At 43.3% G+C, this 287,554-nt stretch overlaps 10 protein-coding genes and 1 non-coding gene across 22 annotated transcripts; 5 read left to right on the forward strand and 6 right to left on the reverse strand.

Annotated features, from left to right (window-relative positions):
* Positions 1-5,713: 5,713 nt before the first annotated feature.
* On the forward strand, positions 5,714-60,037 carry Tep1 (telomerase associated protein 1). Of its 3 annotated transcripts, none has more exons than XM_041639004.1 (55): positions 5,714-5,728; positions 13,835-14,425; positions 15,507-15,683; positions 16,218-16,352; positions 19,752-19,913; positions 20,713-20,874; positions 21,174-21,251; positions 22,298-22,422; positions 22,579-22,736; positions 23,465-23,574; positions 24,453-24,543; positions 24,653-24,836; positions 26,742-26,910; positions 27,389-27,547; positions 28,373-28,450; positions 29,483-29,613; positions 30,062-30,121; positions 32,665-32,823; positions 33,416-33,592; positions 33,749-33,869; positions 35,616-35,740; positions 35,989-36,102; positions 36,218-36,335; positions 36,469-36,663; positions 36,761-36,936; positions 37,013-37,169; positions 37,270-37,449; positions 37,861-37,953; positions 38,840-38,972; positions 39,090-39,240; positions 39,447-39,580; positions 39,706-39,794; positions 40,019-40,133; positions 41,158-41,398; positions 41,635-41,749; positions 42,618-42,742; positions 42,832-42,931; positions 43,120-43,275; positions 43,391-43,603; positions 43,797-43,950; positions 44,062-44,274; positions 44,698-44,858; positions 45,085-45,198; positions 46,702-46,809; positions 48,740-48,872; positions 49,052-49,128; positions 49,209-49,338; positions 50,219-50,355; positions 50,504-50,628; positions 56,957-57,100; positions 57,233-57,329; positions 59,043-59,142; positions 59,247-59,446; positions 59,568-59,672; positions 59,797-60,037. In XM_041639004.1, exons 2-55 carry the CDS (start codon positions 13,859-13,861, stop codon positions 59,962-59,964), a joined length of 7,899 nt encoding a protein of 2,632 aa, XP_041494938.1. In that variant the 5' UTR covers positions 5,714-5,728; positions 13,835-13,858; the 3' UTR covers positions 59,965-60,037. The 3 variants fall into 3 exon arrangements, with proteins under 3 accessions (XP_041494938.1, XP_041494936.1, XP_041494937.1); XM_041639002.1 differs by lacking the exon at positions 5,714-5,728 and adding an exon at positions 11,889-12,013; XM_041639003.1 differs by lacking the exon at positions 5,714-5,728 and adding an exon at positions 11,930-12,104.
* A 4,036-nt stretch (positions 60,038-64,073) lies between these two features.
* Positions 64,074-76,889, reverse strand: Parp2 (poly(ADP-ribose) polymerase 2). 2 transcript variants are annotated; one of them, XM_041638947.1, is made up of 16 exons: positions 76,768-76,889; positions 74,701-74,847; positions 74,381-74,442; positions 73,515-73,565; positions 71,055-71,151; positions 70,632-70,707; positions 69,978-70,080; positions 68,975-69,134; positions 68,627-68,765; positions 66,136-66,199; positions 65,924-66,058; positions 65,620-65,747; positions 65,380-65,479; positions 64,756-64,854; positions 64,442-64,566; positions 64,074-64,325 (listed from the first exon to the last, which is right to left on the reverse strand). In XM_041638947.1, the coding sequence occupies exons 1-16, from the start codon at positions 76,805-76,807 to the stop codon at positions 64,166-64,168; spliced, it is 1,686 nt and encodes a 561-aa protein (XP_041494881.1). In that variant the 5' UTR covers positions 76,808-76,889; the 3' UTR covers positions 64,074-64,165. The 2 variants fall into 2 exon arrangements, with proteins under 2 accessions (XP_041494881.1, XP_041494880.1); XM_041638946.1 differs by having other exon boundaries at positions 74,372-74,442.
* Positions 76,890-81,326: 4,437 nt separating this feature from the next.
* Positions 81,327-102,091, forward strand: Ccnb1ip1 (cyclin B1 interacting protein 1). Of its 7 annotated transcripts, none has more exons than XM_041638977.1 (9): positions 81,327-81,339; positions 85,242-85,466; positions 87,877-87,974; positions 88,073-88,140; positions 88,807-88,913; positions 93,246-93,419; positions 94,878-95,199; positions 98,255-98,588; positions 101,366-102,091. In XM_041638977.1, exons 7-9 carry the CDS (start codon positions 94,903-94,905, stop codon positions 101,563-101,565), a joined length of 831 nt encoding a protein of 276 aa, XP_041494911.1. In that variant the 5' UTR covers positions 81,327-81,339; positions 85,242-85,466; positions 87,877-87,974; positions 88,073-88,140; positions 88,807-88,913; positions 93,246-93,419; positions 94,878-94,902; the 3' UTR covers positions 101,566-102,091. The 7 variants fall into 7 exon arrangements, 4 of the variants coding, with proteins under 4 accessions (XP_041494911.1, XP_041494912.1, XP_041494909.1 ...); XM_041638978.1 differs by having other exon boundaries at positions 93,249-93,419; XM_041638975.1 differs by lacking the exon at positions 93,246-93,419.
* On the forward strand, positions 88,277-88,353 carry LOC121438723. Its single transcript, XR_005973111.1, has one exon. It is a non-coding gene; the product is annotated as a small nucleolar RNA SNORD126 (small nucleolar RNA).
* A 4,491-nt stretch (positions 102,092-106,582) lies between the features above and the next one.
* Positions 106,583-129,512, forward strand: Ttc5 (tetratricopeptide repeat domain 5). Of its 2 annotated transcripts, XM_041638966.1 has the most exons (10): positions 106,583-106,682; positions 112,123-112,255; positions 115,790-116,001; positions 116,221-116,371; positions 118,238-118,329; positions 120,105-120,161; positions 121,732-121,878; positions 121,972-122,186; positions 126,978-127,122; positions 129,007-129,512. In XM_041638966.1, the coding sequence occupies exons 1-10, from the start codon at positions 106,617-106,619 to the stop codon at positions 129,124-129,126; spliced, it is 1,338 nt and encodes a 445-aa protein (XP_041494900.1). In that variant the 5' UTR covers positions 106,583-106,616; the 3' UTR covers positions 129,127-129,512. The 2 variants fall into 2 exon arrangements, with proteins under 2 accessions (XP_041494900.1, XP_041494901.1); XM_041638967.1 differs by lacking the exons at positions 106,583-106,682; positions 112,123-112,255; positions 118,238-118,329 and having other exon boundaries at positions 115,958-116,001.
* Positions 129,513-164,065: 34,553 nt separating this feature from the next.
* LOC121438659 (olfactory receptor 11H4) lies at positions 164,066-169,424 on the forward strand. Of its 2 annotated transcripts, XM_041639013.1 has the most exons (2): positions 164,066-164,085; positions 168,488-169,424. In XM_041639013.1, exons 1-2 carry the CDS (start codon positions 164,066-164,068, stop codon positions 169,422-169,424), a joined length of 957 nt encoding a protein of 318 aa, XP_041494947.1. The 2 variants fall into 2 exon arrangements, with proteins under 2 accessions (XP_041494947.1, XP_041494948.1); XM_041639014.1 differs by lacking the exon at positions 164,066-164,085 and having other exon boundaries at positions 168,441-169,424.
* A 24,033-nt stretch (positions 169,425-193,457) lies between these two features.
* Positions 193,458-194,861, reverse strand: LOC121438654 (olfactory receptor 11H7-like). Its single transcript, XM_041639008.1, has 2 exons — positions 194,584-194,861; positions 193,458-194,124 (listed from the first exon to the last, which is right to left on the reverse strand). The coding sequence occupies exons 1-2, from the start codon at positions 194,859-194,861 to the stop codon at positions 193,458-193,460; spliced, it is 945 nt and encodes a 314-aa protein (XP_041494942.1).
* Positions 194,862-205,881: 11,020 nt separating this feature from the next.
* On the reverse strand, positions 205,882-208,103 carry LOC121438650 (olfactory receptor 11H7-like). The gene is made up of 2 exons (XM_041639005.1): positions 208,075-208,103; positions 205,882-206,836 (listed from the first exon to the last, which is right to left on the reverse strand). Exon 2 carries the CDS (start codon positions 206,824-206,826, stop codon positions 205,882-205,884), a length of 945 nt encoding a protein of 314 aa, XP_041494939.1. The 5' UTR covers positions 206,827-206,836; positions 208,075-208,103.
* A 12,877-nt stretch (positions 208,104-220,980) lies between these two features.
* Positions 220,981-221,967, reverse strand: LOC121438658 (olfactory receptor 11H6). The gene has a single exon (XM_041639011.1). The coding sequence runs from the start codon at positions 221,965-221,967 to the stop codon at positions 220,981-220,983; it is 987 nt and encodes a 328-aa protein (XP_041494945.1).
* A 28,727-nt stretch (positions 221,968-250,694) lies between these two features.
* Positions 250,695-251,666, reverse strand: LOC121438561 (olfactory receptor 11G2-like). Its single transcript, XM_041638811.1, has one exon. The coding sequence runs from the start codon at positions 251,664-251,666 to the stop codon at positions 250,695-250,697; it is 972 nt and encodes a 323-aa protein (XP_041494745.1).
* Positions 251,667-281,904: 30,238 nt separating this feature from the next.
* Positions 281,905-282,804, reverse strand: LOC121438665 (olfactory receptor 11G2-like). The gene has a single exon (XM_041639026.1). It carries the CDS (start codon positions 282,802-282,804, stop codon positions 281,905-281,907), a length of 900 nt encoding a protein of 299 aa, XP_041494960.1.
* Positions 282,805-287,554: the final 4,750 nt, after the last annotated feature.

Below are 287,554 nucleotides of genomic sequence, written 5' to 3' on the forward strand. Positions count from 1 at the left end.
CTTAACCATCATTTTACTTTCACGGGATCCCATAGAAAGCATGTTGCCCCCATGACAGCTGCAAGTAATTCTGGAAGATGATGTCCCCTCTCCCAATAAAGTTGTCCTCAGGGTTAGGGATATCATTTGGGAGTTGATTATAATTGGTATAGGGTTGGGGGTTGAGGGAGAAATTTTATAGGCTTAGGGATCTCTTTGAAAAAAAATTGAATGAGATAATAGATTGGTATGAGTTTACTCACACTAATAGTAATAGTGAGTCATAGAGTGAATACTTGTGAGTTATTGTTTATAGGCAATTACATTGGTATAGATTCTTGTATATTGATACAAAGTTAAATTATACTGAATATTGTATGCATGCATGCTTCAATCTCTGCTTAAAATATTTTTTATATATTGATATAAATTTATTATATTGCAATGTACATTTCTACCTCTGATCAAGATACTTATACATTGTTTACATTTGGAGGTCATTGTCCTCATTTATTGCACAGTTGTTTATTGTCTTAGTCTTTAAATTTTATAGGTATTAAGAATTATAGATCAATAGTCATCTATGTTTGTCATACTTATAGATACATAGATTCTTTAGATACATAGAGATTATATTCTGCATAGATAGATAATATTCAAACACTTCAAAGAGCTGTAAAAAATGGCATTTAAATAACTTAGTGTTCTGTTGACGTGAGACACAATTGCTCCTGGCAGCACCCATCTATTCCCGACAGAATGTTGAGCACCGAAGACACTCCACTTGGAGCTTGTCTTCTTCTTGGCAAAACTGGCCTTTGGGCAAAGAAATGTCTATGCCTCAACCACTGACAAGATATATAGTATCCGGAAATGGATAAAACAGGCCTGTCAAATCTCGCCAAGACAGGGTAAGACAGTTTTGAAAATTTTCCTCCCTATGAAAATGGTCTGTCAGTTACTCTAGGCCTTAGCCAGAGTTGGTTGCTTCAACGTTACAAATGAGACTTTGGGTGATAGCCCAGGTAGCCAGTTGTTTCTGTCTTTTTTTTTTTTTTTTTTTGAGACAGGGTTTCTCTGTGGCTTTGGAGCCTGTCCTGGAACTAGCTCTTGTAGACCAGGCTGGTCTTGAACTCACAGAGATCCGCCTGCCTCTGCCTCCCGAGTGCTGGGATTAAAGGCGTGCGCCACCATCGCCGGGCTTGTTTCTGTCATTGTTGCACATTTTGCAAATTGCTTGAGTGCACTTCCTGTTTACTCAAGTAATATTATTTCCCTTCTCAGATCTTCAATGGGGTTGAAGACTAGATAAATGTAGTTACTTTCCTCTCATGACTTGGCCAAGTTATTTATTATACAAGGCTTAAGCTAGTTAGGATAGGATATTTGTTTTTATTGTATATAATTTTGTATTAGGCTTAGAACTCTCTTATTTAAACAAAAGGGAGAGGTGCTGTAGGAAGGCATGCAGCTTGTGGCTACCCGCCTGCTGGGGCGTGGCCTCTTATACTATGTACGCGATGCAGAGCCTGCATCCAGCCCTTTTTTCCCTCCTTTTTGCAGGTTGCTCGTTTGGATTGTTGGATTGCTGGGTTCCATCTATGTCCACCATTCAAGCAGAGAATTCTGATTTGTGATTTTACCCCTAAATAAATGTATATTTCTCATTTCTGAGCGAGTGTGGGACTTCTTTTAAGTGTCCGTTCACAGTTCAGGACATGCTTGGGCAGCCATTTTGGTGTGACTTCTGGGGTAGCATCTGACATACCTAGGAGACACAATCTCATAGTAAATGCCTCGGTCCCCTGGTTCTTTCAGTCTTTCCACCCTCTCTTCCACAGTGATCCCCGAGCCTTGGCTATAGGAGTTGCCTTGTAGCTGTGCCCACTGGGGCTGGGCTACACAACTGCATGCTGGTTTGGTGCAGTTTTCTGTAATGGTCTTTGTCTGCTGCCATGAGAAGCTGCCTCGATGAGGGGCGAGGACCTCACTTATCTATGGGTGTAAATGCAAATATTTAGAAGGTAGTTAGGGAGTGTGCTGGCTAGTTTTATGTCACCTTGGCACAAGCTAGAGTCATCTGAGAGGAGGAGACCTCAATTAAGAAAATTCCTCCATAATGTAGGCTGTAGGTGAGCCTGTAGGGTGTTTTCTTAATTAGTGGCTAATGGGGAGGGCCCAGTCCATTGTGTATGGTGCCATCCCTGGGCTGGTGGTCCTGGGTTCTATAAGAAACAAGGCTGAGCAAGCCATGAGGAGAAAACCAGTAAACAAGCAGCCCCCTCCTGGGCTTCTGCATCGCTCCTGCCTCAAGGATCTTGCCCTTCTTGAATTCCTGTATTGACTTCTTTCACACTGAAATGTGATGTGGTGTGTGTGTGTGTGTGTGTGTGTGTGTGTGTGTGAATCAGGAGAGATGGCTCAGCAGCTAAGAGCACTAACTGCTCCTCCAGAGGTCCTGAGTTCAATTCCCAGCAACCACATGGCGGCTAACAACCATCCAAAATGAGATCTGGTGCCCTCTTCTGGCCTTCAGGCATACATGCAAGTCTTAAAAAGAGGCAGAGAGCTCCACAGGCGCCAAAGCTGATCCAGACCAGGGACATTTGCAAGTGGGCCAGAGCCAGAGACCTCTGCGGGTGTGGGCCTTGGTCTGGGACCTCCAAGGGAGTAGATCAGAGCCAGAGACCTTTGCAGGGCCAACCCCAAGCAGGACCAGGGACACTTTCAGTAATGTAGCAGGATACAAGAGTAGGGAAAAAAAAATCAGTAGCCCTCCTTTACACAGATGATAAATGGGCTGAGAAAGAAATCAGAGAAACATCACTGCTCACAATAACTACAAATAGCATAAAACATCTGAGTAACTCTAACCAAAATTGGAAGACTTGTATGACAAGAACTTTAAATCTTTGAAGAAAGAAATTAAAGAAGACACCAGAAAGTAGAACAATCTCCCATGCTCTTGGGTAGGTATAATTAACATAACAAAAATGGCAATGTTACCAAAAGCAATCTACAGATTCAATGCGATGCCCATCAAAATCCCAGCAAAATTCTTCACAGACCTCGAAAGAACAATACTCAACTTCATATGGAAAAGCAAAAAACAAAAAAAACCAACCAACCAAACAAACAAAAAAACCCAGGATAGCCAAAACAATCCTGTACAATAAAAGAACTTCAACTTCTTGAGCTATCACAATCTCTGATTTCAAACTCTACTACAAAGCTACAGTACTGAAAATACTCTGGTATTGGCATAAAAACAGACAGGAGGACCAATTGAATTGAATTGAAGACTCAGGTATTAATCCATATACTTTTGAACACCTGATTTTTGACAAAGAAGCAAAAATTATCAAATGGAAAAAAGAAAGCATATTTAACAAATGGTGCTGGCATAACTGGATATCAACATCTAGAAGAATGAAAATAGACCCATATCTATCACCATGCACAAAACTCAAGTCCAAATGGATCAAAGATCTCAACATAAAGCCAGCCACACTGAATCTTATAGAAGAGAAAGTGGGAAGCACACTTGAACGCATTGGCACGGGAGACCACTTCCTAAACAGAACCCCAGCAGCACAGACACTGAGAGAAACAATTAATAAATGGGACCTCCTGAAACTGAGAAGCTTCTGTAAAGCAAAGACACGGTCAACAAGACAAAATGACAGCCTACAGAATGGAAAAAGATCTTCACCAACCCCACATCAGACAGAGATCTGATCTCCAAAATATACAAAGAACTCAAGAAATTGGTCCTCAAAAGCACAAATAATGCAATAAAAAAAATGGAGTCCAGACCTAAACAGAGAACTCTCAACAAATGACTGAAAGACACTTAAGGAAATGTTCAACATCCTTAGTCATCAGAGAAATGCAAATCAAAACAACTCTGAGATTCCATCCTACACCTGTAAGAATAGCCAAGATCAAAAACACTGACGACAACTTATGCTGAAGAGGTTGTGGGGTAGAGGGAACACTTCTGCATTGCTGGTGGGAGTGCAAGCTGGTAGAGCCCCTTTAGATATCAGTATGGTGATTTCTCAGAAAATTAGGATACAACCTTCCTCAAGACCCAGCAGTACCACTTTTGGGTGTATATCCAAAGGATGCTCAACTGTGCCACAAGGACATGTGCTCAACTATGTTCATAGCAGCTTTGTTTGTCATAGCCAGAACCTGGAAACAACCTAAATGCCCCTCAACTGAAGAATGGATAAGGAAAATGTGGTACATTTACACAATGGAGTACTACACAGCAGAAAACAATAGTGACATTTTGAAATTTGCAAGCAAATGGGTGGAGCTGGAAAACATTATTTTGAGTGAGGAAACCCAGACCCAGAAAGACAATTACATGTACTCACTCATAAGTGGTTTTTAAACATAAAGCAAAGAAAACCAGCCCACAAATCACAATCCCAGAGAACCTAGACAACAATGAGGACACTAAGAGAGACTTACATGGATCTAATCTACATGGGAAGTAGAAAAAGACAACATCTCCTGAGTAAATTGGGAGCATGGGGACCTTGGGAGAGGGTTGAAGAGGGGAGGGGAGAGGAAGGGAGGGGAGCAGAGAAAAATGTAGAGCTCAATAAAAATCAATAAGCAAAAACTGGAAATATAAAACCAAAAGAAATGTGATGTTTGGCTCGAGTGTGAGCCAAACAGACCCTGTCCTCCTCATCTTGCTTTTGGTCACGGCGTCTCATCACAGCACCAGCAACCCTAACAACGACGGGGATCCGTCTGTCTGTTCTGAAAAGTGTGTCATTTCTCTGCTCTCCAACCTCCGGCTGTCCCTTGCATTTCCCTGGGATCTGCTGCCGTTGTTCTTTCCAGCTCTGTCTACTGTCTTTCCCAGGGGTCCAACGCTTTGTCACCCCACAGAACAACCCCAGCCGATTCCCTAACCAGGAGCCTCTTACCCCACTTCTCCCCCATAACAACGTGAGTTCCGGGGATCAACCTCAGGTTGTCAGTCTTGGCAGCGAGTGGCTTTGCCCTCTGGGCCAACTCAGATTCCAATATATGCAAAGAACTTGTTACTAGGGAGAACTTGTGCAAATTAATGGAACGTAGCAAAACCTGTGTTTCCAAAAATCTACGGGACATCAATAGTTCATGTGATAGAAACAGAGAGAGCCTCATAAATATCAGGGAAAAGTGCAGACAACTCACAGATGGAAGCTTATTATAAACCCATGTTTTCTGAATAGCTTCTCTACTAAAATCGGACAAAGCATAGCTTTGAAGAACAAGATTGCTTCCTGAGAGCTTGTAATTTAATTACTGCTTCTTCCATATAAAGACTTTATATGTGAGCCTAATATTTTTTGTAAATAAAAGTAACAGAACCAAGTGCAGTTGGCTTTTTTTAGAAAAATAGTAAAGTCATTGGTGGTTTTACAGAAGAAACACGCACTCTGAATCTAAAAACGTTGTTGGAGATGAAGGGGAAAATATTCAGAGAAAGTAAATGGTGTTTTCATTCCAGATTTTGTTACTCCCTTTTAAGCTTCTTATCAGAGGTTTGTCCTTCCTAGTTCAAAGTCTATCTTCTCTGGGAAGTTGCGGAAGTTCTCTAAACCCAACACACTATATATCCCTGTAGTTTATGGCTTGTAGCATGGCCCTTTGCACTTGACAGAGGTTTGTTGAATCAAAGTGGAGGAGGACAATGGGTGGCAAATAAAACTGACTACTACTGCAAGCAATTTTAATAGATGTAAGAGACTTTTCAAAAGGGCTTCCTGGGCCTGCCTGGTGGCTCTGTCGGTAGAGACAGGCTGCTAAGTCTGACCACAAAGTTTGATCCCAGAACCTGCCTTCTGTAGGGGAAAGGCATTTCCTGCTGGCTATCTGACCTTCATACATGTGGTACGAGCATGCTTGCGTGTGTGCATACACACAAACTGAAAGACCCTCAGAGAGGACCTTTTCCCCCGATGAAGACCCCAGAACCAGGACACTCCGAGACCAGGACACAGGATGCAATTAGCAAGAGGTTTATTGAGTAAACACAGGTACCTGTGGGCGGCAAAGTCTTTCCCAGGACTTTGCGCACCTGCCAACTGGAGGGCGGGCTTTTTATAGGAAAGAGCAAAAAGCAAGTTTACAGAAGCAAAAGCGTGGTTATCGGAATGAGGCGGGGGGCATGAATGGTTTCCTCTCTCAGCATGGATGTCTGGCAACAGTCATCCTGTTCCTATCTTTATAGATACCCTGTTTTGCAGTCAACCTGCTTTGTTGATGTACTATCTTATTGACATACTGCCTTGCAGTCTTCCTATCTCATAGACACCCTGCTCTCTCAAGCACATGGGATGTTCTTATGAGAGCAGACTGGCTGCTGATCCAGAGAATTTTTTTAAAGCAAATAGGACGTTCCCCTGGGAGCATGCTAGCTGCGGGTTTTGAGGAGGGGGTCTGTAGGTCTTTCAAAACTAACCAGATAAAATTGCGATAAGAACATTAAGGCTTCCGAAGATTGAAGGGAAGGAATATTGGCAACTCAGAGGAAAGTTGGTGTATGTATTATTCTTACCAATAGCCGCTGACACTCAGTGTCCACTCAGCAACAGTCAGGGCTGTATGTAACAGAGAGAGGAAAACACGATGGGGAGGAAGAGATCTTAAGGGAAGGGTGAAGAAGGGGAAAAGGAAAGATGATGGGGGACACGTGACATGACAACATAAGGGGCAGCTACTGGGGAGGAGTGGAGCCAGAGGGAGCCAGGGAGCTGGGGTCAGGTGGCGGGGAAGAGATAAACAGAATAAAGTGTGATGGCATGTGTATACGGAAATTCCATAATGATAAGGGGAAGAACAGGGGGTGAATGTAATCAAAATGCATTGAATGAAATCTGTAAGGATTAAAAACTATTTACAAAAATGTCATAGTTAAATCCATTACTTTGTACGCTAACTTAAAAAACAAATTATAGAGGCTAGAGAGATGGCTCAGTGGTTAAGAGTATACTCTGCTCTTCCAGAGGGCCTGAGTTCAATCCCCAGGTTGCTGGGTGACCGCAACTCCAGTTCCTCTGCACCCCTCACCCCCCACTGAGGGCAACGTGCAGACACACTGCACATGACGTTAAAAATCAATCTAAGAGAATAAAATTTAAAGTTGAGCGGTTATTTAAGCACTTGAAAATAAAGAAAATATGACATTGGAGGATTAAATGAATTCTCCGTGGTGGAAAATGGCCGAGTGTCTCATAGGCTCCGAAGAGTGACTTCACTGTCAGGACCCCTAGTTCACCAGTGATAGCGATGGAAGGAAAGCATGCTCCGCCCCACAGACGCTGCGGCTCGGGGAGTGGGGTGTAAGGAAGCAAATGTGGGCAATGGACATCTAGCATCATCCAATCCAAAGACAAGCAGAGACTGGACTTGGTGAAAAAGTTAGTTAAAAGTTTTCTTTGTCCCAGGCAAAGACAAAAGTTATCTTTTCCCCAGCTCACATGTCCTTCATCATTTGGTCAGCGTTGGGGACTGTGTCTGGAAACTAAGTCCAATTCAATTTGTAGTTTGTTTTCTTTGTTGTTTTTCTTTTTTAAAAAAAACTATTTATCTATTTATTATATATACAATATTCTGTCTGTGTGTATACCTGCAGGCCAGAAGAAGGTACCAGACCCCATTACAGATGGTTGTGAACCACCATGTGGTTGCTGGGAATTAAACTCAAGATCTTAGGAAGAGCAGGCAATGCTCTTAACCACTGAGCCATCTCTCCAACCCTTGTTTTGTTTTTTAAACTACGATCTCATGTAGCCCTGGCTGGCTTGGAGTTTGATCTCAAACATACAACAAGTCTCTTGCTTCTGCTTCTGTGCTTGGATTACAGACAAGTAATTATGCCTGTCAAGTTTTTAATGTATATACTTACAATTCAGGCTGGAAGGTATATTCTTATTAAGCTTGTTCAATAAAAATTACAGGAAACCATTGTTTCGGATTACATTTCTACACTAAAAATGGAAACTGGTGTGGTAGACCATGCCTGTGAGCCCACAGCACAGGGATATAGAGGCAGGAGGATCACTTCAAGTTCAAGGCCAGCCTAATCTCCATGATGAGTTCCAGGACAAGCAGGACTTTGTAGTAAGAAAGACTCTCTCTCAAAGAGCCAAACCAACAGATCAAACAAATTAACAAACGAACAAACAAACAAAAATCAAAATACCCCTTACTGAGGTTAAAGCACCAGGAAACTTGAGTCCTCACCTGAGCTGAGAACTGGGATTCAAAGGTCACAACCTAGTTTCAGCTGCAGGGACAGGGACAATGTCTTTGCTTTAACCCTTAGTTAACCAATTGTTTTTCTACTGTTAAGTCTTGCTGTCCATAGTAGTCAGGGAAGTATCTGAAATACCCAATCTGCCTCTCGTTCTTTTGTCTCTGCTTCCTTCCACCTTTCTGTCTGTAATGTTTCCTGCTGAGCCTACAGGAGTATGTGCTTCCGAAGGGCCGCTCGATTTGGATCATATCTAATGACGATCTTTAATGACTGAGGCTGTAACTTTGTCACAGAGTGCCTGCTTAGCACCCACAGCACCACCTAAAAGAGAAAGAAGGTCATTGATGGGGTCTCTCCTCTTAGTTCCATTTTCTCACTATGTCTCTTATGATGGCTATCTTTTTTTTAAAAAAAAATATACATATTTACTAATTTTCTGTGTGTGAGTATTTTGAGTGTATTGCCTGAGGAAGCCAGAAGAGGGATTCAGATCCTCTGGAACGGGAGCTGCCATGGCTAGCACTATGCGAGTACTGAGTTGGGTCTTGGTCCTCAGCAAAAGTAGGGCTCAGTGCTTCTAATTGCTCAGCCATGGGATGCGCCTTCTTGTTGTCAACTTGACACACTCAGGAAGAGGGGCTCTCAGATGAGGAACTGACCTGGTCAAACTGGCCTATGGACATGTCTGTGGGGCACTTTATTGTTGTTTTTACTAATTGATGAGGAGAGCTAAGGCCACCATGGGTGGTGCTACCCTTGGTCAGATGGGCCTGGGATGTGTAAGAAAGCTGGCTGAGCAGAGGCAGGAAGCAAGCCAGTTCCTCTATAGTTTCTACCTTGGTTTCCCAGGAGGATAGATCTTTTCTCCCAAGTTGTTGTGGTCAGGTTTTTCCCTCCCTTGCTCCCTCCCCCCTCTCTCTTTCTTTCTCATCCCAACAGCACTCTTCTCTCCCTCCTCTCCTCTTATTCTCTTTCCCTCCATCCCTAACCCCCATCCACTCCTCTGTTTCTGTTCAGAAAGGGGCAGATCTCCCATGGGTATCAAGAAAGCATGGCACATCAAGTTGCAGTAAGACTAGGCTCCTCCCTTGGATTAAGGATAGGTAAGGCAATCCGGTATGAGGACTAGGTTCCCAAGAGCCAGCCAAAGTGTTAGAGACAATCCCTGCTCCTACTGTTAGGAGTCCTAAAAGTAGACCAGGCTCCAAAACTGTCACATACATGTGGAGGTCCTAAGTCAGTCCCATGCATGCTCTCTGATTGGTGATTCAGACTCTGAGTTTCTAGGAGTCAGGTTAATTGTTTCTGTGGCATTTCTTGTGACCTTGACCCCTCTGGCTCCTACAGTCCTTCTTCCCTGTCTGAGCCCAGCCTAATGTTTGCCTGTGGGTATCTGCATCTGTTTTCATTGCTTACTGGATGGAGGCTCTCTGCTGACAACTGGCATAGTCACTAATCTGATCACAGGAGATGGCCAGTTCAGGCTGCAGAGTCACTGTTGCTAGGAGTCTTAGCTGGGGTCCTCCTGAAGACTCGTGGGAGTTTCCATTGCATCAGGTTTCAACCTGACCCCGAATGCCCCACCTTCCAGCCATCTCTCATGCTCCATCCATCCCCAACCTAATCCCTCAGTTCCCAACCCCAACCCCCTCCCCCAGTCCACCAGAACCACTCGGGCATATTCCCAAAGGATGCTCAATCCTACCACACGGACGCTTGCTTAACTATGTTCATAGCAGCTTTATTTGTAATAGCAGAACCTGGAAACAACCTAGAGGTGCCCTAACCAAACTCAGCTGTTTAAAAACTGACATCTTGAAATTTGAAGGCAAATGGATGAAACTAGGAAAAAATCATTCTGAGTGAGGTAATCCTGATCCAGAAAGACAAACATTGTATATACTCACTCATAACTGGACATTAGCTGCAAAGTAAAGGACAACCAGGCTACAATCCATAAATCTAGAGAGGCTAAGTAACAAGGAGCACACAAGTAGGGCATGGGCTCTCCCTGCGAGGGGGGAATAGAACAGGCTTCTGTTTGTTTGTTTGTTTTAAATCACAACAACAGAAAGCAAAACAGAACATCCCATTCTATAACCTTGCAAAGCTGCTTCTTTTAGGTGTTTGAGGTCTGGTTGCAGGATCAGCAAACTCAACTTCTTTCCCTATAGAGAGATTTCCACTGAGATTGACAGCTATTAATATGGGTGGTACTGCACACTTGGGATGATTTAGATGTATTCTCTATGCACACATGTACACACACACACACACACACACACACAATCAGGCTTATTTTGGCATCCACTATTTAATAGGAGGGACCCAAGACTGCTGGACATTTAGAAATGTGCACAGTATGTCTACAGTGAGGGGTATTCTTGTACTTACAACTTTGAATGATTCTGCCTGTCTTTCATGTTTATTAAAAATTCACTGAGATTATGATTTATCTTTAGGGTTTTTGCTTATTGGTTTGCTTCTAATTTAGAGACAAATGCTCCATAAGTAACCAGGCTGGGACTTGGGATTTCTCTGTGGTAGCCTCTAAAATCACTGGAAATATAGGGTGTGCTGGCTATGAGTAGTTTAAATCTTTTCATTTTGTGTTTATGAGTGTTTTGCCTCCAGGGACGTGCATACCAGGTGCTTTTGGAGGTTTGGAGAGGCAGCATTGGTAACCGGAGTTTCCAGTGGTTGTGTGGTATGTGGCACAGTGTGGGTACTGGGAACTGAACCTGGGTCTTCTGCAAAAAACAAGTTCTCTTATTTTCCAAGCAGGTGGATCTCTGTTAATTCAAAGTCAGCTTCATCTAATACCAGGACACCCAGGGCTTAATAGGTAGACCCTGTCTAAAAACAAAAGCCAAACCCCCCCAAATCAAAACTTTAAAAAGTTTATTGCTGGGCGTGGTGGTGCATAGCTTTAGTCCCAGCACTGGAAGGCCGTGGCAGGTGGATCTCTGTGAGTTCGAGGCCAGCCTGGTCTATAGAGTGAGTTCTGGGACAGCCACGGCTAGAGAGACCTTGTCTCAAAACAAACAAAACACAACAACAACAACAAAACCCAAACAAACAAACTGGGATTAAATGTGTGTGCCACCATGCTGGATCTCAGTGTCAGCGGTTTCTGCTGACAGTCTCTTGACTCTCTTACTTTTGACTTGGGGCAAAGCAGTTCATGGAGGGCGTGGGGTGGGGTGGAGTGGAGTGGAGTGGGGTGGGGTGGCGAACACTGGCAGAGGAAACTGTTCACTTCCATGGTGGATGGAAGGAAGGAAGAGGGAGAGAAGAGATCTGACCTTCATAGTCCCTTCAAGGGCACACTCCCCGAGCTTTGACTTCCTTTCTAAAGGTTTCGCCACCTTGCAATAGCTGGCCCAAGCTGGCAATCATGTTTTTATCACGTAAGCCTTTGGGGGATTTTGAAGATACATAATACCATCAGAACATGACTGTATTTGGGTAGGGATGCAGCAGTTGGTAAAGTTGGCCTGGATTTGAGTATGAATCAGGGAACCCTATGACCCAAACCGGGTGTGGTTAGCACAAGCCTGCCTTCCCAGCATTTGTGATTATATTCCCCGCTGCAGTCCCGCCCTCAGCCCCGCCCCGCCCACAGCCTAGCCTCGCCCTTGCTCCTGCGTCCTTTCAGTTCCGTTTCCAACCTTTCCACGGGCCGACCCAGGCCGCTCTCTGCTCCCAGTTGCTGCGAACCAAGGCGCCCCTCACTGTGCACAGCTTTTCCAGTCCCGAGCGCAGGTAGAACCCTGGCTGAGACCTGAGTGGCTGGACTCCGGGCAGGGCCTCCGGGCAAGCGCAGTGCAGCCGCCTCGTCCTTCCCGGCGGCCTGGTGGGTGTGGGGTGGAGAACAGATTCCTTTTGCCTTAGGTGCCCTAGAAAGAGTGACTGTCACAAATGAGGGGTGCTAAACCCGCTAGACTGACCACCGCGCTTAACACAGAGAGGTGGACGCTAAGGCGCGAACATAGCAGGCCTTCACGACTTCCCCAGACCAGAATAACGTCTGAAGTATGGCCCCAGTTGTGAAGCCAAAGAAAAGGGGCGGGAGGTAGAAGTAGGGGCAGATGTACATACTTGTATATATGCACAGAAAGTGTTTGAATCAATAGCAGTATCTCTGGGACATGGGGATAAAGTTTTCGATTTGATTCATCAGAATCTCCATAACCTCCAGGGAAGAAAAAAAAATTATGTCTTTTTTTCCTGTTAACTTAATTTTTATTTTGAGAACTTGTTTTTCAATTTTGAAGTATGTGGTTGGACAGTGTGGTTGTATATGCCTTTAATCCTAGCACTGGATGGGGGGGGGAGGGGCAGAGGCAGGTGGTTCTCTGTGAGTTCAAGGCCAGCCTGGTCTATATAGTAGTTCCAGGACAGCCAGACCTACATAGTGAAACCTTTTTCAACAATAAATAAATAAACAAGCAAAAAAATAAAAACAATCTTGGATTAATTCTGGGATTCATTATTACTCATTGTGTGTGGGGTGTATGTGTACATGTTCGTGTGTGTGGATGTATACACACTATCTCCAGGCTAGCGGCCACATCAGGTGCCTTACTCGGTTGCTTCCCAGCTTACTTTTGGTAGGCTGGCTGGCCAGCTCGCTGGAAGAATCCACCTGTGGGTGCTTCATCAGCTGACCCATCTTCCTTGCTCCTCACTCCTTTTGGACAAACTTGCTAGGCAGCCAAGGATGACCTTGATCTCCTGATCCTCCTGCCTCTGCCTCAAGTGCTGAGAGGGTTGGTGTGTGCCACGCCTGCCCTTACTGTCACCCCCCTCCCCCCGCCCATTCTAGTACAGAGACAGGGGAATAAGCTGGACACGTTCTCCCAGAGGCCTGGAATTTGCAATGCAGCCCAGGCTGGTCTTTTTGATGCCCTCCTCTCTCTTCTGCTAGGCAGGTCTCCACCGTGCTAGGCTTTCTTTTCACGCTAAGCTTTACCTTTCCCCACTTTGTTCCCCTGGAATTCTCTCTGGATGAATCAAAAAAAAAAAAAAAAGGCCAACAAGGTGGCTCAGGGGCTAAAAGTATTTGCTGTGCAGTCCTGACCACTTGAGCTCAATCCCTGATCCCAGTGTTTGAAGGAGAAAGCCAACCCCCAAGGGTTGTCCTCTAACTTCATGTGTGCTGTGACACACATGGCTGAACTTATACACATACCTCTTCCCCAGCACATACACACACATGCACACACTAAACACTACTACTACTAATACATATATACCTAATTTTATTTTATTTTTTTAAAATATTTATTTATTTTTTTATTATGTATACAATATTCTGTCTGTGTGTATGTCTGCAGGCCAGAAGAGGGCACCAGACCTCATTACAGATGGTTGTGAGCCACCATGTGGTTGCCGGGAATTGAACTCCGGACCTTTGGAAGAGCAGGCAATGCTCTTAACCTCTGAGCCATCTCTCCAGCCTCCTATACCTAATTTTAAAAAGAAATAAAAATATGGTTTGTTCTTTGCATATCATTGGCACAAGTGGGTGAATCTGGAGTTGGTATGTTTCTTACACAGCTCATCACCTGCTCTTCCCTCCAGGTATATGTTGGCAGTACAGCAGCGATGGAGAAACTCTGTAGGCATGTGCCTGCCCACCCTGACGTCCTCTCCTTGGAGAACCGGGGCCTGACCTTGCTCCCTGACCTCCAGCCCCTGGAGAAGCTATGTGGACAAACGTCTGCCCAACCTGACGTCCTCTCCTTGGAGAACCGGGGCCTGACCTTGCTCCCTGACCTCCAGCCCCTGGAGAAGCTATGTGGACAAACGTCTGCCCACCCTGACGTCCTCTCCTTGGAGAACCGGGGCCTGACCTTGCTCCCTGACCTCCAGCCCCTGGAGAAGCTATGTGGACAAACGTCTGCCCACCCTGACGTCCTCTCCCTGGAGAACCGATGTCTAGCCACCCTATCCACTGTCAAGAGCACCGCATCTACCAGCCCCTTGCTCCAGGGTCTTCATGGAGCTCACACAATGCAGGCTGATTTGCATAGCCCAAACACTAGCAATTGCCTGTTCCCTGAGTCTCCTACCAAGAAGGTTCCATGTTTCTCTGCGAATCTGGACCTTCCAGCTTGTTCCAGGACCCCGAGACCCATCCCTGCTACTACTGAAGTTCAGGAACTAGCTTTGGTAATTGTTTTTGGATGCTGATCTTGATTCTAGCCTTATCTGTTATTATCGCTAGATTTCAGTGCCTTAGTTTCCTCCTCTGATTTCTGTGTCTGGGGACCTTTTCTCAGAGCATTTTGGTTTCAGCCTTTTGTTTCTTTGGGAGAGTTCTAGGAATTGAACTGCAGGCATGCATATAGGTAAGCTTTACTACTGAGCTATGTCTCTGAGAGTCATGGCCTTTCCCGAGTTACTCTGCACTTTAGGGCTGTCTTCACTGGTATCTTCATCTTCATTCTTACCAAATGTCTAGTGCAGAGATTCTGGGTGATAGATCTCAAGAACAGTCCATGTCTCCAGAAAGCCTTGCATCGGGAAGCAGGCCAGCACAATTTTCACAGCAGTCAGGTTAGATGTGCAGTAGCTGCTACATCAGAACTCACATCCTGTGTACTCGTGTGCTGACACATGTCCGCTCAACAGATCCATGTGAACACACTTAGTATATAGATCAGAATTGGCAGACAGGAACATACTTCTTCTGTGGACTCTTGGGGGAAAGTTTACCTGAACCATATGGTGTCTCTGCTAACTAACAAGTTAGCCTCAGGCAAAGCTGACATCCCAGTAAAAATGTGCTTCACACAGTTCTGGCTCAAAGCACAACCGCTGCTACCCTGCTGTGATTTGGGGTTTTGCAATTTGCAGAGTCAAACATACATTATTCCACTGAATTTCCAACGGCCCTATCAGGGAGGTGGTAGCGAATGGAGAAGCTCTTTGCTTCTGGGGGATTGACATAGGACTTGACATTCTTCTACGCAGAAAGCACCATCATGCATTTAGAAGGTATATGAGAGGCCTTGGGCTGCTGGAATGGCAGTCGTGAGATGGCAGCCAGGAAGATTGCAGAGCCCCTGGGCAGAAAGTTGAGGAGCCTGAGTAGAGAAAGGTAGCGTAAGAGCCCAAGCTGAGATAGGATGGACTAACGGTGGTTAGTGGGGCTTAGAGATATGGGCCTTCATTGTCTTTGGGAGACACTTTTGATCCCTCTTTGAAGGCTGTAGTACTCGGTGTGGTTTGTAACTGCCACTGTCTCTAGGGTCAGAGGTGCTTCTCCGAAGGAAAGGAAGTGCAGGGACAGAAAGAGATCCAAATTCCGCTGTACTGTCTAAGCTTGGGAGAGGAAGAGGAGCTGGATGTTCCGGTCCCGAAACTCACATCTGGAGACTCGGAATCTCATTTGGAAACCACTGATCGGATCCTCCAGGAAAAGAAGGTAAAACTTGGGTGGTTGGTGGTGCAGGGAATGGTGAGGGAAAAGACCAGAACCAGGGCTTCTTCCAAGGGAGATGGCAGAAGATCCTGTTCTCATTCCCTACTTCTCAATCCGCTTTTGACCCTGCCAGTTGGGCAGACACTGTTCTGACCTGGAATCCATTGAGAATATGTGCACCGTGTGTCTTGTGCTTGTGGAGGTCAGACCCCTCCTGGTGGTGGCACATGATATTCAGTCCGAGTGAATGGGAGGCAGAGGCGGGTGGATCTCTGGGAGTTTGAAGCCAGCCTGCTCTATAATAGTGAGTTCAGGCTAGGACTAACCCTGAGACTCAGCCTCCTCTTGCTAAAAACGTTGCAGCCTTTGGAGCTGGAGTTAAAGGGAGGTCATGAACCACCCTGTGGGTGCTAGGAACTAAACCTGGGTCCTCTGCAAGAACAGCAAGTGAGGCATCTCTCCAGCCCCTGTCCTTGGTGTACAAGCTGGTCTGGGTAGAACCTTAGTTCTCCTTCCTTCTGTGCTGCCCCTTCTTAGATGGCTCTGCTGACCTTACTGTGTTCTGCTCTGGCCGCACATATAAATGTGAAAAGTGCATCAGACCCTACCCGGACGTCCATCCTTGAAGTCTGCCGTGAACTGGCCCCCTTGGAACCTGAGTTCATCCTTAAGGTATTGTGGAATGAAGGCGTGGGAAGAAGAGGTGAACTGGGCGGCATTAATGTGGTTATCATATGAAGAGCTGGTGACTGGCTCCTGGAAGGGGCAGAGAGAGTGTTTACTCTGGGTGAGTCTGGGACCTGATTCCTAGGGCTCTGTGGAGTGGAGAAAGGAGAGATGGGAAAAGGTTTACCAGGACTGGGTTTGTACATGCTAAATGCACAGTGTTAGGTCTGGGAGTCTATTAGCATGATGGGACTTGGATCAAGCTCCCAGAAAGTAAAGCACTTCTCCAAATATCACGTGGAGTGGAAAATATCACGTGTGGAGTAGATAATATCACGTGTGGAGTAGATAATATCACGTGTGGACTGGATAATGTCATGTGTGGGGTAGATAATATCACGTGTGGACTGGATAGTATCACGTGTGGAGTAGATAATATCACGTGTGGAGTAGATAATATCACGTGTGAAGGGGATAATATCACGTGTAAGGGGATAATATCACGTGTGAAGGGGATAGTATCACGTGTGGACTGGATAGTATCACATGTGGAGTAGATAATATCACGTGTGGAGTAGATCATGGCTGTGTCTGAACCAGAGAAGAGGCATGTTCTAGTTTCATTCTGTTGCTGTGATAAGTCACTCTAACCAAAAGCAACTTAGGGAAGGAAAGGAGACTTTTTGGCTCACACTTCCAAGTCACAGCCCTTCATTGGAGGAATCTAGGACAGGAACATGAGGAACCATGGAAGAACTCTGCTTGCTAGCGTACACAGGCCAAGCGTAGCTTACACAGGCTCATTCCTAGCGTACACAGGCCAAGCGTAGCTTACACAGGCTCATTCCTAGCGTACACAGGCCAAGCGTAGCTTACACAGGCCAAGCGTAGCTTACACAGGCTCATTCCTAGCATACACAGGCTCCTGCCTAGGGTGCACAGGCTCATTCCTAACATACACAGGCTCATTCCTAGCATACACAGGCTCATTCCTAGCGTACACAGGCTCATTCCTAGCGTACAGAGGTTCATTCCTAGCGTACACAGGCTCATTCCTAGCGTACACAGGCTCCTGCCTAGCGTACACAGGCTCATTCCTAGCGTACACGGGCTCATTCCTAGCGTACACAGGCTCCTGCCTAGCGTACACAGGCTCATGCCTAGTGTACACAGGCTCATGCCTAGCATACACAGGCTCATTCCTAGCGTACACAGGCTCCTGTCTAGCGTACACAGGCTCATGCTGAGCTTACACAGGCCCATGCCTAGAGTACACAGGTCTATGTGTGGCTTACACAGGCTCCTGCCTAGCGTACACAGGCTCATTCCTAGCGTACACAGGCTTATTCCTAGTGTACACAGGCTCCTGCCTAGCGTACACAGGCTCCTGCCTAGCATACACAGGCTCATTCCTAGCGTACACAGGCTCCTGCCTAGCATACACAGGCTCCTGCCTAGCGTACACAGGCTCCTGCCTAGCGTACACAGGCTCCTGCCTAGCGTACACAGGCTCCTGCCTAGCGTACACAGGCTCATTCTTAGCATACACAGGCTCATTCCTAGCGTACACAGGCCCATGCCTAGCGTACACAGGCTCCTGTCTAGCGTACACAGGCTCCTGTCTAGCATACACAGGCTCATGCTGAGCTTACACAGGCCCATGCCTAGCGTACACAGGTCTATGTGTGGCTTACACAGGTTCCTGTCTAGCGTACACAGGCCCATGCCTAGCGTACACAGGCCCATGCCTAGCGTACACAGGCTCCTGTCTAGCGTACACAGGCTCCTGTCTAGCATACACAGGCTCATGCTGAGCTTACACAGGCCCATGCCTAGCGTACACAGGTCTATGTGTGGCTTACACAGGTTCCTGTCTAGCGTACACAGGCCCATGCCTAACGTACACAGGCTCCTGTCTAGCGTACACAGGCTCATGCTGAGCTTACACAGGCCCATGCCTAGTGTACACAGGTCTATGTGTGGCTTACACAGGCTCCTGCCTAGCATACACAGGCTCCTGCCTAGCGTACACAGGCCATTCCTAGCGTACACAGGCCATTCCTAGCGTACACAGGCTCATGCCTAGTGTACACAGTTCACCTGGCTAACTGGCTCCAGTAACAGAACAGCTGCAGCCTCTCCCAGAACCTACTTCAGACCCAGCCCCTGTCACTCCCTCCTGCAGTAAAAACACACTTAGCCCAGGTGCCCAGTGAGGAGAAAGCGTCCTCAGTTAGATCCTCCTTGCTTGAGGGGAAGGGTGGGGACAATTAGGATACTCACTTCAAACACCAATCCTCAGTTCCACATATAGAGAGAATTATACTTTGGGCTCTTATGGGGAGGGAGACAGTATTTTGCCAACGTTATCACATTCATTCACAACGTTGCATGCAGCTAAGCTTCCCATTGCTATAAATCTATACACCACAGCTTATCTATTCACAGCTACAATTTAATAGTGAATTATCTGTACTTCTAGGCCATCACAAACAATGTTGACATGAACACACATGCCATTTCGGTGTATACATACAGGCACTTTTATTTTATATTTTTGCACCAAGATTTAAAATTTCAGATATTGGAGTCAGGTGGTGGTGGTGCACACCTTTAATCCCAGCACTTGGGAGGCAGAGGCAGGCGGATCTATTTGAGTTTGAGGCCAGCCTGGTCTACAGAGTGAGTTCCAAGACAGTCAAGAACAGCTAAGGCTACACAGAGAAACCCTATCTCGATAAATAAATGAATAAATAAATAAAAATTTCAGGTCAACAAATATTGATCAACCATAATTTAAAAGTATTTGTACCAATCCCAGCTCTTTGGTAGGTTTGTTATACAGTCCAGGATGACCTTCCTAAGGATAGTGCTGCCCACAGTGGGTGGGCCCTCCTTCACATTACTAATTAAGACAATCTCCCTGAGACATGCCCATGGGCCAGTCTGATCTAGAGGGAAATGTATTCTATGGGGTTTGGAAGATGACAGGTTTAGCCAGCCATTTGAACCCTGGATAAGCTTTTTTTTTTTAAGTTGCAGGACTTTATTTTACTTAGAAATAATCTAATGAATATCTTAATCAATGTAATTTAGCATAATTCTGAGACTGAAAGTCACTGAAAAGATTTCAGAAACTGCCTTCAGGAAGATCATAGCTAGTTACCGTCTCGTTATTTCTCTCTTAACGTCTACAGAACATCCATGTTGCAATTGGTAAGTCTTTGATAGATGTTGGTGTGGAGGGTTTTCCAAACAAGGACAGGGTCTATCGACTGTTTTGTAGGCATTGTGGCGTGCTCAGGAAAGCTGTTATACTGGCAGACTCAATGAGCAAGATAGTTTAGGGCATAAAGCTATGAGATAAGTGACCGAGATGCCCATCTTTTCCACCCTCCATCCCAGGCATCTCTGTACGCCAGGCAGCAACTTAATATCCGGGAGGTAGCCAACATAGTTTTGGCTATCGCTGCCTTCTTGCCAGTCTGCCGCCCCCATGTGCGACGGTATTACTCTGCCATTGTTCACCTGCCTTCAGACTGGATCCAGGTAGCCGAGTTCTACCAGGTACGGTATTTAGTACCCTGCACTTTGATCATCATGGTTTTCCTCCTTTCCTTTGTTTACTGAGGAGATTTTCAGACAGGGTAGCCTTCCCTCAGGTTCCTCCATCCATGTGCCCAGAGGAGCTAGGTTTTCTCTGTAAGAGCCAAGTGGGCTAACAGAATTACTCACGAGGGTGGGACCAAGGTTTGAGATAAAAAATTGACCTTAATCTGAACATCCTTTTTAACAATGACAGTGAGCTCAGAGAAGACCACTGTCTTGCCTCGTACACAGAAATATAATTTTGGATGTGTGGCTAGGAAACTGTTCCCTATTCTTGTTTCTGTATGATTCTAGGGTTCTATTATGTGTGTGTGTGTTAGTTAGCGGTGGGAGATTGGGTCTCTCCTGTTGATCTCCTCTGTTGTGGTGTGTGTGTGTGTGTGTGTGTGTATGTGTGTGTGTATTAGGGGTGGGAGGTTGGGTATCTCCTGATCTCTTCTGTTGTGGTGTGTGTGTGTGTGTGTGTGTGTGTTAGCGGGGGGGGGGGGGCGAGGTTGGGTCTCCTGCTGATCTCCTCTGTTGTGGGGTGTGTGTGTGGGTATGTGTGTGTTAGCGGGGGGAGGTTGGCTCTCTCTTCTGCTGATCTCCTCTGTTGTGGGGTGTGTGGGTGTATGTGTGTGTTAGCGGGGGGGGCGAGGTTGGGTCTCCTGATGATCTCCTCTGTGGTGGTGGTGGTGTGTGTGTGTGTGTGTGTGTGTGTGTGTTAGCGGGGGGGAGGTTGGCTCTCTCTTCTGCTGATCTCCTCTTTCCTTAACAGAGCCTGGCAGAAGGGGATGAGAAGAAGTTGGTGCCCCTGCCTGCCTGTCTCCGTGCTGCCATGACCGACAAATTTGCCCAGTTTGACGAGTACCAGCTAGCTAAGTACAATCCACGGAAACACCGATCCAAGAAACGCTCCCGCCAGCCACCCCGTCCCCAAGTCAGTATTTGCCTCAGCCCTGGGCAGTCACAGCCCCTTTTCTCTGGGAAGGGAAGGATAAAAGAACATGGTGGGCTTTGGGTCCCCCACACGGAAGTATCTGACATGTTCACATGTCAGAAAGCAAAGGAACCAACCAGAGAGGCCCAGATGACCTGTGTGGGGCTCAGGACAAGAAAGAGCAGGGTCACCTCTGTGAACTCATTTCCGGTTTAGTAGAGACTCAGGACTGCTGGAATGGGAATCTGCAGGGGCGACTCCTGTTTCCCTGTTTGAAACTGTTTCTCCTGACCCCACAGAAAACAGAACGACCCCTTTCAGAGCGAGGGAAATGTTTTCCAAAGAGCCTTTGGCCCCTTAGAGATGAACAGATCGTGGTGAGTCACTTGGGAGTTGTTTGTACGTACGCACAATCGCCTCTGAAATTGCATTTAGAAATAGAATCCCATTAATTTAGAAATCCCCATAGCCAGAGTGGTAGACACTTACTTACCCCTACCCGGGGAGGCTCAGTTGTGCTTATGAGGTTTGATTCAGAGGCTAAAGGGAAGGTTTTTTTTTCATCTTTGTCATTGTTGTTATATTTTGTTGACAGCTGACATATCCAGTTAGACAAATGAAGGCTTTTTATTTTTATTTATTTGTTTTATGGTGCTGGTGTTTTGTCTGCATGCATGTCTGTGTACCCTGTGTGCCTGGTGCTCTTGGAGGCGAGAAGAGGGCCTCAGACCCCCTGGGATTAGAGTTACAGACATTGTGAGTCACCCTGTGGCTGCTGGGAACTGAACCAGGTCCTCTGGAAGAGCAATCAGTGTTCTAGCCCCTCACAGAAAGTTTTCAAAACAAACAGATGCTACCACTATTATAGGCTTATGATATAGATAAGAGATGCCTTTTTATTCCTTCTCTGAGAGAATAAGGATGTTCTCTGTTCTCATTCCCTGTCTTGCTTGTTTTATAAACCATCACCCCCTAGTAACCCTGATAGTTCAATCTTATGTGAATAAAACACAGGGACCCCCAGAAATTTGTTGTCTTTTTTCCCCTTTCTTATCTTTTGGAACCCAAAGAACTACTAACGTTTATTTTTTTTTTCTATTTTGAGATCACCTACTGTGTTGCCACGCTGCCTTGCATGCTTGGGATCTGCTGTGCAGGTTTTTGCCGTGGCCTCCCACATGGCTGGGGCTGTAGGAGCTGCCCCTGCTGCAGTGTTTGGTTGAAGCTCTGCCCTTGGGAGCTCCTTCCTCCCCGCAGGTCTTTCCTTGCTGCTTCTGCTCTCTGTCAAATCAGTTTTGGAGAATGAAATCACCTCGGAATATAATCATTTTATGCTTTACTTCCTGATATGGTACGGCTTTTATTTCTGATCCCCACAATCGTGGATGAAGCTAACGCCATGGTGCTTGGGCTGTGTCCACAGTTTGAAGCAGCTTACAATGCAGTGCCAGGGGGGAAAAGTCTGCCAAGGTTCACCCTGAAGAAGTTGGTAGAGAGACTGCATATCCATGAGCCCGCGCAGCATGTCCAGGCCCTGCTGGGCTACAGGTGAGACGCCGTGTTTCAGACACAGGCATGGACGTGATCATCCCTGTCTTTCATGACCCTGATTGTGGCAGTCCCAGCAGTCTGGGTTTAGGCAGACAGTCCTGTGAACCAAACTTTGGCTCGTTTGAAATTATGGGACCATCTTTCTTCCCTCAGGTACCCGTCCACCCTAGAGCTCTTTTCTCGGAGTCACCTCCCTGGGCCGTGGGATTCTAGCAGAGCTGGGCAGCGGATGAAGCTCCGAAGGCCAGAGACCTGGGAGAGGGAGCTGAGCTTGCGGGGGAACAAAGCTGGTGTCTGGGAGGAGCTCATAGGTAGGCGGCCTTGGCCACCGTCTTCCTTTCTGCTCTTCCCCAATCGTGCTTCTGGTATCGTAGATCCCGTGTCAAAAAGTTCCACAAAATGGTGCATCTAACTTACATAACCAAAAATAATTGGAATTTTGAGCTTTGCTATTTACTATACTGCTGCTTAACAGTTAAGAGCACTGCTTGCTCTTCCAAAGGTCCTGAGTTCAATTCCCAGCAACCACAGGGTGGCTCACAACCATCTGTAATGGAGTATGCTTCCACACAGACAAACACATGTACACGAATCAAAATAATTTTAAAAAGAAAAAAGCCAGGTGGTGGTGGTGCACACCTTTAATCCCAGAACTCAGGAGGCAGGGGCAGGTGGATCTCTGAGTTTGAGGCCAGTCTGGTCTACAGAGCGAGTTCCAGGACTGTCAGGGCTACACAGAGGAGCTGCGTGGACGGTCAAAGCACAACTTGCAGTAGTTAGTTGTCGCCTTCCGTCAGGTGGGTGAAGAAAACGGGGGTGCACTTTACTAGCTGGGCCACAGCTGGGGCCAATGGGTAGCGACCCAAGTTGTTCCTGAAACAGCTACTCCGTAAGCAGAGTTCCGTAAATTTTATCGTCCACTTCTGGCTACTCAGTGTGTTGAGCAGAACATATTGCACTCTCCAGTTTGAGCTTCTGTGTGGCTCTGTGTTTCCTCCTGTGGTTGCAAGTTTGTTTATCCTGTCCCCCATGTCTGAAGACAACGGGAAACTCCCCTTCATGGCCATGCTCCGGAACCTGTGTAACCTGCTGCGCACCGGGATCAGTGCCCGCCACCATGAGCTCATTCTGCAGAGACTCCAGCATGAGGTGAATGTGGGCAGGGGCTGCTGCGTCTCCGCACGGCTGAGAGCGGTCATGGCCGCAGGCCGCTTTCTGTGTGCGGTGTAATAGGTGCGGAAGCACAGATATGCTGGGGATTACAATGGAGAGTAATAACTGTTGTGATTACTCTGTAAACTCAAAAACATGCAACATGCAGAAAGGTTCCCACCTATGAATTAGCTCACTTCGGGGGCAGCTCTGGGGCTGGAAAAAATGGCTTGAAGGGGGTAAGAACACCGCTGCTCTTCCAGAGGACCTGGATTGGGAGTCCCTGCACCAACATGGCTGCTCACAAGCATCTGTGACTCCATTTTGAGGGGATCTGGCGCCCTCTTCTGGCTTCTGTAGGTACTGCACACATGTGCTATGCATGTATATACCATACACATAAAATATTTTTTAATTAAAAAAATAAAAAGAAGCCAGGCAGTGGTGGTGCATGCCTTTAATCCCAGCATTCCAGAGGCAGAGACAGAGACAGAGACAGATGGATCTCTGTGAGTTCAAGGCCAGCCTGGTCTACAGAGTGAGTTCCAGGACACCCAAGGAAACACAGAGAAACCCTATCTTGAGAAACCAAAATAAATGAATGAGTGAATGAATAAATAAATGATAAAAATAAAAGAAAGAAGTGGGGCTCCTGTTACATCCTCTTTCTAACCTCTTTTTATACCTTCCTTTCCTTTTCCCTGTTCCTTCTTGAGATCTATTTTTCTTTCTTTATCTTCCTACAAGCCTAGTAGAATTACTGCTTCACAGTCCTGGTCCTGCAGGCCCCACAGCCCTCATCTTCCCGGATCCTGCAGGCCCCGCGGCCCTCGTCTTCCCTGGTCCTCTGCTCACAGTTCTTCCTTGTTTTTCAGAAATCTGTGGTCCACAGTCGGCAGTTTCCATTCAGATTCCTTAATGCTCACGATTCTATCGATAAACTTGAGGCCCAACTCAGAAATAAAGGTATTCTTTCTCTCCTGATTGCCGTTTCCCTCTCCAGCCCTAAGGATAGGGCTTAGAATGCTGAGCTAACAGAAGTTGCCTGATGTGGGTGTTTTCCTGTCACGCACAGCATTGCCCTTCCCTTCCAATACAACGCTGATGAGGCGAGTGATCAGAAACCCAAAAACTATCAGGAGGCGGTCTGTTCGGAGTTACCTATGCGCCCTGACGCGTCGGCAGCTTCGGGCGGCCATGACCATACCTGTGGTGTACGAGCAGCTCAAGCGGGAGAAGCTGAGGCTGCACAAGGCCAGGTCTGTGCTTGCCAGCTGGGGGGAACTCGGGGACAGGCTGAGGAGCTGTAAGGGGACCGGCGTTCCGTGCTGCAGGCCCACTGGGTTCCTGTCACTTTTACACCACAACCCAGTCGCTAGGACTTACACTGAACTTCGTTCTACGAAAATTACGAAACCCAAACTTTTCCAGCTTCCTCTTTGTTGCTTGAGACAATCTCATTGGCTCAGATGGAGTCTGACTGTGTGTCATCTCTTGCTGCATGCTGAGTTAGAAGTCGGTGGGAACCGCCTGATGCGGGTTGTGGGGAGTCGGGGGCTTGACCTTGGGTCTTTAGCAAGAGCAGTCAGTACACACTCTTAGTCACTGAGCCATCTCTCTAGCTGGAGACAGAGTCTCTTTATGTGGACTAGGCTGGCCTTGACCTTGTGTCAACTGGTCTCAGGTGTGCAGCCTCCGGCCTCAGACTCCTTAGTACTGAGATCACAGTTGTGTGCCAGCAGGTTCAGCCAAACTCCTTGGTGTAGTTGATGACTTTTTCATTGACGATTTTACCTTAGCCAGACCGTGCTATTGGCAGTTAGAGAATGAGTTTTCTGTCATTCTGTTGTATTTATTACCTGGAAATCTAAGAAGTGATTTCCTCATCTGCACTGGGAGGTGGAGGTCCAAGGATCAGCAATATGAGGGCCGTCTGGTCTAGATGAGAGCTTATCTAGAAATAAAACCTCCATGGCTAGAGTGACGGATGGCTCAGTGGGTAGGAACACACCCCGCAGAGCAGGGAACCCCGCAGGAAAGGAAGCAGAAAGAGTGGAAGGGTCAGAGAACATGGAGCACACCAAGAAAACAAGGCCTTCTAAATCAACGTGAGCACAGCTCTCTGAACTCCCAGAGACCGAGGCAGCCCGCACAGGGCCTGCACGGGTCTGTACCAGGTCCTCTGTGATTACATTTTGGTTCTAGCTTAGTGTTTTTGTGGGATTCCTGAGTGTGTGAACAGGTGGGTCTCTGGTTCTTGCACCTTTTCTTAGGCTGTTTCCCTTCTGTCTGTCTTGTGCAACTTTGGTGAGTTAGTTCTTGTTTCATCTTATATTTTATTTTCTTAGAAGCCTGTTCTTTAATAGACAGAAAGGGAATGGATCTGGAGGGAAGGGAGGTGGAGAGGACCTGGAAAGAGTGGAGGCAGGGGAAACCATAGTTATATTATGTGAAAAAATAATCCATTTTTAATAAAAGGAAACAACAAAACAACAGCAAAATCAAACTACAAATAAAAATTTTAAAGAAAAGAACAGTGGATGCTTTTCAGAAAATCTGGGTTTGAAGTTGGGTGGTGGTGGCGCACGCCTTTAATCCCAGCACTCAGGAGGCAGAGGTAGGTGGATCTCTGTGAGTTTGAGGCCAGCCTGGACTACAGAGTGAGTTCCAGGACAACATAGGAAAGAAAAGAAAGGAAAGGAAAGAAAGAAGAAAAAAGAAAAAGAAAATCTGGGTTTGAACCTCACCCACCATTTGGTAGCTCACAGCTGTCTTTAGCTCCGTCCTCAGGGGATCCGGTACCATTTCCCGGCCTCTGCAGACTTTGCACATAGGTAGTGCACAGACATACATGTATGCAAAGCACTCATCCACACAAAATAGTAAAATGATTTTGAAAAATTAATGCCCCCTAATAAAGTTGTAGCAGTTAAGCCGTGTCTCTTGAAGCAAGTACAGCTGAGCGTGACAGGTGATTTCAGCAATGGCTCCCAGTCCTGGGGAGAAGAGGAACTTCTGTGGCAGCCGTGGAGGTGGGCGAGGAAGGACGGGCGGTGCTGGGAGAGGGAGAGAGCGCTGCACATTGTCGTCTTTCCATCTGTTTCAGAGCCCCAGGCAGACAGATGAGCTGCTGAGCCCCGTGTCTGTGTCTTTTCTTGCTGTAGGAGGTGGAATTGTGATGTTCAGTTGCTGGAGCGGTATCGCCAGGCCCTGGAAACGGCTGTCAACCTCTCTGTGAAGCACAACCTAGCCCCACTACCAGGCCGGACCCTCTTGGTCTATCTCACAGATGCAAACGCTAACAGGCTCTGTCCCAAGAGTCACTCACAAGGGGTAAATAAAAAACCAACCAACCAAACAAACAAACAACATCTTCCACGGGGCTGGCAGGACGCAGGGACTTGAGAGGATCTGGTTTCCCTCTGGTTCTCCGAGAGCCACACAGGCTGAAAGAATTGGCGTGGATTTGCTTCCAAGTGCCAGTTCTTGGTTCCCTGGGACAATTTTAGTCAGTCTTGCTTAGGCCTCATAATGCTAGCATTCAAGTTCGGCTGGCTAAGAACGGTCTCTAAATTCTGTCACATGTGTATCGAATTCACTTTGCTGTTTCCCGGTATTGATTTGGGCAGGGATTCTGACAGCCTCTTGCTCCCCGCATGTCAGTTCTCCCAGAGGGCTATTGAAGCTGGTGTCTCCTGAGAGACCCACACTCCTTTCCCCGTTTCTCCAAACCAGGAGTTTGGCTTCAAAAGCTGGCTATGCAAGCATGGGTTCTAAAGTTCGATTTCATGACGATGCTTTGCCCCGCCAGCCTCCCCTGAACTACGTGCTGCTGTTGATTGGGATGATGGTGGCTCGGGCAGAGCAGGCGACTGTCTTGTTGTGTGGAAGAGGAGCCATGAAGATACCGGTCCTTGAGACAGACGAAGGTATCCTGAAAACCGCCATCAAACTCCAGGCTCAAGTCCAGGTCAGAAACGCACCTCTGCTACCCAGAAACGAGCCAATGACCCAAGCCCGAGAGCGTTTCAGATAGTCAGGGAGCCGGGTGCCAGAGTGAGTGCCTTCGACCCAGCGCTCGGAGAGCAGGAGCAGCGGCAGGATAACGGCAAGCGTGAGGCCAGCCTGGGATGCGTAGCTGTTTCTGGGCATATATGCTGGGCATGGTGGCACACGCCTTTAATCCAGCACTTGAGAAGCAGAGACAGGCTGATCTCTGTGAGTTCAATGCCAGCCTGATCTATATAGTGAGTTCCAGACTAGTCAGAACTACATAGAGAGACCCTGTCTCGGGAAAGAAAAAGTAAAAAGAATCACAGCTATACATAACTTTGAAGACTTCTCAAACAAATTGACACTACTTTTTTTAAAAAAAAAAACACTAATTATATTAGTCTGTCATTGCCACAATGAAATGCTGGAGGCAAGCTCACTTTACAGAGGGAAGATGTTTATCTTCTCCCACTCTCAGGCCTGAGGCCGGCACTGGCCTTGGCTGACTCCGTGAGGATCTCATGGCACTCGGGGTGTGGAAAATACATGTGGAAGGCAAGGGCTGCATCCTGAAACACACTAGAGAGGAAGCTATGGTTCAGGTTCAGGTTTTCACAGCCATCTTTGCAGGAGCTCAGAGATACTTCAGATACCAAGAGCACTTCCCTGACAGCTGAGGCCATCTCTCTGGGCCTCACCTGCCAATACCGTGGCCCAGATCCCAATTCCGTGGGATCAGATTCCAGCACATGAGCACGGACACCTTGGGCACGACCTTCTAACCCAGGTTTCTTTCTGTCAGGAGTTGGAGGAAAATGATGATTGGTCCGTGTACACTTTTGAGAAGTACTTGCTGTCTCTGGCTGTCCAGAGGACCCCCGTGAGTCCTGCTCAGTTCCCATGAAACTCTCCCTTTTAGCAGTTCCTCCACAACCTGTTCTTCATGTTTGTTGTCTTCCGCACCTCATCCTCCTGCCTCCACCTCCCCAGTGCGGTTACAGATAGCTGTCTGGTTGCTTCTCAGTTCTTGACCCTTCAACACGACATTTCATACTCTGAAGTGTTTTCATCGGCTCGCTGCTCAGTGGAGTCCCTCAGACAGGGTTGTGCTGATAAAGCTTTAATGATAGAGGTTTGTTTAACAAGGTTCCCGTAGTGTAAATTGTTCAGCGGCCCTGCACTGTGTCATTACATACAGAGCTGCACAGAAATGCTCAGCTGGTTGTCGTTGCAGTGAATTCACAGAACCGAGATAATAGCGAAATGTAGTGAGGTAATTAGGCAATGCATTTTGAGAATGTAAATAATAGACATATTGTATACTGAGGATCGGAGTCTGGGCAAGTGCTTAACCTTGAACTGTCCTCACAGCCCTTTATTTATCAAACTGAATGCTTAAAATGGCCATTTTGACTGGACATGTAGAGGATGTACTTAGCTTAGTATGCTCAAGGCCCACACCAATAAATATAAAATAGCCAAGCTTAAGAACAGACTCTCAGCGTGTATGATGGCATACACCTTTAATCCCAGAAGAGGCAGGAGGATCTCTGTGAGTTCAAGGCTGCTCTACACAGTGAGCTCCAAGACAGCCAAGGCTACATAGAAAGACCCTGTCTCAGAAAAACAAAACAAAAACCCCAAGCCAAGCAGACAAAACTGGCTCACAAAATGAGCAGTCGTCTCTCCTGAGCTCGAATGAGCTACAGAACGCTGCCCACCCCCTCTTTATTTTCTTACCATCCCTCCTGCTGTCCTTACTCTGTCGCTTCCCTAAGCTGGGGTGCAGCGGTGTCCCTTCTAAGCTGTTTCCTTTCCCCTTTGCTCTTTAGACATCTTGCTGCTCTGAGCTCACGCAGGCCTCTTCTAGCCTCGTTCCCCCGGGTCTCAGCATCCTCTTCTCATCTTACAGGTTGACAGGGTCATCTTGTTTGGTGGAACAATGGATACTGATGTGCTGAATGCAGCCAAAGAGATGATCTGGCAGCATGTGAATCCCAAGTGCCTCTTCGTTGGTGTCCTCCTACAGAAGACACAGTACATGTAAGGACGCCGCTCGTTCTTGTCCAGTGTCTGCAGGCAGTGATCTGTAGTTCCTGTTGCTCCTCCAAAGTCTCACTTATTTGATACTTCCCATCTCTTGTCTTCTTGCTTTATTATTCTACAGAACTTGAGTTTCTAGGACTTTCTTTGAAGTCGTTTTGCCCCTTTGTGCTATTGGAAGCTGGACCCAGAGCTTTGACACATAATTCTATTGGAGACAAGATTGGGTGCCCTTAATGATATGGCTATAGGTCACAAATCTATTATACAGAGATGAAGTGTATATCTTAAGGTATTAGGAAATAGTCTAGGTGTGTAGCCTAGGCTGGTCTTGAGCTTGCTATCTTCCTGTCTTCGTAGGGCAGGTACTGGGATTGCAGGTGTAAGCCACCACACCTGGTTCCAGGCATCGATCTTGGTATTTAGTGACTGTGTCTTCTTTTGCCAGCTCACCAAACTTGAATCCCAATGATGTGACCCTCTCAGGCTGCACTGATGGAATACTGAAGTGAGTACAGAATGGGCTTGGGGCAGATGCCAGGGCTCGTCAGCAACACTGTGACAGGGACTCCAGCCTTCGCTGACTTACGCCTGCACACCCTCACAGCCTCTGTCTCCTGGCTAGGGAGTGCTCTGCGCGACACTCAGTGAGAGGGAGGAAGAGTGGCCCCCGAGGACTGGAGCTGGTTAAGAGCACTGCTCTTGCAGAGGGCATAGGTTTGGTTCCCAGTCCCCATTCCAGGTGGTTCATAACATCCGAAACTCCAGCTCCAGAGGGATCCAGTAGCTGCCTGCAGCTCGATGAGGTTTGAAGCCTCTGGTCTCTATGGACACTACATTTATGCTTACACACCCATACACACACACACACACACACACACACACACAATATTTTTCTTAAAAAATGAGATCTTTCCAGTTTCCTATTTTATTTTATGTTTGAATTTTTGTCACTCATAGCCTTATTTATTTCCTTGTTTTTTTTAGCTTTTGAAATTAAATTATAATTGTATCACTTTCCCCTTCTCTTTTATTTCTCCAACTCCTCCCGTGTCCTGCTCTTCTTGCTTCCTCTAAAATTCATAGTCTCTTTTTCTTTGTTATTCATACACCCACACCCCCATATATATATATATATATATATATATATATATATATATATGCACACACATATACACGCACGCACACACATACACGCACACACACACACACACGCACACACACACATTCACACACACACGCATAAATATATGAATACAGTTTGCTCGGTTTGTTTGGTGTTACTTGTGTGTATTGTTGCATGCAGGTCTGACCACTGTCCCTGGGGAAGACTCTCTCCTATGCTCAGTTCCTTTCTGTTTAGGATGGGCCAGTGAGACAACCTCTTCCACGTTAGTGTGTCTGTTGGTGTTGCACTTCCTCAGCTCTTGTTTAGGCAGCCATGTGGAGACAGATACACAAACACATAATCGAAACTTTAAAAACTATTTTTAAAAAGGAAAGGACAGCCGAGTGTGGTGGTACAACTTTTATCCCACCATTTGGATCTCGTGAGTTTGAGGTCAGCGTGGTCCACATAGTGAGTTCCAGGACGGCAAAGACTGCATCATGTGACTCTGTCTCAAAAACCAAAAAACCAGGACAAACAAACAAGGGAAAAGGAAAAGAGATATAGGAAATGGCATTACTTATTTTTATTTTATGATTGAGTGTTTTGTGGCATATGTGTATATGTAGCATATGTGTATATGTGCTATGTGTGTGCATATATATACTATGTGTGTATATGTATATGTGCTGTGTATATGTGCATATGTGCTTTGTGTATATGTGCATATGTGTCTATGTACGTGTGTGTATATATGTACTATGTGTGTATATATATGTGCACATGTGCTTTGAGTATATGAGTATATGTGTATATGTGTCTATGTACTATGTGTGTATATATGTACTATGTGTATATGTGCATATGTGCTTTGTGTATATGTACATATGTGTCTATGTGCTATGCGTATATGTGCTTTGTGTATATGTGTATATGTACATAAGTGTCTATGTACTATGTGTGTGCCTGTGGCCAAGGCTAGAAGAAGATGTCAACAAATGGGTGCATCCATGTGGACTTGTGGGTGATGGAAGAGCTGCAAGGAGTCTAACCTTTGTGTTTGTTCTCTGACTTTATGCTTTCTCTGGCTGCCACCATCTCTTCAGCTCATATTGGGAAGCCTCGAGCAGTGGGCAGCTTTTGTAGTCGGTTCAGAGCTGATCACCCAAGATGGAGAAGGTTTTACTCTGTAACTTAACCCAGCTTTCTAACAGGGACCTTAAGATCACCATGCACAGTGGGTGGGACCCAGTGTTCTAACAGGGATGTGCACAGTGGGTGGGACCCAGTGTTCTAACAGGGATGTGCACAGTGGGCGGGACCCAGTGTTCTAACAGGGATGTGCACAGTGGGCGGGACCCAGTGTTCTTACAGGGATGTGCACAGTGGGCGGGACCCAGTGTTCTAACAGGGATGTGCACAGTGGGCGGGACCCAGTGTTCTAACAGGGATGTGCACAGTGGGCGGGACCCAGTGTTCTAACAGGGATGTGCACAGTGGGCGGGACCCAGTGTTCTAACAGGGATGTGCACAGTGGGTGGGACCCAGTGTTCTAACGGGGATGTGCACAGTGGGCGGGACCCAGTGTTCTACTGGGGATCCTAAGGTCGCTGTGCACAGTGGGTGGGCTGGGCTGGGTCTCCCTTTGTTAAGGTGTTCTGTATCTCATTTATTTTCAAGTGTGCTTTCCCAGCTTGTGGTTATCTGTTTTGTTGGCTAGTCTTTTGAGATGGGGGTCTCATTATGTGGCCCCAGGCTGACCTCAACCTGTGGTCCTCCTAAATGAGGTTGAAAATGGTGGACATGAGCTATGAGGCCTGCTTTGTGTATGTCTTCCTAAGGGGCACCACAGAACTGGGCAGGCATGTCTTCGGTCCTGTTTCTCTTGGGACATCTTCCTGGTTCTGTACTCTCATGTTCTATTCTCATTATGCTTTTGTTAGGTTCATTGCAGAGCATGGAGCCTCTCGTCTTCTGGATCACGTGGGCCAACTAGATAAAGTATTCAAGATTCCCCCGCCCCCAGGAAAGACACAGGCCTTGTCTCTCCGGCCCCTGGAGGAGGACACCCCAGGCCCCTTGGGCCCTGTTTCCCAGCATGGGTCAGTTAAGGTTCTGTGTCCACTGGGAGGGTGGTCATCAGCACCTGGAGAAATACTGTGACTGCCACTCTCTTTGCTAAGGTGGCGTTTGTTGTGTTTACTAAGGAAGGTAATTATTCTCCTCCCCATGCAAGGACTTCCTGGAAACCGTCAGATTGGGAACTATCCCTTGCTTTACTAGAAAACATCAATGTTTGAATGCAGGGAAGGCAGCGGACTCCAGGGCTTTAGAGCACAGGTTCACACGGGCTTTGCCAAACGATAGCTTAGATTAGTTGTTTAATTCCTTAAAGATATAGTTAAGGATAAGGTTAAAGTTTACCTTCAAGTATTGCACTGGTCAAGTAGAGACTGGAGTAATGATTTTCTGAAGAGAGAGGAACATCAGAGAAGAGGCGTGTGGGGCTCAAATCTCAGGTATCTAAGTTGATCCCACAGCGAGGTTATTCTCCAGAGCCCTGTAAGGCAGGCACCCTTCTGCTGTCTGTTGTGGGGTTTGTGTCAAGCGCAGAAGGGTGATTGCGCTTTATGGCCGTGGACTTGAGGTGAGGACTGGTTCCTAGGTCGAGCCCAATCCTCCCCGTTCCCCCAGGTGGCGCAACATCCGGCTTTTCATTTCATCCACTTTCCGAGACATGCATGGGGAGCGAGACCTGCTGATGAGGTCTGTGCTGCCAGCCCTGCAGGCCCGAGCCTTCCCCCACCACATCAGTCTCCATGCCATTGACCTGCGTTGGGGTGTCACTGAGGAAGAGACCAGGAGGAACAGGTACAGGGCCACAGGGAAGAGAGGCTGGGTCAGGGATGAGAGGGCCGGTCGTGAACCCAAGTAATCATGGTGGGACTGCAAGAACAAGCTTTGCCCTTTACACACCAACAAGAGTTGCTTGGAACTGCACCCAGTGACTTCCTCCTGTCCCCACAGACAACTGGAAGTGTGCCTTGGGGAGGTGGAGAACTCACAGCTGTTTGTGGGGATTCTGGGCTCCCGCTATGGCTACATCCCCCCCAGCTATGACCTACCTGACCATCCTCACTTCCACTGGGTAAGACAGGCGAGGTTGGAGTGGCTGGGGAAGAAACAGTGGGGGAAAGCCAGCTTGACGGGGACATTGGAGTGAAACACAGGCAGAAGACGCTACAAGGCTGCGGCTAGATGAAGCAGTTTCTTTGGGAAGGAGCTTTGGGAAGGAGCTTTGGGAAGGAAGGAGCTTTGGGAAGGAGCTTTGGGAAGGAAGGAGCTTTGGGAAGGAGCTTTGGGAAGGAAGGAGCTTTGGGAAGGAGCTTTGGGAAGGAGCTTTGGGAAGGAAGGAGCTTTGGGAAGGAGCTTTGGGAAGGAGCTTTGGGAAGGAAGGAGCTTTGGGAAGGAGCTTTGGGAAGGAGCTTTGGGAAGGAAGGAGCTTTGGGAAGGAGCTTTGGGAAGGAAGGAGCTTTGGGAAGGAGCTTTGGGAAGGAGCTTTGGGAAGGAAGGAGCTTTGGGAAGGAGCTTTGGGAAGGAGCTTTGGGAAGGAAGGAGCTTTGGGAAGGAGCTTTGGGAAGGAAGGAGCTTTGGGAAGGAGCTTTGGGAAGGAGCTTTGGGAAGGAGCTTTGGGAAGGAGCTTTGGGAAGGAAGGAGCTTTGGGAAGGAAGGAGCTTTGGGAAGGAAGGAGCTTTGGGAAGGAGCTTTGGGAAGGAGCTTTGGGAAGGAAGGAGCTTTGGGAAGGAGCTTTGGGAAGGAGCTTTGGGAAGGAAGGAGCTTTGGGAAGGAGCTTTGGGAAGGAGCTTTGGGAAGGAGCTTTGGGAAGGAGCTTTGGGAAGGAGCTTTGGGAAGGAAGGAGCTTTGGGAAGGAGCTTTGGGAAGGAAGGAGCTTTGGGAAGGAGCTTTGGGAAGGAAGGAGCTTTGGGAAGGAGCTTTGGGAAGGAGCTTTGGGAAGGAAGGAGCTTTGGGAAGGAGCTTTGGGAAGGAAGGAGCTTTGGGAAGGAGCTTTGGGAAGGAAGGAGCTTTGGGAAGGAGCTTTGGGAAGGAAGGAGCTTTGGGAAGGAGCTTTGGGAAGGAAGGAGCTTTGGGAAGGAGCTTTGGGAAGGAAGGAGCTTTGGGAAGGAGCTTTGGGAAGGAGCTTTGGGAAGGAGCTTTGGCCTGGGTTTTCAGAGGGTCTGCTTTGCTTCTGCCGTCAGACAGGTCTGGTTCTGCCTTCCCTTTGGACATTTGTAGGTTCTGTAACTTTTTAGAAACAGAGTGATCTAAATTAGTCTCAGTTTCAACACATTAAATAGAAACAATATCTACATTTCAATGTTACTATTAGAATTTTATTTAGCTGGGTGTAGTTATGTATGCCTGAGATTGGGTAGACAGGTCAGGAGTTCCAGGCCATCCTGGACAACCAAGTGTCCTTATGCTTTATCTCAGAATATAATGAAAAATGTCAGGGAAGTGGAATGTGGTGGTACGCGCCTTCAATTCCAGCACCAGGGAGTCAGAGGAAGGATTTCTGCGAGTTCAAGGCCAGCCTGGTCTGTAGAGTAGTGAGACCCTGTCTCATACACACACACCATCTGGGAATATAGCTTACTCGCCTACCATATGTAAGATTCTGAATTCAGTCTCCAACAGGAAGGGGAAATGTATTTTAAAATACCCAGTACATGTCAATCACTTTGGTAACTGTTAGCTGGTAACTACATTTTACTGCCTGTGTCTGCAGGAAGGACACAAGTTTCCTGAGATAAGGGTGATCTCGGGCATTTGAAGCTTTCCAGAGATGGATTGACCCTTGAGGCTGACCCTGCCCATGTCTTCCTTCTTCACGTAGGCCCGGCAGTACCCCTCAGGGCGTTCTGTGACAGAGATGGAGGTGATGCAGTTCCTGAATCGTAGCCGACGCTTGCAGCCCTCCGCTCAAGCTCTTGTCTACTTCCGAGACCCTGGATTCCTCAGGTACCTACTCTTGCTACCCAGCCAAATTTCCCTTCCCAGAGAGCGGGGCAGACCCAGTCCTCGGCAGGCTTAGTCCTCGGCCCCCAGCACCCAGGGCTGAAGGAGGCCTCTGAGAGTCTGTCTTTGCCACTTCAAGTCAGATCTCAAACTGAGGGCAGAGTTTCGGGGAGCCAGAGCCTTATCTCCTGGCTGGTTCCGGAGGCTAGGCTCTGAATCTGGCCCCACCCCTGGGTGTCTTTGGTGGTCAGCTCTGTGCCAGATGCCTGGAAACCTGACTTTATTTCTGAGTCGGAAGAGACTGCACATCGGGTCTCAGAACTGAGGGGATACCTACACGAACAGAAAGAAGTTATCTGTCGCAGGTGAGCTGAGGCGGGTGGAGGCACCTATCCAGGTGAGGTGTGATGAGGTGAGCCAGGCCTCCTCTGATGAGGTGAGCCAGGCCTCCTCTGACTGCTTATGTCTACCTGCCTACAGGTATTCCTGTGAATGGGGAGGTGTAGCTGCTGGCCGGCCCTATACTGGGGGCCTGGAGGAGTTTGGACAGCTGGTTCTCCAGGACGTGTGGACCGTGATCCAGAAGCTTTACCTGCAGGTCAGCAGGCATGCCCATGACAGGGGAGTCAGCGTGGTCGTCCTGGGTGGGAAGCAAGCAGGTGGAGGGTGGGCTGTAGGCTAGGAGGCCCTGAGCAGCATGAGAGAACATAACTGTGACCTGTGACCCTCAGCCTGGGGCCCAGCTGGAGCAGCCGGAATCCATCTTGGATGATGACTTGATCCAGACCAGCTTTCAGCAGCTGAAGGAGCCACCCAGTCTTCTGCGGCCACGCCTTCTGCAGGACGTGGTGCAGCAGCTGATGCTGCCCCGTGGGAGGCTGAGTCTGGTGACTGGGCAGGCAGGACAGGGAAAGACTGCCTTCCTGGTAGGCATCTCAGACAGGAGGAGGGGCTGCAGAGCTGAGGGGGCGGGGAGACTGTGTGCCTCCTAAAATGTAAACGTGTTTGTCCTGCCCCATGCAGGCATCCCTGGTGTCAGCGCTGCAGGCTCCCGAGGAGCCCAACGTGCCCCCCGTGGTTTTCTTCCACTTTTCAGCAGCCCGCCCCGACCAGTGTCTTGCTCACAACCTTCTCAGACGCCTCTGTACCTACCTACATCGAAAATTGCGAGAGCCAAGTGCCCTCCCCAGTTCTTACAGGTACATACCCTGAGATTAGTAGGCTCTGTTGCCTTCCCTGCTTCCCCATCTCTGACCTTGACCTCCTCACCTACAGAGGCCTGGTGTGGGAACTGCAGCAAAGGCTACTCCTCAAATCTGCTCAGTCACTGAAACCTGGTCAGACCTTGGTCCTTATTATCGACGGGGCGGATAAGTTGGTGGGTCAGAACGGACAGCTGACTTCAGACTGGGTCCCCAAGTCCCTTCCCCGGGTGAGTGTGAGGCCGGGCTGAGGAAGGAAGTTGGAGAGGAGGGTGCAGTGGAGGTGCAGGGAGAGGGACCTCGCTAATGCTACTCCTTTCTCTGTCACAGCGAGTACACCTGGTGCTGAGTGTGTCTAGTGACTCGGGCCTGGGAGAGACCCTTCAGCAAAGTCAGGAGGCCTCAGTGGTGGCCTTGGGGCCTTTGGTGCCATCTTCGAGGGCTCAGTTTGTGAGAGAAGAGCTGGCACTGTATGGGAAACGGCTGGAGGAGTCACCTTTTAACAACCAGGTTGGACCCAGACCGGATGGAGGTGATGTAGCGTGAATTGGGGCGCCACAAGGGTACAGCTGCTGAAGCCAGTAGCTGCTCACTAGGGCTGCTCTGTAGACTTCTCCAGACCTCTCTGCCAGGGGAAATTGTTCGTAAGATAATTCTGATTTCTCCTAAGACCGCTCAGACTTTTCCACGGTGAACAGTCTCCCTGGGGAGGGTAAGTGGAATCATGGGTAAGGTGGGCGGGGCTGAGCCATGGAAGTTTTTCTGACAGGATCTGGCTGGGAAGTAGGAGAGGGGCTGCGTTTGGTGGTGATGCTATGTGCTCATCCCTTAATTGGACTCTCAGGGGAGGCACCGCCCTAGCAGAGGCAAACTATGGTGGACCTCCCTCATCCCTGCACTGAATCCTCCTGTTCTCTCCAGATGCGGCTGCTGTTGGTAAAGCGGGGGTCGGGCCTGCCACTGTACCTGCACCTCGTCACTGACCACCTGAGGCTCTTCACCCTCTACGAGCAGGTTGGTCGTTCCTGTCCACTGCCCGTAGCCTCCTCGGGCTGCGTTCCCTGACACAAACCCCTTAGGAGGGAAGAGTTTATTTGGCTGACATTTCGGGTGTATAGTCCCTTGTCACAGGGTTGCTGTAGTGGCGGGAGCTTGGGGCAGCTGGTCTCATTGCACCTGCAGTCCAGAAGCAAAGAGCTATAAATGCTTGTTCTCAACAGTTTCGGTTTTTAATACAGTGCAGGATATCAGCCGAGGGAATGGTGCTACCCACAGTAGGTAGGTCTTCCTACCTCAAGTTCTCAGGACATGATCAGAATGAAACCCGATTCTTGGCTAAAATAATCGTGCAAATAGGCCTTATCCAGGCTCCTGATAAAGTCCTGTTGTCCTTTGAAACTCTGGAATCACTCTTTTTCATACTTTCGCTTCCTTTTGCTGTGAGAAAATGCTGGCAAAGGCGTTTACACCCTTAATTACGGGTGGAAGGACTTCTTCTGCCTCACAGTTCCCCGGTGTAGCGCACCATGGCGGGGAAGCCACAAGGAGCTGGAATCAGGAAACAGGAGGATGAATGCATGCTGCTGCTTAGCTTCCGTACTTTTAAAAAGTGTTAGATTTATTAATTTCATCTTATGTGTGAGTGCCTGACCTGTACACGTACCGTGTGCAGGCTTGGTGCCTACAGAGTGCAGAGGAGGGCATCCGATCCTCTGCCAGAGCAACAAGTACTCTTAACTGCTGAGCCGGTCCTCTACGCCCTCCCCTCAGCTTCCGTCCAGGGCTTGGTGCCACCCACAGCGAGCAGGTCTTCCCATCTCAAGGCAGTTCCCCACAGGCGTGCCCAGGTCCATCTCACCTCAAGGCCTCACCTGGCATCCTTTACTGACCCCACCCCCAGGTGTCTGACAGGCTGCGAACGCTGCCCGCCACTCTGCCACTGCTGCTGCAGCACATCCTGAGTACCTTGGAGCAAGAGCATGGCCCGGATGTCCTTCCTCGAGCTCTGGCTGCCCTTGATGCCACGCGGAGCGGTCAGTGGGGTGGGGTGGGGGAGGATGGGATCTTAGCCAGAGGTATCAGGAGGGGTTGTGCACGATGCAGGTGGATTTCCTGTGTGGTTCGGGTCGTCAGAGAGTTTATGGTTTCAGGTCTGACTGTGGACCAGCTGCATGCAGTGCTGAGCACGTGGCTGGTTTTGCCCAAAGAGACAAAGAGCTGGGAAGAAGCAGTGGCTGCTGGTCAGAATGGAAACCCTTACCCTTTGGGTCCGTTTGCCTACCTTGTCCAGAGCCTACGAAGGTAATGCTGCCCCAGCTGAGCTCCCACCAGCCTCATCGCCTCTCCGGTTAGGACATCTCATGATTCTTTAGTATCACCCCAGCACTTGCCTCCCAGGTTCCTGAATGCCGCCCATGCAGTTCCCACTCTGCCGTGGGAATGCCAGTGAGCTCACTGAGTGACTGTTTCTCCTCCCTTACTTCTCTCCCCTTTTCTCTGGAGGACAGTTTACTAGGGGAGGGCCCTGTGGAGCGCCCTGGTGCCCAGCTCTGCCTCTCTGATGGGCCTCTGAGGACAGCAGTTAAACGTCGCTATGGGAAAAGGCTGGCGCTAGAGAAGACTGCGCATGTCCTTATTGCAGGTGATTGCAGCCCAGATCAGCATGGGCGGGACCTGGAGGTCAGGACCACACGCTGTCCCCTTGTGCCATAGCCCGAGACCTAGGAGATGCCAGGGATAAGCCTTTCTCAACGTCTGTTCTTGCAGCTCACCTCTGGAAGATGTGTGATCCTGATGCCTCCAGCACCTTCCGAAATTGTCCTCCCGAGGCTCTGAAAGATTTACCTTACCATCTGGTTAGTCCCCACACCTCATAGAGTCCTTAGTCCACACATCTTCTTTGGCCGTCCTTCATTCCTCTTCCCGTTCTGACCATTCCCGCCAGTGTCCTCTGACTTCTTCGAGTTTTCCTGCTTCCCCCCGTGTCTCTCTCTGTCCTGCTTGCATAGGCACGCTCGAAGACTGGCCTAGTCCTCCTTGCCAGCTCTTTCATCTCATGGGCCCAATATGTTCTCCCTAGCTCCAGAGCGGGAACCACGCTGTCCTTGCAAAGTTTCTCAGCAATCTCCACGTGGTAGCTGCATATCTGGAAACGGGTCTGGTCTCTGACCTCTTGGAGGCGCACGTGCTCTATGGTGAGATAAGCCATGGATGTTTCTTTTGTGATGTGGGATACCCTGCTCAAGGGTAGGCAGAACAAGCTCTGAAAATGCCACAGGTGTAAGCACAGACTCCTAGTGGACCCTTTTGCTTTGACCTCTTAGGTAGACTGAACAGTGAATTATCTAGGAAGTTGGTTAAAATTGCAGATTCTGAGGTCACAAGATTCCACCTCTCTAGTTCTGCAGTGAGGCCCAAAGCTTTATGCTTCAAATAGGTGTTTCTGATGTGATGTACAGAGGTCACACTTTGATACTTTTAAATTGTGAATTTTAAATACACAATATAATTTTACTTGGTGCTGAGGTTAATGGAGTCTAGGCTGGTTTCCTAATGATACTGTGCTTCTTTCTGACCTCCACTCCCTCAGTGTATGTGTGTGTGTGTGTTTGCAGATGAGTGTGTGTGTGTGTGTATGTGAGTGAGCATGTGTGTGAGTATGTGTACGTGTGTTTGTATGTGTTTGTGTGTGTATGTGTGTGTTTGTATGTGAGTATGTGTATGATTGTGTGTTTGTGAGTGTATTGAGTGTGTGTATGAGTGTGTGAATACAGCACACAATCTCATCTAGTGTGTTTGTATGTGTTTGTGTGTGTATGTGTGTGTTTGAATGTGAGTATGTGTATGATTGTGTGTTTGTGAGTGTATTGAGTGTGTGTACGAGTGTGTGAATACAGCACACAATCTCATCTAGAGGCTAGAGTTGCTTGCTGTTGGTTGTAGTCTGTTGCTTCCATCTTGCTCCTTTAAGGTGGGGTTTCTCACTGAATCTGGAACTCACTTTTTTTGGTAGACTGATGGCCAACGAGATCCAGGGGTTCTTCTGTTTTTTACCCCGACCCCCAACACTGGCACTAGGGTTACAAGTGCATGTGGCATTCCTGACTTTTTATCTAGGTGCTGGGATCTGAACTCAGGTCTGCCAGTTTGCACAGCAAGCTCTCCAACCCTCCGAGTCGTCTCCTCAGCTACTCTCTGTCTCTCCTCTTTTAAAAACAGCTTCTTCAACGTCTGAAGTGAACCCAAAGCCCCTGGAGGCGGATGTCGCTGTGTTCCATACCTTCCTGAGACAGCAGGCCTCGCTGCTTGCCCAGTATCCTCTGCTCCTGCGTCAGCAGGCAGCCAGCCAGCCTATAGAGTCACCTGTTTGCCGCCAGGCCCCCCTACTCGCCCAGCGATGGCACCTCCAGTGCACACTACGATGGGTTAATAAACCCCAGACCTCTGACAGCCAGCAAAGGTAAGACCCTCCTTCCCGAGAAAGAGGACAGACTAGAGCTGCCATGGAGCGGGCTCAGGCATAGAACTGCAGACCTTGAATCCCACAGACTTCCCCCACTTCCTCTTCGCACCGACTTCCCCCACTTCCTCTTCGCACCAACTTCCCCCACTTCCTCTTCCCACTGACTTTCCCCACTTCCTCTTCCCACTGACTTTCCCCACTTACCCTTCTTGGTTTTTTTCCTCCTTCTCTAGCTTGTCTCTGGCAATTTCCTCCCCCACCGCAGTGGCGCTGTCCCCTAATGGGCAAAGAGCAGCGGTGGGCACTGCCAGTGGGACAGTTTATCTGCTGGACCTGAGAACCTGGCAGGTATGATGCAGAAAACCCTCACATACTGCCCTGAAGGTCTAGGCAAGCCAAGCCTATGCTTAAAACCCTGCTTCATTCAGCAGCGCCATTCACCTCCTATCAAATTAGACATCCTGGTCAAAGGGTGTGGCGGCTCACATCTGTAACCCCAGCGTCAGGGAGACTGAGCCAGGAGGACTGCAAGCTCAGTGCCAACCTGGGCTGTCCATTAAGTTCAAGGCCAACCTGAGCTGTCCATTAAGTTCAAGGCCAACCTGGGCTGTCCATTAAGTTCAAGGCCAACCTGAGCTGTCCATTAAGTTCAAGGCCAACCTGGGCTGTCCATTAAGTTCAAGGCATAGAACAAAATGAAACTTGACAGCAGACATGACTGTGGGCCACCACTGTCCAGTGTCCACTCGGGCACGCTGTTTAGCATTTTGAGGAACACAGGGCTCATGATAAGATCCGTGTGAGTTGTGTAGATAGAGGAGGGCCTTGGATGGAAAAGGGCAGTCCTTATGACTTGCACATGAACCTCGCAAAGACACAGGAGAGAATGTTTCTATAAACCACTGTGAATGACTGCAGCAGCTGACAATACCAGACTAGCGAGTGGAGACGCAGCCACATCACCCTCACCTTTGCGCATGCATGTATGTCACACACACGTGCACGCGCGCGCGCACACACACACACACACACACAGACGGAGTGAGGAATGGTGACCTGGCTTTGATTATGAAGTGCCTTGTACCTGTGATTGGGCTGGGAATGTAGACAGCCATGCCCTTTTGCCTTGGCCTCCTTTGCATGGTGGGGGCCGGGAATGGGTTGGTCCTGGACTGAGGGGATCACCTGAGCCACACTTCCCAACTGGCCATTGCAGGAGGAGAAGGCGCTGGTGAGCGGCTGTGACGGGATCTCCTCTTTTGCATTCCTCTCGGACAGTGCCCTTTTCCTTACTACCTTTGATGGGCTCCTGGAGCTTTGGGACCTGCAGCATGGCTGCTGGTAAGCGCTCCCCTCGTGTTAGATAGCAGTGAGGAAGGAGCCTAATTTCCAGATAACGCCAGGACACTGGCTTTGTCTTCCTGGGACAGGGTGTTCCAGTCCAAGGCCCACCAGCACCAAATCACTGGCTGCTGCCTAAGCCCAGACCGACGCCTGCTGGCCACCGTGTGTTTGGGAGGATACCTAAAGGTAACAAAAAGTGACCCTAAACCATGAGTCAAACCTGATTCGTTGCTCAGCATGGCAGAACTGCTGACTGCCTGTCCTGGGGAAGCTCTGCTGAGGCAGGGGACTGGATAAGGTAACTCGCAGGAGCTCTGGGCCTAAGAAACTCTGCCATTGGTGCCCAACGTCCTGATTCCTCTTCTCTCCTCCAGCTGTGGGACACAGTCCGTGGACAGCTGGCTTTCCAGCACACCGGTCCCAAGTCCCTGAACTGCATTGCCTTCCACCCAGAGGGGCAGACAGTAGCCACGGGCAACTGGGCTGGCAGAATTACCTTCTTCCAGGCAGATGGACTCAAAGTCATCCAGGTAAGAAGGTCCTGTGTAGCTCCTGGGGAGAGCGTGCAGGACAGGAGCGTTTGTGTCGTGTTGAGCCCGGGCTGAGCACAGACCCTGTTGTTTCTGTTTCTGCATCCACGCCTAGGAGCTAGGAGCCCCAGGAGCCTCTGTCCGCACTCTGGCATTCAATGCTCCCGGGAAGTCTGTGGCTATAGGCCGGATAGATGGGGCAGTGGAGCTGTGGGCCTGGCAAGAGGGGACACGGCTGGCGGCCTTCGCTGCTCACGGTGGCTGTGTTGCTGCTGCTCTTTTCCTGCATGCTGGAGGCCGGTTCCTGACGGCTGGAGAAGATGGCAAGGTGATCTTACAGAGGGCCTGTGGTAGGCTTAGGGGAGCAGCAAAAGTAGGGGTGTATTCAGGTGATGCTGGCAGCCTCTGCTGAGGATCCTGGGGGAGTCTGGGTGGTGACAGAGACTTTGAAGGAAGGTGACGTAAGGACGAGGACCAGGCAGCAGAGGGGAGCATCTTTAAACTCTTTTCTGGCATCCTAGGCTCAGTTATGGTCAGGATTTCTTGGCCGCCCCAGGGGTTGCCTGGGCTCTCTTCCTTTGTCTGCTGCACTCTCCGTGGCTCTCAACCCAGACAGTGACCAGGTGGCTGTTGGGTACCGAGAAGACGGTATTAAAATCTACAACATTTCTTCAGGTATCAGAGGGGATGTGGGTGTGGATGGGTTTGCACCCTTGGAGAGAAGGTACCTGCTACCTCATTTCTTTTCTCAAATGTCTGTTTTTCATGTGCTCTTCCCTTTTCTAGGTCCCCAGGGGACTCCGTGTCAAGCGCTAAATGTAGCAGTGTCGGCACTGGTCTGGCTGAGTCCTAGCGTGTTGGTGACCGGTTCAGAAGACGGCTCCCTGTGTGGCTGGGTGGTCAAGGGACGTTCCCTTCATTCCCTGTGGCTGGTATCCCGACACCAGAAACCTGTGCGTGGACTGGCCACCTCCCGGGAGCTCTTGGCTTCTGCCTCGGGTATGACTGAGCAGTGTTCCGAATCATTTCTTTGCTGGTGTCACCCTTCAGTGTATGATCAATTACACATGCTCATCAAAATCCGTGCACAGGTGGTTCTCATTCACAACTTTCACAATGCTTTTGAGTGTGTTCTTCTTACACAATTATTCTAGATTGTTTCTAGAAAGAGGAGAGGAGAGGAAGTGCTGGATAGCCTTGGTCCTCTGGAAGTGAGAGATTTGAACCTCAGAGATGGTGAGGTAAAGGCAACATTGAGGCCTTGAGAAACGCAGCTTCTGTAGCAGCTGCTGTGGGAAGTGTGGCAGCAAACTGATATAAGAAGCCACATTCCTGCCTGAGTCTGCCACGCAGGAGCTGGGGTGCAGGACCTGTGCACGTCCTGGTGTTCAGGACGCACTTGCCTTTCTGTTTCCAATGCAGAGGACTTCACAGTGCGACTGTGGCCCAGGAGGCTGCTGACACGGCCACATGAGGGAGAAGACTTTCCCTGCGGTGCTGAGCTCCGGGGACATGAGGGCCCAGTGTGTTGCTGTAGCTTCAGCCCTGATGGAGGCCTTTTGGCTACTGCGGGCAGGGATCGGGTGAGCTGCAGAAGGATGGAGCCCTGGGGTTGAAACCAGATGTGGTAGCCCCGACCATAATCTCAGTACTTAGAAGATGAAGGCAGGAGGATCAGAAATTCACTGATCACTAGCCAGGACCCGCTTAGGACAATGAGACTCCATCAAAAGCCAACCGACCACCGTATCTGAAGTGGCTTTGGCATTGCTGTGGTCTGGGTCCTTATCCCTGTGCTTGCCTTCCCAGAATCTTCTCTGCTGGGACGTGAAGAAAGCCCAAGCCCCTCTTCTGATTTGTTCCTTCTCTTCCTGTCACCGTGACTGGATCACTGGCTGTGCGTGGACCAAAGACAAAGTGCTGGTGAGTGAGGGAAGGGGTGAGGCAGAGCCCAGCAAACAACCTGGAGGAAAGCCATCTCCGGTTCACGCTCTCGGTAGCGTCTTCTGGGCACACAGTATTTGCTGGTTTGACACGAGATAAATCTTACTGATTACCGTGATGGCTCTTCACAGTGCCCTGTAAAGTGGTCACTACTTTGTCTGCTTCGCAGATAAGAAAATAGACCCCATGGGGCTGGAGAGATGGCTCAGTGGTTAAGAGCATTGCCTGCTCTTCCAAAGGTCCTGAGTTCAATTCCCAGCAACTACATGGTAGTTTACAACCATCTGTAAAGAGGTCTGGCGCCCTCTTCTGGCCTTCAGGCATACAGACAGAATATTGTATACATAATAAATAAATATAAAAAAAAGGAAATTAAAAAAAAGAAAAGAAAATAGACCCCAGAAAAGCATTTCTAAGGTCATATCAGTGATAGAGCCGAGCCAATAAGCATCCTTTTTTGTTTTACTTCTTTACACTGTTGTATGCATGTGTGTTTATATGTGCGTGGGTGCGCCATGGTGCCACAGGGTGTACCTGGATGGAGGTCAGTGCTCTCTTCACACATGGGTTCTAGACCTGAGCTGCGGTTTCTCAGGCTTGGTAGCAAGCAAGTTACCTGCTGAGCTGTTCCACCATCCCTGAGCCGGTAAACATCCTGATAAAAACACCCCTTTGCCTTTGGTATTGGCCTTTTGCCCACCAGGCAGGTGCTCTACCATCTAGCCACATCCCTCTAGCCAACGCCTTTTTTATTTTAAGATTCATATCCTTTTGTTTTTAATATGTATGTGTGTGGGTTTGTGCATGTGAGTGCCATGCTTGTGGAGGCCAGAAGAGGACGATGGATCCCCGGAATCCAGAGTCCCAGGTCATCGTGAGCTACCTGATGTGGGTGCTGAGGAACAAATTTCTGCCTTCTAGAACAGAGCAATTTTGCAATTGCCATCTCCAGCCCCAAAGCCCATGTTCCCAACAAGAACACAGTAATGTCTCTCTAGCTCTGGAATGCCTGAGGGGTGAAAGATTGATTTAGAGATCCCAGAGTATCTTCTTAGGGTTTGTAAAATACATTTTCCCTATGTAGAATGCTTATGTTGTTTTATTTTTTAAATATATAATTTGTCTTATATTCTTTGTTGTTTTGCCTGCTTGTATGACTGCATGAGGGTGTCAGAAGCCCTGGAACTGGACTTGTAGACAGGCGTGAGCTGCCATGTGGGTGCTAGGACTTGAACTGGGCTCTCTGGAAGAGCAGACCATGCTATTAACCCCTGAGCCATCTCTCTAGCCCCTCTTACGTTATTTCTTTAAAATGAAGAGAGAGAGATAAGAAAGGACCCACGTGTGGTGCTCCACTCCCTTAATCCTGATGTGGTGAGTTCCAGGCCAGCCGGAGCTGCCTAGTGAGGCCCCGTCTGGAAGGCACACAGCAGAATGCAAGGGGAAGGCTCATGATCTTGCTTCCTTCACTTTTGACTGCAGGTCTCCTGCTCTAGTGATGGCTCTGTGGGACTCTGGAATCCAGAGTCAGGGCAGCAGCTTGGTCAGTTCCTGGGTCACCAAAGTGCTGTGAGCTCTGTGGTTGCTGTGGTAAGCAATGGACTTCATCAGCATGCTCTGGGAAGGGTAGGAAAATCCGGGAGACTGGACACATTAGGTGTCTACTCCCAAAGGCGAATGGTAAAGCTGTGATACCTAGGACTGTGTTACAGTGCTGAGTCAGATGTGATGGGTGCCACAGAATATTGTGAATTTCTGGCAGGACTGCAATGTTAGGCCCCTCGGTGCCAACCGAGTCCCTGATCCTTCTACGTCTCCCAAGTCCCTGATGTTTGCCTTCCCCTCTCTGGAGGGAGGTAGCATCTTGGCCAGGTGTTTTCCAGGTTCTTGGTGTCTGAATCAGGAATTAAAATGGGCTGGAGATATGGCTCAGTAGCTAAGAGCACTTCCTAAAGACCCAAGTTCAATTCTCAACACCCATGTCAGGCAGTTCACAGCTGCCTGTATCTCCAGCTCCATGGAGATCTGAAGCCTCTCCTCTCCCTGGGCACCTCTATTCTTTTGCACATGCCTGTACACACATACACACACACACATGAACACACACATGCACACATACACATGAACACACGCACACATGAACACATGCACACGAACACACGCGTGCGCACACACATGCACACACCTGCATGCGTACGCACACATACACACATTTATTTATTTTTTTATTTAATTTTAAAGCAACACAGATTGTGAGGGCAGAGAGGTAATGTTATTCAAATCAAAACAATAGCCCATCAACAAGGACAGCAGGCCACATAAGTGAAAGAATACTCAAAGGCCCGGGTTAAGGTCTGAAGGAAGGAGTTTGGTTACTAGGGATTACTAGGGCATAGGGTATCATTTGCAGGGTTCTCTATTTCTGTGCATAGACTTGTATTAAAAAGCTGTTTGCTCCCTGTATAGGTCTTCTACCACAGTGCATCTACTTTTAATTATATGTATATCAAATAGGGACACAATTGGCTTTATTGCACATGTATCCAAAACTAGTTCAGACCAGGTCATAGCCCCTACCCTCATACCCAGAGGGAAGAGAGGATATGATCGGATGGAAGTCTGTCTAGTTTGATGCATGTTAGGGGGAGGAGAAATTTATTCTATTGTTCAAAGTAGGAGTGTGTACAGAGCTGTGCAGGTGGGGACTTAGGTTGCTGGCGGGTTCTTGGGTGTGTTGTTTGTAGAGGGGGTGTGGGTTGCTGGCAGGTTGTTAGGTGTGTTGTTTGTAGAGGGGGTGTAGGTTGCTGGCGGGTTGTTAGGTGTGTTGTTTGTAGAGGGGGTGTAGGTTGCTGGCCGGTTGTTAGGTGTGTTGTTTGTAGAGGGGGTGTAGGTTGCTGGCGGGTTGTTAGGTGTGTTGTTTGTAGAGGGGGTGTAGGTTGCTGGCGGGTTGTTAGGTGTGTTGTTTGTAGAGGGGGTGTAGGTTGCTGGTGGGTGGTTAGGTGTGTTGTTTGGACTTAGGTTGCTGGCGGGTGGTTAGGTGTGTTGTTTGTAGAGGGGGTATAGGTTGTTGGGTAGGTTGTTTATAGAGAGGGTGTAGGTTGTTGGCGGGTGGTTAGGTGTGTTGTTTGTAGAGGGGGTATAGGTTGTTGGCAGGTTGTTAGGTGTGTTGTTTGTAGAGGGGGTATAGGTTGCTGATGGCTTGTTGTGTGGGTTGTTTGGACTTAGGTCGCTGACAGGTTGTTGGGTAGGTTGTTTGTAGAGGGGGTATAGGTTGCTGGCAGGTGGTTAGGTGTATTGTTTGTAGAGGGGGTATAGGTTGCTGGCGGGTGGTTAGGTGTGTTGTTTGTAGAGGAGGTATGCATGGCACATTCGAGGCTGCCAGATAAATTAGCGTGAGACGGTGATGTTCATACTCCAGACGAGTGCAGTCCAAGACTGCTAAACTCTTCCCTCTGCTTGCCTTCCTGTTTCCCACCTCCCGCACACCGTGACTGTCCTCCAACACCGTGATCCTGGACAGGAGGAACACATAGTGTCTGTGAGCCGGGATGGGACCTTGAAGGTGTGGGACCATCGGGGCGTGGAGCTGACCAGCATCCCTGCACACTCGGGACCCATCAGCCAATGTGCAGCTGCCCTGGAGCCCTGCCCAGGTATTGATCCCTCAGCCCTTCCCCTTCCCTGCTGCTACCATTTTTGTTTTGTTTCCTTATCTTCTTTTTCAGTACTAGCCATTAAACCCATGCCTGGCGCTCGCTACCCTAGCACTCATTCAAACCTCTCCCTCTGGGCCTGGTCTTTTCCTCCTGAGTTGGTTTCTCTGTCTTTTCAGCTGGACAGCCTGGATCGGAGCTTCTGGTGGTGACAGTTGGACTGGATGGGGCCACAAAGTTATGGCATCCTTTCTTGGTGAGTTCTTTGTAAGAACTGCGGCAGGGAAGAGATGGAGGAGGCATGCAGGGCAACCTCTGCAACCCCCTTTCTCCTAGATGTGCCAAATCCGCACCCTCCAGGGACACAGTGGTCCAGTCATGGCAGCTGCTGCTTCTGAGGCCTCGGGCCTCCTGCTGACGTCAGATAATAGCTCTGTCCAGCTGTGGCAGATTCCTGAGGAAGCAGGTAAGTGAGGGGCCAAGAAGGTAGCGTGATAGAAGCCTGGAACAAAGATGCCAAGGGCAGCCTGATACCTCTTTATCCCTTCCAGCAGCCCAGAAATTTCTTCCCTTCCTTTTGAGACCAGCTCTCACTTTGTAGTCTTGGCTAGCCTGGAACTTTAGACCAGGCTGGCCTTAGACTCTCAGAGATCTGCCTGCCTCTGTATCCTCAGTAACAGGATTAAAGGTGTGGCCATTATTCCTAGGTCAGTAGCAGAGCTCTTTTTTTATTATTTTTTTTTGAAAAAAACAAAACAAAACAATATTTTTCGTTTTACATACCGATCCTAGTTCCCACTCCCCCCCCCCCCCCCAGCTACTCCTCAGAGAGGGTAAGGCACACTGCTTTGGGGAAGGTCCAAGGCCCTCCCTCCTATATCTAGGCTGAGCAAGGTATCCATCCAAAGAGAATGGGTTCCCAAAAAGCCAGTACAAGAGTAGTGCTTAATCCTGGTGCCACTGCCAGTGACCCCACAGTCTGCCCCAGCCATACAACTGTCACCCATATTCAGAGGGACTAGTTTGGTCCTATGCTTTCCTTCCCTGTCCAGCTGTAGTTGGTGAGCTCCCAGTAGCTCAGGTAGACTGTTTCAGTGGGTGTCCCCATCATGGTCTTGACCTCCTTGCTCATATTCTCACTCCTCCCACTCTTCAACTGGACTTTGGGAGCTCAATCCCGTGCTCTGATGCAGGTCTCTGCCTCTGTTTCCATCAGTTGCTGAATGAAGGTTCTATGGTGATTTTTAAGATATTCATCATTCTGACTACAGGGCAAGACCAGATCAGGCACCCCCTCCTCTATTGCTTAAGGTCTTAGCTGGAGTATCCCTTCCTTTCTTCACCAGATGATACTTACAAACCTACGAGTTCTGTGGCCATCGCGGCTGTGGCGTGGGCACCAGACGGTTCTCTGGCAGTGTCTGGAGATGAAGCAGGGGAGCTGACACTGTGGCGGGAAGGCAAAGCTGTGGCTACCGCACAGGTGCCTGAGTCTGGGTGGATTCTGTACATTTTAAATTCTGTGTGTTTAATGGAGCTTCTGTGGCTTAGAAATTTGCTTGCACGCCTTAGAGGGGAAAGGTTTATGTTTGTTCCTCAAAGGTACTGAACTGAACTTGCTTCCTACACAGGCTCCAGGCCGTATCAGTCATGTGATCTGGTACTCGGCACATTCGTTCTTTGTTCTCAGTGCTAATGAAAAAGTCAGCGAGTGGCAGGTGGACCCGATGGGAGGCTCAGCGCTGAGGAATCGCAGGTGAAACAAGCAGCTGCTGCTGGGAATGCTGCTCTCCATAGCTGAGGGTTTTGTTATGATCTGTCCTTGCGTTGGGAGAGACTGCTAGGATGTCAGCTGTCCCTGGCTTTATCAGTCGTTTTCAGATTACATTTACTGGTCTGGGTGTGTCTGTGTGACAAGGATTGGGTATGTGGGACAGCCAAGTCATTTTGCTTCCTGCTCCTTTGTGAGTAATACCCTGTGAAATGGAGGAGTCTGAGGTAGGCTAGCTAAAGTCGTGCCTCCTTGTGTGTTTATGTCTTTGTAGTCTTCCCCTCAGTCTTTGTAGTCTTCCCCTGAGGGGGTTGGCTCTCCCTCCAGCCACTTGTGGGTTCTGGGAATCAAGCTGAGGTTGTCAGGCTTGTTGGCAAGTGTCTTCACCACTGACAGGGGTTCTCTATGTAATAACCCTGGAGGTCCTGAATTCACTCTGTAAGCCAGGCTGGCCTCAGACTCACAAAGATCCACCTGCCTCTTCCTCTCAAGTGCTGGGATTAAATAAGGTGTGTGCCACCACTGCCCAGCTAAATGAGTAATTCCGAAATGCCTACCTGGTATCAAGTTCTGAACCAGAGAGTGTGGTACACATGAATTGTTTTTATTTATTATTTTGGTTTTTGTTTTGTTTTTTGAGACAGGGTTTCTCTGTGTTGCTTTGGAACCCGTCCTGGCTCTGTAGACCAGGCCAGGCTGGCCTTGAATTCACAGAGATCCCCGTCCCTCTGCCTCCTGAGTGCTGGGATTTAAGTCATGAGCTACCACTGCCTGGCATTTATCACTTTTTTTTTGAGGCAGAGTGTTGTTATATTGCTCAGGCTAGCGGTTCGGAGTCCTCCTGCTGAGCTTCTGAAAGGCTAGAATTAGAGGTGGCACCAAACCCAGCTGAATTTTTAAAAAGTCTCCAGTAGCTGATAGGTCTGCAAAATTTGAGAAATGTTAGCAAAAAGATTGTCTTTTAAGATTAGACATAAAAAGATGAAGAATTTGCTGGGCTAGTAAAGGAAGGGAATGACGTTCCAGAAAAGCCAAAGGTGTTAACATGACCCAGAAGAGTAAATTGTGTTAACAAAATTTACATGTGGGAGTTCTCAGAGTATTCTGCGTTTTTTTTATTAGTGTGTGTGTGATGGTGTGTGTGTGTGTATGTATGTATGTGTGATGATGATGTGTGTGTGTGGTGTGTGTGTGTATGTATGTATGTGTGATGATGATGATGTGTGTGTGTGATGGTGTGTGTGTATGTATGTGTGATGATGATGATGTGTGTGTGTGATGGTGTGTGTGTATGTATGTGTGATGATGATGATGTGTGTGTGTGTGATGGTGTGTGCGTATGTATGTGTGATGATGATGATGATGTGTGTGTGTGATGGTGTGTGTGTGTATGTATGTGTGATGATGATGATGTGTGTGTGTGATGGTGTGATGGAGGAAGGTCATTGGCTAATAAAGGAACTGCCCTGGCCCATTTTATTGGTTAGAAAATAGGTGGGAGGAGAAAACAGGACAGAACACTGGGAGGAAGAGGAAGTGAGGTCAGAGACTCACAGCTCTCCTCTCGGGAACAGACGCCTGAGAGAGACGCCATGCCCTGCTCCCGGGATGAAGCTCCGACCCAGGATGGACTAGGCTAGAATCTCCCTGGTAAGCGCACCTTGGGGTGCTACACACAGATGATTATAAATGGGCTAAATTAATATGTGAGAATTAGCCTAGAAGAGAATGGGCCAGGCAGTGTTTAAATGAATACAGTTTGTGTGTTGTTATTTCGGAGCATAAGCTAGCCATGTGGGCGGCCGGGTGTGGGGGATGCAGCCCTGCCGCCCCATATTACTACATTTGGCGCCCAGACGTGTGAACAACTAAACCCACTTAAAAAACCTGAGAAGGCTTAAAAATAAGGGAAAGAGAGTTTAACACAGATTTTTGCTGTTTGTTGGTGGCGTGCTGTAGAGAGATTTCCTGATTCGGCAACAGTAGCAAAAAAAAAAAAAAACAAAAAAAAAAAACAAAAAAACGCTGTGTCGTTTTAAAGCGCGACTTCCTGGGGCTGTGCCGCCATTGAGATCTCTGTCTGGCTCCTGCGGGAGACAGAGCTTTTGAATAGACCATTTGGAGTAAAGTGCTACGATTTGTTTGATGGCAACTAGACTCGCTGTGTTCTCGGGTCTACTCTGCTTGCTAGAGGCAAGCAAGAGCCTCATCTAAGAGAGGCTTCCTGACTCAGCTTCAGCTGCAAAACCCTGCAGCTCATTAAGAGTTCCTGCCACGAAACACTTAAATGGTGTTGACGGAAAGCTGAACGCATGCTTTTCGGTTTTCAGCTGTAGCAGGAAAAAAGCTGCGCCGTTTAAAAATGCCGGCTTTCTGGGCCATCCTGCCAGGGCAAACTCTGACTGTTTGAGGCAGGAGGGCCGGCTACCGAGAGGACTTGAGTGTTGTCTGTTGTAGCTCACTTGCTGGCAGGGACCTTGAAATGCCATACAGTTGTTGCAGTAAACATGGCTACAGCCTGTATATCTGCCATGAGGCTGGAAAGCTAAGGAATGGACTGGATCTAGCTGGCAAAGCCACGCCTTTAATCCTACTGATATCGCTTGGTAAATTAAAGATTCATGTGGTCAGAAAAAGAGAGATATACAGTAAAGAGAGATTCAAAGACAGAGAAAATTTCTGAATGGTTTAAAGTGTGTTAAAAATATACGCAGACTAAAAGTTGAAGTTCTTAAAGTAAAAAAAAAAGGAAGAGAGTTGTTGTGTGTGGTAGCACACGCCTTTAATCCCAGTGCCTAGAAGGCAGAGACAAACAGATCTCTGTGAGTTCAAGGTGTAGTAGTGTACACCTTTAATCCTGAATGCCTGGGAGGCAGAGACGGGCGGATCTCTGAGAGTTCAAAGCCTGGTTTACAGAGTTACTTCAGGTCAAAGATACAGAGAACCTGTCTCAAAAAGCAAAAAGTTAAAAGTAAAAATAAACGAAATAGAGGTTAAAACAAAGCTGTACAAAGATGGAAAATACACAGAGAATCTTGATACTGTATGCTATTATGCTCTCTTTGAATTATTTAAATGCTGAGGAAGGAGCAACAGATGCTAAAAGATACTTGTTTATAAATGCTGCTGAACTAATCCAACATAGATATCTTGAATTTGGATCTAAGGATATGATACTTTGGAAAGGAGTTTCTTATTTTGTTTTCACAGAGGATGAGACGCTGTTCATTTCTTCTATTCCGATTTGGTATGATGGACCACGTCCTCCTGAATGGTTCCTGTGCACGCCTTCAGAAAATTGCTTCACTCAACTGCCAACTGAGATGAAACTAGCACACAGGTTATACCATGAAAGACCTAATTAACGACGCCCCCATTCAGCAGGAAGCAGTTTGGAGAGAAATAACTGCGCCCATATTCCCAAAAAATGTTTATAAATGTTCTTTTACATTTAAAGGGGGATATGTTATAGGTATGAATAATTTGCATTAGTATAGATTTTGCTTTATTGACAGAGATTTAAGGTCAATTTTGTTATATGTATATATATTTCTGATATTGATTAAGGTGTTGTGATTGTGTAGTTCATTATTAAAATGTAATGTATAATTAGTAAATATAGGTTGTTGATGGATAATCATAAATAATAGTCAAGTTTGTAGTCATGTTAGTTAAGATTTTCTAGATGTGCATAGATATATCTTAGATAGGCATTCTTCATATCTTTCAAAGATTATAGAATATGGCATTTTAAATGTTTTAATAACTTAGGACTTTTCATGACAATGAGACACTCTGCTCCTGGCAGCAACAATGTACTTCAAGAGGAAGATGGGCATCGAAGAGGATCCTTATGGAGTTTGATAGCCATTTGGGCAAGAAACTGCTCTTGCCTGGACTATTGCATAAACTGGACACAGAGAACCCGCAGAGAGAGGACTACTGAACTTGCCTAAGGTGAGATGATCTTTCGGGGTTCCTGATTCATTTTGAAAGAGTCTGCGAGATATTCTGCAGGACACAACAGATAGTGACTGAACTGACTTTGAATTTTCCTGCTTTATGGAAATGTCTGCTGGATACCATGGGCCTGAAGGCTGAAGATGGATGCCCCAACGGTACAAAAGAACTTTGGGTGACTGTCTAGGCAGCGAGATGTCTTTGTCATTTCTAGAGTTTGAAGTTTCTTAGTTCTTGTTTACTTAGGCAATATTATATCTTTCTGGAGTCTTTGATGGAGTTAAGAATAGTTAGTTATAGTTATAGTTTTCCGTAGTTATGATAAAGATTATTGTAACTTTTACTTGATAACTGTTATATGTAATTTTGCTATGTTAAAGCCTTTTTTTTTTTTTGTTTAAACCGAAAAAGGGGAAATGATGGAGGAAGGTCATTGGCTAATAAAGGAACTGCCCTGGCCCATTTTATTGGTTAGAAAATAGGTGGGAGGAGAAAACAGGACAGAACACTGGGAGGAAGAGGAAGTGAGGTCAGAGACTCACAGCTCTCCTCTCGGGAACAGACGCCTGAGAGAGACGCCATGCCCTGCTCCCGGGATGAAGCTCCGACCCAGGATGGACTAGGCTAGAATCTCCCTGGTAAGCGCACCTTGGGGTGCTACACACAGATGATTATAAATGGGCTAAATTAATATGTGAGAATTAGCCTAGAAGAGAATGGGCCAGGCAGTGTTTAAATGAATACAGTTTGTGTGTTGTTATTTCGGAGCATAAGCTAGCCATGTGGGCGGCCGGGTGTGGGGGATGCAGCCCTGCCGCCCCATATTACTACAATGGTGTGTGCGTATGTATGTGTGATGATGATGATGTGTGTGTGTGATGGTGTGTGTGTATGTATGTATGTGTGATGATGATGATGATGTGTGTGTGTGATGGTGTGTGTGTATGTATGTGTGATGATGATGATGTGTGTGTGTGATGGTGTGTGTGTATGTATGTATGTGTGATGATGATGATGATGTGTGTGTGATGGTGTGTGTGTGTGTATGTATGTATGTGTGATGATGATGATGATGATGTGTGTGTGTGATGGTGTGTGTATGTGTGATGATGATGATGTGTGTGTGATGGTGTGTGTGTGTGTATGTATGTATGTGTGATGATGATGATGATGATGTGTGTGTGATGGTGTGTGTGTATGTATGTGTGATGATGATGATGTGTGTGTGTGATGGTGTGTGTGTGTGTATGTATGTTTGTGTGATGATGATGATGTGTGTGTGATGGTGTGTGTGTATGTATGTATGTTTGTGTGATGATGATGATGTGTGTGTGTGATGGTGTGTGTGATGGTGTGTGCGTGTGTATGTATGTTTGTGTGATGATGATGATGTGTGTGTGTGATGGTGTGTGTGTATGTATGTTTGTGTGATGATGATGATGTGTGTGTGTGATGGTGTGTGTGTGTATGTATGTGTGATGATGATGATGTGTGTGTGTGATGGTGTGTGTGTATGTATGTATGTTTGTGTGATGATGATGATGTGTGTGTGTGATGGTGTGTGTGTGTATGTATGTATGTGTGATGATGATGATGATTGTGTGTGTGATGGGATGTGCTTGGTCAAGGCACTCATGTAGAGGTCAGAGGACAATTCTTAGGATCAATTCTTTTCTACATGCTATGACTACCTGCTGAGCCATCTTTCTGGCTCTTCTTGGAGTGAAGGGTCAGAATTCTGAGTGTAGCCAAGATCACGGGTTCCTAGAGGGGATGGGGAAGATGGTGGCCAAGAAGAAGTTAGGTGATGGTGGCACACTCCTTTAATTCCAGCACTCAAGAGCAGAGGCAGGTAGATCTCTGTGAGTTCAAAGTCAACTTGTGGTCTACATAGAGAGTTTCAGGCCAAAAAGCAAGGTTAGTACATTTAGAGACCTGCCCAGGGCTATGAACTTTGATGGATCAAGTCTTTGTTTTAGTTTTTGGCTGAGTTACAAAACTGAGTGTACTTTCATCATGGAGTTGGTTGTGCTGAGGCTTGGAGGCCTACAAAGGTCTGGGGCCCTGTTACAGGAGATAACCACAGAGTTAACTGAGGAAGCAAAAGGCAGCAGTGGCTGAGAATCCTCTTTGAGCAGGTACGGGAGGTGATGGTGATGTTGGGGATATAGCTCAGTGTCTGCATCCTGCCAGAGGCCCTGGCCTCATCCCCATTACAGCAAAAGCAAACGAGTAGGCACACAGATGGCTGGGAATGGTCAGGCATTGTGTTTTATACTTTGTTCATGAGAAGTGTGTGGGGAGGAGCTAAAGAAGTTTTCTTTCCTGTCTGTGTTTGTCTTTTGAGCTACAGTCTTCACATGAAGCGAGTTCTGCAGGAGGGCTTGGGGGTCTTGACAGGCCTGGCGCTGGCCCCTGATGGCCAGTCTTTCATCTTAATGAAAGAGAATGTGGAATTACTACAGATGAAGCCTGGGTGTCCTCCATCTTTGATCTGGTAAGATACAAAATGAAAACCTCTTGAGCTGAAAATAAGAAAGGCCGTTTAGTGGCTACCCCAGACCCAGTCAGACTCAGGGTACAGCACCAGCATCTTAAAGAGAGGCGTCTTTCACTTTCTTATAAACAGCAAGAAGCATGGAGTACATTCTTCAATTTTGTGCACCAGCCGGGAGCACGGCGTGTTCTACCTGCAGCAGGGGGACCCTGGATTTCTTTCCTTCTTGGTGAGTCCTGTTTGGATGTGTTACAGTAGACATTTGTCCAAATTCTAGTCTCTAGAATCAGTGCATTTAAACACTGGAGCCCATCATGGAGGACAGAGGGGAGGGAAAGGCAAGGGGCTGCAGTCCTCTGTCTTCCTTTCCCTGGAGCAACTCTAATTTAAATCACTGGATGCTGAGTTTTCATGTAAGATTTCATGAAAAAAAAAAGGTTGTAGAATTTTTAAAATCAGGTATTTAGGAGGGTTTGTCGTTTTTGTTATTTTCCCTTTCCCTTTTCCTCTCTTTTTCCTTTTCCCTCCCTTCCCTCTTCTCCCCTCCCTTCCACTCCCCTCCTCTCCCCTCCCCTCCCCCTCCCTTTTGAAATAGGGTCCCACCACATGGTCTGGAGCAACAGGCATCTGCTTGCTTCTGCCTCCTGAGTGCTGGGAGGTGTGTGCCGCTGTGCTGGTTCTTTTTCGTCTTTTTAAAATTTTTGTTTTACATTGGTGTGTGTGTGTGTGTTCATCCATCCGTCCGTCCATCTGTCTGTATGGGCACTTGTATGCCATAGTATGCATGTAGAACTCAGAAAACAACCAGGTGGGTTGATTCTCTTTCTACCATGTGGGTTCTAGAGATCAAACTCAGGTTGTCAGACTTGGTGGCAATTGCTCCTACCTCTGCTGAGCCATCTCTTTGTCTACCAACTTCCTAGTTTTCTTCTTCTTCTTCTTCTTCTTCTTCTTCTTCTTCTTCTTCTTCTCTCCTTTCTTTCTTTCTTTCTTTCTTTCTGTTTTTTTTTTTTTTTTTTGAGACAGGCTTTCTTTCACTGTGCAGCCCTAGGGTGTCTTGGGACTCACTCCATAGAGCAGGCTGGCCTGGAACTCAGAGATCCACTTGCCTCTGGCTCCAAGTGCTGAGATTAAAGGTGTGCGCCACCACGCCCAGCCTGTCCCCTAGTTTTTTTTGAACTGTGATTTTTTTTTTTGTAGTGACTCTGTCAGCATTAGCATTTGAGGGCAAGGGCTGCATTGTGCTTCAGTCATGATGCAGTTACCTTCGTAGGTTTTTACACTTAGCGATTTGGAATGTCAAAGTGAGATTTCATTCCCAAGATTCCTGAGGTCTCTTTTTTTTCTGTAAATTTATGAAGTTCTAACCTGATACCTTCTAAGGTAACCTACAAAGGCTGTCTAGGAGTCAGTGATTCTGTCCCCAAACATATATCTCAGTGAAAGAAGTGTATCTGGTCCCCAAAGGCAAGGCACTTCTGGGTCAGCCTAATTCAACATAGCCAAGACAATGTAAGTACCCGGACCAGAAAGAAGACAGGTAGCTTCAATGTAGAACTGTGTGGCAGAAGTGTTGACAAATGGGACATACAGACATGAGACACAAACATGTCCACAGTTCGGCGGCATGAGACACAAACATGTCCACAGTTCGGCGATCTCACTCGAACAGGTGGGGTACATCCTGACGCTAAAATCTGCTGCCAGCCCTGGGGGCTGCACCAGCTGGGGACGGGTGTGGTGGCAACAGCAAGGTGGTAGGCATGTTCCGCATCTTCTCTTGGGGGACAGATTCTTACACGCATCCATTCGACGCTTGGGCTGGACTTGGGGATTTTTTTAATGTCCTGAGCACTGTAGAGCAGAACATCGTGGCTTTGTTAGTGGAGTTGTGTCTTATGGACAGACTGAACAAAGTTACCCAATCACCTACCTTTCACAGGAGCCGAAGGAGTCAGGGGAGTTTGAAAGGCTCTTCAGTCTGAACTTAAAGAATCCTAATGGATCCCCAATATCAATCACTCAGGCCAAACCTGAGTCTGGTTAGTAGGAGTGGGAAGACCAGAGGAGCTCTGGGGTGGCTTGGGGGGCTGAGGGTACTAAAGACTTGAGACCTGGTGTTCTAACTTTGCTCTCAAAATGGCAGAGTCATCATTTCTGTGTGCCACCTCTGATGGAATGCTCTGGAGCTTAGGGGAGTGCACCCCGGAAGGAGAATGGATTGCAGATAACATTTGGCAGACAAAAACAGAAACACCTAAAACTCCAGGGACAAACTCTGAGTCAAATTCCTATATGGAGAGCTGGCCAGAACCCAGACATTTAAAGGCACGCCAGGGTAAAAAGGTAAGCTGTGGGATGAGTCATTGGGTGTTTGTGGGGTGGGGGGGTCCTACCGGTCGATGCGGCAGCCTTCGCTGCCTCCTTAATTGAAAGGAGAAGTCATGTTGTTCCTCTCCTTTCTAAGATTCACTTGGGCCCAGTCACAGCCCTCCACGTACTTCCTGGATTGCTGCTGACTGCTTCGAAGGACAAGGATGTTAAGTTGTGGGCGAGACCCAGTATGCAGCTGGTAAGTGCGTGTGTGTGTGTGTGTGTGTGTGTGTGTGTGTGTGTGTGTGCTCCTGCACTGGCCTGTTTCTAAGGGAGATCCCAGGCCTGTAGCTTCACCTCTCCCATTTCTGCTCCTGTTTTAGTTGGGTTTATTCCGATGTGATGGGCCAGTGAGCTGCCTAGAACCTTGCCTGGGGCCCAACTCTACCCTGCAGCTTGCCGTGGGTGACACACAAGGAAACTTGTATTTCCTATCTTGGGAACGAGAATGCAGTTCTCAGGACAAAGGTGACATCACTTGTACTGGATGATGCAAACCAGAAGACACCAGTGTCTACATTCTTGATGAGACTATAAGAATAAAGTGTTGGAAGATCTTAAGTATACCCTGATTGCGTCCTGTTGTGGATTTGTGTCAGCAGGGAGGGGTATGGATGTTCTCTAACTTAGCGTTCGTTCTTCTTAGAACTGCAAGAACATAAACCACATCTCTATGGGCAGGTTGGAGTCCTGTGCCCCCTTCTCATGGAGATCTTAAGTCCCACTCCCGCCAGGAGGTAGAACGAGAGCATTGTTGAACAGTACTTAGTTTGAATAGAATGGAGGAACCTTGTTTGGTCATGAAAGGATGTAGTAATATGAGCAGCAGGGCTACGTCCCCGGCACCCAGCTGCCCGCATGGCTAGTTTATGCCCCAAAATAATTACACAGAAACTGTATTCTTTTAAATACTGCTTGGTCCATTAGCTCTAGCCTCTTATTGGCTAATTCTCACATCTAGATTAACCCATTTCTAATGAGTATAGCACCACAAGGTGTGTCTTACCAGGAAAGATCTTAACCTGCGTCTGTGTCAGGTGAGAGAATCATGGCGACTGCCTGACTTGGCTTCTTTCTCCCAGCATTCTGTCTGTCTACTCCGCCTACCTAATTTTCTGTCCTATTAAAGGGCCAAGGCAGTTTCTTTATTAACCAATGAGATCAACACAAAACAGAAGACTCTCCCACATCAAAAGGAAGCAAGAAATAATGAGTTAAAGTCAATAGATTTGTGAGCATTTAGAAAATGGATAGACCCAGGGCAGTGCTGGGCTCCTTCTCAGAGCTAAAATGGCCAGAGAGGGCTGGAGAGATGGCTCAGTTGTTAAGAGCACTGACTGCTCTTCCAGAGGTCCTGAGTTCAATTCCCAGCAACCACATGGTGGCTCACAACCATCTATGATGAGACCCAGCGCCCCCTCCTGACCTGCAGGCACACATGGAAGGAATGCTGTACACATAATAAATAAATAAATCTTTAAAAAAAAATAAAATAAAATGGCCAGAGAGAGAAACCAAGGCCCTGAAGGCAGAATGAGTCTTTTGACTTTGTAGTTGACTTGCAAGTACTCATTGATAGACAAATTGACACTCTTGGAAGAAATCATGACCATTTCTCCCTCAAATTGAAGTTCACAGTGCTGGAGAGATGACTCCATGGTCAAGGACACTGGCCACTCATAGAGACCTGGAGTTCAATTCTCAGTGCTTACATGGTGGCTCACAAATGGCTGTAACTACAGTTCATTGCCCTCTTCTGACCTCCATAGACAATGCACGTGGTGCAGACATACATGCAGTCAAAACACTCATACACATAAAATAGAAGCGGATCTTAAACAGTTCTAAAAAAAAAAAAAAGCTGGTGGTAGTGCACACCTTTAATGCCAGCATTTGGGAGGCATGGATTCCATAAAGCTTACAACGTGTTAACAAGTGGAATGACCATGCCCAAGGCTTTTCAAGACTCTGGCTTGAACTCTTGGAGATCTGCCGAAGTCTCCTTCACCTCCCGAGTGCTGGGATTAATGGTGTGAGCTACCATTCCCAGCTCTGTAAAAGTCACTGTGAAGCATAGTGGTCTATGACTGCCTTCTGTGCTTAGGCTGAGGAAGGAAGGTCTTCCTTTCCTACATAGTGAGTTCTCAGACAGCCGGGTACATAGAGTGAGATCCTGCCTCAAAATCACAAAATGAAGGGGCCAGTGAAATGGCCCAGCGGGTAAGAGCACCTGCTACCAACCTGAGTTTGATCTTCAGAGCCCACAACAGGAGGAGAAGCAACTCCTGCAAACTGTCCTGTGACCTCTGCGTGCACACCATAGAATATACATTTGTGTGTCCCTGTCCCCATAAGTAAATACACAGAGTGGGAAATAATGAAGACAGACCTTCTCTGAACCTCCTTGGTTTCCTAAAATGCTGTTCTTATGAGTGAGAGAAAAGGAACTCTACCTACGTCACTGATCTGTGTTTTGTGTATCAACCGTGGGCAATAACTCACAGTTCTGATTATTTCATAATTATAACAAATACGGCACAATTCCCACACATTGCTTCGCAAACGTTAGCAGAGAAGTCATATGGTTATGTTAATGTTGAGGAGGGAGGGAAATTATTTATTTTTGAGACACTATGAAGACCAGGCTGGCTCCAACTCAGAGTTATGCTTGCCCCTGCCTCCCAAGTGCTGGGATTAAAGGCGTGAACCACCATGCCTGGCTAGGAAATTTATTTATTGTTTCTGAAAGGAGAATCAGAAACAAAAGCACGAATAATAGATAAGACATTTGATGACGACTAGGATATCAGATAGAATTGGGATAATTACGATTTTGAAGGGAAAAGTGAGTCTTTAGAACCTGTACTCTGTCTACAGTAACATTTAACAGACAAAGTTTGGCAGAAAAAAATGGATCTAGCAGGATAAAGCATTTTAATGTCCCTCAGTGAGGGGACTGCATACAGTGAGGACAGAATCCAGAGTAACCTGCCACAGCGGTGGGATACAGAGAGAACGGGGTCTTTCTGGAAATGATATAAAGTGATATCAGAAGAAATAAGTGTTTGGGTTCTGAGGAGATGGCTCTTGCAGAGGACTTATATTAGAGTTCTCTAAAGGAACAACAGAACTGAGAGAATGAGTGAATATATATGAATATATACATATAATTATGTATTTTTATTTTATGATTTTAAAGAGACTTACAATGGCTTACAGGCTATAGCTATCTCTCACTGGCCAAGAATGCAATGGTTGTTCAGTCCGCGAGGCTGCATGTTTTAGAGTTTCAGTCAGGCGCTGGAGTCCTAGGAAACACCTAGAATGCTCCTGGTCTTCAGTCTACATTGGAGCTTCAAAGACCAGTCAAAGAATGCCTCAGTAACAGGAGATGAGCTCGCCAGAAAGTGTAAGAGCAGCCAAAAGTAAAGGCTCCCTTCCCCCATGCCCTTTCATGGGCTATGTAGCTGGAATTTTCTTTGGGCTGCCAACCAGTTCCCAAATAACAACATGGAGACTTCGTATTAATTATGAAAGCTCAGCCTTTAGCTTACGCCTGTCCCACTAGCTCTTACAACTTACTTGAACCTGTTTCTATTCATCTATGTTTTGCTTGGGGCTGCTTATCTTTATTTCACTCTGCATGTCCTGCTTTTTTACTTCCCTGTTTCCCTGCTTCCTGTGTCTGGTTGGCTGGCCTCTGGTGTCTCCCTCTCTCTCTCTCAAACCTGACTCGTCCTCCTCCTTACTCTCTAGCCTCAAAGTCCCACCTATACTTCTTGCTATTTAGTTTTTTTTAGACTAATCAGGTTCCTTAGGCATATAGGTGAACAAATGCAACACATATTTATATCACTAATATTCCATGACATAAACAAATGGAACACATTTTTACATAAGCTGATATTCCACAACAGGACTGCTACCTGAAACTGTGGCCCAGTTGTAGGGTGACTTTTTCTATCTCAGGTGATTCATCCAATCAAGAAAATCCCTCATAGGTATGCCCAGCTGCTTGGTTTAGTTGATTCCAGGTGTAGTTAAGCTGATTTACCAAGATCAGTCATCCCAGGGCCCTGTAAGGCCAGCTCCAGGGGATCCAGCTCCCTCTGCTGGCATCTGCACTCATGTGCATATAACCACACAGTTTAGAAACATACACCTACTTAAAAATAAATCTAAAGGACAAGCTGAGTATGGCTGCATGTATCTGTAATCCCAGCATTTTGAGGTGCAAAGGATTGAATTGCTGGGGCTTGCTGGCCAGCAGCCTGCAGATTCAGTGAGAGCCTTTGTCTCAGGAGGACAATGTGGCCAGGCTACGGTGGTGCACACCTTTAATCCTGCAGATTCAGTGAGAGCCTTTGTCTCAGGAGGACAGTGTGGCCAGGCTACGGTGGTGCACACCTTTAATCCCAGCACTGCAGAGGCAGAAGCAGGTGGATCTGCGCCGGAGGCCAGCCTGGTCTACAGAGTGAGTTCCGGGAACCAAGCAAACAGACAAGACGAGGCAGTACGTAGAGTGCTGGGGCACATCCGGCAACCGTCCTCTGGCTTCCACATGTGCACACCAGCATGCACACACACACAAAGTCAGAGATAAAGCTACGCTATTTTATTAAACAAATTATCAAAAAGTTAACAACATGTGGTTTTTGTTTGAAGATTGTATCTTGCTTATCAGATCAGCATTTACCACAGCTGCAGAAAATTAAACTGAATCTTTAGAAGGTATCGCATATGGACCTGGTTGGGGCTGTAGACAATAAACTCATTATAGTTGAGGGTATACCCGTCTGGATTGAGAATTCCTGTGTCACTTGCTGGTCCTAAGGGCACTGTACTCCCATTCCTGCCAAATTGAAGAAAATGTGTCAACATCAGCATTTGGTCCAGAAGTTGAAACGGACAAGTAATTCTTAACAAACTGAAAGAAGTCTGCCAGCAGCCTTAGCTCTGGGTACTCACAGGGTGACGAAGTGGGCGGGGTTGGGAGCCATCTTCCCCAGCCCCTTGGTGCTATGCTTGCCCTGAAGCAATCCTTCTGCCTTAGGATTGGCCTCTAGAAGCTCATTACACTGGCCTAGAGCTACCTGCAAGGGAAAAGATCCAGAATGTCTATACCCGGTTCAGGGTGGGCCATTCCAAAGCCGACCAGAAATCCCCAGAACATCCCCATTTCTATTTTATTCCCTACTTTAATCCCATTCTGGGTGTAACTCTTGAATCCAAAGTCAAATTTTCTTAGTGAACTAGCGGTCATAGCTGTGTTCCCTGCCTACCTCTGACAGGAGAAGGAGTCCTGTGTTCTTCGGGCGAGAGGCAAAGCAGTAGTTGGCACTCTTGGAAGACATGTCAGCAAAGTAGATGCCTTTCCCAAACTGAAACACCAACAAAAGTGGAGATCAGCTGTCTAATCCATTATGAGAAGGTCCTGGCATGGTGGTCCACACCTTTTACCCCTGGATTCAGGAGGCAGAAGCAGGCAGGTCTTTGAGTTTGAGGCCAGCCTGGTCTACACAGCAAGTTCCAAACCACCCAAGGTCACACACAGTGAGACCCTGCCTCAAACCAGCAGCAGAAAATGATAAGAAATTTATAGAGAAGAAAACTTAGCACTGACCGTGAGGGTCCATTCTCATAAACACAACATGGTTCCTCCCCCACTGCCCTTTCCTACACAGTCCAGAGACACCAGGACGGCCACACAGCTCTGCCTTCAGACCCTAAGAGACAATTCCTTTCAGAACTTAGAGAGAGGACATGGTAAGAGGTGATGTGGTTATCAGTGAGCTGCCTGAACTCTTTCAGAGAAGCACCACCTAATCCTGATATGGGCTGGGGAACCAAGATCATCACTCTTATCTTTTCCCTTTGGGTTCCTCTAGAGGTCAGTCTCTACTTACCATGTAGCCTGTAATGGGAGCCTCAGGTGGGGCAACTCGAAGCCCGTGGCTCAGGATTCCCACCCAGTTACTCAGTCTGGAACCGTGCCAGAGTAGCATCCTAAGAAAGACCCGTTATTCTACTCCATTGTTCTCCTGAATACAACACACAGACCAACCAGCTGCCTCCGCCACCGTCCAACCTCCTTCATCACACTCCAGGCGAGGAAATGTCTGCTCGACCCTGAGCTGGACTCAGACCTGTTAGGAAGGTCCTTTCTGAAGGCCTCTTTCTCCCCTTCCTTCTCTACTTCAAACACATCCAGCAAGGTCATAGTGTAGTCCCTGTGAGTAGGCGCGTGGGTGGACTGCAGGTACTCAGAAATCACCTGTGGAAAGAGTGAAGCGCAGCAGGTGCAGCCCCTGTACGAGGCCGGGCTGAAGGATGCAGGGCTCACAACACAGTAAGAAAGAGCTCTACACTCCCAAGTTCCCGGGAAATACAGGGATGGGAAGGAAGGGCTTCACTGGAGTAAGACTGAAAATAAATGACTATTTTCATTACTTTGAATTCGTTACTTTCATGGTCCAGAGGGCGCAACGCACAATGTAGGTTTCTGTAGTGTTGGTCCAGCGGGTGTTCAGGGCCTTGGCGCTCTGACTTCACCAGCTTAAGGGCGATTTCAATGTCTCCCAGCGCCTAAGAGAAGGAGACACAGAAGCGATGTCAACGAGCACAGGCTGAGTCTGAGAATCCCCCGGGCACTCACGGCTCACCTCCAGCAGTTGCACTTTGTCCGACAGCTCTTTCTCCGTCCGGATTACTGGAGGGGTAGAGAGGCTACGAACAGAGAGACAACCAGTGTGAGGTGTCTGGTGTGTGGCTAGACGGTACAGGACAAAAACAGGTACTGTGGGAAACGGGTATGTCTTCTTACTGAAGAAAAAGAAAAAAGTTGGACTTGGTGGCGCACACCTTTAATCTCAGTGCTCAGAGGAGGATCTCTGTGACTTTGAAGCCAGCCTGGTCTACAGAATGAGTTCCAGGGCAGCCAGGACTACATAAAATCAAGATTTCCTATTTGAAAGAGAAAGTCCTGTGAAAAGACTTCAAAGACTAAATATATAAAGGGATATTAAATGCACATTCTAAGAAGGATAAAACACATATTTAGTTTTACATCTAATATCCACTAGTGAATACACACTGTTTGTATTGTGTTGGTGTGACACAAACAGTAAAATCTACCACTAATACATCACACCAACATTCCGTTTACAGGAGTGCAGGAAGGAAATTCTTCAAATTGGATTTTTTTAAACAAATTTCAATAGTAAAGAATGATTCTTGCAATCACATAGGAAACTTGACAAAAGCTTATAATCTGCCTTTCACCGCCTCTCCTTACAGGTACACATATCTGTACATATATACACAACCCTTGTTTGTATACTTTGGAATTATTAAATTCTGGTTCAAATCATTTATAATATAAAATATTATTTTGTTATAGTCTTCTCTCAAGAATATATTTTTTTAGATTCATGTTTGGGCTTGAGATTCCTAGGTATTTCTGTATTGTCTCAGAAGACTCATGGAGTCCTACCTAAGGAATGACTGTACCTCAGCACAAAGTATATGACTGGATCTTAGCTACAAAGTGTATGACTGTACCTCAGCTACAAAGTGTATGGCTGTACCTCAGCGACAAAGTGTATGATTGTACCTCAGCTACAAAGTGTATGGCTGTACCTCAGCTACAAAGTGTATGGCTGTACCTCAGCGACAAAGTGTATGATTGTACCTCAGCTACAAAGTGTATGGCTGTACCTCAGCTACAAAGTGTATGGCTGTACCTCAGCGACAAAGTGTATGATTGTACCTCAGCAACAAAGTGTATGGCTGTACCTTGGCTACAAAGTGTATGACTGTACCTCAGCTACAAAGTGTATAACTGTATCTAAGCTACAAACTGTTTCAGTGCTCAAGGTTTAACTTAACGTTTGTATTTAATTCTGTACAACCTAATCTGTCCCTTCAGAGTATTTTTGTAACTACACGAAGGGGCAGGAAAATTGTCTCCAAACCCACCCCTTCCCCTTTTCTTCCCTTAATTTCACCTCCATTTCTGTGACTTCATAACTTCAGGAATCTTAACTGAATGGAAGTCCACAGTATGAGTATGGGACTGATTTCATTTAATTCCAATTCTCATCCTTGAGGCCATTATAGTTTTTCATGAATTATTAATCCAGTACTTGTCCACTATGGATGTCACACGATACACACACACACCTACATACTAAGGATATTTGGTTATTTATCGTTAGCTTTTCTACAAATAGACATATCATGAATAATCAAAATTTCCATGTTCAGGACTAGAGTTGAAATTCTTCTATGGGATCCTTTTTCAAAATAAGCTACACTGTTGTTAATAAGGCAGTCTGAAGACAACCTAGAAGGGGTAAACCCTTTGACCATTCGGGGCAACTTTGAAGTCATGGAGTTCACAGAAAGCAATAGAGAAAATGGAAACAATGAAGACCAGGATGAAGAATGAACTGGGCTAGGATGTAGCTCAGAGGGAAAGTGCCTGGGTAACATGTACAAGGCCCGAGGACTGAGGACCGCACACACACAGACACAGACATGCACAGACACACACACACACAGATATACACACAGACACATGCACACACACAGAGACACACACACGAACACACACACGCACAGACACACGCACACACACACAAAGATATACACACAGACACATGCACACACACAGAGACACACACAGACACACGCACACACATATACACACACAGGGTGGTAATGGGTTTTATTCATTTGATATCAATCATTTGGTTTCAGAAAAGTGGTATTTGTGTAGGTGAGTCATCTTAAAGGAATGGGAGGAGGGATGATTTACAAAGTGTCAAAGTGTTTTACTTAGTGGCTAGATGCATTCTCGTGAGTTAGCTAATTTTCACTACGTCAGGAATATGGTTCTAATAAAGTTGGGAAATTACGCCTCATACTTCTTTCGTTTTTACAATTTTCTTGCGACAGGCTCTATCTAGGTTGGCGTCTCTCTACTTCCTGAGTGCCGACTTCCCATATCTAAGCTAGCTACAAATCTTATTGGATGCAGTTCTATTTAAGGTAACAATTTCCTCAGGAATAGAAGATTAAGAGGACCACAGCTGCTGCAGTTGCTTACGGAATAAGAGTGAGTAGCAGAAGAAAGAAACAGCACACCCCTACCCGAAGTCATGTGGGATCCTGGTGTAGAATTCATTGCATGCTTCGAGAAGAGCTGGCCCGTGCTGGCTGCTCCGAATACAGTCCTCGATCTTCTTGAGAGACTGGTAGCCTGCCTTGATTTGTGCCGCCGTCAGCTTTCCTGGAGGCCCAGTCAGAGATCAGACCCCAAACAGGGTCCCATTCCTATAAACTATACACCCCTGCCCAGTGAAAACTCAATTTTCAAAACAGCATTACCCTCTCAAGCCCTCAGATGCCACTGCCTCACTCGGGGCTTTGAGCAATCCGTGACTGCTCACTAAAGCAGCCAGGAGACACACAGGGCTGCGGAAGAGTCTCAAGTCCTACCAAGTGGGGCTTTCTTGGTGTCATACTTCATTTCCACCATCACCTCCTCCATTGTCTTCACGTCACAGATCAACTTTATCAGCTCCTGGACTCGGAGATCCAGCTGTGACTCTGGCTTCAAAGTCTCAAGAGACTCCTCTTGCTTGACTTTATCTTCGTCCTGTAGCAAAGTAAACACAACTTCTAATATCTGAAGGGTGTGTTAGAGCCCCCGTAGGGAGCAGGGCTACAGTGATCCTCGGTGTGTTTGCATGCTGGTACGTTCCGTTAGGAATCTTGTTAGAGCAGCCAGGGTGATTTCCACCCCATCTTGTTATAGCTCTTGCACAGGGAAGCCCTCAGAGGAGGAACAAATGGCCCTTCTAACAAAGTCATTAAGTGTGCAAACAAGGCTCTTAGGCTACACCCTTCTGATCATATTAATACAAAGTTTCTTCATTTTCAGATCTATGAGGTTTTAGGAAAGTTCTTAGTATCTTGGAAACCTTAGTTTGTCAAAATTATTTTTCTTTCTTTTTGTGAGTCTCACATTTGAACCTGGGGCCTCACGTGTGCTTGGCAAATATTCTTCTGACCTGCACCTCCAGCCCTTGCTCCCCTCACAGCGGTGTAGAAGTGAAGCCAGGGTGCTGGAGAGATGGCTCAGTGGATAAGAGCATTGCCTGCTCTTCCAAAGGTCCTGAGTTTAATTCCCAACAACCACATGGTGGCTCACAACCATCTGAAATGAGATCTGATGCCCTTTCTTGGTCTATAACACCGAACTTCAGGAACCAGGGCCTTGGGTTTCATAAACTCTAGTACACAGCAGGGGAGACTGCAGTCTTAGGACCACAGACACAGAAAGGCATTTCTAGCCCTTTGGGATTGAAGATGAGGGAGAGTTATCTGAGGTGGGGATAGCAGTGACTCCTAATACCCCAGCCTGTTCTGCTCTTGCACTGGCCTCCACCACCTGGCTAGACGGCGCTCATTTGGCAGACAGCTTTTGGCGTCGGGTTACCTGCACACTGGCAGCATAGTCCATCTGCAGCATGTCGTACTTCCCAGGCACTTTCTCAAAGTTCTCACGATCCTCCCAATTATTTTTCGTTTTGTCAAGGAATCTGTGAAGTCCAAGGAAGTGGGGAAACCACGCAAATCAAGGCCCACTGCCAGAGGGAGGCACACAGCGATTTCCCAACAACCCATGTCCCCTCACAGCTCAGGCACACACCAGCGTTCTGTAGTGTGACTGTAAATTAGGACACTGAATGAACAGAAAAACGGGAACAAAGAAATCAAGCAAAATTGAGAATAAGGTTTCCCAGGTCCCAAAACACAGAAGCCACTGATATATGAAATAAAGATAGACAACCAATGCCTTTCCCACAGAGAAACCTGTGTCTGGACTCCAGAGAGTCGCCCTCAGAATTGCCATGAGCAGTTTAAAGCTCCAGGCAGAGAGTCTCCAGTGTTTCTAACTTCTTAGCTTTGCTTGATGGTCACTTTCGAGGTTTTAGGTTGATTTAGTCACTAAAGACACAATTTAATGTTCTAATCACAAGGCATCGGAGTAGAAAGGAATCCACATTTAGGCCCAATTATCCTTACATGAAATTCTTCAACAAGAGAGATCCAAGAAGGGTATGTTTTTAACTCATTTTTCAGCACTTACTTTTTCTGAAATATCTCCTTTGCTTTGTTGAGGTCACCAGAACAAGTCACTAAGCTGTGCTGTCCCGTTTTCCCCACTGCAAAGGAAATGCCATAGACAGATGGTTCCGTGCCCATGACCCCAAGTACAGCTCTAGGAGGAACGAGGCATCTCCCCGAGGTCTCTCTGCTTAGGGACAGGAAAGGTGCAAAGGCCAGGCAACAGACGCAAAGGCCAGGCAATAGATCCTATCGACACGAGATGCCAAGTGTCACAGCCTGTAAGCAGGATCATCTGTCCAATGGACGGAGTCTTCTCAGCCTCACAAAGCTTCCTAATGAGGATGCTGGCCACTCCCCAACCTCAAAAACCCAAGTGGGTTCCTGAGCCCTTTCACAGATGTTTCTGAATGGCTACTCACACAATCCATCACAAAGCCTTTACCTCGGCCCCACCTCATCCAGACACTGAAGTTCCTCTGGGCATCATCTTCTAACAGCTGAATAAGATAGTACTTGTTGTTGTTGAACTGGAGATTGGTCTGTGGTAAGGGGGAGAATAATACCATAAAAGGAGAGTTTTACAGTTGGAAGTCTCACAAACCATTGCTGCTTCCTTGGTTATAACTTGCCAGTAATTGCCAAAAAGAAAAGCAGAGCGTGATGAAAACAAATAGATCCCAAAGAGTAAGGATAGAAACAGGAACTTTATGATGGGTTCTTAGGAATTAAAAGTGGGATCCTGGAAACTTCCTGAAACCCCCTACCCAACATCAATGGGATTCTCCTGAATCCTTCCACCCCCCACTCACCCCCATACCCTACATTCATGGGATCTTCCTGAAATCACCTACCCAACCCCAACACTCTACATTAACGGGATCCCCTGGAACTCCCTACCCCAATCCATATCCTACATTAATGGGATTCTTCTGAAAGCCCCCACCCTACACTAATGGAAGTGTCCTGAAAGCTCCTTTCAAAGGTATTTTTTTCATTCTACATTATGGTTTGAGACAGGGTCTCTCGCCCCATGTGTCCTCCTGTCTCCTAGCCTCCCCAGTGCTAGGATTACAGGTATGCACCAGAGTACCCAGCCTCCTACTTAGGTGCTGGGGATCCTCGAGCTAATACTGCAAGTATAACTGACTCAGTTTCCCAACCCGGATTAAAATAGTTTTAAGGTAGAAGTACTAAAAAAGAATACTCGTTAGCTGTTAGAATTATATATATTAGATCAATAAATTGAAGTATGTGGCTGGTGAGAAAGTTCAATCAGTAAAGTACTAGCTAAACAAACAAGACCCTGTGTTCAGTCCCTAAAATCCATGTAAAATACTAAGCATGGTGACACACACTGCAATCCCAGCACTGCTTGGGAGAGACAGGCAGATTCCTGGAGCCTGCTCATTGGCCAGCTAGCCTAGCCTATTAAGTTAGCCACAGGTTAGCAAGAGGACTTGTTTCAAGAAAAAAAAAAAAAAAGAAAGAAAAGCGAAACTAGTCAAGGGCACCTAGAACAACATCTGAACTTGCCCTTTGGCTTCTCCATGCAAGCATACATGTGCACTCAGAACAACACCCACTCATGTAGAGACACAAAGGTAAACAAATTCAAGTATGAGTCATCTCTGGGAAATAAATGAACAGGGCAAGTATCTATTCAAAACTCTGTGTGTGTGTGTGTGTGTGTGTGTGTGTGTGTGTGTGTGTGAGAGAGAGAGAGAGAGAGAGAGAGGGGGGGGGGAGAGAAAGAGAGAGAGGAGAGAGAGAGATAAGGAGAGAGTGGCAGAGAGAGAGAAGATAAACAGAAAGACTAGTTATGGAGAGAGAGAGGAGGGAGAGAGAGAAGATAAACAGACTGATTAGGGATGCAGCTCAGCGAGAGCCTTGCTTGGCATATACACGCACAAGGCACTGGACTTGGTCTCTCAAACTGGGAGAAAAAGGAAAAAAAAAAAAAAAAACAGAAAATGTTAGTGCATACTTGTAATCCTAACAACATCCAGGAGGCTGAGGCAGCAGGATTACTGTCAGCATGAGGCTAGCCTGGTCTACAGAGTGACTACCAGGCTAGTAAGGACAACTTAGAAACACACACACATATGCACCAAGACAAGGGGTGGGTTAGGGTCAGTAGGATGGAGAACGGATTCCACACATGTGCTGTGGTATGTGCCTCCTCCCATCACACATTCCCAGTAATAATGAAACATTAAAACGTCAGGATAGACTGGGTGAGACAGCTGTGCCCCCGGGATCCAAGTCCCACAGAGACGGAAACAAGGGGATTGCAAGTTCAAGCCCTGTCTGGGCCATACAGTGAGAACCCATGACAAAATAAATAAAGGAATAAACAACCAATGTTGGTGGAACACCTAGCTCGCCTAGCATGCATAAAACCCTGCGTCTGATCCCAGGTGGCCCATAAAACCAGATGTGGTGGTGCATGTCTGAAATCCTAACACTTGGAAGATGGAGGTAAAAGATTGGGGCTGAAGGTCATCCTAGACTGTGTGTCCAGCCTGGGCTTCATCAGAGTCTGCCTCAAAAACAAAACAAAGAAAAAATACACATACTGAAAAGCCTACAAAACAAACAAAAAGTCTTAAACATGGGCAAAAAGTACATTGTAATAATCAAAAAGCCAACGTCAATTCTGGAAAAATGTGAGTGGTTTATATTATGAAGAAATTCTGAGATAGCCTGGGCTAGCAAGAGGGCTCGATGGGTAGAGGCACTTCCTGCCAAGTCCCCAGGGACCCTCATGGCAGAAGAAAATAAATGACTCTTTTAACCTGTCCTCTGACCTACACACAATTAATAAATGTAATATACTCATTAAATAAACGTAATTAAAAATAATAAAAAAGAAATTCCCACACTTAAAATAACTTCCTCTTACTTGATTTAGCATGACATCATAGACATCATCGCCTTCATAATACACGTGAGCCTGGGAAGAGAGAAAACAGCATCAGGGTATTCAGTCTCACGAGCAAAGTGAGACCCTCTTTGTTTCTTCAATAATTAAGGCTTATTCTCCAACACATCCAACATCTGTCTTCTGGAAGAGAAAGGAAATGGATGCTGTACACAGCCTGTCATCATTAGAATGAAACAACACTAATTCTTCTAATTATGGAGGCCAAAAGGAGTCTAACTCAAAAGAACCTGTTCTAAGTAGGCTTCCTTCTAGATCCTTTCCCCTTCATCAGTAACTTCTGCTATCCCACGACAGCTTCTCATCAAAGCCATGCTGTCCTCCCTGAACAAGCTAACACTCCTGGGTGAAAAGCAAACAAGCCGGGGAAAGCTGATGGCAACCCCGGGCAATCATGTTGATACCCTGCGAATTTTTAAAAATTAAATTTATTCATTCCTTAATGCATGAGTGTTTTGCCTGCATGTATGTGCATGCTCCATGTATGCCTGGTACTTGTGGAGGTCTGAAGAGGGCATCAGATCACCTAAACATGGTGTTACAGATGATTGAGACGTGTCCTTCGGGGCCTGGGAACCGAACTCACATGAAGGGCCTCTTGAAGAGCAGCAAATGTTCTTACCCCTGGGCCATCTCTCCAGGCCCAATATTCTGCTAATTTAGCATGACATCATAGACATCATCGCGGTATTTCTCAACACTGGAGAAAATGAGTCACTGGTATTATTCAGAAAGCACCTTTAAAAGGAACACCAGCAACACTCTAGCTAGGAATCACAGAAACAAAGACGTTTACTTCCTGTTCCTGAGGCGCTCACCTTCCCCACCTTGGCTGAACACTCCGGGTCCACAGGAGCTTTGCCCTTTAACAGCAAGGCCTTCACCGACTCTGAGGGACACACACAAGCACGAGCATTACTTATGTGGGAATCAGAAGAGCTGACTTGCTGTCAAAATTAACTCTGCCCTTCCCTCTGGGTCTTCTATGAAAGCAAATCTATGAAAACAAAAATTCGGCACAGTAGACTGGTACTGCAGAATGCCCAAATAACAGGGAAATTCACTGCTCTTTAAGGGGGAAGGGAGAAATACATCCCACTCCTTTCAGAGACCCGAAAGCTGGCCCATGTCCTCCCTGGCTCGCTACCTTGCTTGCCGTTTGTCCCATCTGCATCCTTTCCTCCAGCCACAGGCCCCTTTCCCTGGCATGTGCGGATTTTCTTGGCAGAAGGAGAGTCTTCCACTGCTTTGTTGCTGTTCTTAGCTCTCTTGGCATCATTTAGCACTTCAGAAGCTAAAGGCAAGAACAAGGAAAGAATTACTACACAACGAAGATGACCTAATAGCTAAACAACACTCAAGCAAAATAAAAACAAGAAAAACTAGGGGGACGAGAAGGTTGCTGACACAGATATTCAAATACTTTTATGTTAAAATGACAATGACAGGCTCATGTCCTAAACGTGCAAGGTAATGGGACTGGGCTCATTTCTCTCCTGTTCTATGGAGTCTTACACAGACCATGAACATTGCTTACATAAAGATAAACTAACTTCTGCATCCCTCATAATCTAGACCTTGACGCTCTGATTCTGTAGATCCACCTCAGAAAATGTGACCTCATTTAAATTCTTTAACAACTCTTTGAAGAGTAAAACATGGCAAATTTTGCGTATATTATAAAGAGAGTGAACGGCAATTCTTTACGAAGCCCACACTCATGTTCTGTGGTCTTTCTTCCCAGGTATTTCCTTCTCTTTTAACCCCTGTGCTTAAGACGTACGTGGACACCTCTTTTAATAAACTCCCAGCTCTGGTTCATCCTGCATACTCTGAAATTCCTTCCTATCTTAAAGCCACAGCACCAGCTTTGCCTGAGTGGAGGTCTTCCTGCCCTCTAATCTGCTGACGAACTTTAAAAAGTTATCATTTTATTTATTTATTTTGTTTGTTTGTTTGTTGTTTGAGACAGGGTTTCTCTGTAGCTTTGGAGCCTATCCTGGAACTAGCTCTTGTAGACCAGACTGGCCTTGAATGAGTGCTTGGATTAAAGGCGTGCGCCACCACCGCCCGGCTTATTATTTTATTTTTGCGTGTATTGGTGTTTTGCTGTAAATATGTATGTGCACTACACGAATGCCTGGCACACCAGGAGATCAGAAGAGGACATAAAATCTGGGAAGGTGGCAATGAACAGCTGTGTGGGTAAATTGGAATCCAAACCCAGGTCCTCTGCGAGAGGAACAAGTGTTTTAAGCAGTAAGCCAACGCTCCAGCACTGTGACAGTTTCTCTTTACTTTGAGACAGGGTCTGTCTACTTAGCCCAGGCTGTTCTGGAACTCACTATGTAGACCAGGCTGGCCTACAACTCACAGAGTCCTCCTGCTTCTTTGCCTCCCAAGTGCTGGGGTTAAAAGCATGAGCCAATATGACCAATTCTGACCAATTCTTTTGAAGAATTTAAAGGGGCTGGAGAGATGGGCCAGTGATGAAGAGGTTCCCCCACTCTTCGAGGGGATTTGGGTTCAAGTCCCATCTCTCACAAGGTGGAACACAACTGTAGTAACCGCAGTTCCAGGGTATCCAATGGCACACATTTGCTGTACATTATATATACACACAAAATACACATAAAAATTAAATAATTTTTTAAAAGAAATAACTTAAGATGTTCTTTGAGCGTTTACAAATAAATGTCACACCAGCCTTGGAAAAAACTGAGCAATCCTTCCTAAACCATATATTAATAAAACAGGACAAAATAAATTTGCAGAGATGTTCAAAGTTCATTACTTGCGGCATGGGTTCCGTAACCTCTGGTCTTTAATACCTTCAATTTAGATCATATAATCATGGTCAGTAAAGTGTCCTACAGTCTGGACCAGCTTACAGACAGCTTTGCTCACTGGAGCTTCAGAACCTTGGAGTTCGTGGTACAAAAAGTAAAATCGTGTACAGTAACAGTATGTAATTTAACAGGGTACAATTAAGAACACAGTATGCAGCCCACAGCCAACAATTCCAAGATCCGATTTTTTTTCTCTGTGAAACCGGATGTATATTAAAAAGCTGACATAAGCAGTTAACCACTGTGCTGTACGCGTTTGTCCTTTGGCAGCGCTAGACTCAGTCACGAAGACCTGCTTTTAGTTGCATGCCCACCAGCTGCCAACAGGACTGGACAGTCGCATCTGCCGTTACGGTGCAGCTCACCTCGCCTCCTGCAGCCTGCTCTCCGCCGCCAAGGCGCCATGTCGCGAGAGGCCGACGTCACCTCCGCGGCCGGGCAGTGCGGGCTTCCCGTCTGGGGCGGGGCCACGCAAACGACCGGCGCGGGTTTCCTGTCTGGGGCGGGGCCATGCAAATGAGTGGCGCTGCGCCTCGTGGGAAGCCACCATAACTGTTAAGTCCGGGCCGCTCCGGAGCCTTTTAGCAGCGCCGCCCCACTTTCCCTCCAGGCGGAGGAAGCTCATCGGCGGGGCCACACGCTGGGTGCTTGTCACTCCCCGGCCCCTGGGAAGGTCTGAGACTGGGGCCCTCCGCGGCCCTAACCGGGCCCTCCCCGAGTGGGGAGGTGAGTTCCCAGAGAGCAGGGCTCCGTGCGCGGGCAGACTGGGCAGGAGAGGCCCGCACCCCATGGTGGGCGGATGCCCCCCTCGCCGGAGCTTGGAACAGACTCACGGCCGGCGGAGCGAGTTCAATGGCTGAGGTGAGGCACGCGCCTCATAACCCAATTCAGACTACTCTCCCCCGCCCGCACTTTTAATCATTGTTTCTTTAGCAAAAGGACTCAGGAAAAGCTTGCAGTCTTTTTTGCACAGAAGAGCTAGGAATGCTTGGATAGCCAGGATTTTCTCCCCACCACGTCTCCTCGCTCTTGACTTAGAAACCAGGTATTTAAAAGATAAATAATTAAAAGGCACAGCTGACATGTACATATGCCAAACACATACACACAAACCCAAAAACTTCTTAAAAAAGAGAAAGGTCAGGCGTAGTGGTGAACGACTTCAAACCCAGACTCCGGGAGGAAGAGGCATGCCTACCTCCAGGACAGCCAGGGCTACAGTGACAGACCCTCTCAAAAACAAAACAAAACAAAACAACAAAACAGAATAAAAAAGGAAGAAAAAGCACAAGAGACATATACACGCAAAGTCACATACAAAAAGCTCATTAAACACAAGGTTGGAAACAATAACATACAAGCAAAAGACCTGTAACGTGGCCGGGCAGCGGTGGTGCACGCCTTTAATCCCAGCACTCGGGAGGCAGAGGCAGGCAGATCTCAGGGAGTTCGAGGCCAGCCTGGTCTACAAGAGCTAGTTCCAGGACAGGCACCAAAGCTACAGAGAAACCCTGTCTCGAAAAATCAAAAAAAAAAAAAAAAAAAAAAAGAAAAGAAAAGACCAGTAACGTGAAAAGGGGGCAAACAAAGCAATATGAGACCAGAAAAGACCCCCAAAATACCAGAGTTTGTTTTGTGTTGTGGACATATACTGCTGGGCACAGGGCCTGCCCTCAAATGTGGTTAACTATACCCAGTAAGCGGGTGTCATTACAGACACCCTGTTGGTTAGGGGTGGGAGCTTGTGTCCTGAGCTGGCCCCCCTCCGGCCTGGCCCTGTGCATCCTGCCCTGGTCTCTGTGAGTTCCTGTGTGCATTGGTCCTGCTGTTTCTTTGGTGTCTTCCATCTCCACTGGCTTTTGCAGTCTTTCTGTTTCCTCTTCCACATAGTTCCCTGACTCTGAGGGGAGGAGTTTGATGAAGACCCTCATTTAGGACTGGATGTTTTACAGTCTCTGCACATTGTCCAGGTGTGTGTTTCTGTATTATTTCCCGTCTCTGATGTTGGCAGAGGAAGACACTGATCTATGTGTATACTAGAATGTTGTTAGGAGTTGTTTGCTGTTATATTCCTTTAGGAGAACAAAGGCATTTGGTTTTCCCCTAGGTGCTAGATCTAGTCTCAGTTCTTGACCGTCTAAGCAGTGTTAGGCATGGGTCTGCCTGGTGCAGTGTCCCTGTATTACCAGAGAGTGGTTGGCTACGCCAACATCTCTTGTACCACTGTTGCACCAGCACATCATGGAGATCACTATTGTAACTGAAGGGTTTGTAGCTGGGTTCGTCACCTCTCTCCTCTAGGAGTGAGAGACTAGAAGTGACTCACTATTAGGCAGGAAGATAGAGAGGGAGTGTGGCTAGGTAATAAATATGGTAAAATTTCTAGAATGGCTAGCTTCTTCCTTACCCTCCTTGCTTGAGACAAAAGCCTGGTACCTTAAAACAAGTGTTCTGTAGGCTTCTGTTTCCCACCAGTAGGCTCCATGATGCTGGGCTGCCTTAATACGTTCAAGACCTCGTCAAGACATGCCACACAGCAGTTCTGAGCCAGTCAACCATTCTGGCTTTCTTCAAACTGACCAACCCTAAATTAGGGGAAGAAAACTCTTCACAAGATTTAAAACTCCCCGCCCTAGGGAAGAGATTGCATTTTTGACTTTCCAAGTCCCCACTCTGCTTCTCTTCAGTTGCTGACTCTGTCTGTGGTGCTCGAGATGTCTTTGCTGCTACCTGTTAGACTTCAGGTTATCTCGCCTTTCTCTAACTGGCAGAGAAAGCGCACCTGATCAAGGCCCCAGGACCACCATTTCAGGACCCCTAACCTGCAACGGTGGGCGTGCAGAGTGCCTTCCGGTACCATGGATGCACGCCTTAAGCTAGGCACTAGCTTGACTCCTCCATATTCAGTGCCGTATCTAAGTACTTTTAGCAATAGGGCCTTACCATCTGTTTGCAGAAAGCAACCAATACTTGGCAATGGACTTGGTTGTTTGGGATTTCCATGGAGCCCCTTTGGCCAAGGACTCGGTTACATGTAACCCATTCCTGGCCCTGGAGGTTTCTCTTGGTTGCAAGAGATGTCTTACCCCTGTTATTTGGTAACTCCATTTAGATTTCTTTCATACATGCATGCACTTTAAGAAGCGTCTACAGTAGTAGGTCTCCATATGCCCCTAGTTGCTTGCCCCTGCCTATATTCCCTGTTTACCTCTCTCTTCCACCCCCTCCCCTTTAATCCTCTTGTTCCAGTCTTTGTTTCTCCATATATATTCTATTTCCTTTTCCTTGGGGATCCTCCCACTCCGAGTCGCTAACCTCTGTGGTTGTACACATTGTAGTATGACTCTTGAAAGCTCGAAAGCTAATATCCATGCTGGGTGGTGGTGCATGCCTTTAACCACAGCACTCTGGAGGCAGAGTCAGGTGGATTTCTGAGTTTGAGGCCAGCCTGGGCTACAAAAGCTAACATCCACATATTAGAGAAGACATATTACATATTTGTCTTTTTAGGTCTGGGCTACCTCACTCCAGATGATTTTTTTTCTAGTTCTATCATTTACTTGTGAATTTCATAATTATTTCTCCTCTTCCTCTTCTTCTTCCTTCTTCTTCCAAGGGTTTCTCTGTGGAGTCCTGTTTTTTCCTGGAACTAACTCTGTAGCCCAGGCTTCAAACTCAGGTTCCACCTGCCTCTTTGTCCTGAGTGCTGGGATTACAGATATGTGCCACCATACATACCTGCTGGTTTGTAATATCTTTCTTTTTTAAACAGATGACTAATAATCCATTGTATAGTACTACTCCCCCCCCCCCCCCACTCATCTGCTGATGGATATCTAGGCTGTTTCTAATTCCTGGCTGTTATGACCATGGATGGCCAAGTGTCTCTGTAGTAGGATAAAGCGGGCTTTGGGCATATGCTTCCCAGCTTCCTGAGGAACCACACACTGATTTCCATAGTGGCTGTGCAAGCGTGTGCTCCTGCCAACAACACATCCTTGCCAGTATGAACTCTTGTTTTATTGATCTTGGCTGACTCCAACTGTGGTAAGAAGAAATATTAAGAAAGTTTTGATTTGTGTTTCCCTGAGAACTAAGGATGTTGAACATTGTTTACGTGATTCTTAGCCATTAGCATTTTAAGTATTCTTTGTTTAGATTTTTTTTTTTGTTTTTCTTATGTCTTTTTTTTAGTTTTCAGTGTATTTTAGACATCAATCCTCAATTGGATGTGCTGGTGAAGATCCTTCCTAATCTTTTTTTTTGGGGGGGGGGGTTGAAATAGGGTTTCTCTGTAGCTTTGGACCCTGTCCTGGAACTAGCTCTGTAGACTAGCATCGTCTTGAATCTTTCCCATTCTGTGGAATGACGTGTCTAGACTGGGAGTAAATAGAGCTTTCACCCAGGGCAAACCTAACGGCAGGGCAACCTGTGATTCAGTTAATCCTCCCTCTTGGCGTCCACAATAATTTAACCCGAGGGAATGGAGCCTTAGTATTCAAACATTAATTTAAAGAATAAGCACTAAACCGGGCGGTGGTGGCGCACGCCTTTAATCCGTGCTCTCCGGAGACAGAGGCAGGCAGATCTCTGTGAGTTCAAGGCCAGCGAGTTCCAGCATAGGCTCCAAAGCTACAGAGAAACCCTGTCTCGAAAAAAGAAAAAAAAAGAATAAACACTAAACCACCCGTTAATAAATGTTAATCATTGTTTGTTAGCTTGCATATTAACTTGAATGCAGCTTCTTACGTGGACGGTTATAAAGCATTTATAGCTTGTGTTTTGTGCTCTCTTCTAGAGAGTTGCAGTCCGGCAGCACCCGTTAAGGTCAGGGAGGCGGGGCGGCTCCTTGGACTCAACCAATCAAACTCGGAGGTCCATTACTTAGGTCGCTTCCTCGCCTTATTCTTTCTCTACCTCTCCTGTCTGGTGGGCTGGTGAGTGTACAAGCAATTTGGTTCTCTGATTTTCAAGTTCTCTTTCCTTTGAGCGGTTTACCCAGGGTCCAGGCTTTTATTTCAGGTCGGCGCTGAAGTCTGTGAGTTCAGAGGAGATTGATTTCTGTTTTGGGAGGTTAGGGCCCGGCAGCAAGGTGAACTACCTGGCTTGTCTCCACGTGGGTCTCGGCAGTCTTGGGTCCGGAGACCTGGTGACCCAGAAATAGATTCTCCCACGTGCATTCTCGGGAAATCCTGACTTCGTTTTGCTTGCTAGGCACCGTTATTACCCCAGCGCTGTTGGTTTGTCAGTTCGGGCGACCCCGGGAGGGTGAGTTGAGTCCGTGTTTTACTTTTCTGGTGAATGTCTCTGGGGGCCACGACCTTGGCCGATTTGAAAATCCTTTTTGAAGTGTTTGCTGTAGAATTTGCTCAGAGCATGTATGAGACTAGATAGCAAACTCTGAGGACAGGTGTTTAATTAGCCCTGTGAGGATAAGACATAAGACACATTGAGAAGGACCAGGGATCTCAGCTTAGTGCAAATTGAAATTGCAGCGCCACGGTCCGTTCTGGTGAGACAGCTCCGGTTACGTCGGAGACTATCTGAGCCATTCTGGGCATCCTTTTCGAAGAGCCAACAAAAGTATAAAGTCCAGCCCCTTGTTGGTGTACAGTAACTGGTAACTACCTTGTAAAGTAAGAGGCGACTTTACAGAACATACTGTGGCTACTTTTTCTGTGTGATCTTCTGTGTGATCTCACTAGGTTCGCTTTTTTTTAAAATGCTAGTCAGAATGTAAACTTGGTTATTTTTTTACGGGTTTGTTTTTAATTATGTATGTACATAAGGGGACGGTTTATGCAGACAGTATGCAGGTATTCTCTGAGCCAGAAGAGGCTTTTAGATCCCTGGAACTGTGTTACCTACAGCACTGAGCTGCCCAACATGGGTGCTGGGAACTGAACTCAGGTACTCAGCAAGAGTGGTAAGCAGTCTTAACTGCTGATCCATCTCTGCATCCTTGCTGAATTGTATTAAGTTTTTGAGACAGAGTCTCATGTAGGTAGCTCCTGCTGTCCTGGAACTTTCTATGTGGACCAGGGTGGCCTCAACTCTCGATCCTCTATAACTGTCTTGAGCGCTGGGATCCAAGGCATGGGACATCACACCTGGCCCATGGGTTGCTGCTATAGGCAGGAAAGGTGAGAACGAAAAATCCTAGCCTAACTAATGTACTAATCGGCATTGGTGGCTCTGATGTCCTTATACTTGGCCTCATTTGTCTTTAAGTCCATAATTACACACACAATGCATGTGTGTATGTGTGCCTGCTTCCTGCAGAATCCAGGAGAGGACTTGAATTCCCTGGAACTGTAGTTACTGACAGCTTTGGACACCAGCTATGTGAATGCTGGGGACTGAATAGGTTGAGTGCACAGTGAAGGCTTTTACGTCTTCCCAGGGCTTGTGTAGCTAAGGATGTTGTGTGCATAGTGTGTGTGCTCATGCCCACTTCTCCTTTCTGTACAGAACTATGCCCCGCGCTTTGCTCCACATGCTTGTCACATGTGTCTGTGCCATGATTTATTGTTTTTACTGGTAGTTATTTAAATAGCTTATGGTCTTACTATTTCCCCCAAATGAGTCACTAAGTCAGTTGGTGTGTGTGGCATTAGAGTTGGGCTTTAGTGTATTCTGTTTGAGAGGGTTCTAGGTGTCTGAGGTCTGGTGAGACGACTCAGCAGTTAGGAGCACATGCATTCAGTTCCCAGCTTTTATACCATGTCTCAACTATCAGCGACCCAGTTCCAGGGGATCTGGAGACCAGGAACACATGGTGCACGTATGTGCATGCAGACAAACCATTCATGCACAAATAAGTATTAAAAGATTTCTATGATATCTAGATACAGATATTATAGTGCTTCCTGTTTCAATTTTGTGCATGGTGCTGCCTTGGAGCCAGTCCTGGCTAGCAATAATGAGTTTTATGCCATAGGTAAAGACCATGCTGACAATCCTTACTTAGCCTGAGTTCAGGTAGGGTGGTGATAGGTTATCTTGTGAGCACATTAATGTTGGGAAGGGACTCAATAACCATGTGCTTCTTGCATGGTCGCAGCGGCAGAAGGGGCATGCTTTCGTAGTTACTGGAGAATTGATAATTCTGGTGTTAGTCATATTTTAGGACTAAGGTAGGAAAAGTAGACTAACCACATAAGGAAGACGACTTTGGGCATTTTTCTAGGATAGCCCAGGGCTTAAATGGTGAGATCCTATCTCAGAAACAGAAGAAGGAAGGACATTGGGGATTAGAAAGCAGGTTTTGTGGGTAAGAGGACCAAGCCTAAATTTAAATCCACAAAAGCCTGCCATCCCAGCATGGAGAGATGTGTTTGTGTTAAGTAGGTGATAGCAGAAATAGAGGTGCAAATTTGGGTCCCTTAATCCTAAAAGACAAGATCTTAAAGCTAGAGGGTCTTCTTTCTGACTTCAGAGTTCCTGTGAACAATGGCTTTTTGCGTGGAGAATATCTGTTATTAGTGTGTTGATCTTTACAAGTGACAGAGCCACATCAAACATTTCTCTCCACGCAGCTGCAGTGTAAAGTATGTGTCACCTCGTTGATCTTTAAAGAAATGCTTAGTTGAGGCAGCTTTGTCTTAATAGCTTGATTAAATGTAATCTGTCTGCCTTCAGAACCCACTGTCTGGGCAGGGTATGTAGGTCAGCTTCTAGAATGCTTGCCTATCTAGGGTTTGTCTCCATTTGCACAGTGTCTGATTCTTATAAGATTTGTCTTGAGTGGTGACACTCCTGATCACAGCCTTTTCTGGTCTCTAAGGCCAACATGGCCTAAGAAAAGCTAGACTTGTCTTAAAAACAAACAAAATTCTATGAAAAGTTTAAGATCACCATTGGCTCCCAAGTGAGTTTAAGGCTACTATGGGCTCCTCGATACCATTATCTAAAGATAAAAAACATACACAACAAAAACATATTATGGAATGTACAAACATAGAAAACTATTCCCATGTTCATTGAAGCCTCATTAGCAATGGCTAAAATACTGTTTTAATTTGCAGATTAAGGTGGTACATACATTGGAATACTACTCAGCTTTGAAACCAGGGGGATGTTTTCTAAGGGAAATGAACCACACACTGAAGGACAGTTCTTTTTTTTTTTTTTTAAGATATTTCGTATTTTTTTAAGATTTATTTATTTATTATGTATACAGTATTCTCAGTACTCTGCTTGCAAGCCAGAAGAGGGCACAGTTCTCATTACAGATGGTTGTGAGCCACCATGTGGTTGCTGGGAATTGAACTCAGGACCTTCTGGAGAGCAGGCAGTGCTCTTAACCACTGAGCCATCTCTCCAGCCCTGAAGGGCTGTTCTTGATCTTACTTGTGTGTGAGCCTAAACTATTGAACTTAGACCCAGTGGGGGAAGTTCAGCATGTCTGGACTTAAGTTGCTCACCACATCTTCCTCCATAGAGGGTGGCGGTGACGGTTGCCTCTGATCAAAACACTTGGCCATTCAACTATGCTGTTTGTCGATTAGACCTTAATAAAGCTGGGGCAAGAGCGACAATTTGTTTCCTTAACCATCAAGCTTACCTTGCTTTCTCTAAACCTTGCATATTTTTAAAAAGTACTTGGAAAACGAGGTAATCTATAGAAAGTAGATTGTAAACCCTAAGGTGGGAAACTGTGACAGAAGGGGAAATAGCAAGTTAGCAGCAAGGGGAGTTCCAGCTATGGGCTGCCTAGCTGGTCATATGTGCTCTTTTGTATTCTGTCCCTGGTAAAGCACGTTTTCTTGTGCCCAGCGGCTGGCAGTGGGTAGGAACTGGAACTCGGTGTTTACTTTCTTCTGTCCTCTGGTTTCAGGTTGAAGATGAAATACCTCCAGGAAAGAGCTGGGGCTGGAGCACTCCGTGTGCCGGCTCAGACGTCCTGTGGACGCCCCAGACTATCTAGAAAGTGGCCTTAGATTTGGACATTCTCTGGAGGAAGGTTTCAAGGCTGATGGGATTATGAAGGCAGGTGCCTGTTTGACCCGGATTTTCTGCATTGCACGTCTGCTGCTCCCCTGTCCCCTTCCTATGGCACTGGGTATGACTGAGCTGCAATTCTTTCTAGCTCTGTAAACAGTTGTTTGAAACAGAATCTAGATTATCCAAGCTTGTTTTAAACTTGCTGACCTCAGGCTGGTATTATAGGTTCATACCCATACTGGCTGGTTTTGTGTGTCAACTTGACACAAGCTAGAGTCATAGGAGGAAGGAGCCCCAGGTGAAGAAATGCCTCCACGAGTTCCAGCTGTAGGGTGGAGGAGGGCCCAGCCTATTGTGGGTGTTGCCATCCCTGGACTGTGGTTCTGGGTTCCCAAAGCAGGCTGAGCAAGCCAGTAAGCAGTACCCCTCCATGGCCTCTGCTTCAGCTCCTGCCTCAGGTTCTGGCCCTGCTTGAGTTTCTGGTCTGACTTCCAGCGCAGACCAAATAAACTTTCTAACTTGGTTTTTGGTCATGGTATTTTGTCACAATAGCTTGGTTTCTATTTGTAGCAATAGAAACCCTAACTAAGATAATATGATACCCTTTCATTAGCATGTAGACCAGGCTGGCCTAAAACTCAGACTTGCCTGCCTCTGCCTCCCGAGTGCTGGGATTAAGAAAAGCTCCATGACACCCAACAGTCTTTGGTCATGGCATATTTATAAAATTTTTAGAAGATAATGTGTTTTGACGTATGTGCACACGCATGCATGAGAGAAACCATATACTGTGGAAGGTGGGTATTTAACACCAGGAAAGACCTTGGATTGGTGTTTAAGAGATAGTGATTGTTCCTTTCAAACAGTGTGAAAAGCATTTAGAGGTACTTAAAAGCATTTGGAAGCAATAGGCATTGTTCAAACTGTAGAAACAGTGCTGTGTCTTCCTGAATTCACTTATCTCATTTTTATGTGATGGGAGGGACACTTGTGTGTCTAAACCACTGCGTTCCTTGCCCACAGAACCAGTGTGCCATTTTCGCAGTCTGAAGCCTCCGTGTAGCTATTCCATGTGAAAGTGGACAGCATGGAGTTCAGTCGGAATTGTTATACCTTCGGGAATTAGCGGAGGCAGAGACTTCTGTGTAAAGATGGGATTGTGGAATTTTTTTTCAGATTATGTAGCCAGGTTGGATTCCTGATTCGCCCCCTATGTGTTGGTCACAGGTATTTGCCACCACATTTGGTTGTACTTACAGTAGGAGTTTTAAAGGGAGAACCCCTTTTTTTCTGTCAATTTATCAGCTTATTAGTCAGATGAACCCTTGGGTCCGGATTTCCAGTGGAGTTTTCTGCAGTGATGTAAATGTTCTATATTGCATGTTCAGGATTGCAATACAGAATTACTGAACAATCAACTGTTATTGCTTGGATGAACAGGTTTGAGATAGGGTCTTTGAGATAGGCTGGCCTGGAACTTCATTCTCCTGCCTCTGCCTCCCAAGTAAAGTGTTGGGATTACAGCCCTGAGCAGAAACTTAATTTTAATTAAGTGGTCTTGCAGTGTGTGTTTAGTTACACATGCAATTTTCTTTTTTAAATAACTATTTTTATGTGCATTGGTGTGAAGGTGTCAGATCCCTGGAGTTACAAGCAGTGAGCTGCCACGTGGGTGCTGGGAACTGAACCCAGTGCTCTAACTTCTGAGCCATCTCTCCAGCTCCTGCACATGCAATTTTTAAAAAATATTTATCATGTACACAGTGTTCTGCCTCTGTGTATGCCTGCAGGCCAGAAGAGAGTACCAGATCTCATTGTAGATGGTTGTGAGCCACCATGTGGTTGCTGGGAACTGAACTCAGGACCTCTAGGAAGAGCAGTCAGTGTTCTTAACCTCTGAGCTACCTCTCCATCTCCCACAATTTTAATACCTACCCAAGACATATCTTGTTCAGAAGCCTTACTTGATAAAGGATTCTTTTCGTTTGGGTAGACTGATCTGGAATCCAGAAACGTCCCTCAGCCTCAGAATGCTGGGCAACCCACACCTAGTATGTTTTTCCCCTTTTCTTGCTCTGCACCCTAGCACTTTTGGTGCCTGCCACTAATCTAACAACGATTTTAATGTTAATTGCTAGCAATGTGGAAAATTTTAGTTCATAATTAGGTGAAGGATAGGAAGGTTGGAGGTTATTTGTGGTAATGAACTTTATTTCCATTACAAGAAAGCTCTTACTTATGGCAGAGGAAGTTAAAGCCTCCTTACTCTTCCAAAACCACAGAGAAACCCTGACTCGAAAAAACCAAAAAAAAAAAGAAAAAGAAAAGCCTCCTTACTCTGCCATACTGGAGCTGGTGAGACTTCTGTGAGCATTGGGAGCAGAGCTCAGGGCTTTTGGGAGGTCAGCAAGTGCTCTAACAGCATCTCTCTAACCCCATCTTAATTCTTAAAATCCTGACTTTGTGTAGAGGTCCTCCCCCAATTTATTGTTGGCTTATGGTTTTGTTGAAAATTTTATATTTTGCAGGTCCTTCTTTGTGGCCTAAGCTAACTGACCACTTGCTATGATGGCAGGTGTGTGCCGCACATGGCCTTCCGTTGCACTGAACAGCGGGCCAGGTAAAGGTGAGCAGTTACTCAGTTCTTGTGACTTGGCACATGGAGTGTGTTGGTATGCTTTATGTGAGTGTAATGTGTAACCTCTGTGTATCTTTATTTTCCAGGGATGATGCTAAGTAGTTCTGATTTCAGCGTGGATTCCAAGATTAAAGCTAGATTCATTTGATAACAGGTAAATATTATAATAATTATATTTACCTTGAAAGATAAGGGATGCAATGTTATTAGAGGCTGAAGATTAGTTGCAAAGGCCTTTGAGGATTCCCTGGCTTGAGCACCATCAACAGTTTGCCCTCCCTCAGTCATTCAGTTTGCCGTGATGAAGTACATGTCAAGTCCGTGTTTCAGCTGATCACACTGATTATACACATGTGCTGAGCAAACACGTAAATGAATCCAGCTACAGATTTCTTACTTGGCTTCAGCCCTTCCCTCCCAGGAAATTCATAATTTAAAGGATTTATACTATCAACATTTTGTGTTTTGATCTTTGTAATCATGTGAGATAAATGTAGTTGATCCTACTTGAATCACTACAGAAAAAGCACTGCGAGCTGGTGTGATTCTGTTAGCTAATGAGTTTGACAGTTTCACTTCAAATATTTCTTCTGTGTATACTGGTGCTTTGCCTTCCTGTGTGCCTGTGTGCCATGGACAGTGCCCAAGGCCAGAAAGGGGCATTGGATCCCCAGACAGCTGTGAGTCACTGTGTGCTGCTGGGAAGAGCAGCCGTGCACCTCAAGAGACGTCATGTAGCTCTCTAGTCTCCCCGTCATTCAGAAGAACACACAACTTATGAACACTATTTCCCCCGCCCCCTGTTTTTTTATCCCCCCAGACACTAAAGGCAGGATTCAAGAAATTCAGAGATAACTCTAATCTGGGCTCCTTCATGCTGTAAGTCATGGATGTACAACAGATGATGAGCGTCTACATTCTTTTATGGTAAGGATTGAGACTGAGATTTTTTTCTTAAAGATTTATTTATTATGTACAGTGTTCGGCCTTCGTGTATTCTGCCTGAAGGCCAGAAGAGGGCACCCCATCTCATTATAGATGGTTGTGAGCCACGATGTGGATTCTGGGAATTGAATTCATGAACTTTGAAAGAGTAGCCAGCACTCTTTTTTTTTTTTTTTTTTAAGATTTATTATGTATACAATGTTCTGTCTGCATGAATGCCTGTCAGTCAGGAGAGGGTGCCAGATCTTACTTAATACAGATGGTTGTGAGCCACCACGTGGTTGCTGGGAATTGAACTCAGGACCTCTGGATGAGCAAGCAGTGCTCTCAACCACTGAGCCATCTCTCCAGCCCCCGTAGCCAGCACTTTTAACCTCTGAACCACTTCTCCAGCCTGAGACAGATTTTGACATACACAAAGTCTAAAAACACTGCTTTGTAATTTGTGGTCAGCTGTTTGAATTTTAGTTTTAAACAGACAAAGTCAAAAGATCCCGAGGTGGAAGAGTGGTGCACAGCAGGCGTCTAGCTGGACTGGGTTTAAGCGTGCGCTCTGTCACTTAACAGCACGTTTCCTGGTGTTATATCTTAGATGATAATGGTATATGACAAGTAGGTATTAGCTATAAAGTAAAGGATAACCAGGCTAGAGTCTACAGTCCCAGAGAGGCTAAGTAACAAGGGGGGGGGGGGGCTCAAAGGGGACACCTAGATCTCACTGAGGGTGGACTGGCGGTGAGGTGGGATGGGAATGTGGGAGTTCAGATGGGTGTGTAGAGAGAGGAGGGAGAGGACTAAAAGCCAACTGGAAAGGAATGGGGGTCATGTCAGGGTCAGGTAGAAGTCCAGTGTAAGGGGTTCTCAGGAATCTAAAAGTAATGACTCCAGCTGAAGCCTGAACTGTCCAGCTCTGACCAGGCAAGACTCCTGGTGGAGGGACTGGGACATCATCAACCTTTGACTAGTGACTGGTTTAGCCTGAGAGCCATGAGAGCCCACCCTGCCACCGGCTGAATGGCCCAGAAACCTAGGATAGAGCCAAACACAACTGGAGATGCCTAATATTCTGCTATACTTACAGATTGGTGTCTGACCCAGCTGTCATCAGAGAGGTTTCCTCCAGCAACTGATGGAAACAGATGCAGAGACCCACAGACATACATTAGACTGAGTGTGGGAAATCCTGCTGAAGAAAAGGATTGTAGGAGCCAGAGGGGTCAAGCATGTCAGGAAAACCCACAGAATTGACTAAGCTGGCTCCTAGGGGCTCACAGAGACTGAACTGACAACCAGAAAACCTGCATGGGATTGAGTTAGGCCCTCTGTATACATGGGACAGTTGGGTGGGAGCAGGGCCTGTCTCTGGCTTTTAGGACCCTACTCATACTGGGTCACGTTGTCCCGCCTTAATACAAGGGGAGATTAGTCTTACTGCAACTTGATATTCCATGTTTCTTTGTATACGTGGGGGCCTGTGCTTTTCCTAAACAACTGAAGAGGCAAAAGGCCCCCACACACAGTTAAAATAAATTCTGTTCCTGCCAAATGGCCTACTCAGGATTGCCACTACTAAATTCTAAAATTAGGCACAGTGTGGAATGATACATTGTGTATCCCTATATAATTAAGTAATATTTTCTTAGTGGATTAATCTTGGTTTGGCAGTAAATTTATCTGTCATCATTTTGTAAGGTAATTTGTTCCATGTGCCTGATCCCTGACTTAGCAGAGTCTTCTAAATGCTTCATAATATGGTTGCAGGCCAGCTTTTTTCCCCACTGCTGAGAGCCTGAGTCTGTCTATAAAACTGGCTTGTCTTCTTGGGGCTTCATGAGGATGGGCTGGCTGTCCACAGTAGTACTTATTCCACGGGACTGTAGTGATTGATCCTGGGATTTAAATGATTTGTTTTCCAAATAAATTCCTTTTTTTTTTTTTAAAATTTAATTTGTGTGTGTTGCTTGGATGTATGGTTACATTCCTGGTAGAGGCCAGGAGAGAGGGTATCAGGGTAACTGTGTAGGAGCTAACAGGCAGTAGTGAGTGACCACCTGAATGCTGGAAATCGAGCCCAGGTCCTGCAAGAGCAGCAATCTAGTGCTCTTAAACACTGAACTTCTTCTTTGTCCAATTCTCTTTCCTTCTTTCAGAGATGGGGTTTTCTATGTAGTCCTTGCTCTGTAGACCAGGCTGGCCTACAACTCAGATCTGCTTGCCTCTGCCTCCCAGGTGCTGGGATTAAAGGGATGTGCTGCCACCATCTGGCCCACTTGATAAATAAGTTTCAAAGCAGGTAAACTCTTCACACTCAAGGTAGAGCATACTCAGAGATGAAAGCTGGCTCGGCAGAACAGTGCCACAGAATCAACTTGCATATCATTTGAAAAGAGCACAAAGCAAACCTTGATAGCGCTACATGCTGCCGAGCTCTTCTTTGTCAGGGGATTTATGGGTCAGCATATAGTTTACTAATTTTATGTTAACACAGCTTCATATTCTATAGTAATTTTTTTACATGTCCAGTTAAGGAGACTTACACAGAGGTCAGTAGTGTTTTTAATTATAAAAGCCTAGGACCAACGTCTACTAAGAATAAATAAAGCTGTGTGCTTTAGTACGTGCCTGTTGGAGAAGTAAAGGGAACACATGTATTACTGGAAGCATGTCCGAGAAAGGTTTGATAAGAGTGACTCGGAAGTAAGTTCACAAAATATTGTCGAAACCTGGGTGTTTGTACTCTGAGATTTAAGTGAGATTGTACTTTATCTGTACTCTATGCTTGGAGCAGTTAAAAGCAGACACTCGAAAGGCTCAGTTACCTTAAACATGGTAGGTAGTGTATGGTTTACCCGTGACGCTCTTTAAAGGAACCCTGTCCCCAAGCTAAGGCCCTAAACTGAATTCCAGGAAGCAGGAAGCTTCCAGTACAGTAGTAAAGCTGACCCCAACCCCAGACACTCAGTGAGTAAATAAGATTACAGGACCTCAATATCAGAACCAGCTTGTTTGAGGGAAACAGCTCCACTTGTCCAGTCTCTGTCCTTACCTTCAGCAGCCCCATCTTGAAGCATTTAATCTGCATCCCGGTCGCTGAGTGGCTGCTGGAACTAGAGATGCCATGTTTCATTGAGTGAAGCCCACTGTAGTTTGAGGCTGCTACCTTCTCATCTTTTATTTCTTCCCACAAACTTAACATTTACTTTTCTTTACTTCTCCAGTTTCCCCTGACTAATTTGTTCCAGTAGGGTTAAGTTGCCAGGGGGAACAATTGTTGAGCTATTTCTTTAATTGACGGGATAAGGTTTAATGGCTGTAGCCTAGTTATTTTCCTAACATGTATAAAAACCAGGTTCTGTATCTCCAGCACACACTCCTATTGGGGAATGTCGCTTTTGTTTACGCTTCATTTGTTTAACTCTGAAGCTGTGTTAATTACTGTGCCTGTCTAAAATACCTGATGGTCTAATACCTGAATGGCCAATAATGAAGCAGGAGAAGGATAAGCAGGGCTGGCAGGCAGAGAGGGTAAATAGAAGGAGAAATCTTGGGAGGAAAGAGAAGAGCAACAACAGAACAAGGAGAGGAGGACGTCAGGGGCCAGTCAGCCAGCTACTCAGAGTGTGGCAAGCTGCGGAGAAAGAAGTAAAGAAAGGTATACAGAAATAAAGAAATGTAAAAGCCCAGCAGAAAAAGGTAGATGTGTTAACATAAGAAAAGCTGGCCAGAAACAAGCCAAGCTAAGGCCGGGCTTTCCTAACTTAAAAAATCCACTGGTTGGAGTCCATTGTGTAGATATAATTAGTTCAACAGGGTCTTCTCTTCTGAGAAGGTGGCTGCGAGAAAAAGGTGTTGTTTGCATCCTAGCTACCTTCTGTCCCTCTTCCCAGCTTTATTAACTTTCAGTTAGAAAAAAGTATTGACAGACACAGAAACCACCCACGTAACCTCCGAAGGGCAAAGTGACAGCAGTATTTAGGAGCTGGAGAGATGTCTCTGCAGTTAAAAGCACTGACTGCTCCTCTTCCAGAGGTCCCGAGTTCAGTTCTCAGCATCTCGTGGTGGCTCACAGCCAATTCCATCGGCTTCTGTGTCCTCTTCTGGTGTGCAGAGGTACATGCAGATGCGTACATAAATCATATAAATCTTGAAAACAAACAAAATAACCCGTTTAACTATTTGAATACTACCAGCAAAGACATCTGGTTATGACTCCTGGGGCCGGAGGGCCGCCTCAGCAGTTACTGCTGGCTAGAGCAGCCGGCCATCCTCAGCATCGACTGGTCTGCCCCCTCATGCCTGCCTCGTGCCTCCCAGCAGCCCCCTCGTGCCTGCCTCGTGCCACCCAGCACCCTGCCTGGTGCCTGCCTCGCGCTTCCCAGCAGCTCTCTCGCGCTGCCCAGCAGGCCCTGCGGTCGCCACGCATGCGCCCTGACAGCGTGGCCTCTACATCCCGTGTGTCTCACCGAGGAAGGCGGCCCTTTACAGCAGGTATTGTCCGTCGTTTCTCTGTGGGAACTGAGAGCTGTACGGGTCTGCTCTGAACGAAGGACAGGTGCCTGGGAGCTCAGGCGTCTGTTTGTCCCTCCGAAGCCGGGCTCCCCACCCGAGGACCCGAGAACGACCCTGGGCCGCCCGGGGCAGGCACACAGGCGGGACAGACGGCACCGACGTTACCCGGCTTTAAGGCGACGTAGGATTGTTTGTTTTTGTTTGTTTTGTTTTGGGGGAGATTTTTTAAATTAATTTTTTAAAATTTATTTTGCATACCAACCACATCCCCCCCCCCCCCCCCCCCCCCCCCACATCGCGCTCCTCGGTTCAGAGAGGGGCAGGCCTCCCATGGCGGCAACAAAGCCTGGCACATCGAGCTGAGGTAGGGCCAAGCTCCTACCCCTGAATCCAGGCTGGGCGAGGCATCCCAGCGTGGGGAATACGTTTTGCCTTTGAATCAGGAGCTTGCTTGTAGCCCAGGCTGGCCTCGAACAATGTACGCGCTACTTCAGCCTCCTGAGCGCAGGAATTACAGGTGTGGCTATCACCGCTAAGGAAACATCACCGCTTTTATGTAATACACGACTTACTAATGCAATTACTCCCTATACTGAAAAGTAAGAATTACCCGCAAATGTGTTAAACTATAGCAATACTGATAGATATATTATTTAACTGATAATAAAATTAACAAACTCTTTTGTTTTTTATTTTATTAAGCAAACATTTTAATGTAGATTTTCAGGCTTCATCTTAGATGAATTAGCTTAGTTTTTATATAATTTTATCAGGCAGCTAGTCTTTTAAAATCTAGGCAGTTCTGTTAAGGAATATGAGAAATCAAGATGTACAAAAAACCCTAAGAGTGTCAGTTAAAGTTTTTACTGCAGTCATGTGCAGCCTCGTATTTGCCGAGCATGAAGTACCAGCTCTGACTGTCCTGGGACTCGCTGTGAGATCGGCCTGCTCCTACCTCAAGCACTGCCTTACAAGCAGAGTGCTTCTGTTCTGGTGTTGGAAATGACACAACGGGCGATTTCGTTTTTATTTATTTGTGATGTTTCTAAGCACTTGCCATGTTCATCGTATTCTTGGTGTTGGTAAGAGTTGGAATTATCTGTGTATAACTGAATTCTCAGCCTTTGTATAAGGAAAGAGCACAATATTGAGGCTGAGATCAATATAAATTTTTTTTTTTTTGGTTTTTCGAGACAGGATTTCTCAGTGTAGCCCTGGCTATCCTGGAACTTGCTCTGTAGACCAGGCTGGCCTTGAACTCATAGAGATCCATCTGCTTCTGCCTCCCAAGTGCTGGGATTAAAGGCATGTGCCACAACCACCCAGCTAATATCATTTTAATAAATACAAAAATGTCCATTTTTGGTCAAAATAAAAGTACATATAAAAAATTTCATATTCATTACAATTTGACATTTTTCATTTATCCCTTGCTAGGATTCTTCTTCTGGAGACTATTACCATGTCTTTGTACGAAGACATGTTGCTTTGCAATTATCGAAAATGTCGACTCAAGCTCTCTGGCTATGCTTGGGTTACTGCATGCTCTCACATCTTCTGTGATGAGCATGGCAGCGGTGAGTTCAGTCGTTCACCAGCTCTCTGCCCTGCCTGCAACAGCACCCTTTCTGGAAAGCTAGACATTGTCCGCACAGAACTCAGTCCGTCAGAGGAGTATAAAGCGATGGTGCTGGCGGGGCTTCGACCAGAGGTTGTGCTGGACATCAGCTCCCGAGCACTGGCCTTCTGGACGTACCAGGTTAGAGCTCAGGGGCTGGGAGACTGGGCGGAGAGTGGGGCTCTCACATGAGGGGAGACGCCTGATGGCAGACGTCTGTCTCCATGTGCACACACACACGTACACTGAAGTATAATCTGAGGCCTATGTATGATCTTTGTTCTCTTGGTGTGGGGTGGTGCCGAATCTAAGGTTTCGTGCTTAAAAGGTAAGTGCTTTACCATTGTGCTAAATCCCTACTTCCTTCTGAGGGATTCCCTTAAAATGTCCTTCACTGTTATATTTATATTTCTTATAAACACATGAATGTACAGAGAACTTTGTTTAAATAGTCTCACCTAATTTTTATTGCAAGTATTTATCATGTGCTAAGTAGATATTTTTGTTTTTATATTTTGCGAGTAAACTGTCTATACTCATACTTTGGTTTTATTGTCTATACTGTGTGTCAGTTACCTACACATTTGTTCAACTCTAGCTTGAGATTCTTTTTTTTTTTTTTTTTTGTCTTTCAAGACAGGGTTTCTCCGTGTAGCTTTGGGGCCTGTCCTGGAACTTACTCTGTAGACCATGCTGGCCTCGAATTCACAGAGATCCACCTGCTTGTGCCTCCCGAGTGCTGGGATTAAAGGCATGCACCACCACCCCCAGGCGAGAACATTTTTGTATGCTAACAATCAAACCAGGGTCTTGCATATGCTAGCCAAGCACTTCTTCAGCGGTGACCCTGTTTTTGTAGGAAACTGCCAACTGTTTTCCAAAGTGCCTGCACTACTACTTTACATTCCTGCCCAAAATGACAGGTTATCATTTTGACCATTTTAATGAGGTAGAGTGGAATCACTTTCCATTTTCTTGAAACGTGACAGGAACCCATGCTCATTTTCTGCCTATTTTTACATTTATTATTGTGCGTGCATGCTTTGGATCCATAGGTCAGATAACAAGTTGTGGGAACTGGGTCTCACCTTCATATGCAGTCTTGATGTTGAACTGAGGAGTCTTAGGCTTTTGTTTTAATTTTGGGACAGGTCTCATGTAATTGTAGCTGGTCTGGAATTACCTGTGTCGGCTCGGCTGGCTTCAAGCACACAGAGTGTGCTTCTGAGCATTGGAATTAAAGGCATAAGCTACTATACCCTGACTTTGCCCATTTATATAGTGGTTTTGTTGTTATTGCCATTCAAACGATCTTTCTTATTTTGGGTGGCAGCTGTTTTTCAGATCTTTTACAAATGTGTTCTCCCAGTCTGTAATTCGTCTTTTTCTTACAACAGTGCCTTTCATGGAGTACAGATTTTTATTTTATTAACATCTTACCAGTGACTTTTTTGGTGTTGTCTAGAAGTCATTGGTGGGGCTGGAAAAATGGCTGACTGGTGAAGAGGACTTGTGGTTTTCGTGGAGGACCTGGGTTTGATTCCTGGCGCGCACACAGTAGCTCACATCGTCTCCCAGCCGTGCGTAGCTCTAGCTCTTCTGACTGGTGCACATATGTAGGCAGAGACTGCTTGTTCCTTTCTCAGCCGCCCAGACCCGAAATAATCACACAGAAATTGTGTGATTTATATATTATAAATATATAATTATAAATGTATAGATATATAATAAAATTGTGTGATTTTATATTAATCACAACACTGCTTGGCCAATGACTGCATATTCCTAGGTTGCTCTTACATCTTAAATGAATTCATTTCTATTAAACTGTGTATCGCCACATAGCTGTGGGTTACAGGTAAAGTTCTGGCATCTTGTCTCTTTAACTCCATCTACTCTCTCCTCTTCTATCTGCTTGGAATTCCCACCTTGCCCTGTTCTGTGCTGCAATGGGCCCAAAGCAGCTTCTTTATTAACCAGTGGTATTCACAGCATAAAGAGGGGAATCCCACATCACTCACACATTCAGGCAACAGAAACATAGATAATGTAAATGTTATGGCCAGCTTCAAAGTGTCTGGATCTCCCTTGTGGTGGTTTTTTTTTTTTTGTTTTTGTTGTTTTGTTTTGTTTTTTCAAGACAAGGTTTCTCTGTAGCTTTGGAGCCTGTCCTGGAACTAGTTCTTGTAGTCCAGGCTGGCCTCAAACTCACAGAGATCCACCTGCCTCTGCCTCCCGAGTGCTGGGATTAAAGGCGTGCGCCACCACCGCCTGCCCGCTGTCCCTTGTGTTATTGCCTACAAGTTGGTTTGCAGTTTGTATTCAGGTCTGATTCATTCTGACTTAATCTTGTGGGGCCTCAGTATTTTGCAATTGCACCCATTCTAGGTTTTCCCATCATGACTGCTTTTTCCAGTCAGCAAGGAAGGGCATCTCCAAGGAAGATAGACTTTGCAGTCTTATGTACTAGAGAAGTGACTTACTGTTTTATTTGCTATGTTCTAGTTACTGGTTCTGCCCAACATGGGTTACACGTGTATACATTCTAGGAAACAAGAATATTTCCTACAAGGATATAGGGGGTCTTATTTTTATAAGTCTGGATTATTTGGAAATTTGACTTCTTATGTGTGCATGTATCATGTAGACATGTATTTTTTTCTTGGCTTTGGCTCCTGTTGCCCAGATGGTCTTAAACTTACCATAGCTGAGGTGGCTTACCTTGAACTGATCCTTCTGCACAGTTCCTATGGCTGTGACTACTACATGCATAAACCTTCACACCTTAACTTCTGTTACATTTCTTTAGAACTTTCAGGATATATGTTACTCGCAGATAAGGCATACTTATTTTGATATGGTTTTCTGAGTAGCCCATTTTCTGTAATCACCTCGCTGTATGTTGTGATTGTGGGTTTTTTGTTTGTTGTTTGTTTTTTTGTGATAGGGTTTCTCTGTGTAGTCCTGACTATACTGACTCACTCTGTATACCAGGCTGGCCTCGAACCCACAGAGATCCGCCTGCCTCTGCCTCCAAGTACTGGGATTAAAATGTGTACCACACTGCCCAGCATGATTATGTTTCTAACCTGGCTTTAAATATTGTAAAAATCATATCCCTGTGTAAGCATCCTTTCCACCTGAGCTCGAATGGGTTAAAGTCTGTGACGCGGTGCTGCTTCTCCTTCATTTGCAGGTGCACCAGGAACGTCTCTATCAGGAGTATAATTTCAGCAAGGCTGAGGGCCATCTGAAGCAGATGGAAAAGATATATACTCAGCAAATACAGAGCAAGGATGTAGAATTGACCTCTATGAAAGGAGAGGTCACCTCCATGAAGAAAGTTCTAGAAGAATACAAGAAAAAGTTTAGTGATATCTCTGAAAAACTTATGGAGCGCAATCGCCAGTATCAAAAGCTCCAAGGCCTTTATGATAGCCTTAGGCTACGAAATATCACTATTGCTAGCCAAGAGGGTTCCCAGGAACAAGCTACGATCACACAGTCCGGTGTCTTTGGCTTTCCATTAGGTAAGAAGGGATTTGATACCCAACACCTAGTTTTTAAACTATGATTTTGCACACTTTGAGGGTGGTGAGCCGTGGTGAGCTGTGGATTCCTTGCTTACTCTGCACATTGTTGCTCTCAGTTGTATTTGCATACTTTTAAATTATCTATTTATTTTTTTTAACTTGAGACAAGGTCTCTACACAACTCTGAGTGTTCCAGAATTCACTGTGTGGATCACTGTCCTCAAACTCACAGATCTGCCTGCCTCTGGCTCTCGAATCCTGGGATTAAAGCAGTGTGCTACCATGTCTAGTTTAAATTATTGTCAGTTTGAGCAGAATTAATTAATCTCTGTAAAACAAATGTTCGAGTTGTGCATTGCTAGCTATTTGGTGGTAGTAATTAATATGAGCTGTAACTTTCCGTTGGGGGGCGCTAAGCACTGCTGTTTCGTGTTTTCATGTGATTCCTTTAACCAGCTCTGTCATTAACCAATAAGGCCGTGTTTTAGTTTCTCTCACATGCCAAAATGTGTTTCTATTTCATTACATTTATTTACTTTGTGTGTGTGTGTCTGTGCGTGTGTGTGTGTGTGTCTGTGTCTGTGGGGCACTGTATACGTACCACAATGCGCATGACAGGTCAGAGGACAACGGCATGAATCTCTGTGCACCAAGTGGGTCCTGGGGATTGAACTCAGGTTGTCAGGCTAGGTAGCAAGTGCCCTTACTCACTGAACCGTCTTCGTGGTTCAGACTGCACAGTTGTTGTTTCTTCCCTTTGATCATTTAATTGCTTATTCAGTCACCATGTAATTACCGAATATATTTCCTGTGCCTGACTCATGGGCATGATTCTAAGTAGTGAGGATGCGACTATTGTTCAAGTAGGCAATTTAAAATCTAGGCTGACTCAGGATCTTTTTCGCTAGGTGGGTGACTCATTGCCTTGATAGCAATAGAATCCAGTAGTTTTTCCTCAGTATTAATATAATTGTATAAATTGGCATACAAACATTTAAGTCTCTGGTGGTAGACTTTTCCCAGTACTCAGATTTTGACGTTAATTATAGGCTAAGGAAAAATGTTCAGTGAGAGAAAATGATGTTCTAGAATGGGGGTGAGGTGATAAGAACACACAAAATGTCACGTGGCCAGGTCTAGTGGTGCAAACCTTTAGTCCAGCCTATGGGAGGCAAAGGCAGATGGATCTCTGAGTTCCAGGACAGCCAAAGTTACATAGTGGGACCCTGTCTGGCAAAGAGCAAATAAATAAGGAATGTTCCTGCCTGGCACTGCGGTTGTGCACCTTCAGATCCAGGACTGAGTTCCTGCCTGGCACTGCGGTTGTGCACCTTCAGACCCGGGACTCAGTTCCTGCCTGGCACTGCGGTTGTGCACCTTCAGACCCGGGACTCAGTTCCTGCCTGGCACTGCGGTTGTGCACCTTCAGACCCGGGACTCAGTTCCTGCCTGGCACTGCGGTTGTGCACCTTCAGACCCGGGACTCAGTTCCTGCCTGGCACTGTGGTTGTGCACCTTCAGACCCGGGACTCAGTTCCTGCCTGGCACTGCGGTTGTGCACCGTTAGACCTGGGACTGAGTTCCTGCCTGGCACTGCGGTTGTGCACCGTTAGACCTGGGACTGAGTTCCTGCCTGGCACTGCGGTTGTGCACCTTTACACCCAGGACTCAGGAGGCTGAGCCAAGTAGATTTCTGTGAGTTTGAGACCAGCTGGTCTACAAACTAGTTTCAGTACTCGAGTGAGATCAGTCTGAAAATGAGTTTTTTCTGCTTAGCTTCTTTATTTATAAACGACAGTTTTGTGTAGTGAGTCTTTCTCTGTATGCCAGCTCCTCAGTAATGACACGAGACTTGTGATTAATTATGAAAGCTCGGCTATAGCTTAGGTTTATCCCACTAACTCTTATAATTTAAATTAACCCAGGTATATTAATCTATGTTTTGCCTCATGGCTTTTTACCTCCCTTCCGTATTGTACATCTTGTACTTCTGGGTCTCCACTCCCCACCCCAGCCTAGATTCATCTCCTCTTCCTTTCTCTCTGCCCAGAAGTCCCGCCTAACCTCTTCTTGACTAGCCAATCAGAAGGTGCCTTGGCAAAGACACATCTTCACAGTGTACAAAAAGATTATTCCACAATAACTTAGTCATTCCAAATGGCTATTGTACATAGTTTTCTTGTCCTTGTATGTGTTTCTTTATTCTTTTTGTATATTTTAAAAAAGATTCCTTTTTTATGTATATGTGTTGCCTTTGTAAGTATGTGTACCACTTGTGTACTGATTATGGAAGCCAGAAGAGGGTGTTGGATCCCATGGAACTGGATGGTTGTGACCCACGATGTGAGTGGTAGGAACCAAACCTGGGTCTGCTGCAGGACCAGCACTGCTCCTAACCACTGAGCTTCTCTCTAGCCCTGTACTTAGCTTTTTATCTCTCTTATTTTTAGGTGGATACAATCAGCTTTTACCTCTTCGATGAAGTCTGTTAAAGCCAAGGAAGGGTCTGGTAGGATTAGCCAGATGTTTATTCAATCTGTTTGCTTTTCACAGAAGCTATTCATGTATTCTGTGGTAGGGAAGAGCTGAGTGACATAGTCTTTGCTCTTAGGTTAGGTCTTATTTATCTTATCACAGGAGATGAGTTTAAGATAATTATTTTATCCATCTCATAGGAGTTAAATTGTGTTAGATATTTATTCAGTGGCTATTATTTTGTACCTAAAGATATATTAGGAAATATTCTTACATTCTTCCCTAATTCTCTCCCCTAGTGAACAGCTCAAAGTTTCCCTTGGACCGCACACCAGTTGGAAGCCGAGGTGGTGGAGATGAAGATGTTCAGTTCAGACCATTTTTTGTGGATTCTCCCGGAGCCCCAGAACCCACTAACAGTTTCTTTAGTTTTGCTTCTCAGAACCAGGAAGCAGAGCAGCAGGCCTGCAGCAGGGCCTTTAAAGCCAAGAGAGTCTAGTCTAGCTCGGGTCACGTTCCAGTCGTCCACCTGTTTGCATACTGAAGTGACTGGCATTCCCGAGTTCACCTTAGGGGAGCTGGCTTGCTGTGGGTGTGTGCCTTCTGGTTTGGTTTCATCCATTTATTCCATGAACCTCATCTCTAATTCATCTCTGCTCACACAGGCACAACCCTGACTGTCATAAATCCCTATCAGACCAAGCTTGCTCACACTTGTGTGAGCGCCAGTGCTGTATTTAAGGGTGCCTTGGATTCTAGTACGCATATGTTAAGTGTGTGCATTGATTTTTCCTACTTACCAGTATATTTATGTAAAAATGATGGTCTTGGAAAGTGGTGTCTTGCTATTTGCTTGTATTATACACAGTCATGTGTTAGCTTGTTTTGGAAGTGTGTTTATGCCAGTGAATGAACGTGCAATTTGATACATATGTGTTCAGTTTCTATTTAAAAAGAATTTACCTTGACAAAAGTTATTTGCTGATTTAATTGGTATTTGTTTTAAAAATAAAGCTGCTTCTTAGCCTTTTTAACAGTTGTCGACATGTTTATTTGGGAATGCATTTCCTTTTTAGTGAGATTTATATTTATTTGTAATTTTGTATGTCTCTGTGGGCATGTGCACAAGAATTCAAAGACTTGATCTCGACTGTTCTAATCACCTAATCTAAAATGTTGAACAAAGGTCGTCTTTGCTGAACTGCACAGCAAATGTGGTAATATAAAGGAATGAGGAGCTGGCTGTGGTGGCGCACATCTTTAATCCCAGCGCTCGGGAGGCAGAGGCAGGTAGATCTATGAGTTCTAGGTCAGCCTGGTCTACAGAGCAAGTTCCAGGACAGCCAGGGCTACAATCAGGAGCTTTTGTCTTAATCTTTTACGTGAATCTCCTAAGGGAGAAAATGGTTTTTCTGGTTCTGCTGAGTAAGAACAGCATCAAAATTGCCAGTTCTGCTGAGCTTGGAGTTATGCTGGAAGTCCAGAGTACAGTAAGATGGATCAGAGTGTTTGGAGTTATGCTCAAGTCCAGAGTATAGTAACATAGATTACAGTGTTTGGAGTTATGCTGGAGTCCAGAGTACCGTAAGATGGATCACAGTGTTTTCTTAGGTCAGTCAATTCTGCACAGGGTGGATGTAGAGTGTAGCTAGAGTGGGTGCATGGTTATAAGTGACCTCAAAGTGTGAACTTGATCACAGATTAGGTGAAGGTTTGATTTGTGAAGGCAAACTTGAAACAGCATTTCTCAGAAGCCATTCCCATGCAAGTGCTACCGACCTTAAGAGTTATGATATAGTAGTTAACATGATTTCCAACACTTTTCCTGGGATGAATTACAGAATTATCCTAAGTGCTAAGTCAGATTGCTGTTGAGGTAGTAAGAGTCACATTGAAGTCGCTTGAGGAATTTTCATGTTTAGTCACCGTAGAAAATACTATTGCTTTACACAACGGAGTTTACTGTCTTTGGTTCTTCTCAGTCTCATGGTAGGCTAGCCTGTTTTGTGAACAGATTGTCCTGCTTCTACTTCCCAAGTCCTGAGATTACATGCTTCCTTAGAACAATAGACCAGTCGTGTGTGTGTGTGTGTGTGTGTGTGTGTGTGTGTGTTTGAGGCTAGATTTCTTTGTGTAGCCTTGACTTTCCTAGAACTCACTCTGTACATCAGTCTATCATCAAACTCACAGAGATCTGCCTGCCTCTACTTCTGGAGGGCTGGGATCAAAGGCATGTGTCACCATTCCACCACCACCTTGCTTAAAACTTTATTTTACTAAATCTCAAAGTAAAAATGGTGTATAGTGAAAAAAGATTAAGCATATCCAGCTTGAGAGGTGTAGTTCAATTCCTTGTCCCCATATTGGACAGTTTGTAACTGCTTATAACTCCAGGTCCAAGGGGTCTGATCCCCTCTCCTGCTCTCTGAAGGTACCTATACTCATGGGCACATACCTACGTGCAGACACAGAACACATATACATAATTTAGAAATAAAGAAAATTTAAAAATCCATTTTTCCAGATTTAATGCACTTTTATTTTTCTTGTATAAAAGCCCTATGTGGTAGCCATAGCTGGAGTCTTGGTCCTCTGAACAGAAACTGGTGTGGACTTTCACAAGATGCTCAGTAAATTCCTGATCAGGAGACTTGGTGAAAACAATCTTTTTCCAGAGGTCAGGTCTTGGAGATGGCACCAAAGGTGGCCTTGGCAAAGTTGTCCAGGGTGGCTGTGCAGCCCCTGGCTGATGTGTAGTAGTCGTCAGTCAGCCAGTGCCTCTGGGGACAGGGCTGAGACACCAGCACAGCCACAGCAACCTGTCCCCTCGCATGGAACAGTGTGGGGCTTGCCACTCGTGTTCCCCAGCAGCCTGCCCACTCGCATGGAACAGCGGGGGCTTGCCACTCGCGTTCCCCAGCAGCCTGTCCACTCGCATGGAACAGCGTGGGACTTGCCACTCGCGTTCCCCAGCAGCCTGTCCACTCGCATGGAACAGCGGGGGCTTGCCACTCGCGTTCCCCAGCAGCCTGTCCACTCGCATGGAACAGCGTGGGGCTTGCCACTCGCGTTCCCCAGCAGCCTGTCCACTCGCATGGAACAGCGGGGGCTTGCCACTCGCGTTCCCCAGCAGCCTGTCCACTTGCATGGAACAGCGTGGGGCTTGCCACTCGAGTTCCCCAGCAGCCTGTCCACTCGCATGGAACAGCGGGGGCTTGCCACTCGCGTTCCCCAGCAGCCTGTCCACTCGCATGGAACAGCGTGGGGCTTGCCACTCGTGTTCCCCCAGCAGCCTGTCCACTCGCATGGAACAGCGGGGGCTTGCCACTCGCGTTCCCCAGCAGCCTGTCCACTCGCATGGAACAGCGTGGGACTTGCCACTCGCGTTCCCCAGCAGCCTGTCCACTCGCATGGAACACCGTGGGGCTTGCCACTCGCGTTCCCCAGCAGCCTGTCCACTCGCATGGAACAGCGTGGGGCTTGCCACTCGCGTTCCCCAGCAGCCTGTCCACTCGCATGGAACAGCGTGGGGCTTGCCACTCTTGCTCCCCCAGCAGCCTGTCCACTCGCATGGAACAGTGTGGGGCTTGCCACTCGTGTTCCCCAGCAGCCTTTCTGCACAGGGACTATGGAAAGATGAAGATGATGCCTCTCAGATGGCAGTGCCTACCTCCTTGGGGCACTTAATACCAGGACCAAGAGTAAAAATCCATATTTTATAGCTAATGAAATATATTTTACAGATTATAGTATAAAATAGGAATTTTTTTCCTATGATGTTTTCAATTTTGCTGGAAAAGGGTATGAGGTAATAGGTATCTTGAGCATTTTGGAATACAAGTAGGGTATAATTGAAAATTAAAAATGTAAACTTTCAGGAATATTGTTTCTTTAAAATTGTTCAAGAGTTTAATTTGCATGGTAGGCTTTTTATTTTTATGATGTATTTCTTATTTTCTGTGCATTGGTGTTCTGTCTGCATGTATGTCTATGTGAGGTGTCAGATACCTTAGAACTGGAGTTACAGATAGGTGTGAGGAGCAATTTGAATGCTGGGAATTGAACCAGGGTCCTCTAGAAGAACAGCCAGTGAGTGCTCTTAACCACTGAGCCATTTCTACCATCCCTTAGTAGGCTTTTTTTTTTTTTCCTTTAAAAGGTTGGAAAAAAGGAGAGGGAGATTATCCCTTCTTTGTTTCTGCTGCTTAGCCTCTTTGGAGGCAATTACTGTTGGAAGTGTCTAATACCTCTTTGCAGAGATTGTCTTTTAGCAAATGATTAAAAAGTTCGAGACCAGCCTGGTCTACAGAACTAGTTCCAGGACAGGCTCCAAAGCCACAGAGAAACCCTGTCTCGAAAAACCAAAAAAAAAAAAAAAAAAAAAAAAAAAATTTTTTTCATTGCAGCGGGATGTGGTGATGCATGTCTGTAATCCCAGTACTTAGAAGGCAGAGACGGGGGTTTCCATGAGTTTGAGGCCACCCTGGTCTACATAGACTACTAGACCAGCTGAGCCTATATAGGTAGATCTTGTCTTAAAAATTAAAATAAATGTCAGGTATAGTAATGAATGGCTACAGTCCCAACACTTGGGAAATAGAGGCTGGAAGATCAGGAATTCAAGGTCATTTTTGGCTACAGAGCAAGTTCCAGGCCAGTTTGAGATACCTGAGACCCTGTCTCAAAAAGGCAGATGATTTAAAATATTTATTTTTGAATAAACATTTTATAATAAAATTTTAACAAAAAATGGAAAATACAGTGAAAAGAGTTTTCTTGGCCCACCCGTTTCTCTCGTCAGACTGTATCTTATGTTCCCTTTAGGAAATAATGAATATGAGAACATTATGGTGGCCTGCCATCCCAAATGTAGTAGAATTATTAGGATAATGCATTAAACATGCTAAAAATTACACGTGCAGAAATCTTCAAAGTTGGGTAATATTTAGACAAGTTAGCCTTGTAGTACCTTCCCTTCCAAAATACCACCCAAAATGTGTGCTTTCACAACCGATCTCGGTTTTCAAGAGCGATAGAAGCAAGGGCAAGAATACACGAAACAAAAATTTGATTATAATTAATCTAAGAACATTTTGATTTCGGAATTTGGCAAGGAAGTTCATGAAACAAAGTGATTACAAAGTCAGTATGTGCTTGTTATCCCAGCTGGGAGGCTGAGGCCAATGAATCGGGCTGTCCAAGCCAGCCTGGACCACATAACCACAATGAGGGCAGTCTGATGCGTGTGGTGAGATCCGGCTTCAGACAGACAAGACAGACGGACGGACGGACGGACGGACGGACAGACAAAAAAAAAACACCACCACCAAACAATAACGACAACAATAACAACCACTACCAACAACAAACAACAAAAATGAAGCAAAACAAAACGTCTAGGACGTCTTGGAGCAGCACAATTTTGGGTTAAGTTGGCAGCAGCCTCGTCTCCGGGGGCAGGTGGGCCTCCACAGCCCTAGATGTCGCTGTTGGTTTCATCGCGAGAATGGCTGGGTCTCTGTGGTTATAAAGTTGGGGGAGGAGAAGCCGATGGTGGCTGGAATGATGGCTGATGAAGAGGAGGAAGAGAAGAAGCACGTCTTGCAGAAACTGCAGGTGAGGCTGTGAGTTAAAACTTTCCTGGTTGCTCTGGAAGGGGGAGCGCCGCGGTCAGAGCAGGCGGCGGTGAGCAGGGCTCCCCGTGGGCTGCTCGCTGGGAGCCGGAGGAAGTCCGCCCACTCGGGATTCCTCGGTCACAAGTCGCGTGTAAATGGAGTGGCGGGTCGCCTGACGGTTAACGGAGTTGTTTTGGTCTCCACAGCGGCCATTTCTTTAGCATCTTTCTGCTGTGGACTTGGCAGCACTCGGTGATGCACTGCCGAGCGGACGCCCTGGTGTTAGCTTTAGGATTTACTCTGTTAATCTACTAACCCCACCCCCTCCCCAGGTGGCTGTTATAGAAAAGCTGAAAGGACTTTTCGTCGAGTTTCTGTCTTTACTTTTGTTTTAATGATCAGCATTTTCCTTAAATCTTAGAAACTCAGTTTGTGCTCTAAGACATCCTGAAATTTAAACTATAACTATCCTTAAATACTTTTTTTTTTTTAACATTTTTATGGTTTATTTAACTTTATTTTTTTTTATGTGCATTGGTGTGAAGTGTCAGATCCCCTGGAACTGATCTTCAGACAGTTGTGAGCTGCCATGTGGGTGCTGGGAATTGAACCCAGGTCCTCTGGAAGAGCAGTCTGTGCTCTTAACCACTGAGCCATCTCTCCAGCCCCTCCTTAAATACTTTTAACAGTTTGTTTGTTCCTTAAATACTTTTAACAGTTTGTTTGTTCCTTTTATTGAGACAGGGTCTTTCTTATTTTGTAACTCTAGTTCTTCTGGAACTGGCTTTGTAGGCCAGGCTGCCGTGAGCCACCATGCTGGGCTATTTCTAACAACTTTTAAAGCATTGATCAGGTGTCTGTGTTTCTTGGGTGTGTTAAAATAACACTCAGCATGGACTTGATTGACCTTATTCCTTAGTGTGATTGGCAGAAATCAGATTTTTTCTCCCCGAGACAGGTTTCTCTGGGTATCCTGGGCAGTCCTGGAATTCACTATAGACAAGGCTAGCCTAGAATTGCCCGAGATCTGCCTGCCTCTGCATCTGCTTCCTGAGTGCTGGGATTAAAGGTGTGCACCACCAATGCCTGGCTAGAAACCAGATTCTTGATCCTATCCTCAGAGAGACTTTAGACACACTAAGTACATTTGGTGGTACAGAAAAACAAAACAAAACACAAAGTGTTATGCCAAATAGTGTTTCTTGAGGCTGTTTGGAGTGGCTATGAATCACTTCCTCTTTTCACATGTTACTTGCATGTAAAAACGTATTTATATTGCTGTTGCCATCACAGAAAGCTACTCAGTCCCGAAAAACCAAATCAACTAAAAAATAGACAGTGAGACCTCATTCTGAATTTGCAGCCATGCTCATTGCTTGACAGTTGGTTGTGACTTTTGCTTAGAACTCTGTTAAAAAAAAAATTCCAAAACTTGTATTCCAGAGACCATTTGACCATTTTTACTCTAGGACTTGTTGAAAATTCTGGCTTTATATATGTGTTCAGATCAGTCTCTGCAGGACTTGTGTTTCCTGGGTTTAAAAGCACTGTAGAAAGAAGGTGTCACTTGAATTACACACAGCAGATATGGATTCGTTAGTACCACGGTGCTATGTTAATTAGTTTAATCGCCCTATTTGATGAGAGCCTGTTGTGATCCAGCCCTGTTCTAATGCTTACACCCTTCCCTTGTGGAACCCACAGTGGTGATGCCAGGAGGAATGAATGAATAGGTCATATAATTTAAAATGCTAGGCACCTTGAAGGGAACTAGGAGTGACTAATTGTGGGGGAGGGGGGAGCGCTGCTGTGGTTTAGGTAGGGTGCTGGTTCATTCTTTTTTGTCAATCAGACGTGAGCTGGATCACCTGGGAAGGGGGAGCCTCAGTTGAGGAAACCTCTCATTTGGCCTGTAGGCAAGGCTGTGGGGGTTCATGATTGAAGTGGGAGGGACCAGCCCCCTGTGGGCAGTGCCTGCTTCAGGTGACTGGTCCTGCACTGGGTCTGGAAAGCAGCTCACCTCCAGGGTCTCTCCTTCAGTTCCTGCCTCCAGGGTCTCTCCTTCAGTTCCTGCCTCCAGGGTCTCTCCTTCAGTTCCTGCCTCCAGGGTCTCTCCTTCAGTTCCTGCCTCCAGGGCCCAGCCTTGATTTGCTGCTGCGGCTTCCCCTGAAGGGTCATGATAATTTACAAGCTTTCCTTTCCTCCCCAAGTTGGTTTTAGTCTTTCCTTTTTTTTTTTCTTTTTATCATACAAACGGAAAGCAAATGGGACAGATAATTCGGGAAAGTCTTTCTGAGAACTTGGAGGGTAAGCTCCTATCCCGTGATGCTGAGGAAAAGAGTCACTGAGGAGACTGAGGAAAGGATCCAGATGCAGGGTAGCGAAGGCTTCAGGGGCTGGAGGACAGTCCGTGGCCTGAGGAGCCGGCGGCAAGGAGAGTGAGAGGTGGAGTCTGGTGCTGTCTCGAGGTACTGGAGGAGAGATTTTATTGTCTGCAGTGGTGAATTCCTCACGAGTTTTGGGGGAGTAGAAGCATACTGACCAGCTGAGAAGTTCTTGCAGTAGTTGGTCCCTTAAGGAAGCTGGTTTAGTCTAGACTGATAATAAAGCCAGGAGGGTGACCTCAGGGTGATAGCTGACATAATTAAATGGGATTGGGCTGTATGTTGGACTGTGTGGGCCTTCTGCTATTTGCCTTCAGGAAAGAATAGTGAAACAGTTTTCTGGCATGACAGGAGGACTTAGACACGTTTAACGTTTACTCAACGAGAAAATGCAAGAAGGACGCCCCAAATAAACAAAATCTCCACAAACTCTCCAAGGTCATCAAGTTCAAGTTGGTTGTGATGGGAAGCAAGGCCATGCATCTTCATATATCAGCCTGTGAAAAAATAATGGATAATCGGTATTGTTAAACAAGTGCAGTTTTATTTGGGGAGTGTTTTGTTTTTCGTTTCTTTCGTGTGAGTGCGTGAGTGCGTGCGTGCGTGCGTGCATGCGTGCGTGCGTGCGTGCGTGTGTGTGTGTGTGTGTGTGTGCGTGTGTGTGTGTGTGTGTATGTGTTTCTGGGGATGAGACCCAGAGAGCCTTATGTGTGCTATCTATAGCCACGAGTAAACAGTGCTTAAAAATATATTTTATTGGAACCCCCCCCCCCCCTTAGTGTTTTATTGCTGTGAAGAAGACACCATCACCACTGCAACTCTTATAAAGGAGAGCACTTAATTGGGGCTGGCTTACAGTTTCAGAGGTTTAGTTCTTTATCATCCTCGCAGGGAGCATGGGCACTCAGGCAGACATGGTGCTGGAGGAGTAGCTGAGATTGCTGCATCTTGAAACCTAAGAGCCCACCCCCAAAGACACACTTCCCCCAACAAGGCCACACCTCCTAATCCTTTCACATGGTGACCAGGCTTTCCAGTCTGAGCCTGTGGTGGCCATTCCTTTTGAAACCACACTCTCCCAGCTTTGTTTTTTGAAACTGTAGCCCTGTCTGTATTGGAGTGCACCTCCATGACTGAGATTTAAAACAATTAAAAAAAATTTTTTTTATGGGGCCTGGAGAATTGGCTCAATGGTTAAGAGGACTTACTGTTTTTGGAAAGGACCCAGGTTCAATTCCTAGCACCCGCATGGAGGCTCCCACCTCCTTAGGCACCAGACACAACTGTGATCCATATACATGCCTGCATGCACCTGTGGTCCACATACATGCCTGCACGCACCTGTGATCCACATACATGCCTGCACGCACCTGTGGTCCACATACATGCGTGCACGCACCTGTGATCCACATACATGCCTGCACACACCTGTGGTCCACATACACGCGTGCACGCACCTGTGATCCACGTGCACGCCTGCACGCACCTGTGATCCACGTACACGCCTGCACGCACCTGTGGTCCACGTGCACGCCTGCACGCACCTGTGGTCCACGTGCACGCCTGCACGCACCTGTGGTCCACGTACACGCCTGCACCTGTGGTCCACGTACACGCCTGCACCTGTGGTCCACATGCATGCCTGCACGCACCTGTGGTCCACATACATGCCTGCACGCACCTGTGGTCCACATACATGCCTGCAGGGCAAACGCTGTAGAGAGACGGCCCCTAGTTTGTTCCCAGCTGCTCAGAACCGGAATAATCACACATAAACTATATTAATTAAATCACTGCTTGGCCCATTAGTTCTAGCTTCTTATTGGCTAACACTTATATCTTAATTCAATCCATTTCTAGTAATCTGTGTATTGCCACGTGGCCATGGCTTAACGGGTAAAGTTCTTTCTGGCTCTGGCGGGGCTAACATGGCTTCTCTCTGTCTCTGCCTTACTTTTCCCAGCTTTCAGTTTAGTTTTCCCTGCCTAGCTAGGTTCTGCCCTGCTATAAGTCCAAAGCAGTTCTTTATTTATTAATGGTAATCACAGCACATAGAGGGAAATCCAACATCAAAACACTCATATCCAGAAATTATAATATAAATTTAAAAAAATTATGTATTGGGATGCATGCCAGGACATGATGGAGGAAGGTCATTGGCTAATAAAGGAACTGCCCTGGCCCATTTTATTGGTTAGGACATAGGTAGGTGGAGTAAACAGAACAGAATGCTGGGAGGAAGAGGAAGTGAGCTCAGAGACTCCACAGCTCTGCTCTCCTCCTGGGAGCAGACGCCTGAGAGAGAGGCCATGCTCCCGGCTCCTGGGCAGACACACGCCATGAAGCAAGCCACCAGGTTAGACATGCTGAACCTTTCCCGGTAAGACCGGTGCTCACCGATTATTAGAGATGGGTTGATCGGGATAACAGAATTAGCCAGTAAGGGCTAGGGCTAAAGGGCCAAGCAGTGTTTAAAAGAATACAGTGTCCGTGTAATTATTTCGGGGCATAAGCTAGCCGAGCAGGCGGCCGGGGTGCTGGGAACGCAGCCCCGCCGCCGCTCTTATTACTACAAGGACACATGTGTAGAGGTCAGAGGACAGCTTGCAGAAGCTGGCTGTCTCCCTTTACCATGTGGGTTCTGGGAGCTGAGCTCAAGTCGTCAGACTTGGCAGCAGACACTTGCCTTTACTCACGAGGCCTTCTCTCCTACTCAGAAGCCCAGCTTTAATGCTAAATTGCAAAGTTTTGGGGACCAGAATAAGCTAGAATGACGTTGGTTTTGGTTTATTTCAGGTCTCCAGGTATCTCTCCCTTCTGGGATGTGAGTTGTGAGATCGGTACACATGTAGTGCTGAGGGACCAGTGTGGGACAGTTTGTGACCATGAGATCCTGCAGTCCTGGCCCTTCCTCCTGATCTGTAGCGTTCGATAGGACTGGGGACCTTCTTGTTGTGCTGTGCCTCATGTGAGATAAGAGGCTAGGCCAGAGGCTGTGCAGTTGATGTAAAATCTTTCTTTTTAACGATTCTGTTTTGTCTTTTTTCTGTTTTCCAGGAACTGGTGGATAGACTCTACTCATTTCGAGACAGCTATTTTGAGACACACAGTGTTGAGGATGCAGGACGGAAGCAGCAGGATGTGCAGGATGAGATGGAGAAGACCCTGCAGCAGATGGAGGAAGTACTGGGTATGAGTGCCAGGGAGCATCCAGCCCCCTGCCCTTCACAGTGTGGTGTCCTGTGTGGGGCTGTAGTTTAGACCAGAGTGCTGCCATGTTCCTGTGTGGGATAGTGCTCTTCCACTGCAAAGGTTTGATTATAGCAAATGGCATAAAAGAATATACCTTTTGTAATAATCTTAATATGCTTACCTGATTCTGCCTCTATTTTTTTTTTCTTTTTTCTTTGAGACAAGGTCTTACTATGTTGCCCTGGCTGTCTTAGAATTTGAATTTAGACCAGGCTGACCTTGAAATCACTTTTAAGTCTACTGCCTCTGCCTCCCAGGGCTGGGATTACAGGTGTGTGCCACCACACCTGGATGCTCAGGTGTTCTTGAAGATTCTGACTTCTGATTGGCTGAAGTCTAACCCTTCCCATGGCACGCAGTCCCTGCTGCCTGTTTCCTAAACTCAGCTCTGAAGTTTTGTTTCCTGAGGACTTTTTTTCCTTTTCTCCTGAGACAGGGTTTCTCTGTGTAACAGCTTTGGCTGTCCTGGAACTCACTCTGTACACTAGGCTGGCCTTGGACTCACAGAGATCTGCTTGCCTCTGCCTCTCAACTGCTGGGATTATAGGCGCCCACCACCCGGCTTGCCGAGGACTTTTAATTACTGCTTCTATTTATCTAGGAAATTCCCTCGCTCTGTTTAAATTGCTATTCTGATATTCATTTAACTTTAGTAGGTCGTATAAATCAAGAAATTCATCCATTTCCTTTTGCTTTTCCAGTTTGATGGAATATAGAGTTTTAAAGTATGTCCTTATGATTATCTGGATTTCCTTGGTGTCTGTTGTGACGTCCACTTTTCTTTTTTCTTTTTTTTCTTTTATATTTTGTTTTTTCAAGACAGGGTTTCTCTGTAACATTGGAGCTTGCTCTGGAACTAGCTTTTGTAGCCAGCTGGTCTCGAACTCACAGAGATCCACCTGCCTCTGCCTCCCAGGTGTTGGGATTAAAGGTATGCGCCACCACCGCCCAGCTGTATTGTCCACTTTTTATCTATAATTTTATTAATTTGGATCTTCTCTTTCTGTCTTTTAGTTAATTTGGCTAATGGTTAATCAGTCTTACTGATTTTTTTTCAAGGAACCAACTATTATTTTCATTGATTCTTTGTAATTTATTTATTTATGTTTTTGTTTCTGTTTTGTTTATTTCAGTCCTGAGTTTGATTATTTTTTGCTATCTGCTCTTTTTGGGTGTTATTTCTTCTTTTTGTTCTAGAGCTTTCAGGTTTGTTGTTCTAACCTGAAATCTTTCTAACTGTTTTTTATAGGCATTTAGTACTATAGCACGCCTCTTAGAACTGCCTTCATTGTGTCCCACAAGCTTGAGTACACTTGTTTTCATGTTCATTCAGCTCTTTAAGACTTTGATTCCCTCTTCATTCTCTCTGGACCCACTTTCACTAAGTAGTGAATTTGTTCGGTGTCTGTGAGTTTGCATACTTTCTGTTGTTTATTCAGCATTAGTCCGTGGTGGTCAGATAGGGTGCAGGGTGTTATTTCAGTTTTCTTACATACATTGAGATTTGCTTTGTGTCCGATTATGTGGTCAGTTTTGGAGACAGTTCCATGAGGTGCTGAGAAGAAGGTATATTCTTTAATGTTTGGGTGGAGTGTTCTGTAATTATCTGCTAGGTCCATTTGATTTATGACATTATTTAACTCCAGAATTTCTTTATTTATTTTTTTGTCTAGATGGCCTGTCTCTTGAAAAGAGTAGGGTATTGAATTTACCCGCTATCACTGTGTGCAGGTCACTATGTAATTTTAGCTGTGATAGTGTTCTTTTATGGCCCTTATGTTTGGTGCTTATGTGTTTAGGATTGCAATGTCTTCCTGGTGGATTTTTCCTCTGATGAGTGTGTAGTGTCCCTCTCCATCTGGTCTGATTAGTCTGGTTTGAAGTCTATTTTGTCAGACACTAAAATGGTTATACCTGCTTGCTTTTGGGATCCATTTACTTGGAATATCATTTTCCCATCCTTTTTTCCTGAGTGATGTCTTCTTTGATGGTAAGGTGTGCTTCTGCGATGCAGGAGAAGGATGGAGCCTGTTTTCTAGTCCAGTCTGTTAGTTTTTGTCTTTTTAGTAGGGAATTGGTATGAGAGTCATCAATGAGCAATGCTTTTTGTTTCCTGTATTTTGTTGTTATGGTGTGGGTTTTCCTCTTTTGATTTGCTGTTCTGAAATTATTTATTCCTTTTAATTTTTGGGGTATAGTTAGAACACTCTACAGAGTAATGTTTTTTCTTTTAGTGCCTCAGTAGAACTGGGATGGTAGATAGATATGGCTTAGATTTGATTTTAATGTGGAATGTTTTTCTTTCTTGTATTGTGATTGATAGTTTTAAGGATAGTAGTCTGGATGGGCATCTCTGGTCTTTTAGAGTTTGTAGAATATCCTCCCAGGTCCTTCTGGATTTTTGGAGACTCCATTTAGAAGTCAGGCTTTATTCTAGTGGGCCTGCCTTTGTATATTACTTTGTCCTTTTTCCTTGTGGTTTTGATATTTTTTTTTATTCTGTATATTTAATGCTTTGATAATTATGTGTTTTAGTTAGGGTTTCTGTTGCTGTGAAGAGACAACATGACCATGGCTACTGTATAAAGGAAACCATTTTGATTGTGGTGGCTCACTCACAGTTCAGAGGTTTAGTCCATTGTTGTTTTGGTGGGAAACAGGCAGATACAGACAGACATGGTGCTGGAGAAGGAGCTGAGAGTTCTAATATCTTGTTAGACAACAGGAAGTGGTCTGATTCACTGGGCGTGGCTTGAGCATATATGAGACCTCAAAGCCACTTCCACAGTGACACATTTCCTCCAACAAGGCTAGACCTATTCCAACAAAGCCACACCTCCTAATAGTGTCACTCCCTATGAGATTACAGGGGCCGATTATATTCAAGCCAGCATGTATGTGGTGTGGAGGATTTCTTCTCTGGTGCAGTTTATTTAGTCTTCTGTATGTTTCTTGTACTATGGTAGACACTTCCTTTAGTTAGGGGAAATTTTCTTGTATGGTTTTATTGAAAATATTTTCTGTGCCTTTGATCTAGGTTTCCTATTATTTGTAGATTTGGTCAGGGGGGAGCAAGCTAAGGGATAGGTCTGCACCAAGAGTCCCCAGGGAGTTGGAAGTTTGATAAGAGGAGGAGCTCCTGAAGAGTAAGAGGAAGAGTATCCCTGGAGAGAAGGGTGAAGTGGCTGGGTGAGCCCTGGGCCTGCACACAGAGGTGGAGTTGGGTGGGAGGAGGGGCACCTGCAGGGAGGGCAGAGATGGTACTGGAAGGTAGTGAAAATCTCCCACTGGGGGTCTTTCTAGGTATTGGTGGCTGACACAGAGGAATGGGAATGAGCTGGAAGGCAAGAGAATTCCCAGGAAGGAGCAAAGTTGGTCTGCATTAAGGCTAGGTGGTGTCTCCAGCCATGTATCTGTTAAGGAAAAACACTCCCTGGTTTTTCACCGCCTGATCTTTACCCCTTCTTCCTAGGTCCTGTCCAGGGTGAGGCCCAGGCTCTAATGCTGAAGGGAAAGGCCTTGAATGTGACTCCTGAGTACAGCCCTCAGGCTGAGGTGCTTCTGTCAAAGGCTGTGAAGCTGGAGCCTGAGCTGGTGGAAGCCTGGAACCAGCTGGGTGAGGTGCACTGGAAGAAAGGGGATGTCGCCGCTGCCCACACCTGCTTCTCAGGAGCTCTCACCCACGTGAGCTGCCAGTTCCCCATACAGTTGGGAAGTAGGGGATTCTTTTGGTTCTTTGAATTTCTCTCCAGGAAGAACAGCATATCGGAAATGAATCTGAGCTAGGAGAATAGAACCAGAAGGGAGGACGGATGGGGATCAGAGGAGAAAACTGAGGTCAGTGTGGACCTGGAAAGGGGAGGGAGAATCAGGGCAGTTGAGTGCGTGTCTCTCCATTTGCAGTGCAAGAACAAAGTCTCCCTGCAGAACTTGTCAATGGTGCTTCGGCAGCTGCAGACCGACTCCGGAGATGAGCATTCTCGTCATGTCATGGACAGCGTCCGGCAGGCCAAGTTGGCTGTGCAGATGGATGTTCTTGATGGCCGCTCCTGGTGTGAGTGTTAGGAAAAGACGTCCAGGCTTGTACAGTAGCGGTTCTGAGCCATGGCTGCGTACTAGAATGCAGCAGTGGTTCTGAGCCGTGGCTATGTACTAAAATCATTGGGAGGCCAGCTGTGAAGCCCTAAACTTGTTTCTTTTTTTTTTTATTTTTTTATTTATTTATTTTTTTAAAATATTTATTTATTTCTTATGTATACAATATTCTGTCTGTGTGTATGTCTGCAGGCCAGAAGAGGGCACCAGACCTCATTACAGATGGTTGTGAGCCACCATGTGGTTGCCGGGAATTGAACTCAGGACCTTTGGAAGAGCAGGCAATGCTCTTAACCACTGAGCCATCTCTCCAGCCCTTCTTTTTTTTTTTTTAAACTTTGTGTGTGTGCATGTGTGTGTGTGCACGTCCATGCACATGTGGAGACCAGAAGATGCTGTTGTATCCCTAGGTGGAGTCCCTGATGTTTGATGGATGCCTGGCTGGGATCTAACCTCTGGCCCTATGATTCTGCTGCTTGCACTCCTCACTGCCGAGGTGACCTGCAGCCCCTTGTTTTGATGAGCTGCTGTTGGAGCTCTTGGAGACTTACATTTCCCTTTAAGCAGTACAGGTGTCCTTGTTTACCTTCTGTTGCTGCAGAAAACGTGACCAAAAGCTACTTGGGGAGAAAAGGATTTATTTCAGCTTATCACTGTCCACTATAAAGGGAGGCCAGGCAGGAACTCGAGGCAGGAACCTGGAGACAGGAATTGAAGTAGGAAGGCTGCTTATTGGTTTGCTTTCCATTGTCACGGTTAAGCACCTACCTGTCCAGGTGTGGTGCTGCCCACAGTCGGTTGGCACACTTCCCACATCAATCATTAATCAAGAAAATGGCCCGTGGACATACCTGCAGTTCAATTGGATGGAGGCGTCTTATTGAAGATGAATTATTAAGAATCCCCCTCTTCTCAGATGACCCTAGCTTGTGTCAAGTGATTTCCTCCAAACCAAACAAACAAAAATCAACATAAGCACCACCCTTTCCCCCACTAAAACTAGCACACAGGGCTTTTGTAAAATCATTGGGAGTTCAAGTTTCAGTTTATCTCAGTGGAATTTGAACTAATCAATACAGTGTAATACCTTGTTTGGGTGAGAGATAAGGCTTTTCAGAAACAGACTTCTGAGTCTCTGTGCTCAGGAGGTAGAGGCAGGTGGATCTTTGCTAGTTTGAGGCCAGCCAGGGCCACATTGATGAGATCCTGACTTAGGGGGAAAATGACTGGTGACATGGCTTAGTGGTTAAGAGCACTGGTTGGTCTTTCAAAGGATCCAGGTTCAATTCCCAGCACCTGTTTTACAACTCACAACTATCTGTAAGTCCAGTTGCACAGGATCTGATGTCCTCTTCTGACCTCCACGTATTGCGTGGTGTACTGCATTGACATACACACAGGCAAAACTCACATGCACAGACAGTAAAAGTAAGTGAATGTTTTTAAAGAAAAGTTTGGAAGCCCAAAACCTTACAAGACCCTACCCCTCCCTGAGGATGTATAGTAGTTAATGGTTGTTGGCAGAAGGAGAGACATTTTCTTCTGTGTTGTGACCACTGGTAAGGTTCCCATACCCCAGCAGGTTAAAATAAGCAGATTGAAGGAGAGGTGTTGATAGGGAAGAAGGGGGATCTATGGACGTGGACGTGGGACAGGAGAGGGATAATGAAGGATATATGTACAATTAAAACATATTCTATGTGTGTATGGATTATTAGATGCAATAATGTATGCTAACAAACACTTTAAACATGCAGACTCCCGAGAGCTGCTGGTTGCATCTTGGACTGGGCTCTGAGATGGTGCACTGCTGTTGCTCTTGCAGATATCCTGGGGAACGCATACCTTTCTCTTTATTTCAATACTGGCCAGAACCCTAAGATCTCCCAGCAAGCCCTCAGTGCCTATGCTCAAGCAGTAAGTACTTGGGATCCCCAGGGTGGATGCAGAAGCAGCGACTGAATCAGGAGTAGTGCTGGCAGAGATGGTTCGCAGCTCACGTGTCTGCATGGGGACTTTAGATGTTAGGGATGGGGCCTTGAGTTTCCTCGGTTTCTTACAGGCACCCGTAGTGGAAGCATGGAGCCTGTTCTGGCATGCTCATCTCTTCTTAGTAGGGCAAAAAGCTTAGTAGAATAATGCTTGCGTAATGTTTTTTTTTTTTTTTAAAGATTTATTTATTTATTATGTATACAACATTCTGCCAGAGGAGGGCACCAGATCTCATTACAGATGGTTGTGAGCCACCATGTGGTTGTTGGGAATTGAACTCAGGACCTCTGGAGGAGCAACCAGTGCTCTTAACCACTGAGCCATCTCTCCAGCCCTGCTTGCGTAATGTTAAAGGGAAGGGAAGCTCTGAAGATTAGGTAGTGGCTCCGGGTCTCCCGAGGTTAGGCTTCATGTTCGCAGGGAGCCACACAGTGCAGCTCACACATGCTCTGTGTTCTAAACTGTGCTTATGCTGAGGACACTCTCTTGGGGGTTGGCTCCCTGAGGCTTAGAGTGCCCTCTCTTCCCTGTTAGAAGGCTCACTCTTACTTTCAGAATGCTGTTTATGTAGCCTTCCTATTCATCCCATCCTTTGCGTTCAGGTTCTTTACACAGTGGCTGTTGACCTTCCTCAGCTCTCTGCCCCTTTTGGAGAGAAAGAAAGCAGCTATTGTGAGTTCAGACCAGTGATGCAGAGACTGCCCAGAGGTTTACCCCAAACTGTGCATTTATTATTTTATAAACTGGGTCTCAATGTGAAACCCTGACTGGCCTCAAACTTGAGATCCCCTGTCTCTGCCTTGTGGGGGCCGGTGTTATAGACATCCGGCCTTCTACACTAATTATAAAGTTTTGTGAATGTTTACATTTTTAAGAACATGCCTTCAAAATTCTGTGTTTGTCCTCTGCTGTATCGTTTTTGTTTAGTTTTTCTAGTTAGGGGTTCTCTGTGTAGCCCTGGCTGTCCTGGAACTCTCTCTGTAGATCAGGGTGGCCTCAGACTCACAGAGATCCACCTGCTGTTGCCTCCCGAGAGCTAAGAATAAAGGTGTGTGCCTCCACTGCCCGGCACATAGTTGTTTTTGATTCTTAACTTCGTCTTCTGCATTTAAAACATCTTTGAAGCAGCTGTTTGAATGGTCTTAGTTTGTGTTGACTTGCTTATGCTGTGCCTAGGTAGTGAACATAGTTAGAAACATCAGCACTGTGGTTTCCCCTGCGTTTCTCTACGGGTTAGAGCTGAGTCCTTCCTTCAGAGCCAGTTTCTTATTTTGTTTTCACATCTTCCTTCAGAGTCAGAAGTGACTTACTGTGTCCCTGAAGGAGCTGGACAGCACCATGACTGCCTTATAAGTCATGCCTTAGCCTTTCCTCATTTGTACCTGTGTCACGACTTAATTCTGAAAACTCAGAATTCGTTCATATTTTTATCTTTTATCTATTTTTGTAATATTGTGTGGGTTAGTATGACCATATTTTAAAGTTGTACACAGTCAGTCAGCTTTGTATCTCTGAGGCTTCAAGAGGGATTGGTGCTCCATACGCTTAGTTACCGATGAGCTGAGCGGCAACATGGGTGCAGATAGCATTTCGGCTCGGAAGAACCTCAGGTCTCTTCTGAGATGAAGTCTGCAACGTGTTGAGCTCAGGCATCCTGAAAATTGAGTCAGGATGTCATTGATCTTTTTATCCCGTTGCAGGAGAAGGTTGACAGGAAAGCATCTAGCAATCCCGACCTTCATCTCAACAGGGCGACGGTAAGACCTGGGGGTGGGGCTCATCAAATACAAAGGACACACAGGGCCCGCAGAGATGGCCGGGAGGCTCTGACAGAGGACCTGGTTTGGTGCCTAGCCTTGTGCGGCTCTAATTCAGTTCTAGGGAACCCGAGCATACCCATGGCACACACACACACACAAAGGCAAAACACTTATAAAATAAAATGTCTTCAAAAAAGACAGCCGAGCCTTAGCTTCTGAGGTAACTGGCTGAGTTACACAGGGACAAAGCTGGGCACAAGCCATAAGAGGAAAGCCCAATTCTGCTTAGGAAGAGCTAGCTGAGTCCGACCTCAGTTTGACCTCAGTGTGACCCCAGAAGTCACTTGAGGGAAGGAAGGGACTGAGGCAGATGGGGAGGTGGCTTAGGAGAGTTCCGGTTTTAAGTATGAATAGAATGACATGACCCAGCATGCTCCACAGCTTCAGAGCTTGTGAGTTGTGTCCTGGAAACGAGTTTGTCTTTGCACTGTCTTCACCTTGGCCCAGAAGAACGGGGCCCAGTATAGGACAGGAACATGACTGAGAGTGTACAGTTGTCCACTGATGGGAACATGACTGAGGGGATACAGTTGTCCTCTGACAGGAACATGACTGAGGGGATACAGTTGTCCTCTGACGGAGACATGACTGAGGGGTACAGTTGTCCACTGATGGGAACATGACTGAGGGGATACAGTTGTCCTCTGACAGGAACATGACTGAGGGGTACAGTTGTCCTCTGACGGAGACATGACTGAGGGGTACAGTTGTCCTCTGACGGGAACATGACTGAGGGGTACAGTTGTCCACTGATGGGAACATGACTGAGGGGTACAGTTGTCCTCTGACAGAAACATGACTGAGGGGATACAGTTGTCCACTGACGGGAACATGACTGAGGGGTACAGTTGTCCTCTGACAGGAACATGACTGAGGGGATACAGTTGTCCACTGATGGGAACATGACTGAGGGGTACAGTTGTCCACTGATGGGAACATGACTGAGGGGTACAGTTGTCCACTGATGGGAACATGACTGAGGGGTACAGTTGTCCTCTGACGGAGACATGACTGAGGGGTACAGTTGTCCACTGATGGGAACATGACTGAGGGGTACAGTTGTCCTCTGACGGAGACATGACTGAGGGGTACAGTTGTCCTCTGACGGAGACATGACTGAGGGGTACAGTTGTCCTCTGACGGGAACATGACTGAGGGGTACAGTTGTCCTCTGACGGAGACATGACTGAGGGGTACAGTTGTCCTCTGACAGGAACATGACTGAGGGGATACAGTTGTCCACTGATGGGAACATGACTGAGGGGTACAGTTGTCCTCTGACAGGAACATGACCGAGGGGTACAGTTGTCCTCTGACGGAGACATGACTGAGGGTACACTGACAGGAACATGACTGAGGGGTACAGTTGTCCTCTGACGGAGACATGACTGAGGGGTACAGTTGTCCTCTGACAGGAACATGACTGAGAGTATACAGTTGTTCACTGTAGTGTTTCTTCCATGTAGGTTGTTTGTTTATCCTGATAATCTGGGTTACTTTCCTACAGTTACATAAATATGAAGAGAGTTACGGGGAGGCCCTAGAGGGTTTCTCCCAGGCGGCTGCACTGGACCCTGCATGGCCAGAGCCGCGGCAACGAGAGCAACAACTCATGGAATTCCTCACTAGGCTAACCAGCCTCCTGGAGAGCAAGGTGAGCTTCCAGTCACCTACAAAAGGAGTACGTTTAGGTGGTAATGGGTCAGTATACCAGCTTCCAGCTGGTCTATTTCCCTTTCTATTGCAGGGAAAGACAAAACCCAAAAAGCTCCAGAGCATGCTGGGAAGCTTGCGTCCAGCCCATCTGGGCCCTTGTGGTGATAGGCGATATCAGTCAGCCACTGGGCAGAAGGTGACCTTGGAGTGCAAGCCCCTGAGCTCGCTGCAGCCCGGGGTGAACAGCGGTGCTGTGGTCCTGGGGAAGGTGGTGTTCAGCCTGACCGCAGAGGAGAAAGTCCCCTTGTGAGTTTCATTTCCTTCCCCATTAACTAATTGTTCTCACTTCCTGGCTGGTAAAGACATTATACACATCATCAGCTTTCACTACTGCTCCATGTGCAGGCCTGTCTAGGAGATACCAAGCGATCTCTTTTATTATTATTGTTATTTGACAGTAGTACAGTTCTGTTATATTTATTTATCTTATGTATGTGTGTGGCAGTGCACGTGTGCCTGTCTTCATGTGGCATTCAGAGAAGGACCGTTTCTTCCAGCGTGTGGGTCCCATCAGATGTGGCCACCAGGCCTGGGAGCAGGAGATTTAACCCAATGAGCTGTTTTGCTGGCCTCCAGCAGTCTCATGGTAGAGGCATTTGTGGGTTCTGCCACTGCCTGTTGTTTTCCCCTGAGTTCGCTGCTTTGTCAGTTCCTAAATTCATACCTGAAACTCACAGGTCATTTTAAAATAATGTGCATGAGTGTTTGTGTGCACTTCTGTGTGCTGTGTGTGTTTGTTTGCGTGTCTGTGTGCTGTGTGTGAGTGTGCACATCTGTGTGCTGTGTGTGAGTGTGTGCACATCTGTGTGCTGTGTGTGTGTGTGCACGTCTGTGTGCTGTGTGTGTGTGCACGTCTGTGTGCTGTGTGTGTGTGCACGTCTGTGTGCTGTGTGTGTGTGCACGTCTGTGTGCTGTGTGTGAGTGTGTGCATGTCTGTGTGCTGTGTGTGTGTGCACGTCTGTGTGCTGTGTGTGAGTGTGCACGTCTGTGTGCTGTGTGTGAAGTTCAGAAGGCTTCAGATTCTCTGGAACTGGAGTTATGGATGGTTGTGAGCAACCATGTGGATCCTGGGAACTGAACCTGGGTCCTCTGCAAGATCAACAAGCTCTCTTGCTCCGTGAGTCATCTCTCCAACCCCCTTGGCATGTTGTTTTTAAAGTACGATGGAGAAACTTTAAAATTCTTCATCTTTGAGTGTTCAGAATCACAGAGTTGAAGAAAGACAAATTTAGATTCTGTTTCTAGATAGTTCTAGGAAGTGAGCTTTGAGTTAGAGTAGGGGCCTGGTTGGGATCTTTTGCTTTCAGGGTCTCTCTCTTTCTCCTCTCCTCTTCCTTTCTTTCTCTATCTGTATTTATATCTTTATATCTATAAACACACAGCTTGTTTCCTGGCTTATTGCCACTTTGTTTTGTGTGGCAGAGCAAGACCAACTCTGTAGTCTCCTATCTGTAGTTCAAGAATTGTCTTTTCAGGCAGGGAACTTTTTGAGCAGAGGGTTTGTATTTATTGTTTATTTATTTGGGTTTTGGCATAAGTGTTTAGGGAGTGAGGAAAAAAATATAAAGGACACAACCCAGCAAAGAAGAGAGTTAGACTATTTACTTAGAAAGAATTTAAAGGCATTTATAACTCATATTATGTGCAAGTGTGTGCGTGCACAGGCCATGGAGCATGTGTGGGTGTGCACAGGCCGTGGAGCCTGTGTGGGCATGCACAGGCCGTGGAGCTTGTGTGGGCGTGCACAGGCCGAGGAGCTTGTGTGGGTGTGCACAGGCCGTGGAGCTTGTGTGGGGAGCACGTGTGGGTGTGCACAGGCCGAGGAGTTTGTGTGGGGAGCACGTGTGGGTGTGCACAGGCCGTGGAGCACGTGTGGGTGTGCACAGGCCGTAGAGCTTGTGTGGGTGTGCACAGGCCGTGGAGCTTGTGTGGGGAGCACGTGTGGGTGTGCACAGGCCGTGGAGCACGTGTGCGTGTGCACAGGCCAAGGAGCTCGTGTGGGCGTGCACATGCCGAGGAGCACGTGTGGGCGTGCACAGGCCGTGGAGCACGTGTGGGCGTGCACAGGCCGTGGAGCACGTGTGGGCGTGCACAGGCCGAGGAGCACGTGTGGGCGTGCACAGGCCGTGGAGCACGTGTGGGCGTGCACAGGCCGTGGAGCACGTGTGGGCGTGCACAGGCCGAGGAGCACGTGTGGGCGTGCACAGGCCGAGGAGCATGTGTGGGCGTGCACAGGCCGAGGAGCATGTGTGGGCGTGCACAGGCCGAGGAGCATGTGTGGGCGTGCACAGGCCGAGGAGCATGTGTGGGCGTGCACAGGCCGAGGAGCATGTGTTTTTCTCTCCCACCGTGTGCATCCTGGGGGTTGAACTCGGATTGGCAGCGCAGTGGCAGGTGCTTTACTCACTGAACCATCTTCCCAACCCAGGAAAATGTTAGATCCTGAAAACTCAGGATTTGGTGAGTACTGTGCTTGCTTGATTCTTCACACACTTCTTGGTCCCTGGTTGAGTTCCTTTTTTCTACTGCAGTAGTTTGCTTATTTGGGCTAGCCTCAGCCCTGCAGTGATAACTCCCTATCCCCACCCCCGTCTTTGCCTCCCAGGTGCTGGACCACAGGCCTGTAATCTATGAAGTGGACTACTGCTGTGCCCACGCTCCCGCTATGTGGCTCTGTAGCATCCTCAGTTACCGCCCTCCCTTTGGAGGCAGGTTTCTCTGTGCCAGTCGTGGCTGTCCTGGAGCCCTCACGAGGGCCACCTGCCTCTGCCTCTAAGTGTCGCATGTGCACCAGCATGCTGGGCCTCGTTTCTCTTTTAAATCTGCCCTGTTTTATAACTTATTATTATGTGTACATGTGATCATGCGTGCATTTATGCCATGGCATGCATGTGAAGGTCAGAGGACGACTTTGGAGTTGGTACTTGTGGGACAGATTTTATTTTTTCTAGCAAGACACAACATTTATGTCTATTTACACCAGAAAGGGAGCACAGGACAGACCAAAATAGCGATCGCTCCAATGTCCAGTTTCATGAACCAATGAGTTTCTGTTCTATTGCACTCAGAAACAGGAGCATGGGTGAGGGATTGCTTACAGGAGCAGACGTGACCACCCCGACGTGGGCGGCGCTGCCTGTGCAGCAGCAGCATTCAGAGGAAACGCCCGTTCTGAGTGTGCTTGGTCCACCCCGCACTGTTCACTCCCTTTACAGTAACGGCAGTGGCCCTCAGACGCTTCTGCCTTTCATAGAAGTCTCCTGCACATGTGACACGTTGAGGCTAGGGAGCCTTCCCTTCCCTCTTGGAGGACGTGTTTCAGCTAGGAGGGATGCAGCAATTGGGAGGAACACGCCAGTTCTCTGCCCTGCACGTGTTCTGCAGAGCCATCCTGCCGACGTTCCGGCATGTGTGTGCTCAGTGCTCTCAGAGGTCAGAAGAGGGCATCAGCTCTGGAGTTAGAGTTTCTGATTGCTGTGAGCTACCTTGTGGGTGCTGGGAACTGAACCCAGGTCATCTGCAAAAGCAAGTGTTCTTAATGGCTGAGGTATATCTCCAGCTCCCCCCTCCCTCCTCCCTTCCTCTTCCCTCCCCTTCCCTTCCCTCCTCTCCCCTCCTCTCCCTTCCTTTCTTCATTTTTAAAGACAGGCTCTTACCATGTGTCTTTGGCTGGCCTGGAACTCACAGGGATCCTCCTGTATCTGTCTCCTGAGTCCCAAGATCAAAGGTGCATGCTCCCAGCCCTGGCATTCTTAGACAGGCTCTGTCACTGAATCTGCTGTTCATGTGCAGAACAAGACCAGCAGGCCACCTAGGCCCTGGGACCCTCCTCTCTTCCACTCCCCAGCGGTAGGACCACAGCCTTTTTACATAAATGGCTAAGGGCCTGAATTCAGGTCTTTATGCTCGTGTGGTCAGCTCTGTGTCAGCTGGGCTGTCTTCCCAGTTTCCCTGCCTTGTTGTGCGTATGTCTCTTTGTGTGTAAGTTTCTTTATATATATGTGGTGTGTGTTTGTGTGCGCGCGCGTGTGCCTGTGTGCGTGTGTGCACATGCATGTGTGTGTAGGGTGTTGAGGTTGGTGTTAAATGTCTTCCTCAGTTGCCCTCCACCTTCTTCACTGGGACAGGTTTCTCGGTTGAACCCTGAACTGACTGTTGTAGCTAGTCTAGATGTTTGATCAGCCTGTTCCTTGGCTAGAGTTACAGGTGGGCAGTGTAGACCTCACGATCCTGTGATTCTGAGGCTCTGAATTCTAGTCTTCATGCTGAATCACCGAACCACCCAGTCTTTTTAGACAGAGTCTAACTGACCTTCAGGATCCTGCCTCCCACTCACCAGTCACTTGTGCTACCACACTGAGTTTAGCTTTCCTGTTTTAACCAGCTGGTTTTCCGTTTTTCTCCCCATATTTTCTTATTTTCCCGTTTGAAATGTGGTTTTACTACATAGTCCAGGTTGGTTGTAAATTCTATATATTTCAAGCTGGCCTTTCTTAGCTGAGCTTTCTGCATTCCGGAATTGTAGGGGTGTCCCAGCAGTCAAGCATCAAGCCTCCTCCCACCCAGCTACTAACCAACACAAGCGGTGGTGTTTATCTGACTCCTGTTAGATTACTTATGGGTCATTTATGACTGGATTAGGATCTTACTGCTAACAGTGCTTGATATGTAGTAGTTAATCAAAGTTTGTGGAATCAACCTACATTGATAGTGACTGCAGAGGGTTTGGTTAAGTAGATGTTAGTTAAATTGATAGACCAGGAAGAATGGTCCAGTTCATTATTAGCGTTTATTGAATGACCTCAGTGCATACGTGTCCTGAGTTCTCAGTAGAGTGACGTGATTATTGAGCCTTGTTATTGTTTCCTAAAGGCATGAAACCCAAGATAAATGAGGATTCAAATGTATGTAGTGGATAATAGGACTGGTAGATTTCTAAGTAATTTTGCTCTATTTTAAAACCACTGTTTCTATTCTTTCCTGCCCACAAACTTTTAATGTTTTTCTCTCCCTCTCTACCCCACATCAACCTGGAAGCACATTTGGCCTGGTGGACTCAGACGGGCCTTGCTATGCGGTGATGGTGTATAATGTGGTGCAGAGCTGGGGCGTGCTCATTGGGGACTCCGTCGCCATTCCGGAGCCCAACCTGCGGCATCACCAAATTCAGCACAAGGGAAAGGTGAGTGATGTCCAGGAGTCTGTGTAACTCACAGGCCCTGGAACTCTCTTTAAAACAGAAGTAGAAGCCCTGTCTCCAACCCCCCCCCCCAAAAAAAAAACCATTAGAAGTAAAAGTAATGCATGTGTATAGTGTGTATATCTTATCTACACATGTGTGATATGTATGTTATTTACATGTATAAGATATATGCTTTACATGTATATATTATTTACACATATGTGTGCTTTCACGTGTATTATTTACGCACATGTATCCTTGCATGTGTAATATGTATTTGTACTTATACATAAATATGTATATATAAACATGTACATCTATTTACATATATAAATATGCAAATAGATCACACACAGATATTTACTGTATTTACTGTAAAGGAAACTACTCATATGCCAAAAGGAATTAAAGAATGGGCTGAAATATCTCCTGGATATTCTAGTGATAACTAGTGAACACATCTCAGTTTTTTTTTGAGACAGGATCTCTCTACATAGCCCTGGCTTCCTAGAACTCACTGTATAGACTAAACTGAACTCACAGAGGTTCTGCCTCTGTGTGCGCCACCACGCCTGGCATATATATATTCATATATTACTGTATTTTAATGTGGATGGATGGTTTGCCTGCATGTATGTATTGCATCATGCATGTGCTTGGTACCCTTGGAGGCCCTGGAACTGGAGCTGTAGACAGCTGTGAGCTGCCTGATGTTGGTTCCTCTGGAAGAGCAGTGCGAGCTTTAACTGTACCCTTGGAGGCCCTGGAACTGGAGCTGTAGACAGCTGTGAGCTGCCTGATGTTGGTTCCTCTGGAAGAGCAGTGCGAGCTTTAACTGTACCCTTGGAGGCCCTGGAACTGGAGCTGTAGACAGCTGTGAGCTGCCTGATGTTGGCTCCTCTGGAAGAGCAGTGCGAGCTTTAACTGTACCCTTGGAGGCCCTGGAACTGGAGCTGTAGACAGCTGTGAGCTGCCTGATGTTGGCTCCTCTGGAAGAGCAGTGCGAGCTTTAACTGCTGCCCATCTCCAGCCCTGTAATTTTCTTCTGAACACTGAAACACAGTTTCAAACTGGTTGGAAGATAATAGCACCAAAAATGTATCCATTTGATTTTTACATGCATTTTACTATAAGTTTATCGATTATGTTTGCATATGAATCGCTTTTAATACCCCCTATACTTGCCCATATTCTTGTTGGGACTTTGTAAAAAAAAATAATACTTGTGAGAATTTTACTGTTTCTTAAAAGAGCCTGTTCCACAATGTCAATCAAGCGTTTCCTGAGGAGGCGTCTTCAGTAGGCCACACAGCTCAGCATCCTTCTGAGCTGGTACCTTTCCTGTTATTAGGACAAGGCTTAAATTCTTTTACATAGCTGGGTGGTGGTGGCATACACCTTTAATCTCAGCACTAGGTGAGCAGAGGCAGGTGGATCTCTGTGAGTTCAAGGCCAGCCTGGTCTACAGAACAAGTTCCAGGACAGGCTCCAAAGCTACAGAGAAACGCTGTCTCAAAAAACAAAATTCCTTTACATTGTTCGTTCCTCATTAACATAAAAGAAGTATTCTTAATTTGTATTTGGCAGGTTAATTTGGGGCTTTACAGACTAGCAAATTCCCGTGGTTCTGGCTGGCTACTATCTCTGTCTAGAAAGAGAAGGGCAGATTCTCAGAGAGCTTATGGCTCCCTTTTCTCAGGCGGTGCAAACAGTTTACTCTTTTTGTCATATTCCTGTAATCACATTATTGATGCTCTGTCGGTCTCAGGCTGTCTCCTTTGCTGATTCAGTTTTCTCCAGTGTAAGACAGAGATAAGGGGCACACGTGCGGGGGGCGGGGTAGACGGCTTAGGCTGCTTTGCTGACCTGGTCTGTCTTTTCTAGAACTACTCCTTCTCCAGTGTTCGCGTGGAAACGCCCCTCCTGCTGGTGGTGAATGGAAAGCCACAGAACTCCAGCAGCCAAGCCACTGCCACCGTGGCTTCGAGGCCACAGTGTGAATGACCTGGTGGAGGGAGTGTTGTGAACGGAGACTTCTCTTTCTTCTCCCTCTTCAGAGCCATTACCACCATATTTATTCCCCTGCCTCTTCAGCTGTGCTGACTACAGGAAGAACGAGCACTGATGGACCCGTTAGGGGAGACTTTTCCCCAAGTCCTGAGATGTTTTGACAGTTCCCAAGATCCCTGTTCTTCCCTCCTTTCTGAGTCTCATATGTATGTATATATCTTTACTATTTATTGCCAAGGGACTTAACTTTTTTATGGCTTGATTTTCGAGCTTTTTTTTTTTTTTTAAAATTTTTAGATTTAAGTTCTAATGGGTGTGGTGGGAGGCAGAGGAAGGTAGATCTCTGTGAGTTCAAGGCCAGCCTGATCCTGCATAGGGAGTTCCAGGCTAGCTAGGACTACATTGGTGAGACCCTGTCTCAAAAAGTTCTTTCTCTTCCTTAGGGCTGGAACAAAATTAAAATTGTTTGGGAAAAAAATTTACATTATAGTTTGTCTCCTTATTTTCTCCTTTTATAAGGGTTCTAAGGGTTCTTGGTTTTAAGATCTCTAAAGTCTGTTGGAGTAACACTGCTGTTTTTGGGTGTTAATACAGAATAGTTTATCTGGAATTACAGGCCGTTGAGAGGTGGGGACTGAACTCAGATCCTTTATGTGAATCTTAACTGCTGAACCAACTACCCAGGCTTAAAATGTTTATTTCTTACTTTGTGTGTGTGCTGTTTGACATACGTGCAGCTGGACATGCAGCTGTATGTGTGACACATGATGAGTGAAGAAGAAGAAGCCAGAGAAGGGTGTGGACATCCTCCCCTGCTTTAGTGTCTCTCGCTGAACCCGAAGCTTGCTGTTTTGGCTACCTGGGCCATCAGACTATTCAGATCTACCCGTGTCTACCGTTCAGTGCTGGAGTTCCAGGCACATGCATCTGTGCCAGGCTGTTACATGGATGGTGGGGATTTGAACACGGGTTCTCATGCTTGAGAGCAAGCTCTCTTAGCATTGCTGTGTTTTCATTTGTTTGTTTGTATGTTCTTTCATCCTTCCTTCCCTCCCTTCCTCTCTTCCTTGTAAGGAGGCCTGCTTGTTTGTTCCTGGGCTGCACAGCCCTGAAATAATCACACAGAAACCATATTATTTGCAACACTGTTTGACCAATAGCTCTAGCTTCTTATTGACTAATTCTTACATCTTAACCCATCTTCATTAATCTGTGCATCACCACGAGGTCATGGCCTACCAGCAAAGTTTCAGCATGTCTGTCTCTGGTGGTGGCCCCATGGCTTCTCCCTGACTCCACCTCCTTTCTCCCAGCATTCAGTCCAGTTTTCCTTCTGTCCCATACCAGATGGCTCCTGACATGAGACAGAAACTCTTAATGTTCCTTTTAACAACACACTTGGATTTAGAGAAGTACAGAGCCATTGTCCAACTCCAAAGCCAGCTCTATATTTCATAAATATATATTTAAATGTATTTATTTTGATCAGCTGTCCTCATAAGTCATATTCCTTTTTCTCGATGATCCTTAGTGAATAGTTATTTTTCCTTTGTCAGCATCCAAACATCCAGGGTCTCCTGAATTTTTGAAGATGTGAATTTTCTTGTAAAGACGAGCAGAACCCTGCCCAACCCTATGTGGTTTCCTTACCACCTGTATGGTTGTCACCATTGTAGATGAGCTGTCATTTCTCTTTTTCAAAAGGTTTCTCTTTTTCAAAGCAAATCTTTATTAGTTTTGATGGTATCCATAGTTTTTCTTCTGTGGAAACGAGCAAAACCCCTTCCCTTACATAGCACATCTGGTTTCCATTGTGAGGTCAACACATCTTTGAAATATACTGGTTGATTCAATTCAGAGTTTTTTTCCATATCCAATGTCTCTCTGTTGCTGTTGTTCCTTTCTCATTAGCATTAAAAAATTTCAAGGTTAATAATCTATTTCTGGGGGTATTTTCCGTCCCTTTCTGTTTGTTTAGCATATCCTTTATAGTTCAATTTGACCTTTCTATAACTCTCTGACCTGTAAGATTATTTGGTATACCTATAATATGCTTTATATTATAATACATAAAAAATTTTCTTTTCTTTTTTTCTTCTTTTTTTTATTGAGAAAAGGAGAAAAAAAAAACAAGTTTCCACCTCCTCCCAGCCTCCCATTTCCCTCCCCCTCCTCCCACCCTAGGCCCCCTCCTCCCACCCTTCTCCCGCTCCCCCCACTCCTCTCCCCCTCCCTCTCCAGTCCAAAGAGCAGTCAGGGTTTTCTGCCCTGTGGTAAGTCCTAGGACCTCCCCCCTCCGTCCATATCTAGGAAGGTGAACATCCAAACTGGCTAGGCTCCCACTAAGCCATCACATTTCGTAGGATCAAAACCCCGTGCCATTGTCCTTTGCATCTCATCAGCCCCCATTGTTCGCCATGTTCAGAGAGTCCAGTTTTATCCCATGCTTTTTCAGTCACAGTCCAGCTGACCTTGGTGAGCTCCCAATAGATCAGCTCCACTGTCTCAGTGGGTGGGTGCACCCCTCGTGGTCCCAACTTCTTTGCTCATGTTCTCCCTCCTTCTGCTCCTCATTGGGACCTTGGGAGCTCAGTCCAGTGCTCCAGTGTGGGTCTCTGTCTCTATCTCCATCCATCACCAGATGAAGGTTCTATGATGATATGCAAGATATTCGTCAGTATTGCTCTAGGATAGGGTCATTTCAGGTTCCCTATCCTCAGCTGCCCAAGGAACTAACTGGGGACCTCGGCTTGGGCACCTGGGGGCCCCACTAGGGTCAGGTCTCTTGCCAACCCTAAAGTGGCTCCCTTAACTAAGAATTGTGGATCCGTGCTCCCCTGTCCAACCTTCCTTTATCCCAATCCTCCTGTTTTCCCAAGGCCCGACCTCCTTCCATTCTAACTTTTTTTTCCCCATCTCCCCTTACCCCCAACCCACCCCACCCCCATGATCCCAATTTTCTCCCCGGCAATTTTGTCTACTTCCCTTAGCCAAGAGGATAACTATATGTTTTTCCTAGGGTTCCCCTTCTTACTTAGCTTCTTTAGATTCACCTATTGGAGACTCCGTGACCCTTATTTATGGCTAGAAACCAATTATGAGTGAGTACATCCCATGTTCATCTTTTTGGGTCTGGGATACCTCACTCAGGATAGTGTTTTCTATTTCCATCCATTTGCATGCAAAGTTCGAGAAGTCATTGTTTTTTACCGCAGCATAGTATATACATGTGTATATATTCCATACTTTCTTCATCCATTCTTCCATTGAAGGGCATCTAGGTTGTTTACAGGTTCTGGCTATTACAAATAATACTGCTATGAACATAGTTGAACAAATGCTTTTGTCATATGATAGGGCATCTCTTGGGTATATTCCCAAGAGTGGTAATGCTGGGTCCAGGGGTAGGTTGATCCCGAATTTCCTGAGAAACCGAAACACTGACTTCCAAAGTGGTTGCACAAGATTGCATTCCCACCAGCAATGGATGAGGGTACCCCTTCCTCCATAGCCTCTCCAGCAAAGGCTATCCTTGGTGTTTTTGACTTTAGCCATTCTGACAGGTGTAAGATGATATCTCAAAGTTGTTTTGATTTGCATTTCCCTGATTGCTAAGGAAGTTGAGCACGACCTTAAGTGTCTTTTGGCCATTTGAACTTCTTCTGTTGAGAATTTTCTGTTCAGTTCAGTGCCCCATTTTTTAATTGGGTTGATTAGCATTTTAAACTCTAGTTTCTTGAGTTCTCTATATATTTTGGAGATCAGACCTTTGTCTGTTGCGGGGTTGGTGAAGATCTTCTCCCAGTCAGTAGGTTGCCTTTGTGTCTTAGTGACAGTGTCCCTTGCTTTACAGAAGCTTCTCAGTTTTAGTAGGTCCCATTTATTCAATGTTGCCCTTAATGTCTGTGCTTCTGGGGTTATACATAGGAAGCGATCTCCTGTGCCCATCTGTTGTAGGGTATTTCCCACTTTCTCTTCTATCAGGTTCAGTGTGTTCAGGCTGATATTGAGGTCTTTAATCCATTTGGACTTGAGTTTTGTGCACGGTGATAGATATGGGTCTATTTTCATTCTTCTACAGGTTGACATCCAGTTGTGCCAGCACCATTTGTTGAAGATGCTTTCTTTCTTCCATTGTATACTTTTAGCTCCTTTATCAAAAATGAGGTGTTCATAGGTTTGTGGGTTAAAATCCGGGTCTTCTATACGATTCCATTGGTTGACTTCTCTGTTTTTATGCCAGTATCACACTGTTTTCATTACTGTAGCTCTGTAATAGAGTTTGAAGTCAGGGATGGTAATGCCTCCAGAAGATCCTTTATTGTATAGGATTGTTTGGCTATCCTGGGTTTTTTGTTTTTTCCATATAAAGTTGATTATTGTCCTTTCCAGATCAGTGAAGAATTTTGATGGGATCTTGATGGGGATTGCATTGAATCTATAAATTGCCTTAGGTAGAATTGCCATTTTTACTGTGTTGATCCTCCCAATCCAAGAGCAAGGGAGGTCCATCCATTTTTTGGTATCCTCTTCAATTTCTTTTTTCAACACCTTAAAGTTCTTGTCAAATAGATCTTTCACTTCCTTGGTTAGATTTACCCCAAGATATTTCATGCTGTTTGTGGCTATCGTGAATGGTGAAGCTTCTCTGATTTCTCCTTTGTGTATAAGAGGGTGACTGATTTTTTGGAGTTGATCTTGTATCCTGCCACATTACTAAAGCTGTTTATCAGCTGTAAAAGTTCTTTGGTGGAGTTTTGGGGGTCGCTTAAGTACACTATCATATCATCTGCGAATAACGAAAGTTTAACTTCTTCCTTTCCAATTCGAATCCCCTTGATCCCATTATGTTGTCTTATTGCTATTGCTAGAACTTCAAGCACATTATTGAAGAGGTATGGCGAGAGTGGACAGCCTTGTCGTGTTCCTGAGTTAAGCGTGATGGCTTTGAGTTTCTCTCCGTTTAATTTGATGTTAGCTGTCGGCTTGCTGTATATAGCTTTTATTATATTTAGGTATGACCCTTGTATCCCTAATCTCTCCAATACTTTTAACATAAATGGATGTTGAATTTTGTCGAATGCTTTTTCAGCATCTAATGAGATGATCATATGGTTTTTTTCTTTCAGTTTATTTATATGCTGGATTACATTGATAGATTTTCGTATGTTGAACCAGTCCTGCATCTCAGGAATGAAGCCTACTTGATCATAATGTATAATTTTTCTAATATGTTCTTGGATTCGGTTTGCCAGTATTTTGTTGAGGATTTTGCGTCGATGTTCATGAGTTAGATTGGCCTGTAATTCTCTTTCCTGGTTGAGTCTTTGTGTGGTTTTGGTATCAGAGTAACTGTAGCTTCATAAAAGGAATTAGGTAATGACCCTTCTGTTTCTATATTGTGGAATACATTAAGGAGTATAGGTATTAGGTCTTCTTGGAAGTTCTGGTAGAATTCCGCATTGAAACCATCTGGTCCTGGGCTTTTTTTGGTAGGGAGGTTTTTGATAACAGCTTCTAATTCTTCGCGACCAACAGGTCTGTTTAGATTGTTCACCTGGTCCTGGTGTAACTTTGGTATATGGTATTTATCTAAAAAAGTGTCCATTTCTTTTACATTTTCCAGTTTTGTGTTATACAGGCTTTTGTAATATGATCTAATGATTCTCTGAATTTCCTCTGTGTCTGTGGTTATGTCCCCCTTTTCATTTCTGATCTTATTAATTTGCGTATTCTTTCTCTGCCGTTTGATTAGTTTGGATAGGGGTTTATCAATCTTGTTGATTTTCTCCAGGAACCAGCTTTCTGTTTCATTGATTCTTTGGATTGTTTTCTGTGTTTCTATTTTTTTGATTTCTGCCCTCAGTTTGATTATTTCCAGTCTTCTACTCCTCCTAGGTGAGTCTGCTTCTTTTTTTTCTAGAGCTTTCAGGTGGGCTGTTAAGTCTCCAATATGTGCTTTCTCTGTTTTCTTTAAGTGGGCACTTAGTGCGATGAACTTTCCTCTTAGGACTGCTTTCATAGTGTCCCATAAGTTCGAGTATGTTGTTTCTTTATTTTTGTTGAATTCCAGAAGACTTTAATTTCTTTCTTTATTTCTTCCTTAATCCAGGTATGGTTCAGTAGTTGACTGTTCAGTTTCCATGTGTTTGTAGGCTTTCTGGGGGTAGCATTGTTGTTGAATTCTAACTTTAATCCATGGTGATCTGATAAGACTCAGGTGGTTGCTAATATTTTTTTGTAGCTGTGTAAGTTAGCTTTGTTACCGAGTATGTTTTCAATTTTTGAGAAGGTTCCATGAGCTGCAGAGAAGAAGGTATATTCTCTCCTATTTGGGTGGAATAATCTATAGATGTCTGTTAAGTCCATTTGCTTCATTACCTCCATTAATTCTCTAATTTCTCTGTTAGGTTTCTGTTTGATTGACCTGTCCATTGGTGAGAGAGGAGTGTTGAAGTCTCCTACTATTAGTGTGTGTGGTTTGATGGCTCTCTTGAGTTTTAGTAATGTTTCTTTTACGTACGTGGGCGCTTTTATATTAGGGGCGTAGATATTCAGGATTGAGACTTCATCCTGATGAATTGTTCCTGTTATGAGTATAAAATGTCCCTCTCCATCTCTTTTGATTGATTTAAGTTTGAAGTCAACTTTGTTAGAAATTAGTATGGCCACACCTGCTTGTTTCTTAGGTCCATTTGCTTGATAAGCCTTTTCTCAGCCCTTTACTCTGAGTAGGTGCCTGTCTTTGTGGTTGAGGTGTGTTTCTTGTAAACAGCAGAATGTTGGATCCTGTTTTCGTATCCAATCTCTTAGCCTGTGCCTTTTTATAGGTGAGTTGAGCCCATTAACATTAAGTGACATTAATGACCAGTGGTTGTTAACTCCGGTCACTTTTTTAGTAGTAGGGTTTGTGTGTTTCCCTTCTTTGAGTTGCGCTGGTGAAAGGTCTCTAGATGACTGAGTTATTGTGGGCATTGTTGGACTCCTTGGTTAGTGATTTTCCTTCTATTATTTTCTGTAAGGCTGGATTTGTGGCTACATATTGTTTAAATTTGTTTTTATCCTGGAAAATTTTGTTTTCTCCGTTTATAGTGAACGAAAGCTTGCCTGGATATAGTAGTCTGGGCTTTCATCCATGATCTCTTAGTTTTTGCAGTACCTCTATCCAGGACCTTCTGGCTTTCATGGTTTCCATAGAGAAGTCAGGTGTAAGTCTGATAGGTTTACCTTTATAAGTAACTTGGCCTTTTTCCTTTGCGGCTCTTAATATTCTTTCTTTATTCTGTATATTTTGTGTTTTGATTATTATATGGCGAGGGGATGTTTTTTTTTGATCCAGCCTATTCGGTGTTCTGTATGCTTCTTGAACCTTCATAGGTACATCTTTCTTGAGGTTGGGAAAGTTTTCTTCTATAATTTTATTAAATATATTTTCTGTACCGTTGAGCTGCACTTCTTCTCTTTCTTCTACTCCAATTATTCTTACGTTTGGTCTTTTTATTGTGTCCCAGATTTCCTGAATGTTTTGTGATGAGAATTTGTTGGTTTTGCTGTTTTCTTTGATCAGTGTGTTTATTTTCTCTATGGTATCTTCAGTGTCTGTCATTCTTTCTTCTATCTCTTGTAATCTGTTGTTAGTACTTGTCTCTGTAGTTCCTGTTCGTTTACCCTGATTTTCCATTTCCATTCTTCCCTCGGTTTGTGCTTTCTTCATTGCTTCCATTTCATTCTCATGTCTTGATCCACTTCCCTAACCTGTTTGATTGCTTTTTCTTGTTTCTCTTGGTTTTCTTGCGTGTCTTTGAGCGATTTATTCATTTCCTCTACCTTTTTGTTTGTAATCTCTAATTGTTTATGGCAGTTTTTCACCTCCTGTTTAAGGTCCTCTATTATTTTCATATAGTTCACTTTTGCGTCGATTTCTTCTATTTCTTCAGGAGTAGGGTGTACAATTCTTCTTATTTCGGGATCCCTGGGTTCTGGTGGTGTCATGTTGCCTTTTAGGTTGTTGGAGGAGTTCCTGCATTGGCGCCTTCCCATCTCTTCCTTCAAATGGAGCCAGGAGAGGCCTGGTGTCTTGGTCCAGTCTTTGCTGTGATTGACTCTCTGGGTGTATCTCTTCAGTGTAGAAGCAGGAACCGTTCCCGTCCTGATGGGATTCCTCAGCAACTAAACAGGGCCGCCGGTAGTCCAATGATCCAGGGCCAAAAGGAGGAATGGAGCAAGGCGGGGGCGCGGTATCCAGGAGCGCGCAGGAAGCCTGGCGCTGGAGCTGAAGGTGCCCGGGCTCCCTTACAGGGGACCCTGAGGCCTGCCCGGTAGGCAGGCACTTACCGCTCTGGGTGGGTAGCCTTAGTGTAGGAGCTTAAGATTGTTCTTGAGCACTGGTCCTAGCATACAGCAGGGCAGGGTTGGGGAGGGGTGCTGGGGGGGGGCTGGGTCGTGCAAAAGAAAGACAGCCCTGCAGAAGGAGCTGGGGGATGGGGGTTTGTGCTCTCTTCCGGGACAGTCCACCCCTGGATAGCACACACTCCCCTGTCCTGTTGGGATTCCCCAGCAACTAAACAGGGCCGCCAGTAGCCCAATGATCCAGGGCCAACAGGATGAATGGAGCAAGGGGGGGAGGTATCCAGGAGCGCACAGGAAGCCTGGCGCCGGAGCTGAAGGTCAAAAAATTTTATTTTCATACATATATATGTTGAACCATTGTCTGTCTTTATTTGTGCAGGTATACCATGATGCCATAACTTCTAATAGATGTGTGATAACTGAGTCAGCCTTTTCTGAGCTTAAAGCACTTGCCCATTGAAAGCCTGAATACATGTCTATGGTATGGTGCATGTATTTTAATTTTCCAAATTCTGTAAAGTGGAACACATCCATTTGCCAAATCTCATTTCTTTGAGTACCCTTTGGGTTAGTCCCTGCAGGTAGTGGTGTTTGGTTATAGAAAGAGCAAGAGGACATTTCTTTATAATCTCCTTAGCATGTTGCCATGTAATAGAAAACTTTTTCTTTAAACCTTTGCTATTGACATGATGTTTTTTATGAAATTCTGAGGCCTGAAACACACTTCAAATCAATAATTGATCAATTTCTGCATTACCTTGTGCTAGAGGACCTGGTAGAGCCATATGGGATCAGATGTGTGTTATGTATATAGGACAAAGCCTATTCCTGCTTATTTCTTGCACCTGGATAAATAATGAAGTCAATTCTGCATCATCTGGTATAAATTCAGTAGTTTCAATATGCAAGACAATTCTTTTGCATACTGTGAATTAGTAACTATATTGAGAGGTTCTTTAAAATCCCTTAGTACCATGAGAATAACACATAATTCTGCCTTCTGCACAGAATTATAAGGGCTTTGTTCCACCTTACTTAATTCTTTCGATTTGTAGCCTTCCTTCCCTGATTTATCTGCATCAGTATAAAATGTACGGAGTCCAGTTATTGGTGCATCATGTACAATTCAGGGAAGAATCCAAGAAGTTCTCTTTAAAAGGTTGAGTCTATCACTTTTGGGATAATTGCTATTAATTTCTCCCCCAAAATTAGCACAAGCTCTTTGCCTTAGTTCATTGTCTTCCCATATTTTTTTTATTTCATCAGTAGTAAAAGGCATTATAATACTAATTGACAAAGTCTCAATTTACCTTTTATAATTAATTCCGAGACTTTTTCCACATAAGTTTTTAATTTTTTATTTTGTTTATGTGGTAAAAATATCCATTTTAATATATTATTCCTCTGTATTAAAATTCCTGTAGGAGAAATTCTTTAAGCAATATGACTAGAATACAATTAAGATTTAGATTCACTCTATCCACATGTGCCTCCTGTAATTTCTCCCTAACAGTTGTCAATACCTTTTCTGCTTCAGCTGTTAATTCTCTGGGACTATTCAAGTCTTTATCACCATCTAAGGTTTTGTTTAAATGAATTATTAGATCAGGTGTTATCCCAAGCTGGTCATAGACTGGCAATGTCTCCTAACAATCTTGGAAAGTCATTAAGCGTCCGCAACTGGTTTCCCCTAATTTATGCCTTTTTGTGTTATAATTTTCTGTAAACCTATTCTGTAGCCTAGATAATTAACAGAATCTCCTCTTTGAATCTTTTCAGGAGCAATTTGTAATCCCCATTTAGGCAAAACTTTCTTTACTTTTTCAAACATTATTTCTAAAGTATCTGCATTTGAATCAGATAACAAAATGTCATTCATGTAATGGTAGATTATAGACTTAGGAAATTGCTTACATATTATTTCCAGTGGCTGACTGACAAAGTATTGGCACAGGGTGGGGCTAGTGAGCATTCCCTGTGGGAGGATGGTCCAGTGGTATCTCCTAGTAGGTTGAGAATTATTATAAGTAGGAACTGTGAAGACAAATTTTTCTCTATCCTTTTATTGTAAAGGTATATTGAAGAAACAATCTCTTAAATCAATAACAATGAGAGGCCATGCTTTTGGTAACAGAGAAGGCAGAGGAATTCTAGATTGTAGAGGGCCCATAGGTTGAATAATCTTGTTGATAGCTCTAAGATCTTTCACCATTCTCCATTTTCCAGATTTTTTTTTTAACAACAAATACAGGATAATTCCAAGGACTGATATATTCTTTAATATGGTGAGCATCTAGCTGTTCTAAAGCCTGCAGCTTTTCTTCTGTTACAGGCCATTGTTTAACCCATTTTCTCAGTTAACCATTTTAAAGACAGGGCCATTACTACCTCTGAAGGTTTGCCAATTGCTTTGTGTTCTTGTACAGCCTGAAAGGCTGGTGACCTTTGTTTATAATGTCTTCTAATATCTTCCCCAGAAACATAAGTTTTTGGGGCTGCAGGAATGTTAATCTAGGTATTCCATTGCTGCAATAGGTCACAACCCCACAAATTCACTGCAATATTAGCTACATATGGCCTCAGCCTCCCTCTCTGTCATTCTGGCCCTATGCTTTCAACCCATCCCATACTTTGTTTCACTTGAGATAGGGTTCCAACTCCTAGGAACTGAACATTTACCTCTTGAAGAGGCCGATTTGGATGCCAATATTCTGGAGTAATGATACTTACATCTGCATCCGTGTCTAATAAGACTTCAATAAAAAATGCCATTTATACATACTCTTAGCTTTGGTCTTTGATCATTTATAGAAGTCTGCCAGAATATATATTTCCTATGTCCTACTGGAGTTTTTGATTCGTCCTCCATATCTATTCTATCATCCAGCCCAGTATTGTTTTTTTACAGTAGGCACTGGATTTTTTAATTCTCCTGGTGAGACATGTTCTCCACAGTAGCTGGGAATGATTGGACCACATTTGTCCTGGAGGCCAATGAGAGGCCCCCCAAGGAGTTTCTCCATGATATTGGGTTGCCTTGTCTGTCTTCTGTTGACCTATATTCATTGGTCCAATGTCAGCCTTTGCCACACCTCCTACATATACGTGAAGGCGGAGTCTTCTTATTTTTGCCATTCCCAGAGGAGACATTGTTCCTAGGAATTCTTGTGTACAATCCCTTCTCAGATGTCCTATTCTACCACAATTAAAACATTTGGTATTTTGATGCCTCCTCATTTCATTGGAAATTGCTTCTACCCAAGCATCAGTACTATAGTCAAGTGTCTCAACATTCATTGTATGCAAGATCCATTCATCCACTGGTGCTGATCTGACCTTTAAAGGCTCAAGTATCTTTTAACATTCTAAGTTGGCATTCTCAAAAGCCAAAGATTCAATTAGTATATGTCTAGTTTCTGGGTCTGTTACCCCTATTTGTACAGCCACTGAACCATCTCTCTAGCTGCCATATCCCATGTATTCTCTCTCCTCCCCATTCAGATTCCTTCTGCAGTTCCTCTCTAGTATTGATACCTACATCCATACCTCTCCCCATATATGCATGTGACATAAAATCCAAGATTGCATGTGAGGAAAGATGGTGTCTGCTGTTCGCCAGTCTCCTTGAAAGTCCCACTAAGAAAACTCAAGACTGTGGCAGGAGTCTGCTGCTTGCCTGTCTCTCCTGAGGCTCCCTGTCTCCCAGCCTCTTGGAGGAGAAGGGCCTAATTTGATAAGTGCCAGTTAGTCGTCGGCCAGCTTTCTTCCTGCTCTTTGTATTCCCTGACTGCCAGGCAGCCTTTTCTCTTCTTGTGTTCCCTCATTCTTCCTGTAAGACTCCCTCACTGCTGGGCAAACTGAAGTTTAAAATGTTTGAGTCATGCTGCAATAACATATTACTTAATAGAAATATATCCTTGCCACTTTAACTAGTCTATACAAGAAAGCCCACGGGCTGGGGATGTGGGGCAATGGCAGTGTTCTCCCTTAGTAAGTGTGAGCGCCTGGGTCCCACCCCCATCAACTGTAACAAAACAACAAAAGTCCTAGCCTTTGGAACAGTTCAGGCTGCAGAGCCTGGCTTTGCTGCTCATTGGTGTATAACAGATAGTGCTCATCATTGTTAAAAAGGAGAAGCAGGGCTGGTTATGGCTTGTTCCTGCACTTGCAGACCCCAGATCCTCACATCCTGTAGTAATATGAGCGGCGGGGCTGTGTCCCCAGTACCCCGGCTACCTGGCTAGCTTATGCCTGAAATAACAACACACAAACTGTATTCATTTAATCACTGCTTGGCCCATTTCTATCTAGCCTCTTCTAGGCTAATTCTCACATATTAATTTAGCCCATTTCTAATCATCTGTGTAGCGCCCCTAGGTGCGCTTACGGGGAAGATTCTAGCCTATGTCCATCCTGGGTTGGAGCTTCATCACATGCGTCTGCCTGGGAGCTGGGAGCATGGTGTCTCTCTGAGGCGTCTGCTCCCGAGAGGAGAGCTGTGGAGTCTGAGCTCACTTCCTCTTCCTCCCAGCGTTCTCCTCCCACCTATCTTCTAACCAATGAGGGCCAAGCAGTTTCTTTTTATTTAACCAATGACCTTCCTCCATCAACATCCACCTGTAACTCTAGCTCCAGGGCACTTGATTCCCTCTTCTGGCTTCCACAGCATAGGCATGCACATAAACACAGATCCACACACAAATAAAAAGAAATCTTTAAAAAATTGGAGAAAGTTTTAGCTATAGGGAAAGGACGGGAAATGCTGAGCCACTGTGCTGAGAATGGAAGGGAGTCCATGGGGTGTTTAGGGGACAGAATCAGTGGCTGCAGACGTGGCTCAACTGATTAAGGCTGGATCCACAGCCACAGATATAGGAGATGAAATCAGTGTGTCCGACAGCAGACTTGGTGTTGGTGCTGAAGCAATCATCCCAGGCAGCTTCCCAGTTTCCAGCTTGGACAGTTTGGGATGATGGCTGCTAACGTGGTGGAGTACGTGCTGGAGATTTTGATGCCGCTCCATCCTCTAGTAGCATCAATAACTATTTTTATCATCTGCTTGCTCCTTTGGGCTGTGGGTCTTTTGAAATATTCTCATCTTTGGAGTCATAGTTCCTGGACAGAAGTTCTCAATAAATTTACATGGAACCAATGAAAAACATCTCTCTTATTACATGATGGAGTTTTCTTTATGACTGCCCTAGGTTGGGTTTGGCAATTTGACAGAAACCTAAATGTATCATTGAGAAAATGCCTCTATAAGATTGTCCTGTAGGCAAGTCTTTGGGGCATTTTCTTGATTAATGATTGATGTGAGAGGACCCAGCTTGTTGGGGTAGCACCACCCCTGGACATGTGATCCTGGATGGCATAAGAAAGCTGGCTGAGCAAGTTAGGGGAGCAAGCCAGTAAGCAGTGCCCCTCCATGGCTTCTGCTCAGTGGTGGGGTTGGCCTGAGAGTTACTGGAGTAGACCCTGCCCTTTGCACATCACTTTTGGCTACTGTGTACACCACAGCAGTAGGAAATTGAGACCCTGGCTAATTGTTTTCATCTTAATTGTCAAACGCGGCTTCACTTGGAAGGGGAATTGGAAGCTTGCCAAAGTATGGGCTCCCCCCACCCCGCCCATTGCTTTCTCTTTCTGTCCAGGGAGTCAATACTGATGCAACTGTGTGAGTCACTGTTCCTCAGTGCTGTGGGATCCAGTGCACTTTTAATTGGGAGTTACTATAATCACTTTACTCTCTTCACCCTCATTTCCTTCTCTAATTAGTTCTCAGGGGTCCCCCGCTCCTGTGCCAAGCAAGCAGAGCGGCTACAGCGAGCTCCAGACTTGTGCTTGGGGACCCTGGGTTCTTCTGATGCCACTCGCTGCATTAAGTTTCTTTTCTAATTTGTTAAAACAACTTTGGATTGGGCCTGGGAGAAGAGGATTCCTTTGGGTGTTGTCTTCAGGGGCAGCTTGAATGCTGCCAGGCTCTTTCAGGATTGCCAACTGCTGTATTCTGCACATGTGGTTTTGTTTTTGTTAGCAGAGAGGGGAGACAGTATCCGACTGAGGTGTTCAGTGAGCCAGTTGAATGGCGGGAGAAACGAGTAGATGGAAAGGCAAATCTCTGAGCCTTGGCCTTGTGGCCCATACGTCACTTCTGTTGGCAAAGACCTTGTGAAGAACTTTACTGACTTCTGTTTGTCATTGCCCAGAGCAGAGTGAATAGGAGTTTTGAAGCTTTGGCTAATAATTTGGCTAAAATATTTGGTTAATAATTTTAAAATAGACTTTATGTTTTAGAGCAGGTTTAGAGTCACAGCAATACGGAATGGAATGTAGCATTCCTGTGTGTCCACCTTCCTGCTGAATTCCCAGCCTCTCCAATTGGCATCCAGTACCAGAATGGATAATTTTTAATAATACTGACAGAGCTTGGTCACTTAAAGTCTGCAATTTATGCCCTTCATGGATATTTTATGGGCTTTGTAAATGTGTGCAGGAAGGGCTTATGACTGCGGTGGCACAAAACATGGTTTCACTGTCTAAAATCTTTTGCATCCCACCTGCTTAGCCATTTCTCCTTCCTAATCCTTCACCACTTTATATTCTCATATAATATGAAGTCACAGAGTAAAAAATATTTGATGGTTGATTCTTGAATTATATTCTTAAAAGACACAAACTTCTATTATGATTCTCTCTCTCTCTCTCCCCCCCCCCCCCCTCTCTCTCTCTCTCTCTCTCTCTCTCTCTCTCCCTCTGGTTTTTTGAGACAGGATTTCTCTGTAACAGCCCTGGCTGTCCTGGAACTTGCTTTGTAGACCAGGCTGGCCTTGAACAGATATGCCTGTCTCTACATAGTTTCATCAATGTTCAACGATCATTCTAGATCAGCAGTTCTCAACCCGTGGTTCCTGGCCCCTTTGGGGGGTCTAACAACCTTTCTACTTTGGTCACCTAAGACCATCGGAAAACAAATACAATACAATTTATGACAGTAGAAAATCACAGTTGTGAAGTGGCAGTGAAAATAATTTCCTGGTTGGGTGTCACCACAGCGTGACAAACTGTGTTAAAGGGTTACAGCGTTAGGAAGGTTGACAACCCCTGTTTTAGAGGCTGTTGTAGGGAAGGTGTAAGGAGAGTACAGATACACTGTAATAGGGTTGTTACAGATTTCTTTAAAGTTAATCCCCTTAGATAGTTTTGTGTTTGGTCACAAAAGATGTCACATACCTGATGTGGTGTAACTGCCCAGCGGGTCAGTTAGTCTAGGGTTGTAACCCGCCTGGCAGGTCAGTTATTCCAGGGTCCTGAAGAGACACTATCTGACAAAGACATGGGCAAGAGAGAGGAACGAGGCCAAGCAAAATTCTCTTGTCAAAGCCTCCGTTTATTAGTGTAATGGTTGTGGCTTATATAGCCCTTGGATGAGGAATTTGGCTTGGGATGGGGGCAGGGGGCAGGGGCATGGGATCTTGCTGGGGCAGCAATGGTCACTAGTTGGTCACGAGGTCACTAGTCGCCGGTCAGAAGGTCACGATTCCTTGGTCAGAAGGTCATGAGTTGATACACCTAGTTCTCTATGCAAGCAGAATTGTTTCTTTTGTGATTCCAACCACAAACAGTTCTCTAGATAGTTGGAATGTGGGGCAGGTTCCACTAACAGATAGCTCTCAAGATAGTTGGGTGTGGGGTGGGCTCCGCCAACAAACAGTTCTCAATACAGTTGGGGTGTGGGGCTCTCTGCAAACATCCCCAGGACAATGGTCCCTGCAATACTTTTTGGGAAAATGGCTCCTGACAATGTGGGATTCCCCTCTGTATGCTGTGAATACCATTAGTTAATAAAAAAAAAAAACCCTTTTAGGCCTGTAATAGGGTAGAATAGATGTAGGCAGGGAAAACTAAACTGAATGCTGGGAGAAAGTAGGCAGAGTTAGGGAAAAGCCATGTAGCCCTGATGGAGATAGATGCCAGAACTTTACCTGGTAAGTCATAGCCTCGTGGTGATACACAGATTACTAGAAATAGGTTAAATTAATATGTAAGAGCTAGCTAAAAATATGCTTAAGCTATTGGCCAAGAAGTGATTCAAATGATATAGTTTCTGAGTGATTATTCTGGGTCTGGGAAGCCAGGAACAAATAAATGATCTCTCATACAACAACCCAGTTGTGTAATGGCTTTGGACCTGTGCTTTTTTATATTTTATTTTTATTTTTAAAGATAAAATACGTTTTTATTTATATTCTTATAGTAAAGTGGGAATCCTTAACTTGCAAGACAATTCTTGGGAAGCATGTACAACATACTTTTTATTTCCATGAAATGAAATCAAATACTGACTGAGACTACTGAGTATGCACCAAAAATCAGCAAATGCTGGCAACAGAGTCGGAAAAGACAAAGAAAGGAAGCCTAAAGACATGGAACCCTTCACTGGGCTCTGTTGACCACAGCCAGAGCCAGGGCTGGATCACACAGTGGTGACAGGTTCTAGGACTGGAAGCAGGAGGGCAGGGAGGCTGTAGTGGGCTCTTGGTATTTACATACGAAATATTTGGCTCTATTTCTTAGAAATACACACAGAAAGAAATGAAGGTTTGATCATTACTTTATGAATCTGTCGTTTTACAGTATCAACATCATCAGAAGTAGGGGCATCTCATTCAGATTCAAATTTCAGTAGCAGGAAATAAATATCAAAACATCATCGCTGGCCCTTGATACGAAGCCTCCCTCCCTCCCTGTCCCCTGACAGAAAGCCTCCCTCCCTCCCTGTCCCCCGACACAAAGCCTCCCTCCCTCCCTGTCCCCCGACACAAAGCCTCCCTCCTTCCCTGTCCCCCGACACAAAGCCTCCCTCCCTCCCTGTCCCACCCACCCGTAATCACCCATGCCACTCCTGGTTTCACTGCGGTCATTGCTACACATACCATCGTCACGTGACCTTCTGTGAGGCTGGCTCTGCAGACTTAAACATGCCAAGGACTCTGCAAATCTGTCCCTGCTCTTCTTCTACACCACAGACTTCTTCCAGAATCTGCTCTTTCAACAGGAGCAAGTATTTCCAAAAACAATCCTCACTCCAGCACCGGATTATCTCTTCATTTTATACCAATCCCAGTTCCCACTCCCTCCCCTCCTCCCCTTCCCTCCACTTACCGCCCACCCCCAGCCACTCCACAGAGAGGGTAAGGCACACTGCTTTGGAGAAGGTCCAAGGCCCTCCCTACTATATCTAGGCTGAGCAAGGTATCCATCCAAAGAAAATAGAATCCCAAACATCCGGTACAAGTAGGGATAAACCCTGGTGCCACTGCCAGTGTCCCCTCCATCTGTCCCAGCCATGCAACTGTCAACCACATTCAGAAGGACTAGTTTGATCCTATGCTGGTTCCTTCCCTGTCCGGCTGGAGTTGGTGAGCTCCCATTAGCTCAGGTAAACGGTTTCAGTGGGTGTCCCCTTCATAGTCTTGACCTCCTTGCTCACATTCTCAACTGGACTTTGGGAGCTCAGCCCAGTGCTCCTATGCGGGTCTCTGCCTCTGTTTCCATCTGTTGTTGGATGAAGGTTCTATGGTGATATTTAAGATAATCATCAGTCTGACTACAGGGCAAGGCCAGATTGGACACCCTCTCCTCTATTGCTTAGGGTCTTAGCTGGGGTCATCCTTGTGGATTCTAGTGCCAGGTTTCTGGTTGGAGTTTTAACAACATGGATGTAGCTTGATGTTTTAAAATAGATGCAGCAAGAAGTATAATATTCGCTATTAAAACAGCAAACTATGTTTTAAAGAAGCAAAGGCAGCAGATTGAAGAGGTAGGTGCTCTAGTTCATATCAGAAGAGTTTAAGTATGAATCCCTGCAAGTAAATATTGATGAATCTGGGTCTGAGAAAACATACTAGAAATACTTAATATTATCTTCACCTGTATTCTTTCTTGTTCGGCAGGGTCTCTCTGTGCAGCCCTGGCTGTCCTGGAATTCTTTCTCTCTGTGGACCAGGCTGGCCTCAAACTCACAGAGATCCACCTGCGTCTGCCTTCCCAGTGCTGGGACTAAAGGTGTGCACCACCTCTGCCCAGCCTTTACTTGTATTCTTATCAGAACTAAGAGTAGACATTGATCACTGAGGAATAACCCAACAAAATTTTTATACATTCTGTAAATACAGCACGATATAAAGAATATAGAAGTGCAGACTGTAGGGAGCCACCGTTTATTAGTGACATTAAAAATTTTAATTATTAATCTAGATGACCGAAGACCATGGCAATGATGAAATTCTGTATAATGGGCCAAATTTAAGGATAGGTTTAATTTTTTTCCCAGTGAACTAAAACCCATGGCCACATGTAATTTGCTCATTGGTAAAACAAGCAAACAGTATTTGGAGAAATCTAACTTCAGGTTTTTAAATGTCTCATTTACTAGAAGGATAAGGAAAAATATTTGTTTTTTTAAGGCCAGTTTTTGTGAACATTACTAAGATTTTGTAAATATTACCATATTTAAGAAAACTTTATTGTTGTAAAAGAGAATCAGGCATAAATTTGATTTGGATGTAGCAGAATCTTGACCTCAGGGGTTATTATTAATTACTATATAATCATTACTTACACTGTTATATATAGGACCCCGCTATGTAGCCATGGATGGTCTTGAACTCACTATGTAGACAAGGTTGGCCTTGAACTCATAGAGACCCACTGGCTTCTGCTTCCTGAGTGTTAGGATTAAAGGCATGTGCCACCAGGCTTGGCTTTTAAAGCTCTTTTAATGAAGAATTATTCTCATTTCTTTAATATTTTAATCAACTATATACTTTGTATTTTTAGATCTTTTAAAATTTAATGAGATAATTGTGTATATAAAACTTAAAACCAATTATATTTTATAACTTATCAAGTCATATTTGAAACACCAGAAAATATCTTAAATATTTAACAATTACAAATATAAGCAGGATATGGTAATTAATTTTGTCTTTACATTTAAAATTACACTTTATTTTTCATGAAGACCTAAGCCAGGTCTGTCCACCCATCCTCAGTAAGCTAAGGATCAAATTAATAGTGGAGGGCAGAAAAGGATGCTAACCGTGGCCATGTGAGGATGGTGGATCGCGAGAGCCAGGACCCTTCAAATCCAGTTTTGGGGCTCTGAAGTGAGTTTGAAGCTTAAATCAAGAGCTAAGGATAGGCGCATCTAAGCAGTCCAGGCGTGTTCCTGCCCACAGTGGCCACCATTGTCTGGCTTCGGTTTCCATGCTGTAGGGTTTTCTGACAAGTTGTCAGAACCGTGTGACTTCTCTTTCCCTCTCTGGCCCTTTCTGGTCCCTGGGGAGATTCTCGTTTCTTTGTCAGATTGAAAGACACAGTGTCTCTTTAGCATATCTTCCTTTCTGCCAGGCCCATTACAGAACTAGTTTTTTGAGGCAGGGTTTCACTATGTAGCCTTGGCTTGCTTCAAACTCACAGATTTGACTGCTTTTCTTCTATTACAGTCTTTTTAAGTATGCTGAAAAAGAGAATTGTATATGTAGTTAAAAAACAAATCACCCTAGAAAATTTTCTGTCTGTCTGTCTATCTATCTGTCTATCTATCTACCTATTTATCATCTATCTATCTATCTATCTATCTATCTATCTATCTCCTTTCTACTCACAGGCACACATCTTAAAATTAAGTACATAGCACTCTATAATTTTAATGGTGGTCAAAGGTATTTTGCTACATAAGGGCAATTTACATACAGCTGTAACACATAAATAAGATAGCAGCATATTCACACACGATCACATTTAACCACTGAGGAGCAAATGACAGTGTGAAATGTATCTGGACAGGTGGTGGGTCTTTGGGAAGAGTCTCCCTGAAAGGGAGGTGTGGCTGAGTTTGTTCAGAAGACCCACACAGAAGAGAATAGAGTGTCAGGAGCCCTGGGCTGAGGTTCTGCAGTGTGAGCTGCTGTGTGGGTGCTGGAATTGGACCCAGGTTCTGTGGGAGAACAACCAGTGCTTAAACACTAAACCTTCTTTCTAGCCTCTAAAGATATAGTTTTAAAAACGAAGAATTTATAGTTCTCATTTATATTTATCACTTGTCAACTTTTTATAGATAATCCTGCATTTTTTATTTGAAATTCTTATTTATTTATTTATTCATTCATTTTTGTTTTTTTGAGACAGGGTTTTCTTTGTGCAGACTTGGCTGGCCTTGAACCCATAGAGATCTGCTTGCTTCTGCCTCCTGAGTGCTGGGATTAAAGGCATGTGCTACCACTGCCTGGGCAATTTTTTTAAATTTATTTATTATGTATATAGTGTTCTGGGCACCAGATCTCATTATAGATGGGTGTGTGTCATCATGTGGTTGATGGGAATTGAACTCAGGACCTCCGGAACAGCAGTCAATTCTCTTAACTTCTGAGCCATCTCTCCAGCTCACTGTGCAATGTTTTTATTATTATTTTTAGATTATAATATAATTACATCATTTGCCTCTTCCCCCTCTCCCTCCAAGCCCTGCCATACTCTCCAAATTTATGCCTTTTCTTTAATTGTTATTGTGTGTGTGTGTGTGTATATATATATATACATATATATACTCATATATATATGTATATATATAACTAGACCTAAACAGCCTGTATAATGTTATTGTGTGTGTGTGTGTGTGTGTGTGTGTGTGTGTGTGTTTCCGGGGCTGATTGCTTGGTATTGTGTAGTCACTTGCCTGCTCTTCCCTGGGAAGATGATTTTGTCTGTTCTCAGCATTCCTTAGCTGCCTGCACTTCTTTGTCTAGGGTGAGGCCTCTCCCTTCCATGTCAGCACGTCTGTTGGTGCCACCTTTGGGCAGATCATGTTCAGGCATCCATGTTGGTGAGATTTCACGGGGCGGGTTATTTCTCACTGTACTAAACAATTATCAATCTCAAATATTTACTTTAAAATATGACTCTGTATTAATAAAATACCAGACCTTTGATTTTAAAGATACAGAGCCTAATCTGATTATTAACTTTAAACAGGTTGAATAGGCACCAATAGCTTGGTTTTAAAATGACCTTTAAAAAAATTTAAGTCAGATAAGAACCTCAACTAATTTAGATTTATAGGGTACTGTTTGTTAGGATTCTATCTTCTTTGACTCCCACTGTGAAAAGGAGTCTAACACAAAGATCTTTGGAAAACATGGGTGGTTTTATTTATTTTTTTGCCCATGAGTATTACATAAATGAAATAAAATTTTAATCAATTATAAATTTAAAATATATTTTGAAGGACATTTTTGTCAAAATCTGGTCTTAATTTTTATAGCTTAATTGTCAGGTGGTAGCTGATGGGGAAGAGTCACCTTTCTTTGGTGGTGTGACTTCTGTTAGGTTCCACGTGCCCAAGTGGATGATGGCCCTACACTCATCTGTATATGAGCAGCACAAACTAAACTCGGTGGGTTAAAAATCATCTATTCATCCGTCCATCCACCCACCTACCCATCCATCCATCCATCCATCCACCCATCCGTCCATCCGTCCATCTGTCCATCCATCCATCCATCCATCCATCCATTCATCCATCCACCCACCTGTCCGTCTGTCCATTTGTCCATCTGTCTGTCCATTCATCTGTCCATCCACCCACACATCCATCCATCTGTCCATCCATTCATCCATCCATCTTTCCGTCTGTCCATTTGTCCATCCATCCATCCACCCGCCCGTCCATCTGTTCATCCGTCCATTTGTCCATCTGTCCATCCATCCATCCATCCATCCATCCATCCATCCATCCATCCATCCACCTGTCCATTCATCCATCCATCCATCACACTACATACATGCACACATACACATATACAGATAGGCAAAGGGACATGACGTTGGAAGGAGATGTGGTGGGGAATCTTGTTGAAAGTTGCATGGGGCACTGAGGGGTGACTAGAAAAAAGGTATATTGTATATGTGTATAAAACTTCAAAGAAGAAAAGATTTTAATAGCTTAATGACAGCTTTATCTTATAACACTAGGAATTTATATATTTGTGTAAATAAATAGTGTTTTAAGGTTTTATGAGACACTAGACACAAACATATTGTTGCAACAGATTTTAAGAAGTTCAGAGTACCCGTGCTTATAATGCATTTTGTACTTATCTGGCTGTTTAACATATCGTGAAAACACATTTTCAGATATGCACTGTGCACTTTAACATATCATGAAAACACATTTACAAATATGCGCATGTGCACTTTAATTCCAACACCCCTCCAAAAACACGAAAACAACAGCACATAATAAAATAGTCTGAGCTGGCTGTAAGTTTGGACACAAAACAACATGTGAAGAAAACTGTCATAGACACAAATGACAAGGTCCATGAAACATAGGTGTACATGGAATACAAGTTGTGAAGAAGTTTCTAGCCTGTTTCCTTGAGCTGTGACAAGATTTCTAGCACAAAATGTCAGAAAGGTGGTGTTTGTCATGTAGACTTAAGGCCAAGCCTTCCTGAAGACTTTATAAAAAGCAGGAAGAAGAGGCGTGTCTTTACTGGTGAAAATGTCTTCCTAACTGTGACTTTAGACCAAAAGTTTCATCCTTTTCATTGATACTTCTACTAAGTTGTGTTTTCCATTTTTTTCTAAAGGAATAAGAAAAGGAAAGAAATAAAAAATATAGATTTCCTGGTCAGGCACTATCTGCCTGTCCAGCACCAGCATAAAGTTTATTTTTTTATTTTTTTTATTTTTTTATTTTTATTTATTTATTTATTTTTTTTTGGTTTTTCGAGACAGGGTTTCTCTGTGGCTGTGGAGCCTGTCCTGGAACTAGCTCTGTAGACCAGGCTGGTCTCGAACTCACAGAGATCCGCCATTTTTTGTTTTTTTTTTTCAGCATAAAGTTTAAAGGCATAGATATGTACAGTAACTGAGGTCTGCATTCGTCTATTCTGGCCTTAAAAGTAATAGAAGTCAGCTTCTTTCTCAGAGCATTCTAGAAACAGAATTGGTGACTCTAATGACGAAAGCACAGTCATAGGTTCTTACTGTGGCCGATGGCCTCATACAGTACCAGGAATGAGCATCCTCCTGTGGGGCAGGCTTCAGTTAAGAAATGGTTGGTTACCCCTAACATTCATATTACGGTTGTGCCCACGGGAACATCTTGCTTGGCAGGTCAGTATTGTGGCATGGAAGATTCAACATTTGATAACACCATTGATGCCTGTGCTGACTGGTTTCTTCACCAACTTGACAAAGGCTAGGGTCATTTGGGAAGAGAAGACATCAATAGAGAAAATGCCCCTGCTAGACTGACCCATGGGACAATCTGGAGGAACATTTTCTTAATTAGTGATTGAGTGGAATTGATGCTTGGTCCATTGTAGGTATTGCTACCCCTAGGTAGGTGGCTCTGGGGTTGTATAAGAAAGCTATGAGGACTAAGACAGTAAGCATCATTTCAATGACCTCTCTTTCAGTTCTCACCTCCAGGTGCCTGCCTTGAGTTGCTGCCCTAATGTTCCTTCATGGTAGAACATTATGTTGTATGCTGAAATAAACCATTTCCTCCTCAAATTTCTTTTGGTCACAGTGTAATAGAAACCCTAATTAAGTCAATTGGTACTAGGTTGTAGGTTATTGTTAGGACAGATCTGACTGATCATGTGTTTATGTGAGGATTGTGGAACTATTTGAAAAGCCACTGAGTGCTCAGATCTCAGTAGACTCTTCTTTGGGAAACTGAAAGATAAGCACATTGAGAGCAATGTAGGCCTAGCTTCTGAAGTTTTAGTGGGAAGCAAAGATTGTACTGGGGTGTTGTGTGTAGAGTTTGTGTTGAGAATCTGTGGTGTCTGGTCAGCTAGAGCTGAAGAGTTGACTGTGTTTAACAAGAGACCAGAGACCAAAACCATTAAAGTAAAATCTTTGCTTTGCTGGGACAATTGATGCTGGTTATCAGGAGTTGAAAAGTCAGCACTGATTAAGAAGAGGCCAGTATCTGGTGCATGTACACCTTTAGTATCAGAACTTTGTAGGCAGAGGCAGGTGGACCTCTGAGTTTTAGGCCAGCCTGGTCTACAGAGTAAATTCTAGGACAGCCAGGGCTACACAGAGAATCTCTGTCTTGAAAAAAAAAACCTACAAAACAAAACAAATAGAAAAGTATCACTGAGAGAGAGCCTCCTTCTGGGAAGAGTTCCCTAGGGTTAGCATGCAGAGGCCGTGGTCGAGCAGCAGCCAAGGCTGAATCTCCTACTGGCAGTGAACTCAATGCTTTGTAAGAATCTCACAAGTATTGATTTTGAAGGTACGGAGAGAGAGGCAGGAGAAGGCTAGTTCAGGCTACCTGTCCGCTATCCTTGAGTCTTAGCTAGGGTTATCCGTGTGGATTCATGGGAGTTTCCTTTGCATCATGTTTCTTCCTGGCTCTGAAGTATCCCCCTATCAAGACACCTCTTTCAGTACTCTCTCCTCAACCAGATCCCTCATGCTCCCATCACCCAGGAGATCTCTTATTTCCCCTTCCTAGGGGAAATCCATGTGTCCCTCTTTGGGGTCTCCTTGTTAGTTAACCTCTCTGGGGCTGTGAATTGTAACGTGTTTATCCTTTACTTGCCAAGTACTCTTATGATAGACGATTAACATCCAAAATATATAAAAAAATAAAAATTCAAGAAATAAATAACCCAATTAAAATGGGTTATGAATCTGAATAAACTACCTTTAATAGAAACAAAAATGTGCAGGGTGGTGCTCACCTTTAATCCCAGCACTCAGGAGGCAGAGGCCGGCAGGTGTCTAAATTCAAGGCCAACCTGGTCTACAGAATGAGTTCTAGCACAGCCAGAGATAAACTCAAACAACCTAAAAAAAAAAAAAAAAAAAAAAAAAGCAAAGAAAAAAAGAAGCTAAAAAACACCTCAAAAAGTGCTAATCATTTCATCATTTTTAGGAATTAGGGAAATGTAAATCAAAACAACTTTAAGATTTCATACAGTCAGAATGACAAAGGCCAACATGGTGAAGATGTGGAGAAAGAAACATTTGCTCTTGATGAGATTACAAACATTCTATTGTATTATCCAGCTATCCCACTCCCCGGCAGATGTCCAAAAGAACCCATATCCTACACTACACAGACTTGCTTATTGCCATCTATTCAAAGTGGGCGGGAAGTGTAACAGCATACATGTTCTTCACCTGAAGAATGGAACAACACACATGTCCTTCGCCTGAAGAATGAACAATGAAAGTGTGGGAGCTCATACATGCTCGAAGACTATTCAGGTGCAAAGGAAAATAAAATCATGGAATCCACAGGTAAATGGATAGAAACAGAAAATGTTATACGGAGTGGGGTATCCCAGATCCAGAAAGACAAACACTATATATTCTTTCTGGGGCTCCAATTTCCAGATCCTTAGATGTTAGTATATAACCTGGAGTTACAGCAGAAACCAGGAAGTAAATAGGGACTTGGCCCAGGGAGGAGCACTAGAGAGGTGAAATGAATAAAGAAATAGAAAAATGGGGAGGGAGTGTTACTTGGGGATGAGGGACCGAGGTCAGTATAGAAGGAGAGGAAGTGGGAATGTTTGAGAAAAGTCATAAAGAATCACATTATGTTTATCTAAAACCATATATATTACATATAAGCATGTGTGTATACACATACGTGCATAGTTTAAATTCAATTATGTCACTTGGGATGATAATTCTTCCCCATAGACTATCATAATAACAAGAAAAGCAGCAGTAGCAACAGTATCAGGCATGAGAAATCTCCTTTTGAGTTGTTGGTCTGGGGAGTCTAAGCGACTCACAAAACAATACAGGGTATTGCTGTTTCCTTTGGTTGTCTCCCAGCGTTTGAAGGTAACTCCATATTGCGGAACACAATGCACTCTTCAGACATGTAGTGTGGAGCGGCAGGCTGCGTTCCCACCCAGCTCCTGCACAGCTAGTTTTATACCCCAAATAATAATAACACACAAATTGTATTCATTTAAACACTGCTTGGCCCATTAGCTCTAGCCTCTTACTGGCTAACTCTCACATCTTGATTAATCCATTTCTATTAATGAGTGTAGCACCACGAGGTGGTGGCTTACCAGGAAGTATCTTAATCTGCGTCCATCTTGGAGAGGAGAGCTATAGCATCTGCCTCACTTCCCTTCTTCCCAGCATTCTGTTCTGTGTACTCCACCTATCTAAGCTGCTGTCCTATCAAAGGCCAAGGCAGTTTCTTTATTAACCAATGAAAATAACACATAGACAGATGACCCACCTACATCACAGACACAGGACTCAGAGAAATTGAACTAACTCTGACCCAAAAGCTTTCTCCCTGAGGACTAGTGTTCATAGTACTTGAAGGTGCTGTGCTAGCTGTCAAGAGAGGAAAGCACCCACTAGCCCTACACAGCTATTATACCTAGGAACCACAAAAATGATCAGGATGATAAGACATCACTAAAGACAAAGGAGTGGCACTTGTATTTTTGTAGTAATCAACAGCTAACTGATACATCTTAAGGTCCACTTGACAGGTGGAAAATCTCATACTGAAAACAGTCATGAGCTTATAGGTCTTAGAGGACAACTGACTAATGCTAGTTACTAAAGTAGTATAATCCCTAACTGCATTCTACATACTTATCCTTCTACCCACATGATCTTATCCCTCATCACAAAGGCCGAGACCATTATAAGAAGCCACAACTACTCTAAATGCAGAGAATAACTGACTTTGGGACACAGAGCTGCGACTGTTAGGTCTACAGCACAACCCCTACACCTAAGGCTCAAGATTCATTGCAAAAGAGGAAGCAGAAAGAATTTTAGAGCCAGAGGACCAGGAAGTCTGCTGCATGTGTGTGTTTTCTTGATATGATAGAGAGCTACACCCATGTATAGTGATATTTTGTTTATGTTTTAACAAATAAAGCTTGCCTGAAGATCAGAGTGCAAAGCTTAGCCACTAGAGGCCAGGGAGTGGTGGCACACACCTTTAATCCCAGGAGTCAGGAGACCTAGGCAGAGGGATCTCTGTTAGTTCAAGGCCACCCTGAAGTGGGATTCCCCTCTGTATGCTGTTAATACCCATAAAGAACCTAATTTGGGCCTATGACAGGGCACAATAAAGATAGGTGGGAAATTTGAACAGAGATGTATAGAGAGAGTAGGCAGAGTCAAGAAGATGCCATGTAGTTGCCAAAGGAGAAAGACGCCAACCAGAATCTTATGCAGTAAGTCATAGCTTCGTGATGATGCACAGATTAATAGAAATGGGTTAATTCAAGATGTAAGAGCTAGTTAGGAATATGCCTAAGCTATTGGCTACACAAGATTGAATCTGTCTGAAAGAGAAACAGAATTCACACAAAGGTGATCCCAGCACTTGGGATCCCACACCTTTAATCCCAGCATTAGGGAGGGAGGTGGAGACAGGAGTGGTATGGCTGGGCAGAGAGAGGAATGAAAGGTGGAAGGAGACAGGAGCTCAGTGCAGTCTGAGGTTTGGTGGAGACAGATGGAGTCTGAAGACATGATCGCCCCTCCAGTCTGAGCATTGGTAGAGGTAAAAGAACTCTCTAGTGGCTGGTTGCTCTGCTTCTCTGATCTTCAGCATTAACTTCTATATCTGACTCTGGGTTTTTATCATTAAGACCAACTAGAATTCATGCTACGCCCATGAAATCTCAACAATAGGGCTGCTCAAACAAGAGCTGAACAATTATAAGTCTAGTTGACGTGCCAATGTAGATGGGGGAATTATCACTAGGCCCCAACTCTCAATGAAGAACTAGAGGCAAGTAAAGACTACTAAAAGGGGGAGAATGTCTTCCTGAGAAATGAGTACTCTAAGCAGTTATCTAGTCTCAAGTGACTGGTCCTAAAAATATGCATGCAAGGAACACCAAGACTCAGCGGGTTGCAGTTACAAATTTATTCACATATGTTGTATATATAAAACAATAATTAAAGAATAAGAGGTCATGAATTTGAAAGGGAGTGGGTGGGGAGACATGAGAGAGCTGAAGGGAGGAGCGGGAAACAATATAATTACATTTCCATTAAATTTAAAAAGTAAAACTGTGGGACCAGAGAGATGGCTCAGCGGTTAAGAGCACTGGCTGCTCTTCCAGAGGACCTGGGTTCAATTCTCAGCACCCACATAGCAGATCACAACTGCCTATAACTCCAGTTTCAGGGGATCTGAACACCTTCTTAATAATATACATAAAAACAAATAAAAACTGTTTTTTCACAAAAAACCCTCAAAAACAAGTGACAAATTCTAGTGAGCATGTGCTAGGAGTATAAGCCAGTACAACCATTACAGAAATCAGTGAGAGAGTTTCTCAAAAAGTTAAAAATAGGGTACCTATGGCCCAGCTACAGGAACACAGCTGAAGGACTGCCCATCCCATCACTGAGATATTTGCACATGGGCACTGCTCACGATAGCAGAAAAGAAAGGAAAACATTCAGTCCTGTGCATGTGTATCAAGAGATAAACAGATAATAAAAATATTGTACACATATACAGTGGAATTTTATTCAGCTGTGAAGGAAAATGAAACTCGGAGGAAAATGGGTTCAGAAAGTATACTTTTCAAGCCAGGCCACATGGGTTCAGAAAGACAAAAGCAGCATCCTCTCTCTGTGTGCTTCCTAACCTTAATGTGTGTTTAAGTGAGTGTGAGAGTGGCTATAGGCTATGAAACTAGACAAGAGACCATGAGAGGGAGAAAAGAGGAACCGAGGGAGGAGAAGAAGGGGAAGACAAAAAGAAATGTAAAGAAAAAAGAAGGCCATGAGAAGCAGAAGGAACAAGAGCTGAAAGGGGATGGGGAGGAGGATGGGAGTGTCATGGCGAGAGTGAGCAGCTCTTGTGGGGTAGATTTATTTTCATTTTACACAATAACTCCAGTTCTTCCTCCCTCCCTTCTTTATACCCCCACTTCTCCCATATCCCACCCCCATCCACTCTTCTGAGGGGATAAGACCTCCCTTGGGGAGCCAACAAAGTCTGGCATTCCAACTTGAAGCAGGACCAAGGCCCCCCTCCCCCCCATCAAGGCTGAGCAAGGTATCCCACCATAAGGAATGGGCTCCAGGAAACCAGGTCAGGCACCCAGGATAAATCCTGGTTCCACTGCCAGGGTTCCCCTAACAGATCAAGTCACGGAACTGTCACCCACATTCAGAGGGCCTAGTTTGGTTCCATGCAGGTTCCCCAGCTGTCAGTCTGGAGTCTGTGAGCTCCCACTAGCTCGGATCAGCTGTCTCTGTGGTTTTCGCAATCATGATCTTGGGGGGGGGGTGCACAAAAAATTTATCAGACCAAAATTAGTATAAAAGTTTTAATAAAGAATAGATACTATGAACAGGAATACAGAGGGCAAAATCACAGAGAGCTAGGAAGAGACTGAGCCCCTGGAAGGAACAGGGTCAGGGCCCTTTTATAGCAGATAGGCCGTTTGTCGGAGTGAAGTTAGTTTTGAAGAGTTAAGCAGAACAGATCAAGGTGGGTGTGGTGTTACACACTTGTCACTTAATCCCAGTACTCAGGAGACAGAGGCAGGTGGATCTCTGTGAGTTCAAGAACAGCCCGGTCTACTTTGTGTGTTCCAGGACAGCCAGGGTTACAAGATAAGACTATCAAATGAAGAGGAGCAGGCAGCTCCTCAACCACTTGTAGATAGTTTTGTAATACCTGCCCTCCCCGATGCTGACTCTATGGGAGGAGGCACTAGGGTACCAGGAATTAGACTCTAATTCTTTTTGCATAGGGCAACATAAGTCACTGGGCCAGGCACCAAGCTGTTGGAGAATGGGGTGTGCTTTTTATTTTCTTTTCCCTCCCCCCTTTTTGGTCTCTGCAGGGAGGAGAATAAAAAAATATGAAAAATACCATAATAGAAGCTAACCAGAAAAATGAAAAAGTTACTAGTATTTACGTTTCTATGTATTAGCATACCAGAACTTTATTTTTTATGTTTTATGTCTTATTTTTTATGTTTTTTAATTATATCGATGAAGTTATGAAGTTATGGATTCATGGGCAATGGGCTCCAGCGACTGAGTCTTCCTCCCTCCCTCCCTCCCTCCTTCCTTCCTCCCTCCCTTCCTTCCTTTCTTCCTCTGTGTTGATGTATTTTATTTTTACTAGAAGGGAAGGATTTGCTCATCAACATGTCTCAGTTTCAGAACTAGAGTCATAGGTGAAATTAGTCCTTGTCTCACTGTGTCCCAGAGGAAGATTCCCTAATAGGGTGCACTTGGAAGTCTCCCAAAATTTAGGCATCATTTTCCGTAGTTCCTTTCTTCCCTTAACTCTAGAGTATCTAACACATAAAAAGCAAATGTACTAAACTCCAGGTGAATCCCAAGGGTTGGAAAAAGGATGCCCTTTGGGGAAATGAGGACACCTCTGAGACCACCTGGGGAAGGAGGGGGTGATGGTTACAGCAATCCCTGAGAGGACGCACATACCTAAGAGAAATCTCAGCCAAGTCCTAGGAAACAAGTCTCGGGAGTCTCTGGAAGTGAAGTGAACTCACATATGGAGCAACTGCCCTTGGTGAGTTTACCTCACAGAGTCATCGAGGAGATCCAGGATGCTGAGGTGAGGTTCCATTGTATCCATTCCTTTCTCCAAACTCATCTAGGACAGCTAGCCTGCACGTAAGAGTGGGCGGTCCAGATTACAGCTAGCTCTGTGACATTAGAGGGTACCTTTATTTATTAAATTTAATTACTTGGGGTTTTCCAGGAAAGGCTTAAAGGAGATGGGGAAGAATAGCTTAGTGTAAAAGTTTCAAATGTGGACCGAGCATACATCCTTAATCTTGACACACCAGCGGCAGAATCAGGGTGCTCTCAGGGAATGCAAGGATAGTCCGGGAACCAAGTTCTGGGCCAGAAAGGTCAACATAGTGACACCCTGTCTCAAAAGCAAACTTTCTTTTTTTTTTGTTATTATTATTGTTATTATTTTTTTTAACTTTTTTTTATTGAGAAAAGGAGAAAAAAAAACAAGTTTCCACCTCCTCCCAGCCTCCCATTTCCCTCCCCCTCCTCCCACCCTTCTCCCCCTCCCCCCACTCCTCCCCCCCTCCCTCTCCAGTCCAAAGAGCAGTCCGGGTTCCCTGCCCTGTGGTAAGTCCTAGGACCTCCCCCCTCCGTCCATATCTAGGAAGGTGAACATCCAAACTGGCTAGGCTCCCACAAAGCCAGCACATTACGCAGGATCAAAACCCTGTGCCATTGTCCTTGGCTTCTCATCAGCCCTCATTGTTCGCCATGTTCAGAGAGTCCGGTTTTATCCCATGCTTTTTCAGTCACAGTCCAGCTGGCCTTGGTGAGCTCCCAATAGATCAGCTCCACTGTCTCCGTGGGTGGGTGCATCCCTCGTGGTCCCGACTTCTTTGCTCATGTTCTCCCTCCTTTTGCTCCTCTTTGGGACCAGTCCAGTGAAAAGCAAACTTTCATGTGTGAATGCAGGAAAAATTTTTATTCGGTGAAGTTTTGAACTCTCTCCGAGCCACAGCTATAAAATAAGCAGGGAGTGCAGGCGGTTCACTGTCCACAGCCCAAAGTATGCTATTGTTGTGATGCTTAGAGCTTCATTCAGAGACAATCTCATCTTCCCGGAGTCATCCAGCAGCACATTCCTTTCCCCAGGCTGCCTGGAGAGACAATGTGGTCACCCTTGTACCCGCAGCTTTAACAGTTGCTCGATTAGCTCCTTATACTGAAACAGAGCATAAGGAAGTGGATCCCTTAGCACTATAGATGAAAAATTGCTTTACAAATTCCAAATGCATGAGGAACAGCATAAAGTGGGAGAAATTCCACTCTACTAAACTGTACTTGAAAGCAACTTCAGGAAACCTAGTCACCGGGGTAAAGGTTCACAGTTCAGTTAAGTGCTGGGAGAGGGAAAATCACTTTTCTTCAATGGTGTGACACTGGCTACACCAGCCACTCCTGGACAGGCCCCAGGTTCAGGAGCAGCTGACCAACAAACTGACTCCACAGGATTTTTATGTGTTTTTGTCTGGTTACAGTTTGGTGTTTTCTTTTTTGGCATGGTTTTATTTTATCTTCTTGGTTTTGGGGGATTTTTTTCTCTGTAGCTTTGGTGCCTGTTCTGGAACTAGCTGGGCGTCGAAGCTTGGATGCTACACCTTTCCATGCTTCCTCAGAAATCATGAACAAGGACTGGGGAGATAGCTCAGTGGTTAAGAGCACTGGCTGCTCTTCCAGAGGACCTGATCTGAGTTCCAGCACCCACATGGCGGCTCATTCGTCCTAGGGGTCCAATGCTTTCTTCTATTCTTCCCAACCCCAAGCACAAGCAGTGCACATACATACAACCAGGCAACATGCCCTTACACTTAAAACTAAATACTACTACTACTACTACTACTACTACTAATATAACCACAACCAAGGGACTAGAAGTAGTGTAGCCCAAGTCTTTGTTCTCAGGGATCACAAATGATCCTTCCTTCCTTTAAATCTTGTGTTCTCTGCTACTATGTAACTTCTTTCTCTTCCTTTCCTGGTAACCTCTTATATACAAAACAGGAGATCTAAAATTAACAAAGATCTCAATATATAAACTAAAATTTTTGTTAAAACTCTTTTAAAAATGATGTATTTTAGTTACTTTTAAAATCCTGTGTATGGCGGTTGTGGTGGCGCATGCTGGTAGGATTTGCTGAAGGAGACAGAGGCAGGAGGATCACGAGTTCGAGGCCAGCCTGGGCTACACATTAAAAAAAATCCTGTGTATGTGACAAGGGAGTGGCATTTATATGAATGTAGGGGCTTGTGGAGGCCAGAGCCGCCAGATACCTCTGGACTAGAGTTACAGGCACTTGTGAGATGCTCAGTTTGGGTACTGAGAACCGAACGCAGATTCTCTACAAGAGCAATATGTCCTCCTAACCACTGCATGTCTCAAGCCCTCTTATAACTTTTCACCAGATCATTTTAAGTACTGAACAATTGCAAAGCACCTATTGTTTAAGCACATAGTTGTACACTTTATTTGTTCAATTAATAAATACATTATTTTTGTCATTGAAACACAACTTGTGTTCCAATATTTGAAAATGGCCTCTTTTTTTTTCCCCAACAAAATTCATTTCACCAGATAAAATGGGGGGGGGGGAACCCCATCCATTTCAAATCAAATCCCTTTATAAACTTATCTTCATTTTCTTCACCCTTACAGTTCATCAAGAAGGAGCTGGAAAATGCACTTACGGTTCTTCCGGAGGTCCCAGGTTTGACCTCCCAGAGGACCTGCACAAACCCACATAGGAACACAAGCACACACATGACTAAGAGTGAAAATAAATCTCAAAAGGAATAAAGAGAAGAATCTCATGTCTTCGTCTCATCTCGGTGGCATTGTAAGTATGAGTAGACAACTTTTCCATTTGTTGGCTAGACAGCTACTACGGTCTAGGGAAGCAGCAGGTCAGATGGCAGCTCCAGGTTCAGAAGTGATCAAAGTCATGGCCATAGCTTAGAGCAAAGCCTAGGAATGCCGGGCTCTCCATTCTGAATAGCAGTTTCATGATTACCGTGGCACACAAATTATTCTTTGTGAAGGAGGGCAGTAGAAGTTGGTCAGAACTTTTGTGCATGGAATTTCCAGTTACATGGAAAAGTTATATGATCTCTGCTATGCAAATAGGTTATATGCAAATAAGGAGTTCTGGCCGATCAATGACAGTCAAAGGCTCCAGTCACTGGGCTCCAAACTCCAGCAATGTGGTGTCAAGTTTTTCCTGCATTTCACAGCTAACAGTTTGAGATTTCTGAGCCATTCTTGTGAAAATACCATGATAGAGACTAGCTCGGTTTTCTGTGTGTGACATGGAGGTTAGAGTGGCAGCTGTAATCAGGAAGAGTTTCTTCTGATCCCAGAGGAGTAGAATTGGAAGTTTCTGGATTTGTGGAACGGCATCTGTAGAAGGTTATATCAACGGTTCCTGAGAAAGCAGCAAGTATCGCATGGAGGCTGGAGGGAGGGAACAGGGATCACGTCCTAAGCTAAAAGAGGTTTTAGCAAATGGGATATGTGGGTGTGTAAGGGAGATAGGGCACTGGTTTTAGAGTTTTGTGGATTAAAAGAGGAGAGGTGGCTCAGCGGATAAGAGGAATTGTTGCTCTTGCAGGGGACCTAGGTGCAATTTCCAGCGGTTCACAACCATCTGTAACTCCTGTTGCAGGTGATCCTCTTCTGACCTCTGTTGGCACCAGGGACTTACATGGCACACATGCATACATGCAGACAAGAGACTCACACATAAAAGAAAACAAATCATTCTAAGAAAAGAGACAATTATCAGAGAGAGAGAGAGAGAGAGAGGGAGAGAGAGAGAGAGAGAGAGAGAACAGTTCCAACTAAAAGACAAAATTTAACATAATTTATTATGCAAGTAGGCCACTTTGAAACAGCCTTTCTCTATTAAGAAATTATACCACACCATTGTCTTAGGAGACCCAAGACATAACCCTATTTAATGAAGGTGTACTGGTCTAGATGAATCTGGCGAAGCCAGGGCCAGAGCAGTCAGAGGCTAGGGCTTTATTTGAGGAGTAAGAATGCCCTCTGGCAAGAATGAGGGGCTCTAACAGTTTTCAGAGACCTCCTGAGACCATCTCATACAACAGCTTAGTTAAAGGACTGAAGTTAGGAGACCACAGGCACAAGAAGTTATGTATTCCCCAGAAATAGAGACACATGGGAGCTGTGTTTTTCTGATGAAATTTTTTGCTTTGGAGGTTTGAATTCTGTTGTTAAGAGATCCCAGAGTCTATAGCGGATTACCTCTGTTTTTTAAATTTTTCAACTTGAAGTGGGTCAAAGACTTTAATTTAAGACTTACTGGGTATATAAACCACTCTTAAGGGGAGTCCCACGCCTAGAAATAGGTGACCAACATAAAAAATATGATGGTATTTTTGGAGATTCTCTTAATGCTTTGTCAGAGTATTTTATATTTTATTTATTTGTTTTTGCCTTATATGCTCTTTGTGTATATAATATGTTGTCTGGTTTTGTGTATATATTTGTGTATATTTGTGTCTGGTTTTGTGTATATATTTGTGTACATTTGTGTCTGGTTTTGTGTATATATTATGTTGTCTGGTTTTGTGTGTTTATGGGTGTTCCTGTACATGTGAACATGTGTGTTTTTACATCTGTATGTATCTGTACATGTGAACATGCGTGTTTATGGGTTTTCCTGTACGTGTGAACATGTGTGTTTCTACATCTGTATGCGTTTCTTGTGCTTTATCTTTGGCTACTTTTCTTCTGTTTGTTTTGTCCTATTATAGTTTGTTTTTGTTTTGTATTTTTATTTTATTATTGTTTTAGATGCTGGTTTCTTTTCTAATGAGGATGAAGAAGAAATGGTGTGGATTTGGGAGAGAGGAGAGATGGGGAGGATATGGGAGAAACTGGAGGAGAGGAAATCATAGTCAAGATATACTGTGTGGGGAAAAATCAGTTTTTCAGTAAGAGGAAAAATAAGAAGTACTCTGGAGAGGTGGAATGTCGCAGGTCCAGAGGCTAATTACTTTATCTTGGGTAAGCTCTGGCCCTCCAGAACAGTTGTTCTTTGTCTACCTCTGTTAGAGCTAACACCTTGTGAAAACAGATAAACCGTTTTAGAATCTATTTAGCGACTAGCTTCTACCAATCTAAAAGCTAAGAATACCACCAGATAGCATCTGGGGCCTATAGGAAAACTTCCCCCATCTCACTGCACCTGTTTCTGTGATGGATTTTAAACTTGCCTTGATTTATGACTTTCTCTGTTCTGTAAAACTAGAAAAACATTGTAAAACTTCTTCCACATTGTAACACAAAATTTGGGGTAACCTAAATCTGGGCTCCCAGGCCATGGTCTCTTGAAATGACTGCAGAATAAACTATCTCTTATCCTCTTAAATTAAAAGCCTGAAATACTGAAACTTCTAGAGGAAAGAATAGGGAAAACCCTTTGGTGTTGGGGTAGGCAAGAGTGTTCTGAAGAGAACTTTGGTAGCACAGGAACCAGCTCCAAGTACCAAGAGATGTGACCGCATGGGGTTAAAAAGCTGCACAGCAAAAGAAACCATCAGCAAAACAAACAGAGAGCCTATAGCATGGAAGAAAATCTTTACCTACTCTTCTTCAGACAGATGGCTAATATCCAGCATTTAAAAGAACTGCAGAAATGAAACACCAGCGAAATAAAAATACTAACAAGCAAGTGGGCTTTTGAAACAGGCAGTTCTCAAAAGAAGAAACCCAAAAGGCCAATAACTATTACTTTGAAAAGTGTTTAGCATCCCTGGTCGTCAGGAAAATGCAAACTAAAACTACTTTGAGATAGTGCCTCACCCCAGTCAGAATGCTGTCACTGAGCTGCCTGACAGTAAACACTGGAGAAGATGTGGGGAAAGAGGAGTGCGTATCTACTGCTGGTTGGGGAGCAAATTAATACAGTAGTTCTGGAAATCAATCTGGATGCTCCTTAAAAAGTTCAAAATATATTTACTCTATGGCTCAGCTATTCCATTCTGGGCATATACCCAGATAACTACAAAACTGATAACAAATATATTTGCATATCTTATATTATTTCTGCCTTATTTATGATATCAAGGAAATAGAACCAACTTAGTTGCCTTCAATAGATAAATAGATAATGCAGTACATATACAAAGTAGAATATTATTCATCTAAAAAGAAATATGAAATTTGCAGGGAAATGTATAGACTTAGAAAGTATAAGATTAAATAAGGTAACTCTGTCTCAGAAAGAATAATAACCTTATGTTTTCTCTTGTATGTGGATCCTAGCCTATAGTATATACTCTATCTATCTATCTATCTATCTATCTATCTATCTATCTATCTAGTATCTATCTATCTATCAATCATCTGTCTGTCTGTCTATTATCTATCTATCTATCTATCTATCTATCTATCTATCTATCTATCTAGTATCTATCTATCTATCTATCTATCTATCTGTCTCTATCTACCTACCTACCTATCTGTAAGTGTGGGCAAAATATAACATTTAGAAGGAGAATAAGAAAGGGTAATATTAGGTAATGAAAAACACAAGAGCTGAGAAAGGATACGAAGCTAATTGTGTTTCTAGGTTCAATCTGTAATAGTTTTCCATTCTTCTGGTGGATAATATAATTGATAGTGAAAGTTGAAAGCCCTAGGTGAATTTCCATGACTTCAAAATGGCCATCCCAAGTGTATAGAAGTTTGTTGTGCTGTATAGGATTTGAGGTTGAGTAAGAGTGTATTGGGGTGGCCACCTTAGTCTAGCTCTGTGATGTCTTCTTTTTGTTAGTCCATCACAATGAAGTGATTTTATTTAAAAAAATTGTTCCATTAAGGATGATATGATATTCTTTTTTTAAAAAAGATTTGTTTATTTATTTATACAGTATCCTGCCTGTAGGCCAGAAGAGGGCACCAGATCTCATTATAGATGGTTTTGAGCCACCATGTGGTTGCTGGGAATTGAATTCAGGACCTCTGGAAGAGCAGTCAGTGCTCTTAACCGCTGAGCCATCTCTCCAGCCCCCTGATATGATATTCTTTGTCCTTTCTGTGAATAAGAAGTGAGTAAAGCAATAGTGTGACAGATAGGCCCAGAGAGGAACTGTGAAGAAGGAGGTCACATATTAGAGCAGAGCGCTTGGAGAGAGGGAGAATTGTGAGAGGTCTGGTTCCTGTGGGGGAACGCCTGCCACACGTCCCAGTTCCTAGTCTTATAGGAGGCAGTAAGGACAGTTTGAGCCTGGAGCAACATGGACAACTTGAGACTCTCTAATTACCAGACTCCTTATCTTATGCTGGAGAAGGGAGCGGAAGAAATCTGCCCTGATATGAGAGCTCACTGTTTTACCATTGACAGAAAAAGCTCCAAGCACTTGAATTCAATCTCAGCCCACCCAGGCCACCAAGAGAGTCTTGGCATGTATTTCCCCTCCCAGGGGAGAGTGCTCACAGAGTAGGAAGATCGTTACAGAAACTACTTGGGTGTGGGTCCTGCTGTAAGACCTTTGGGCATCCTCCAAGAAGTAGTGCCAGCCAGGGTCTGTCAGTCTTGAGCGTCCTTCCCAGTTGGAGACCAGTTAGACAGAGAACCATGTGTAGGAGGTTCAGAGATTGATCAGAGCCAGCCACGAAGATCCTTAAGAACAGAGTTAGGGTCAGCTGCCTTACTAGATGCTATTAAACACCCACGAGGCATTTGAGAGATGCATCACAGTCTACCAGGACAGAGGAGAAAGAACTGATTGACATTTCATACTCACAGTTTTTGGTGGTGTGTTTTGTGGAATTCTGAGTGAGTAACCCAAATAGTTAACACGTTTCTTGAACTCAGGATTGTGTCTCACTAAGAAGAATGAAGCTTACAGACTCAAGAGAGAGAGAGAGGGCACTCATTCAGCCATCCATTACAGAGTAAAGGATGAGAACCATGTGCAGGTGAGAGGGGCTTTCACATCATGGCAGATGAATGGTGCTGTAAGGGCACAAGATGACTCTCTTCTTCCAGCTTTCCAGATTGGCTGCAGAGCATTGAGACATTTATTGAAGACTCTATAGAGCCTAGGAAGCACGCAGTAGGGTTATTTGGAGCTTTTGTGTCTAGATGGCCAGAGTCCTTTACTGTAACCTATATCCATCTTTGTAGTTTACCCATTATTCCTATCTCAGGAGGACAGAGAAGGCAAAAAGGAAGAGGTTACATCAATGGTATAGAACCACAATCAATCCAAAGTCAGAAAGGGTTAGTTCCATCTGCTTTTAGAATATTCAAGCCTTTCCTAATAGAACTTGTTTGACTCTCATAATGACCTTGCAATATGTCAAAAGCAAGGAAATAGGGGTTAAACTCCTGTCTTTTTTCTTCATATATTTAGATCCCATGAACAGATCAGCAACACATGTTGTGACTGAGTTTGTTCTCCTGGGATTCCCTGGTTCCTGGAAGATACAAATTTTCCTCTTCGTGTTGTTTTTGGTGGTTTATGTCTTGACCTTGCTGGGAAATGGGGCCATCATCTGTGCAGTAAGATGTGACTCCCGTCTACACACCCCCTTGTACTTCCTCCTGGGAAATTTTGCCTTTCTTGAAATCTGGTATGTTTCCTCCACTGTTCCTAACATACTAGCCAACGTTCTCTCTAAGACCAAGGCCATCTCATTTTCAGGATGCTTCCTCCAGTTCTACTTCTTCTTTTCACTGGGTACAACTGAGTGTCTCTTCCTGGCGGTCATGGCTTATGATAGGTACCTGGCCATTTGCCGCCCATTACACTACCCTGCCATCATGACCAGGAGGCTGTGTGGCATACTAGTGTCTTCGTGCTGGCTCACTGGATTCCTTGGGTACCCAATCCCTATCTTCTCCATCTCCCAACTCCCCTTTTGTGGATCTAATATCATCGATCACTTCCTCTGTGACATGGACCCATTAATGGCTTTGTCCTGTGCCCCGGCTCCTATTACTGAATTTATTTTTTATGCCCAAAGTTCCCTTGTCCTCTTTTCCACTGTTGCATACATCCTCCGATCCTATGTTTTATTGCTCAGGGCTGTTTTTCGGGTTCCTTCTGCAGCTGGCCGACTAAAGGCCTTCTCAACCTGTGGTTCTCATCTAGTTGTGGTATCACTCTTTTATGGGACGGTGATGGTAATGTATGTGAGTCCTACATATGGCATCTCAACTCTGATGCAGAAGATCCTTACACTTGTATATTCTGTAATGACTCCTCTCTTTAACCCTCTGATTTACAGTCTTCGTAATAAGGACATGAAACGTGCTCTGAAAAATGTTCTGTTAGGAATGAAAATTGTTAAAGCTACATGAGTCAATGATGTGATATGCTCACATGTTCTAATAAAGAGCAAACTGGAGCTGTATCAGTTCATTCAGTTCTCTCTCTCTCTCTCTGACAGGCTCTTATGTAGCCCTGATTGGCCTCAAACTTATTCTCTAGACAAGTATGACCTTGAACATGTTACCCCTCCCCCCACATCCATATACTAAATACTTGGGTTACAAATGTGTATGAATGTCCAGGTTTTGAACTTGCTTTTCAATACTTGGTGTTGAAAGCATATGTTTATTGAAAAAATAAAATGTGAGTCCTATGTGAGATAATTTCCCATGGTTCTTCGTTATACACCCTCTCCATCATTTTAACAAGACAACAAAGTCAACTTTGTTTGACCATTGACATGTTAATACTAGTCTTTGCAAGATAAAAACTAAAATAGCACTCCAGTTCCAACATAGTATTTATGCTTACTGGAAATTAAAGAGATTGGTTAAATTCCCAGAACCGGAAAAAGAGAAGTGATTTAGAATGTAGATGAAGCCAGGCGGTGGTGGCGCACGCCTTTAATCCCAGCACTCGGGAGGCAGAGGCAGGTGGATCTCTGTGAGTTCGAGGCCAGCCTGGTCTACAAGAGCTAGTTCCGGGACCGGCACCAAAGCTACAGAGAAACCCTGTCTCGAAACCTCCCCCCACAAAAAAAAAATAGAATGTAGATGAAAAATAAGAAAGAAATAAAGCTTTTGTACAAGAACATGGACTTATCTTCACAGAAACTTTTACTAGAACCATTTCCTGGGCTTCTGAGAAGGCTCAGTGAGCAGAGAGCTTGCTGAAAAGCCTGATGACCTGATTTCAATTCACAGGACCCAAGTGGAAGAGAGAAGAAGTCTATTCTTCCTCCTCCACATGTGTGCAGTGGCATGTACTCCCACAACATAACAATTAATTAGTAAATATAATTTAGAAGTCCATTTTCAATATAGAAGATGTGCTTTTTAACATAGTAAAAGAAAATTCTAAAATATCCAACGAGTCTGACATTAATAATGAGGCAAATGGCATGAAAGTTTGCCCTTAACATGCTATTATGCAACACAAGGCCCCCCCCACCATCCATTCTCACTCATTCTTTTGTGTCAGCTGCTGATAACTAGAAACAACCTTCATCCAGTAACTGATGGAAGCAGATGCGGAGATCCATAGCTAAGCACTGGACTTCTGGAGTCCAGTTGTAGAGAGGGAGGAGTGATATTATGAGCAAAGGGGCCAAGACCATGATGGGGAAACCCACAGACACAGCTGACCTGAGCAAGTAGTAGCTCACAGAATCCTGATGGACAGCTGGGGAATCTGCACAAGACAGAGCGAGGCCCTCTGAATGCCGGTGACAGTTGTGTGGCCTGGGCAGTTTGTGGGGCCGTGGAACCAGTATTTATCCCTAGTGCATGAACTGGCTCTTTGGAGCCCATTCCCTATGAAGGGATACCTTGTTCAGCCTAAATACGGGGGTGGGGGAGGGGAGTCTTGGTCTTGCCTCAAATGATATGACAGACTTTGTTGACTCCCCACGGGAGGCCTTATCCTCTCTGAGGAATAAATGGGGTGAGATGGGGCAAAGGTGGAGGGAGTGAGAGGGTGGGAGGGCAAGGGAACTGGGGCTGGTATGTAAAATAACATTTTTTTTTAAAGTGTCACGCTGGGCAGTGGTGGTACACACCTTTAATCTCAGCAGGAGGCATAGGCAGGCGAATCTCCATGAATTTGAGGCCAGCCTGGCCTACAACAGCTAGCAAAGCTACAGAGAAACCCTGTCTTGAAAAACAAAACAACAATAAACAAACACATATGTCATGCAAAAACAAAAACAAAAACCAAACACTTTCTACCAGGGACCTCCTGCCTTGCCTGCAAATCTTTGCAGCTTGCTTCCAGGTGCCCCTCCTCCCACCCCAACTTAATTCACTGAGAGTCCACCTCTGCGTACAGATCCAGGCCGCTGCCATCCCTGTCCCTCCAGACATAGTCTTGGTCCTCCTGCCGCCAGCTTTCAGGAGCCGCTCTCCTACACACCTCTACTCTCCAGGGACCTGATCTACTGGGGGGCACTGGATACCCCAGGCCTTCCCCCTCAACCACGCTCAGCCTATTTTCCTAGCCCATTTGCATTCCTCTATGTCTCTGACCTGCAAAAGCACTGTCTCAATTTTCTCCCCGGCAATTTTGTCTACTTCCCATAGCCAAGAGGACAACTATATGTTTTTCCTTTGGTTCACCTTCTTACTTAGCTTCTTTAGGATCACCAATTGTAGACTCCGTGACCCTTATTTATGGCTAGAAACCAATTATGAGTGAGTACATCCCATGTTCATCTTTTTGGGTCCGGGTTACCTCACTCAGGATAGTGTTTTCTATTTCCATCCATTTGCATGCAAAATTCGAGAAGTCATTGTTTTTTACCGCAGCGTAGTACTCTAATGTGTAGATATTCCATACTTTCTTCATCCATTCTTCCATTGAAGGGCATCTAGGTTGTTTCTAGGTTCTGGCTATTACAAATAATACTGCTATGAACATAGTTGAACAAATGCTCTTGTCATATGATAGGGCATCTCTTGGGTATATTCCCAGGAGTGGTATTGCTGGGTCTAGGGGTAGGTTGATCCCGAATTTCCTGAGAAACCGAAACACAGATTTCCAAAGTGGTTGCACAAGATTGCATTCCCACCAGCAATGGATGAGGGTACCCCTTCCTCCACAGCCTCTCCAGCAAAGGCTATCATTGGAGTTTTTTATTTTAGCCATTCTGACAGGTGAAAGATGATATCTCAAAGTTGTTTTGATTTGCATTTCCCTGATCGCTAAGGAGGTTGAGCATGACCTTAAATGTCTTTTGGCCATTTGAACTTCCTCTGCTGAGAATTCTCTGTTTAGTTCAGTGCCCCATTTTTTAATTGGGGGGGTGGGGTGGGATGGGGGTAAGGGGAAATGGGGAGAGAAAAGGGAGAAGGGGAGGATGGGGGGAACTTGGGGAAAAAGGAGGATTGGGATAAAGGAAGGTTGGATAGGGGAGCACGGAAGCACAATTCTTAGTTAATGGAGCCACCTTAGGGGTGGCAAGAGACTTGAACCTAGAGTGGCTCCCAGGTGCCCAAGCCGAGGTCTCCAGTTAGTTCCTTGGGCAGCTGAGGATAGGGAACCTGAAATGACCCTGTCCTATAGCAATACTGACGAATATCTTGCATATCATCATAGAACCTTCATCTGGTGATGGATGGAGATAGAGACAGAGACCCACACTGGAGCACTGGACTGAGCTCCCATGGTCCCAGTGAGGGGCAGAAGGAGGGAGAGCATGAGCAAGAAAGTCGGGACCACGAGGGGTGCACCCACCCACTGAGACAGTGGAGCTGATCTATTGGGAGCTCACCAAGGCCAGCTGGACTGTGACTGAAGAAGCATGGGATGAAACTGGACTCTCTGAACATGGCGAACAATGGTGGCTGATGAGACGCCAAGGACAATGGCACGGGGTTTTGATCCTACGTAATGTGCTGGCTTTGTGGGAGCCTGGCCAGTTTGGATGTTCACCTTCCTAGATATGGACGGAGTGGGGGAGGATCTGGGACTTACCACAGGGCAGGGAACCCTGACTGCTCTTTGGACTGGAGAGGGAGGGGGAGAGGAGTGGGAGGAGGGGGAGAGGGATGGGAGGAGGGGGAGAAGGGTGGGAGGAGGGGGAGGGAAGTGGGAGGCTGGGAGGAGGTGGAAACTTGTTTTTTTTTTCTCCTTTTCTCAATAAAAAAAAAGTTTTTTAAAAAAAAGCACTGTCTCCCAGGGACCCCACAGTTACCACACTCACTTAACATTTTGAGATGGTAATAGCAACCAAAGAATGAAACATCCACCATAAACAAGACCAGATATTAACACCTAAAAACACCTCAGTCACCCTACTCCAGAAATCTAGACATCAAAAGTAAAACCCGACACCCCTCTCTGGAAGGCCCCTCTCCTGGGAGTTGACTTGGTTCCCATTCCACCTCTGGGAAAGCCCATCAAGCATTGACCCCTCCCCAGGGAGGGTCAGGACCACTCCCACAGGCTATTTAGGCTGCCGCCCAGAAAAGGAACACATGGGTCTCTGGGTTGTACATGATCTCCCCTGCTCTCTTTTCCTCGCTATGCTCCTGGAACACCCGGGAGCGCTGCATTAAACGTGGGCATCTTTTATTCGGTTTAATTTTGTCTGATCAGAATTATTTGCATCTGCGGAGAGGCTTGTCCCAAGAAATATACCTAACATTAGCATTTGCGCGCGCGCGCGCGCACGCACGCGCGCACACACACACACACACACACACACACACACAGCCAAGACATTATGACATGATCTTTCTACTAGAACCCAGTAATCCTACCACAGTTGTAGGTTCTGAGAAATGCAATATAAGACAAGGACATCAAAACAGCAATTACCAATATGTTCAAGGACCTTAAATAGGATAAGAACAAATTCCTTAATGACATTTGTGAAAACAGAAACAGTGGAATGAGACAACAAAGCACTTAAAGACACTAAATAGAAACAGACTCACCAAAGAAACCCAAACTGAGATAAACCTGTAAATGAAGTTTAGAAAGTCAAATAAAGACCTCAGAGGTAATTCTCAGCAACAGAGCAAAACTTTCTATCACTGTAAGAAGAAAAAACAAGATTTTCTATGATAAAACCAAATTTAAGTAATATCTGTCTGCAAATCTAGCTCTACAGGAGGTACTAGAAAGAAAAGTTCAATCGGAAGAAGTTAACCTTGCCAAAGAAAACACAAGGAATAAATAGTCTCAGACTAGTAAATCAAAAGTGGGGGAAAAGCCTGAACTATAACAACACAATGTTAGGAATCAATAAACAATTTCACTGATATCAATGGTCTCAATTCCCCCAATGTAACCGTAGACTAACAGCCTGGATTTGAAAACAGTATCCATCCTTCTGCTGTATCCAGGAAACACACCTAAACATCAAGGATAGATATCACCTTAGGGGAAAAGGAGAGAAAAACATATTCCAGGCAAATTGACCCAGGAAACAAGTCAGCATAGCCATTTTAATATATGATAAAATAAACGTCAAACCAAACTATTCAGAGAAGATGGAGAAGGACACTGCGTGCTCACTGAAGGAAAAAACTGAGAAGAGGATATTACATTTTTAAACATTTATGTGCCAAACACAAAAACACCAAGTCCCTAAAAGAAACACTACTACAGCTGAGATCACATATTGATCTCCACACAGTGATAGTGCATGACTTCAGTACTCTACTTTCACCAACAGATAGGCCATCCAGACAAGATCTAAACAGAGAAATGCTGGACTAAGTGACGTCATAAATCAAATGAACTTAGCAGATATTTACAGAACATTTCGTCCAAACACAGAAGGATACACCCTTTTCCCAGCAGCTCATGGAACTTTCTCCAAAACTGGCCAAATTCTTGGACACAAGGCAAGTCTCAACAGATATAAAAAAATTTATTTAACACCCTGCATCCTATCTGAGCACCATGAATTAAAGCTGGGTATCAACAACAGAAACCACAGGAAGCGTATAAACTCATGGAAATGGAAACTCTCTGCTGAATAAAAAATTGGGTCAAAATGGAAGTTAAGAAAGAAATTAAAACCTTTTCAGAATTGAAATGAAAATGAAAACACAGTACACTCAAACTTAAAGGATGCAATAAAGGCAGTTCTAAGAGGCAAGTTCATAGCAATAAGTACCTACATCAAAAAGATGTAGATAACACATTAGCAACTTAATGACACACTTGAAAGCTCTAGAACAACAAGAAGAAATAACACTGAAAAGAAGTAGATGGCAAAAAAAAAATTAAACTCAGTGTTGGTACAAACAAAATATAAACAATACAAAGAATCAATGAAATGAAGTTGGTCCTTTAAAAAAATCAGAAGATTGATAAACCCTTTGCAAAATTAACTAAAGGTCACAGAGAGAAGATCTAAATTAATAAAATTGGGGATTAAAAGGAGGATATTGGCAGGATGTGGTCACTCAGACCTTTAATCCCAGCACTCAGGAGACAGTCAGGCAGATCTCTGTGAGTCCAAGTCTAGTCTTATCTTCAGAATGAGCTCCAGGACAGCCAGGGCACAGAGAAACACTGTCTCATAAAAATTAAGCCCTCCAAAACCAGGGCTCACAATAGACACTGAGGAAATTCAGAGAATTATAAGAATTATAATGACACAATTTAAACATCCCTACTTAGAAATTGGAAAACCTAAAAAAAGGAAGAATATATATATATATATATATATATATATATATATATATATAATATATGTGACCTGCCAAAGCAAAATAAAGCTCAGATAAGCAATTTAAGCATACCTATAATAGAAGTAGTAATTAAAAGTCATTCAGTCAAAAAAAATCACAGGGCCAGGTAGATTCAGCAGATTTGTCCCCCCTCACCATAACCATCATCTGTGCTTCTGCAAGCATCGATGCCCTACCTGCAGGACCCTTTGAGACACCTCCAATACCTAGCTTCATACCCAGGCTTCCTACATCCTCTTTCAGGGTTTAGCCTACAGACTATATTATGCAAACATCAAACAGCACATGAAAGATTTCTCCAAATAGTTCATATTCTAGGACAAAAAACAAATCTTAACAATTCAAAAAGATTGAAACAACTCCTTCTATCCTATTGAACACAAAACAATAAAACAAAATCAACAACAAAAAGGCTCTAGTAAAAACACAAACTCATGGAGATTTAGCAACTCATTATGGAACCATGAAAGGATAGAAGAAGTCAACAAGGAAATAAAAAACTTCCAAGAGGGAAATGAAAAATGAAAACACAACACAGCAAAACCTCTGGAACAAATGGAAAGAAGTCCCACAAGGGAGATTTATAGGGCTGGAGAATCTCACTGCTAGTGATCTCTTGATTGTTTTCTCATGAGTGGGTAGAACAGCTAATGAATGGTTGTGTTGTGGGTAACCGTGACTAGTATCTTTTCATTGTTGATCAGCTCTCAATATGAATTATGTAGCATCTCTTAATTGAGCAGGTCTATGTTTACAGTATGCTGTGTTGAAAAAATCAGAAAAAGCATAAATAAATAGCTTAATTATACAACTTGAAAAGTTGGAAAAATAGGAACAAACCAAATCCAAATACAGCTGATGGCAAGAAATAATAAAAGTAAAATTTCACAAAATAGAAAGAAAAAAGAAAACATACAAAGAACCACCAAATCCAAGAGCTGATTCTTTGAGAAGATAGGCAAAATAGACAGGTCCTTGGCCCAACTAATCAAAAGGAATACAGAGCGTACCCATTTTACAGAATTAGAAATGAGCAAGGAAACATTACAAAAATCACCAAAGAAACTCAGAATACTGAAAGGAAATTAAAAAACTACTTTATTAAGCTGGAAAAATCTAAAAGAAGTATATGATTTTCTATATTAAGCCTAATCACCAAAATTAAATCAAGGTGAAATTGAGAACCTATACAGAGCCATAACAATTGAGGTGACTGAAATAGTAATAAAAAGCCTTTAGGCTACAAAAAGACACAAAAGACAGAAACTCCAAAACCAACCAACCAGCCAACCAACCAACCAACCAACCAACCAACCAACCAAGCAACCAACCAACTAAATAAGAGGCCAGGATCAGATGGACAGCAGAATTCTACCAGACATTCAAAGAAGATCTAAGATTTAATCTAATTTAATCTAAGATTTAAGTCTTCCTTAAACCTTTCAAAATCAAAAGGAAAAAAAAAGAAAAGAAAGCAAAAAAGAATAAAAAAGAAACAGAAGGCACACTTCCAACTCCTTCCATGAAGCCATTATTAGTCTAATACCCTAACCAGCTAAAGACAAAACATGAAAAGAACTACAGGCCAAGATGTCCGATGAACACAGACTCAAAATTACTTAGTAACATCCTTACAAACAGAATATAGACAAAAATAGAAAAGATCATAAACCATGACCAAATTGGCTTTATCCCTGAAATGCAGGATGCTTCAACATATGCAAATCAATAAATGTAATAAACTACAGAAATGAATTAAAGACAAAAATCTGTGACCATCTCAATGTATTAAGAAAAGGCCTTAGACAAAATTTAATATATCTTCATGATAAACTTCCCAGAGAATGCAGGGTAGAGAGCACATATCAACACAATAAAAGCTATATAGGAGAAATATCATCCCAAATGGAGAAAAGCTTGAAGTAATCTACCTGAAGTTAGAAACAAGACAGGTCTGTCCACTATCCTCACTGTTTTTCAACATTGTGTTCAAAGTACTAGCTGAAGCAAAAAGGCAAGAGAAGCAAATTACAGGAATACAAACAAGGAAAGAAGACAGCAAACTATCCCTATTTGCAGATAAAATGATAGAGATTCCCAAGATTCTACCAGAAAACGTCTAGAAACAATGAACAAATTTGGCAATGTTGGTCAGGATACATAATTAACTTACATAAATCAATGACTTTCCTATGTATGAAAAACCAAAACCAATGTGCAGAGAAGGAGATTGTGGGCACACTCCTATTCACAATAGTCTCAGAGAAAATAAAATATCTAGGAATAAACCTAGCCAAGGAAGCGAAGGACTTCTGTGAAGAAACCTTTAAATCTCTGAATAAAGATTTATATGAAGATACTAGAAAACTGGGAAGACATCCCATGCTCATGGATTCGTAGAATTCATGTTGTAAAAATGACCATTCTACAAAAATCTATTTACAGATTCAGTGCAACCCCAGTAAAATCCCCCATTTCATTCTTCATAGAAACAGACAAAACTACCATAAAATTAATGTGGAACCACAAAGGACGCCAGATAGCCAAAATACTGATAAAAAAGATCATTGTTGGAGGGTGTTACAATTCCAGATCTTAAGGCACATTACAGAGTCATAGTAAGGAAAACAATATGTATTGACACAGAACAGACATGTAGGAGAATGGAACAAAATCAAAGATTCAAAATATAAGTACATGTAACTTCAGCTACTTAATATTTGAGAAAGATGTCAAAATAATATGTTATAATAAATAAATCATCTTTAACAAATGGCATTGGGAAAACTGGACGTCCACTTGCAGAATATTGAAATTAGACCCATATATATCCCCTTGAACAAAAATTAATTCCAAATAGACAAACGATCTAAACCTGAAACATGAACCACTGAAACTACTAGAAGAAAACATAGGCAGTTCTCTCCACAACACAGGTGTAAGAAAGCACTTCTTGAATCAGTCTCAATTTGCTCAGGAATTAGGGCCAACAATTGACAAATGGGACTTCATGAAACTAAAAGTCTTTTGCACAGCTGAAAACCTGATCAATGGAGTGAAGGGCAAGCCCACAGATTTGGAGATAATTTTGTCATCTGTCTGTTTGACAGAGGCTTAAGAGCCAGAATATATAAAAAGCTAAAACTAAAACAAGACAAGAAAAAACAAAACCATAGTCCAGAAAATAAATGACTCATCTGAAAAGTGAGCCTCTGACCGTAATAGAGAGTTCTCAAAGGAAGAAAAAAAATTAAAATATATTTCAAATGTGTTCATCATCTTCAACTCAAATGGTGCAACATCCCACAAGACACCCACAGATGCTTGCTCACTCATGTTTACTGCTGCTTTATTTATAATACCTAGGAAATGGAAACAACCTAAATATCCTACCACTGTTGAATAGGTAATGAAAATATGGTGCATCTACATTATGGAATATTAGTCAGTTACAAAGGAAAATGAAATGATATACTTTGTAAGTACATGGATGGAACTAGAAAATATACTCAGTGAGTTAACTCAGATCCAAAAAGACAAACATTGAATGTTTTCTCTTATAGAAGGCTTCTAGCTACCAGTGTTCAGATGTGTGAACATAACTTGTAGCAATTACAAAACACAAGAAAGTAAAATGAGACCCAGACCAAGAGGTAAGATTGGGAAGTAATAAAGAGGGGACTAGCAGGTGACATGTATTCTGATGCAGAAATATGGGGAGGGGTGCCTCTTTTAAATAGGAAAGTAAATACAGAAGTTAGGAACAGGGTAAAAGGAGAATAGCTGGATACAAGTGATATGATCAGAGAAAATGGGGAGTAGGGATTCATTAGCAAGAAAGGTAAATACAAAATAAAGTGGGAACAGTGGGACACAAGTGTTCTGATAGGGTCCTGAGAAAAAGAACAACGAGGGAGCAAAAAGCAGGCAACCAAGAAGTTGGGAGGAAGGTGTCTTAGGTTATTGTGTTACATAGAGATACCATTGACCGAGATAACTCTTATAAAAGAAAGTACTTAATTAATTGGGCCTTGCTTACAGAATTAAAGGATTAGTTCATTGTCATCATGGAATTAAAGCGGTAGCTGAGAGCTTTGCCTCATGATCTACAGACAGCAGGTGGAGGGGGAACTCACTTGTTGACTGGTCTTGGCATGAAATTTTAAAACCTCAGAGCCTGCCCTCAGGAATGTATCTCCTCCACACATAACTATAGGCAAAGAATTATGAGGAAAGCTGGGAGTGGGAGAGGTGGTCCTCCCCAGGGAAGAGCATACCAATTGATTGTCTGGTGCTAAATGTTCAGCCCTGAAAACATACATACAAATAACATTATATGGGTTCAAAAGATTATATTTATGAATCTACACACACACACACACACACACACACACACACACATATATATATGAACAACTAATTGGTACAGGACAATTCTGTATGCTGTCAATTATGTTTTAAATAAATGCTGATTGGCCAGTAGCCAGGCAGGAAGTATAGGTGGAACAACAAGACAGGGAGTAGAGGTGGGGCAATGAGAACAGGAGTATTCTGGGAAGAAGGAAGCTCTCCCTGAGTCCTGTTCAGATAATGAAGAAGCAGGATGTGACCTGCCCTGCTGAAAAATGTACTGAGCCATGTGGCTAACATAGATAAGAATAATGGTTTTATGTAAGTTGTAAGAGTTAATAAGAAGCCTGAGCTAATGGGCCAATTGGTTTATAAGTAATGCAGACTCTCTGTGTGATTTTTCTTTGGGACATAATGACTATGGGAACTGGGCAGGACAGAAACCCTAACAAGCAGGACCTCACGTTACAACTAATGAGGAAAGAAGTCATGAATTTGAGGAGAGTAGGAAGAAATAAACAGTTGAGTTTTGGTTGAATAAAGGCAAGGGAAAAATATAATTAAATTACAATCTCAAAAATAAACAAGAAAAGCATGATTACTAATAACCACACAACAGAATTAATATTATACTGTTGCAAAATCCTCTCCTCCAAGAAATTAGTCTATTGCTTTAAAATACTTACCCTCAGGCAAGTTCTTAGGACAAGTGCAGAAAGCAGCCATATTCTTTGTCAAGCCATCACAAGAATGGTCTGTAGCCCAGCTGTCAATATTGTTCGCTTCTGAGACATCTTGAATTGGGCTTGCACAGACAATGTTGCTCTCAGCAGTATCTTCTCAGCTTCTACCTGGATGGCTTGTTAAGCCGTGCTACAGAATTTATGACATTTCTGGTGTAAAGTCCTAAAATCCTCCTCATTCTGGAAAATGAACAAACATAACATGGTCAGGTTCTTCACAGCAACAGGCCACTCCCTGGTAACAAAATCTTTATTATTTAATTGCTATATTAAAACACCATGACACTGTCCTTTGCCTTACAGAAGCTTTTCATTTTCATGAGGCCCCATTTATGGTTGTTGAACTTGGTGCCTGTGCTATTGGTGTTCTGTTCAGACAGTCTTCTGTGCCAATGAATTCAAGGTTAATCCTCACTTTCTCTTCTATTAGGTGTGGTGCATCTGGTTCTATGTTGAGTTCTTTGATCCACTTGAACTTGAGTTTATTCAGGGTGATAAATATGGACCTATTTGCATTTTTCTATATTCAGATATTCAGTTTGACCAGCACTGTTTGTTTAAAATACTTTATTTTCCCCCAGTGTGTATTTCAGGATTCTTTATCAAAAGTTGTTGTGTGTGGATTTATGTCTGTGTCTTCATTTCAATTCTATTGATCAATGATCAATGTTTTTGTTTTTATACCAATACCATACCATGCTGCATTTCTTTCTTTTCTTCTTCTTCTTCTTCTTCTTCTTCTTCTTCTTCTTCTTCTTCTTCTTCTCCTCCTCCTCCTCCCATTTTCTGTGAATTTATTTTGTAGCAAAGGTATGGCTTATACTTTTATTTTCAGTTTATAATGGTGACAAGAAATACAACCAGGGTCTCATATGTGAGGGAAAAGGAATTTAGATGTTAAGCACCTAGAGACCAATTTTACATCAATAAGACATGGTTTTACTCACCATATTCATTCCTTTGGTAATGTTATTGATATATGTTATTGATAAAAGTATGGTAGAAGTCTTAGTTTTGTAGCACAACTTGAAATTAGAAATGAAAAAACCTCTATCAGTTCTTCCTTCTGTTGTTCAGGTTGGCTTTAGCTATCCTGGGTATTTGTGTTTTCAAGTGAAACTGAAAATTATCCTTTCAAGGTCTGTGAAGAATTTTGATGGAGGACTGAACTGCACCTGTAGATCATTTTTGATAGGATGGCCATTTTCTTATCTTAATCCTACCTATCCATGAACATGGGAGGTCTTTCATCTTCTGATATCTTCTTCAATTTCTTTTTTCACAGACTTGAAGATTTTTATTACACAAGTCTTTCACTTGCTTGGTTAGAATTATCACTGAAAAGCTTCTGTAAGGCAAAGGACAATATCATTTGAACAAATTGACAGCGTACAGAATGGGAAACAATTTTCCTTCCCAACTCCACATCTGATAGAGGACTAATATAAAAATATATAAAGAACTCAAGCAACTAGATATCATACAACAAATAATCTAATTAAAAATGGGGCACAGATCTAAGCAAAGAATTCTCAACAGGGGAAACTTAAATGACTGAGAAACAAATGTTCAACATCCTTAGCCACAAAGGAATTGCAAATCAAAACTGCTTCAGTATTTCATCTTAAACCCTTCAGAATGGCTGTGATCAATAAAATAAGTGACAGCTTATGCTGAAGAGAATGTAGAATGAGGAAAACACTCCTCTATTGCTGGTAGGAGTACAAATGTGTATAATCCCTATGGAAATCAGTATGGCAGGTTGTCATAAAGATGAAAATTGGTTTACTTCAAGATCCAGCTATACCACTTTAGGACATAAATTCAAAGGATGCCCCATTCCACCGCAAGGACACTTTACTTGTTTACTGTTGTTTTGTTCATTCATAATAGCTAGAAACACCCTAGATGTTCCTCAACAGAAGAATGGGTAAAGAAAATGTGGAACATTTGCACATTGTAGTATTCTTATTCAGATGTTAAAAATAACATCATGAAATTTGTAGGCAAATAGATGGGAACTATAAATAAATCATCTCGAGTGAGGTAACTCAGACCCAGAAAAATAAGTATTCTCTGTTTCACTTATATGTAGATATTAGTCATTAAATAAATGATAAAAAGTTATAATTCATAGACCCAGAGAGGCTAGGTATAGAGGAAGGGACTGGGCAGGAGACACATGAATCTATCTAAAAGGGGAATACAGAATAGATTTTATAGGTGGACTGGGAGAAAGGGGTGATGGGAAGTAAGTGGGGAGGTAGAGGGGAGATGAATTTGAGGGAGGAAATTTGAAGAGACACAGCTAGAATTGAGGGGTTATTAAGAGATGGTATTGAAACCCAGAGCAGTGGAAACTGCCCAAAATACATGAAGGTGATCCTAATGAAGTCTCCAAATAATAAGGGACTCAGGTCCCAACTGGTTGTCTCTTGTCATCAAACGAGGCTTCTAATATTGGGACTAGGTGACATGAAATTGAGTTGTTGTCTAAAGGGAACAAAAAGAAATTCCCAAATAACCCATTTTCCAAAAACTGACATCAATGTCCCATTTATGAAGACAAGACCCACACAACTCATTGGACATAGAGAGGTCTAGCTGGTGTCTACATGGAACCTTCACCTCTATGTTCTAGCATCTTTGGTATGGGAAGGTACTCTGTGAGCTACCAAAAGAGAAATATAAACAACAACCCATCCAAAAAAACTTTGATCTACAATGTTGCCATGCATGCCTGAAAATATGCTGGGGCAATGGTGGCACAAATCTTGTGGAAGTTATCAATGTCTGATTTGATTTAAGGCCCATTTCATGAAATGGAACACACAACCAACACTGCTTGGATGACCAAGAACCAGAGATCAGATAACTCAGAGACCTAGGGTAAAAACAAATACTACTAGTCTTAAAAAAGAAGTAATGATTAATAACCCTAATTAATATTCTGTTATACTCATAGATCAATGTCTTATTCAGCCATCATCAGAGATGCTTCCTCCCACAACAGGTGGGAAGAAATACAGAGACCCACAGACAGACATTATGCAAAGGGACAGAGAGACCATGGTGCACACAGCTCTAAATGGAATGTCTCCATCAGATCCCTCTCCCAGGGCTCAGGGAACCCTGTGGGAGAGGAGGTAGGAAGAGTACAAGAGCTGGAGGGGATGGAGGGTGGGAGGAGAACAAGCTCTAAATCACTGGGCAAAGTTCATATGAGCTCACAGACAATAAAGCAGCAACCACAGGGCCTGCATAGGTTTGTACCAGGTCCTCTGTGTATATAAATAGCTTCTGATTTTATGGGACTCCTGAGTATGTGCACATGTGGGCCTATAATTCTTGTGCCTTCTCTTGGGCTCTCTTCATTCTGTTGGCTTGCCTTGTTCAACTTCAATGTGATAGGGTTTGTTTTATATATTCTATGAGAAAATAATCTATTTTCATTAAAAGGGAAAAGAACAACAAAAACAACATGACTGCCAAAACTTTTTTTAATGAGAGAATAATTTATTTTTATTTTTTCCAATAATTGTTTTATTAGTTTAGTTTATAAATAATACCATTCAAAATTTCCACTTCCTCCCACTTCCCTCCCACTACTCCCTCCCTCTCCCCCTCCACTCCTAAGAGAGGGCAGGGTACCCTGCCCTGTGGGAAGTCCAAGGCCCTCCCCTCTCTATTCAGGCTTAGGAAGGTGTGCATCCAAATAAAATAGGATCCCCAAAAGCCAGTACATGCAGTAGAGACAAATCCCAGTGCCATTATCATTGGCTTCTCAGTCAGCTTCAATTGCCAGCCACATTCAGAAGGTTCAATTTGATCCCATGCTTGTTCAGCCCCAGTTCAGCTAGTTTTGGTGAGCTCCCATTAGAACAGGCACACTGTCTCAGTGGGTGGACCAACCTCTCATGGTCCTGACTTCCTTGCTCATAATCTCCTTCCTTCTGTTCTTCAACTGGACCTTGGGAGCTCAGTCCAGTGCTCCCATGTGGGTCTCTGTCTCTATCTCCATCCGTCATGGGACAAAGGTTCTATGGTGATTTTCCAGATAGTCATCAGTGTGACTATGGGACAAGGCCAGTTCAGGCATCCTATACTCCACTGTCCAGAATCCTAGCTGGGGATATCCCCATGGACACCTGGGAACCCCTCTAGAGTCAAATTTCTTGCCAACCCCATAATGCCTCCCTTAATTAAGATATCTTAAAACAAAAAAAAATATCTTCTTCCCTGCTCCCATATCGACCCTTCCTCCATCTCAACCATCCCACTCCACCAAGCTCTCCCCAACCCTCCCCTTCTCCCTTGTCTCTCTCCCTCTCCCATTTCCCCCCCCCCACACACTCCCAACCCCATGCTCCCAACTTTTGTTTGGCGATCTTGTCTGCTTCCAATTTCCAGGAGGATCTATATATGTTTTTCTTTGGGTTCACCTTATTACTTAGCTTCTCTAGGCTTGTGAACTATAAGCCCAATGTCCTTTGTTTGTGGCTAGAATCCACTAATGAGTGAGTGCATACCATATTCATATTTTTGGGTCTGGATTATCTCACTCAAAATAGTGTTTTCCATTTCCATCCATTTGCATGCAAAATTCAAGATGTCATTTTTTTTTTTTTACTGCTGAGTAGTACTCTAATGTGTACATGTGCCACACTTTCTTTATTCATTCTTCCATTGAGGGGCATCTAGGTTGTTTCCAGGTTCTGGCTATTACAAATAATGCTGCTATGAACACAGCTGAACTAATGCGTTTGTAGTATGATTGGGCATCTCTTGAGTATATTCCCAAGAGTGGAATTGCTGGATCCTGAGGTAGGTTGACTCCCAATTTTCTAAGAAACTGCCACACTGATTTCCAAAGTGGTTGCACAAGTTTGCATTCCCACCAGCAATTCAGGAGTGTGCCCCTTACTCCACATCCTCTCCAGCATAAGCTATCATTGGTGTTTTTGATTTTAGCCACTCTGAGAGATGTAATATGGTATCTCAAAGCTGTTTTGATTTGTATTTCCGTGATTGCGAAGAAGGTTGAGCATGACCTTAAGTGTCTTTTGGGCATTTGAACTTCTTCTGTTGAGAATTCTCTGTTCAGTTCAGTACTGGGATATTTAGAATTTTAATGTCTAGTTTATTGAGTTCTTCATATATTTTGGAGATCAGACCTTTGTCTGATGCGGGATTGGTGAAGATCTTCTCCCAGTCAGTAGGTTGCCTTTTTGTCTTAATGACTGTGTCCTTGGCTTTACAGAAGCTTCTCAGTTTCAGGAGGTCCCATTTATTCATTGTTGCTCTTACTGTCTGTGCTACTGGGGTTATATGTAGGAAGTGGTCTCCTGTGCCCAAGTGTTGCAGACTACTTCCCACTTTCTCTTCTGTCAGGTTCAGTGTGGTCAGATTTATATTGAGGTCTTTAATCTATTTGGACCTGAGTTTTGTGCATGGTGATAGATATGGATCTATTTTCATTCTTCTACACGTTGACATTCAGTTATGCCAGCACCATTTGTTAAAGATGCTTTCTTTCTTCCATTATATAATTTTAGCTTTTTTGTCAAAAACAAGGTGTTCATAGGTTTATGAATTAATATCCAGGTCTTTGATTTGATTCCATTGGTCAACATCTCTGTTTTTTGTGCCAATACGAAGCTCTTTTCATTACTGTGGCTCTGTAATAGAGTTTGATGTCTGGAATGGTAATGCCTCCAGAAGATCCTTTATTGTATAGGATTGTTTTGGCTATCCTGGGTTTTTTGTTTTTCCATATAAAGTTGATGATTGTCCTCTCCAGATCTGTGAAGAATTTTGTTTGGATTTTGATGGGGATTGCATTGAATCTATAGGTTGACTTTGGTAGAATTGCCATTTTTACTATGTTGTTCCTACCAATCCCAGAGCATGAGAGATTCTTCCATTTTCTGGTATCCACTTCAATTTCTTTCTTCAAAGACTTAAAGTTCTTGTTAAGTAGATTTTCCACTTCTTTGGTTAGTGTCACCCCAAGATACTTTATGCTATTTGTGGCTATCGTGAAAGGTGATGTTTCTCTGATTTCCCCCTCTGCTTCTTTATCTTTTGTCTATAGAAGGGCTACTGATATTTTTTAGTTGATCTTGGATCTTGCCACATCACTGAAGGTATTTATCAGCTGTAGGAGTTCTTTGGTAGAGTTTTTGGGGTCACTTATGTACTCTATCATATCATCTGCAAATAACAAAAGTTTGACTTCTTTCTTTCCAATTTGAATCTTCTTGATCTTCTTATGTTGTCTTATTGCTATTGCTAGAACTTCAAGCACTATGGTGAAGATATATGGTGAGAGTGGACGGCCTTGTCTTGTTCCTGATTTTAGTGGAATGGCGCCCACGTGGACAACTGAATCCACAGAAAGCCTGAAAAAGCTTGGGAAAGAGTAAAGCATGTTTTCTTGATAGTGACAATTTCTCGGATCTACTCTGCTTGCTAGAGGCAAGCAAGTGCCTCATCTGAGAGAGGCTTCCTGACTCAGCTTTAGCTGCAAAAGCCTGCAGCTCATTAAGAGGTCCTGCCACGAAACACTTAAACTGTGTTGACGAAAAGCTGAACGCATGCTTTTCGGTTTTCAGCCATAGCAGGAAAAAAGCTGCGCCGTTTAAAAATGCCGGCTTTCTGGGCTGTCCTGCCAGGGCAAACTCTGACTCTTTTTCGCAGGCGGTTTGTGTGGTTTGCAAGCACAGGCTGCTGAAGCTCGCTTGCTGGCTACAGCCAGTACCTCAGCCATGAGGCTGGAAAGCTAAGGAATGGGCTGGATCCAGCCGGCAAAGCCACGCCTTTAATCCTACCCATATTGCTTGGTAAATTAAAGACTCGTGTGGTCAGAAAAAGAGAGATACAGTAAAGAGAGATTCAAAGACAAAGAAAATTTCTAAATGGTTTACTGTGTGTTAAAAATATATGCAGACTAAAAGTTGAAGTTCTTAAAGTAAAAAACATAAAAAAAGGAAGAGAGTTGTTGTGTGTGGTAGCACTCGCCTTTAATCCCAGTGCCTAGAAGGCAGAGACAAACAGATCTCTGTGAGTTCAAGGTGTGGTAGTATACACCTTTAATCCCGAATGCCTGGGAGGCAGAGACAGGCAGATCTCTGAGAGTTCAAAGACAGCCTGGTCTACAGAGTTACTTCAGGTCAAAGATACAGAGAACCTGCCTCAAAAAGCAAAGAGTTAAAAGTAAAAATAAACAAAATAGAGGTTAAAACACAGCTGCACAAAGATGGAAAATACACAGAGAATTTTGATACTGTATGCTATTATGCTCTCTTTGAATTGTTTGAATGCTGAGGAAGGACAAACAACTGCTAAAAGATATTTGTTTATAAATGCTGCTGAACTAATCCAACATAGATACTTTGAAAATGCCTTAAATTTGAAATTTGGATCTAAGGACATGATACTTTGGAAAGGAGTTTCTTATTTTGTTTTCACAGAGGATGAGACGCTGTTCATTTCTTCTACTCCGATTTGGTATGATGGACCACGCCCTCCTGAAGGGTTGGTGTGAACACCTTCAGAAAATTGCTTCGCTCAACTGCCAACTGAGATGAAACTAGCACACAGGTTATACCATGAAAGACCTAATTAACGACGCCCCCATTCAGCAGGAAGCAGTTTGGAGAGAAAAAACTGCGCCCATATTCCCAAATATGGTTTATAAATGTTCTTTTACATTTAAAGAGGGATATGATATAGGTATGAATAATTTACATTAGTATAGATTTTGCTTTATTGATAGAGATTTAAGGTCAATTTTGTTATATATATATATATATATATATATATATATATATATATATATATGTGTTTCTGATTTTGATTAAGGTATTGTGATTGTGTAGTTCATTTAAATATGTACTGTATAATAGGAAATATAGGTTGTTGATGGATAATCATAAATAATAGTCAAGTTTGTAGTCATGTTAGTTAATATTTTCTAGATGTGCGTAGATATATTTTAGATAGGCATTCTTCATATTTTTCAAAGATTATAGAATATGGCATTTTAAATGTTTTAATAACATAGGACTTTTCATGACAATGAGACACTCTGCCCCTGGCAGCACCAATCTACTTCAAGAGGAAGATGGGCATCGAAGAGGCACCTTATGGAGTTTGATAGCCATTTGGGCAAGAAACTGCTCTTGCCTGGACTATTGCATAAACTGGACACAGAGAACCCGCCGAGAGAGGACTACTGAACTTGCCTAAGGTGAGATGATCTTTCGGGGTTCCTGATTCATGAAAGAGTCTGTGAGACATTCTGCAGGACACAACAGATAGTGACTGAACTGACTTTGAATTTTCCTGCTTTATGGAAATGTCTGCTGGATACCATGGGCCTGAAGGCTGAAGATGGATGCCCCAACGGTACAAAAGAACTTTGGGTGACTGTCCAGGCAGCAAGATGTCTTTGTCATTTCTAGAGTTTGAAGTTTCTTAGTTCTTGTTTACTTAGGTAATATTATATCTTTCTGGAGTCTTTGATGGAGTTAAGAATAGTTAGTTAAGGGAAGGAGGGGGGATTTGGGGAATCAGGAGAATTGGGATAAAGGAAAGGTGGATAGGGGAGCACGGAACCACAATTCTTAGTTAAGGGAACCACTTTAGGGTGAGCAAGAGATTTGACCCTAGAGGGGCTCCCAAGTGCCCAACATGAGGTTCCCAGTTAGTTCCTTGGGTAGCTGAGGATTGGGAACCTGAAATGACCCTATCCGAGAGCAATACTGACGAATATCTTGCATATCATCATAGAACCTTCATCTGGTGATGGATGGAGACAGAGACAGAGACCCACACTGGAGCACTGGACTGAGCTCCCAAGGTCCCAATGAGGAGCAGAAGGAGGGAGAACATGAGCAAAGAAGTCGGGACCACGAGGCGTGCACCCACCCACTGAGACAGTGGAGCTGATCTACTGGGAGCTCACCAAGGCCAGCTGGACTGTGACCGAAAAAGCATGGGATAAAACCGGACTCTCTGAACATGGCGAACACTGAGGGCTAATGAGACGCCAAGGACAATGGCACGGGGTTTTGATCCTACTTAATGTGCTGGCTTTGTGGAAGCCTAGCCAGTTTGGATGTTCACCTTCCTAGATATGGACGGAGGGGGGAGGACCTAGGACTTACCACAGGGCAGGGAACCTGGACTGCTCTGTGGACTGGAGAGGGAGGGGGAGAGGAGTGGGGGGAGGGGTAGAAGGGTGGGAGGAGGGGGAGAAGGGTGGGAGGAGGGGGAGGGAAATGGGAGGCTGGGAGGAGGTGGAAACTTGTTTTTTGTTTATGTTTTTTTTTTCTTCTTTTCTTAATAAAAAAAATTATTAAAAAAAAGAATAGTTAGTTATAGTTATAGTTTTCCTTAGTTATGATAAAGATTATTGTAACTTTTACTTGATAACTGTTGTTATATGTAATTTTGCTATGTTAAAGTTAAAGCCTTTTTTTTTGTTGTTGTTTAAACCGAAAAAGGGGAAATGATGGAGGAAGGTCATTGGCTAATAAAGGAGCTGCCTTGGCCCATTTTATTGGTTGAAAGATAGGTGGGAGGAGTAGGCAGAACAGGACGCTGGGAGGAAGAGGAAGTGAGCTCAGTCTCCACTGCTCTGCTCTCAGGAGCAGACGCCTGAGAGAGACGCCATGCCCCGCTCCCGGCATGAAGCTCCGACCCAGGATGGACTAGGCTAGAATCTTCCCGGTAAGACCGGTTCTCACAGATTATTAGAGATGGGTTGATCGGGATGTGAGAATTAGCCAGTAAGGGCTAGGGCTAAAGGGCCAAGCAGTGATTAAATGAATACAGTTTGTGTGTTGTTATTTCGGGGCATAAGCTGGCCGAGCAGGCGGCCGGGGTGCTGGGAACGCAGCCCCGCAGCCCTTATTACTTCAGGCTTTGAGTTTCTCTCCATTTAATTTGATGTTGGCTGTTGGCTTGCTGTAGATTGCTTTGATTATATTTAGGAATGAAACTTGTATCCCTAATCTCTCCAAGACCTTTATCATAAAGGGATGCTGAATTTTGTCAAATGCTTTTTCAGCATCTATTGAAATGACATATAGTTTTTTCTTTCAGTTTATTTATATGATGGATTACATTGATAGATTTGCATATGTTGGACCCAGCCCTGCATCACTGGGATGAAGCCTACTTGATTATAATGTATAATTTTTTGGATGTGTTCCTGGATTCGGTTTGCCAGTATTTTACTGAGAATTTTTGCATCGATGTTCATGAGTGAGATTGGTCTACAATTCTCTTTCTTGGTTGAGTCTTTGTATGGCTTTGGTATTAGGGTAACTGTAGCTTCATAAAAGGATTTTGGCAATGACTCTTCTGTTTCTATTTTGTGAAACACATAGAGTATAGGTATTAGCTCTTCTTGGAAGTTCTGTTAGAATTCTGCATTGAAACCATCTGGTCCAGGTCTTTCTTTGGTAGGGAAGTTTCTGATGACAGCTTCTAATTCCTCGGATCTTACAGGTCTATTTAAATTGTTCACCTGGTCTTGATTTAATTTTGGTATATGGTATTTATCTAAAAAATGCCCATTTCTTCCACATTTTCCAATTTTGTGGCATACAGGCTTTTATAGTAAGATCTAATGATTCTCTCATTTTCCTCTGTGTCTGTGGTTATGTCCCCCTTTTTATTTCTGATCTTGTTAATTTGCATATTCTCTTTCTGCCGTTCGATTAGTTTGGATAGGGGTTTGTCAATCTTGTTGATTTTCTCCAAGAAACAGCTCTTTCTTTCATTGATTCTTTGGATTGTTTTCTGTGTTTCTATTTTGTTGATTTCAGCCCTCAGTTTGATTATTTCCAGTCTTCTACTCCTCCTGGGTGAGTCTACCTCTTTTTTCTAGAGCTTTCAGGTATACCCTTAAGTCTCTAAAGTGAGATTTCTCCATTTTCTTTATGTGGGTACTTAGTGCTATGAACTTTCCTCTTAGCACTGTTTTCATAGTGCACCATAGATTTGAGTATGTTGTGTCTTCATTTTCATTGAATTTAAGGAAGACTTTAATTTCTTTCTTTATTTCTTCCTTAACTCAGAGGTGGTTCAGTAGTTGACTGAAGTTTCCATGAGTTTGTAGGATTTCTAGGGGTGGAATTGTTGTTAAATTCTAACTTTACTCCATGGTGATCTGATAAGACACAGGTGGTTACTCCAGTTTTTTTTGTATCTGTGGATGTTTGCTTTGTTACCAAGTATGTGATCAATTTTAGAGAAGGTTCTATACAATGCTGAGAAGAAGGTATATTCTTTCCTATTTGGGTGGAATGTTTTATAGATGTCTGTTAAGTCCTTTTGATTCATTACTTCTGTTAGTTCTCTTATTTCTCTGTTAAATTTCTGTCTAGTTGACCTGTCCAACGGTGAGAGAGGATTGTTGAAATCTCCTACTATTAGTATGTGAGATTTGATGTGTGATTTGAGTTCTAGTAATGTTTCTTTGACATATGTGGGTGCTTTTATATTAGGAGCGAAGATATTCAGGTTTGAAACTTCAAATTCATGTATTGTTCCTGTTACGAGTATGGAGTGTCCTTCTCCATTTCTTCTGATTGATTTTAGTTTGAAATCAATTTTGTTAACAATTAGGATAGCTACACCTACTTGCTTCTTAGGTCTGTTTGATTGGAAAACCTTTTCCCAACCCTTTACTCTGAGGTAGTGTCTGTCTTTGAGGTTGAGGTGTGTTTCTTGTTTTAAGAATGACTGGTGTCCTCGTGTCTCTCTCAATGTGCGTGGCTTTTTAAATCTCCAGCCTAATTCCAGTATTGTGAACATTCCCATAGGGCAGGCACCACACTACAGTCATAGTACTGTAATACACAAAGTACAGGCACTACAGGACCATAGTACATGTAGTAGTATGGACTTTAAAACAATATAAATATCACAATATAAAACATTTCGCACACATTAAAAGTTCCCATGGTCTTCGTAAATTCAAACTCTTTAAAATTCATTCTCTTTAAAAACCCAAAGTCTCTTTTAAAATCTAAAATATCCTTAAAAATTCAGTCCCTTCACTGTGGGATCCCATAAAATAAAAATAAGTGAATACTTTCTTCCTTCAAGAGGGAAGAACCAGGGCATAATCACAACCTGGACAAAGCAAAACCCAACTGCAACAGTTTAAATCACTCAGTGCGCAAAGTCTGGGATCCACTCACGATCTTCTGGGCTCCCCCAAAGTGCTCTGACCACTTCTCTGACTCCAGCCTTTGTATCACACATTGATTTGTCCTTTAGACTCTGGCTGGCTCCACTCTGCACCTGCTGAGCTATCTCTTTGGTTTCAGCATTTTTTCTTATTTTTTGAGACATGATTTCACTATTTCCAGCTGGCCTCAAACTCTTAAGAGTTCTACCACCCCCCCCCCACCTCTCAGGTACTGAGATTAAAGGTATGTATTATTTTGCCCTAGCCAGAATAAAGAAACAAGATCCATTTTTGTTTTGATTTATGTATATCTGTGTTTGTGTGAGGATGTGTCACATATGTGAAGATTCCTTAGGAGACAATTTGCTTTCCCACAGTTAGATATAGAAAGCCTATTTATGAGTTTTGAATAGCCCTCTTCCTACAGAAGACACAACGGAGAGTATATTTCATGTCCTTGTTACAGAGGCTATAGATGAAAGGGTTTAAAGCTGGTGTCACCACAGAGTATATCAGTGTGATAATTTTATGCATAGCAACTGAGCTGCCAGATGTGGGACTCACATACATCACCATTACGGTTCCATAGAACAGAGACACTACCAGCAGGTGGGATCCACAGGTCGAGAAGGCCTTTTGTCGTCCTTCTGAAGAGGGAACCTGAAGAACAGCTCTGAGCACCAGGGTATAGGATCCAAGGATGTACAAACTTGTGAGGACAATGAAAAGAGTACTTATAGAATAGAATACGTGCCTTATGACTGGTGTGGCTGTACAGGTCAGAGCCATCAGTGGGTCCACATCACACAGAAAATGATCAATGATGTTGGGACCACAGAAGGACAACTGAGAAATGAAAGAAATGGGAATCAAATGCCCACAGAAACCAAAGATCCAACAGAGGGAAACCAGGGTACTGCAAAATTTCCTAGTCATGATGCAAGGATAATGCAGTGGGTAGCAGATGGCTAGATACCGATCGTACGCCATGGCACAGAGGAAGAAACATTCTGTTGTGCCCAGGGAAAAGAAGAAGTAGAACTGAGTAAAGCAGCCAGAGAAGTGTAGTAATAGGAGCGGCGGGGCTGTGTCCCTGGCACCCGGCAGCCCCCATGGCTAGCTTTACCCAAAATAATTACACGGAACCTGTATTCATTTAAACACTGCTTGACCCATTTCTGTCTAGCCTCTTCTAGGCTAACTCTCTCACCTGGACTAGCCCATTTCTAATATTCTATGTAACACAGCTAGGTGCGCTTACCGGGAAGATTCTAGCCTACATCCATCCTGGGTCGGAGCTTTATCGCGTGTCTGCCCAGGAGCCGGGAGCATGGCATCTCTCTGAGGAGTCAGCCCCCAAGAGGAGAGCTGTCGAGTCTCTGAGCTCACTTCCTCTTCCTCCCAGCATTCTGTTCTATTTACTCCACCCACCTATGTTCTAAGCTATGAGCCCAAGCAGTTTGTTTATTACTTAGCCAATGAAATCAACAGATTGATATATGACACTCCCACATCAGAGAAGGACATAATCTTAGTTTTGGAAAGAAAGTTGACCAGCATGTTGGGGACTGTGCAGTTCACGTACCAGATTTCTAGGAAGGAGAAGTTGGCCAGGAACATATACATAGGGGTGTGGAGTTGGTGGTTCCACCTCACTGCACAAATGATGGCCATATTCCCAGTCAAGGTTATCATGTAGACCAGCAGGATCAGTGAGAAAAGTGTGATTTGAATCTTCCAGGGACCAGGAAAGCCCGGCAAGACAAAATATGTCACTGTGGATGCCTGTGACTGATTCATGAGCAGCAGCCTGTGGGGAGAAGATAGATAATGAGGAGTTTCTTTGTTAGTGAGACATCTTGAAGCTTTTCTGGGACTAAGGGTTTGACTCATGAAGGCAAATATATTGGATAGTTAAAAATAAACCTTGAACTTATCTATCCTATTTCTGAGTGTATCCTTCACCTTCCAAGATGAAATCTAAGCTTTGTGAGTTTTCTGTGGCAGTAGAGTAAGATCAATTAAATTTAATCTTAGTTAGTTTAGTGATATATCACATTCTTAGCAAAAACTCCGGGATTGATCCCAGCACCAGAGATATAGGTACAAACAATCAAATAAGAATATTTAAACAATGGTAAAAACATTTGATTTATGCTGGCTTGGTTCTCACTGAATGCTGTTCAGAGGCAACCAAAGTGCCATTGTCTCTCAATGTGAGGACTGCACGCCATTGTTGTCAGTAGAGTTTGTATTATTTGAAGGCTTCATAACGCCATTATTGTCAGTAGAGTTTGTATTATTTAAAGGCTTCATAACAACGTTTTTGTCAGTAGAGTTTGTATCATTGAAGGCTTCATAACGACGTTATTGTAAGCAGTGTTTGTATTATTTGAAGGCTTCAGACAACATTATTCAGTATTTTTGAAGCTCCTTCCATAGGAGACTTTATTTTTTTGGTATGTAATAGTAACAGGAGAAAGAAGTCATAATCATAAATAATTTTTACACAGTTTGTTTTTTTATTTAAATATATTTGTATTATCATAATTAATTTATAATTTTATAAGTGATTCATTGTTTTTAGCAATAAAAATTCCGTATTATTATTCCATTTTATTCTACATGGCAATTTATCATGCTTCTTTATACATTTAATGTGTTGTATTGCTGGGTAGTGGTGGCACACACCTTTTCTCTCAGCACTCAAGAATGTGGAGGCTGGTAGATCTCTCTGAGTTTGAGACCAGCCTGGTCTACAGATTGAGTTCCAGGACAGCCAAAGCTACATAGAGAAATCTTGTTGTAAAAAAAAATCTAAAAATTATCTGTATTAAAAATGGACATAATGTCTGAGCGTGTATGGGAACATTTATGAGATTTTCCCCTAAGGCACTTCTCATTAGTTTCAGATCTTCCCTTAAAGATCATTATTCCGAATCTAACTTAGTTCACTTAAAATATGTCAAATAACGAAAAGTGGTACATAAATAAAAATAGTTATTTCTAAATAAAATTTATTGACATTCCAAAAATTTCCCCTTCTCCAGAACATAGTAATCACAGATATGTTTGCCTTCTTTTTTTATAAGCACATGTCCAAAAATTTCCCCCTCTCCAGAACATAGTAATCACAGATAAGTTTGCCTTCTTTTTTTATAAGCACATGCTGATTGTACTGAACAGGAGGGTTATTATTCTCTGGCAATACTCAGGCTATTACAGCTCTGTGAATTTCACTTCCCTTTTCAGTTCATCCTCCTTTTAGTTTTCTTCCTCTTCTGTCACAATTTCCAAGGAAAAATAGTTTTAAGGCTCAAGCTGAGGATGAGGTAAATATGAGGATATAGCAAAGTATTTGTCTAGTATGTGTGAGACCCTGGCTTTCATTACCTGTGCTATACAAATAAAGAAAAGCAAGAGAGAGAGAGAGAGAGAGAGAGAGAGAGAGAGAGAGAAAGAAAAAAGAAAATCAACAGAGTATTATGATTTTTGTTGCCGGTGGGTCCTGAGTAGCTTGCTGTGGGACAGGCTGGTCCTGTCATCAGTGAGGTTCCCTGACCGTGAGAGACACGTACACCCAGTCATTCAGTGAGCGGCTGGGCAGGCAAGCAGGTTGAAGACATGGGGAAGACACATCATATAGAGTAGAATTGGATATTTATTACTTAGAGGACAGAAGGTGGAGGGGAGGAGAAGAGGACACAGAGAGAGAAATGGGGGGAGAGCAGAGAAGTGGGGAGAGAGACAGAAGCGAAGCTGCCTCTCTGAGAGGAAGATGGGAAAAGAGCGAGCTTAGGCTGGAAGCTGAAGATCAGCCTGCCTCAGCAGATAAGGGAGGAAGTGGGTGTGGCTTGTCTCTTAAAGAGATGAAAATCATAACACAGAGAATAGAGAAATAGCACAACTACAGCTGTAATATAAATAGAATTTTTTAAAATTACTTTTTACAGCTAGAGTTTTATTATGTCCAGTACTGGTTGGCCTGAAACTTGCTATGTAATATCCCAAGCAATCTTTTGAACCTTTAGTCTTCTTGTCTTAGCTTTCTGAGTGGTAGATACAGTCATGAGCATCATGCCTATCTAAACAAAATATTTTTAACATTTTAAACAATAAGAACAAAGTTTGTGTTCTAGTTTTTTTTTAAATAGAAATGATATATGTAGCATTTATAGTACCCATTGACCATAAGAAAGCAGAATCAGGCTATTGCAGAAATGCTATTAGATGAGGTTAATATACTTGAGATGGTGTAGCTGTCACAGGAGCAGCAGATTAGTGAGAACCCAAGTGAATGGTGTCAAATGCACTTCCCTGGTGTTTGACAAGAAGCTATGAAGAGAAGGAGAGAGTGATGAGGATGAAGAAGTTTTTAGCTTTTAAAACTAAGATTATTAAGAAGTAAACAAACCTATATTGAGGCTCAGTTGGTAAGACATCAAGAAAGAATGCTTCCTCACTAAAGAAGCAAACACACATTCTGTTGCTTTCTATGCAAGAAACCTTTTCTCAACAGAATTCCAATAGTCTTTTTACCTGGAATAAAGAAGCAACAACAATGGCTTTGAACTCATAGATTTTGATCCCAAGTCAAAATATATAAGTCTGAGCTGCGTGTGTATCAGTTATAGATTACTTTGTTGACATTAAAAATCAGTGTTGATGAGGATTAAGAATTCACGTAGAATGCAGTGGAAAGCATGCAAGGGAAAGCTTTTTGCATCAACACCGATTTGATCTTACAGTCACAAGTGCCTTCTCTTCCTTGTCCTCATGCTCAGTTTCTTCCTCTTTTTCCTTCTCTCCTCAAGGAAGTGGTCTCTATTTCCAAGGCCTCCCTCTATAGCTCAGACTGGTGTCAAACTCAAGAACCCTTTTGTTCCTTCAGTGCTTGGTATACTAGAACATTATAGGGCATCCCTTGCATCATAGTGTATCAAATGATACATACTATATCCATTGCATGCAGGGCATTATAGGGCAACAGTGCATTATGATGCATCCAATGCATGCAGTACATCATAGTGTATCCAGTGCATCCAGTGCACACACACCACTACACCCAGAGACTTTCCTATTGGACAGTGCAACAGATAAGGCTATAACTGAGAGAGAAATACATTAGCATCAAATGCTGTTTCCTATTGGTTTCCCTCTCAGTGGACAGAGCCATTCCCTCAGTATTCTGCACAATACTGTTGAAAGCCTTAGCTTCCTACTGTCTAAGCCACCTCCTTGAGGGGAAGACCTGTGCATGACTTTGTTCCTGTTTCACACATTGGCTTTGGAGTGGGTAAATTCCATGGCGATCTAAACACTCTGAATAATTCTTTTCCTTCAGTTTGGAGCAGAAGGACACACTGATATTCGTTGACAGCCCCTTGAGCATATTGAATGAAGAGATGTATTAGTAAGCAGGCTCACCTGTCATGCACGACAGCACCAATGCCTGTCAGGCATGACGTCATCCTGGAGTCTGTATAAGGCCACAGAGCTTCCCTTCTTTCCCGGATCAAACACAGAGGCTGTGCATAAGTCCCTCATACATTACTGATTCTGCTTCTTCTGCACTACAACAGTGTGGTGTTCTGTTTCTCACTGTGTAATGATTATGTGTTGGTCCCAGTTTGCTCCCTATGTTGTCCACTGTTGATATTTCTCCACTCTCTGTTCAAATGAACCTATTATTTCTCATGTTGTCCTTGGGGATCTCTTTGCTTCTTGTCATGGGGTTTCATTAAAGTTTTCGATAAATTGATCTACAGGGATTATTGAAGATAATATGCCATAGATCACATAGCCTCTTGAAACTTGTCATGAGATACATAGATGCCCAATTAAACACCTTTATTTTAAACCTTTCTTTATTGTATTTTATATTAAAAATTGTGTCTTTAATTTTTAAGATTTCACCATTTGCTCCTTCTCTGTCCTCCCTTCAAACCTTTTATATCTACCCCTTCTTTATCCTTCCCAAATTTAAGGCTTCATTTTCCATTAATTGTTGTTATACACATGCACACATACTACTACATTCATAAACACAATCTGATCAGTCTATATAGCCAACTTTATGTGTGATTTTAGGATAACCATTTCATATTATATATTTCATTGACATATTTTTCCTTGGGGAACCCTGTTTCCTCTGCTCTCAGCATCTGTTAGCTGCTTGTAGAAACAGAAGGTTTCATGGAAGCTTCCAAGAGAAGGAAGCAACCAACAGTCCCACTAGCTGTGATGCCCATGAATGGTGACAACCAACGTGGTACAATTACTCAAAGGGTGCAGTATGTGGCAGACATACCTTGTTGGTACCCACCAGCTCTCTAATTGTGCTTCAGATCTGCTCAACAAGAGATAAATCATACTTATATTGGAAACCTGGCCAACTCCCAGGGTTAGAGAAATCATGGATATTAGAGAAGAGCCGACAACCAGCACTTTACTAAACCAGTATAATCCCTAACTACAATCTAAATATTTGCTCTTTTCAAAAGGATTTTTATTGTGCTGTACATTTTATTCTGCTTTCCTCCCTGCTTCTCTCCTCCCTCATCAACCCTTTCCTAAGCTCTCCAGGCTCCCAATTTACTAAGGATATTCTACTTCCCATGTAGAATAGATTTATGTAAGTCTCTCTTTGGGTCCTCATTGTTGTCTAAGTACTCTTTGATTGTGGTTTTCTTTGCTTTATGTTTAAAAACCACCTGTTAGTCAGTACATGTGATAATCGTCTTTCTGTGTCTGGGTTACCTCACTCAAAATAATGTTTTCTAGCTCCATCCATTTTCTTGAAAAATTCAAGATGTTATTATTTTATCTGCTGTGTAGTACTCCATTGTGTAAATGTACCACATTTTTCTTATTGATTCTTCTGTCTAGCGGCATTTAGGTTGTTTCCAGGTTCTGACTATGACAAACAAAGCTGCTATGAACATAGTTGAGGACATGTCCTTGAGGCATGATTGAGCATCCTTTGGATATATACCCAAAAGTGGTATTGCTGGGTCTTGAGGAAAGTTGTTTCCTAATTTTCTGGGAAACCAGCACATTGATATTCAAAGGGTTGTACCAGCTTGCATTCCCATCAGCAATGCAGGAGTGTTCTTTGTACCCCACAACCTCTCCAACATAAGTTGTCGTCAGTGTTTTTGATCTTTGCTATTCTTACAGGTGTAAGATGGAACCTCAGAGTTGTGTTGATTTGCATTTCTCTGATGACTAAGAATGTTGAACATTTCCTTAAGTGTCTTTCAGCCATTTTAGATTCCTCTGTTGAGAGTTCTCTGTTTAGGTCTGTACTCCATTTTTTTTTATTGGATTATTTGTTCTTTTGACAACCAATTTCTTGAGTTCTTTGTATATTTTGGAGATCAGACTTCTGTTTAGTTTGGGGTTAGTCAAGATCTTTTCCCATTCTGTAGGCTTTCATTTTGTCATGCTGGCCATGTCTTTGCTTTATAGAAGCTTTTCAGTTTCAGGAGGCCCCATTTATCAATTGTTTCTCTCAATGTCTGTGCTGCTGGGGTTATATTTAGGAAGTGGTCTCCTGTGCCAATGCATTCAAGTGTACTTCCCACTTTCTCTTCTATGAGTTTTAGTGTGGCTGGCTTTATGTTTAGGTCTTTGATCCATTTAGACTTGAGTTTTGTGCATGGTGATAGATATGGATTTATTTTCATTCTTCTACATGTTGATATTCAGTTATGCTAGCACCATGTGTTAAATATGCTTTCTTTTTTCAATTTGATATTTTTGTTTCTTTGTATAGTCAGGTGTTCATAGGTGTGTGGTCTTCTATTCAGTTCCATTGCTTGTCCTGTCTTTTCTTGTGCCAATACCAGGCTGTATTTAGTACTATAAATTTGTAGTAGAGTCTAAAGTCAAGGATTGTGATGCCTCCAGAAGTTCTTTTATTATACAGGATTGTTTCAGCTATCCTGGGTTTTTTGCTTTTCCATATGAAGTTGAGTACTGTTCTTTCAAGTTCTGTGAAGACATTTGCTGGTATTTTGATGGTCATTACATTGAATCTATAGATTGTTTTTAGTAAGATTGCCATTTTTACTGTGTTAATTCTGCCTACTCAAGAGGATGGGAGATCTTTCTACTTTCTGGTGTTTTCTTCAATTTCTTTCTTCAAAGATTTAAAGTTCTTGTCATACAAGTCTTTGACTTGTTTGGTTAGAGTTACTCTGAGGTATTTTATGCTATTTGTGGCTATTGTGAAAGGTGTTGATTCTCTGATTTCTTTCTCAGCCCTTTTGTCATCTGTGTAGAGGAGGGCTACTAATTCTTTTGATTTAATCTTGTACCCTGCTACAATACTGAAAGTGTTTATGAGTTGTAGATGTTTTTTGGTAGAATTTTTGGGATCACTTATGTAAACTATCATATCATCAGCAAACAGTTAGATTTTGACCATCTCTTTTCTGATTTGTATCCCCTTGATCTTTATCAATTTCCACTTTAAGAGTTTCAAATATTCTCCTCAAGTAATGTTTTTATGTCATTTTCTTCTCCTTTATCTATATTTGGTTGTTCAAGTCTTGCTGTTGTAGGATTATATTTAGGTTTTATTGGTGTCATGTTGCTCTTTGTGGTATTTTTTGTGTTTTTACCTCTTCTACTCATCTTTTCCTCTAATAAGTGTGGTTTGTGCTGTCTGTGATTCTGTTGTTTAATCTTCAAGGTGTCAGTGAGTCCAAGGCTCAGACGGTTGTTTCTCATGATACAGTCATTGCCACAGTTCTAATCACCCCTTTGGTCACTTAGTATTCTTGGATGTCGCTCAGTGCTCCCAACCTGTGCTCCACTCTCTTCGAGTTGCTGTTCCAGGCCTATTCTAGCCTAAGTTGTTAGCTCAGACACGTTTCTGTAAGTATCCCTGGTCTGAGTCCATTCCTGCAGTGGTCCCTGGCTTGGGGTTGGTCCTGTAAAGGACTTTTGCTCGGGCCTACTCTCTTTGAGTTCCCAGCCTAAGGTGCTCCCAGACCTGCAGAGGATCTGGCTCAGGCTTATTTCCTCAGAGGGCCCAGACTCAAGCTCTGAACAGCAGAGGTTCCTAGTTCCTGCCTATTCCCTTTGATGTCCCAGACCTATATACCTGGATCCACAGAGGTCTTTGTTCAACACTACTTCCTTTGAGGTTCCAGACTCATGACTGGACCCACAGAGATCTCTTGTTCCTGCCTACTCCCTCAGAGGTCCCAGATTCATGCCCAGACTCGCAGAGGTTCTAGCTCAGGTCTAATTTCTTGGAGGTCCTAGACTGGTGCCCAGACCCACAGGGGTCCTGGCTGAGGTCTACTCCCTTGAATGTCTCAGATTCACATCTGGACCCTCAGTGGTCTCTGGCTTTGGCTCACTTGCTCAGCAGTTGCTTCCCTTTCCTGTTCCTGTGGAGTTTGCTGTCTCAGGTCTGCTCTGGTCCAGGTTGCTGGCTCAGTCCTGGTCTGCCAAAGTCCCAGGACTGGATCAACTCCTGCTCTCATGGAACCTACTTTCTCAGGCCAACTCTGGACGTTTGAATTATGCTAAGAGATAAAATATTTGGTGTTTATTTGTTGTTTATTTGTTTATTTACTTATAGCCGACGACTGAGTCAGGAGAGGCTGTGACATTGTGTATTCTCAATGTACCATAAGATTATATTGAATTATAGATGGACAGATGGAGGGATGGGACACACACACACAGACACATGAATGGATGCACACAAACAGACAGTCAGACAGACACACAGACACAGGACACAGACAGAGAGGGGAGTGGTAAGAGTGGATGGGGATGAATATTAATAAAAGAACAAATTTTTGATGGGTAAAGCTACATACTCAGCATTTCCTCATGTGCAGCAGCAGGATAGTTGTAAATTATTGAGTTTCATATACAACATTTACTGCTTTGCTTTCAGCTAACTAGTCCACCTCATTCACTCATTAAGGCAAAACTGATGGGTTTTCATGCTTTTTTAGTACCATCCTATCAGGTGTCCTGACTTCATCCCTGTCATTTTGTAGGTCATTTTACCCATCCTGAAACATAGTATTTTTAATTTGTATGTGTGCATGTGTGTGTGTTCTTAATTTCCCAAGAATATTTTCAAGAGTTTCCCCCTTGGTCTTTCAAGTAAGGTCCCATCCACCTTGACTTAGTGGCATTGAAACGTTTGTACCTATAACTATTTGGTTTGATGATCTGAACATGGAAGGACATAAAGGAACATTATTCTTTGCCTAACACATCTATTAAAATTCCTATAAATACTATATTTATCTCTCCTTGTGGTAGATATTTTGTCCAATATGATAGTTATGATGGATCCATTTACTGTTAATACATACTTTCCTTATCTAGAAATTAGGAGTTCAGTAAATCTAAAGCCAGAACTTTCATTTTTAGAGTCAAGTCATAACTTGTTCTGATGATTGGATCTGGTTTAAGAACTACTATCTCTCTGACTTAATTATTCTCCTCTAGCTTTATTTTATTGATTAATTGATTGAATGATTGATTGACTTTTTGAGACAGGGCTTCTCTGTGTAGCTTTGGGGCCTGTCCTGGAACTAGCTCTTGTAGACCAGATTGGCCTTGAACTCACAAAGATCCTCCTGCCCCTGCCTCCCGAGTGCTGGGATTAAAGTGCACCACCACCGCCTGACTCTTCCCTTGCTTTACTATGCTGTACCTGGTTATTGTAGGATGGAGGTGAGAAAGAGGGGCAGAAAGGTGTGTCCTAGGCTGGAATAGTGATGCAATTAGGTGCTGTTGCCTTATAAGTTTAACAAGGTCTACATGTTGGATTTTTCTTAAAACACACACACTCACACACACATGCACACATACATGCACACACACATGCACACACACAAAACACATGTACACACACACACACACACACACACACACACACACTTGAGGCAGGTTCCTCAGACAGGGAAAGTGCTTCATTGACTGGGCACTAATTGCTCCTTTCATTGTTCTTCCCTGATGACCTACTCTGCATAGATGTTCTTTTGGGATTGCTATAGTTCTCCAAGTAATGCTTCTGGGTAGAATCCCTTTTAAGAATGTCAGGATGAGTACCTTTCACAGAGTGTAAATTAGGTCAAATAAGGGTACTTTATATGTTGTGGAAATGTGGTTAATCCTTTCTTGCTTTGTTTTTAGAGCCAGGTCATCTTTTCCTCCACTCCCAATGAGCCATGGGCAGCAGGGCTGTCCCTCAAACCATGGAGAACAAGGTTAAGTCACACGAATAGTTATACTAGTGTTCAAACTACAGAGACTATGGGGGTGGGGGCAGCTTCACTTAAACCACCACAGGGGTTCCTTGGATGTACTCTTCTTTCAGTAGGGAATCATCCTTTGTTCATTAAAGTAACCTTATTTATGGTTTCAGTCTAGCTATTGCTTCATCTTTCTGTTGATTAGGATGATGAACCAATACATATGAAATTATAGTTAAAATCTTTTTTTTTGACAGGGTTTCTTTGTGTAACAGCTCTGACTGTCCCGGAACTTGCTTTATAGACCAGGCGGGCCTCAAAGTCACAGGGATCTGTCTGTCTCTGCCTCCTAAGAACTGGGATTAAAGGTGCACACCACTCACTCCCTGGCTTATTCAAAATCTTTAAGGAATCCAAGAATGTTTGTCTCAGTTAAGGTTACTTTTGCTGCAATGAATACTGTGACCAAAAGTAAACTGGGGAGGAAAGGGTTTATTTGGCTTATATTTGCACATTCAGTTCATCACTGAAGGAAGTAAGGACAGAAACTCAAACAGGGCAGGATCCTTGAAGCACGATTCTCTATGGCACAGGCCATAGAGGGGGTAATGCTTACTGGCCTCTTCCTCATGACTTGCTCGGTCTGCTTTTTATAGTACCTAGGACCACCAGCCCAGGGATAGCACCATCCTGAGCCCTCCCCCATCAATCACTAATGATGAAAATGCCCCCACACCTGGCACTTACAGAGGTAATTTCTGAATTGAGGTTCTCTTCTTTTAAATGACTAACTTTTGTCATTGACATAAAATGAGTCAGTTCAATTGACCTATTGCTAATTTGACACACAAACATATCACTTTTAAGTCATAACCTTTCCTTTCTTGTTCATCCCGAAGATCACAACTAATATCAATATCACAATATAAAACATTTTACACACTATAAAAGTCCCACAGTCTTTACAAATTCAAACAATTTAAAATTCAGTCTCTTTAATCATCCAAAATCCCTTTTAAAATCTTAAAAAAATCAGTCTCTCAACTGTGGGATCCCATAAAATAAAAATAAGTGAATACTTTCTTCCTTCAAGAGGGAAGAACCAGGGCACAATCACAACCTGGACAAAGCAAAACCAAACTGCAACAGTGTAAATCACTCAATGTGAAAAGTCTGGGATCTACTCATGATCTTCTGGGCTCCTCCAAAGTGCTCAGGCCACTTCTCTGACTCCATCCTTTGTATCACATATTGTTTTATCCTTTAGACTCGGGCTGGTTCCACTCTGCAGCTGCTGAGCTATTTCCCCAGCCTTGGCATTTTTTGTTGTTCTTTTGACACATGGTTTTATTATCTGTTTCCAGCTGGCCTTGAACACCCTAGAGGGAGTTCTACCTCCCTCTGCCTCTCAAGCACTGAGATTAAAGATATGCATGACTATATACTGTCCAGTTTAAAGAAAAAAAGATTCATTTTTATTTTTATTTATGCATATGTATGTTTGTTTGTGTGAGGGTGTGTCACATATGTGAAGGTTCACTGGGAAACATTGGGTTTCTCACAGTTTGGTATGGAAACCACATTTAAGAGTTTTGCATAACCCTCTTTCCACAGAAGACACGACGGAGAGCATACTTCATGTCCTTGTTACGGAGGCTATAGATGAAAGGGTTTAAAGCTGGTGTCACCACAGAATATATCAGTGTAATAATTTTATGCATAGCAACTGAGCTGCCAGATGTGGGACTCACATACATCACCATTATGGTTCCATAGAACAGAGACACTACCAGCAGGTGGGATCCACAGGTCGAGAAGGCCTTTTGTCGTCCTTCTGAAGAGGGAACCTGAAGAACAGCTCTGAGCACCAGGGTATAGGATCCAAGGATGTACAAACTTGTGAGGACAATGAAAAGAGTACTTATAGAATAGAATACGTGCCTTATGACTGGTGTGGCTGTACAGGTCAGAGCCATCAGTGGGTCCACATCACACAGAAAATGATCAATGATATTGGGACCACAGAAGGACAACTGAGAAATGAAAGAAATGGGAATCAAATGCCCACAGAAACCAAAGATCCAACAGAGAGAAACCAGGGTACTGCAAAATTTCCTAGTCATGATGCAAGGATAATGCAGTGGGTAGCAGATGGCTAGATACCGATCGTACGCCATGGCACAGAGGAAGAAACATTCTGTTGTGCCCAGGGAAAAGAAGAAGTAGAACTGAGTAAAGCAGCCAGAGAAGGACATAATCTTAGTTTTGGAAAGAAAGTTGACCAGCATGTTGGGGACTGTGCAGTTCACGTACCAGATTTCTAGGAAGGAGAAGTTGGCCAGGAACATATACATAGGGGTGTGGAGTTGGTGGTTCCACCTCACTGCACAAATGATGGCCATATTCCCGGTCAAGGTTATCATGTAGACCAGCAGGATCAGTGAGAAAAGTGTGATTTGAATCTTCCAGGGACCAGGAAAGCCCAGCAAGACAAAATATGTCACTGTGGATGCCTGTGACTGATTCATGAGCAGCAGCCTGTGGGGAGAAGATAGATAATGAGGAGTTTCTTTGTTAGTGAGACATCTTGAAGCTTTTCTGGGACTAAGGGTTTGACTCATGAAGGCAAATATATTGGATAGTTAAAAATAAACCTTGAACTTATCTATCCTATTTCTGAGTGTATCCTTCACCTTCCAAGATGAAATCTAAGCTTTGTGAGTTTTCTGTGGCAGTAGAGTAAGATCAACTAAATTTAATCTTTGTTAGTTTAGTGATATATCACATTCTTAGCAAACACCCTGGGATTGATCCCAGTACAAGAGAAACATGTACAAATGATCAAATAAGAATATTTAAGCAATGGTAAAAATGTTTGATTTATGCTGGCTTGGTTCCCACTGAACACTGTTCAGAGGCAACCAAAGTGCCATCGCCTCCCAATGTGAGGACTGCACGCCATTGCTGTCAATAGAGTGGAATTATTTGAAGGCTTCATAAGGCTGTTATTGTCAGTAGAGTTTGTATCATTTGAAGGCTTCATAACGACACTATTCAGTATTTTTGAATCTTCCATAGCAGACTTCATTTTTGAGTATGTTAAATAGTAACAGGAGAAAGAAGTCAATAATCATAAATAATTTTTATGCAGTTTGCTTTTTCTATTAAAAGATATTTGTATTATAATAGCTAATTTACAATTTTATAAGTAATTCTTTGTTTTTAGCAATTTAAATCCTATTATTATTCAATTCTATTCCACATGGCAATTTATCATGCTTCTTATACATTTGAAAGTATTGTATTGCTGGGTAGTGGTGGCACACACCTTTTATCTCAACACTCAGGGATGCGGAGGTGGGTGTATTTCTGTGAGTTTGAGGCCAGCCTGATCTACAGAATGAGTTCCAGGACAGCTAAAGCTACACAGAGAATTCTTGTTTAAAAAAAAAACACTAGATAACATCACCCAGCTCAGCCTGTCTGGGCGCTGGGTCCGAATCCTCAGGGCAACCAGGCGGGCGGGAGTTCCTTTGTTTCAAAAGCCTGCCTGCACCAAGCAAGGTAGGTGCTTTGTTTATGAGCTATCCAACCAGCACGGAGACCCGATCTTGGTGCCAGAAGAGCCAGCATTGGGGAGAGCCATCATTGGGCATGGAGATCTGATCTCGGCACCAGGAGAGCCATCACTGGGAAGGTACATCATAGGCAAGGAGATGAGATTCTGTAAAAGAAGATCCATAGGGGAGCATTCGGAGGAAGAGATGGGCAGGCGCCAATGCAAGAATTCACCCAACAATGTGAAAAGCAACATGAAACCACCAGAACCCACCGATCCCACAACAGGAGGACATGAACACATTAATCAAGAAGAAATAGAAAGAATTGACTTTATGAAAGTAATTGATGCCCTTAAACAGCATGTAAAGAACGCCCTTATAGAAATGGATGAGAAATATAACAGAAAGTTTGAAAAATTGAATAAATCAGTGAATGCTATCCTAGAAAACCAAGGAAAAACTATCAAACAGATAATGGAAACAGTTCAAGACTTAAAAACTGAAATGGAGGCAAAGAAGAAAACACAAACAGAGGGCCGGCTGGACATGGAAAATTTAAATAAACAACAAAGACTACAGAAACAAACATAACCAACAGAATACAAGAGATAGAAGAAAGAATCTCAGATTCTGAAGATACCATAGAGAAAATAAACACACTGATCAACGAAAACAGCAAGTCCAACAAATTCTCATCACAAAACATTCAGGATATATGGGACACAATAAAAATACCAAACCTAAGAATAATAGGAGTAGAAGAAGGAGAAGAAGTGCAGCTTAACGGTCCAGACAATATATTTAATAAAATTATAGAAGAAACTTTCCCAACCTCAAGAAAGATATATCTATGAAGGTTCAAGTAGCATATAGAACACCAAATAGGCTGGATAAAAAAAAAATCCCCACGCCATATAATAATCAAAACACAAAACATACAGAATAAAGAAAGAATATTAAGAGCTGCAAATGAAAAAGGCCAAGGTAAACCTATCAGACTTACACCTGACGTCTCCATGGAAACCATGAAAGCCAGAAGGTCCTGGATAGATGTACTGCAAAAACTAAGAGACCATGGATGCAAGCCCAGACTACTATATCCAGGCAAGCTTTCATTCACTATAAATGGAGAAAAAATTTTTCCAGGATAAAAACAAATTTAACCAATATGTAGCCACAAATCCAGCATACAGAAAGTAATAGAAGGAAAATCACTAACCAAGGAGTCCAACAATGCCCACAATAACTCAGACATCTAGAGACCCTTCACCAACACAACTCAAAGGAGGGAAACACACAAATTCTATGACTAAAAAAATGACCGGAGTTAACAACCACTGGTCATTAATATCACTTAATATTAATGGACTCAACTCACCTATAAAGAGGCACAGGCTAAGAGATTGGATACGAAAACAAGATCCAACATTCTGCTGTTTACAAGAAACATACCTCAACCACAAAGACAGGCACCTACTCAGAGTAAAGGGCTGGGAAAAGGCTTATCAAGCAAATGGACCTAAGAAACAAGCAGGTGTGGCCATACTAATCTCTAACAAAGTTGACTTCAAACTTAAATCAATCAGAAGAGATGGAGAGGGGTATTTTATACTCATAACAGGAACAGTTCATCAGGATGATGTCTCAATCCTGAATATCTATGCCTCTAATATAAAAGCACCTATGTACGTAAGAGAAACATTACTAAAACTCAAGGCAGTCATCAAACCACACACGCTAGTAGTAGGAGACTTCAACACTCCTCTCTCACCAATGAAGAGGTCAATCAGACAGAAACCTAACAGAGAAATAAGAGAATTAATGGAGTTAATGAATCAAATGGACTTAACAGACATCTATAGAACATTCCACCCAAAGAGGAAAGAATATACCTTCTTCTCTGCAGCTCATGGAACCTTCTCGAAAATTGACCACATAGTTGGTAACAAAGCAAACATCCAGAGTTACAAAAAAATATTAGTAACCACCTGTGTCTTATCAGAACACCATGTATTAAAGTTAGAATTCAACAAAAATGCTAACCCCAGAAAGTCTACAAATTCATGGAAACTGAACAGTCAACTACTGAACCATACCTGGATTAAGGAAGAAATAAAGAAAGAAATTAAAGTCTTCCTGGAATTCAACAAAAATAAAGAAACAACATTCTCAAACTTATGGGACACTATGAAAGCAGTGCTAAGAGTAAAGTTCATAGCACTAAGTGCCCACTTAAAGAAAATAGAGAAAGCACACATTGGAGACTTAACAGCCCACCTGAAAGCTCTAGAAAAAAAAGAAGCAGACTCACCCAGGAGGAGTAGAAGACTGGAAATAATCAAACGAGGGCTGAAATCAACAAAATAGAAACACAGAAAACAATCCAAAGAATCAATGAAACAGAAAGCTGGTTTCTGGAGAAAATCAACAGATTGATAAACCCCTATCCAAACTAATCAAACGACAGTGAGAGAATTTGCAAATTAATAAGATCAGAAATGAAAAGGGGGACATAACCACAGACACAGAGGAAATTCAGAGAATCATTAGATATTACTACAAAAGCCTGTATGCCACAAAACTGGAAAATGTAAAAGAAATGGACACTTTTTTAGATAAATACCATATACCAAAGTTAAACCAGGACCAGGTGAACTATCTAAATAGACCTGTTAGTCGTGAAGAATTAGAAGCGGTTATCAAAAACCTCCCTACCAAAAAAAAGCCCAGGACCAGATGGTTTCAATGCGGAATTCTACCAGAACTTCCAAGAAGAACTAATACCAATACTTCTTAATGTATTTCACATTATAGAAACAGAAGAGTCATTGCCAAATTCCTTTTATGAAGCTACAGTTACTCTGATACCAAAACCACACAAAGACTCAACCAAGAAAAAGAATTATAGGCCAATCTCTCTCATGAACATTGATGCAAAAATTCTCAACAAAATACTGGCAATCCGAGTTCAAGAACACATTAGAGAAATTATCCATTATGATCATGTAGGGTTCATCCCTGAGATGCAGGACTGGTTCAACATATGAAAATCTATCAATGTAATCCATCATATAAATAAACTGAAAGAAAAAAACCATATGATCGTTTCATTAGATGCTGAAAAAGCATTTGACAAAATTCAACATATCTTTATGAAAAAAGTATTGGAGAGATTAGGGATACAAGAGTCATACCTAAATATAATTAAAGCTATTTACAGCAAGACGACAGCTAACATCAAATTAAACAGAGAGAAACTCAAAGCAATCCCACTAAAATCAGGAACACGACAAGGCTGTCCACTCTCTCCATACCTCTTCAATATAGTGCTTGAAGTTTTAGCAATAGCAATAAGACAGCATAAGGGGATCAAGGGGATTCGAATCGGAAAGGAAGAAGTTAAACTTTCGTTATTTGCAGATGATATGATAGTGTACATAAGTGACCCCAAAAACTCTACCAAAGAACTCCTACAGCTGATAAACACCTTTAGTAATGTGGCAGGATACAAGATCAACTCAAAAAAATCAGTCGCCCTCTTATACACAAATGATATGGAAGCAGAGAGGGAAATAAGAGAATCATCACCTTTCATGATAGCCACAAACAGCATAAAATATCTTGGGGTAACTCTAACCAAGGATGTGAAATATCTATTTGACAAGAACTTTAAGGCATTGAAAAAAGAAATTGAAGAGGATACCAGAAAATGGAAGGATCTTCCTTGCTCTTGAATTGGGAGGATCAACATAGTAAAAATGGCAATTCTACCAAGGGCAATTTATAGATTCAATGAAATCCCCATTAAAATCCCATCAAAATTCTTCACAGATCTTGAGAGGACAATAATCAACTTAATATGGAAAAACAAAAAATCCAGGATAGCCAAACAATCCTATACAATAAAGGATCTTCTGGAGGCATTACCATCCCTGACTTCAAACTCTATTACAGAGCTACAGTAATGAAAACAGCGTGGTACTATAAAAACTGAGAAGTCGACCAATGGAATGGTATAGAAGACCCGGTTTTTAGCCCACAAACCTATGAACACTTCATTTTTGATAAAGAAGCTAAAAGTATACAATGGAAGAAAGAAAGCATCTTCAACAAATGGTGCTGGCACAACTGTATGTCAACCTGTAGAAGAATGAAAATAGAGCCATATCTATCACCAAGGACAAAACTCAAGTCCAAATGGATCAAAGACTTCAATATCAATCTGAACACACTGAACCTGATATAAGCGAAAGTGGGAAGTACCCTACAACAGATGGGTACAGGAGATCGCTTCCTATGTATAACCCCAGCAGCACAGACATTAAGGGCAACATTGAATAAATGGGACCTACTTAAACTAAGAAGCTTCTGTAAAGCAAAGGACACTGTCACTAAGACAAAAAGGCAACCTACTGACTGGGAGAAGATCTTCACCAACCCCGCAATAGACAAAGGTCTGATCTCCAAAATATATAAAGAACTCAAGAAACTAGACTTTAAAATGCTAATTAACCCAGTTAAAAAATGGGGCACTGAACTGAACAGAGAATTCTTAATAGAAAAAGTTCAAATGGCCAAAAGATACTTAAGGTCATGCTCAACCTCCTTAGCAATCAGGGAAATGCAAATCAAAACAACTTTGAGATATCATCTTACACCTGTCAGAATGGTTAAAATCAAAAACACCAATGATAGCCTTTCCTGGAGAGGTTGTGGAGAAAGGGGAATTCCCATTGCTGGTGGGAATGCAAACTTGTACAAACACTTTGGAAATCAGTGTTTTGGTTTCTCAGGAAATTTGGGATCAACCTACCCCTGGACCCAGCATTACCACTCTTGGGAATATACCCAAGAGATGCCCTATCATATGACAAAAGCATTTGTTCAACTATGTTCATAGCAACATTATTTGTAATAGCCAGAACCTGGAAACAACCTAGATGCCCTTCAATGGAAGAATGGATGAAGAAAGTGTAGAATATATACACATTAGAATACTACTCTGCCATAAAAAACAATGACTTCTCGAATTTTGCATGCAAATGGATGGAAATAGAAAACACTATCCTGAGTGAGGTATCCCAGTCCCAAAAAAGAGGATCATGGGATGTACTCACTCATAATTGGTTTCTAGCCATAAATAAAGGTCACTGAGTCTACAATTTGTGATCCAAAAGAAGCTAAATAAGAAGATGAACCCAAAGAAAAACATATAGTTATTATCCCTGCTATGGGAAATAGACACGATTGCTGGGCAAAAAATTGGGATCTTGGGGGTGGGGTGAGATGGGGTAAGGGGAGAAGGGGAAAGAAAAGTGAGAAGGTGAGGATGGGGGGAACTTGGGGAAACGGGATGATTGGGGATAAAACAAGGTTGGATAGAGGAGCAGGGAATCACATAACTTAATTAAGGGAACCAACTTAGGGTTGGTAAGATACTTGAACCTAAAGTGGATCCCAGGTGCCCAGGGCAATGTCCCCAGTTAATTCCTTGGGCAGCTGAGGACAGGGAACCTGAAATGACCCTATCCTATAGCCATACTGATGAATATCTTGCATATCACCATAGAACCTTCATCTAGAGATTGATGGAGATAGAGACAGAGACCCACACTGGAGCATTGCACTAAGCTTCCAAAGTCCCAATGAGGAGCAGAAGGAGAAAGAACATGAGCATGAAAGTCAGGACCACGAGAGGTGCACCCACCCACTGAGACAGTAGGGCTCATCTATTGGGAGCTCAACAAGGCCAGCTGGACTGGGACTGAAAAAGCATGGGATAAAACCGGATTCTCTGAACATGGCAGACAATGAGGGCTGATGAGTAGCCAAGGATAATGGCATGGGGTTTTGTTCCTACTTCATTTTCTGGCTTTGTGGGAGCCTAGCCAGTTTGGATGTTCACCTTCCTAGACCTGGATGGAGGGGGGAGGACCTTGAACTTTCCACAGTGCAGGGAACCCTGACTGCTCTTTGGACTGGAGAGGGAGGGGGAGAGACGTGGGGGGAGGGGGAGGGAAATGGGAGGCTGGGAGGAGGCAGAAATTTTTTTCAATAAAAAAATAAATTAAAGAAAACACTAAAAACATATCTGTATTAAAAATGGACATAATGTATGAACGTGTTTGGGAACATTTATGAGATTTTCCCCTAAGGCACTTCTCCTTAGTTTCATACTTCCCCTAAAGTTCATTATTCAGAGCCTAGCTTAATTCACTTAAAACATGTTTAATATTTAAAAGGTACAAAATAAAAATAGTTATTTCTAAATAAAATTCACTCACATTCCAAAATTTTCCTCCTCTCCAGAACATAGTAATCACAGATATGTTTGCCTTCTTTTTTATAAGCACATGCTGATTGTACAGAACAGGAGGGTTATTATTCTCTGGCACATACTCATGCTCTTACAGCTCTGTGAATTTCACTTCCCTTGTCAGTTCATCCTCCTTTTAGTTTTCTTCCTCTTCTGTCACAGTTTCCAATGAAAAGTACTTTTAAGACTCAAGCTGAGGATGTAGCAGAGTATTTATCTATCGTGTGTGAGACCCTGGCTTTCATTGCCCGTGCTATACAAATAAAGAAAAGCAAAGAAAAAAACTGTAAAGAGGTAGAAAGAAAAAGCAAAAGAAGCATAGCAGAGAGAAAGAGCCCAACTACAGCTGTAATATAAATAGAATTATTTAAAATTACTTTTTACAGCTAGAGTTTTATTATATCCAGTACTGGCTGGCCTGAAACTTGCTATGTAATCTCCTAGGCAATCTTTTGAACCTTCAGTCTTCTCGTCTTAGCTTTCTGAGTGGTAGATACAGTTATGAGCATCATGCCTGTCTAAACAAAATATTTTTAACATTTTAAACAATAAGAACAAAGTTTGCGTTCTAGTTTTTTTTAATAGAAATGATATATGTAGCATTTATAGTACCCATTGACCATAAGAAAGCAGAATCAGGCTATTGCAGAAATGCTATTAGATGAGGTTAATATACTTGAGATGGTGTAGCTGTCACAGGAGCAGCAGATTAGTGAGAACCCAAGTGAATGGTGTCAAATGCACTTCCCTGGTGTTTGACAAGAAGCTATGAAGAGAAGGAGAGAGTGATGAGGATAAAGAAGTTTTCAGCTTTTAAAACTAAGATTATTAGAAATTAAACCAGCTTAAATTAAGGCTCAATTAGTAAGACATCAAGAAAGAATGCTTCCCCACTAAAGTAGCAAACACACATTTTGCTGCTTTCCATGCAAGAAACCTCTTCTCAACAGAATTCCAATAGTCTTTTTACCTGGAATGAAGAAGCAACAACAACGGCTTTGAACTCATAGATTTTGATTCCATGTCAAAATATATAAGTCTGAGCTGCGTGTGTATCAGTTATAGATTACTTTGTTGACATTAAAAATCAGTGTTGATGAGGATTAAGAATTCACGTAGAATGCAGTGGAAAGCATGCAAGGGAAAGCTTTTTGCATCAACACCGATTTGATCTTACAGTCACAAGTGCCTTCTCTTCCTTGTCCTCATGCTCAGTTTCTTCCTCTTTTTCCTTCTCTCCTCAAGGAAGTGGTCTCTATTTCCAAGGCCTCCCTCTATAGCTCAGACTGGTGTCAAACTCAAGAACCCTTTTGTTCCTTCAGTGCTTGGTGTACTAGAACATTATAGGGCATCCCTTGCATCATAGTGTATCAAGTGCAACATTCTGCATCCATTGCATGCAGGGCATTATAGGACAACCAGTGCATTATGATGCATCCAATGCATGCAGTACATCATAGCGTATCCAGTGCATCCAGTGCACACACACTACTACACCCAGAGACTTTCCTATTGGACAGTGCAACAGATAAGGCTATAACTGAGAGAGAAATACATTAGCATCAAATGCTGTTTCCTATTGGTTTCCCTCTCAGTGGACAGAGCCATTCCCTCAGTATTCTGCACAATACTGTTGAAAGCCTTAGCTTCCTGCTGTCTAAGCCACCTCCTTGAGGGGAAATTCTGTGCATGACTTCGTTCCTGTTTCACACAATGTCTTTGGAGTGGGTAAATTCCATGGCGATCTAAACACTCTGAATAATTCTTTTCCTTCAGTTTGGAGCAGAAGGACACACTTATATTCGTTGACAGCCCCTTGAGCATATTGAATGAAGAGATGTATTAGTAAGCAGGCTCACCTGTCATGTCTTTTCCTTCAGTTTGGAGCAGAAGGACACACTGATATTCATTGACAGCCCCTTGAGCATATTGAATGAAGAGATGTATTAGTAAGCAGGCTCACCTGTCATGCACGACAGCACCAATGCCTGTCAGGCATGACGTCATCCTGGAGTCTGTATAAGGCCACAGAGCTTCCCTTCTTTCCCGGATCAAACACAGAGGCTGTGCATAAGCCCCTCATACATTACTGATTCTGCTTCTTCTGCACTACAACAGTGTGGTGTTCTGTTTCTCACTGTGTAATGATTATGTGTTGGTCCCAGTTTGCTCCCTATGTTGTCCACTGTTGATATTTCTCCACTCTCTGTTCAAATGAACCTATTATTTCTCATGTTGTCCTTGGGGATCTCTTTGCTTCTTGTCATGGGGTTTCATTAAAGTTTTCGATAAATTGATCTACAGGGATTATTGAAGATAATATGCCATAGATCACATAGCCTCTTGAAACTTGTCATGAGATACATAGATGCCCAATTAAACACCTTTATTTTAAACCTTTCTTTATTGTATTTTATATTAAAAATTGTGTCTTTAATTTTTAAGATTTCACCATTTGCTCCTTCTCTGTCCTCCCTTCAAACCTTTTATATCTACCCCTTCTTTATCCTTCCCAAATTTAAGGCTTCATTTTCCATTAATTGTTGTTATACACATGCACACATACTACTACATTCATAAACACAATCTGATCAGTCTATATAGCCAACTTTATGTGTGATTTTAGGATAACCATTTCATATTATATATTTCATTGACATATTTTTCCTTGGGGAACCCTGTTTCCTCTGCTCTCAGCATCTGTTAGCTGCTTGTAGAAACAGAAGGTTTCATGGAAGCTTCCAAGAGAAGGAAGCAACCAACAGTCCCACTAGCTGTGATGCCCATGAATGGTGACAACCAACGTGGTACAATTACTCAAAGGGTGCAGTATGTGGCAGACATACCTTGTTGGTACCCACCAGCTCTCTAATTGTGCTTCAGACCTGCTCAACAAGAGGGAAATCATACTTATATTGGAAACCTGGCCAACTCCCAGCGCTAGTGAAGTCATGGATATTAGAGAAGAGCCCACAACCACCACTTTACTAAACCAGTATAATCCCTAACTACATTCTAAATACCTGTTCTTATACAGACAGTTATGTTTAGCTCTTGATTCACCTCCTCAGTTTGGGTCAATTGCAGGGACAGGGTACACCCTGGTGCAGTTGACACAGAAGGACACAAAGCACAGGACCAATCCCCTTGGTACAGCTGGAGATATCTTTTGAGGAGAGGCAGGGACAGTGGTGGGAGGGGACTCTCTCAAGGCTGACCCTCCAGGCTCAGATCACTTTGAAGAAAGGCTTATGTCATTGCTGAGGCAGGGAATTTTGTTTTGAGACAGGATCTTGATTCCCCACGTAGCTGGAGATGACAGAGTATCTGGTGTTTTTGTCCGTACCTCCCTGCCGACAGGAGCACAAGTGTGTGGCACCACCCCTGGATTCTGTGGTGTTGGGGTTTGAAATCAGAACGCCATGCATGTTATGCAAGCGCTTACTAACTCAGCCACATCCTCAGCAACCCCAATATCTTAAAACTTTTATTTTAAAAATCAAATGTGGAGGCTGGGTATTGTGGCTCACGCCCTTAATCCCAACTCTCGGAAGGCAGATGCAGGTGGATCTGTGTGTGTGAGGCTAGCCTGGTCTACTTAGAGGGTTCCAGTGTGGTGGGAGACTTTCTTTTGCAACAGATAGAGACCATTATCATTCTTGTATTTTGTTTTTAAATAAGTTTTTTAAATTTTTTTGCTGAACATATGCATGCTTGTGTGCACCCACATGTCAAGGTGTGATATAGAAGTCAGATGACACTGTGGGAGCTGATCCACTCCTTTAACCATGTGGATACAGGGATCAATCGGGTTCAAATTCAGGTTGTGAGGTTTACCAGCAGGCGTCTTTGCCCACTGAGCCACTCCCTGACCCTTAGTGTTGTTCCAAAGGGCCCACTTTCCTCTGAAAGGCAAGCATCTGTCTGCTGGATTGCAAGTATAATTGTAGCAGCTGCAGTAGTTGGTACTGTGGCAGCTAGACAGTGCAGCTCCATGATGGTTCAGCATCTCCTGTACTTCCCACCCTGCATCCTGGCCACATTTCCCGAGCAGGCCAGCGCTGATGGAGAGAAGAAGGCAGAGTCCCAAGCACTGCTCTACGAGGTGACCATTGGTGGCTAAGGGGGGCACCAAGCCGAGAAAGGTCCTGGGAAGGACAAATCATCAGACAAAAAAGTGCAAACGAAAGGAAGAGAGGGGCCAAGGGCAAACATCCTGAAATGGCTGACCAGCGAACTACAGATCTTCCTGCAGAAGATGGAGAGACGGAAAACCCGAATGCAGCCTTTGAAGTAGAAGAGAAAGGAGCTAAGTTCGACGAACCATTCATCACGTCTGTCAGCGGTCCCCGCCTCCCGTCTTGTACAATTCAGGGGAGTACTTATTTACTGTTTTGTGAATGAGAGTTTTTAATAGCTCTAGAAACATTTTTTAAAGGTTGGAAGAATCCACCCACCCCCTTTTAAAAAATGCATTTGAATTTCATTAGGAGGCAAAACGTGTGCTGTTTATTTGTTGTTTATTTATTTATTTATTTTTTGTAAACCAGAAAATAGCAGAATACGGAGTCAGGAGAGGTGTGACTATCTCAGAGTCAGCACAACATTCTGAAGAGGAGGGTAGCTTTAGATCTTACAATATAAAGCAATTGGAGTTTCTGGCTTGCTGGTCCTTGCCGAGTCGGACTGTAGCGTCTTTTGTAGCGACAGTCCATTCTCCTAACAACTGTGCTAATGCGCTGTGAAAGATGTGGCATTGAGGATCGGAAGTGTTTGATTGTTATGTGAGACTTAAGAAAAACTTGCCACGTTTGAGGCTGGAACATCACTGGAATAAGTTCAAAGAGAAACAACACGTGGCTCTTCGTTGCGACACAGGCACACAATGTATGACTTACAGGGTCTGGGCACCTCTGTTAAGAACGGAAATGTCTGCGCTCTGTTCCTCAGCTAATAAAATCTCAGTTGTGAAAGAGAAAAAAAATGAGTACGGTTTTCAATTTTTAGTATAAAACTTGGAATTAAAAGATTATCCTCAGATAACCATGCCCGCTGAACACTGCTGCCAGATAGGCTTTGATGGAAATGCCAGGCATCTCCTCACTCAGTGATGGAGACCAGTCTTTTTGTTCTCCCTATTTTACCAGAACTAAGTTCTACCGCTTTACTGTCTGGTTTCAAGAAAACTACTTCAACTGATTGCCTTCCTGTGTTAGCATAAGCTCCGAGGACAAAACTGAAACCTGTTCTTGGCCTAATTTTCTTTGAGTACTTTATCTGAGATTTTTCACTGTGGTTTCCTGAGAGGCACAGGCTTCTGTCCGACTGATATGGAAATTAAATGGAAGTATTACAGCTACTTGTTACATTGGAATTGTCAGACTGGCATGGAGAGGAAGCACTACAAATAAAGATCCCTGCAGAGGTGGTTCAGCAGTTAAGAGTACTTGATGTTCTTGTGGAGGACTTGGGTTTGGTTCCCAGCATCCACATGGCCACTCATCACCAGCTGCAATTTCAGTTTCATGGGATCCAATGCCCACTTCTGTCCACCTTGGACACAAGACCCTCATGTAGTATACGTATATTCATGCAGGCAAAACATCCAAACACATAGAATAAATTAATAAATCACAAACCACTCTGATTGGAAGCGTATGTGTTGTGATGAAATTCTAAGACTGACCACGAAGTGCAAGGCTTCTGCAGTGAACAGCAGGAGAGCTGAGAAGGGATGCAGGCTCTCAGCTGTGGCAGGAAGAGAAGTTTTTATCGCTAAGAGAAGGAGGTATAAAGAATAGAGGTGACTATCTTGTGACCTTGGTGAGAAAGACAGCCTCAAACGATGACATAGTATATACAGTACACAGGTGTATCTATATAACATGCACACATATATTAATATATATAAATACTGTATAGATAGTGTTGCATGTGTGCACACACGTGGTGTTTTTACTCATCTAAAAATTTTACTTTCAGATTATGAAAGATTGCAGTAAAAAGCTTCAGATTAGCATGCATTTTTTTCCCACCAACTAAAGTTCAAATATATACCACAGAGCAAGAATATACACAAAAATACACATATTTATGTATAGGTTAGCATCATGTAATTACTCAGTTTGGCTACACATACAACTTTTTATTATTGACCATTTATCGTCAATGAGCTCACCTTGCACTGTTAGGAACTGTGAACGTTGAGTCTCTCCCTCTGTTTCACTGTTGGTAACTTAATGAAGCAATTCTTTATTGCTATTGCACACTTGGAAAGTGGTAGTGTAATTTCCAGAAAACAGTCTGGAAATTCTTAAAATCATTAGAATTACTATGTGACCCAGCTACACCACTACTAGATAAATATCCAAAAATTTAAGAGAGCTACCAGGGGCACTATCTATGACAGCTAAGGTATGCAATCAGTCTAGGTTCCTGCCAATGTCAATGAATGAATAGAAAAAAATTATACAAATGGACTTTTCTCTGAAGAAGAATGAAATCTATTACTTGCAACAAATGGACAAAAATGGGAAATATCATGTTAAGATATATGAGCCAAACACAGAAAGCCAAGTTCATTCATTTATGTGGAAAACTAAAGTAAGAAAATGTGCTAGCCTGAAAGAAGAGGATTATTAAAAATTTGGAAACGTGGGGCAAGGGCAAAGATAAAATGCAATATATGGTCACGATGGATTCAGAGAAGACGGTGGCAATATCACAGTAGGTCACATTAATCTGTATAGTAAAAATAATTTTAAACATGTTTTAAAAAAGTGATCCATGACTTCTTCAAAACTGTCTCAGTTTTGGAGAGTTGTCAGTCCCAGGACTTTCTTCAGGGCGTTTTTCATGTCTTTGTTTCGGAGACTATAGATGAGGGGGTTTAAGAGGGGAGTCAAGGCTGAGTAAATCAGAGTGACGATCTTCTGCATTCCTGCTGGGTTCCCTGAGGTTGGGCTCACATACATCACCATGAGAGTCCCATAGAACAGGGACACCACCACTAAGTGGGATCCACATGTGGAGAAAGCTTTAGTTCGACCAGCACCAGAAGGCACACGGAGCACAGCTCTGAGCACTAGAGTGTAGGATCCCAAGATGGAGAGGAAGGGCCCAAAGATGATCATTGAATTGAAGGTATAACAAAGAAGCTCAGTGGAGGGAGCAGGGACACAGGCCAGTGCAAACAACGGTCCTGGGTCACAGACAATGTGGTCAATGACGTTAGGTCCGCAGAAAGGAAGTTGGGAGATGAGGACGATTGGGACTGGGTAGCAGAGGAATCCACTCACCCAGCACACACAGATCAGGATTACACAGAACTTCCTAGTCATGATGGAGGGGTAATGCAAAGGTCGGCAGACAGCCAGGTATCGATCGTAAGCCATAACTGATAAGAAGAAACACTCTGTCGTTCCAAGCGAAAAAAAGAAATAGAATTGGAGGAAGCAGGCAGAAAAGGAGATGGTCTTGTTCTCAGAGAGGATGTTGGCCAGCATATTTGGGATGGTAGAAGAAACATACCATATCTCTAAAAAGGCGAAGCTTCCCAGGAAGATGTACATGGGCCTGTGGAGCCTCCGATCCCATTTCACAGCGCAGACAATAGCTCCATTCCCCAGCAAGGTTAGGAGGTAGAGAACCAGGATTGAGGAGAAGAATAAACCTTGCATCTCCCCCTGGTTACTGAAACCCAGGAGGATAAACTCAGTCACAAAATGTATTGTCTTGTTCTGGGATCCCAACGCTGTCAGAAAAACAGAAACAACCAGGACGTGAATGATCATGAATGTTTTCAAGCTCTTCAGACACATTGCCAGAAAATGTACCAAGTACTTTTCATTGCTTTATTCGATCCTCCTGATGATGCTTTGAGCAGCAGGAGGAACTCTTGTCTTCTTGCTTACAGAGAAGAAAATGATGGTCAGAGAAATTGGAAGAGGAACCCTAAAGGCTTGTGCAGAGACAGTGATTCTCACACACAGCGGCTTTGGACTTTGGTCATCTGTTGTGGTAAAACTCACTGTCCTTTGCAGACTTTGCACATATCTTTTTCATGTTGAAGCACAATTTGCTATAAATCTGAAGGAAATAGTGGTAATTGCCTTTGTAGTCAGTTTATATATAGACAACCAATAAGAACAGATAAGAATGAAACTGTGGAGGAGACTTGAGCCCTGTGGCATTTCCAGTCTTAGCGCCTGCATAGTACCCGGGCATCTGTACAATGCTTTGGGAACAGCTTGCCTGGTTTTTCTCTGATCATTTCCTCTCTGGTAGCATCTGGATTCGCTCAACAATCCTATTCCTCTCTTGAGTTCTAGTTTTCTTTTCTGTTTTTTTTAAGATTTATTTATTAATTATGTATAGTGTTCTGTCTGTCTGTATGCTTGCTGACCAGAAGAGGGCACCTGATCTCATTACAGATGGCTGTGAGCCACCATGTGGTTGCTGGGAATTGAACTCACGACCTCTGGAAGATCAGTCAGTGCTCTTAACCTCTGAGCCATCTCTCCAGCCCCGAGTTCTAGTTTTCTTAAAGTACCTTTTCTTTTATGGTGAGCAAACTTTATCTCTTTTATCTGGCATCCCCAAGTCAATTTTATCTTTGCTCAATCTACATAAAATAAGTTAGTTATGTCTCCTATCACAATCATGGTAAAGTCTAAAATTAATTGCAGACAGGCATTTATTCCCTACACAACATTTCTTCTGCAGGTCCTGGCTTCCCCTGGATTTCCTCTCTGTCCCCCATCACCTAAGTTGTGCTGTTCATTAGTATGGTTTGACTTTTAAGGTACCTTGCAGCTTGACAAGTCAGATTCTCTACTATATAAAGCAAGTTCCTTCATTTTTGGCATGAATTCAGTTCTACACAATATTGTTCCCTCACAATATTATTATAATAATATAATATAATAATCACTATTATTTAAATTAAACCATAATTATTTGAAATAATGAACAGAAGGATTATCTTAGGATGTGCTGAGACTGGAAATTTCGTTCTGCTCTTGGCTGAATCATTAGTTCATGTCAGACTAAACAGTTGGATATTTTGCTGACAATCTTTTTGAAGATGTTGGTCAAGAGTTGCTGGGTAAGACACCATCAATACTTTATTTATTTTTCTCTTTTTTCTTCCTTTTATTGGAAATATATTATTTCCCCATACCATATATCATGATTATAGTTTCCTCTACCTCTGTTCCTTCCAGTTTCTCACCACCCTCCCTCCTATCTGGATCCGCTCCCTTTCTGTCTCTCATTAGAGAAGAACAGGCTTCTAAAAGACAACAGCCAAGCATTACAAAATAAAATAAGATAAAACAAAAACCATCTCATTGAAGTCAGGCAAGGCAAACCAATATAAGAGAGCTCCAGAAAAGGCACAAGTACCAGAGAGTCACTCACTGATACACTCAGAAGTTTCATAAAAGTAATACACTGAAAGCTATTATATATACCCAGAGGATCTGGTGCAAACTGTGTACCCAATATTTTAAATTGACTTCAAAATAAAATAATTGACTGTAGAGTCAATACAAACCACTGCTAGGATACTCACAGAATTCCATATTGTGCCCATTTACGCACTTTGCAGAGGGCAAGAGGTCAGCTTCTTGATGCTAGTCCAACCTGGAGCAAACTCACAACAACAGATATTTTATTGCCAAGGTAAATTTGGATATCGGTAATGGCAATATTTTTATAATGTAAACAATTCTTTTATTTTAATAATCTTTTTTATAGATAGGGTCTCAAGTAGATCACCTTGACCTCAAGCTAACTTTGCATACAAGGTTGACCTTGAGCCCCCGACCCTCCTCCAGCCTTCCGTCCTGATTAGGTTATAAGGATTACACTATGCTCAGCTTTCTGCAGTGATGGGACTCAAACCCATCAGTTTAGGCTAGTCACCCTACTAACTGAGCTACATCTTCAGCCTAACTTACATGTTTTTTATGGAAATGTACATTTATTTAAGTGATTCAGTTTTAAGTAATCTATATGAAGGACATATATTAAAGTTTTTCTTTTTAAAAATTTATTTATTTTTTATGTACACTGGGGTTTTGCCTGCATGTCTGTGTGAGGAGGCCAGATCCCCTGGGACTGGAGTCACAGACAGCTGGGAGCTGCCATGTGAGTGTCAGAACTGAACCCAGGTCCTCTGGAAGAGCAACCAGTGCTGCTCTTAACTGCTGAGCCATTCTCCAGCCTTCTCATAATTATTCTTATAGTTGTGAGACCACATGCTGTGTCATTCTTATCTGGAAATATAGTTACTAGGTTTGAAATAAAGTGAAAACTTGCATACTGAATTTAAATTGGAGTATTCTGTCGGCTTGTTTATTTACTTAGTCATTTAACCATGTTCATTCTGTCAGTAGGCTAAGCTCTGGCCATCAGCACTGACATGAAAATAAAGCTTCTTTGCTTTATCAAACCATTTTATCTGTATTCTTATTGCACACAGACCCCTCGGCTGTGCAACCTAGCTCTCTGTATGCTTGGGCCAGAACTGGCATTTATTCAGGGAGGAATAGAATAAGCAAATCTGTGTAGTATAAGCCACATGACAAACTTAATTTGACATAAAAGAGATGCTTTGGACTTTTCTATATAGTTAACAGTTGTATGAGACAATCAGCTGACCCAATTCATAGTCCAGGGAATTCTTGGCACCAAAAAGAGAAATCCAAGTCACGGTGTGTGCCCTTGAAATAGACTTCTTATGTCTTAACTTTTACCTTTGTAATGATTCGGTAAACTCTTACCGAACTTCGTCGACATTATTTTTGCTGCTGGGGAATTACAATTGTCTAAGGAATTAGAGGATGATAAACTTCACAGAAATTTCAAGTGTCACCAGCCATCCCTGTTTAGGTGCTGAGGAGCTCCATCTGGACAGGTGAGTGTGTGCTATCCAGGGGCGGATTGTCCTGGAAGAGAGCACAAACCTCCCTCCCCCAGCTCCTTCTACAGGGCTGTCTTTCTTACACACGACCACCCCCCCTCCCCAAGCCTGCGTGATCTGCAAGGTCCTTTGCTTAGGAACAGTTTTCTGCTCCTACACTAAGGCTTCCCACCCAGAGAGGTGAGTGCCTGCCTACCGGGCAGGCCTCAAGGACCCCCAAAGGGAGTGTGGGCACCTTCAGCTTGCGTGGCAGGGTCTCCTGTGTTCTACTTGACCCCGCCCTGCCCCCCAAGTTCGCCCGTTTGTCCGCGGGTCATTGGATTACCAGGCGTACATGTTTCGGTGCTGAGGAGTTTGATCTGGACTGGAACGGTTCCTGCTTCTACACTGAGGAGATACACACAGAGAGTCAGTCACAGCAAAGTCTGGACCAAGACACCAGGCCTCTCCTGGCTCCATTTGAAGGAAGAGACGGGAAGGTGCTAATGCAAGAATTCCTCCAACAACTTGAAAGGCAACATGACATCACCAGAATCCAGGGATCCCGAAATAAGAAGAATTGTACACCCTACTCCAGAAGAATTAGAAGAAATTGACTCAAAAGTGAATTATATGAAAATAACAGAGGACCTTAAACAGGAGGTGAAAAACTGCCATAAACAATTAGAGATTACAAACAAAAAGGTAGAGTAAATGAATAAATCGCTCAAAGATACCCAAGAAAACCAAGAGCAACAAGAAAAAGCAATCAAACAGGTAAGGGAAGTGGTTCAAGACTTGAAGAATGAAATGGAAGTAATGAAGAAAACACAAACCGAGGGAAGGATGGAGATGGAAAATCTGGGTAAATGAACAGGAACTACAGAGACAAGTACTACCAATAGATTACAAGAAACAGAAGAAAGAATGTCAGACACTGAAGATACCATAGAGAAAATAAACACACTGATCAAAAAAACAGCAAAACCAACAAATTTTCATCACAAAACATTCAGGAAATCTGGGACACAATAAAAAGACCAAACCTAAGAATTATAGGGGTAGGAGAAGGAGAAGAAGTACAGCTCAATGGTCCAGAAAATATATTTAATAAAATTATAGAAGAAAACTTTCCCAACCTAAAGAAAGATATTCCTTTGAAGGTTCAAGAAGCATACAGAACACCAAATAGACTGGACCAAAAAAAAAAAATTATCTCCTCGCCATATAATAATCAAAACACAAAACATACAGAATAAAGAAAGAATATTAAGAGCTGCAAAGGAAAAAGGCCAAGTTACTTATAAAGGTAAACCTATCAGACTTACACCTGACTTCTTTATGGAAACCATGAAAGCCAGAGGTCCTGGATAGATGTACTGCAAAAACTAAGAGACCATGGATGCAAGCCCAGATTACTATACCCAGCCAAGCTTTCGTTCACTATCAATGGAGAAAACAAAATTTTCCAGAATAAAAACAAATTTAAACAATATGTTGCCTCAAATCCAGACTTACAGAAAGTAATAGAAGGAAAATCACAAACCAAGGAGTCCAACAATGCCCACAATAACTCAGACATCTAATGACCCTTCACCAGCAAACTTGAAGAAGGGAAATACACAAACTCTACTACCAAAAAAAAAAAAAAGAAAAGAAAAAGAAAAAAATGACCGGAGTTAACAACCACTGGTCATTAATATCACTTAATATCAATGGACTCAACTCACTTATAAAGAGGCACAGGCTAAGAGATTGGATACAAAAACAGGATCCAACATTCTGCTGTTTACAAGAAACACACCTCAACCACAAAGACAGACATCTACTCAGAGTAAAGGGCTGGGAAAAGGCTTATCAAGCAAATGGACCTAAGAAACAAGCAGGTGTGGCCATACTAATTTCTAACAAAGTTGACTTCAAATTAAAATCAATCAGAAGAGATGGAGATGGACATTTTTTACACACAACAGGAACAATTCATCAGGACAAAGTCTCAATCCTGAATATCTATGCCCCTAATATAAAAGCACCCACTTACATAAAAGAAACATTGCTAAAACTCAAGGCAGTCATCAAACCACACACACTAGTAGTAGGAGATTTCAACACTCCTCTCTCACCAATAAACAGGTCAATCAGACAGAAACCTAACAGAGAAATAAGAGGATTAAGGGAGGTAATGAATCAAATGGACTTAACAGACATCTATAGATTATTCCACCCAAATAGGAAAGAATATACCTTCTTCTCTGCAACTCATGGAACCTTCTCGAAAATTGACCACATACTCGGTAACAAAGCAAACTTAAACAGTTACAAAAAAATATTAGTAACCACCTGTGTCTTATAGGATCTCCATGTATTAAAGTTAGAATTCAACAACAATGCTACCCTCAGAAAGCCTACGAACTCATGGAAACTGGACAGTGAATTACTGAATCAAGGAAGAAATAACGAAAGAAATTATAGTCTTTCTTGAATTCAACATACTCAAACCTATGGGACACTATGAAAGCAGTGCTAAGAGGAAAGTTCATAGGACTAACTGCCCACTTAAAGAAAACGGAGAAAGGGGGCTAGAGAGATGGCTCAGTGGTTAAGAGCATTGCCTGCTCTTCCAAAGGTCCTGAGTTCAATTCCCAGAAACCACATGGAGGCTCACGACCATCTGTAAAGAGGTCTGGCTCCCTCTTCTGGCCTTCAGGCATGTACACAGACAGAATATTGTATACATAATAAATAAACAAATAAATATTTTAAAAAAAGAAAACAGAGAAAGCACTCATTGGAGACTTAACTGCCCACCTGAAAGCTCTAGGAAAAAAAAGAAGCAGACTCACCTAGGAGGAGTAGAAGACTGGAAATAATCAAAATCAGGGCTGAAATCAACAAAATAGAAACACAGAAAACAATCCAAAGAATCAATGAAACAAAAAGCTGGTTCTTGGAGAAAATCAACAAGATTGATAAACCCCTTTCCAAACTAATCAAACAGTGGAGAGAGAATATACAAATTAACAAGATCAGAAATGAAAAGAGGGACATAACCACAAACACAGAGGAAATTCAGAAAATCATTAGATCTTACTACAAAAGCCTGGATGCCACAAAATTGGAAAATGTTAAAGCAATGGACACCTTCTTAGATAAGTACCATATACCAAAGTTAGACCAGGACCAGGTGAACAATCTAAATAGACCTGTTAGTCATGAAGAATTAGAAGTTGTTATAAAAAAACCCTCTCTACCAAAAAAAATCCCAGGTCCAGACGGTTTCAATGCAGAATTCTACCAGAACTTCCCAGAAGACCTAATACTCCTTAATGTATTTCACAATATAGAAACAGAAGAGTCATTGCCAAATTCCTTTTATGAAGCTACAGTTACCCTGATACCAAAACCACACAAAGACTCAACCAAGAAAGAGAATTATAGGCCAATCTCACTCATGAACATCGATGTGAAAATCCTCAATAAAATACTGGCAAACCGAATCCAAGAACACATTAGGGAAATTATCCATTATGATCAAGTAGGCTTCATCCCAGGGATGCAGGGCTGGTTCAACATACGAAAATCAATCAACGTAATTCATCATATAAATAAACTGAAAGAAAAAACCATATGATCATTTCATTAGATGCTGAAAAAGCATTTGACAAAATTCAACATCCCTTTATGATAAAGGTTTAAGAGAGATTAGGGATACATGGGTCGTACCTAACTATAATAAAAGCTATTTATAGTAAGCCGACAGCTAACATCAAATTAAATGGAGAGAAACTCAAAGCCATCCCACTAAAATCAGGAACACGACAAGGCTGTCCACTATCTCAATACCTTTTCAATATAGTGCTTGAAGTTCTAGCAATAGCAATAAGACAACATAAGGGTATCAAAGGGATTCGAATTGAAAAGGAAGAAATTAAACTTTCATCATTTGCAGATGATATGATAGTGTACATGAGCGACCCCAAAAACTCCAGCAAAGAACGCCTACAGCTAATAAACACCTTTAGTAGTGTGGCAGGATACAAGATCAATTTCAAAAAATCAGTTGCCCTCCTATACACAAAGGATAAGGAAGCAGAGAGAGAAATCAGAGAAGCATCACCTTTCATGATAGCCACAAATAGCATAAAATATCTTGGGGGTAACTCTAACCAAGGATGTGAAGGATTTATTTGATAAGAACTTTAAGTCCTTGAAGAAAGAAATTGAGGAGGATACCAGAAAATAAAAGGATCTCCCTTGCTCTTGAATTGGGAGGATCAACATAGTAAAAATGGCAATTCTACCAAGGGCAATTTATAGATTCAATGCAATCCCCATTAAAATCCCATTGAAATTCTTCACAGATCTTGAGAGGACAATAATCAACTTTATATGGAAAAACAAAAAAACCCAGGATAGCCAAAACAATCTTATACAGTAAAGGATCTTCTGGAGGCATTACCATCCCTGACTTCAAACTCTGTTACAGAGCTTCAGTATTGAAAACAGCTTGGTACTGGCATAAAAACAGAGAAGTCGAACAATGGAATAGAGTAGAAGACCCAGATTTTATCCCACAAACCTATGAACTCCTGATTTTTGATAAAGGAGCTAAAAGTATTCAATGGAAGAAAGAAAGCATCTTCAACAAATGGTGCTGGCATAACTGGATGTCAACCTGTAGAAGAATGAAAATAGATCCATATCTATTGCCATGCACAAAACTCAAGTCCAAATGGATTAAAGACCTCAATATCTGGCTGAACACACTGAAGCTGATAAAAGAGAAAGTGGGATGTACTCTACAACATATGGGCACAAGAGATCACTTCCTACACATATCCCCAGAAGCATAGTCATTAAGGACAACATTGAATAAATGGGACCTCCTGAAACTGAGAAGCTTCTCTAAAGCAAAGGACACTGTCACTAAGACAAAAAGGCAACCCACTGACTAGGAGAAGATCTTCACCAACCCTGCAACAGACAAAGGTCTGATCTCCATAATATATAAAGAACTCAAGAAACTAGGCTTTATAATGCTAATTAACCCAGTTAAAAAATGGGGCATTGAACTGAACAGAGAATTCTCAACAGAAGATATTCAAATGGCCAAAAGACACTTAAGATCATGCTCATCCTCCTTAGTGATCAGGGAAATGCAAATTAAAACAACTTTGAGATATCATCTTACACCTGTCAGAATGTCTAAAATCAAAAGCACCAATGATAGCCTTTCCTGGAGAGGTTGTAGTGTAAGGGGCACACTCATCCATTGTTGGTGGGAATGCAAACTTGTGCAAACACTTTGGAAATCAATGTGGCAATTTCTCAGGAAATTTGGGATCAACCTACCCCATGATCCAGTAATACCACTCTTGGGAATATACCCAAGAGATGCCCTATCATATGACAAAAGCATTTGTTCAACTATGTTCATAGCAGCATTGTTTGTAATAGCCAGAACCTGGAAACAACCTAGATGCCCTTCAATGGAATAATGGATGAAGAAAGTGTGGAATATATACATATTAGAGTACTACTCATTGGTAAAAAACAATGACTTCGCGAATTTTGCATGCAAATGGATGGAAATAGAAAACACTATCCTGAGTGAGGTATCCCAGGCCCAAAAAGATGAACATGGGATGTACTCATTCATAATTGGTTTATCCATAAATAAAGGACATTGAGCATATAATTTGTGATCCTAGAGAAGCTAAATAAGAAGGTGAACCCAACGAAAAACATATAGTCATCTGCCTGGATACGGGAAGTAGACAAGATTGCAGGGCTAAACCTGGGAACTTGGGGGTGAGGTGGCATGGGGCTAAGGGGAATTGGGGTGAGAAACGTGAGAAGGGGAGAATGGGGGGAGCTTGGGAGAATGGGATGGTTGGGATAAAGGAAGGGTAGACAGGGGAGCAGAGAAATATATATCCTAATTAAGGGAGCCATCTTAGGGGTGGCAAGAGATTTGAATCTAGAGTGGCTTGCAGGTGTCTAGGGAGATGTCCGCAGCTAGTACCTTGTGCAACTGAGGAGAGGGAACCTGAAATGACCCTATACTATAGCCATACTGATGAATATCTTGCATATCACCTTAGAACCTTCATCTGGTGATGGATTGAGACAGAGACAGAGACCCAAATTGGAGCACCGAACTGAGCTCTTAAGATCCAAATGAGGAGCAGAAGGTGGGAGAACATGAGCAAGGAAGTCAGGACCAAGAGGGGTGCACCCACCCACTGAGACAGTGGGGCTGATCTATTGGGATCTCACCAAGGCCAGCGGGACTGGGACTGAATAAGCATGGGATGAAACCGAACTTTCTGAACCTGGCGGACAATGAAGGCTGATGAGAAGCCAAGGACAATGGCACTAGGTTGCGATCCTAATACATGAACTGGCTTTGTGGGAGTCTAGCCTGTTTGGATGCTCACCTTCCTGGTCCTGGATAGAAGTGGGAGGACCTTGGCCTTCCCGCAGGGCAGGGAATCTGGACTGCTCTTCATTCTTGAGCAGGAGGGGGAATGGAGTGGGGGGGGAGGGGGAGAGGGGTAGGGACGTGGGGGCGGGGGCGATGTGTGTGAGGAGGGAGACAGAAATGGGAAACGGGGAGGAGGCGTTAATTTTTTTTTTTTTTGCAACAACTAAAAAAACTTAAAATAAAAAAAAAAGAAATTTCAAGTGTCACTGTATTTTTTTTTTTTTTTTTTTCTGTTGACTAGATCTCAGCAAAGGCTTCCAGTCACCTCTTAGCTCTTTGTGTAAACAGGCAGCTGGGGTGAGGAGAGGGAGACCCAGGACTCCTGTGGAGCTCAGAAGGGAGCCAGACTCCTGCTTGCACCCTAACCTCTTGTGACTATTTAGGCAACTGTCCGGGGAGGTGATTAAAAAAATGAGAGCAAGGGCTCTTCTTTGAAAAAAAATATAATCTGTAATCAGCTAGCCCTCTGTCGTTATCACTAGCTAACAGCGCCAACAGAAAAACAGCCTGCCTTAGCTGCCCCTTTTGGAAAGATAATCTGTTAATCAAGACTTCACTGTTTTACAAAACACAAGTCTGAGGCTATGTTTCACAGGGATTTAATGGCCAGTTTCCCAGTATCCGAACACCATTTTTTCCTCGTAAACTTTAGGTTAGGGAAACGCACTTCAGACACTCTAAGACTGTGTTGGGAGACATGCACCCAGCATGTTTCCCTCCACAAAGGAAGACAGAATTACAGCATCCCCAGGATGTTGCAAAGTTACCGTAGCCGCGGGGCTGTGCGTGCGGCTTCTGTCCATACCTGCTGGCTCTTCTGGCTCCACGAGGAACATCTTAGATAAACTGCTGCTGTAAGAATCTCTTCACACAGTCTAAAATCGGAGTTATGGACATAAATTATTATTTGTGGCTACAGAGACTTACATCTTTTGGTACTGTGAATCAAATGGAACACATCTTTCAGTGATTATTAAGAGCTTGCAAATATCTTCTGGATAAGGTTCACAGTTCTCCAGTGTGCTTGCTGGGAGGTACCTAATTCCTCCCCTGTATCTCTGTCTCTGTGCATGCAATTAAGTCTACCTATATGGCTTTATATTTTCCCCGGGTGTCATGAGGAAATGGTGTGCCAGGGCGCAGTGGGGAGGCTCACAAGGGAGGAAGGAGAAGAAATCCCACATGTGTGTCTTAAGTGTGTGAACAGGTGCTTATGTGTCTTTGTGATTGCTTCATTCAGATTCTTAAGAATAGACTTGCTTACTTCTTTACAAAAGTCATTGATTGACAAACATTATGTATATTAGACTGGCAGGTAAATATTGGTGATGAGAAGAAGCAAGGCACATACTTCATGGAGATTACATGATGTTTTGATCTTCACATATGAAGATACTAAGGACTGCTAAACTTAGACAAGTATGATTTGAAGTTTTATTTTCCATCTGAATCTATCTTTACTGCACATCTCTCTTTTTTCTGACCACATTAGTCTTTAATTTGCTAAGTGATGTGGCTAGGATTAATGCCATGGCTTTGGTGGCTAGATACACCCCATTCCTTAGCTTTCTGAGAGTCTGGATTTGTGGTGGAGGTACTGATGGGAGCCATGTTCATTGCCACAACTCTATGGAGTTTCAAGGTCCCTGCCACCAACAAGAAGCATGCTGTCAGCTGTTCATGAGCACCATTTAAGTGTTTGGTGGTGGGGCCTCTTAAAAGGGCTGCAAGGTTTTTGCAGCTAAAGCTGAGTCAGGAAGCCTCTCTTAAATGAGACACTTGCCTCTAGCACACAGAGCCCACCCGAGAAAATGCTGCTACCATGAAGCCATGTTAACTCTGCTTTTGTGTGTGTGTCTAGAATAACTTCCCAAGATCTCTCAGGTTTTATGTGGATGTAGTTGTTCATGTTGGCACCACACCATTTTGTTGACAGAAGTTTCTGTCCTTCCTAGTCCCGTAGTTGTTTTCAGTCCCAAAGAAACACATAGAGGTCTGAATTAATTATAAACTGGTTTTCCTATTAGCTTAGGCTTCTTATTAACTCTTACATCTTAAATTAACTCATAATTCTTGTCTGTTTTAGCCATGTGGCTTGATGTCTTTTACCAGTGAGGCCTTCTCATTTTTCTTCCTCTGTATCTGGGTGACGACTGCAGACTAGTCCTCTTCCCAGAATTCTCCTGTTCTGGTCACCCCACCTACACTTTCTGCCAGGCTACTGGCCAATCAGCATTTTATTAAATCAATACAGGCGAGAAATTCTTTACCATTGTCCCACAGCAGCTAGATGGTAAGACCCTCTTATCGATGGATACATCATGTACATCAGTTGTATAATATAGAGAAATCAAGCCAATACTCATCAGGAAGCCTCGCCACCAACCAAATGGCACAGTAATAGGAAAGCAGGCATTGATCTTACTAATCTGTGAATGCTGTGAGCTACAATTACCAGCCAGGCAAGAAATGCTGCTGGAAAATTAGTGATTTGAACCACTTTTGGATTGGATTTAATCTTTACCACACGGTATCAAGCCCATGCTTTCCATCACTATCAGGCCAAGAACCTGTGCTTACTGTGATAGGTCACAGGCATCAGGTAAGAAGCTATCACGATTATTTAGCTAGATGGACAGAGTATTAAACTGACTCCTAATTAGTAGATTGGTAGATTAATGCATCTCTCAGTCATCATCAGAGATGACGATTAACACAGAGACTTGCATGTTTGAAGTCAGGCTGATCAAAGGCTTTTCCCAAGGTCCTGCAGAAAGAATGTAATGCCTTGTTGAAAACTAGGAACATGCTTGACAAAGCCAGTAATAGTCTAGAGTTAGGGCTTTGGGGATGCTGTGACTTTAGATTCTGAGAACCCAATTTGTTCCCGTTGAATGGCTATTGTTATCAGTCCCAAGGCTTCTGTGTGCTTGGTCAGTGATACACTTCAGATATCTTATGTTCCCTGTATGAAACACTGCTTGATTCGCTTCCTGCTGACTTCATCCTATGTGTGATAGCTTTCTTCTGATTTTCTCATTTCCCGCCTGAAAGTTATCTATAAAATAATATACTTCTTGCTAAAGTTAGTAAAGTTTCTTGACATAAGACATAGCTTGTGCAAGACTGCCGGATCCAAAACTTCCTATCTTCTTTATTATCTGATCTTCTGGTCCTTCCTCTCAAGGTCCTGCCAGTGAAGAATGGCACAACTGGCCAAGGTGCAGAAAATAAAAAAATGGCAGAAGTTCATCTTGTGTTGGCCACTTACTTCTGGACATAGGACATATGCTTAAGTATGTTTAATATACCCAGTGAGATTTTTTGTATTTCCATATAAATGTGAGAATTATCTTTTAAAGATCTGTGAAGAATTTTAATAAGGATCACATTGAGTCTTTTAGGTGTACTGTTAAGTTTCACGTATGAAATTTACCCAGTTTTTCTTTTTTTGTAGGCATGAACTTGCCTCTCAGAACAGCTTCCATTGTGTTCCACATGTTAGGACATGCTGTGCATTCATTTTCATTGAATTCTAGGAAATCTTTAATTTCTTTCATTATTTCTCTCTGATAAGTTTTGAATTCCCAGTTATTGAATATCTGCCAATTAAACCAAATTAATAAATCCAGGTTTAATCTGAGCAAAACATTCTCAAGTGGCCCCAGGGAAATACCAGAAAACCACAAGGGGAAGTCACTAGCAGGGGCTTTTAAATGCCCTCCAGGAGTGGAGCCACCAATGGTGGAAATTCTCATGGGCAGAGTCTGTAATGAGGCAACTCCAGAACTGGAGATTCCAAGCATCCCAACCTTTTTGGGTGTATATGGATGCTGGTAGGGCTTTCACCTAAGCATCCCAAACTCTTTGGGTAAGGGGTGTCAGTTCAAGACTGGCTACTATCTGTGGGCATGGGGTGACATGGGGAAGGGGAATTGGGAATTGGTGAGCTCACACTCAGTGGGTGGTATGGGTGAAGAAGTACTCAGTTAGCTGCCATCCTGTAGACCTCAGGCATCTGTTCCTTGAGGGAGGTGAGAAGTGAGGTTGCTAGGAGAAAAAAATTGATGGTTATCATTGGCCCTATGAAAGGGGCTAGCTATGGGAAGGGTGACAACTGCCAGAATGAATGAAATCAAGAAGCACCCTAGTTGTACAGAAGAGGCAAGGGTGAATGAGTGAGACAGGCGAACAGAGATGCCCTTTGTTGGGACATTGGGGGAAAACCAGGTTCCAGTTGTTCGGCAGTTGCCTGCTTGAGTGTGGAGAGGTGGTACCAGTGGTGAAGTCCTAGGAGCTGGCATTTTTTGAGGGCCCTCTGTGGTTTGGTCTTGGCTCAGGCAGGAGGAGTGAACTTGCAAAATATGCTTGAAAGTGAGTGGGGTTGAAATGGTCTCTGGAGACTGTTAATTTTCATCAGGACGGATTTCTTTCTTTTTTTTTTTCCATTTTTTTAATTGAGAAAAGGAGAAAAAAAAACAAAACAAGTTTCCACCTCCTCCAGCCTCCCATTTCCCTCCCCCTCCTCCCACCCTTCTCCTCCTCCTCCCACCCTTCTCCCCCTCCCCCCACTCCTCTCCCTCTCCCTCTCCAGTCCAAAGAGCAGTCAGGGTTCCCTGCCCTGTGGTAAGTCCTAGGTCCTCCCCTCTCCGTCCATTTCTAGGAAGGTGAACATCCAAACTGGCTAGGCTCCCACAAAGCCAGCACATTACGTAGGTTCAAAACCCCTTGCCATTGTCCTTGGCTTCTCATCAGCCCTCATTGTTCGCCATGCTCAGAGAGTCCAGTTTTATCCCATGCTTTTTCAGTCACAGTCCAGCTGGCCTTGGTGAGCTCCCAATAGATCAGCTCCACTGTCTCAGTGGGTGGGTGCACCCCTCGTGGTCCCGACTTCTTTGCTCATGTTCTCCCTCCTTCTGCTCCTCATTGGGACCTTGGGAGCTCAGTCCAGTGCTCCAGTGTGGGTCTCTGTCTCTATCTCCATCCATCACCAGATGAAGGTTCTATGATGATATGCAAGATATTCGTCAGTATTGCTATAGGATAGGGTCATTTCAGGTTCCCTATCCTCAGCTGCCTCAGGAACTAACTGGGGACCTTGGCTTGGGCATCTGGGAGCCACTCTAGGTTCAAGTCTCTTGCCAACTCTAAGGTGGCTCCCTTAACTAAGAATTGTGCTTCCGTGATCCCCTATCCAACCTTCCTTTATCCCAATCCTCCTTTTTCCCCAAGTTCCCCCCATTCTCCCCTTCTCCCTTTTCTCTCTCCATCTCCCCTTACCCCCATCCCACCCCACACCCAAGATCTCAATTTTCTCCCCGTCAATTTTGTCTACTTCCCGTAGCCAAGAGGACAACTATATGTTTTTCCTTTGGTTCACCTTCTTACTTAGCTTCTTTGGGATCACCAATTGTAGACTCCGTGACCCTTGTTTATGGCTAGAAACCAATTATGAGTGAGTACATCCCATATTCATCTTTTTGGGTCTGGGTTACCTCACTCAGGATAGTATTTTCTATTTCCATCCATTTGCATGCAAAATTCGCGAAGTCATTGTTTTTTACCGCACCGTAGTACTCTAATGTGTAGATATTCCACACTTTCTTCATCCATTCTTCCATTGAAGGGCATCTAGGTTGTTTCCAGGTTCTGGCTATTACAAATTATACCGCTATGAACATAGTTGAACAAATGCTCTTGTCATATGATCGGGCATCTCTTGAGTATATTCCCAGGAGTGGTATTGCTGCGTCCAGGGGTAGGTTGATCCCAAATTTCCTGAGAAACCGAAACACCGATTTCCAAAGTGGTTGCACAAGATTGCATTCCCACCAGCAATGGATGAGGGTACCCCTTCCTCCACAGCCTCTCCAGCAAAGGCTATCATTGGAGTTTTTTATTTTAGCCATTCTGACAGGTGTAAGATGATATCTCAAAGTTGTTTTGATTTGCATTTCCCTGATCGCTAAGGAGGTTGAGCATGACGTTAAGTGTCTCCTGGCCATTTGAACTTCCTCTGCTGAGAATTCTCTGTTCAGTTCAGTGCCCCATTTTTTAATTGGGTTAATTAGCATTTTAAAGTCTAGTTTCTTGAGTTCTCTATATATTTTGGAGATCAGACCTTTGTCTGTTGCGGGGTTGGTGAAGATCTTCTCCCAGTCAGTAGGTTGCCTTTTTGTCTTGGTGACAGTGTCCTTTGCTTTACAGAAGCTTCTCAGTTTTAGTCGGTCCCATTTATTCAATGTTGCCCTTAATGCCTGTGCTGTTGGGGTTACACACAGGAAGTGATCTCCTGTGCCCATCTGCTGTAGGGTACTTGCCACTTTCTCTTCTATCAGGTTCAATGTGTTCTGACTGATAGTAAGGTCTTTAATCCATTTGGACTTGAGTTTTGTGCATGGTGATAGATATGGATCTATTTTCATTCTTCTACAGGTTGACATCCAGTTATGCCAGCACCATTTGTTGAAGATGCTTTCTTTCTTCCATTGTATACTTTTGGCTCCTTTATCAAAAATGAGGTGTTCATAGGTTTGTGGGTTAAAATTCGGGTCTTCTATATGATTCCATTGGTCGACTTCTCTGTTTTTATGCCAGTACCACACTGTTTTCATCACTGTAGGTCTGTAATAGAGTTTGAAGTCAGGGATGGTAATGCCTCCAGACAATCCTTTATTGTATAGGATTGTTTTGGCTATCCTGGGTTTTTTGTTTTTCCATATAAAGTTGATTATTGTTCTCTCAAGATCTGTGAAGAATTTTGATGGGATTTTAATGGGGATTGCATTGAATCTATAAATTGCCTTTGGTAGAATTGCCATTTTTACTATGTTGATCCTCCCAATTCAAGAGCAAGGGAGGTCCTTCCATTTTCTGGAATACTCCTCAGTTTCTTTCTTCAATGCCTTAAAGTTCTTGTCAAATAGATCTTTCACTTCCTTGGTTAGAGTTACCCCAAGATATTTTATGCTGTTTGTGGCTATCGTGAATGGTGAAACTTCTCTGATTTCCCCCTCTGCTTCCATATCCTTGTGTATAAGAGGGCGACTAATTTTTTGGAGTTGATCTTGTATCCTGCCACATTACTAAAGGTGTTTATCAGCTGTAAAAGTTTTTTGGTGGAGTTTTGGGGGTCGCTTATGTACACTATCATATCATCTGCAAATAACGAAAGTTTAACTTCTTCCTTTCCAATTCGAATCCCCTTGATCCCCTTATGTTGTCTTATTGCTATTGCTAGAACTTCAAGCACTATATTGAAGAGGTATGGCGAGAGTGGACAGCCTTGTCGTGTTCCTGATTTTAGTGGGATGGCTTTGAGTTTCTCTCCATTTAATTTGATGTTAGCTCTCGGCTTGCTGTATATAGCTTTTATTATATTTAGGTATGACCCTTGTATCCCTAATCTCTCCAATTCTTTTATCATAAAGGGATGTTGAATTTTGTCAAATGCTTTTTCAGCATCTAATGAAATGATCATATGGTTTTTTTCTTTCAGTTTATTTATATGCTGGATTACATTGATTGATTTTCGTATGTTGAACCAGCCCTGCATCCCTGGGATGAAGCCTACTTGATCATAATGGATAATTTTTCTAATGTGTTCTTGGATACAGTTTGCCAGTATTTTGTTGAGGACTTTTGCGTTGATGTTCATGAGTGAGATTGGCCTATAATTCTCTTTCTTGGTTGAGTCTTTGTGTGGTTTTGGTATCAGAGTGACTGTAGCTTCATAAAAGGAATTTGGCAATGACTCTTCTGTTTCTATATTGTGAAATACATTAAGGAGTATAGGTATTAGTTCTTCTTGGAAGTTCTGGTAGAATTCCGCATTGAAACCATCTGGTCCTGGGCTTTTTTTTGGTAGGGAGGTTTTTGATAACCTCTTCTAATTCTTCGCTACTAACAGGTCTATTTAGATTGTTCACCTGGTTCTGGTTTAACTTTGGTATATGGTATTTATCTAAAAAAGTGTCCATTTCTTTTACATTTTCTAGTTTTGTGGCATATAGGCTTTTGTAGTAAGATCTAATAATTCTCTGAATTTCCTCTGTGTCTGTGGTTATGTCCCCCTTTTCATTTCTGATCTTATTAATTTGCGTATTCTCTCTCTGCCGTTTGATTAGTTCGGATAGGTGTTTGTCAATCTTGTTGATTTTCTCCAGAAACCAGCTTTTTGTTTCATTGATTCTTTGTATTGTTTTCTGTGTTTCTATTTTGTTGATTTCAGCCCTCAGTTTGATTATTTCCAGTCTTCTACTCCTCCTAGGTGAGTCTGCTTCTTTTTTTTCTAGAGGTTTCATGTGGCCTGTAAAGTCTCCAATGTGAGCTTCCTCTGTTTTCTTTAAGTGGGCACTTAGTGCTATGAACTTTCCTCTTAGTACTGCTTTCATAGTGTCCCATAAGTTTAAGTATGTTGTTTCTTTATTTTCATTGAATTCCAGGAAGACTTTAATTTCTTTCTTAATTTCTTCCTTAATCCAGGTATGGTTCATTAGTTGACTGTTCAGTTTCCATGAGTTTGTAGGCTTTCTGTGGGTAGCACTGTTGTTGAATTCTAACTTTAATCCATGGTGATCTGATAAGTCACAGGTGGTTACTAATATTTTTTTGTAACTCTGGATGTTTGCTTTGTTACCGACTATGTGGTCGATTTTTGAGAAGGTTCCATGAGCTTCAGAGAAGAAGGTATATTCTTTCCTGTTTGGGTGAAAAGTTCTATAGATGTCTGTTAAGTCCATTTGATTCATTACCTTCATTAATTCTCTGATTTCTCTGTTAGGTTTCTGTCTGATTGACCTGTCCATTGGTGAGAGAGGAGTGTTGAAGTCTCCTACTATTAGTGTGTGTGGTTTGATGGCTGCCTTGAGTTTTAGCAATGTTTCTTTTATGTACGTGGGTTCTTTTATATTAGGGGCATAGATGTTCAGGATTGAGACTTCATCCTGATGAACTGTTCCTGTTATGAGTTTAAAATGCCCCTCTCTATCTCTTCTGATTGATTTAAGTTTGAAGTCTACTTTGTTAGAGATTAGTATGGCCACACCTGCTTGTTTCTTAGTTCCATTTGCTTGATAAGCCTTTTCCCATCCCTTTACTCTGAGTAGGTGCCTGTCTTTGTGGTTGAGGTGTGTTTCTTGTAAACAGCAGAATGTTGGATCCTGTTTTCGTATCCAATCTCTTAGCCTGTGCCTTTTAATAGATGAGTTAAGTCCATTGACATTAAGTGATATTAATGACCAGTGGTTGTTAACGCCCGTCATTTTTTTAGTAGTAGAGTTTGTTTGTTTCCCTTCTTTGATTTGTGTTTGTGAAGAGTCTCTAGATGTCTGAGTTATTGTGGCCATTGTTGGACTCCTTGGTTAGTGATTTTCCTTCTCTTACTTTTTGTAAGGCTGGATTTGTGGCTGTGTATTGTTTAAATTTTTTTTATCCTGGAAAATTTTATTTTCTCCATTTATAGTGAATGAAAGCTTGGCTGGGTATAGTTATCTGGGCTTGCATCCATGGTCTCTTAGTTTCTGTAGTACATCTATCCAGGACCTTCTGGCTTTCATGGTTTCCATGGAGAAGTCAGGTGTAAGTCTGATAGGTTTACCTTTATAAGTAATTTGGCCTTTTTCCTTTGCGGCTCTTAATATTCTTTCCTTATTCTGTATGCTTTGTGTTTTGATAATTATATGGCGAGGGGATGTTTTTTTTTTTGATCCAGCCTATTCGGTGTTCTGTATGCTTCTTGCACCTTCATAGGTATATCTTTCTTTAGGTTGGGAAAGTTTTCTTCTATAATTTTATTAAATATATTTTCTGGACCATTGGGCTGCACTTCTTCTCCTTCTTCTACTCCTATTATTCTTAGGTTTGGTCTTTTTATTGTGTCCCAGATTTCCTGAATATTTTGTGATGAGAGTTTGTTGGACTTGCTGTTTTCTTTGATCAGTGTGTTTATTTTCTCTATGGTATCTTCAGAATCTGAGATTCTTTCTTGTAACTCTTGTATTCTGTTGGTTATGCTTGTTTCTGTAGACTCTGTTTGTTTACTTAAATTTTCCATGTCCAGCCGGCCCTCTGTTTGTGTTTTATTCTTTGCCTCCAGTTCATTTTTCAAGTCTTGAACTGTTTCCATTATTTGTTTGATTGTTTTTCCTTGGTTTTCTAGGGTATCATTCACTGATTTATTCAATTCTTCAAACTTTCTGTTATATTTCTCATCCGTTTCTATAAGGGCGTTTTTTACATGCTGTTTAAGGGCATCAATCACTTTCATGAAGTCAATCTTTTCTAATCTTAATCTTCTTGATGAAGGTGTTCATGTCCTCCCGTTGTGTGGTCGCTGGTTTCTGGTGGCTTCATGTTGCTTTTCAGCTTGTTGGGCGAATTCTTGCCTTGGCGTCTGCCCATTTCTTCCAAATGCTCCCTTATGATTCTTCTTTTACCGGATCAGGTCTTCTTGTCTACCCAACGCTGGCTCTCCCCAACGTTGGCTCTCCCCAATGCTGTTTCTCCTGGCGCCGAGAGATCAGGCCTCCATGCTGGTGGGCAGGTCACAAACAAAGCACCTACCCTGCTTGGTGCAGGCAGGCGATAGAAACAAAGGGAGTCCCGCCGCTTGAGTGCCCCGAGGATTCGGACCCAGTGCCCAGACAGGCTGTGCTGGGTGATGTTATGTGCAGAAAGAGGGCAGTGGGGCCGAAGTGGGGAGGGTTCTGGATGGGAGCTGGGTGGGCTAGGAAGAAAGAGGCGGTATGCAGGGAGTGGAGGCCCTGCAGAGAGCCCAAGAAGGATAGGGGGCCAAGGAACCTCTGAGCTCCCCTTCAGAGGCTGGCGCCGCGGGGCCAGAAACTCACCCCAAATGCTGTCTCTCCTGGCGCCGAGAGATCAGTCCTCCGTGCTGGTGGGCAGGTCGCAAACAAAGTGCCTACCCTGCTTGGTGCAGGCAGGCGATAGAAACAAAGGGAGTCCTGCCCGCTTGAGTGCCCCAAGGATTCGGACCCAGTGCCCAGAAAGGCTGGGCTGGGTGATGTTATGTGCAGAAAGAGGTCTGTGGGGCCGAAGTGGGGAGGGTTCTGGATGGGAGCAGTGTGGGCTAGCCAGGACGGATTTCTTGATACAGTAGCAGAACTTCTCCCAGTAATCTGCAGGTATCTGTAAAACAACTGAACACATTTCCTTCCTGGTGTCATAGCCAAAGGCCACATCTTTGGGTTAAAAGGCATGAGCATTTTAGAAGACAACTAGAGGGAACCTAAAACTCTGAATCTCTAAAGTTACATCTGAAACTTGTTTATTCTGTACTGTGAGGCCTGTGAAAGAGGCACAGTGATTGGTACTTTACCAGGAATCTTAACTAATCAGCTCCCAGTTCTGTAGTCATCAACTACTATCATAGAGAACTGAGAGGGATAAGTGAGACAGTTTTCCCAGTGACCTAGGTAACCCCAAGTCTTGTCTCTCTATCATAAGAAGCTTTTTATGAAATGCCATACTCTCAGATTTGTAAAGGAGTCTGAGGATCAGGGTACCATTACCTGTTTTATATATCTAAATTAGACAAATGTTGTTTAGGCTTAATTTTGAGAGCATATAAGTTAAATCAGACACATAGTTTACCTAGTTACAGCTTACCAATGCTAGTAAAGGCAAGAAGATTAGAAGAAATGTTTCACTTTCTGGTTTTCAGCTGTGGTCCTGAGGCCCTGAGCATAATCCTAATCTGTAGAAGGCAAAACCAAGTTTTAACATTGTAAACAATTTAGTGTTTTAAGCCAATAATATCAAGGGGTTTATTCTTAGGTTACAAAATCTGGCTGCCAGTAGCATTCATTCCTGTACACAAGTACAGAGGTTCATCTTTATTATCTCCGTAAATCAGCATTGATTTAAATTCTATCTTTCATAAGCCTTGTTTTTTTTTTTGGGGGGGGGGGACAAGACGGGAATCATCATCCGAAAACATATCCTACCCTAAAGTATATTGAAGATGGAATGTCTTCTTGGTGAGGCTAGTGCCCATTGTTACCCTTACTAAAGATGGTGGTGGAGTCATATGACCTCATCCAAAATTGTCAACCTTAGCAAAGATGCCAGTGAGGTTTCTGTTTTAACCTCAACCAAGATGGTGACTGGTCACATGTTTGTACTTTTCCAGAGCAGTTCTAATCTGGAGTTACAAGATTTCCAGATTTTATTATATCAGATTCAGCAACTCCTAGAGGCAAAACACAGGGAACATTCAAAGTCAGACATTCAAACAAATATGTGGCCACATATCACAGGTTCACACATACAAAATTAACAGAAAGATGAACAGGACTTTCCCCCCAGACAACTGTGTAAGATCCTAAAGTAAGAGTGTACAGGACAAAGCATGAATTGCAGTGCTGCAGGTAGAGGTTGAGAGACAGCAAGGTGAGAGAAAGCCAGAAAGTGGAAGAAGACAAGGGAGACATCCAGTGGGCCAGAGCCCAAGCCATAGGTCTCCTGTGTTGCTGGAGAGCGAGCAGGAGAAATGTCCATGTGGATGCAGTTGGCTGTGGGGGCCAGACAAGCTCACAGATATACTGGGGGGGGGGGGGAAGAAATGCAAGGGCAGAAGAAAATCTATTCAGCTTAGAGTGGGAGAGCAGGCAGAATGGATCCATTAGAGCCAGCACCCGAGAAAGCAACAAATCAGGGAACCTGGGAGGGCAACTGGATGAAAGCACGAAGTATAGACAGATGGAGAAGCAAGGAGAAAGGGTAGAGACAGACAGACAGCAAGAAGGGAGGGGCAGGAATGCAATGCTCATGAACCTGGCTAGGGGAGCTCAAACCAATGTATGATGAGACAGTCCCAGTTTGGGTAAATTTCCATTAGGAAGAATCCAGAGATCCGGGTGATGGAGGAAGGTCATTGGTTAATTAATAAAGAAACTGCTTGGCCTAATAGGTTAGAACATAGGTGGGTGGAGTAAACAGAACAGAATGCTGGGAGGAAGAGGAAGTGAGCTCAGATGCCAGACCACTCTTCTCCAGGGCAGATGCGATGAAGCTCCGACCCAGGATGGACATAGGCTAGAATCTTCCTGGTAAGCACACCTTGGGGTGCTACACACATAAATAGAAATGAGAAATCAAGATGTAAGAATTAGCCAGTAAGAAGCTAGAGCAAATGGGCCAGGCAGTGTTTAAATGAATACAATTTGTGTGTTGTTATTTCGGGGCATAAGCTAGCCAGGCGGCCAGGAGCTGGGTGGCAGGAACCAGCCTGCAGCTCATACTACACCCGGGAGACTATGGCAGAGCATCCTCTGAGATAGTCTGGGTTCAAAATAGTAGAAGGTTTGGGGAACTTCTTTGCAAGACATCTCTCAGACAAGGAATCCCAAGAGGTAGATGTAATGATCTGTCCTGTTCCTTTAAGAGACAAGCCCTGCCCACTCCCTCCCCCCATCTGCTGAGGCAGGCAGATCTTCCTTCCTGCTTGCAGCCCAAGTCTCTTTCTTTTCCGTCTACCCACTGAAGAGGCAGCTTCTGCCTCTCTCCATTCTCCCCACTTTTCTCTTCTCCCTTCTCTTTCTGTTTCTCTCTCTCTCTCTCTCTCTCTCTCTCTCTCTCTCTCTCTCCCTGCTATTCTCCCTTCTCCCCTTCCCTTCCATAACCCACTAAATAAATATCCAACCTCACTCTACATGGTATACCTATCCATGTCTCTGGCTCTCGCCTGCCAGGGGAAGCTTCCTGCCCAGGACCAGCCACCTTCAGAGACCTGGGGTGTGGTTTCATGGTGTGCCCATTCATCTGTCTCTCTTCGTGGCCTGCTGCAGTCACTTGGGGAACTGCACCATCCGTGCCTGGGCCTGGCTGCTCTCAGGAATGGCTCCCCACTGCCACCACTTGGGGACCTGCAGTGTTTCTGTCACTGCAGCCGCTGGGGATCCTGCAGCATTTTACTTAATCCATTACATTAATCTGTTACAGTAGAGACTATCCCTACACTGGAAGGGCCAGTCACCTAGCACTGCAGTGGCATGGCAGGCAAACTTGGAAAGTGGAAGGGATCCCGGATCCCTTAGAGGCTGTTGGCTTGAAATTGTCCTCACTGAGCAAGTCAATCTGACAGCGGGGAAGGAAGAGTGGTTTTCCATAGCTACTCAAGTCTACTCAGGTTTCGGCACCAAGATGACAAGTTTTGAATCCCCAGTTATTGGATATCTGCCACTGCTCATGTCCAATAATAAGCCAATACATCAGTTTTAATCTGAGCAAAGAATTCCCAGAAGTCCTCAGGAGAAGAGGAGAAAACCACGAGGAGGTGGCTTTTAAATACCCTCGGGGTGTGGAGCCTCCGATGGTGGGCTTTCTCAGGGGCGGAGTATGGAATGAGACAACTCCAGGGCCTATGCTGTTTGTCATGCTGAAGGCAGGTTATAAATGGGGCCCCAAGCTGGACACCCCAAACACTGTCTTGATCCATTTTTCATTCAGTAGAGGTTCAGGGTCCATGAGTTTGTAAGTTTTTTGATGTTTCTGTTGTTGTTGATAGCCAGCTTTAACTCATCTGGTAGGATGCAGGGTGTTACTTTAAATTGCTTTGTGTCTGAGTGTGTGTGTCAGACACTAGCTTCAATAAAAATACCACTTTCTAGGGTAGGGGCTTGGGGATCAGAGAAATAGTAAAGAGGACAAAGACACAAGTGAAAATAACAAAACAGAAACATAGGGCAGTATCGGGAGGGAGTTTCAGTGAATACTATAATCCCCGAGTTTAATTTTCCATCATTTTTATACCCCGATACAACAGGAGGAAGAAAACAAAAGGGTGCTTTACCACGATACGAAGGGCAGCTCGAACTTGCTTTAATACTTTGAGGCATCAAATCATTAGCATTCTGTTGTTTAGGCAGTGAACCCACCCTAGACCAAGCATCCTGAATGGACTGAGAGGGGCTGTGGGAAAGAAAGAACTGAGGGGATGCTGGCCACACCAAGAGGAGGGGCTACAGGGAGTTGGATGCACAGTGGGAGGAAGGGTTCCTGCAAATAGACTGCAGTACGACAGGAATAATCTGGAGAGATAGGGATGAAAGGGTAGGGTCATCTTTGGTATGCACTAAGAGTTGGAGCCCCCAGTGAATGGAGTTGAGGTGGGTGGGAGTACCTGTTGTTACAGGGATGAGGATGAGACAGCTGGGATCATAATGGAAAACAGTAGGATAATATATATCATGCAAGTCTCAGCCTAGTGTACCACTGAGGGTCCCATGCAGAGGGTGTTCAAAGAGATGGGAATGGGTTAGAAGAAAGGGTTGAGAGCGCCCACAGGAAGGGGTCAAGCTGGGTCTGTGCCAAGACATGGAGGTATGGTGGGAGGAGAGGTACCTGATATAGGCTGCTACAGGACTGCGGACTAGACAGGCTACATTGTAATGGAGGTCAGGAAGAAGAGTAAAAATCCCTTTCTTCCCTTTTCACTTGAAGTGCCAAACTCAGTTTTCTCCTTTAGCTCAAGTATTTTCTTACAGAATTGTTCAATGTGATGTTAGGATTACAGAGTAGTTCAGCAAAACTGCTGTCTCCTGTTTTAAATAGTGCATATTAATTGTAAAAGTGAAAGGTTTCATGGATGTATTTAAGGTGACTCGATCACATTGTTCTCCCCCCATGATCATGCTTCTTTCCTTCTTACTGCTATTGCTGTCCTTTGTATCCACTGACAACATCTTTTATCCTTTCATTTTTAAAATAAGGTTCTGTAAAGGACAAATGGGGTGCAGATCTAAAAAGAGAATTTTCAAAGGAGGAAGCACAAAAGAAAAAAACTTAAAGAAATGTTCAACATTCTCAATCATTGTTGCCATACAAAAGAGTTTCACACTAGTGCAGAATGGAGTATAGCAAAGGTTTATTTATTAGGGGGTAAACTAACAGAAAGAGCAGTGATCTGCATGCACTGGAAACTGGAATAGAATCCAGCAGCCAAAAGGGTCCCATGCATGCTTTATGTCTGCATTTATAGTAAAAAGAGACAAGACCCAAGGTGGGCCAGTATCTTAAAGGCTATTGGCTGAAGGAGTTCCTGCAACATATCATAAAAAAGCAAATCAAAGTGCTTTGTGATTTCATCTTACACCATTCAGAATGACCAAGATAAATAAAACCAATAACAGCTTAGACTTGCAAAGTTGAGGAGAAAGACGAGCATTCAACCATCGCTGGTGGGAGTGCAAACTTGTTCACTCATTGTGGAAAGTAGTGTAGTATTGTCTCATGAAGTATTGAATAGATCTACCTCAGCATCCAGGTATACTGTTTTTGGGGCATACACACAAAGGATGCTTTATCCTACTACAAAGACACTTGCTCAGCCATATTTGTTACTCCTCTATTCATAATAGCTCCTAATAGAAACAGCCTCTATGCCCATCAACAGATAACTAGATAAAGAAAATGTGGCACATTTACACAATAGAGCATTGCTCAGTCATTAAAAAAGCAAACAAATCTGTGAAGTGTGCAGGTAAATGGATACAGCTAGAAAAAGTCATCCTTAGCTTGGTGACTTAGACCCAGAAAGACAAATATGGTGCATACTTGTTTATGTGTAGATGCTAGCTGTTGATAATCAAGCTACAACCTATGTAAGCACATAGGACAAGAATGCAGTAGGAGAACAAAGGACAGTGATGTGTCTCCCTAGTAAGAAGGTTATGTCTCCCATAACAGAAGGTTATGGATGGATGGGAGCGGACAGGAACAAGATGAACAAATGGAAAGGGGAAGAGGTAAAGAGGGTAAGGGAGGGATTATGGGGAGGAACAGCTAATACCAGCGGTCATTTGAGGCATCGTATGGAAAACCAATATAGAAGAAGCTTCCTGAAATATACACATGTATGAAGGCCATGAAAATGAAATTGCCAAGTAATTGGGAAGCAGAGCCCCAAGTGGGTATCTCTGATGACCAAATTTATCTCCAGTTCCAGAAATGGGTTACATACAATCCAGTTGTTGGTCCAAGGGACACCATGAGAAGCTGCAAATAACCCATGGTGCTTTCAAGACTCTTCAAACTAATGGTAAGGCTCTATTACTGAAGCCAATACCTATACAACCCATTAACATGAAGAAGTCAGTAGATGCTTACCTAGAGCCTTCACCCCTATAGACTAGTGCTCACAGTACTGGATGATACTCTGGATGCTAATAAAGGAGAAAGGTAAACACCAACACAGTTACTAGGCCATCAGTCTATAATGATGACCCACATGCTCGATTTCTACTGCAGTTGTGGACCAAACCTTGTGGGTGTAACCAACCAGTACCTGAGTGGATTTAAGGCCCAGTTAATGAGATGGAATGTGTCTCTTGCAGACTTGAAGGGCAAGAACCTGAGAGCAGATAGACTAGAGACTAGGGGGAAAACCAAATGCTACTGTTCTGGTAAGGGAGTGTAGCCAGAAGATGACTCCTAATGCCACTTAGCTATACTTATGGATCAGTTTTTGCTTAGCAATTATGAGAGACACCTCCTCGTACAGTATATGGGAAAAAAATGCAGTAAACCACAAGTGGACAAGATCGTGGAACACTCAGCCCTAAAACAGATGTCTCCATCAAATTTCTCCCCTCATGGCTCAGGGATCCCTGTGGAAGAGGAGGCAGAAATAATTTAAGAACCAGAGGGGATGCAGGACACCAAAGAAACAAGGCTTTCACTTGCTTTCTCTTTCCGCCCTCTAACTACTACTGCCTGCCCCTCTCTGGCACGCGCTCTCTCTCTTATTCCCCTGTTCTCCCCATTCTCCCCTTCCATAACCCACTAAATAAACTCTATATTCCCCCAGAGAAACAAGGCTTTCTAAACACAGTAGGACGGACACACATGAACTCACAGAGATGGTGGCAGCAGGCACAGGGCCTGCACAAGGCAGATGTGGCAGATGGGGTCTGAGCACTGAGAGGGGAAGTGAACACAAACCCACATCCTTAACCCAGAATCTATCTCCAACTGATAATCATTTGCAAATGAAAAGTTGGTTTTATCCAAAGGAGTCACCAGGCTCCATGCCCAGCAGTAGAAGGACAACACAACACAAAATCAATGGGATCTTTGAAGGTTCTCCTTTTATGTAGGTTAGATATTCAGGCTTGCCAACAAGTACCTTTATTTGCTGGGCCATCTAATCAGCCCAGTATGTAGTTTTGATTTATTTTTGAATGATTTGGTGGTTGAAGATCCTTAACATCTTTTCTTGATTTTATTAGCCACTTTTATCTCTTCATTTAAATTCTGATGTTTCCTTGTTGACTTTTAGATTAGATTCCCTGTCTATTGGAAAAACAGGGTATTAGAATCACCTAGTATTATTGAGTTGTAGTTAATATGTGCTTTTAATTTGGGTAGTACACTTTGAGTGACATTGGTGTGAATGTTTGTTGTTTAGAACTGTAATTTCTCCTTGACTAGTCATTTCATTATTTAGAATGAAATATCCTTTTTTATCTCCTTGGATTAGTTTTAGTTCAATGTCTATTTTGTTAAGAGTTAAGATAACAAAACCTTCTTTCTCTTTGGACTTGTTTGGAGTGTTTTTGTTTCTTTTGGACTTTAAAGTCTGTTTATCTTTAAAGGTAGACAACTTTCTTTTAGACAACAGAAAGATGGATATATCTACTCAGCTAGTTTGTCTTTTAATGGGGGTGTTGAAGTTATTAGTATGTAATGTTGCTACTGAAAGGTGTATACTTATGACCAGCATTGAACAATGATCACAAGGATGCAGTAGGAGTACATATCTTGGTAGTAATTAACATCTCTTCAGTTGGATTTAAATTCATCTCAAGAAGAGGAAAATAGTACCTGGCACTGGAAACTTAGACAACTAGCAGAAATTTTAAATCACTCCCAATAAAACTTAAATAGAATCAAAATAATCTGCCTTTATCTGTGTGCTGGAAGAACATTTAACTTGATCCATCATCTTACAACTTTTAAAATATGATTAACATTAAATTAAAGCAACTGAAACATGAAAGTAAGCAGGAGAGATGTTCAAAAACCAAAAAAAAAATGTAGCCAATCTACTAGATGCTTCTGATTTTGGTTATTTAAACCCATTAAAAACTGAACATAAGTTAAATATAAAGTTACTTGCCCAGAATCTTTTTTGACAACCAAATTTTTATCTCCCCCAGAATTTTCTTCAGGACTGTCTTCATATGTTTGTTCCTAAGACTATAGATCACAGGATTAAGAAGTGGGGTCAAGACAGAATAAAACAGAGTCACGAGCTTCTGCATTCCAGCTTCGTGCTCAGACGTTGGACTCCCATACATGACCAATACTGAGCCATAGAATAACGCAACCACAGCCAGATGGGACCCACAGGTCGAGAAAGCCTTTCTTTTTCCAGAGGCTGAAGGGACCTTCAATACAGCTATTAGGACCAGAGCATAAGACCCCATGATAAAGAGAAAAGGAATAATGAGAGGCAGAGGGCTTAAGATGGAGAAGACCAGTTCTACTATGGGATCTTTTTGGCAAGTCAGTGCTAACAGAGGGCCAGGGTCACATAGGAAATGGTCTATAATCCTGGACCCACAGAAGGACATCTGGGAGATGATGATGATGGGAACGGGGAACCAGAGGAAGCCAAGCACCCAGCAATTGATCACCAGGATGTTACAGAGGCGCCCAGTCATAAGAGCAGGATAGTGTAGAGGCCTGCAGATGGCAAGGTAGCGATCAAAGGCCATAACTGCCAGGAAAAAGCATTCTGTAGAACCCAAGGAGAAGAAGAAATAGAACTGCAGGAAGCACCCAGAGAAGGAGATGACCTTGGTGTCAGAGAGGAAGTTGGCCAGCATGTTGGGAACTGTGGAGGTGACATACCAGATCTCCAGGAAGGAGAAGTTGGCCAGCAGGAGGTACATGGGGGTGTGGAGTTTCTGATCCCAGCGCACAGCACAGATGATGGAAGCATTGCCCATGAGGGTGAGGAGGTAGACAACAAAGAATAGCACAAAGAGGAGGATCTGCCCTTCCCTGGGGCAGGGGAAACCCAGGAGGATGAAGCCAGAGATGGTGCTGGAGTTGCTGGGGCTGCTGAGGGTTTTCATCTGTCTGTGAGCTGGAAAGGCACCAGAGATTATCAGATAAAGTCAGTTGAGGACTCAGGTTTATATTTAAATCGTCATGAGAGAGAAATCACATACATATTAGCCATGCAAGACATATATTTTCCTAAAATGATTGTTACTCCCAATCTTTGCTTCCCTACACTTTCTGCTCACTGCAGGAGAAAAATCTTGCTCATTATTGATAAGCATTCCTCTTCTTCATCTTTTACCTCATCTTCATCCTCCTCCTCCTTCTCATCAATATTCTATTAAGTTAAATTGTAATGCAATTTTCAAAGATATTTACAGTTTTTCAAGATCTTACACATGTGTAATTAAGTGTATATAGATATCTTCACACAAAACAAGATTTATTTCCTCCCAATTTTTAGAAGAAGTAAAATCCTTGTATCTCCTGGTTTAGCGTATTTTGCCATCTGTAATTATTATTCATGTTACATCCACATTGGCTTTTAAAAATCTGAAACTAGATTAACCATTGCACGTAGATGTCAGTAAACTTTCCAACACACTTGGCAAACCTTCCAAGCTTTGGATTTAAATTTGATTCCCTTACCATCTTTGATCATTGTTTCCTCCCTCTGTCTCTCTCTCCATCTTTCCCTTTTCTTTGTACATGGGGCAAATATGTACAACCCCCCTCCCCCAGCAAACATAAAACAGGGATTATTGGATATAACACTGGCCAGCAGAGGGTGATACCTCATCCCAATGCAGGGAATGTATTTTGGGACCACAAACCCCTTGTAGACAGAGATCCCACCTTCCTACCTCTGCAGTGTTTTTTAGTAGGGATTGGTAAATAGTTTATTGATGTAGAAGGGTCTTTATCTATCTGTTGTTTCATTGGTTGATTAATAAAGAAAACTGCTTGGCCAGTTATAGAAGAATGCATGTGGCCATGCTCCAATAAAACATAAAGTCCAGTGAGAATTGGATTTCATGCAGTGTTCAGGTGTTACAAAGTCATACTCTTCCACCCATTAAAAATCTTAATAATATGCAAAATGGTGCTCAGCTTGGTCCCATAGTCAAAACAGGAGGAGGCCAGACGTGGTTCATTGACTCCTGCTTATAACAGTTCAGGACAAAGGGAACTAATGAACTGGCCTACAACAAAGAATGGATCTCTTGTTAGAAAGGAAGGGCTTCTAGAAGTTGACAGCTGAGACTATTCTGTTCTGCTGTGCAACCACAGCTATTCTGGGCAAACCTTTTGATTTTCCAAAGCCATTACAATTTTCCTGCTTTTATGCTTATACACATACATGAGTACACATGCTTACATAGTGATGTACTAGATACCTTTTCTATGCAACATTTGACTTAGATGACGCTAGATTCCTTCAGTTTGAAAACCAGAACATCATGAGAACAAGTCTCTGTGGGCTGGCACTATTGTCTGCATGGGCAAAGCCAATTGGCACATGCTGGGAGTCATTTTTAACAGGAGTGTGTTGTTACTCACCTTTACTACCCAGCTTCTGTGTTCAGAGAGCAGCGGTGTGGTTCTCCTGACGCTGGCAGGCAGATCTTTAAGAAGTGATTGCAGACAGGACTGTGATACGGATGGCTCCAGTGACTTCAGTGCTCATGTGTACAGGGTGAACAGTTTGGTTAATTATCATCGAAAGCTAAACACTTCAGCACATCAATCCCATCTTAGGAAAACTGATAGAGCACTTAAGTTAGCCAGATCTTGGGCCATGACACGTAGAGTGACAAATTCTTTAATTTTCTGATAATGTGCTTTGCTTTCAAGGTTAGTCCAAGATGTCACAACTCTGAGAAACCATCATCAGGTTGATCCCCAGCATACCCATTACATTAGATAGGAGAGGAACTTGCCATACCTTTTTCATTTGCAAAACAACTTTCCCATGAGGAGTTGAGAGGTGGTGGGTAGTCAGGACACTGGAGGAAAACAATGGATGTGTAGTAAGAAGACTATCATTTGAATTCCAATCCATTTTTAACAGCAGATGCTCCACCCATTCAAATACATGCATTATTAGTATATAAATTTATGTCTAGTGTCTTCAATTCTAAAGTGGTCACATAACACTCTTACAGAAGGGCCGAGGGCTCTGAGTAAGCCGTGCACTGTCTGGGGCCTGACACAGTGACAGACCATTAAGTAGCAGAAACAAGGGAAGAGCAAGCCTTGTCGAGCAGTTCACTTTTCTACTCTTTTGCTCATTGTATTCCCTAAGCGTTAGCATAATTTCCTATCACTGACTAGAAGGAAAGATGTTCTCTGTAACAGCCATCGATAGTGAAAGAGCGCAATGAAGAGATTTGAGTGTTTACTGGAACATGCAGGGTTTATAAACAGAGCCTCTGGGGGACCAGCTCTGTTCCTTCAGATTCATCACATCCACAAGAGTTGCAGGAGGCTGCTCTGTGCTGCTCCTCCATCCACTGGGGCCTGTGTCCTCTGGAGACACTCTGTGCCACCTGCCTTTATTTACGGCAGAGTCAAGTGTTATCACTTTATCCTCGTACTGCTTGGGATGACATAAGAAATAATCAGTTTTTGGCCTGCTTCAGAAACCTTCTATGTAACCTAGGGAAAGTTTATCAAAGAGGCCTAACACGCTCTTGCTGTGATGGCAGTCTTTAATGGTGGGTGCAAGTGATTGATACTGCAGCCAGAGCTAGAGAGAAGATAGGGCTGAAGCTGAAATGAGACTTCATAAAAGCGATCTGCACAGCCGCAGCAGGAATTAGTCTTTCCTCAGGGGGATCGATTTATTTTTATTTTTATTTTCTAAAGATGTTTTCCTTTTTTGTTAGGATAGAGTTTTATGAGTTTCAAGGCATTACTCCTGGGTCCATTCCTCCTTGGTATGAGACTTACGTCAGCTTTTCTGGCCTTGATCATATACATGGTTATCCATCTCTCAGACATCACTCACTCTGGCCTTGATCACACATGTGGCTATCCATCTCTCAGACATCACTCACTCTGGCCTTGGTCACACACATGGTTATCCATCTCTCAGACATCATTCACTCTGGTCTTTCTTTCTTCTTTCATTGCTCCCTTTCCATTCACTAACAACAACTTCCATCCTTTCATTTTTTAAAATAGGAATGAACAGGGAAAGTTATGTATTGACAAACGTACCCGTTTCTCTACATTTTCCAATTTGATGGAATAAAATTTTTTTTTTTTGGAATAAAAATTTTTTAAATTTATCTTTATGATTATCTCAATTTCCTCAGAACATGAAATGAAAAAACCAGAAGTCACATATAAAGGAAAACACAACAGAAAAACCACATGTTTATGAACATTAAAACTGAAAAGATCCCTGAGCAATGAAGCTCAAGTTCTAAAAAAATACAGGTTCCAACCTAGACTACTGTATCAAATAAAACTATAAGATAAAGATGAAGGAAAAAAAACTTTCCCTGACATGATCAGGCTAAAATGTTTACTTTGTTCACCTAAGCAGTCCTACAGAAAATACTAGAATTAGAAAAGAAAGAAAGAAAAGAAAATATTAGAAAAAATTCTTCAAACTGAAGAGAGGAATAAGCATAGCCAGGAGCCTATAGGAAGAAACCAAATAAAGCTATAATCACTGAAACACAAAATATGACTAAGACACAAGCAAAAAATAATTAATGAAATTACTAAACTAAGCACACATCTTCCCTTTAATATTTTATATCTGTTTCTGTGATTAAAATATAATTGCATAATTTCTTCTATATTGGTTGTCCACATGATACCTCAAATGGTCCTTAGTATTAGCTGCTCTTCCCTCCCTCACCATCTTTACTCCTTCCCCTCCCCATCTGCTCCTCCTGTTCCTGCCCCACCATCCATCCATAACCATCTATTCTGTTTCCCGTTAATGTATTCTCTTCTTGTAGTCCTATTCTATGTGGTTATACAGGTTGTAGCTTGATTAACTTAACAGCTAGCATCCACATGTAGGCAAATATATACCATTTGTCTTTCTGGGTCTGGGTTACCTAACTTAGGGTGATTTTTTTTCTAACTATATTCATTTACCTGAAAATTTCATGGTTTTATTTTTTTAATAGCTAAGCAATGCTCCATTGTGTAAATGTGCCACAATTTCTTTATCCACTCATCTACTGATAGACATTTATTTATTATTAAAACAACTCTGAGATTCCATCTTACACCTGTAAGAATGGCCAAGATCAAAAACACTGCTGATAATTTATGCTGGAGAGGTTGTGAGGAAAAGGGAGCACTCCTGCATTGCTGATGGGAATGCAAGCTGGTACAACCCCTTTGGCTGTCAGCGTGGTGATTTCTCAGAAAATTAGGAAACAACCTTCCTCAAGACCCAGCAATACCGCTTTTGGGTATATATCCAAAGGATGGTCAATTGTGCCTCAAGGACACGTGCTCAACTATGTTCATAGCAGCTTTTTTTTTGTGATAGCCAGAACCTGGAAACAACCTAAATGCCCCTTGACCCAAGAATCAATAAAGAAAATGTGGTACATTTACACAATGGAGTACTACACAGCAAGAAAAAAAATAGTGACATCTTGAATTTTTCAAGAAAATGGATGGAGCTAAAAAACATTATTTTGAGTGAGGTAACCCAGACCCCAGAAAGACAATTATCACCTGTACTTACTCATAAGTGGTTTTTAAACACAGAGCATAAATAAAATACAAACCACAATTCCAGAGAACTTAAACAACAATGAGGACCCTAAGAGAGACTTACATAGATCTTGTCTACATGGGAAGTAGAAAAAGACAAGATCTCCTGAGTAAATTGGGAGCCTGAGGACCTTGGGGAGAGGATTGAAGGGGAAAGGAGAGCAGAGAAAAATGTAGAACTAAATAGAAATAAAAAAATTCTCTTCCATATCTTCACCAGCATTTGCTGTCATTCATTTTCTTAATGATGGTCATTCTGACTATGGTAAGACAAAATCCCAGGGTTGTTTTATTTACATTTCCCTGTTGATAAGAATGTTAAATACTTTAAAGATATTTATTGGCCATTTGAACCTCTTCTTTGAACATTCTCTATTCAATTCTATTGTCTGCTTTTTTAATGGGTTGTTTGTTTTGTTTTAGTATTTTTGAGGTTTTTAAAAAAATATTTATCTTCTAATATGTATATATTCCATACTTTCTTCATCCATTCTTCCATTGAAGGGCATCTAGGTTGTTTCCAGGTTCTGGCTATTACAAACAATGCTGCTATGAACATCGTAGAGCATATACTTTTGTTGTATGATAGGGCCTCTCTTGGGTATATTCCCAAGAGTGGTATTGCTGGGTCCAGGGGTAGGTTGATCCCGAATTTCCTGAGAAACCGCCACACTGCTTTCCAGAGTGGTTGCACTAGTTTACATATTAGAGTATTACTCAGCAGTAAAAAACAAGGACTTCTTGAATTTTGTGTACAAATGGATGGAAATAGAAAACACTATCCTGAGTGAGGTAAGCCAGACCCAAAAAGAAGAACATGGGATGTACTCACTCATATTTGGTTTCTAGCCATAAATAAAGGACATTGAGCTTATAATTCGCGATCCTAGAGAAGCTAAATAAGAAGGCGAATCCAAAGACAAACATATAGGCGATGAAAGGAGACAGAGACAGAGACCCACATTGGAGCACCAGACAGAAATCTCAAGGTCCAAATCAGGAGCAGAAGGAGAGGGAGCACGAGCAAGGAACTCAGGACCGCGAGGGGTACACCCACACACTGAGACAATGGGGATGTTCTATCGGGAATTCACCAAGGCCAGCTGGCCTGGGTCCGAAAAAGCCTGGGATAAAACCGGACTTGCTGAACATAGTGGACAATGAGGAATACTGAGAACTCAAGAACAATGGCAATGGGTTTTTGATCTTACTGCACGTACTGGCTTTGGGGAAGCCTAGGCAGTTTGGATGCTCACCTTACTAAACCTGGATGGAGGTGGGCGGTCCTTGGATTTCCCACAGGTCAGGGACCCCTGATTGCCCTTGGAGCGGATGAGGGAGAGGGACTTAATTGGGGGAGGGGGAGGGAAATGGGAGGCGGTGGCGGGGAGGAGGCAGAAATCCTTAATAAATAAATAAATTAAAAAAATGTTTATCTTATATATTAATCATCTTTTGAATATATAGCTGGAAAATATTTTTGCCCATTCTGAAGGGTACATATTCCCTCAATTAACAGGACCTTTTGCTGTTTGCTTTTTAATTGCATGATGGCAGAGTTTTTGTTTGTTGGTCTTATCTCCTTGAATATGTGAAATCCTTACCTGTGCATAGATCTTGAAGAGTTCCCTGTTTATTCCTCTAACACTTTCAGAGTTTTAGACCTTATGTTCAGATCTTTAATCCCTTTGGAATTTTTCTTGTCTAGGTAGAGGGGTAAGCACCTAACTCCATTCTTCTACATGCATATCTTTTCCTAGCACACTTGTTAATGAAACTGCTTCTTCTACAAATGAATATTTTGGTATCTCTGGCAATAATCAAGTGGGCTGCAGCTCCATGGGTTCATATCTGGATCTCATCCATTAGTACAATGCTGTTTTAAAATAATTTTTAAAGATTTATTTATTTTATGCATATAGAGTTCTATCTGCATGTATACCTGCAGGCCAGAAGAGGGCATCAGATCCCATTATAGATGACTGTGAGCCACCATGTTGTTGCTGGAGTTGAACGCAGACACCCTGGAAGAGCTGCCAATGCTCTTAACCACTGAACCATCTCTACAAACTCCTATAGAACCTATCTTTATGAAAGTTGTCACATGCACTTCGTAGAGAGTTTTGGTGTAGCCAACATCCAATTTTTATTTAGCTTACTTTGTTCCTCAAAGGAATTTAGTATGCTTTGTTGTGTAAATGGAATTGAATTCTCACCAGGAAAGTTTTCACTAAATTATGTTGTGTTTAAATACACCTACAGTAGACCCCTTGGGACCAGACTCCAGAAGTTTGAAGCAGCACTGGTTTTCTAGTTGTGTTGAACTGAATTGCCTTCTTGCCTCCTGTATATAATTTACTTTTGGGCTTGTGAACGTCTCAGTGATTTCCCACAGTAGAGAATTTCTTTTCTGATTTTGCTTATTTGGTGTTCTTTGTTTTATCTTTATTAGTATGTCTTTCCTTAATTTGGGAAAGTTTTCTTCTATGATACTGTTGAATATCTGTTCTATACTGTTGGACTGGGGTTCTTATTCATTTACATCTGAAGATTTGGTCTTTTCATGGTGTCCACAGTTCTTGTATGCTCCTTTTATGTGTCTTTATAAAAATTTTCTTATCAGAGTTGGAGAGATTGCTCAGTGGTTAAGAGCATTTTCTGCTCTTGCAGAGAACCCGTGCTTGGCTCCCACCACTCACGTGGTAGCTGACAGCATTTGTGACTTCAGTCCCAGGGTACCCAATGTTCTCTTCTGACCCCCATGGGCACTAGGAATGCACACAGTACATATATATACATGTAGTCAGAACATTCATATAAATAAAATAAAAATAAATAGCTCATTTTTCATGTTCTTTGATTGTGTGGTCTAATTCCTCTGTTCTATCTTCAATCTCAATGTTCTCTTTTCCACTTTAATTCTAGGTAGGTTTTCATCTCAGTGTTCCAATGGGACCATTGGGCTTTCCAATTGTGTCTTCATTTCAGCTTGAGTTATTTATTTTTATTTCTTTGCTAACTTCAATTTTCAAAACCTGGATTATTTTTGTCATTTCTTTCAGTCATATGTTTGCATTTCCTCAGGTATTTATTTGCTTTAAGTTCATTGATCTATTTTGAAACTCTAATTTTTAATATTAAATTCATTCATTTCTTTTTTACGTTCTGGCCAAAGTTTCTCCTCCTTCTTCTCCTCCCATTCACTCCCCCTTCTGCCCTCTGCTCCTGTGTACTCCTCCTCTGTTTCTGTTCTGAAAGGGGCAGGCCTCCCATGGGTATCAACAAAGCATGGCACATCAAGTTGAGGTAGGGCCAAGCTCCTCCCCTTGTGTTAATGCTGGATGAGGTGACCCAGTGTGAGGAATAGGTTCCTAAAAGCCTGTCAAAGTGTCAGGGACAGTCCTCATTCCCACTACTAGGATGCCCAAAGGTAGACCAAGCTACCCAACTGTCACACACATGTAGAAGGCCCAGGTTGATCTCATGCAAGCTCCAGAGTCTGTGAGCTCCTTTGAGCCCTTGCTAGTTGTCTCTGTGAAGTCCCTTAAGATGGTCTTGACTCCCCTGGCTCATGCAATCCTTCCTTTCAACAGGATTCCCAGAGGATTGCTCAGTGTTTGGTTGTAGATATCTGCATCTGCTTCCATCAGTTACTGGACGAAGGCTCTCTGAAGACACTTAGGGAGTCACCAACCTGATTACAGGAGACAACCAGTTCAGACTACTTGTCCACTATTGTTAGGAGTCTTAGCAGGGCTATACCTTGTAGATTTGTGGGAGTGTCCCTTGTACCAGGTTTCCACCTGATCCTGAAATTTGCTCCTCCTTATAAGGCATCTCTTTTATTACTCCCCTCTCTATCCTGCTCCCAACCCAGTCCCTCATGTTCCCATTCCTACCCACCCTCTATTTCCCACTCCTTGGGCCCTTCCTGTGAGCTACCCTCTTTGGGGCTGTGGACTATAGCATGATTATCCTTTACTTTATAGCTATTATCTACTTATGAATGAGTACATACCATGTTAGTCTTTCTGTGCCAGGATTATTGTTTCTAGTTCCATCCACTTGCCTTCAAATTTCCTGATGTCACTGTTTTTTAAAATTTATTTATCTTTTAAAAAACAATCTTTTCTCATTTTACATACCAGTCCAAGTTCCCACTCCCTAATGTCATTGTTTTTAACAGCTGAAAGTCTGAAATTTTGATGACGTTTATATTTGTTCTTTTAAATTCTGTGTTATATAGAGCTTGTCTCAATAATGAGAAATTTGAGAACATTTCTATGGCCATGTGACGTTTGGACTGATGACATTTGTCTTGGCTTTTCATATTGTTTCTGTTTTTGTCATGAGACTTGGGAATGTGGAGTTCTGTTATTAGTTGTGTGCCTACTGTGAGGTTATGGGCTGCCTCTGTTGAGTGGAAGTTTGTCCCTCCCTCCCTCCCTCCCTCCCTCCCTCCCTCCCTCCCTCCCTCCTTCCCTGCCTCCTTCTCTCTCTCCCTCTCTTCCTTCCTTCCATCTTTCTTTTTTGTTTTGTTGTCTACCTAGGTTGATTTCCGATCAAGTATGAGGAACTGGTAGTTCAATACTTCTGATACTCAGTATTAATTTTGGTTTGGTAGAACGGTGTGATTCTAATTCAGTGGGAATCCAGAAATAATGCAAGTGGGACAAATATTAGGATCTTCTTGGACTTGTTTGCAAGCTGCCCCATCCAAACTGTGCCTAGGGGTGTGAGGATTGTGTGGGTAGGCCAGAATCTTTATCCCTTACCAGGCTAGGCCTGGGGTTAGGCCTGAGGCTAGGACTGGGGCAAGGGCTAGCATATAGACTATGTGAATTTGGCTAGGCCCGAGAGTTTGGATGGTGTGGCAGGTAATACTTCAAGGAATCATCAGGTTGCACTGTACGAAAATTGTACGTTCCAGTCTAGCCATGAAGAATGAATATGGTAAACATGGTCTAGGATCTTGGCTCTGCACAGGACACGTGACCTAGGCTAAGCCTACAGAGTTTGGATACGGTGTGGACGGCCTTTGGTTGGCAGACTCAGTAGATGGGGATGATGCACAGGTGTGCACCTGGGAACAAACCTAGATGTTGGGAATAACACAGGCAGGTGGTTCTGTGGAACTTTCCAGACTGAACTGGTGCACAGCGTGTGTGACTCAGGCTAGGTCTGGAGGATGGATGTGTTATGGGCAGGTTAGGATCAGGCAGAATTGCCAGGGTGACTAATACACAGCATGTGCAGCTAGGACCAAGGTTAGTGAGTGGAGCACAGGCTGTGGGACCCAGATTAGACCTAGTAATTGGGGAGACCCCAGCTGGTTAAGGTTAGGCAGACTCATCAGTCTGGGCTCCTATTCTGAACATTGTGCACAGCTCAGCCTCATGGGATTCTCTTTGACTTCTTTCTTAGTCTATTTTCAGTTGGTATTTAGGAAGTACATCAAGTTTTTCAAGTTAATTCACATCCAGCTCTTTTTCTGAGTGTGTTTCTCAACCTGAGTAGTTTTCTGATGGGTTCTTTAGTATTTTATATATTACAATCATATTAGCCCAAAGAGTTCTTTATATACTTCCTTTCTTACTTTTATCATCTTTTTTATTTATGTGAAATTACTTTTTCATTTATCTTACCACTCTTGCTAAGAATTTAAACAGCATATTGAACAGAAATTGAGAGACTTGACATCCTTGTCTTGTTCCTTAGTTTAGTGGAAATGCTTAGTGTTTTCTGGCATTTCTTGTGATGCTGGCTGTTGACTTGTATGTTGCTTTTGTTATGCTGAGATATGTCCCTTAAATCTTGAGTTTCTCCAGGGCTTTTATCATGAAAGGGTGTTGGATTTTTCCTCTTATTGAAATATTTCTTTTCCCTCACATAATGTATCCTGATATGGTTTCTCCTCCTCTACTCCTCCCAGATTTTCCTCACTTCCCCTTATATCTGGTTCAATTCTGTCTTTCATTAGAAAATGAACAGGCTTCTAATTGTTAATAATAAAGTAAAATATAATAAGACAAACAGAGACCAATAAAGTAGAGTAGGAAAACCCAGACAAACAGAAGGAAAAGAGACCAAGAAAAGGCACATGAAACAGGTGTAGACACAGAGATGGACTCATTCACACACTCAGAAATCCCATCAAACAGTAAATTACATAAAACAGTAAATAAAATAGAATATATATCCCTCACTCTATATCTCTGTGATTCTACAAATTGTAACTTGGCTATCATTGACTTAACAGCTATCATCCATATATAAGTGAATACATATCATATTTGTCTTTTTGGGTTTGGGATACCTCACTGAGAATTTTTTCCTGGTTACATTGATTTACCCGTGAACTTCATGAATTCATTTTTTTAACAGCCAAGTAATATTCCATTGTGTAAATGTATTACATTTTCTTTATCCATTCATCTTTGAGGGGCATCTAAGTTATTTCCAGTTTCTGTATGTTATGAATAGAGTAGTAATAAACATAGTTAAGCAAGTATCTCTGTGGTAGGATAAAGCATCCTTTGGGTATATGCCCAAAAGAGTGGTAGAGATGGGTCTTGAGGTATATCCATTCCCATCTTGATTTCCCTCCAGTAATGGATGAGTGTTCCCCTCATTCCAGAGTCTTGCTAGCATGAGCTGTCACTAGTGTTATTGATTTTAGCCATTCTGATATATGTAAGATGAAATCTCAAAGTAGTTTTGATTTAACATTCCCTGATGACTAAGGGTGTTAGATGTTTCTTTAAGTTTTCTCAGCCGCTTGAGTTTTCATGTTCTGGCCCCACTTCTTGTTCACACTAAGCTTCCTGAATTTGGGCATAAAGTGATCACCCAGCTTGTGGATTTTGCCACCAAACTTTTTCTGTCTGCTTTCATACCTTCCTTGCCACGACAGACAGTTCCTTTTAGAACTGTAAGCAAAAATTTGTTGTGAATTAAGTTGGTATGATAAATAACCAGGCCAGCTCAAGAATAACGATCATATTTTAATGGTTATAAGGGGAAATTCATGCTACAAGAGTGGGAGGTCTGACTTCCTATCTGTCCAGCGGGAGCCATGCAGAGAGCGAGCACACCTGGGTGCTCCCAGTTTTTCTTCCTGGGCTCCAGGTAGCCTTAACTAGATTTGATTGGTTGACAGAGTTTTCCCATCATCTCCCTCTTTTGTCTAAACAAGGTAGATCCAAACCCAATACAACTATATACAATAGGAACAGATACTAAATATAAAATTACAAACAATAAACAATATTTAGCAAGGAATTCATAATAAAAGTTTTACTAAACATTCTATTTCAAGGAGTCTAAATATTGCATTGAAATTAAGCTTGCCTAAATCATGAGGAAGGTAACTACAATTATCTAACTCCATGGAAGATCTGAGAAGGGAAATAATATTACTTGAGTGAACAGGAAGTGCAATTGAGAAACTTCCAAAATGTGCAACAAATGACAGAGACAACTGGCTACCTAGGAAATTACCCAAAGTCTCATTTGCAATGTTGAAGCAGCCAACTTTGCTAAGGCCAAAGTTGCCATTTTCTTTTTTTTTTTCTTTTTTTATTGAGAAAAGGAGAAAAAAAAAAACAAGTTTCCACCTCTTCCCAGCCTCCCATTTCCCTCCCCCTCCTCCCACCCTATGCCCCCTCCTCCCACCCTTCTCCCCCTCCCCCCGCTCCTTTCCCCCTCCCTCTCCAGTCCAAAGAGCAGTCAGGGTTTTCTGCCCTGTGGTAAGACCTAGGACCTCCCACCTCCGTCCATATCTAGGAAGGTGAACATCCAAACTGGCTGGGCTCCCACAAAGCCATCACATTACGTAGGATCAAACCCCCGTGCCATCGTCCTTTGCGTCTCATCAGCCCTCATTGTTCGCCATGTTCAGAGAGTCCAGTTATATCCCATGCTTTTTCAGTCACAGTCCAGCTGGTCTTGGTGAGCTCTCAATAGATCAGCTCCACTGTCTCAGTGGGTGGGTGCACCCCTCGTTGTCCCGACTTCTTTGCTCATGTTCTCCCTCCTTCTGCTCCTCATTGGGACCTTGGGAGCTCAGTCCAGTGCTCCAGTGTGGGTCTCTGTCTCTATCTCCATCCATCACCAGATGAAGGTTCTATGATGATATGCAAGATATTCGTCAGTATTGCTCAAGGATAGGGTCATTTCAGGTTCCCTATTCTCAACTGCCCAAGGAACTAACTGGGGACCTCAGCTTGGGCATCTGGGAGCCCCTCTAGGGTCAGGTCTCTTGCCAACCCTAAAGTGGTTCCCTTAACTAAGAATTGTGGTTCCGTGCTCCCCTGTCCAACATTCCTTTATCCCAATCCTCCTGCTTTCCCAAGGCCCGACCTCCTTCCCTTCTAACTTTTCTCTCCCCATCTCCCCTTACCCCCAACCCTCAAAGCAAGAAATGTTTCCAAACCATCTTACCCTGTCTTGGCAGGATATGACAGCCTGTTTTATCTATTTATGTATACTATGTATCTCTGTCAGTGGTTGAGGTATGGGCATTTCTTTGCCCAAAGGCCAGTTCTGCCAAGAAGAAAGGCTCCAGGTGGAGTGTCTTTGGTGCTCAACATTCTCTCAGGAATAGATCGGAGTTGCTAGGAGCGACTGTGTCTCACTACCACGGAACTCTAAGTTAGATTAAAGGCCATTTTCTACAGCTCTTTGAAGAGGTTGAAGATTATCTATCTATACTGAATATAATCTTTATGTATCTAAAGAACCTGGTTAGTCTAATTATAAATATGAAAAACATAGATGACTATTGATCTATAATTCTCAATACCTATCTAACTTAAATACTAAGACAATAAACAACTGTGCAATAAATGAGGACAATGACCTTCAAATGTAAACAATGTATAAGTGTTGATCAGAGGTAGTAATATATACTGCAATATGGTAAATATATATCAATACATAAACGATGTTTTAAACAGAGGTAGAAGCATACATACAATATTCAATATAATTTAACTTTGTATCAATATACAAGAATCTATACCAATATAATTGTCTAAAAAATAGCTCACAAATACCAATCTATTATCCCATCATCCAATTTTCCTTTTTATTTCCAAAAAGATCCCCGAGCTTATAAATTCCTCCCCCAACCCTCAACCATATACCAATTATAATTAACCCCTAAATGATGTCTTTAAGCCTGAAAGCAAAGTTTTCTGGGAGAGGGGCCATCGAGGGGAGGTGAGGGGCGAATATGTGGGGATGGCTATAAGGCTCGGAGCTGAGTGCCTAGCTGGGGCAGTCTATGCCCAAATGAATGCAGCGTGGCTGCGGCTGGCCAAAGCTACCAGAGAATCTAGTGGCCTCATGTTGAGCGTCAAGTGTGAATTAGGTAGGTATGATAAATAACGAGGCCAGCTCAAGAATAACAATTATATTTTAATGGTTGTAAGGGGAAACTCATGCTACAAGAGTGGGAGGTCCGACTTCCTATCTGTCTGGCGGGAGCCAAGCAGAGAGCAAAAACACCGGGTCCTCTCAGTTTTTGTTCCTGGGCTCTAGGTAGCCACGCCTTAACTAGATATGATTGGTTGACAGAGTTTCCCCATCAAAAATTAACCTTTTAATCATTAAATTGCTTTTGTCAGGATAATTTAACATAGCAATGATGAAGTAAGTAATTCATGCCAGGCTACACAGGCAAGTATAGACAGAAATGCCTTAGAATCATGATGTGTTTGATTCCGAGCTAATCTTGATTATTATTTGTTTAAAAAACTTATATTATTGGAAAATATCACACATTTTGTTATGCAACCCCATGTAGCAACATAATTTTGATGACATAGGTCTAAGGTTTATCTTTCTAAATAACGAAACTGTTTCTTACCAAAACTTCTGTTATTTAAATAAATGTTTCTGTAGTTCACTTCCATGATGCAGACGTGTGAAAGAGTGGTATGCAGAGCGCTCTGTCCCAATCACTGTTAGCTAACATAGCATAGCCACTTTTAAATAAATTGTTTGATTTTGTATGTTTGGGTATTTTTCCTGCATGCATGTATGTGCACCATGTGCATCCTCTGGAACTCGAATTTTGATGGCTGTGGCCACTACATGGATGCTGGGAACTGCGCCTGGGTCCTCTGAAAGAGCAGCCAGTGCTTTTCACTGCTGATCTATCTCTCCAGCCTCCCATAACCAGTTTTATGAGCAAGTTTTTAAATTCCAGTACCTCACCATTTCTCATGTAAACATGAATTTAAAAACACAGGTGTTTTAAAAATGTACTTGACTTTTTTTTTTCACGATTAAATGCTTAAAATAGAAAAATATCACTACTGGAATAAAAGACAGAAATTAATATTAACATATTAATGTAGGTCAATTCAATACCCTAGTTTTCCTGGTAAATTATCTGGATCAAAAAAAAAACTCCAGAAAAATAAAATAATTGATATCATATACCAAATGGACTCAACAGATATCTATAAGTTATTTTATCCAAACACCAAAGAATACACACTCTACCAAACAAGATGCGGAAGTTTTTCAAAAATAGACCACATCCTGGAACACACACAAAAAATCTTTCAAATTAAAAGATTGACATCACTATGTGTATTCTATCTGACCACAATGTAACAGAACTTAAAAACTCAATGATAAATGATGAATGTGTTAAGGAAGAAATCAAGGGGATAATAAAAAGATTCCTGGAATTAAATGAAAATGAAAACATAACACAACAAAACCACTGGGACACACTGAAAGCACTCCTACAAGGGAAATTTATTGTTCTAAAGTGGCTACGTTAAAAAAAAATCAGAAGGGACACAAATAATTTAATTAATGATGTGACTTAAAAATAGGAAAATCAAGAAGAAAACAAAATTTATACCCAGTAACAAGAAATAATAAAAGCAAGAGTGGCAATAAATGAAATAGAGACAAAGAAAAAAATATAAAGATAAAAATATAAAGTGTAGGAGATCATTTTTTTTTGGAGAAAGTAAACAAAATTGACAGGCTATTTTTTCAACTAACCAAAAAGAAAGAGAGAACTCAAATTTATAGAATCAGAAATGAACAGGTGAACATTATTACAACAGACACCAAAGAAATTCAGAATATTATAAGGAATATTTTAAAAAGCTATGCTTCATTGTGACTGAAGAGAATGAATTCCTTTATAGATTCATCCAAATCATCCAAATCAAACCAAGAAGAATCCAACAACCTCAACAGACACATAACAAATGAGGAGACTGAAATAGGAATAAAAGGCCTTCCAGCTTCAAAAATGTTCAGGACCAGATGAAGTCACAGCAGAATTCTACCAGACATCTGAAGAAGATGTACAGCTATTTCCTCTTAAATTATTAAAGACATAAAATAGAAACAGGAACATTTCCAAACCCTACAAAGCCAGTATCACTCTAATAACAAAATCTTGCAAAAACAGCAACAACAAAAAGAAAACAATGGTCCAATATAAAGATGAACATAAACTTAAGATACTAAAGTAAAATAATTGCAAACAGAATACACTACTATATCAAAAAGATCCCTGAGATGCAGGAATACTTTAACATTAGTCAATAAATGCAACTGTAGAAATAGACTTAAAGACAGAAATGACGTGATAACCTCAATAGATGAAGAAAAAATTATATTGACAAAATACAACATGCCTTCATAACAACATGCCTAGAAAATATGAGGTTAGAGGGAACATACCTCAATAAAATAAATCTTATGCATGAGAAACTCACAGTTAACAAACATCATCTTATATAGAGAAAAGTTGAAGCAATCCCACTGAAGTCAGAAAGGAGACAGGGATATCTACTATCTGGACTCTGTTTCAGCATTGTTCTCCAAATACTAGCTTGAACAATAAGGCAAGAGAAGCAAATTAAAGGGATAAAAACAGGAATGAGAAGTCTAACAATCACTATTTACAGATGACATGGTATTATATATTAGAAATCCCAAAGTTTCTACCAGAAAGCTTCTAAAGACAATAAAAAATTTAGCAATTTGGCAGGATATGAAATCAATTTGTACAAACCAAGAGCTTTTTATACACCAACAACAAACACAGAAAATCAGATTATGAACACAGTCCCATTAACAGTATCCTCAAAGAAAATACAATATCTAGGAATAAACCCAACCAATGTAGTGAAAGGCTTTTATAGTGGAAGCTTTAAACCTTCCAAGAAGGAGGTAGTGACTGACAGCAGAAAATGGAAAGACATGTCATGCTCATGGATTGTTAGAATTAGCATTGTGAAAATAACCATCCTACCAAAAGGATTTTACATACTCAATTCCATTCCAGTCAAAAATCCCCATCTCATTCTTTGTAGAAATAGGTAGTACCATCTTAAAATCCACGTGGAACTGCAAAAGACTTCAGGTAGACAGAACAGTCCTGAGCAAAAAGAACAAGGATGGAGGGGTTCAATTCCAGATTTAAAGATATATGGCTGAGTCATGGTAATAAACCAGTATGGCGATGACACACATACAGAAAGAAATCACCACTTAATATTTGACAAAGACATCAAAAACATATTCTGGAAAAAGAAAACATCTTTAATAAAAGGTGTTGGAAAAACTGGAGGTCCACATACACAAGAATGGAATTAGATCTGTATCTCTCAACTTGCACAAAACTAATTTCAAGTGGATCAAATATGTAAATCTGAAACATAAAACATTAAAGCTGCCAGAAGAAAATAAAACAAAAACAGTATTCTCTATGATATAGTATAAGAAAGAAGCTCCTGGTAGTACTTCAGTTGCTCAAGAACTATGGCCACCCAAAAAGAGGAACATGGAATGTACTCACTCATAATTGGTTTCTAGCCATAAATAAAGGACACTGAGCCTATAATTCGTGATCCTAGAGAAGATAAATAAGAAGGTGAACCCAAAGAAAAACATATAGTCATCCTCCTGGATATTAACCTTCATCAGGTGATGAAAGGAGACAGAGACAGAGTCCCACATTGGAGCACCGGACTACAACCCCAAGGTCCAAATCAGGAGCAGAAGGAGAGAGAGCACAAGCAAGGAACTCAGGAACACACTGAGACAATGGGGATGTTCTTTCAGGAACTCACCAAGGCCAGCTGGACTGGGTCTGAGAAAGCATGGGATAAAACTGGACTAACTGAACATAGCAGACAATGAGGATTGCTGAGAAATCAAGAACAATCGCACTGGGTTTTGATCCTACTGCATGTACTGGCTTTGTGGGAGCCTAGGCTGTTTGGATGTTCACTTTACTAGACCTGGAAGGAGGTGGGAGGTCCTTGGACTCCCCACAGGGCAGGGAACCCAGTCTGCTCTTTGGGCTGATGAGAGAGGGGGAGTTGATTGGGGGAGTGGGAGGGATATGGGAGGCGGTGGCGGGGAAGAGACAGAAATCTTTAATAAATAAATAATAATAATAATGATAAGAAGAACTCGAGGAGGCTGAGGCAGGAGGATCACTTGAACCTGGGTTCAAAGTCATCCTGGTCTACAGTGTAAGACCTTATTTCTTCAATTTAGTAAAACACAATCACTTGTAACATAGTTGATCTTCCTTGTGTAACCTCTAGCTGCCAAGGGATTTTGAAGCTCGTTGCCATGGTTATAGGGGAAACTGTCACGTCTTCGGGGTTAGGATAGAAGTCTTAGTTAGAGGAAAGTGCACATGCAGCCAGAGTAGTGTGCAGAGAATGTTCCTTGTGCCTGCTCGTACCTCATGCCGTAGTCCACTAAGAGCTCTAGCTGGTGACTCCTTCAGGATATAAACAGGATATATGACTTTGGAGGGATATTGGATAATCAAATATGGCTGGAAGTAGAAGGTGGTATTTGGCTATATTTTTCAGTTCATTCAGTTTTGGGACCAGACCAGAGAATTTGGTAATCACCAAGACTTACCACTTAGAACCACACTCAAATAGTTGTGGTAGCAAAAGAATTTCTTCAGGAGTCTTACTCTGCTTGAGGCATAACAGCCAGAGGTTTCTGGCCCTAAGTCCAAAGTTGGTGAATGTTAGAAAAAAATCAACTGAAATCTATAAACTCATGAGAAATCATTCAATCAAATGAGAGTATGTGCTTCTGTAATTTTGATTGAGAAGATATATCCTGAGTACCTGTGTTATGGATACCAATCTCATTGCCTCCTACTGAGAGTTAATGTATTCTAATTTAAAATGAAAATGTCATTAAAAAGGTAAATTAAAAAAAAAAGAACTAAGGCCAACGGCTGACAGGTGGGACCGCATGAAACTAAAGTACTTTGGCAAAGCTAAGAAAGCAACCAATCAGGAAAGGGGGAAGCTCATAGGCTAGGAGATAATCTTTGCCAGTTATACATCTGAGAGCAAATTAATATCCAGAATATGTAAAGAACTTAAAAACAATTTGAAAAACAGAAACAAATGATCCATTAAAAAAAAATAGACCTAGGACCTGTGAAGAGAATCCTCAAAAATAAAAAGAAGAAAAAATACTAAAATTATCTCCAAAATGTTCATTATCCCTAGCAATTAAGGAAATACAATTCAAAACAACTTTGAGAGTTAATCTACCCCAGTCAGGATGGAAAAAATCAATGGAACAAATGATGACAAATTCTGGAGGGATAAGGGGCAAAGAGATCCCTCAGTCGTTGTTAGAGGGATAGCAAGCTGGGGTAGCCACATGGAAATAAGTGTGGAGAATTCCCAATAAGGTAAAAGTAAAGATATCAATTGACCCAGCAATACCATCCCTTGGTGTTGGGGAGGCTGCTAGTTAGTTCCCTACTTCTAAGCCCTGAAATAATCACACAGAAACCATATTAATTAAATCACTGCTTGGCCCATTAGCTCTAGCTTCTTATTGGCTAACTCTTACATATTAATTTAACCCATTTCTATTAATCTGTGTATGGTCATGTGACTGTGGCTTACCAGCTAAAGTCCCCAGCATCTGTTTCCAGCTGCTCTATGGCTTCTCTCTGACTCTGCCCTTCTTCCTCCCAGCATTTAGCTTAGTTTTCCTCACCTATCTCTGTTCTGCTCTTGCCATAGGCTCAAAGCAGTTCTTTAATCATTAATTAATAAAAGCAACATAGACAGAAGGACCTCCCACACCACTTTGGCATATGCCCAAAAGACTTACTGCTCTACTCCACCAATGCTTGCTCCAGACATAGATTTCCTGTGGGTAGGTGGGGGTGGGGCTCCACACTTCTATTTTTATTTCTTAAAATGATTTATTGATTCTTTGGGAATTTCACATCATACACTCCAATCCTACTCATTTTTCAGTCCTTTCATATCCACCTGTCCCTCTTCTATGATCTTCCACAGAAGCAAGATTTAAAAAGAAACGCAACAAATAAAAATGTTAATTAAAAACAAACAAAAGCAAAAGCAGAATAACAAAACAAACAAAAACTACTTCACTGATGTGGGATTCCCCTTTGTATTCTGTGAATATCATTGGTTAATAAAGGAACTGCTTTGGGCCTATAGAAGAGTTATAGGGGAACAGAGCCAGATGGGGAAAAATAAACTGAACATTGGGAGAAAGAAGGGTGGAGTCAGAGAGAAGCCATGGAGTTGCAGCCAGAGACAGACACACTGAAACTTTGCTGGTAGCCCACGACCTCATGGTGATGCACAGATTAATGGAGATGGGTTAAATTAAGATATAAGAGTTAGCCAGTAAGAAGCTAGAGCTAATGGGCCAAGCAGTGATTTAATTAATATGGTTTCTGTGTGATTATTTCAGGGCTGAGCAGCCAGGAGCCAACAAGAGGCTTCCCTCATACAACCCTTCACTCCTCCATCTCTCCCACCTCTCCGTTGTCTCACTGGCAGTTCCCAGTGAGTGTTTGTCCACACAGCCTTACTTGCAAATGTTCCTTGTGTCGTGTGTTGTTGGTCAGGTTCACATTAACTTAATCCTCACCACCTTCACCCCATCAGATCTGCCTCTCTCCACAAGACCTGAGCTGCTCTACCTCTCTTTTTCTCCCACTCTGCATCATATATTTGTCCACTATCATCATCTCTGTGGTTTCTTCTATCCACTCAGGACAAGTGGCACCAGTCAGGTGTTGCTCATCCATACTTATTGCTGATTTTTTCACAATACTAAGGAAATGGTAATTACTTTAATGTCCTATAGCTTATGAATGGATAATGAAAATGTGGTACATAAACACCATGGAATGCTATTCAGCTGTAAAGAAAAATAAAATTAGAATAGATCATATTAGTGAGATAGCTCAAATTTAGAAAGACAAACATCACATAGAACATGCCTCTTACTGGAGGCACCTAGATCCAAATTTCCAGATGCAAGTATATATCCTGTTGTAACTACAGAAATCAGGAAAGTAAAATGGAGCCCTTGATTGCTTCTGGGGAGCTGTGGAGAGGAGACTATATGTGTACAAGTGATCTGATCAGGGAAATGGGAAAAGGAGATGTTGGCAGAGGCTGCTTGTTCGTTTCCTGCAGGCCAGACCTGAAAAAACTCATTTAGAAACTATATGAATTACAACATTGCTTGGCCTATTAGCTTATGCATATTTCTAGGTAACTCTTACATCTTAAATCAACCCATCTCTATCAATCTGGGCATCACCATGAGGTCGTGGCCTACTGGTAAGATTCCAGCATCTATGTCCTCTGGAGGTTACATGGTGTCTCACTGACTCTGTATACTCTCTCCTCTTCTATCTGCTTGGAATTCCCACCTTACCCTATTCTGCACTGCAATAGACCCAAAGCAGCTTCTTTATTAACCAATGATATTCACAGCATACAGTGGGGAATCCCACATCAAGGGGAGATAATACAGAAGAGGGTGGGAGGAGGATGAAATAGCAATATGAATGTGAAAAATTCTACAAGGAATTATACTAATACTCTTTACCTAAAATGTACATAATTCAAATGTAGTTTTAATGATTTTTTCTCACCAGATCTGATGGTGCTCCCTCAAGAGTCAAAGACCACCTAACAAAACCTCTAATACCAGAACACGAGATATCTGAGTGTTGGCCAAAGCTTCCTATGAGACTCTCCAAACATATGCTTATTGATGCTGCCCTTTGTTAGCCCCTAGAGGTAGAAGGTAAGTCCCTATTGTTGGAGGTACTATGAACTTCAGAAACAGGACACAGGAACCCCTCATCTGAATATTCCCTCTCTGACAACTAACTTTCATGTTACCAGAAGTTGCTATGAAAACTTCCAAAGGAGGAACACAGCCAAGAGTTCTACCCACTGATGACACCTATGAACCAGCCTGGCATTATAACCCTGTTGTACAGCAGTAGCATACATACCTTGGTGGTAACTAACAGCAATGTAATTTGACTTAAGATCTGCTCTATATTAGGGAGACCATGCCTGGTCCTGGCAACCCAGATAACTACTCAGTGTTAGTAAAGTTATGATTATTGGAGGAGTATCTGCAACTACTAATTTACTAAATGTGCACAATCCCTAACAACAATTTATAAATATTTTTCCTATACCCAAAGATAAGAGTAGTCTTCAGGAATTGGGGATTTATTCCAGTGGTAGAGTGCTTGCCTAACAAATGTAAGACCCTAAGTTTGGTCCTCATCTCTGGGAAAGTAAAAGAAGAGTCTTCACTCTTCATCAAAGAAACTTCTCTTGCAACAGATGGAGACCACTATAGAAAACTACAACCAATCAAAATTCAGAGTTGTGGAGCCCAGTTCCAATGGATACATACTCAAAAAAATCCCTATGACTCAGGGAACATTGTAGAAGAGGAGGTAAATATATTGCAAGAGTCAAAGGATTAGAGAGTTTGTTGTGAGATTGTGTCTCCTAGTAACAGTGGAAGCTATGCTCATCAATATGACCAATCAAATGGGAGCCGAACAAGGATGATACCAATGAACATGCCAAACTGGATGGAGAAAAGCTCACAAGGCTTCAACAGTACAAAAATAACTGAATAAAGATGGGAGGGAAGGTGATTCTCCGCCCCCTGGGAAGAGTACAGTAATTGGTTGTCCATGGCCAATGATCAGCTCTGAAATCATACATACAGAAGTATTATACAGATCCAACAGGTTATATTTAGGAATATATATGTATGCAATAGCAATTAATGAAAAAAAGTCACAGATTTGAAAAAGGGTTTGGAAAAAGGAAAGGGAAGTGAGATATGTAGTTAAATTACAAACTCAAAAATAAAAAAAGAAAAGAAAGAAATGAACAATTATCATGGGGTATCGTGAAAAGGCCAAACCTCCAAATTGTGGGTATAGGCGAAGGAGTAGAATCCCAGGTCAATTATCATAGAACAGATCTTCAACAGAATCACAGAAGAAAAATTTCTCAAATTAAGGAAAGACATGCTGTCCCGATACAGGAAGTACCCAGAACACTGGTAGACAAGACCAGGAAAGGAACTCCTAATCTGTAAACCCACAGCTCTAGCTCCAGACCTCAGCCTGTAAGTCCTCTTTCTCTTTCCCCTCTTCTCACAGTTCTTCTCCATCTGCAAACCCACAAGCCTTGTTCCAACTGAACCTTCTCCATTTGTAAACTACCTTTTCTGGCCTAGCTGGAGACTTGTGGTTTGGGAGTTATATTTTCCTGGTCCACTCAAACAGGTCATTAATCAGGTTTATCTGACCCATATCAGGTCATACAACTCCTGCTCTGGAAAAAAAAAATCTAAGGAAGACAAGTTTATCATATTGTACACACAGCAAAAGAAAGAAGTCCTTATGCCTAGGTCAACAAACAGTAACAAAGTAGAAACAGTTTACATGTCCTTCAACTGAGGAATGGATAATTAAAGTATGGTACATATACACTGTAGGATATTATTCGGCTATTAAAAAATATCATAAATTTTTCTGGTAAGTTTGTGGACCTAGAAAACATTATATTAAGTGAGGTACACCAGAAAGACAATATAAATTATAGATGTAGCCTTTGGTTGCCTCTTAGGGATTGATAGTGGGCCTGTATTGCTGAAGAAATTGCATACTTGGAACACAGGACTTGGATGATTCAAGCTGTATCTGGCTTAAGAGCCTCTTTCCTAGTCCAGCTTTGATGGTTCCAGGAAATACTATCCATGGTGCCAAGGAAAGCAATTAAATAGTCCTACTTTGCACTAAGACAAATACCAGCATGCCAAGAGATATGTAAAGGTACAATAAATAACACTCATGTGTCTGTGGCAATCAATTGTTGTTTTAATGTACTTAAATCTCACTCACCAGGAAGGAAACCATGCTGGGTACTGGAGACATCAACAGTTTGTTAAGGCTAGTGAGGTCATGGACTTCAGAACCAGCCAAACCAGCATAATTACTTACTTCATTCTCAATCTTATCCAAGGATAAGTATAACTACCATCCCTCATTAAAAACAAACAAACAAACAAGCAAACAAACAAACAAACAAACCACTCTTTATGTGAAATGGACACCATCATAGACATCCACAACTGGACAAAATGTAAAGATCAGTAGATCATGGTGAGTGCATCCAGAATAAATGCATCTAAGTAAGTGCTCTGGCATCTGTGGCTCAGGGCATATCATAGAGCAGAAAGGGGGTAGAAAAATTATAAAGGCCAAAATACTGGGAAGTCTGCTGAGAGACAGTTTTTTGAAATGGCTGCATAAACAAGCATGAACAGTGGCAATATCAATGAACATGTTAGCATAGAAGGAAGAAAATTTTGTGGGGTTCAAAGCATTACAGGCAAATATGACTGCTGGGGAAGTCAGCCTCTCCCACTGATGAACTCCCTGATTTTTGTCCAGTACAGAATGTTCAGCCTTGAAACCACACATACAGAAACATAAAAAATGGACTCAGCAGGATATATGTATATGTATATACATATTAGTGTCATAAATGTCAAGGGAGTAACAGACCATTCTTTGATTGGATTTAAGATCCACTCCATGTAATGAAGCCCATACTTGACACTGCTAAATAGGCCAATAAGGCTGGATAGGTCATGGGCCTAGAAGAAAACATTCTATTATTATTCTGTTAAAGGAACATAGCAAAAAAATGACCCCTAATGACATATTGCTTTACTCATAGATAAGCTAAGAGCATTGTTTAACCTTCATCAGGGAGTCATCTCCACGCAGTAGATGGAGTTAGCACAGAATCCACAACTGGACAACACACAGAGAGTGAGAGACATTGGAGCACTGAGCCCCAAATGGGATGTCTGTATCAAATCTCTTTCCTCAAGGCACAGGGATCTGGGCAAAAGAGGAGGTGAAAAGATCGCAAGAGCCAGGGGTGGTGGGCGACTCCAAGGAAACAGAGTCTTCCAGACACAACAGGGCTGGTACACATATGAACTCGCAGGGACTTGATAGCATGCACAAGACCTGCACAAGTTCAAATCAGACAAAACCCTAGCACAGAGAAGAGGAAGTGTGCACAAAATCTGACTCACAACTAAGAAGCTATTTGCAGTTGATACCTGGTAAGAAAGAGAGTATTAGATATCTCAAACTCAGTGTCACTGGATATATAAACCTCATTTTAGGGCAGACCCCCTGTATAGTAGTTGGTCAACAGAAAATGGACGCCATGTTTTGCTTTGTTTGTTGTTGTTGTTATGTGAGCATGTGTGTGTTTCCCCCCTCCTCCTCTCCCTCTCTCTGTCTTCATCCATTCATTCTTATTTTTTGATTATATTTTGACTTTTTGAGAGAGAGGGATAAGCACACAAAGTGGGTGGGGATGTGAAAAGGATTTGGGAGGAATTGGTGGGGATGTAATATGATAAAAATACATTGCACAATTTTTTGAAAGATAAAGACCTCAATGTAAAATCTAAAATGGCCAGAAGAAAGCATAAGCAGTATCCTGCAAAACAGAGGAGTAGAAAAGGACTTTCTGAATAGAGGTCCATTTGATCTAGAATCAAAGCTAACAATTGACCAATGAGACCTCACAAAGGTAAAAATTCTCTGTATAGCAAAGAAGCAGTCAATGGAATGAAGACACAGCTGGACATCTGATAGAGGATTGATATCCAGAAAATGCAAACACATTGTAGGGTCAAGAGAACAAAGAACTCAATTAGAAATGGTCTATTGGTCTGCGCAGGGAGTTCTGAAAAGACAAAACAAAAAGAGCTCAGAAATATCTCAAAAAACATTCAACATTCTAAGCAATTATGGGAATCCAAATTATAGCTACGATGAGACTTCATGTTATAGTCAGAACAGCTAAGATCAAGAAAACGACTGACAGCAAGTGCAACTGAGAGTGTGGAGAAAAGGGGACTCTCATTTATGGGATAAATATGTGGGATTGTACATTTATGGCATCCACACTTGAAGTCTGTGTGGAGAATTCTCAAAAGGCTATACTGCCACAGAAGTGAGGGTAGAAGGGGAGTTGTGGGGAAGAACGGGAGGCAGAAAGAGAACATAAGGGAACATGATGGTTGAGATGGGGGAAGGACAAAGAAAAAGAGCAAGGAAAGAGATATCTTGTTCGAGGTAGCCACCTGATATATGTTGGGGCTTTTGTGCAGCCTGTCGCCAGGGAAATCCCCAGGAGTCCACAAGAATGACCCTAGCTAAAACTCTAAGTAATAGTGGAGACGGTACCTGAACTGGCTTGTAATTAGATTGATGACTATCTTAATTGTCGTCATATAACCTTCATCCACTAAATGATGGAAGCAGAATCAGAGATCCACAGCTAAGCACTGGGCCAAGCTCCCAGAGTCTGGTTGAAGAGAGGGAGGAGCGATAACATGAGCAAAGGGATCAAGACCATGGTGGTGATACCCACAGAAACAGCTGACCTGAGCTAGTGGGATCTTACCGACTCTGGACTGATAACAGGGGAATCTGCATAGGACCAAAGTAGGTGCTCAGAATGTGAGTGACAGTTGTGTGGCTTGGGCAATCTGTGGGGCCACATGCAGTGGGACCAGGATTTTTTTCCCTAATGCTAGAACTGGCTTTTCTGGGCCCATTCTTTTTGGAAGGATAACTTTCTCAGCCTAGATACAGAGGGTGAGGACGTTGTACCTACCTCAAAGTGGTGTACCAGACTTTGTTGACTCCCTATGGGAAGCCTTATCCTCTCTCAAAAGTAGATGGGGGTGAGGTGGGAGTAAGGTGAAGGGAACGGGAGGAGGAGGAGGAGAGAGAGAACTGGGATTGTATGTAAAATGAGAAAAGCTTGCTTAAAAAAAAGGAATTTGTATGCTTCAACCAAAAATAAGTGATAAATACTTGAGAAGATAAAAGATATGCTCCTTGGCATATGCTCTAAGAACTTTCACCGTGCTACCTCCCTCAGCTAGGTACTGTATTAGTCCTCTGTCCAAGGCAACACACCGAAGGAAGAGAGGCATGAGGACAAGCATCAGGCATGTTTGTGGGAACAAGTGGCTCAGAGCTCACATCTTCAAGCATCAGACATAGGTGAGGCTGTAAAATCTCAAAAATGCCTTCAAGTGACCCACTTTTTCTACAAAGACCTTGTTATGTAAACCTACCCAAACAGTCCTACAAAGTGGGGACCATGTGTTGAAATGCCCAAGTCTATGGGAGACATTTCTCATTCAAACCACTGTATCTATGAAATGGAAACAACCTAAACATCCTTCGACCAATGAATAGAAAATGAAAATGTAGTGCATATGCAACACGGAACCTTATTCAGCTGCAAAGAGGGAAATCATAAAATTTGTAGATTAATGGATGGAAGTTAATTTACCTTCACTGAGTAGGCAATTTAGACCCAGAAAGAAAAATGCCAAATGCCATCTCTTATTTAGAGATCCTAGCTCTGAATTTTTAAATGTGATTATATAACCTGGATTAAAAAAGAGTGAGGGGAGGACCCCTAGAGAGTGACATAGTAGAACATAGATGCCAAGATGGGAGAAATGGAGAAAATGGGACATGGATTTCATTTCAAGAGGTGACAGGAGGGTAATGTTGACAGAGATGTGGGAAGAAGGGATAAAGAACACCAAGGATGATTGAAAAATCAACAGGAAAATACCGCATCCTTAAGACACAGGAGTTGGATGAATCAAACTGGGCCTGACCTGCAAGCCTTCTCCCTGAGGACTAGTTCTCATAGTATTGGAAGGTGCTGTGTAAGGGAGAAAAGCCATCAGGAGTCACACCATGTTGTAAAGCCCATGAAACAACAATGGCCATGGCAAGATAGACCCAAGTGTGTAGTATTTGCCCTGTGTCTTTGAGGTAACCAGAAGTCTCCTAATTGGACTTTAGTCCTGCTAAATAGCAGGAAACTCATGCCTGGTTCTACAAATCTAGCCAACTACCCATGGCTGGTGAAGCTGTGTATCCCAGAAGAAAATTTAACATTGCCCTTTTCTTAAACCGGTATAATTCCCAACTGCATTCTAAATACCTATCCTTATATACAGATAAACATTGCTCTCACCAATCATCAACAAACTTCTTTTTGTAGCAGATGGAGCCCATCAGAGAAATTTACAACTGGTCAAAATTCAGAGATCACCTGACCACAGGGTACCCACCCCCAAAAGATATTTTTTACAGCATAAACATTATATCCAAAGCTTAGGAAGCATTGAGGAAGTGGTGGCTTAAAGATTGTAAAAGCCAGAGGACTAACAACTGCTCCTGGATAGTGTCGTTTACATATGGGAGAAATTTCATTCATGAAATTTTAGCAATATGGTACCCTAAGCAAGATATGCACAATGACAACACCAGTTAATCTCAATGTGATGGGGGAAATGTTACAGGGCCTTACCCTAGATTAAGAACTGTATGTAGGAGAGTAATGGCTCTAGGGACAAACTCTGTGACACATTATCCCACCTAAGGGATCAAACACATACAACATTAAATGCTAAATTTACTCATATATATGTGTGTGTATACACTACACACACCTATGTATATATTTGTGGTATTCATGTGTAATAATAATTAAAGCACGAGAGGTCGTGGATTTATGAGGGAGTGGGAGGCAGGAGAAGAGTTACAAGGGGAGCAGGTTGGATGGAAGTAATGTGAATACAGTCCTCATGTATTAAATTCCCAAAAGGAAAATAGAAAATCCTAAAATTTATTTATTTTGGTATTTATAAGGACCCATCATCAAGAGTCTTTGGATATTTTAAAGAGATACTGAACTTTTAAAATATTGAACAATTTAAAATAATCTGGGGTTTTTAAAAGTTGAACTGTAGGGCTGGAGAGATGGATCAGAGGTTAAGAGCACTGGCTGCTCTTCCAGAGGTCCCGAGTTCAATTCCCAGCAACCACATGGTGGCTCACAACCATCTATGATAAAATCTGGTGTTCTCTTCTAGTGTGCAGACATACATGCAGGCAGAATGCTGTATACATAATAAATAAATCTTTAAAAAAAGTTGAAGTGTATTTTATATTATTATATAAACATGAGGGTTTAGGGACAAACATAGTAAATGTTATTTAACTGTGTGACAAGTTGACAGGGGATCATGTGTATTGTCTAGTTTTTGTCAACTTCACATAAATTAGAGTCATCGAAGATTAACTTCCTTTGAACTGGCCCATGGGCAAGTCTGTATCACATTTTTGTGATTAATTATTAATATTGGAGGGCCATTCCCACTGTGGGTGGTGCTAACCCTGGGCAAGTGGTCTTGGGTTTCAGAAGAAAGCAAGCTGAGCACGCCATGGAAAGCAAGACAGTAAGCATACTCCTTCATGGTCTCTGATTCAGTTTCTGACTCCAGTTTCCTCCCTTAAAATTCTGTCTTGGGTCTCCTGATCAATGGACTATAATCTGTAGACAAAGTAATCCCCCTCCTTCCTAAATTGCTTTTGGTTATGGTGTTTGCTATAGCAACAGGAAATGTAAATATCACAGTTTGCACCACCATGTTCTACTTTGTTTATGAAATATGATTTTGATATCTAGAAAAATCCTTTGAAATTCTGATCCTCCTGTCCCAGTTCTCCAAGTTCTGGATTACAGGCATGTTCTAATATGCCTGCATCCACATTTATATTTTAGTTGATAAAATAGTTGTAATATTTGTGATGTACAGGGTAGCATTCAGTATATGAATACAATGCATATTACTTCAAGGTAATTGTCATCAGTCTCATTTCAAATGTTTATTGCATCTTATATGTTGGGAACATTCAAAATCTCAGCCATTTTGCATGAAACAGAATTAACACATGTCAGACATATTTATCTTAATCTACTATCAAACACAGCTGTTGAGCAACTACGTAACTGCAACCCTTGTAAACATTGACCATGTCGCATTTTCTCACACTTCCTAGTACTATGCATGATTCCAAACTTTCTACGCTTAAATGATAACATGCAGTATTTGACTTCCTATGACTGACTCTTTCTACTTAACACAATGTTCTCCCATTTTATCCATTTGCTGTAAATTAGACAACACAATCATTCCTGTGATTGAATAATATTCTACAGTATACACATACTTCATTGAATGTGTATTTTCATGTTTTCAAAAGCTTCCTCATTGCATGTATTATATCTTTCTCAGACTATAGATCACAGGATTAATTAGTGGAGTAACCACAGAATAAAGCAGAGTCACAAGTTTCTGCATTCCTGCTTCATGCTCAGATGTTGGGCTCAGATACATGACCATCACTGAACCATAGAAAAGAGAAACCACAGTCACATGGGGCCCACAAGTGGACAAGGCCTTTCTTCGTCCATCTCTTGAAGGAACTTTAAACACAGCTTGTAGGACCAACATATAAGATCCCATGATGAAGAGAAAAGGAGTAAAAAGGAGTAGAGACATTATTATTGTCCAGAAAAATTCCATCAGTGGGGCTCTGGAACAGCTGAGAGCCAACAGAGGGTCTGGGTAACATACAAAATGGTCTATAATCCTGGACCCACAGAAGGACATCTGGGAGATGATGATGATGGGAACGGGGAACCAGAGGAAATCAAGCACCCAGCAACTGATCACCAGGATGTTACAGAGGCGCCCAGTCATAAGAGCAGGATAGTGTAGAGGCCTGCAGATGGCAAGGTAGCGATCAAAGGCCATAACTGCCAGGAAAAAGCATTCTGTAGAACCCAAGGAGAAGAAGAAATAGAACTGCAGGAAGCACTCAGAGAAGGAGATGACCTCGGTGTCAGAGAGGAAGTTGGCCAGCATGTTGGGAACTGTGGAGGTGACATACCAGATATCCAGGAAGGAGAAGTTGGCCAGCAGGAGGTACATGGGGGTGTGGAGTTTCTGATCCCAGCGCACAGCACAGATGATGGAAGCATTGCCCATAAGGGTGAGGAGGTAGACAACAAAGAATAGCACAAAGAGGAGGATCTGCCCTTCCCTGGGGCAGGGGAATCCCAGGAGGATGAAGCCAGAGATGGTGTTGGAGTTGCTGAGGCTGCTGAGGATTTTCATCTGTCTATTAGCTGTAAAGGCACCAGAAATGGTTGAATATCCTAGAAATAGCCGAGGGTGTTAAATTTTGCCCAAACAGGAAGCAGAATAGTTTGCTCATCATATACTCATTATGAAGAAGGGAAATTCTTTGTCTCGGTGATGGAGCTCATGTTCCAGTCAATAGCTCTGCTCTCATCCCCACAGTGGTGGCCCTGGTTAAACCCAGTGAGCCACACAGCAGAAAAACATGATGGTGGCAGAGGGCTGTTGATGAGAAGCAGGTTGTTAGGGAGAAGGGATAAAAGAAGGTGTGGCACTGAGTGTGAACAGAATGCATTATAGGCATGTATGGAACTCCAAAATAATAAACTAATAAATACCTTAAAGAGCTAAGTAGATTCATAAAATTTTGCATGTTATAGAAAATTTCATCATGTCCTTAATTTTTAGGCTTCTTTATTTATAGTTAAATAAATAAATGATGCTACTTTTTAGAACTGACTAAAGTTTTTCACTACCTAAGCAAAGACAGCCCCATAATTTGTCTCAATCTATGAGCTGTCCCTTATGGAAAACGTTGGCTATTTCCTCATTAAATAACTGCATAGTGTAAATAAAAATAAGATACAGGACACACTTTTGCTTTTACAGGAGACATGCACTAGTATAAAAGGCCTTATAATATAATTGAAAGTTCAGAATTGGTTCCAGCATCTCTACGGTGTGCTCCTGGGAGACAAAGATTTAAATGAATAAGAATTAACACAAGGTGATTTCACTGATTGGAGCATTTTGAAATAAAAAACTCCAATGCACAGCTTAAATAATCCTATATGAGTCACTTCCTATGTCACAAAATTTCAAGAGAAAATCTCCTAGATCCATATTCCCTACCTTAAACTGTGCCAGTGTCTTCATGACAAACCCACGTAAACTTCAGCAAAGCTGGTGATGTCCATCTTCAGTTACATTGACGGTTCAGCACCCTAGGTAGCTAAAGTCATGACCCTGTTGCAGCATTTCTACTGACTCTCATCATGTTATCATTCTTAAATACTTTTGCTTTTAGATTTTCAAACAACTGTCTAAAATATTTTGAATTATCTTTGGTATGATCCTAAATGATCAAATAATAACATTTTGTTTTCAAATTTACATTTATGTGTTTACTTATGTGTGTGTACACATATGTACATGCATGTGTCCATGTCTGAGTACATTCATGCCACAGTGGACTTACGGAGGTCAGTGGGTGACTTACAGGAGTGGGCTCTCTCCTTCCACCATGTAGGTCCCCAGGGATCAGCCTCAGGTCACCAGGCTTGGCATTAAACACTGTTACCCATGGAACTATCTTGTCATTATATTTAATAAATATAATCTTATATTTATTAAAGCTACAAATGAGGATGAACTGTTCTTTAACTATATTTTGTCATAATTATGTGCTTTCATCTCAAGTAACCCATTTTGATATTTTAAAAGATTAAAGTTTTCCACTGCTTTCTCTTATTATTTAAAAAAATTTGAATAAAAGTCTAATTTTTAAATTGACAAAGGCATTTCAAATTCCAAAAGGAATCCAATTTTGGGGTACTTTTTTCTTTTTCTTTTTTTTTATTGAGAAAAGAAAAAAAAATTCCTCCTCCTCCCAGCCTCCCATTTCCCTCCCCTTCCTCCCACCCTTCTCCCCCTCCTCCCACCCTTCTACCCCTCCCCCCACTCCTCTCCCCCTCCCTCTCCAGCCCAAAGAGCAGTCAGATTTCCCTGCCCTGTGGTAAGTCCTAGGTCCTCCCCCCTCTGTCCATATCTAGGAAGGTGAACATCCAAACTGGTTAGGCTCCCACAAAGCCAGCACATTACGTAGGTTCAAAACCCCGTGCCATTGTCCTTGGGTTCTCATCAGCCCTCATTGTTCGCCATGCTCAGAGAGTCCAGTTTTATCCCATGCTTTTTCAGTCACAGTTCAGCTGGCCTTGGTGAGCTCCCAATAGATCAGCTCCACTGTCTCAGTGGGTGGGTGCTCCCCTCGTGGTCCCGACTTCTTAGCTCATGTTCTCCCTCCTTCTGCTCCTCATTGGGACCTTGGGAGCTCAGTCCAGTGCTCCAGTGTGGGTCTCTGTTTCTGTCTCCATCCATCACCAGATGAAGGTTCTATGATGATATGCAAGATATTCGTCAGTATTGCTATAGGACAGGGTCATTTCAGGTTCCCCAACCTCAGCTGGCAAGGAACTAACTGGGGACCTCGGCTTGGGCATCTGGGAGCCACTCTAGGTTCAAGTCTCTTGCCAACCCTAAGGTGGCTCCCTTAACTAAGAACCATGCTTCCGTGCTCCCCCATCCAACCTTCCTTTGTCTCAATCCTCCCCCTTCCCCAAGCTTCCCCTATTCTCCCCCTATATCCCCCTCTCTCCCCATCTCTCCTTACCCCCATCCCACCCCACCCCCAAGATCTCAATTTTCTCCCCGGCAATTTTGTCTACTTCCCATAGCCAAGAGGACAACTATATGCTTTTCCTTTGGTTCACCTTCTTACTTAGCTTCTTTGGGATCACCAATTGTAGACTCCGTGACCCTTGTTTATGGCTAGAAACCAATTATGAGTGAGTACATCCCATGTTCATCTTTTTGGGTCTGGGTTACCTCACTCAGGATAGTGTTTTCTATTTCCATCCATTGGCATGCAAAATTTGAGAAGTCATTGTTTTTTACCGCAGCATAGTACTCTAATGTGTAGATATTCCACACTTTCTTCATCCATTCTTCCATTGAATGGCAACTAGGTTGTTTCCAGGTTCTGGCTATTACAAATAATACTGCTATGAACATAGTTGAACAAATGCTTTTGTCATATGATAGGGCATCTCTTGGGTATATTCCCAGGAGTGGTATTGCTGGGTCCAGGGGTAAGTTGATTCCGAATTTCCTGCGAAACCGAAACACCGATTTCCAAATTTGTTGCACCAGATTGCATTCCCACCAGCAATGGATGAGGGTTCCTCTTCCTCCACAGCCTCTCCAGCAAAGGCTATCATTGGAGTTTTTTATTTTAGCCATTCTGACAGGTGTAAGATGATATCTCAAAGTTGTTTTGATTTGCATTTCCCTGATTGCTAAGGAGGTTGAGCATGACCTTAAGTGTCTTTTGGCCATTTGAACTTCCTCTGCTGAGAATTCTCTGTTCAGTTCAGTGCCCCATTTTTTAATTGGGTTAATTAGCATTTTAAAGTCTAGTTTTCTGAGTTTTCTATATATTTTGGAGATCAGACCTTTGTCTGTTGCGGGGTTGGTGAAGATCTTCTCCCAGTCAGTAGGTTGCCTTTCTGTCTTGGTGACAGTGTCTTTGCTTTACAGAAGCTTCTCAGTTTTAGTAGGTCCCATTTATTCAATGTTGCCCTTAAAGTCTGTGCTGTTGGGGTTACACATAGGAAGCGATCTCCTGTGCCCATCTCCTGTAGGGTACTTCCCACTTTCTCTTCTATCAGGTTCAATGTGTTCTGACTGATAGTGAGGTCTTTAATCCATTTGGACTTGAGTTTTGTGCATATCGTCTATTTTCATTCTTCTACAGGTTGACATCCAGTTATGCCAGCACCATTTGTTAAAGATGCTTTCTTTCTTCCATTGTATACTTTTAGCTCCTTTATCAAAAATTAGGTGTTCATAGGTTTGTGGGTTAAAATTCGGGTCTTCTATACGATTCCATTGGTCGACTTCTCTGTTTTTATGCCAGTACCACACTGTTTTTATCACTGTATCTCTGTAATAGAGTTTGAAGTCAGGGATGGTAATGCCTCCAGACAATCCTTTATTGTATAGGATTGTTTTGGCTATCCCGGGTTTTTTGTTTTTCCATATAAAGTTGATTATTGTTCTCTCAAGATCTGTGAAGAATTTTGATGGGACCCTGATGGGGATTGCATTGAATCTATAAATTGCCTTAGGTAGAATTGCCATTTTTACTATGTTGATCCTCCCAATCCAAGAGCAAGGGAGGTCCTTCCATTTTCTGGTATACTCCTCAGTTTCTTTCTTCAATGCCTTAAAGTTCTTGTCAAATAGATCTTTCACTTCCTTGATTAGAGTTACCCCAAGATATTTTATATGCTGTTTGTGGCGATCGTGAAAGGTGAAGCTTCTCTGATTTCCCTCTCTGCTTCCATATCCTTTGTGTATAAGAGGGCAACTGATTTTTTTGAGTTGATCTTGTATCCTGCCACATTTCTAAAGGTGTTTATCAGCTGTAAAAGTTCTTTGGTGGAGTTTTGGGGGTCGCTTTTGTATACTATCATATCATCTGCAAATAACGAAAGTTTAACTTCTTCCTTTCCAATTCGAATCCCCTTGATCCCATTATGTTGTCTTATTGCTATTGCTAGAACTTCAAGCACTATATTGAAGAGGTATGGCGAAAGTGGACAGCCTTGTCGTGTTCCTGATTTAAGTGGAATGGCTTTGAGTTTCTCTCCGTTTAATTTGATGTTAGCTGTCGGCTTGCTGTATATAGCTTTTATTATATTTAGGTATGACCCTTGTATCCCTAATCTCTCCAATTCTTTTATCATAAAGGGATGTTGAATTTTGTCAAATGCTTTTTCAGCATCTGATAAAGTGATCATATGGTTTTTTTCTTTCAGTTTATTTATATGATGGATTACATTGATAGATTTTCGTATGTTGAACCAGCCCTGCATCCCTGGGATGAAGCCTACTTGATCATAATGGATAATTTTTCTAATGTGTTCTTGGATTCGGTTTGCCAGTA

The sequence above is a fragment of the Microtus oregoni genome, unplaced genomic scaffold (assembly GCF_018167655.1).
Source record: "Microtus oregoni isolate MIOR12 unplaced genomic scaffold, Mior012 000056F_ref0000123, whole genome shotgun sequence".
In the NCBI taxonomy this organism is placed as follows: domain Eukaryota; kingdom Metazoa; phylum Chordata; class Mammalia; order Rodentia; family Cricetidae; genus Microtus; species Microtus oregoni.

Coding starts and splice junctions, on each gene's coding strand:
- LOC121438654 (XM_041639008.1), bottom strand. CDS start 194,861: ATGAATCAGTCACAGGCATCCACAGTGACATATTTTGTCTTGCCGGGC. Junction 194,125..194,583: donor TCCAAAACTAAGATTATGTC/CTTCTCTGATGT, acceptor CCTATTACTACA/CTTCTCTGGCTGCTTTACTC.
- LOC121438650 (XM_041639005.1), bottom strand. CDS start 206,826: ATGAATCAGTCACAGGCATCCACAGTGACATATTTTGTCTTGCTGGGC.
- LOC121438658 (XM_041639011.1), bottom strand. CDS start 221,967: ATGATCATTCACGTCCTGGTTGTTTCTGTTTTTCTGACAGCGTTGGGA.
- LOC121438659 (XM_041639013.1), top strand. CDS start 164,066: ATGAATCTGGCGAAGCCAGG. Junction 164,086..168,487: donor ATGAATCTGGCGAAGCCAGG/GCCAGAGCAGTC, acceptor TCCCATGAACAG/ATCAGCAACACATGTTGTGA.
- Tep1 (XM_041639004.1), top strand. CDS start 13,859: ATGGAGAAACTCTGTAGGCATGTGCCTGCCCACCCTGACGTCCTCTCC. Junction 24,837..26,741: donor CTGAGGCTGCACAAGGCCAG/GTCTGTGCTTGC, acceptor TTCTTGCTGTAG/GAGGTGGAATTGTGATGTTC. Junction 33,593..33,748: donor GAAGAGACCAGGAGGAACAG/GTACAGGGCCAC, acceptor CTGTCCCCACAG/ACAACTGGAAGTGTGCCTTG.
- Parp2 (XM_041638946.1), bottom strand. CDS start 76,807: ATGGCGCCTTGGCGGCGGAGAGCAGGCTGCAGGAGGCGAG. Junction 70,708..71,054: donor CTGGATGAGGTGGGGCCGAG/GTAAAGGCTTTG, acceptor TTTCCTTTGCAG/TGGGGAAAACGGGACAGCAC. Junction 64,326..64,441: donor CCCGCCCACTTCGTCACCCT/GTGAGTACCCAG, acceptor TCAATTTGGCAG/GAATGGGAGTACAGTGCCCT.
- Ccnb1ip1 (XM_041638975.1), top strand. CDS start 88,873: ATGGATGTACAACAGATGATGAGCGTCTACATTCTTTTATG. Junction 88,914..94,877: donor AGCGTCTACATTCTTTTATG/GTAAGGATTGAG, acceptor ATCCCTTGCTAG/GATTCTTCTTCTGGAGACTA. Junction 95,200..98,254: donor TGGCCTTCTGGACGTACCAG/GTTAGAGCTCAG, acceptor CTTCATTTGCAG/GTGCACCAGGAACGTCTCTA.
- LOC121438665 (XM_041639026.1), bottom strand. CDS start 282,804: ATGAAAATCCTCAGCAGCCTCAGCAACTCCAACACCATCTCTGGCTTC.
- Ttc5 (XM_041638966.1), top strand. CDS start 106,617: ATGGTGGCTGGAATGATGGCTGATGAAGAGGAGGAAGAGAAGAAGCAC. Junction 106,683..112,122: donor ACGTCTTGCAGAAACTGCAG/GTGAGGCTGTGA, acceptor TCTGTTTTCCAG/GAACTGGTGGATAGACTCTA. Junction 122,187..126,977: donor GCAGAGGAGAAAGTCCCCTT/GTGAGTTTCATT, acceptor TCAACCTGGAAG/CACATTTGGCCTGGTGGACT.
- LOC121438561 (XM_041638811.1), bottom strand. CDS start 251,666: ATGAAAACCCTCAGCAGCCCCAGCAACTCCAGCACCATCTCTGGCTTC.